Source organism: Chelonia mydas, chromosome 4, assembly GCF_015237465.2.
Source record: "Chelonia mydas isolate rCheMyd1 chromosome 4, rCheMyd1.pri.v2, whole genome shotgun sequence".
Taxonomy (NCBI): Eukaryota; Metazoa; Chordata; order Testudines; family Cheloniidae; genus Chelonia; species Chelonia mydas.
Window position 1 is genome coordinate 97,229,242 of NC_057852.1, and position 209,877 is coordinate 97,439,118.

Genomic DNA, 209,877 nt, shown 5'->3' on the forward strand with positions numbered 1-209,877 from the left:
TTTGCACCTCAGAGGTGGCAACCCAAACTTAAATAGTAATTCACATTTTTAAAATGCTGTACAAATATTCAACCAAGCATTAGCAGGGAGATGAACGACATTAGTGTTATCTGTATTTTTGCAGCGCCCTGAGTTACACTCACAATTAGGGCCCTGTTGTGTTGGGCTCAATGAAGACAGTCCTTTATAGGGTATGTGTACAGTATAATTAAGGCTGTGAGTCTGTCATGGAAGTCTCGGAAGTCACAGATTCTGTGACTTTTCGGGACCTCTGTGACTTCTGCAGCATCTGGCCTGCGGGCTGCCTGAGCAGTTCGGTCAGCCCCCGGGCCAGCCACACCAGCTGCTGCAGGGGCAGTCTTGGGTCACTGCACCCCCCACCCCCAGCAGCAGCAGGAGTTTGAGTGTGAGAGGGGGATCAGGGCTGAGGCAGGGGGTTGGGGAGCGGGAGGAGGTGAAGGCTTCGAGCAGCGCTTACCTCAGGGGAGGGGGCTCCCTGGAAGTGGCCAGCAAGTCCAGCTCCACACACTGCCTCTGCCCAGAGGCGCTGCCCCCGCAGCTTCCATTGGCCGCAGTTCCTGGCCAATGGGAGCCCTGGAGCAAGCACTCAGGGCAGGGACAGCACACAGGGACAGGAGTCCCCCTGGCCATGCCTCCACCTCAGGGCCGCAGGGATATGCCAGCTGCTTCTGGGAGCTGCGCGGAGCTGGGTATGGAGCCTGCCAGCCCCTCCAGCCCATCCCTCTCCCCGCCCCCTAGCACCAGAGGGGGTTGTACGCCACTGCCAACCTCCCGTGCACTCACAGTGCCCTGGGCTGCCCCATGCCCCAGAGCACCAAGTTTTAGTAAGGGGTATGTAGAACAAGTCATGGACAGGTCACAGGCCATGAATTTTTGTGTACTGCCCGTGACTAGTCCATGACTTTTACTAAAAGTACCCATGACTATAATTGGGAGGTGTGATTGCAGCAGATGTAGGCTTACCTAAGCTAGTTTGTTAAAAATTGCAGTGAAGCTGTGGCACCTGCCCAAGTACAAGCTCACCCAAAAGCCTGGGTACATACCAGACCCAATGCTGCCCTGACTTCACTGCTATTTTTAGTGAACTACCTCTATCAAAGCTAGCTTGGGTATGCCTACATGTGCTGCAGTAACAGCGCCTGATTGCAACATAGACATACCCACAGAGATTACACTAACTAAAGACAAGACACAAATGGTTGTAGCAAACAATTGGCGAGAAAAAAAGGATGAAGATAACAGTGAATGAACATGTAGTTCCATTTTTTAGCTGTGTAACAACTAGCAGGTTTCAAATAAAAAGATTTTTTTTAAATAAATACATTGGGCATATTTATTGATATCAATAGTTCCTAATAGCCAACTGCCTAGCCATTATCAGTTGGCAATAGAACGGACTTGAACAATACGGTGGCTCTGCAGATTAATTTGGGGAAGGCATTCAATGCACAAAGAGCAGCCCAGAAGTGTCTGTGAGAGAAGTAGACCCGAGTGTGAGATGGAGGCTGGGATCACTGGTAGATTGGAGGGGGAGAGGTGCAGTGCAGTGAGATAGTTAATTAGGAAAGGGATCAAATTATGAAGAGCCTGAAAGGCCCAACAAGGAGTTTGTAATTGATGCAGATGAGAAGGGGGAGGCAGTGGAAGGACTCAAAAAGGCGGGTGATCTTAGCAGCTGTGTTTTGAGTGGATCTGCAGGGAGCCAGATAGGGGGAGATTGCAGTTGTCATGAAGAGTAATAAGGGCCTGAAGGAGAGTTTTGGCTATGTGGACAAAAGAAAAGGCCAGATCTTGGAAATGTTATTGAGGTAGAAGTATCAAGTCTTAGGCCTGGTCTACATTAAATGACTAGGTTGACACATGGCAGGTTACATCAACCTAGCGGTGGATGTGTCTTCACTTAAATTTGGCTCCCTCTGATACAAATACCCTGCTATGCCAACTTAATAACACCACCCTCCCTGAGCAGTATAGAGTCAGGGTTGATGTAGTTAAGTCGACACAGTGATAGGGTAGATGCTCTGTTACTTACGTCAAATGTTACTGGCCTCCAGGAGCTGTCCCATAAGCTGTCCCACTGACTGCTCTGGTCACTGTTGTGAACTCCACTGTCAAGGGGTCAGGTAGACAGGAAGCCACCCTTCCCCTTTAAAGCCGTGCAAATTTTTGAAATTCTTTTTTCTGGTTGTTTGGCTTGATGAGAACACCTAGCAGTCTTCACTGTTGAGTGTAACTGCCCAGCTGACCATGCTAGCTACACGCTTCAGATGTGTTCCTGCCTGGAGTTCACAAAAGGTATTGGATCTCCTGAGCTTCTGGGGACAAGAGTCTGTGCAGGCACAGCTCTGATCCAGCCACAGAAACATGGACATCTATGAGCAGATTGCTCTGGGGTGCAGGAAAAGGGCTACAACAGGGACCAGCAGCAGTGCCATGTGAAAGCCAAGGTGCTGTGGCAGGCACACCAGAAGGCTAGAGAGACCAACAATTGATCCAGTGGAGAGCCACAGACCTACACAACTATAATAAAGCCAGTGAGCTATTCCCTCCTCATTATCCTGCCTCCCCCCTGAGGACCATGCTCACTATGGCTGGTGCTGTGACTGGCGCCATGCTCTATCAATCCCAAGCAGAAGTGAGAATGTAGTGCTTACAACTTTTGGGGAGCAAGGGGAATGTATTCAGTATCTTAAGTTTCAATTTCCATCATGAATACACTGACAATGGTACTTCTGTGTGTTGTAACAGCAGCTGGTGCCAGTGTGGCCTTTAGGGTCTCCCCCTCTACATCCACAGAATGCCTGAGCCAAATAAGGAGGAGAAACAAGATGACTCGGGATGACATTTCCATGAGATCGTGCAAGCCAGTGCTGAATCAGAGAATAAGACCAAGGTCTGGAAGATCACCCTTGCAGACGACATGGAGAGGATAGAGTGGAGAGGAGAAAGGAAAAAGAGAGGAACATGCAGCAAGGGATACCTGAGCTTCTCAGACAGCAAATTGAGATGCTAGAGACTCTGGTAGACCCACAGGTTCAACAATCCCATGCTCGCCTCCTTCTGCAGCCCATAGAGAACTCGTTGGCCAAACCGGACAGTCTCTACGCAAAAGAATAAATGGACATGAATCTGACATCAGGAATCATAACATTCAAAAACCAGTAGGAGAACACTTCAACCTCTCTGGCCACTCAGTAAAAGATTTAAGGGTGGCAATTTTGCAACAGAAAAGCTTCAAAAACAGACTGCAGCAAGAAACTGCTGAGCTTGAATTAATATGCAAACTAGATACCATTAACTTAGAATCATAGAATCATAGAATATCAGGGTTGGAAGGGATCTCAGGAGGTCATCTAGTCCAACCCCCTGCTCAAAGCAGGACCAATCCCCAGTTAAATCATCCCAGCCAGGGCTTTGTCAAGCCTGACCTTAAAAACTTCTAAGGAAGGAGATTCTACCACCTCCCTAGGTAACGAATTTCAGTGTTTCACCACCCTCCTAGTGAAAAAGTTTTTCCTAATATCCAACCTAAACCTCCCCCACTGCAACTTGAGACCATTACTCCTTGTCCTGTCCTCTTCTACCACTGAGAACAGTCTAGAACCATCCTCTCTGGAACCACCTCTCAGGTAGTTGAAAGCAGCTATCAAATCCCCCCTCATTCTTCTCTTCTGCAGACTAAACAATCCCAGTTCCCTCAGCCTCTCCTCATAAGTCATGTGTTCCAGACCCCTAATCATTTTTGTTGCCCTTCGCTGGACTCTCTCCAATTTATCCACCTCCTTCTTGTAGTGTGGGGCCCAAAACTGGACACAGTACTCCAGATGAGGCCTCACCAGTGTCGAATAGAGGGGAACGATCACGTCCCTCGATCTGCTTGCTATGCCCCTACTTATACATCCCAAAATGCCATTGGCCTTCTTGGCAACAAGGGCACACTGCTGACTCATATCCAGCTTCTCGTCCACTGTAACCCCTAGGTCCTTTTCCGCAGAACTGCTGCCTAGCCATTCGGTCCCTAGTCTGTAGCTGTGCATTGGGTTCTTCCGTCCTAAGTGCAGGACCCTGCACTTATCCTTATTGAACCTCATCAGATTTCTTTTGGCCCAATCCTCCAATTTGTCTAGGTCCCTCTGTATCCTATCCCTACCCTCCAGCGTATCTACCACTCCTCCCAGTTTAGTATCATCCGCAAATTTGCTGAGAGTGCAATCCACACCATCCTCCAGATCATTTATGAAGATATTGAACAAAACCGGCCCCAGGACCAACCCCTGGGGCACTCCACTTGACACCGGCTGCCAACTAGACATGGAGCCATTGATCACTACCCGTTGAGCCCGACAATCTAGCCAACTTTCTACCCACCTTATAGTGCATTCATCCAGCCCATACTTCTTTAACTTGCTGACAAGAATACTGTGGGAGACGGTGTCAAAAGCTTTGCTAAAGTCAAGAAACAATACATCCACTGCTTTCCCTTCATCCACAGAACCAGTAATCTCATCATAGAAGGCGATTAGATTAGTCAGGCATGACCTACCCTTGGTGAATCCATGCTGACTGTTCCTGATCACTTTCCTCTCATGTAAGTGCTTCAGGATTGATTCCTTGAGGACCTGCTCCATGATTTTTCCGGGGACTGAGGTGAGGCTGACTGGCCTGTAGTTCCCAGGATCCTCCTTCTTCCCTTTTTTAAAGATTGGCACTACATTAGCCTTTTTCCAGTCATCTGGGACTTCCCCTGTTCACCACGAGTTTTCAAAGATAATGGCCAATGGCTCTGCAATCACATCCGCCAATTCCTTTAGCACTCTCGGATGCAACTCATCCGGCTCCATGGACTTGTGCACGTCCAGCTTTTCTAAATAGTCCCTAACCACCTCTTTCTCCACAGAGGGCTGGCTATCTACTCCCCATGTTGTGATGCCCAGCGCAGCAGTCTGGGAGCTGTCCTTGTTAGTGAAGACAGAGGCAAAAAAAAGCATTGGTTTTGAATAGGGACTGGGAGTGGCTGGGTCATTACACATATTGAATCTATTTCCTTAAGTTAAGTATCCTCACACCTTCTTGTCAACTGTCTAAATGGGCCATCTTGATTATCACTACAAAAGTTTTTTTCTCCTGCTGATAATAGCTCATCTTAACTAATTAGCCTCTCACAGTTTGTATGGTAACTTCCAACTTATCTGTATGTATATACCCATATATATTACTATATGTTCCATTCTATGCATCTGTTGAAGTGGGCTGTAGCCCACGAAAGCTTATGCTCTAATAAATTTGTTAGTCTCTAAGGTGCCACAAGTATTCCTGTTCTTTTTGTAGATCCAGGAATGTGGCCTTGTGCATCCAAAAGTTCTGCAGCCATTGCTCGTCATCCCAAACCTGCATGACAATGTGATCCCACCAGTCAGTGCTTGTTTCTTGGGACCAGAATCGGCATTCTAGCATCTCACGCTGTTCCATGAATTCCAACAACCTTGAATTGTTTCTTTCTATGTCCCACAGCAATCTTGCCTCCAATGAATCGTCATGTTCCCCACAGCTCTTCTTGCGACTCTGCAGATACTGCTCCCTGTGCTTGCAGCAGTCACGACAGTAGTGCAAGCTCCATGCTTCTGTCAGAGATGGCAGATAGGGAGGAGGGACCCGTGGGTTTGTGTGGATTTTGAAAAGAAATCACAAAATATTATCGGGTGCAGATTAAATTATGGGACGGAGAACACTGCATTATGGGAAATTGACCACGTGCTCCCAGTTACCCCTGCGCAACTTGTTTTGGCCCCAAAAGGCACTACAAAAACTTCCCAAAACACCCTGTGCTGGGTGGTGGTGAGTTGCACAGTGGAATATCTTCCCACGATGCACTGCGCTGTGTATGCGCATTGCTGACACAAGGAGCAAAGTGTGCACATGCAACATAATAACTGTGGTAGTTGTATGCTGATGTAACTTAGCTTGGCATAATTTTATAATATAGACATGGCCTCAGAAATACCCAGACAATGATTCTCACAGCCCACAGAGAATTTCCTAGCAAACTGTGGCCACTCAACCATCTATGTGCTTCCTTATCAGCTCAGCTGCCTGTGCTAAGGAGATAAAACTGGCCCTGGGCTCCACTCCTCCCTGCTTCCCATTAGAAGGTGAGCATCTGGATTTGGGATCAAGATGGATTTTACCCCACTTCCTCCTTCCACTTTGAGCAGCTCTTCAAATAAGCTATCTTCCCCCGCTTTTGAGACATTGGTTCCTTCTGCATATATATTCAACCCTATCTCTATACACTTCCTTTTAATATCCTCTGCGGGAGAGAACTGGAGGGAGGTGGTTTACCATGGCCTTCTTTTCTTTTTTCCAACTGAAGAGAAATGAGGAAATCTTAGACTGATTCTTCTTCTTCTGTTGTGAAAGGGAAAAGCAGGAAGGGGCCCACTGTCCCAAACAATGTGGCAATATCTCCCATCCCAATCAGTGTTCATGCTGTGTGCTTCATACAATTAAGCAAAAGGGGTGGTCGCACCCAGCCTAATTTCTCCTTCACTTTTCTTTAAAGAGGAGAGCAAGAGGTAGCCTTTTACAGATTCTCCCTGCACTGAAGCAGAAAGTCAGGATATAATCTTCCTTCTATCATGGCAAGAAAGAGCAAGAGAAAGTGTCCTTCACCTCCTCCCAACCCCACCCCCATTCAGGACCAGCTGTTGTTTCCCTCTGCTGGTAGGACTGACTTTTTTGCACGAGATCTCTGAGGCTCATTGTTATATTTAATGTGAATAAAGACCAGGCAAGTAGGAAAAAAAACAAAAAACTTGAGTTTTTAAAAAGATATACTACTTATAAGTAAAAAGAAAAGGAGTACTTGTGGCACCTTAGAGACTAACCAATTTATTTGAGCATAAGCTTTTGTGAGCTACAGCTCACTTCATTGATGCATCCGATGAAGTGAGCTGTAGCTCACGAAAGCTTATGCTCAAATAAATTGCTTAGTCTCTAAGGTGCCACAAGTACTCCTTTTCTTTTTGCGAATACAGACTAACACGGCTGTTACTCTGAAACCTGTACTTATAAGTAGGTTTAAAAAAAACGACTAGAGAAGATTACTCACAGTCACATTGTGTATAACTTGTGAGTATCACAGTCTCTCTGTGCCTGCTATTGGAGAGCAGAGCAACTGAGAGGTAAATAATATGTGCATCCTTAACAGGGACGCTTATGTGCCACCAAAATACAAATAATAATATTACAATTTCTGAAAATGCTCTTAAAACAGAGACAGAATCCTGAACTAGTATGGATTGATTTAAGCAATGCTAATTTGCCTATCACTTTGGTATTTGAGCACATATATATTTTATTTATCTGCTATGTAATATACAAATGAACCATTTCTAATATTTGCACACATTCAATCCACAGGACATGTTGGCAGGGTTCAGTGATGCAATCTCTGTCATGACTCACTAAGAAAACAGAAGAAAATCTTCACCCCATGAGACCTTAACGCCCAAAAATATGGAGAGGAAAAGCTGATCAGAACTCCATATACACGTGGTGCCAAGTGATAGGAGACAGTTCCTTATAAATACATAAAAACTTCCTTATTTTTTCAATTTTGAGCAAGTAGGAAAAAGACAACCTCTTCTCTCAAAGGGTGTGATGTTGGTGTTATGTTAATAATACATATGGAAAAATAGGTCATCTAAATTCCAGTTTAGTGACTGCATCTTTACTTTTCAAGGTTGCAAAAAAAAAAAAAAAAAGGAAGTGAAATAAGGTTTTAAGCATGCTTGAGTCTGATATATTGCCTACTGCCTTTATTAAACTCAAGTGCTAATGTGATGTTGCTGCTGGCACTTTATGCCTGAAACTAAGAGGTTCTTTGCCAGTTGTACATGTTAAACAGTATTCGACACCATGAAAATGCAAGACTAATTTGGTGCTGGCAGCCTGCCGTCTACAACAGTTCACACTTTAAATAGGAGGGATATTGGCATCTTGATAGTTGAAAAAACCTCCATATGTTTTTTTAAAATTAGCTCAGGCCTTATTTTCTGAGTGTTGGTAAGGCTGTTTCTTAACCTCAATAAAGTAATCATCTTGTATGCATTATAAATGTTTTTCTCATTCTTTTGTCTCTGCTTTTGTCTACAGCTGGTCTGTGTTTAGCTGGAGTCTCCTGAACATATAGGATGTAATCTGTACCGGTTGTCCAAGTGTTTATTTTTCTGGTGTGCAGCAGATACCATATAGAAAATTCAAAACAGAATCTGTTCCTTAATCTAGTCTTTTCAAACTAAAAAAGCTAAAAAATTGTTGCTCCCCTTTAGCTTTTATTATAATTATATTAAAGTATTAGTACCATGAAAGTTGAGCCATAAAGTCATTAATGTACAAAATACCACTCTTTCACTATGTTATATTTTAGTATTGCCATATGCATGGCCCTCTATGGGAGCTCACAGAAATGTGTGACTTCTACTATGTGAAAAATGGCCTCTTGAAGCTCTAGAATTAAAACAGAATAGATTTTTTTATTTGCAAGAATAACTTGAACCATATTCTAGGCCTGCAACTTAGATAAAATGGTGTGGTAATAAGACAGACAAAGCCTAACCTAGGTGTCATTTTTTAAAAGATCTTTATTTTTATTCACAATGACATATTAAATATAGAATGATTAACTAGATTAAATAAACATCTGTGTGGTGGGATGAGAGTCCCCACACTAGCCCTGGAAGAGGAGAATTGGGCCAGGTGGGCCTACTCAGATAATTAAGGTGCAACAAGGGAAGCGTTTGGCTGGAGGCAGCTAATTAGAGACAGGTTCACCTCTGCAGGAAAAGGTAGACCTATAAAGCCAGTCAGCTGCCCACAGACTGGGTGGTAGTCAGTTGCTAGGAAAAGAGAGAGATGTTTGTGGGTTGCTGGGAAAGACTACAGGAAGGTGGATTCTTGGCGCTGGTACACCCAACGAGAGAAGGGGAACCAGGGAGTAGGCAGCAGTCCAGGGAAGGAGCAGAGAGAGAGTGTGCCAAGAACTGCTGAACTGAGGGTCCCTGGACTGGAACCTGGAATAGAGGTTAGACCTACATTTCCCCCTACCAGCTACTGAGGGAGTGGCCCCTGGGCAGCAAATGGGAAGCTACCTATGACTGTTGATGAATTGTACCCCAGAAGGGGGAATGCTAAGTGACCTACCTGAATAGCTAAGTCACAAAGGAGATGCTGAGGGTCCTGGAGCAAGAATAGAGCTGCAGACCAGAGGGAGAGACTGAGTAATGGCATGCAAACCATGCATGGATGTGTTGACCCTGAGAACTAATTCCCAGAGTCCTTAGGAGGAGGCACTAGACTAGCAGTAAGTGAATATGGGCAGCTGGTCACCCTCAGGGAAGGGGACTGTGAAAGAGTACATAAGGTAGTCACCTCTGATATAAGGGGCATGAAGATGAAGCTGTCTGCAGTACAGGCTTTTGTGGCTGAGAAAAGTTATCCCCTACCAGGATGGATATCACTCCCACAGAGCAGAACAGGGGTGGGCCCATATCACATGAGGACGGCTGAAAACTAGTTAAGACTGGGGGAAACCTTGGTATACCTCCAGGACTATCTGATGATGGCTGGTCAACAGGAGCACTTGTGTAGGATCATACAGGCAGGAAGTGGGAGAAGTCATAAGGGCCAGGAATGGGCAAGGTGCTCTGGGACTTAGAGGCCAGAGGCCCAACCCCAAAGGTGCTGTGGGAGCAGGAGGCACTTGAAGAGGGAGTCCTCCTAGAGGGAAGGAAAGAGCCTTACCAGGAGGCAAGCATGGAGATAAGAGCCCAGAGAATCCCACACAATAAGCAATTGGGTCAGAGGAGGACCTGCTTTTGGTGTGGGGAAGAGGGTTATATAAACAGGCATTGCCCCCACAGGGGAAAAAAGTGAGTCAGGAAAAGGGTAAGGGACCAAAGCATGAGGGAAAAGGAGAATCAGAAGCCTGTAAGGAGCCCATAAGAATGGTGGAGAAGCCTAAGAGGCAGATAAAGAAATGTGAGGTGAAACTGGGGGGAAGGAGGAGAAAGTCCTTGAATTAATTACTTTCCTCCCTGAGGGGTCTAACAGTGAGATGAACCACAAAACAATAGTGACTCAGATGCTGGGTGTCAAGGTGCTGGAGGTCTTGGTGGAGATGGTCCAACAGCTGAGAGAGAAGCTCTTTACTTCAGAGCAGGTCTTGCAGGAGGCTGCACAGGACCTGGCATTCCAGTGGGAGGAACTTGAAGTGCTATGGAGGAATGGGACAGACTGCAGCTTGTGGTCAGGGACCTGAAACAAGAAAGGGATTACCTGAGAGCCCAGATGTGGGGTTGGTGATTTAGAGTAGGCAAATATCTGCCCATTCCTGGGTTGCAGTCTTGAGGGGGAGGGTATATGATTGGGTGAGATCCCCCACTAGACCTGGAAGAGCAGAATTGGGCCAGGTGGGCCCAATCAGCTAATTAGGTTGCAAACAGGAGAACTTTTGGGTGGAGGCAGCTAATTAGAGAAGCTCATTGGTGCAGGAACAGGTGGGGCCTATAAAGCCAGCTTCCTGGCTTCACACTGGGGCTGTGGGGAAGGGCTGCAGGAAGGCAGGCAGCAGTCTCTCCCTGAGAAGAGGGATGAGGATTCTTGGCACTAGTACACCCAGAGAGAGAAGGGGATCAGAGTGGTAGGCTGCAATCCAAGGAAGGAGCAGTGAGGATCACCTAAACTGCTGAGCTGAGGGTCCCTGGAGAAAAGGGCAGGCCTGGGTTCCCTTACCAGCTACCAAGCGGGTGGTGTAGACGTGAGGCAGTGAATGGGAAGACTGCCTAGGACTGCTGATAGACTGTACCCTGGAAGGGGAATGCTGAGTAACCTAGCTGGAGGGATGAGTCATGAAGGAGATGCTGTGGGTCCTGGAGTGAGGAGAGCTGCAGACCAGAAGGGGCATTGGAGTGATAGTATACACATTGCGGCAGGGGCATTTGCCTCCAGTGCTAATCCCCAGAGTGACCAGGAGGAGGTGCCAACCCAGTGGTGAGTGGTCCACCCCTTGACAATTTGTGAAATGGGTGTCTTAAAATATTAAGAATACCAACATTGCCCAGACAGCTGGTCACAGGCCAAATTTATGACCTGAATGATAATGAATCTAAAGCAAATTACCTTTCCAGAGACACAAGGTAGAATCTTCAAAGCCTCTTGAAAGATCTCACTTCAGTTCATTGGTGTGGACGGTCTTAAAAGTATGCTGAAATGGTCAATCCTAAACAAGACTGAAAAGAGCCCCCTCATGCAGTCCCCATCACACTTTAAATACAGCTCTTGCACAAGACTGACCGCAATCTTTTTTGATACAGTCTTGGTTTATACTGTAATCCTGGCACTTCTTATGGATCCTTTCATTCTGCTGCCAACTTTAGACTTCATTTACTGTGGGGGTGAGGAATCTGTTGGCTTGATCCAGTTTTTAAAATTGGGTTTACTGTAGTATTGGTTTAAGATGTTTTGCTTGGCTGGTTTGGATCCCTTTATCTCTAGTTCATATGCCTTTTGCCAGAGTCTTCTAGTTTACAGTTCCTCAGAAAAATAATTCTCCTCCCTACACTTGAATTGTGTTCCTGAAGCATAGATCCACTTCTCATTTAAAGAGCCAGAATCCTAATATAAATAAATATCTGCAGAAAAAGTTGCATAGGGCTGTTTTATCTTCTCTGTGATATTGTCTTTTCCAGACTTAAGTCAATGCATGGTGCTTTTTAATATTTTCTCCATAAGCCTTATACCTCAAAAATCTGCTGCAGACTCACATTTGGCTTCCATACTTGCATAGTATTGATCACATTTCTTATCTGTGTCTAGGCTTGCCAGGAACGACCCCCAACCCCCACCCCAACTGTCTCAGCCATTGACAGCAATATAATAATGCTCTTAGTGGTTCTTGGATGCTGAGCTGGTTTCATCCTGTGTAATTTCTTTTTTACACCTATACTGACATAGCATATTATCTTGTTGACTGAGTTCTGCTGCAGCATTGAAGTGGGAGGAAGCATTGTTTAATGGTGAAAGTGGAAAACTGACAACTTCCATTGACTTCAATAGGATCAGGACTTCTGAGTTGTATTGCTGGCACTGTGACTGACCCACAGGCAAGTTACTTAACACATCTATGCCCTAGCTTGCTCATCTGTAAAATATCTACCTTGCAGTGTGGTTTAATAGAGGATCTAAAAATATTTCCAAAAAAATAAAGTAAATGCAAAAGTGTTAAACTGGGTGACACCTTGTTATGGGGTGAATTAAAACCTTACTGAGATTGTCACTCTTCAATTAACTGTAAGCATAAGCCTCCACCTAAGACAAAAGGTGTATATGAACCTGCCCAGGAGTTTTTGCTAAGTATTGGTGGGTTTTTTTTGGGGGGGGGGGGGAAGGTTTTGGGGTCAGTGGTGCTGGCTGAAAAGTGTTCTTGGTGCTATGAGGAAAATAAGTGGTTTCCTATTTGATTCCTTCTGCATTCAGAGACCTAGCACTTTGTACATTCTTTGCAAGTTAGCAAAATACCTGATTACTACTCTCAATTTCTACTCCCAAATTGACCATCCCCAGGTACTCAAACTTTGGCTAGCTGCTCAGGTGAAAAAGCAGCAAATATACATTTGGAATTCTGGTTCTTAGGTAGAGACATTCCAGGTGTGATATTCATGAATTTCTGTTTTTTTCCAAAAGAAGTAGAGTTTTTTTGCAGGAGGAGAAAGATAATGTTATATGCCAGAAGAAGGCTCCATTGCCACAATTTCCTTTTTCTGAATTTAAAGTAATTGGCAATTTAGACTTGGTGGGTTGTTTTTTGGTTTTGTTGGTTTTTTTTTGGTGACAAATCTGATTCAAGTATTCCATGCACTCTGCTATGTGGATTCTGGTAATCTGATGTCACATTTCATGGATGCCAACAAAATAACAAAACATAGCTTTAGGATGAATTCATCTTGACCTGTTGAAGTGAAAGAATCAGGAGGGGATAAAAGCAGCAAATCCAATTTAATGTTTCTCCCTTGCACATGAGAAACAGTTTACGCACATTGGCTGATTTTTTTCATTGTATCTGTCATGATTTTATGTGGTGGACACCACTATCTTTGTAATAAAAATCAGCTGCTTTAAGACTGTCCAAATATTAATATTAGGAGGCAAATTGATTTAAGACAGCATATTTGTATTGTGGCAATTTGTATCAGTACAATAATTAGAAGCATCTTAGGATTTGGAACCAATGATAGTTTCTCCTCTGTCATTTCCATAACTCATACCACCTGAAAATGCTTTATAAATGGATATACAATATCTGAAGTGATCACTTCACATATCATTCCACTGTGGCTACCTTTGAAATTAAATGCAGCAGCTGTTTAACAGCATTCAACAATACCACACAATAGTTGAATTAAAAGTATAATATCAAATTGAAATTGTAGGGGGAATGTAGGTAAGCATAATGAAATTATCCAAGCTGGAATTTACTCCTATTCTTGCAAAAAGTTCCATCTAATGACCACAGAAGAACTTAGTTTTATGCCTTATCTGAAAGAGTACCTATGCAACAACAAGAACAGGAGTACTTGTGGCACCTTAGAGACTAACAAACTTATTAGACCATAAGCTATACTTACCTACATGCCTCCAGCTTCCATCCAGGAAACACCACACAATCCATTGTCTACAGCCAAGCTCTAAGCTGCAACTGCATTTGCTCCAATCCCTGAGACAGAGACAAACATCTACAAGATCTCTATCAAGCATTCTTAAAACTACAATACTTGCCTGCTGAAGTGAAAAAACAGATTGACAGAGCCAGAAGTCACCTACTACGGGACAGGCCCAACAAAGAAAATAACAGGACGCCACTAGCTGTCACCTTCAGCCCCCAACTAAAACCTCTCCAGCGCATCATCAAAGATTTACAACCTATCCTGAAAAATGATCCCTCACTCTCGCAGATCTTGGGAGACAGACCAGTCCTCGCTTACAGACAGCCCCACAACCTGAAGCAAATACTCACCAGCCACCACACAACAAAAACACTAACCCAGGAACCTATCCTTGCAACAAAGCCCAATGCCAACTCTGTCCCCATATTTATTCAAGTGACACCATCATATGACCTAATCACATTAGCCTTGCCTTCAGGGGCTCGTTCACCTGCACATCTACCAATGTGATATGCCATCATGTGCCAGCAATGCCCCTCTGCCATGTACATTGGCCAGACCAGACAATCTCTACACAAAAGAATAAATGGACACATCTGACATCAGTTTTTGAATGTTATGATTCCTGGTAGGAGAACACTTCAACCTCTCTGGCCACTCAGTAAAGATTTAAGGGTGGCAATTTTGCAACAGAAAAGCTTCAAAAACAGACTCCAACAAGAGACTGCTGAGCTTGAATTAATATGCAAATTAGATACCATTAACTTGGGTTTGAATAGGGACTGGGAATGGCTGGGTCATTACACATATTGAATCTATTTCCTTAAGTTAAGTATCCTCACACCTTCTTGTCAACTGTCTAAATGGGCCATCTTGATTATCACTAAAGCTTTTTTTTTTCTCCTGCTAATAGCTCATCTTAATTAGCCTCTTACAGTTTGTATGGTAACTTCCAACTTGTGTGTGTATGTTCCATTCTATGCATCTGATGAAGTGGGCTGTAGCCCACAAAAGCTTATGCTCTAATAAATTTGTTAGTCTCTAAGGTGCCACAAGTACTCAGGTTTCAGAGTAGCAGCCGTGTTAGTCTGTATCCGCAAAAACAGATCGAACAACAGTGTGACTAGCACCATGCTGTGGCTTTGGTTAACTGCTCACTCAAAAGTAACATGGAGTGAATCCCTGTCTTGAGCACTTGTCTTCACTAAGGAAAAGTTTGTTTTTTTGTTTTTAACCACCTGTTAGCTAATACATGGGGAAAATCCTAGCTGTTGTTTTCCCATATGCTGAACCCTGTGCTTCCCTTTAATCTTTACATGTGTTAGCAGGTCCTGGTAAAGTACAAACTTGTCTATGCTACAATTTTTATCGTGTTTTAGTAACACCGTTAGCCAACAGATTGCATGGCGGGGGGAAGAAACTCTATCCTAGTGTGGAATGCACCCTTTATGGGCAAAAAAGGGGTGCTTTTCAATCCTGTCAACTCAGTATGTTAGCTTAACATAACTGAAAAGCCTCACTGAGAGGCAGGATAAAACAAATGAAGCTATGTTAGCTGCCAGTGTTGTAGCAGTGGTTCTCAGCCAGGGGTATGTACCCCTGGCTGTATGCAGAGGTCTTCCAGGGGGTACATCAACTCATCTAGATACTTGTCTAGCTTTACAACAGGCCACACAAAAAGCACTAGTGAAGTCAGTGCAAACTAAAATGTCATACAGACAGACTTGTTTATATTGCTCTACGCTATACACTGACATGTAAGTACAATATTTATATTCAAATTGATTTACTGTATAATATGGTAATGAGAAAGTTAAGCAATTTTTCAGTAAGTGTCACTTTTTTATATTTGTCTGATTTTTGTAAGCATAGTTTTTAACTGAGATGAAACTAGGGCTGCCAACTTTCTAATGGCACAAAACCGAACGCCTGCCCCTTCTCCAAGGTCCCACTTGCTTCATTTTCCCCCCTCCCTCTTCCACATTCACTGGGCTGGGGCAGGTGGGTGGAGCGTGGGAGGGGGGGTGAGGACTCTGGCTGGGGATGCAGGCTCTGGGATGGGGCTAGGGTGGGATGAGGAGTTTGGGGTGTAGGAGGGGGCTCAGGGCTGGGGCAGGGTGTGGGGGGCAGGGGGAGAGTGCAGGCTCTGGGATGGAGTTTGGGTGTGGGAGGGGACTCTGGGTTGGGGTGCAGGATCCAGGTGGTGGTTACCACAGCTCCCAGGAAGTGGCCACCAGGTCCCTGCAGCCCCAAGGTACATGGGTCACCAGGGAGGCACTGCCTCCTGCCCTCGCACCTATAGGTGCCACCCCCACAGCTCCCATTGGCCAGGAACTGCCTGCCTTAGCCCCATTGCACCGCTGACCGTGAGCTGCACAAGATAAGTACCTCCCAGCTGGAGCCCACACCCTTTCCTGCACCCCAACCCTCTGCTCCAGGCTCAGCCTGGAGCCCTCTTCCACACTTTGAATCCCTCAACCCCACCCCCCAGCCTGCATTTTAACCAGGCATTTCAAGCATAATGTAATTTGATCAAACATGATTCAAAAAGACCTTTTGCTCATGAGGATCTACCCTATTGGCTTGTCTACACTAGAGCTTTTTACCTCAAATCAATTATTTGCAATTAACATGAGGCTGTTACTTTGTTAATTGGTTACCTATTTAGTGTGGACATACCAATTTGAGATAATCTTATTCTCTTCAGCAGCAATGTGTTCTGTGCACCTCTTGTATCCATGTATCAATTGGGTCAGGCCTAGCTTAGTTTGCAAGATTTTATGGGATCACATCCCAATGGCTGAAGGCTTAAAAATGCAACTAAGAACTGACAAATCAGAGCTATGTTTGCATCCTGGTTAGTGTGAATTCTCAACCACCAAATATCTATTCTGTATTCAAGTACATGAAAAGCACTCTAGAAAGTGGTTACGTAAAGCAAGGCTCATTGTATTTTCTAAACATTAGAGAAACATTCCAACTGATTATAAAATGCATCCATTAGGAAGTGTTAGCATCTAAAAATACTAATATTCATGTATGCATTAGTATTTACTAACTACACTCAAGCAGTTCCCATTTTAGGAACTAATGTTTAAGGTTGTAGCAGAAACTCAGGCAGTTGGGGAATGAGGAATAATAAATCAGACACAAATAACTTTAGGGATAATGCTGTTTTCCTTATTCTAAAGTGTTTTTTCTACATCTGATTTGATGTCACAAACATAAGCTTAATTTATTTAAATGAGGAACTGCCTATATGTGTAATGTGGCTGCTGATGAGTGGAGAACTGGGCCTCCCTTTACTCCCCTGTAAAGTTAAACCTCTTTTAAACGACAGGTTTTCCTTTTGGTCTTTATCCCCCCACATAACATCTAGCGTTGCCAGGCATCCGGCTTTTGACCAGAACACCCAGTTGAGAAGGGACCCTGGCGGCTCTGGTCGGCCTTTAAAAGTTGGTGGCACAGCAGGGCTAAAACAGGCTCCCTGCCTGTCCTGATTCCGTGCAGCTCCCAGAAGTGACCAGGGCCCCGTGGCTCCTAGGCAGGGGTAAAAGTAAGTCTAGGGACTTACTAGTACAGGGCTGGGCTGGGGGAGGTCAGAGCCAGCTCCAGCCCACCCTGTATCAGCAAGTGCCTCCTTCTCCCTCCCTGGGGTAACAGTGGCAGGCAGGGCCTCTGGCAGCGGTTTAAAGGGCCCTGGGCGGTAGCGGCAGCTGGAGCCCTGGGCCCTTTAAATCATCCCTGGAGCCCCACCACCACTTCCCTGGGCCCTTTAAATTGTCCCCGGAGCCCTGGGAAAGCAGCGGCAGGGCTCCAGGGATGATTTAAAGGGCCCAGGGCTCAACCGCCACTGCCACCCCAGCCCCACCACCATTACCCCAGGGCTCCAGCACCAGGGCTATGGCAGCAATTTAAAGGGCTGGGGGCTCCAGCTAGTGCTGGGAGCCGCAGGCCCTTTAAATTGTGCCTGGGGAAGCCGATCCACCCCAGTATGGTGCACCGGCTCTTGCTGGAGACTTTTTGGAGACTATATTTTGGAGACTTTACTTTTGTCATGGCAATGTGTATTTCGTCTCTTTCCCCCACCCTCTCTGTGACTTCCCCTTATCTGAGTGTGACTAGCAACTGCCAAAAACAGTGTGGCAGGGAGGATTACCTGGGTCCTCCCAGTCAACTTCACTCTGCCCATTCTGCCACTTGGTGCTATAGATAAAGCAGAGCATTAGTTCTACAAAGAGGTCTTTTGCTGGCCAACCTGATAGGGTTATTATGACTTGTTCACCCCTGCTGACATCTCACTAGGGTCAGGCCTATGCTGCTACTACTACTTACATTAGTGTAACTTCTGTTGCTTAGGGGGGTGGCTTATTCACACCCCTGAACAATGTAAGTTATGCCAGAGTAAGTGCCAGTGTTCTTCTCCTGCTGACATAGTGGAGGTGAGTTTATTATGCTCACTAGAGAGCTCTCTCCTGTTGGCATAGAGCACCTTCACCAGATGCACTACAGTGGTGCAGCTGTGCCAATGTAGTGCTTCTAGTGTAGGCTAGCCCTGGGACTATTTATCTCTGAATTACTCTTGTGCATGCTTACTAAAAAAAAGATCCAAGAGTGATACTTCAGGCTTGTCTGCACTACAGTTTTGTCAAGTCAGGTTTCATCAACAAAACAGTGGAGGTGTACACACACACATGCTCCTTCTGCCAACAAAATAAAACCACCTCTGAGAGGCGTAGAGCTTTCCGCAACAAAAATTGGTGTAGTGTCTGGTACTTGGTTTTGTTGCTGTAAATGGCACTCAGGAGGTGTCTCACAATACCCATTCTGACTCTCTGGTCAGCAGTTTAAACTCTGCTACCCTACAGCCTGGTAGACAGGCATCTGCCCCTCCCGCTTTAAAGGAATTTTTGAAATTCCACTTCCTGTTTGCTCTGTGTGGCTCCCTCACATCATATCTCCCAGCTGATCATTGCAGCTCCATGCAGCAAATGCTCTTCCGCTTGGATCAAACTGGAGTTGTTGGATCTGCTGGGTCTGTGGGGAGATAAGGCTACGTGATTCCAGCTCCGCTCCAGCCATAGGAACTTCGTACCTAAGGTCAGATTTCTTGCAGCATCTTGGAGAAGGACCACAAATGGGACTTGTATCAGTGCTGTGCAAAGATAAAGGAGACGAGGCAGGCATGCCAGAACACAAGGGAGGGAAACCATCACTCTGTTGCTGTGCTGAGGACCTGTCGCTGCTACAAGGAGCTGGATGCCATCCTCTGCAGTGACCCCACCTCCTCTGCCGAGAGAGAGCAACCAGCAGACTCAACCCCAAGGATAAAGTGGTGGATGAGAAAGGTGAGTTGGAGGATGAGGTGGGACAGGCAACAGGGTCATCCTGTAGCATGGCAAGCCAAGACATCTTAACCCAGCTAGGTTCAAACCAGTCCCAACACCCTGGCTCTGCTGCGCATGATGCAGGAAAGGGCAGCTCTGGTAAGTGCTCATTTTGATTTGGTACAGCTTGGTTACATGAGATAGAGCTGTCCTTTGTTTCATAATATGCTAAAAGTGGGTTAAGGGACAGAAATGTACAAGACTAGCAGTGTTTGCATCTGCTTCCCATTCCCCTGTGCAGCTATGCAGTTGGGTGGAACAGTGTTAATTGACACCAAGATTTCATGGGAATCTTCCAGAGAGATCTCTAGGAAACTTTCCTGGAGGTACTCTCCAATTCTCTGCCGAAGGTTCCTTGGCAGAGCTGCTTTGTTTCTTTCCCCACTGTAGGAAACTTTGTTGTGCCAAAGTGGCACACAGGCAAGAAGCATAGGGACCCAGTCTGAAGCTGCACACATGCAGAAGATAAACCCTTGCATCCTTATTTACCCTCAGAAGTGACATCAGCTCCAATGACCCCTCCCCCACCCCCACCCCCAGCCACCTGTAGAAAATGATGGCAGAATTTACAATAGTGTCCCTAGTTGCTTGCAGTGATCCCCCTTTTAAAAACAAACACACACACACACACACTCTCAGATCTTTTGCCCCATCGTGAACCTTCCCCACTGCCCCTCCAGGCCAAACTCACCATGGTTTAGGATGCTTGCCAAGGGAGACTGAGAAAGAGGTGTCCAGGGTCAAAATTGGGATATGCATACATCTATCACCCCACCACAGTTAGCGAATCCCATTGCTGCAAAGCCATCCACTACTTCACACACACTTTCCAGAGTCATAGTCCTTCTTAGCAGGATGTGACTAATAGCCCTGCACACTTGCATGAACACAACCCCCTCAATGGACTTCCCGACTCAAACTGGCTCACAACTGAGTGGTAGTAGTCTGGAGTTGCCAGCTTCCACACAACAATCACCACACACTTCTCCACTGAGAGGGGAGTGTTCATTTTGGTGTTCTTGTGCCGCAGGGCAGGGCAAGCTCCACATACGTTTCTAGGAAGGTGGCTTTGGGCATCCAAAAGTTCTGTAGCCACTGCTCATCATCCCATACCTGCATAACAAGCACTGAGTGGTCAGATTGCACTATTTCCCAAGCTCAGTAGCAATGATTCACCATGTACTGCTGCTCCATGAATGCCAAAAGTAATCATGAAATTATTTCTTTCCATGGCACACAGCAGGGCAGGTGCCACAGATTCCTGTTGGCATTGCAGCTCATTAAATTCTACATGATCAGTGTTCCTAATGCTTAACCAAAGACTGGTGAGCAAAGCTCTTCATAGGAAAGAAAAACCTGCTCGGAGATTAAGAACCCCCAGTCCTCCAATGCATATGCTTAACTTTACTCACACAGATAATCTCATTGAACTGAATGGAATTAGTGTAGTGGTTAAAATAAAACTTGTGTAATGTTTACAGGATTGGAGTCTAAAGCACTTCTACTTTTGTTTAAAATTGTGAGATTGATTTTCCTTTAAAAAGCATTTTTAAAGTGTAGTGTAAGCTATTCTAATATCTAACAAAAGAATCACTGAATGTAAACAGTCATATATAATTAAAGGAAATTACTTACAAAAAATAGGATCCTTCAAAGCTATTCAATGAAAGCGGAATGTAGATCAGACTGGACTTCAGTTACACCATGGGTCTGGCTTCACTGACCCAGAAACTGCAGCATCCATTTGACTGAGAAACCAGACATGTTCTAAGTTAATGTGCTATTTCTTTATTTTTAATTGGTTAATATTATATGCTACACCAACCAAAACATGCTAAAAACTAGGGCTATCAAGCAATTAAATTGTGATTAATCACACAAATTGTGTGATTTGTGCTATTAATAGAATACCATTTAAATATTTTTGGATGTTTTGTACATTTTCAAATATATTGATCTCAATTACAACAGGGAATAAGAAGTGTACAATGCTCACTTTATTTTTGATTACAAATATATTTGCATTGTAAAACACAAAAGGAATAGCATTTTTCAATTCACCTAATACAAGTACTGTAATGCAAGCTCTTTATCATGAAAGTTGAACTTACAAATGTAGAATTATGCATTCAAAAATAAATTTAAAACTTTAAAGCCTAAAAGTCCACTCAGTCCTACTTCAGCCAATCGCTCAAAAATAAGTTTGGTTACAATTTGTAGGAGATAATGCTACCTGCTTCTTGTCTACAATATCACCTGAAAGTGAGAACAGGCATTCACATGGCATTGTTATAGCTGGCATTGCAAATATTTGTGCCAGATGTGCTAAAGATTCATATGTCCCTTCATGCTTCAACCACCAATCCAGAGGACATGCATCTGTGCTGATGACAGAGTCTTCTCAATAATGATCCAAAGCAGAGTGGACCAACGCATGTTCATTTTCATTATCTGAGTCAGATGCCACCAGCAGATGGTTGGTTTCCTTTTTTGGTGGTTCGGGTTCTGTAGTTTCCACAACTGAGTGTTGCTCTTTAAAGACTTCTGAAAGCATGCTCCACACCTCGTCCCACTCAGATTTTGGATGGCACTTCAGATTCTTAAACCTTGGGTTGAGTGCTGTAGCTATTTTTAGAAATCTCACATTGGTACTTTCCTTGTATTTTGTCAAATCTGACATGTTCTTAAAACAAATGTGCTGGGTCATCATCAGAGACTGCCATAACATGAAATATATGGCAGAATGCAGGTAAAACAGAACAGGAGACATACAATTCTCCCCTAAGGAGTTCAGTCACAAATTTAATTAAAGCATTTTTTAACGAGCATCGTTAGCATAGAAGCATGCTCTATGGAATGGTGGCCAAAGCATGAAGGGGCATACGCTAAACATTTGTATCTGGCACATAAATACCTTGCAATGCCGGCTACAAAAGTGCCATGCAAATGCCTGGTCTGACTTTCAACTTTCAGGTGACGTAAATAAGAAGCAGTCAGCAATCTCTCCCATAACTGTAAACAAATGTGTTTTGTCTTAGCAATTGGTTGAACAAGAAGTAGAACTTAGTGGCCTCTAAAGATTTATGTGTTTTTGAGTGCAGTTATGTAGCAAAAAACTACTTTTGTAAGTTACACTGTCACGATAAAGAGATTGCACTACAGTACTTGAATGAGGTAAATTGAAAAACTATTTCTTTATCATTAGTACAGTGCAAATATTTGTAATAAAAAAATTGAGCACTGTACACTTTATATTCTGTTGCAATAGAAATCAATATATTTGAAAAATATAGAAAAACATCCAAAAATATTTAAATTTCAATTGGTATTCTATTAACTGTGATTGAAATTTTTTGAGTTAATTGCATGTTAACTGATTAATTGACAGTCCTACTAAAAATATAACTTTCCCTAACATCTTAAAGTCCCTAATTTCTCCTCTTCTTCCCCCCCCCCCCCGCCCCCTTTCTCTAGACATGCAAGGGTGAGATACCTCACACTGAAATAAATGCGGGTTGGATGAGGCCCTCGGGGGAAAGAGTTGTAGCCTGGGACCCTGATTCAGATCTCATGCAGGTTTTACACTGCTGTATCTCTATGGATGTCAATGGAGTTACTCCTGGTTTACGTTAGAGTAAAAGACCTTGGGTCACTGACTTCTACGTCCTGCTCTACATTCTCATCATTTTAGCAAATAGTATGCACAAGAGCATACAAATGAAGCCCATGGGGGAAGAAAGGCAAAGAGAAGAGCAGACACACAAAGACAGAGAAGAAGTTGAGACAAAGGTGGATGGAAAAGGAAGAGAAACAAAGGGCAGAAATAGCAGTGGTCCTAAAGGGAAGCATGTTTTCTCCACTAATTGATGCTAAATGAATCAATATTAAAGTTTTTATTTACTACAGAAAGGCCATATTATACCCTTGATCTTGGTACAAACCTCCAATTGAAAACCATGTGAATTCCTGTGGATGGAGCATGTAGTCCTGAATTTATAACCCAGCTCACATTCCATAATTAAAAATGGAGTCCAGCCATCTCCACCAAATGAGTAACACCCTAATCTAGGTACTTATTATATGGCACAAAATCAGTATTGTGTCCAAGGCCTGAATCCACAAACAGACTTAGGGTGTTGCAACATCTAACTCTCTAAGTGCTTTGAAAATCACTGGAATCCACAAAGCTTGGGTTAGGTGCTAGGCTCCCTATACATGGGGAGAGAGGTGGCTTAGGATGGGATCCATGAAAGCCAGGACCCTAGGCAGGGAACTGCCTGGGTTAGCCAATGGGAGAAGGCGTCAAGAGGGTTGTGTCCTCTGTGCCTAACTCTGTGAGAGGGGCAGGCCTTAAGTCCATACTGCAGGGAGGTGCCTATCTCTGCTTGGGATCCACATCTGGGAATTCTTCTCCTGGAGTTAGGTGCATAAGCCATTCTTGCAGGAAATGCTGGAAGAGGTGGAGGTACCACTACCTCCCTTAACTTTTAGCCAGAGGTCAGAGTACTCTCAGGATGTGGGAGACATGACTTCAATTCCCACTTTCTGTCTGATAAGGGGAGGGAAGAATTTGCACAGTAGTCTTCTATCCGGAGAGTCCCCTAAGTACTGGGTTATGAGATTCTGATGTGATTTCTATCTCTCCTGTTGAAGCTGTTCCACTTTGGATAATTAGTCATTGGTAGGGTTACCATATGTGCATATTTTCCCAGACATGTCCAGCTTTTTGGTTCTTAAATCGCTGTCCAGGAAGAATTTTTAAATAAGAGGTCCAGGATTTTTGCCATTATTATTTTTTCCCAAAGAAGAGTTGCACATTCGAGAAAGAAAGTGAATGCTGATCACTCGAGAGAGTGCCTGCTTTTCCCCCCCTAGCTCACAGCGCTTGCACCGCGAAACGGTTGTTTCACATGGCTAGGAGGGAGGCAGGAGGAGGGGCAATGCGGCATGCTCAGGGGAGGAGGCGGGGCTGGGATTTGGCAAAGGGGTCCAATGGGTCAGGGAGGGAGGAGAGTTGGGGCAGGGATTTTAGGGAGGGGGTTGGAATGGGGTCAGGGAAGGGGTGGAGTTGGGGGGGGGGGGGATGTGAGCAAATATCCCCCGACCTGTGGAGTGTCCTCTTTTTGAACATTCAAGAAAAAAAAAATATGGTAACCTTAGTCATTGGAGCAGGGGGATTGGACCTGGGGTCTCCTTCCTCCCAGGTGAATGTTCTAACCAGAAGTCTCTAAAGATATTCACTCTTTCTGATCCAATAACTATTTAAGTATTCATACAAAGTGGAACTTCAGCTGAAGAGATTGAGACCCCCACCGCACAGTATTCTAAATCTCAGTGGTTAGGGTGCTCTCCTGAGAAGCAGACTCCTGTTCAAACCCTGCCTCATCAGATTGTGTCTTGGATCTGGGCCCAAAAACTTGGCTTCATTCTGCCTTCCATGCCTATAACAATCCCTTAATTAATGTTCATCACCGTGACTCTCTCCTCTTTCCAATTCCAATTTAAAACCAACTCATTCCAGAAATCCATCCTTCTGTAATGTATTTCCCACACCAATAATATCTCCTTTCTCCCCTTTACCTGCACTGTTGACTCTTATCTTTGTTTATGCTCTCTGGACATGATCCACTGAAGAGAAAATGGGAGTTGAGGCCTCACAGAAGGTGCTCAGCATCTTGAAGGATCAGACCCTAAGTTTATAAAATCTTAGGAGGGAATTTGTCTCACTCTGTTTTGTAAAGGGCCAAGTACTCTTACAAACTACATTTAATTAAAAAAAGGAATAAAACTAAAACAAAATCCTGAGATATTTCAGCAAAACTTTTATGGACTTTAATGGGAGTTTCTGTAAGTAAAGACTTGATAAAATCTGAGTAAAGATCTCTGGATTTGGCCTAACAGTAAGGGAGAGGAATCCATTAAAAGCTGAGAAGTAATATGAACCTCACTGCTGCTGTAAAAGAAGCCATGTCTAAGTCAGATTCCACTTATGCTGAAATTATAAGGGTGGCGGTCAAATAGGCTAAAACAACAAACCAGACACCAGTGGCTGCAATTAAACTTTCCAACAGGGTCCTGGACTTCTCACATCCAGAGGCACCACAAATCAGTCATCTGAAGACTTTGTGTTTTCACATTTTGAAAATTCCATGTGTATATTCCTCCAAGTTAATGGTAAGTTAAGTTGTCATTCATGTACCTAAATGTATTTTTCAGCTATTTTAATTTTATGTATCAGAAAACAGGTTTTTAAATTAAAAAATTAGAAGTTTCTTTGTTTTGTCTCTAAATTGGATGGCAGACATACTGGTGTGCAGCTTATACTCTGATGTTTGTTAGCATCTCCTTTAACTGAATCTGATATCAGAACCTCAATCACTCTGTTCTAGCCCTGTCAGAATTTTAGATAATGCAGAAGTATGCCCCATGCTCTCGTTTTGAGGAGAGGTCGAAGATTGTTCAACTGTCCTGTGGTTAAAGAATTTGAACCTCCCACTGTCCTAGGAACTTGAATGAGCACATTTTTTCTGGGATTTATTAAAAATAACCACTATCAGACAGTATGCAGGATAGTCCACTTTCTACTTATCTTTTTCTGTACTAGATCTGGGACCTTCAGTGTTCCACTCAGAACTTGAAAGCCTGAGAATAAATCTCTCTCTCTCTCTCTCTCTCTCTCTCTCTCTCTCTCCAAATATTACTCCTTATCTGATGATTCTTGGGTTACAAATTGCTTGCTCTCATTTCACTCCGCATCTAAAGCCTACTGTAGGATTTGGGGGGCCTTTACATTAAGGTCAAGGGTGCCCAACCTGAGGGCTGGACTATTTGTCAAAGCTAAACCAAACTTTGATAAAATGAAGCAGAGAGTAGTTGGCTGTTTTTCCTTCATACAGATATGCAACCTTTTATTGTATATTTTAGCTTCAGAGACTACATATGTACCAGCATGCAATGCTCCATCTTGTTCTTCAGCAGAAGAGAAGGGCAGCTAGCTTGTATTAATGCCTTTTGTTCACTCTTAATTTAGACAAAACCAAGCTCTAGGAACTCTGGCCTAACTTTTGACCCTTCTCACTATCTCATGTGATCTGTCAAATCAATGTTTCTTGGTAAAGATGGGTCAGTTACTGTGGAAAAACTTATAACCACAGGCACCTGTGACTTCTTGCTTGCCTGCCATGTTGGCTCTGAAGGGATTAAACTAGAACTAGAGGCTTAGCAAAGGAATATCTTAATCACATAACTTTACTCTCAAACACCTGAGTTACAGATCTTTGAAAACAAGTCTTAGGTTGTCCCCTAGTCTGATCTCACTGCTTTTTCCAATTCAGAAATTTGTCAGCAGTTCAGATTAGACAGAGTGTTTCCTGATAGCCCTTCTTACATGGGGTGAGGGTTGTGCCCCTTTAATCGCTGCCTGCGCAGAGCAGCCTGTTCTTAAGTAGACCTCTCTTTCTTTGCCATGTACTCCATAGAGAATCTCCAGCCCCACCCCATATGTAGGACACTGAATAAAAAAAGTCCTTTATTCCATAGGGATTGCAGGGTTGCCTGCTTCTTAGCGATAGGCCTTCAACAAAATGTCAAGAACCTTTGCCTGGAAGGACAGCAGTCTGAGAACTGGGATAGTTTAGACATGTTCAGTACACAGTACAAAATGGAATTCATAATTTGACAAAGACATATCCTATTCTGTCACAGACCTAACCAACTGTGTTCAATTTCTAGGAAACAATAGATGAAAGACTATTAAACAGCTATGATTTTTGCATGTAAGGGCTGTCCTGAGCTCATTCACAAGCTCTCATTCTCTCTGTATATTCAAGATCCTCCTGAAGCCCTTCATTTGTGGTGTTAGCTGAGAAACTTGCTAGCTGACAATATCATGTTTGACAAATAACTTGGCTACGCCATGTATTTTATTTTATACATGTGTAGCTGTTGCTCCCCTTTTCCTATCCAATCTCTGTTACTTCCCTTGTCTATCCTTAGCTTGGAAGTTACTTGGACAGGGTTCTGGCTTCTTCTCTGATTAGAAAGCAATGGGTGCCACTGGAAATAAATAAAACATGGGAAAAATCATTGCACTGATCAGAACTTAACAGTAGCAAGAAAAGTTAAAGTCAAAAGCAAACATGAATGTTCAAAAGCTAGTTGAGACCAGAAGGAAAATGTAGCTCAGCAAAATTAACTGGAGTGCACTTCTTTTTGGGGCAGCTTGCAAGGAGAACAGGACAAACTGGGCCACGCAAAGGGTTAACACACCAGGGAAGTTGCTAACCGGAGCAGGGGCTAGAATCTTGGGAACGAGAGAGCTGGAATAGCGGGAAGCCGCTAGGCCCACTCCAGGAAGCCAGGCAGCACCTGCGCACGGACGAAGCTGGCAGTGAATGGCTCAGCCCAGCCTCGCGGCTCAGAGCAGAGCTAGAAGGCAAAGGGATTTTCCTGATTCGCGCGGAGAGGGCGCTCCGCTTCAGCAGGATTCCCCCGGGTTTCCTCTTCTGTTCCCAGCTCGCCCTGCTGACCCGCCGCGCGGTTACCCCATAAGCCTCGGGGGCACCTCCGGCCCGCTGGAGCCGGCAATGCCCGAGCAAGGGGTTCCCTCCCGCCCGCCTGTCACACTCGCCTAAGAACAGCCCAGCCAGCGGGCGCGGAGGAGACACGGGCAGGACCCTCGCCACACCCGGTGTGTGCCCTCGTCCCGGGGCTCGAGGGGAAGGAGGGCTGGTGCCTGTGGCCCTGACACCCCGACGGTGCTCAAGCTGCTATGCAGGGGACACGGCGGTGAGCAGCCCCTGGCTACCCCCTCACCCGGCGGGATAGGCCAGCCCCTGCCGCCAGCCGGCTCGGGACCACTGCTGGTTTTGGCGCCAAGCGGGAGGCGGCGCTGCTGCGGCCGTGCCCGGTACTGCCTGCCCCGCCGCCGCCGCCGCCCTGCCGAGCTGGGCACAAGGCGCGAGGGAGACGAGCCGGGGCGCGGGCTCTACTGCCAGGCTGGGGCGGGGGGATCCTGGCTGGGCGGCGCTGCTGGGCCAGGCCCCGGGGGGCGGGGGAGAAGAGTAGCGCGAAGCCTCCTCCTGGGCTGTTCTTCCCCGGCCGGACGGAGAGCGGCACTGTGTCCCCGCGGCGCGGCGCACGCTCCGCCTGAGCCGCCCCCTTTCACCCCCGCTCCTGCCGCCGCCGAGCAACCTCCTCCCCCCACCTCTCCCCGGGCAGGAGCCGCCGCCGCACCGCGAAGCAAGGAGGCAGCGGGAGCAGCTAGGGCGCCAGCCGGCCGGCGGTGGTGGAGCAGCAGCAGCACCCACCCGGCACGGAGGCTACTCAATGCTGCACCTTCCGGAGCTGCATGAGGTAAAGGCGGCTCCGGGTCCCGCTTCCCTCCTCCCAGCCCCGCGGTAGCACTGGGGGAGGGGGGCTCTTTGTAGGCTTCGCAGAGCTAGTTGGGTGAGGGGCTCCGGGGCAGGGAGGGGGCGCTGGGGCTGAGGACACCTGAAGTTGAAGGAACAAATGTAAAGTGGAGAGTGGCCTGGTCCCCTCCCGGGGGGGCTGCCCCCCTTTCCGGGGGGAGGTAGGGGCCAGGTGTGGGGCTCAGCACTTAGCTGCGCGGGGCTGGCTGGCCGGCAGCGGGGTTTTGTTTGGGATCCCAGCCACCTCCTTCCTTTCCCCCCCTCCTCCTGTTGGTCTCTTTGCCTCCTGATAGTTTTGAGGCCTAACTGCTTAGGCCTCGTCTCCCAGCTCTGGGGCTTCTTTGGCGGTCCTAGAGATCCGCTGGGGCCAGGATTTGGCCCACCCCGACCCCCCTTGGGCTATAATGGACTTTAAACTTGGGGCATCCTTTGATCTGGGTTAAAATTTCATTGTAAAATATGAGGCTGCAAACTAATAATGTTGGGCTGGAGAAGCCCCGCACTGAAAGGAGGCGCTGGAAGAGGCTGGAAAGGCAGGAGTTTGGGGGGGAGAGGTGGCTTTGTGAGGGGCGTCAGTGAAGCCCTCCCCGAGGGCTGGGGCTGCAGGATTTTTGCCCTCCTGATATTTAGTGGGGCCTTCTGTGAATTGAGGTTTAGAAATGGAAAAAGAGGGCTGAAAGTCGTCTCTGTTCCGCTGAACTTTTGTTTTCTGACCGATAGAGGCCGGTAGAGGACTGTGGAGAAGGAAAGTTTATAACCAGTGGCACCAGGATGGACTTTCCTGCTACCCAACCAAAACCTCCTGCCGATGGCAAGATCATCTACTATCCTCCCGGAGTAAAGGAGATCACAGACAAAATTACTAACGATGAGGTGGTCAAACGGTTGAAGGTAAGTGTCTCTTCTCCTCACCTATCAGCATTTGCCCCTTTAAGCACTACCCAAACTAAACAAACATTTTCATCTCTGCCTTGGGAGTTCCAGAGTTTTTTGATGTAGTTGAGATGCATACCACTTACTTCCAGATCTTCCTGGCAAAATTTGTATTATTTCTTTTTCAAAGGTCTGTGATTTACTTTTGTCAGTTTGGTACTATATTGCCATGTCTGCTTTTATATATTCACCTAAAGTGGTGAGGGGTTGAATCATCGGTGTCCTAATTTGTGTGTTTTGTAAACTAATATTTTAATTTGGCATGAAATAAATTAAACTACCCACAAGGGGTCAGAAGTGGAATTGTAAATATTAATTACAGGAAGCTAAAATTGTTTTTAAGTATGACGATTATTGAGAGTTCCAGGGGTTTGAAAGGTTTCAGAGTAGCAGCTGTGTTAGTCTGTGTTCGCAAAAAGAAAAGGAGTACTTGTGGCACCTTAGAGACTAACATTTATTTGAGCATAAGCTTTCGTGAGCTACATCTCACTTCATCAGATGCATTCAGTGGAAAAAAAGGGGTTTGAAAGATGTCATAGTCCAAGCATAGCATGGTGGGAGTTGATTATATTACACACAAGTAATTGTAGTTTAGAAAGCTGGCTATTATTGATTATAAAGTTACTTGTCATTAATTTATAGCACATGATACAAACATAGAAGCTGCATTTCTAGAGTTTCACAACTAGACTTATTCTTCTTTGTGCACCGACTGCTACTAAATTATATAAAGATTATAACATTTTGTGTTTGGACTATTCAGGGCTTGTCTACGCTTGAGGGTTAATTCAGATTAAGGTAGCATGTGGATTTAGAGTGAAATAGCTGTTCTGGAATAATTTCATGTGTAGATAAGCCCATAGTGTAAATAAAGTCACACAGTTGTTAAACTTTCATAAGTAAGAGGGATTGTCACAAGTATTTTTCTCTCCTTTTTTGGTTTGTTTTTGTTTTGTGGACTCTGACGTTTACAGAAGGCTTTAAATCAATTTTTTTCCAATGCGGAACATACAAATTTGCCTTGTTAACTTTCGTGCCATGGCATATTATTTTTAAATATATGCTGAAAATAGAGGATAAAGTCAGGTATTGATTAAATATCAGGGTCACTCAATTGATAGTATTGTAGTCTTTGGGCCAGAAAATTGAAGATTCAAGTCTTAAACCAGGATTTGGGTCTATGCTCAGAATGGTATACTATGTAGTACTAGGAGGTTTCTGGCTGTCTAATCTGATTATGTGGCTCCCATCACTGTGGTAGCTGGGTGTCTCACAAGTATTGAAAAATAGAACTAACAAATTATTCTTTAATCCTGTAAAAGAAGTAACTTGATTAGTTTTATAGTTGATGTGAAAAAATGTTCCTGTGTATTTAAAAAATGTATTTAAGAAATAAGTTTTGCATTTAATTCTGGAAGTGGCAAGGCCTGTGATTATCTCTTGCATAAGTGAGTTCCGTAGTGTAGTTCCATCTCATGTGAAAGCTCTATATCTTGCACTCATGAACCTTACCAAAAGTTAACTTTTTTCGTTGTTCCAGTGGAACATAATTATAGGGGTCATGATTGTAGAGGAAATGTCTATGGACTGGCTCTGGTTAACTATCTCCAAAGGGCTTTGAATGTTAGGACAGAGATCTTGAACTGGAGTCTATAGAGAATGGAAAACTAGTGTAGTGTGTGGAGAACATGGGTAAAGTGTTCATAGGTAAAGTGCCATTTCTAGATAATTGTAATATCAAGTCTGGAAGTCATGAATGTATAGAACACTGTGGCCAAGTCTATGTCTGATATGACATAATTATCTGGCCATGGATGAAAGAGGGTGTCTTTCTCCCCCGTCTCCCCTTCTCTGTAAGAAAGCATGCTCTTTTAAAAACAAACTAACTTTTAAAAACTCCATTAGAAACAAGTTTTTTTGTAGGTTTTGAAAAAGAAACCTTTACAATTGAGGCATAAATTAACCTGACAGTATACCATGAAGCTGAAGTTTCTGTCAGTCTCTGGTGGCTGCCTGTGTGTAAACTAAAGATGCCATGGCTCTCTTTGGAAAAATTAGAATATGACTTTGTGTTTTGGCCATCTTTAGGCCTGTCCACACAGTTTTTGATTCTCTACCCGGTGAAAGGCATGGTCAGCTTAACTGGTTACAAATCCATAATTTGATTTGTGTCTGCACAGCTTTCTGCCATCAAAATTGTATTTTGTCATCCAGACCTAGTACTTGTAATAATGTGTGTGTGTTTATTATTGCAGCTTGGGGCATTCTGGGAACCTGTCCCATTGTGCGTCATTAGCAGCAATCTGAGTAAGGATTTTTTTTTTTTTTAAGTTTTCTTCCCCCACTCCCTCTTTCTGCCTATGCTTATGGGTGGTGAATGAGGCTGATCTGCTGCTTACAGTGTTCAGAATCTGGACAATGTTGTGAGCACTATATCCCGCGAAAAAGAAAGTGATGAGAATTCTAAAATGGCTTGCATCTTCTGGATGATGAAGCGAGGAAGGCCCTCACGGGTAGCATAGACATATGGAATAGAATCAGGCTCTTAATGGATTTAATTGACTTCAATGTGTATTGGAGTAGACCCATAAATTGGTACCCTTGTGACATGGATAAAGTTCATTTTGGATGTCTTAACTTCATGGTTATTGGAGAACTAGTTTTAATTACTAGTGCCATGGTTGGAGATGTGTCCATACTGCAGAACTGTGTGCCTAATTGGTTAAACTAAACAGTGTGCCACACTAGATAGCTAGCAGGTGGTGGACAGTTAAGATTCATATGTTAACCATGTACTGTGTGGATGCAAACTGTTTTAAACCAGATATGCCTCTAACTGGTTAAAGACACTAAAAAATTGCCATATGATTGCCATCTTCAGCTCTAAGAACAGGTTCCAAAGTTAAGTGAATTATCCCAAATAAAAATGTCAGTTTACCTACACTGTCATTACACGATCAGTATTTAATTCTTTACTTTATAAAGTGCTTTGGGATAACTTAAGCATGGAAGTTGTTTTATAAATTCACATTTGGCTCTGTTGTAGATTAACTTATTAAAATAGCTTTTTAAATTGTCCATAGTTAAATAAGAACATAAGAATGGTCATACTGGGTCAGACCAGTGGTCCGTCTAGTCAAGCATCCTGTCTTTTGGCAGGTTTCAGAGTAACAGCCGTGTTAGTCTGTATTCGTAAAAAGAAAAGGAGTACTTGTGGCACCTTAGAGACTAACCAGTTTATTTGAGCATGAGCTTTCGTGAGCTACAGCTCACTTCATCGGATGCATAGCATATCGTGGAAACTGCAGAAGACTTCTTCTGGTCTTCTGCAGTTTCCACGATATGCTATGCATCCGATGAAGTGAGTTGTAGCTCACGAAAGCTCATGCTCAAATAAACTGGTTAGTCTCTAAGGTGCCACAAGTATGTCTTTTGGCAGTGGTCAGTGCCAGATTGTTCAGAGGGAATGAATAGAACAGTGCAATTATCAAGTGATCCCCTGCTGTCCAGTCCCAGCTTCTCACAGGCAGCGGTTTAAGGACACCTGGAGCATAGGGTTGCATCCCTGACTATCTTGGCTGATAGCCATTGATGGATTGTCCTTCATGAATTTATCTAATTTTTTGAGCCCAGTTATAGTTTTGGCTTTCACAACATCCCCTGGTAATAAATTCACAGGTTGACTGGGCGTTGTAGGAAGAAGCACTTACGTGTGCTTGTTTTAAACCTGCTGCCTGTTAATTTCATTGGGTGAACCCTGGTTCTTGTGTTATGTGAAGGGGTATATAACACTTCCTTATTCACTTTCTCCATACCATTCATGATTATAGCCCTCTATCATATCTCTCCTTAGTCTTCATTTTTCTAAATTGAACAGTCCCAGTCTTTTTAATCTCTTCTAACATGGAAGCTGCTGCATATCCCTAGTAATTTTTGTTGCCTGTCTCTGTTCCTTTTCCAATTCTAATGCATCTGTTTTGGGATGGGGTGATGAGAACTGCATGCAGTATTCAAGGTGTGGGCATACCATGGATTTATATAGTAGCATTATGATATTTACTGTTTTATCATCTATCCCTTTTTAATGGTACCTAACATTCTTGGCTCTTTTGATTGCTGTTTCTTATTGAGCAGACGTGTTCAGGGAAGTATTCACTATGGCCCCAAGATTTTTCTTGAGTGGTAACAGCTAATTTAGGTCCCATCATTTTGTACTTTTAGATTTAGGATTATTTTTTCCAGTATGCATTACTTTGCACTTATCTGCCATTTTGTTGTCTAGTCATTCCGTTTTGTGAAATTCCTTTGTAACTCCTCGCAGTCAGCTTTGGACTTAACTATATTAAGCGATTTTGTATCATCTGCAAACTTTTCCACCTCCCTGTTCACCCCCTTTTCCAGATAATTTATGAATTTGTTGAACAGCACCTGTCCCAGTAAAGTAGGGTGACCAGATAGCAAGTGTGAAAAATCGGGACCTGGGGTAGGGGAAAATAGGTGCCTATATAAGAAAAAGCCCCAACTATTGGGACTGTCCCTATAAAATCAGGCCATCTGGTTACCCTATAGTAAAGATCCCTGGGGGACACAACTATTTATCTCTCTCCATTTATTCCTACATTTTGTTTCCTATCTTTTAACCAGTTATGAGAAGACCTTCCCTCTTATGACTGCTTACTTTGCTTAAGGGCCTTTGGTGTCGGATTTTGTCAAAGGCTGTCTGAAAGTCCAAGTATGTTAGGTCAGCTTGTTCGTTTTTTTGTTGGTACCCTTAAAGAATGCTGAGGCATGATTTCCTTTTATAAAAGCCGTGTTGACTCTTCCCCAACATATCATGTTCATCTACGTGTCTGATAATTCTGTTCTGTTCTATCATTTCAAACAGTTTGCCTGGTGCTAAAGTTAGGCTTAACAGGGTGTAATTGCCAGGATCATCTCTGGAGCTTTTTCAAAAAGTTGGCATCACATCGGTTATCTGCCAGTCATCTGATACAGAGGCTGATTTAAGCAATAAGTTACATACCAGAGTTGGTGGTTCTATAATTTCATATTTGAGTTCCTTCAGAACTTTTGGGTGCTTTATTACTGCTTAATTTATCACTTTTGTTCCAAAACCTTCTCTATTGATACCTCAATCTGGAACAGTTTTTCAGATTTGTCACATAAAAAGAATGGCTAAGGTGTGGGGATCTCTCTCATGTCCTTTGCAGTGAAGACTGGTGCAAAAAATTCATTTAGCTTCTATGGAACAACCTTGTCTTCCTTGAGTGCTCCTTTAGCACCGTGATCGTCCAGTGGCATCCCACTGATTGTTCATCAGGCTTTCTGCTTCTGTTTTGCTTAAAAAAAATTCTTTGCTGTTAGTTTGTGTGTCTTTTGCTTGTTGCTCTTCAAATTCTTTTTGGCTGCCTAATTATGCTTTTATACTCAACTTGCCAGAGTTTATGCATGTTTTTATTGTCCTTGGTAGGATTTGACTTCCAGTTTTTAAAGGATGCCTCTTTGCCTCTAACCACCTCTTTTACTTGGCTGTTTAGCCATAGTGGCATTTTTTTTGGTCTTCTTCCTCTTTGTTTTTTATTTTGGGTATACATTTAGTTGGAGTCTATATTATGATTTTAAATAGTTTCCATGCAGCTTGCAGGCATTTCACCTTTGTAACTGTTCCTTTTAATTTCTTTTTAACGAGCTTCCTCATTTTTTGTAGTTCCCCTTTTTGAAGTTAAGTGCTATTATGGTATTTTCCCCCCTACAAGGTTGTTAAATGTAATTATGTTATGGTCGCTGTTACCAAGCAGTTCAGCTGTATTACTTCTTGGACCAGATCTGTGCTCCACTTAGGACTAATATTGCTAAATGTCTTTTCAAAGTCCATACTTGGTTATTCTTGGCAATGTAAACAAAAATCTCTGATATAACTTCATCAGTCACATGGAAAAACTTTAATATAGTTACATATAAATTGATGTAATTACCATCAATATTATTCACTAGTAACTTAATGATAGACTTACTTAAAATGCCATTATTAAGTCACAATTATGACAAATGTTTACATAATGAGCAGTGCAAAACTATCAGAGGTTGTCATGCTGTATGCATCTTCTGTACCACTCCTTACCATTATCTACCTGTTGAATTTTTTTAGTAAAAAGAGAGCATGAAATGTGACCAGCTGAGACAGTTTTGCACCATTCACTATAAAGTTTGGGAAGTTTATGTTTGTGACAAGGCTGGGGGGGGAAGCACTTATAGCACTTTACAGTGTTTGTTTTTATATACAGTGATTAGTGTAAACAGCACTGTATATATAGTAGGTGAAATGTACCAATTGTCTAACAGGTCCATGTAACTGTGTGATAGAGATGAGATTAGAATTTTGAGGTTTTTTTCTCTCCCTTGTGATCAGTTAATTAGACATACTACTTTTCTTCACCTAAGGAGACAGGTGCTAGCAGAGTGTTTTACTGTGATGGTTCCTTGATTTTGGAACTCGCTCTCTTCTCCTTGCCTTCTCTAGGATCTGGCCCATTAGTACCTGGATTAGTTAGCATTTGCAGCATGTTTGGAAGTTACTTTTCTCCAGGAGTTTGGTTAGGGCATGGGCTGAGGGCTGGGGGAGTTTGGTTAGACTTTATTTATCCACATATTAGCTGATAGATATTTGTGTCAATGTAGGATGAGCAGTGTCTTTCCCCTTACCTGTTTGCCTGTCTTGTCTAGTTTTATATTATGAGCTCCCTGGAGCAGGGCCTTTGTTCCGTTTTCTCTGTTTGGAATCTGCTATTGGCAATAATTACTTTTAATAATAGAATATATTTTATATTATGTGTGTTAATTTATAGAATTGGTGCTTGGAGCAAAGGAAGAGGCTCTCTAAAGGTCTCCAAACATATGGAAGTAGTCATGTTGAGAGTACCTAAAGAATATGAATTGGTGTGTTATCTACGCAGAGAATCTGGTAACTGGCATTGGACATTAATGTGTTTGGAGATTTTTGTGTGTGTTTCCTTTTTGAGAAAAAAGCATCTGTGTTAAATACCTTCATTGATAATTGTAGCCAACTAGTACTTAATAATGCTGTTTTTCCAATAACATATCCGAAATTCCAGGTCTTATCAGTATTTTCATGACTTAGGGCCCCAATCCTGTAAACACTCACTTCTGTCCTTAACTTTATGCATATGAGTAGTCTTGTTGAGGTTGGTGGGATTACTCAGGTGTGTAAAAACCACATCGTTGCCACGCTCCAGGAGTTTGGGATGCCAGAGAACTTCCTTCATGTGATCCGAGAGGTGTACAAGGGATGCAACACCACCATTCGCTCGGTCGAAGGGGAGACCGCCGAGATCCCTATCCGGAGCGGAGTTAAGCAGGGCTGTCTCCTCAGCCCCATCATCTTTAACCTCGCCATGGAGCTGTTGCTGCAAGCGATCTCCAATGGCACAGATGGCTTCAACCTCCATGTGAAAGGGTGAACGTCCTGGCTTATGCGGACAACCTGGTCCTGACTGCAGACGACCCAGAGAGCCTCCAAGGTTTGCTAGATGCCACCAGTCGAGCTGCCGACTGGATGAGGCTCCACTTCAGTGCAAAGCAGTGTGCAACTCTCCACATCGATGGCAGCAAAAGGGACTCAGTGGAGAAGATGGGGTTCCGGATCCAGGGCGAGCCAGTCATCCCCCTGGCAGAGGGGCAGGCGTACCAACACCTCGGCATGCTGACGGGTTTCCGTGTTTGGGAGACACCTAAGGACACCATGCAGGAGATGTTGCAGGATGCCGCCAAGATTGACGCCTCTCTGCTAGCACCATGGCAGAAGATAAATGCCCTGAACGCCTTCCTGATCCCCCGCATCTCGTTCGTCCTAAGGGGATCCGCCGTGGCGAAGGTACCCCTCAACAAGGCAGACAAGATCATCTGGCAGCTGGTGAAGAAGTGGCTGTTCCTTCCCCAGAGAGCCAGCAACGAGCTGGTCTGCGGTGCCAATGTCCCCCGCATGGGCGACCTGTGTGACATCGCGGTGATCACCCACGCCTTCCGCCTGCTGACGTGTTCCGACGCCATGGTAAAGAACATCGCAGCAGACGCCCTCCATGACCTGACAAAGAAGCGAATCGGCAGAGCCTCCTCCAACCAAGACATCACCACCTTCCTGAGCGGTTCCCTGGATGGCGAATTCGGACAGGACGGGTGCGACATCGCTTCACTTTGGTCCCGCGCTCGCAATGCCACGCATCGCCTGGGGAAGCACATCGGCTGCCGCTGGGAGTGGCGCGAGGAACGCCAGGAGCTGGAAGTCCTGGTGCCACAGATCAGGTCCGACAACAACACCATCGTCATCCTGAGCACCAGGGGCATGCTGGAGAGGATCCTGAAGGCAGCCATCCACTCACTGTACATGGAAACCCTGAAGCGTAAACCGGACCAGGGTAAAGCCTTCGAACTGACCAGCAAGTGGGACGCCAGCAACCACTTCTTCGCCGGGGGCAGCTTGACCTGTTTCGCCAACTGGCGGTTCATCCACTGTGCCCGCCTCAACTGTGTCCCGCTCAACGGAGCCGTTCGCCACGGGAACCGAGACAAGCGTTGCAGGAAGTGCGGCTACTCCAACGAGACCCTGCCCCACATCCTGTGCAGCTGCAAGCCCCACTCCAGAGCCTGGCAGCTGCGTCACAATGCCATCCAGAACTGTCTGGTAAAAGCCATCGCACCGCGCCTGGGGGAGGTCGCTGTGAACTGCGCCATCCCCGGTACTGACAGCCAGTTGCAACCTGACGTGGTAGTCACCAACGAGGCCCAGAAAAAGATCATCCTCATCGACGTCATGGTCTCCTTTGAGAACAGGACCCCGGCCTTCTGTGAAGCCCGAGCTCGTAAGCTGGAAAAATACGCCCCCCCGGCCGACACCCTTAGAGTGAAGGGCTATAAGGCGCAGATGGATGCCCTGATCGTCGGAGCCCTGGGCGCCTGGGACCCCTGCAACGAGTGTGTGCTGCGGACCTGTGGGATCGGTTGATGCTATGCACAGCTCATGTGACGTCTCATGGTCTCGGACACCATCTGATGGTCCAGGGACATCTACATCGAACACATCACCGGCCGCTGACAGTATCAGGACATGTGACCCGGAACAGCATCGTGCATCAACTATGAGAAAGGGACCGAGACACTTTTTCGATTGGACCATATGAACTAGAACCATAAACTCACTGAACATTAAATCTCATCAAATGAGGGTAAATCCATCGTCATCATCATATCCATTCATTATACTCCACACCTGAACAAAGCCATTATATGAACAACATACCCTCATATCTCAATGTCTGTACTTTGACCTGTTAACCTTTTACCCCCAATCGGGGATATTGCAGATTATGTATTCCTTATGCCATCTGATTCGAAACCAAACGTTGCACCCCTTGATAATCTGTACCTTATTCCCTGATAACCAGAAACTTCTATGCTTAAACTCTGTACCATTTCTTTTATTTTAACATAATCTTAATAAAATTATTAAGCACATGCTTAAGTGTTTGCAGGATTTGAGGCTTACAGGAAAAGAGTAGCCTGGTTATTATAGAGATCCATAGATAATTATGCTAGCACTTCTGAAACTTCCGTTAATTGTACTTATAGTTGCAGTAAAGTTGCAGGGGCAAACTGAGTTTGCAAATGTTCTTGAGCTATTGTTGGGTACACAAGCCTAGGGCCAAATTCCTATTTTTTATTTTACTCGGTCTAATTCTTTCAGTTAGTTTTATGGTTGTAACAATCAACTTTCTCATTAACTATGACAGACCACTAGTCAGTGTATAAGAAATCATGGTCTGGCTTTCTTTTTATTGAAACAACAAGAGCAAAACAGAATGCTAGTGTGTTTGTTTTGCAAGCTCTCTGACTTTACTAATCCTAAAGCATTCACCTTATGTAGGCTTCCAACTAACCCAAATATTATTGGTCCATTAGAAAATAAAGGAATAAAGTACTTCATTTTTGGCCACGGTAATTTTCTTATTCTAAGTGCAGCAGTTACTAATGGCAAACGCACATCTCCAGCATTACTGTGATAGTTTCCTGGCAATAAGAGGGTAAGTTTATTAAAACAAGAGGGTCCCCAATGATCAAATGTGTGCATCAGCCCTGGTGTAGTTTGCCTAGTTTTATGGTCAGTCTAGTCAATAACCCCTTATAGTACTTTGCCTTAGGCATTATTTAATGGACACTATTCAAGGCCTACTCTGAATAAAGAATTATTAATTTTCTCATGGACTTTCCTATGGTGGTCCCCAGTATGGAATTGGAATGCTTCACAAACACACATGAATTAATCTTCATAACACCCCCCTTCTGAGGAGATGTACTGTCCCCGTTTTACAGATGGGGAACTGAAGCACGGAGAGATTAAGGTCAAAAGTGCTAATTAATTTTGGGTGCCCGATTTGAGATGCCTAGGACTTGTTTTTTTTGAAGTACTAAGCATTGTGTATATCACTTAATATGTTCAAAGTACAGCTCCCATTGACTTCAGTTACAGCTGTGAGTGCTCAGAACTCCTGAAATCAGTCCACAGGGTCTCAAGTTGGGCACCTAGAAAATAAGGAACACACAATTAATGATCATCTGTGAAAAGTTTTTAGTTTAAGTGACTTGACTAACATTACATAGGAATTGTGTCACAGGGATAGAATCTAGTTTTCCAGGGCAGCATTCAACTGCCTTAACCATGAGACCATTGTTTCTCTTCCTGCCTTATTCACTGCACACCTTCAAAGGGAGAGGAAAGATGGTCCAATGATTAGGTTGCTTGGGAAACCTGGGTTAAATTCTTAAAAACCTTCAGAGGAGCAGTGGGCACTTTTGAAGGTCCTCTGCTCAGTGTCCCCTTCTGACTTTTAATCTTTGACCTTCACTCCTATTCCTTTTTTCTCATTCGTTGTCCCAAGAAATCATTTGTGGCTTGGGCTTAGTGGTTCTTCCCCTTTGGTTGAATGGTATAGGGAAGGTAGATTGGAAACTTTGGTTGTCTGTCTCATAAGATAAGAACAAGGGGATATTCGATAAAATTAAAACTTGGGAAATTCAGAACTGATATTTTTTCATACAGTGTGTAATTAAACTGTGGAGCTTGCTGCCACAGGAAGTCATTAAGGCCAAGGTCTTAACAAGATTCTAAAAGGGACAGGACTTTTATATGGAATATCAATAGTTTTCATAATTATAACAAATTTTGTGGAAGGGATATTAAACCTTGTGCTTCAGGGCTTAAGCCAACCACCAAACTATTTGAGATCAGGATTAGAGCTAATGTGGTGTGCGTGTGCATCTAGGGGTGAAGATATCCCACATCTGCCTACTCCTGAGTTCTTGAACTTTCGTATGAATCATTTGGACTAGATGGACCTAGGGTATGGTCTAGAATTGCAGTTCTTATGTTCCTAATGCATTTGTTCCAAACTCGTACATAGGAAACCTTTATACTAGCACATAGCAGTTTGTATTTTTCTCTGTATAAGATTAAACATTTATTATTTTTTTGTATTGGGATAATGCCTAGAGCAGTGCTCTCCAACCTTTTTACTCCCAAGATCACTTTTTGAATCTAAGGGCAACCCAGGATCTACCCCACCCCTTCCCCAAAGCTCTACCCCCTCACACCATTTCCCCCCCCGCCCCCGTCGCTTGCTCTCCACCCACCCTCACTCACTTTCACCAGGGTAGGGTAGGGGTTTGGGAGGGGGTGTGGGTTCTGGGATGGGGTCGAGGGGTTCACAGTGTGGGAGGGGGCTCTGGGCTGAACCTAGGGCGGGGGATGAGGGTGCAAGCTTTAGGAGGGAGTTTGGGTGCAGGGTGGGGGCCTCCGGGCTGGGGTAGAGTGTTGGGGTGCAGGGTGGGGGCTCTGGGAGGGAGTTTGTGTGCAGGAGGGGGTACTGGGTGCTGGCTCCAGGAGGCAGTTGGGGTGCAGCGGGGGGGTTAGGGTCCGGGGGGAGATTTGGGGTGCTGGCTCCGGGAGGGAGCTCAGGGTTGGGGGTTGGGGTGCGGCCTCCTGCTGGGCAGTTACCTCCAGTGGCTCCTGAGTGACGGCAGGTGTAGCGAGGCTAAGGCAGGCTTCCTGCCTACTCTGGCCCCATGCTGCTCCTGGAAAGGGCCAAGGCACCCCTGTGGCCCCTGGGAGAGGGAGGCGGGCACGTGGCTTTGCGTGCTGCCCCTCTCGGCAAGCACCGCTCCCCTCAGCTTTCCCGACCAATGGGAGCTGCGGGGGTGGTGCTTGCAGAAAGGAGGAGCGGTGCTTGCAGGCAGGAGCAGGGCATGGAGGGAGACGCTTGTCTCCCCACCCCCCGGGGCCGCACTAGCCACTTCCGGGAGAAGTGTGGGGCCAAGGTAAGCAAGGAGTTTGTCTTAGCGGCAGCCACACTGCACCGCCGGAAATTGCAATTGACTGGGAGATCCTTTAGATAGACCAGTTGATCGTGATCGACTGGTTGGTGACCACTGGCCTACAGGCTTCAGCTGAGATCAGATCCACATTGTATAAAGGCTAAAAAACAATTCCCGCCCAGAAGAGTTTACAATCTAAAAAGACAAGACAGATGAATGGTGGGAGAAGAGAAGTGTGGCATTACGCCCTGTATTCTTCATAGTAATATTATTATGATATGAGTATGACATAATCATGATGTATTTTGTACAAGATAAGGCATGTGAGATATCATTGGAAAGGTTATGATTTACTGAATAGGGTTATCCTACTTGTATGCATATATAATTTTTGTATCTGAAGTTAGGAATATTATCTATGCATCTATTACAATTGTGTTTGCATTCCGTCTAGTGGGCATTCCCCACGTGTAATCAGTTTAGATGGCTAGCAGGGAAGGGCCATTGGGAAGAACAATAGGTCTTACAAGTTACTAATCTCCCACTGGGGAGTCTTCCTGGAAAGCTTTCCTGGGGACGTTGCAAACAGCCTCTGAGTCATGGCTGCAGTAGCCCTACAGCAGTGGTCCCAGAGGATCTCCCAGTTGATCGCAATCTCCGGTGGTGTAGCGGGGCTGCTGCTAAGGCAGGCTCCATGCCTGCCCCGGCCCCATGCCACTCCTGGAAGAAGCCAGCAGGGCCCTGGGGGTTGGGGAGCAGGGGTCTCCCGCTGTGAGCTCCTCCTTTCTGCAAGCACCGCCCCTGCAGCTCCCATTGGCCAGGAATGGGGAGCTGTGGCGGTGGTGCTTGCAGAGAGGGGAAGTGCACGGCACCACGTGCCCCCTGCCCCCCCCCCCTTCCCAGGGGCTGCAGGGGCTCGTTGGCCCCTTCCAGGAGCAGTGTGGGGCCAGGGTAGGCAGGGGGCATATCTTAGCGGCAGCCATGCTACGCTGCTGACCGGGAGCTGCCGGAGGTAAATGCTGCCCAGTGGGAGGCCGCACCCCAGCCCTGATCCCCCTCTCAGAGCTAGCATCCTGTACCCGGTCTTGCACCCCAACACTGCCCCAGCCCGGAGCCCCCTCCTGCAACCAAACTCCCTCCCAGAGCTTGCACCCCTCACCCCCTCCTGCACCCCTGCCCTGGGCTCAGCTTCCCACACTGCGAACCCCTCAGCCTGAGCCGCACCCCCTCCTGAACCCCAACCGCCTACCCCAGCCTGGTGAAAGTGAGAGAGGGTGGATGAGTGTGAGTGATGGAGGTGGGGGATGATTTGAGTGGGGCGGGGCCTCATGGTAGAGGCAGGGTAGATCTTGGGTTGCCCTTAAATTCAAAAGGTGATCTTGGGTGTGAAAAGATTGGAGACCACTACCCTGCAGGGACATGTGACCAAGTCTCCTGGTACTGGACTCCACGATAATACTAGTGGTTTTCCACTGATCGGGCATGGGAATCAAACTGGGAGACAAAGGATTCCTGCTATATGCAAAAACTTTTTAAGGCAGGGGAGTGACCTTATCATGGTTCGTTCTTCACTGACTCCCTGTCAAAGAGAGAAGACTGCTGGAAACACCTGAAAAACAAAAAGACTGATGTAGAGGAGAAGGGCTGAACCCAGGCTAGAGGGTTGTCTAGCCTGTGAAAGGAATATTTGGAGTTTTAAGCTGCAAGCATGTGCAGTTTGCTTTCAGAAATCTCTGCAATCTGCCTAAAACAACATTTAGGATGAGAGTTTGCTGTACATATCCCATTTCTTTAGTATATTAAGCTTAGATTGCATGGTTGTTTTATTTGCTAGGTAATCTGCTTTGATCTGTTTAGTATCCCTTATCACTTAAAATCTATTTTTTGTAGTAATAAACTTGTTTTTGTTTTTGTCTAAAACAGTGTGTGTGTCTGGAAATCGTAACTTGGGGCAGAAAGCTGTGTATATTCCTCTCCACATTGAGGGAGAGGGCGAATTTCATGAGCTTACGCTGCACAGTTCTCTGTGCAGCGCAAGACAATGTAATTTTGGGTTTACACTCCAGAGTGGGGTGTGCACTTGAGTAACTGGGCAGTTCCTTAGCTGAGCCTTCCCATGCAGAGCTGATCTCAGCATCTGTGTGTATTGCTGCAGCTGGGTTTGTGTTGGTAAAGTGCATTCTGAAGCCTGGGGAAGGGCTTGACAGGCTGCATAGCAGTACAGTTTAAAGGGAATCCAAGCTGGTGGGTCACGCGAGCTCAGTGGTACCCCAGTTCCAAATGGCACCCCAGGGTGGGGGGTGGGGGAGAACTCATCACAAGAGGTATTATCCCCATTTTACAAATGGAAAAGTGGGGCACAGAGAAGTTAAGGATCACACAGGAAATCTGTGGCAGAGCAGGTATTGAACCCAGATCTCTTGAGTCTTAGTAGCATGCCTTAATCACAGGACCAATCTCCTTCAAGTCTGGAAGACTTTATCCTGTCAGATTCAAAGTATTTTAAAATAAAAATTTGGGCCTAAGTCCATGATGTAAACACTTAATTCCAAGTGTTAGAACACATGGTGGATTAAAGATCTGGAAAACATAATATACTTAAAACTTCACATGTTCCAAGTGCTATATAAACATTAATCCTCAAAACAGTCCTGTGATATGCTGTGGTGGTGTAGCATATTGGTCCCAGGATATTAGAGAGAGAAGGTGGGTGAGGTAATATCTTTTACTGGGCCAATTTCTGTTGGTGAAAGAGACACTCTTTCGAGCTTACACAAAACTCTTCTTCAGGTCTGGAAAAAGTACTCGGAGTGTCATAGCTAAATACAAGTTGGAACAGATAGTTTAGCAAGTTCTATCTGGGTATTTGGCGGAAACTTTACAACCTTATCCTCCATGAACCTACCCTAGGGAATTTCTACATGTTTCCCAAGATACACAAATTAGGAAACCCAGACAGACCCATCATATTTGGCCATAGCACTCTTACTAAAGGAATTATTAGGGCTTATGGAAACTATCCTCAAATCACTTACCACGCAAAGGGCCAGCGTCCTCCGTGACACAACAGATTTCCTGCAGAAACTCCACAACATTAACAACCTCCCTCAGAACACCAGCTTGAATCATTCCATGTAGTTTTATCCCCATAATGCCATGTATGCTTCTCCTTTCACCAGAAAGCAAAATCTAGTTTTTAAATGAGCGGTAGGTACAAAATAGTTAACAGACCATTAGTTCACAATGTGTACTGAAGCCTTCTTGGTATTTAAAGAAATCAAACTTTGGTCCAGACTCTAAATTATGTAAACATTCTTAGTATCTGAAAGTCTTCCAGACTGTAACTATCTTAATTACCATTGTTACCTAAGAATTTAAAACACATGCTTATTGTTAGTGTCACTCAAAACAGTGTATGATTGTTGGCTCTGCAGCTGCAGTTAACTAATGAACACTATTCCTAAGGGTATGCTGATGTTAGTCATTGGCTGCTGCAAAGATGTCTAATGTTTATTTACTGCTGCAAAGATGTCTCATGTTTATTTACTGCTACAGGTAAACAAAAATAGTGTTGGTCCAAAATGTGTGGCTGTGTAGCCAAAAAGATTGAAAATTCTGTGTCCTTAAATGTGTCACTAAGTTTTAAATACATATTTTATTTGCGTGGGGCAGATGACATGAGTGTGCTTACCTAATACATTTCTTAGAACTGCAATGTTGGGCTGACTTTTGTGGCTATATTGCCAAATTTAAGTTACACCAATTAAAATTTAGCATGACATTTGTTATATTTGAAACAATCTTTGTCTTGATGGTCATTCGCTTGGGACCAACTGTCAGTTATATAGTGTTATGTCATATCACCTAACTTTAACTGTATTTTGTCTGCTTCTATGAATAATTTTCAGCCTGACCTTTTACTCAAACTGAGCAGCTGCTCAGTGTTGTCATGTACTACTTGTATGTCACGTATGTTGCAGGGCTGCTACTAGCAGGTCAGGCTTCTGTATTAGATATAGCCTGACTGCAGAGCTTACTTCTCAGAGATACACTCCAGATGTGTTCACTTTAAGATCCTTTAATGCTCTTCCAGGTATGGCAAAGGTTAGTTTAAATAAGGTATTTTACACACAGTGCCACTTAGTGGCTGAACAGTATAATACAGTTTAGCATTCCATTATATCTCCGCCCGTAAGTTGTACATTCCTACCATTTACAAAATATACACTATCACACTACCTTTGAAGTTCGGTTTAGACCCGTCTGTTAAGTGTGACTTGATCGTACTAGTTTTCTAACTACACAACCCAAACATGTAACAACTTGGTCATCTGGCTGTCCATTAGTTGCAATGAGTGGCTGTGGTCGGTTTAGAATCTGAGTCACCTTGTTCTGTACCCATCATCTCTAGAGTTTGCTTGGTTGATTGTTCTTTGTGGAAAAAACTGTAGATGTCAACGGTTTCTGTTAAACTCTCCCCTGTTGGTCTCAATCACACAGGATCTTGGTGCCAAATTCCTTTTCTTTACAACAACTGGAGGTATCCACAGTTTTTCTCCATCCAATTTGACACAAACACAATCACCACATTCTAGACCCAGCCGTTCTCTGAGTGATGTCTGTGGTAAAAGTATTCATAGGATCTTCTTGCCTTTTTATACGACTGGGCTACTCTCCATGTCTCAAAAGAAAAGGAGTACTTGTGGCACCTTAGAGACTAACCAGTTTATTTGAGTATAAGCTTTCGTGAGCTACAGCTCACTTCATCGGATATAATAAATAAATTGGTTAGTCTCTAAGGTGCCACAAGTACTCCTTTTCTTTTTGCGAATACAGACTAACACGGCTGTTACTCTGAAACCTCTCTTCATGTCTGGCCATTTTGGAAATAAATTCTTTTCCAGAGTTGGAACAGTAGTTCTGAGTTGTCCTCCCATTAGGAATTTGCTGGACTATATCCAGTAACTGCTGTTGATCCGTAACTCCGAAGAGCAGGGAATGGATGTTCATGCTGTAGGATTTTCTTGGCTGTCTGTACAGCTCTCTCAGCCTCTCCGTTCGCCTGTGGGATGCTACTGATATGATCAAAATCATATTTTGTTCGGAATGACTTAAATTCCGCTGCAGTGAATTGTGGTCCATCGTCCATGAGTAGTGGTTTGGAATACCAAAATTAGCAAAGATACACTTCTTCAGTTTCTTGATTGCAACATATTATATCTTTTGAGTACATTATTTCTGTATACCTGGAAAAATTAGTCCATTATGACCAGGTAATGATGTCCTCTGAATTCACATAAATTTGCAGCTAATCTCTTCCAAGGTCTATCTGGTAGGGAGGGTGTTGGTCTGTTAGTTTTGAAGTGTTCACATGTAGTACTTTTGTTTATGTCCATGCTGATGCTCAGCCACCATACTGACTGACAGTTCATGGCATTTAGTTAATTCTTGGTGTCCTTCGTGGATGAGGTTTAGGATTTCTCCTCTCATTTTGTTTGGAATTCTGAATGCAGTTGCCTTTTTAATCATGACTCCTTTTGACTTGCTTAATTTTCCACATACCACAAAGTAGTCTCTTGTTACTTCCTTATTGTCCTTTAGATACATTAGTGCCGGCTGGCCCAAGTAACTTAAAACTACTTGAAGTTGCGTGTCTGTCGAGGTTGCTTTTTGTAGCTGATGTAGTCTCTCTTCTGACACTAGTCTTGGGGGGAGGGATAGCTCAGTGATTTGAGCTTTGGCCTGCTAAACCCAGGGTTGTGAGTCCAATCCTTGAGGGGACCATTTGGGATCTGGGGCAAAAATTGGGGATTCGTCCTGCTTTGAGCAGGGGGTTGGACTAGATGACCTCCTGAGGTCCCTTCCAACCGTGGTATTCTATGATATGCCATTATGTCATCTTCGAGCTCACAGATAGTTGAGTGCTGGACTCTGTGACAGTGTCTGCTATGGCTAGATTTTTTTGAGGAACATATTTAGCAATCGGGTTAAATTGCATTAACCTTAGCAATAGACATTGGCATTCCAGCGGTGTCTGATCCAGGTTTTTTTTCCATTGATCAGGGTTACAAGAGGTTTTTGGTCTGCTATCAGTGTAACCAAATCCAATCCACACAGCTACCTTTAAAATTTCTCAAATGCCCATATGCTTGCCAGGTACTCCTTGCCAGTTGGTGCATATTTTCAGCTTCTGTGAGTGTGCGAAAGCAAAATGCAGCGGGCCTCTACTCAGCGCAGGGGTGGGCAAACTATGTCCTGGGGGCCATCTCTGGGCCATCGGACCTTTTAATCCGGCCCTTGAGCTCCCGCTGGGCAGTGGGGTCGGGGGCTTGCCCTGCTCTGCACTCCAGCCAGCGAGCAGGGTCCAGGGCTTTCTGCGCAGCTCCTGGAAGTAGAGGTATGTCCCTCCTCCAGTTCCTATGCCTAGGGGCAGCCAGGGCTAGGGGCTTCCGCACGCAGCCCCCACCCCAAGCACCGCCCCCCGCAACTCCCATTGGCCGAGAACCATGGCCAGTGGGAGCTGCGGAGGCAGTGCCTGCAGATGGGGCAGTGTGCAGAGCCGCCTGGCCGCACCTCTGTTGAAGAGCTTGATGGGGGGACGTGCCACTGCTTCCGATAAGTGCCACCTGGAGCCTGCACCCCTGAGTCCCCCACACGCCCCAGCCCTAGTCGTGATCCTCCCTCCAAACCCCTCGGTCGCAGCCTGGAGCACCCGCTTGCAACCCCGTCGGAGCCCTCAAACCCCGGCACCCAACCCACCGTCCCAGCCCTGATTCCCCTCCCACTCTCCAAACCCTTCAGTTCCAGCCTGGAGGACCCTCCTACACCCCAGAGCCCGCACCCCCAGCCGGACCTTCACCCTTCCCCTTGCACCCCAACCCCCTGCCCCAGTCCAGAGCCTCCTCCCACACCCTGAACTCCTCATTTCTGGCCCCACCCCCGAGCCCTCACTCTCTCCACACCCCAACCCCCAATTTCGTGATCATTCATGGCCCACCATACAATTTCTATACCCATATGTGGCCCTAAGGCCAAAAAGTTTGCTCACCCCTGACTCAGAGCCATGTTGTTGCAACAGTATACCATGTAGGCCATAGCTGCTTGTGTCCACACTGACCCTGAGGGTTTGTTCATACCAGAGTACTTGAGAACTAGAGCTGTTAGGATTTTTTTTACCTTTTGAAGGCAATTTCTTGATTTGATCCTATATACAAGATGTGCTGGATTTTAATAATTCATTCAGTGGTTTTGTCACTGTAGAGAGGCCATGTATGTATTGTCCAAGGTAGTTTACTATGACCAGTCCATATCTCTGTTCTGATACATTATCAGGTGAGGGGGGTCTGCTGCTGTCTGAACTTACAAGACGGCATGCAGACATGCTCTCAGCCCCCCAAAAACCCACTCTCTTTCCCCCAACATACACACAACACACTCCCTGTCATACTCCACCCCTCCCAGATTGAAAAGCACGTTGCAGCCACTTACATGCTGGGATAGCTGCCCATAATGCATCGCTCCCAGTGCTGCTGCAAGTGCCGTAGATGTGGCCACGCCAGTGCGCTTGAAGCTGTCAGTATGGACAGACTGCAGTGCTTTCCCTACTGCGCTCTACAAAGGCTGGTTTAACTCAAAGTGCTCTACATCTGCAAGTGTAGCCATACCCTAAGAAGTAATGGGATAGGAATCCTGCAAGGTATATGTATGCTGTATGGCTCAGCATTGTCTTAGTTATTTATACTGGATCTCCTTGCAGATGTCCAATATCACCAAATATTCCATCAAGTTCTTCCATCTTTCTCACTAGGCCTATCATGATTGCAGATAGAAGGTTGTTGGCCTGTGGTCCTTTGGTCACATACACTCTGAAATCCTAGCTTTTGTCTTTACAAGTTGTTTCTGTGATGAGCTGGCCCATGCAGTTCAGAATACCTTCAGGGGCTAGTCAGAGCTGTGTCAGGTGACCTTAGCTCTGGGAGGAGTTGATGGTGATTGTAAGTCACCTTCACCTTTTGAGATGACAGTGACATCCAGCTCCTGAGTCAATTTGAAAGTCAATAGTCTTCCATGAATATTCAGTTTCACACTCCAGACAGGTTTTTGTCATCACAAGTGGTAGATCCCAGAAACAATTGCCTTTGTCCTTAATATGAGTCAACTCACTGACTCTTTTGGTGCAGCAAACCACTGCAGAATGTCCATATTTTGTGCATGTACTGTGCCTCTGGCTGGATATTAGTCATCTCTTGGGATATTACTTTTTCCACATTTTGTGCATGTAGGTTGGAATTTGTCCCTCTTAGCCTCGGAGTTATCTCTCGTTGTCTCAGGGGTTTTAGGACTTTGACTTTTAGCACTCAAGTGTCTGTTTACAAATTCTAAGCTAGTTTCAGGCTTTTCAAGTTGCTCCAGACTTTTCTTCTGTTTGACTAGTTCAAACTGCTTTGTATATTTGTATAGCTCTGTCCAGGTTTAAGTCCAGCTTCAATTGTAGCTGCTGTTGAAAGATTTTTCTGTTAACCCAATCACCAGCCTGTCTCATACTTTTATGTTTGGCAGTTCCAAAATCATAGTTTTCAGCCGGTTCATGCAAAGCTTTTATAAAACATTTTCCCCTGGTTCTTGAATTCTCTGGTAAAAACATGCCCTTTCATAAACCACATTTCTCTGAGGTGTAAAGTATGTATCAAACGTAGCCAGAATCCTTTCATAGTCATTTGTGACTGTCTTCACTAAAGTCAAAGGATTTAAAGATATGCTCTGCCTGCTTCCCCATAGCATAAATTAAAGAAGATACCGGAATATCTCTGGTTTCCCGGTGGAGCTTTTTAGCAATTCAGAATCTTGTGAAATACTGGTTCTAGTCATCCATTGTAAAGGTTTGTCAAAACTGAAGTTTTGTGGGACATTGAGGAGTGACATGTTGATAATCCTATAACCTTTGTTGCTTTGTTCACATCTGACACCCTGTAATCTTGTACATAGTAAGATCCTTTAATATTCTGCCAGGTATGGCTAAGATTAATGTAAATAAGGCATTCTCACACAGCGCCATCTAGTGGCCGATCAGTATAATATAGTTTAGTGTTCTGTTACTAGGGCCCTACCAAATTCAGAGTCCATTTTGATCAATTTCACAGCCAGAGGGTTTTTAAATTGGTCAGTTTCACGTTTTCAGATGTTTACATCTGAAATTTCATGGTGGTGTAACTGTGAGGGTCCCAACCCAAAAGGTACCCGGATGTGGGTCTGATTTCCCCCCTCAGCCTCCCAGCAGCCCTGCAGGAGAAGAAGTAGTCCTGTACCTCCCCAGCCTGGCGGGGGTTTGCAGCTAGGAGCCCCCCTGCTGGGCCACTCCCAGCAGCAGAGGGAAATCAGACCCACTTTCACAAGCCTCCTCCTGCTGTAGGAACCTGTAGGGCTGCTGCCCAGCACTGGAGCTTCCTGCAGCAGGGAGAGGCACTGGGAGGTGGGTCTTATCTCCTGCCTCCCTCCTCCCCCCGAGAGCAGCCCTGCATGGGAAGGACAAGTCCTGTCCCTCCACAACCTGATGGGGAACATGCTTAATTGTCCACATACCCAGTAGCAAGGGGGAGATCAGATTTTATGGGGAAGGACTAACTTCATGGTGCGTGACGTGTTTTTCCCAGCCGTATCTATTACAGCTGATTTCAGCTACTTTAAGTGGAGTCTCCTATATTATATTGTGTTTGGGTTGTACTGTAGCATGTGGGGGCAAGATGTGTATGATGTCTGTCCCGTGGGACTCGTGTGTGTGTGCATATGGTTTTTTAAAATGTGACTCATGAAGTTGTTCAAGCAGGGGGAAGAGTTTGTAAATTCGTTTTCAATATGTATGAAGGTGTTCTGAAATAGTATTTGATACTTTCTTGTAAACCAATTAGTATAAATAATTTCAGCATCAGTTGATAGTCAAGAGGTTTGAAAAGAGAATGAAAATAGAGAGAAATATCTATGAGAATATTATAAACAAGGATTTGGATGAAAAATATTGAGGCTATTTTTTTTTTTAAAAAGCTGGCGATAGCACATGAAAAATGGCCACTCTTCCTTTTTTAGTTTGGGTTGGGTATTAGGACTTAATTGCAGTTGGCATTAATCAAATAAACCCTGTTCTTCTGAAAAGAATTTTTAAAACCTAGGTGGCTTAAATGTTTATATAGAAATGATATCTATTTAAACCTGCCAAACCAAAGAAAACCCCACAACAATATGATATTGGTTGGTTTACTAATTATTACACACAACATTATGTTAATAATTACAAGAACTACTTTAACGTCTCAATTTTAAAAATATTGTTGCTTTCTGTTCTAATTGAACTCTTAAGATTACTAAACTGAAAGATTAGAGAAAACATTGCATTTTTAAATTTTACTTTGTGTAACTATAAGGTAAACTTCCTGTTTAACTAAAAATCTCTTACAAGTAGTTAAAATGTCTCAAAACATGATTACTGAGCATTTCAGTTAAGTGTTTAATCTTTTCTTTGTTTCTGTTGCTCCCCAGAGTTATTGGTGGTTGTTTGTTTGTTTTTTTTGTACTAGGATTCAGGATCATGATGATACTGTTAACATTAGAGCAGATTTTATCTGTGGGGTAAAGTAAACTAAAGTTGTATTTCTGGGAGGCACTCAGCATTGTATAAAATTGGACTTGCCACTTGCTCATGTGGAGAGAGTATTCTGTCCAGAGCATGCTAGGATGGCTTGGTGAGTGCAGGAAGTGTACAGTTACATGGAGGTCACTCTCTGTTTGTACTTTCATTTGTTTGCAGATTACCTATCCAAAAATTACCTTGCAATGCTTGCTAATTTTGGATGTGATTCTGCAGCCTTTACTTGTGTTGAGTAGTACTCTGTCAACATGAGTGAGGGGTTGCAGACTAGGCTTTATGTTTGGGCTTTCTTCTGTTCCTTATATGAGTGGGAGGCTTTTGGGAAAATAGATTACTTAAAGAATGCTAATGAACTGATTTGAGTTTTCAAGTCTTAGTGTGTTAAATTTTTTTAACTGTTTGTTTGTTTATTTAGGAAGTATTAACAGGTTTCCAAATCCTTGCCATGTAAATATCAGGAACAAAAAATAATGATTACAACAGTGAGCTTTTACTTAAAGACATTATACAGGAATATCTTTATCAGAATTCTCTATTTAACATATAAGAATATGAGTATCATTACAACACCTATTATATGTCATTTCTAGAGATTTTATTAAATTGAGTGAAATCTCTGGTTACACATTTATCAGACCAGCTATATCTATCAGAAGTTAACATTTTTCCCTTATAGAAAAGGTTCTACCTCAACACCATGGGAAGGGATTCTGCTCTCCTTACTTGTTGATCCTGAAGAAGAATAGAGGGTGGAGGATGGAATTCTCAAAGCCATATTCAAATTATGGGAGTTCCTACCAAAGATCTATTTGCAGCAGCTCAGAATGCCAAGTGCCCACAGTATTGCTCCCTGACAGGATTGGGATACCACTCGCTAGGCTACGCTCTCCTCCTAAAATGGGAGGCACCACTGATGTATGCATTTCCCCCGACTCCACTCCTAAACCGAGTCATTCACAAGATCAGGCAGGACAAATCCAGGGTCATTCGCATTGCACCCACATGGCCCAGACAAACGTTGTTCCCATACCTGCGCCAGATGGCAGTGAAACTTCCTCAAACTCTTCCCTTAGTGCTTCACCTATCACAGAATGCGTGACACATTCGTCACCCCAACTTCGCAGTACTCCACCTCAAGGCCTGGTTAGTCCATGGCTGACGGGAGTCGAGAAGGACTGTTCTGAGGAAGTGAAAGATATACTACTGAACAGTCAGAGACTAAGCACAAGAAAAACACATATCCATAAGTGGAAACGATTCTGCAGTTGCTGCTAGGACAAACCGATCTTTCCACAGTCAGCCGAGAATCCTCGACTATATACTGGGGCTTAAAAAATTGGGACTATCCACAAGCTCCATCAGAGCTCTATCCAAGCTCCACACTTGGCTGCCATCACCTCCTTCCATGACAAGGTGGACCGAGTCACTATATTTGCCCACCTGACGATTAAACACTTCCTTAAAGGCATAAAAAACGCTTATCCCACACTAAGAAACCCTACACCCATGTGGGACCTCAGCTTTGTTCTGCGTGGTCTCGTGGGAAAATCGTTTGAACACTTTGCAACTGCCTCCTTGTTGCACTTATCAGTGAAGGTGGCTTTCCTCTTTGCCATCATGTCCGCAAGATGGGTGGGAGAATTAGGTTCCTTAATGGCACACCCACTTTATGCAATATTCTTTAAGGGTAAAGTAATCCTACAGCCGCACCCTAAGTTCATACCCAAGGTCGTCTCCTCTTTTCATTTAAATCAACACATTTACTTACCTGTATTTTTCCCCGAAATCACATGCTGACGGGAGGGAGGCCTCATTTCACATGCTAGACGTGTGCAGAGCATTAGCTTTCTGCATAGAAAGAACAAAAACATTCAGAAAATCACCTAGCCTGTTAGTTTCCATAACAGAATGTTTGAGGGGCCAAACCATCTCAAAACAGCGACTATCCAAATGGATATCTGGATGTATCCATTGTGCTACCAAAACAACAATCTGCAACCCTCACCAGGTGTTCTTGCACACACCACTAGAGTGTTAGCAACATCTGTGGCCTGTCACTGACATTTGCAAAGCAGCTTACCTGAGCATCAGCCCATACTTTCACTAAACACTATGCTTTAGAACAATAATCAGCAGCAGATGCTCAGTTTGGACTTGCATTGTTTTCCACCATCAATAGACCAACTCCAAAGCCCCTCCTCTCCAGTGAGGGGCACCGTTCAATAATCGCCTAAAGTGGAGCACCCACAGGGACACTCCTTGATGAAGAAGAAGAGAAGGTTACTCACCTTGTGTAGTAACTGATGGTTGTCCCTGTGGGTGCTTCACTACCCTCCCTCCTCCCCTCTACTTCGGAGTTTCACGCTGATTGTCTGAGGTAGAGGAGGAACTGGGGGATGGTTGGCTGCACACTGCTAAGTAACCGCTTGGAGTGGCGCGAGATGGCTTATGGCGCATGCGCGGCCTAGCCAGTCACTGATACCACAAATTTCCGATTACAAGCACAGGGTGCCAAGACACCTAAAGTGGTGCACCCACAGGGACAACCATCTCGAAAAAGCTCAGTTACTGCACAAGGTGAGTAACCTTCTCAGGAGTCTTGCATTTAGTTCCCTGCGGATTCATTTAGCAGCAATCTGCGCTTTCCATCCTCCAGTGGATAACCGTATGATCTTCATGTATCCTGTCACAACTAGGCTTTTGAAGGAGATTGTCAGATCCTTTCCAACAGTGGTGAAATTCACACCTCAATGGGAACTCAATTTTTGTTCTATCATCTCTCATTAAAACTGCCTTTGAGCTGCTGGCCACGTGCTCATGACCCATCTTTCCGTTAAAGTGGTCCTGTCTGATAGCTATAATGTCAGCCAGAAGAGGCAGTGAACTGGGAGTGCTTATTGTGGGCTCGCCATATGCAAACTTCTGTAAAGAAAAGGTCTTGCTGTGCCCCCCACCACCAGATTCAAATCCAAACTATTTTCTGAATTTTATGAGTATCAAGTAATCCGCTTACCTGTATTTTTTCCAAATTGTGTGCCTTGGAAGAAAAGACTGCATTCTCTGGACATCCAGAGGGCTTTGGCCTTTTATCTGCAATGAACAAAAGATGTTAGAAAGACACCTAAACTATTTGTTTCCATAGCAGAGCGCTCAAGAGGTCAACCTATATCGGGCCAGAGACTATCAAAATGGATCTGGGTTGTATTACCCTTTGTTACTAACTAGCTGGCATATTCTGTGCCCCCCCGGAAGGGATAAAGGCTCATTGCACCAGGGGACAAGCAACTTCAGCTGCATCTCGGAGACGTACCCATACTATTGATATGTAGGGTAGCTAATTGGAGCTCTTTGCATACGTTCATGAGACATTATGCTGTGGCACAGTTGTCAACTGCGGATACAGCTGTGGAGACAACAGTACTATAGTCAGCTATCTCTTCTGCATCCTTGCACCCATTTGTTTGACTACTGCTTGTTAATCTCCCACAGTGTGAGATACTCATGGGGATCATCACTTGAAGAAGAAATGGGCGTTACTTAACTGTAACTGGAGGTTCTTTTGAGATATGAGGTTCCTGTTTGTATTCCATTACCCACCATCTGTGCTCTCTGCTCTGGATTGGTTACATTGCAGTAAGAATGGGAAATGGGAGAGTTGCTGGCTGCACTATCCTTTGTGCCCTTGGTTGGGAGCACAAGGGGAGTTACCGTGCATAAGAGGGCCAACAGACACCACTTGCAAGAAATTCCTAACTCAGGCACATGGTGCGCATGCATATCCCATGTGGAATACAGATAGGGACCACACATCTCGAAGAACCTCCAGTTATAGGTAAGTGTGTCCATTTCCATTTGACTTAATATGTTTTATTCTTTGCATTGACAGCATACACACAGGCTGAATTTAAATGTCCAAAATATAGTAGCACTTTGACAATAGTTCACAAATTTGCCTTGCTACTGAAAGTTAATCAAATTCTGGTAATGGTTCTTGAGGAACTATTTAAATTGTTGCCAATAAATATACAAAGCAAAAATAAATTTTGATGAATAGAATTGTTATAAATTTGCCATTCATACTGTTTTGTGATCCGAAAGAGCCAATTCTAATATTAAGTCAGTTGCAAGGAAAATTTTTTTAAAAACACTTTGGAATCAGTTTAAATGAGACAGTTGAATAGAAGTTGTTCAACAGTCCGGCCCCTGCTTTGCCTGTCATACAGCACTGATGAATTTCAGGAAAGGATAAATGTATTATACCTGAAAAGCTGCAATAATTAGACAAAATGAAGTGAATTAGGAATGGACTTTCCTTACTCCTGATAGTTTAAAACAGAACTTAGGTGTTGCTGTTGTAGGAGGGTACCCTTTTCCCCTCAAAATATTTGGTTTGGAGAGGTCACATATTCCCTAGAACTCATTTTTGTTGTTTCTGGTGCAGTAATGCTCAAAGGACCCAATCTGAATTGTTACAAGAGGAATATATGCCCTCGTTTAAAAACTCTCTTTTTTTTTTTTTTAAATGTTTTTCAGTGTAGTAGCGTGCTTACAGTGTTGCTAAGAAAGACATCTGAAACATAAATTATGTAATGTGTTTTTAATAGTTGCCTGAATTATGTAACATAAATGAATTTGTTACATAGTTTCTGGAGTTATGAAAAACCTGTTTTTCTTGTAGTCAAGTTCACTTTACTTTATTCCAGTGGTTCTGAAATGCTTTGGTAAGATGATCCACCAACTGTATGTTTCCTGTGTTTTTTGCAACCCACCCAGGGTCTAGATTTGCACATGTGTGAGGGGAGGCAATAGGCCATCCTCCTCCTCCTTCTGCTCCTCACCTGGCCAAGGGGGCAGTGACCATCTGCAGCATCACCTTCCGCCAGTGGTGGTTCATGTATAGAGGACTTTGGTACTGCCCTACCAAAGTAGGTAGATGCACGCATTTTTACATATATATTTTTACTGACCTGTGGCTCACGTGTGGGCTGCACTGTCAGGGTCTCAGCGGAAGCGAAGCAATGGAGGTTTTTTGTGGGGTTTGGGGCACTGGATTCACCACCCAAACCACAGGCTGTGGTGACTGACTGTAGAACACTCTAAAGTGTTGCGCTCTAACTGTCTTATGTAGACCACGCTGGCAAACTAGGTACTTTTTAGTTGGCATCAGCAGAGTCTAAATGGAGCAGTTAGAGCATAGTACTTTAGAAAATTCTGTAACTTACACTCCTTCAGTAACCAGTGTAGGCCCAGGTAGGTCCAGGGCACTAAGAAAGTGTGGGGAGCTCAGGACCCCCCCTCCTTGGCCATAGTGAGAGGGGAGGAGTGTGCATACCCTGTTTTCTCCCTCCCACACACACACACTTGGGAGCTGGTGCCTTGTCCCCCACCCCATCAGTGCACATACTCCAAGTCGTGCCCCTCCCTTGGGCTGAGTGTTTTGCGCTGGGTATTTCATACCTACTGTCTGACAGCCGGCCCAATCTCAGGCGCTGTGGTGGCCCCTCCTTCCAGGTCCTGTTCTTACCCCCTCCCTCCTACTCCTGGCACATGTGCATGAGAGTGGAAACCTCGTCGAGTCCCACACTCACCTCTGAGAGATGGAGTGGGATGTAAATATACATCAGCCTTCCCCAGTGTTTCCACTGCTGGGTCACTAGTGTGCTCCCCTCCCACCCTGGTTCTGCTGCCTCTGGGAGGGGAGAGATCGTGGCCCCTCTGGTGGGAGGGAGGGGAGGAGAGGTCCCAGCATGTTCTTGCCCCTCCAGTGGAGAGCCCAGGACTGGGGGACCTTCAGCGGTGGGGTAGTACAGAGGGAACAGGGAAGTGCATGGGCTGAAACCGCAGAGCCTGGGATTTGAGAGGGAGATTGCCTTGCCCTCACCTGGCAGTGGTGGCACCTGTGTCTGCCACTCTGGGGGATATGACCTAGCGCACCTGGTCACATTGCCAGTCAGGCTTAGCCCCATCAACCAATAGGGGCGGGTTTGTAGGGGAGGTCCTGCAGGAATCTATTTTTGGCTTGGAGCTGTTCAACATTTTTCTCAATGGGGAAAAAATATAAAATAACTAATGGTAAAATGTGCAAAAAAATTAGTGGAGTAGTAAAATATACAGGTCAGTTCTACAGAGATATCTGAATCACTTGAATAATGTGTTTAAATACAGCCAAATGCAAGGTCATATATCTTGGAACAAAGAGAATGTAGTTCACATTTGCAGGATGGTGGACTGTATTTTGGAAAGTTGTGCCATTAAAAGGGACTTGGGAGTTATGGTGAATAAAAAACTGAACACAAGCTCCTAGTTAATCTGGTGGCTGAGAGCTACTTTGACCCTTGGCTGTATAAGCAGGGGAATGTTGAACAGAAGAAGATTGGTAGTGTCATAAGGCCTTGATGCCTGGAGCTCCATCCCCAGGGTTTTGAATGGAGGAAAGGCTTGTGGGAATTATACCTTTTGTGTGTGGTTGTTGAAATGTGCTTTTAAACCAACCATACCTGGAAAATGTGTAGTTCTAATAATCTCTGAATGCAAAGACTGTGTATACGGTACAAAGTCTATGTTGGCATAGCTATGCCAGCATAGGCCCCTAGTGTAGGTGCAGCCTGTGCAGACAGAGGTTTGTTGTTTTTTTTGCAGCTGTAGGAACACCATCTCCCAAATGACATTAGCTATGTTGACAGATGTACTCTTCCAGCAACATAGCTTCATCTACCATGGGATTTTTTCAGCATAGCCGTATTGGTCAGAGGTGTGATTATTTTTTTCACACTCCTGACTGACATGGCTATATTGATATTCATTCTAACCATAGACAAAGCCTCAACCTCTGCTACTGCTGTGCATGTTGTTACGAAAACATCACTATTTAGACAGCATTCACTGTTCCGCTAACAGGGAGTTGGAAGCTATCCAGAAGGAGAAGTTGAAAGAAACAGAAATTGGGAAGTACGGAAAACAAATGTTTGGGGGGAATGGTGCAATGGAAGAGAAAAGGATATCACTAACCAAGCTACTAGCTAAAAAAGTATCCTGAGTCAAACCCTGATGCATGCTCTGCTGCTCGATTCTGTTTTTGTTTGTTGTGGTGTGGTGTGGTAGTGTGTAGGTGCTGTGATTGGGGTCCCTTTAAGCTAAGCAGCTTACACATACATTACAAAACGATGGTTTCTGCCCCAAAGAGCTGAGAATCTAAGTATAATATAACAATTAATTGTCCTTTCTTCTTTGAAAGAGAATATAGGGGTAGAGAGACGAGTGTTCTCTGGCCAGACAAATTCAAATTAGTTATGTTTGTGTGCAAGTTAAAGTATAGGGGTCCTGCTGATGCTGGAAAAATAGTGAAGTAGAATGAATATTATACAACCCACAATGACATTTCCAATGGCTTAACTGGCAAGCAGCCATAAATTACTATTAACGGTAGTAGACATACAATATCCTGGGATCGATGTGGCTACAAAGATACTGCATATGTAAAAATATGGCAGTTGTCAAAAATAGTTTGATTTAAGTTGGAACACAGAATTGACTTGAGCATTTTTACTTTACGTACATTTTATGCATGATTTGGCTCTAGGAAGACTATTTTCCCTCCATTCCCAAATTTCTACAAAAGTTGGTTTAGGGAGTTGTTGTCTACAGGCCAAAAGATTAGAGCCTTGTGTCTTGGAACTTGGGGTGCATACTTCCTTGTTAATATCTGAGAACAGTTTAGAAGTTTGAGAGATGCAGCCTTTGATGTTCAGACAGACCTTTTCCTGTTTTCCAGTCCAAACCACTCTTGTGCTACATATGATCTAAACTAGAAACTAGTGCCTATGAATAGATTTATCCCTGTGCCTGCTCTCATTCCTGTTTTTTCCTCAGACAAACTAGGTGCATTTAGTTCTTTACCATTAACAAAGTCTTAGACTGAAGACTCACTAAGCCCTGGTCTACGCTGTGGGGGGTGTCGACCTAAGATACTCAACTTCAGCTACGTGAATAGCGTAGCCGAAGTTGCTTATCTTATGTCGACTTACCTGCCTGTGAGGACGGCAGCGAGTCAACCGCTACTGCTCCCCCGTGGACTCTGCTTCTGCCTCTCGCGAGCTGGAGTTCTGGTGTCGACGGGGAGCGCGGGTAGTGAAGACCTGCCCTAAGATACGCACTCACTCACACTCTCTCTCTCTCTCTCTCCATAATATTTCTAGATAATTACACATTCAGAAGAACTTTACTACCCCATAGATAAGCTTCATTGATAGCTTTTTCCAGCCATGAGCTGATAAAATTAATATACAAGAGGCAAGGTTCCTTTGTGTCATCTTAAAACCAATATTAGTAACACTTCATAGGGTTTGTAGTAGGGATAGAACAAATGAGTTTACTATAACATGTTATGTTGCTGTTCTGTAATTACTCTATGAAAAGGAAAAATTACTTCATGAATATTTTTTTAAATGAGAATATTGCGTATATAATATTTTGTATGGCCACATAAAAACCTGAGCATATGTAAAGTATATATTTTTAAGTGTCCCTGGATAATAAGAACAGGTAGCCATGGAAAATGTTCAAATGTATTTCATGTATGCTTTCCAGTGATGCCCTTACCCACCCAGAGGTCTCTTTTTATGATTATGTATTCAGATTTCATGAGCCGCTTCTGTAGAACTGAATTTTGTTTGTTCTTCCTTTAACAATGTGACCATATGTAAAATGTTAAGAAAATGGGGCTAGGTAGGGATGTTGTTCAGCAATCACTGAGTGAAGAAGTGTTGGTTATTTGATATGTAGAAAGTCTAGCTCTGAAATGCTTTCACTTGCTTTTATGTCTGGTTTTATTGGTCGATCTATGCTTTTTTTTTGGTGGTATTAGTTTCTGAGCAGCCTAAAATTCCCCCAAGAAAGTATGTTAGCTCCACTTAAAAAAAAATTTTTTTTTTAAAATTCAGAATAGGTTAAGTGAAACTAACAATACTTGAGGAATGGAGCAGAAGATTACTATGCAGGAACTAAAATTTACTAGACACTTACAAGCTAGAAGTAGATAGGAAGGGTGAGAAGACCATCTCTGAGGTCCAGGTGTGATGATTTGGTGAGAAACCAACCCAGTACCATCCCCAACTTCTGGGAAGGGGTACTGTGATTTCTCAGTTTCCTGTCCTGGGACCCTGTTCAGGGACTCCTTTACTATATCAGATTTGGGCTAGTAGATGTCCGGTAAGTTTGAATCTTCACACCACACCACACCAACTGTTGGAAGGGAAAGGTAGATTTGTGTCTTTCTCCCTTTCCCCTACAAACCACAAGGCTCTTTTGAGGAGGGAGTCAGAAGCAGTCTCCACTATTCTACCACTTTTCTAACCCTCCATTACCTGTTTTTGGTCATTCACGCTGATTAATTATTGAAATTCTTGCTGCTGCTCATAACTTTTGAAGGTTGCAATGAGATATCAACATAACTTTTGATAGTTTCACTGCCCACAGGATTCTGATTGGTAGCATCAAGAAAAAAACATGATCCTGATTTGACCACGAAGATTCATGGATTTCATCAAGCTCCAAAGCACATCACAAGCTGAGGAATTGAGGACCTGGTGAATCATCATCATTATGCTAGCCTTGATCCTTGACATGCTGGCCTCCAAGTGGCCCTTCCTCTCCATTACCCATGCAGATTGCCTGGTTTTCTGACACAAGTTTGCCCCCCACCCTTCATTTGGCACCTGGAGTGCTGATAGTAGGGGGGAAGAAGCTGAGACAGGATGAAATTTAACAAATTCTCCAAGTCTGTGCAGAGCATGTACTACAGGCCAAGAGAGCCTTCCTCTCAGCCTCCACTGAATCTGCTAAATCCTGGCACAAATTGCTATTCAGGGTGGGAAACCGCTTCCTCAATCCTGAGTGCTTACAGCCTGTATCAGAACAGAGTACCAAGTACTGCAGAGAACTATTATCCTACTTTGCTGAAAAGGTCACACACCACACATTTTGGGGGAAGGCTTTTCAAACAGCTTGGTTCTGCTTTGCCTGTACCCACCAACAACCTGCCTGCATTCCTGGTGTTTAGTTCAGTCACTAATTAAGAAGTTCTGGACAACCTAAGGGAGCCTTGACCCAATATCTGTGAATCCGATTCATGTCCTTCCTAGCTTGTGAAAGAGAGTCATGAGCAACTGGTGCCACTCATGACTGAAATATCCAACTGCTTCAGTGACCAACACTGAAGAAATCCGCCCTGGATACATTGGTTCTAACCAACTACCACCCAGTGTAAATCCTCCCATTCCTGAGAAATCTCCTAGAGAAGCTGGAGAAAGATGAACTTGAACTTGAAATTGGCCTAATTGAAATTAATATCCTAGACCTGGCACAATCTGGATTCAGGCCAGGACATGGAACAGAAGCCACTTTCGTGGCACTGATGGATGATCATCTGCTGTCAATGGATAACAGGCAGGCATCCATTCTCATCCTCCTGGGCACCTCTGTAGCATCCAACACTGTTACCATGAGATACTGTTGGCTCATCTGAGAGAAGGGGCAAGAATCCAGGGTAATGTGCTAACATGGTTTGAGCCCTTCCTGGAGGGATACAGCCAGTGAGTAGTGATGGAAAACCACATCTACTGCTGGATCTCCAACTTGTGCAGTCACACAAGGATCAGTTCTCACTCTAGTCCTATTTAAGATATTTGTGCAGATGCTAGGTAGAGTCTCCATTTTACAGATGGCTGTATCTAATGATACTGACCTCCTTTGTAAGGCACTTGGAGATGTACTGAGGAAAAGCACTGTATAAGAGCTCGATGATATTATGTGAACTGGTCAGACAGTGTGGATTCGAGTGACAACAATATGCAGATGACACACAGCTCTACCTATTCTTCACCATGTGTGACCATATCACTACCACCAAGATGGCCCAGTGGTTGGATGAGATCAGCTCATGGATGAAGAATAGCTGGTTAAAGCTTAACCCTGAACCCAAGCAAGAGAGAGGTTATGGTGGTGGGTAGAGGAAAGCGTTTTGAAGAATTTGCATTTGTGGAGCAGTGTCCTTTAGTTCAAGGCAAACAACCACAATTGGTTAGTTCAGTGAATAGTTTTAGGAGTGCTTTTGGATTCCTCACAGACACTAAACTTTTGCATAGCAGCATCTGCAAATAGTGCTTTCTTCTCTCTCTCTCTCTTTGGGTAGGAGACTCCTTCCCATCCTAGTGGATGATGACTTGGCCTCAGTTATTCACTCCTTCACCTCTTGCCTGGACAGCAGCAATGCAGTATACTTGAGCATGAAGCCATTACTGCTTAGGACACTCCAACTAGTACAGAACCTTGCAACGTGTCTCTGCAAACACCAGCTACTAGAGACATGTGAAACCTATCTTCTGTACTGGCTTCCTGTAGACTATTGAGTCAAATTCGTGGTCATAGTCCTTAGCTTCAAGGTACTGAATGGCGTGGGCCAGAATATCTAAAAGATTGCCTAAAGATCTGGGACAAGGACATGTCTACAATTCTGCTTCACTTGCATGATGGAACTTTCTACCATGAGGGTAAAGCTAGTCTGTGCAGGAGAGAGAACTGTCTTGGGACCAGTTTAAGACTGTACTCCCACAGAAACTAAAGGCCATCAGAAACCTTACTACCTTCCAAACCCAGTGCATGGCTCATTACTTTGACTTTGCCTTCTGTAACATAAATACATAACATGTATATATTAAAATCTGACCAAAATCATACACACTACTTTTCACACTTCTCTGCCTGGGGAAAGGATGTGAACAAACAGATGACTGTCATGACTCACAGGTCTCAAGCCTGGGAGCACCCATGCTTCAGCCCTCCATCTGGCAGCCTTCTCATGCTTGCTTACCTGGGACCCATGAAGAACAGCCACAGTTTGAGGCTCCACCCCTGCAGTCCTATTAGCAGAGTCCCAGGGCAGCTCATTGGCATGCTAGCCTTATTTAAGCCAGCAGCAGGAACAAGAAGCTGCCCGAAAAACTGGGCTTCACCCTGTTCTGGACCATGTGCTTCTTACTCCTGCTCCCCAGGCTTGATTTCATGGAATCCTGAGCCGGTATGATTTGTGGTTCTGACTTCCAGTTTGTCTCCTGACTCATACTTCTTGATATCTTGACCTGGCCTAACTCTGGCTTTTGACTCATGGTTCTGATCTCCAGTTTGTCTCCTGACTGACCTCCTAGTATCTTGACTTGGCTGACCTTGTGACCGCAGACTCTGGCTCTATTAGGTTTGGCCACCCACAACCTGGCTGTGACAGACAGATGTTAGTCACTTAATGGACTATTGGAAGGTGCTTAGATATTACAGTAATAAGCATGGTATAAGAACCTACATAGAATAGCAGTGAAATTCCAAAGAGTCTCCTTCTGCTGTAGCTTGACAAAGCTGTAACCGATGAACGGCAGTTAAGTTACTGGAGCTAGCTGTTTGGAAGCTCAGGATAGTACTGCATTGATTTACAGTTGGTTCACTGCTTGGAAGTAATGTTTGTAGCCATGAGAGCTAATAAACTTTTGAAAATGAAAGCTGGAATTCTGTGGAAATTGATTTAGGCCCCCATGCTTGCCAGTGAAAGATTAGGGTGGTTGCACAAATATATTTTCATGCCTGAGCTGTCCAATTAACTCTGCCTTTGTTATTCTTTACTTGATAGATATATAGATATACTCTTTTAAAACGTCTGTGGATCATTTTTTCATGGCCATCTTCTCATGGTTTCCCTGTCCTGTCTCTCTTTTCAATTCTCAGCCTTTTTCTTATTTGTTGTTTTTGTTCTTTCTTTATTTTAAATTGACTAGTCTGCACGTTGACTGCTGTTCTGAGATCAGTGCAGCTGAATAAATGCAGTCTCTTGAGCTTTGTTTCTCCTTTGATCAGATGCATCTGTTGAGGTCTTAGCATCGATCTGTAAGGCTCATATCTTCATCTTAATAGATTCTTGGATTTGTTGCATTGAAGAATGACATTCTTATAGCTGCAAATATTAAGTTTCTCATCATTTAATATAACATCAAATGGTATCATTCTTTTCTCTTTTCCAACATCTGAAAGATATTTTTTTATCCTTGTAAAACTCATATGCTGCACCTGTTTGAACTAAACTTTCCAATAAAATTCACTTTTGGGATTCAGTTTTCTATGCTTGATTTCAGGCTGAAAAGATGTCCTTTCAGGAAGTTTAAGAACAACTGACAATGGAGATTAGAGTGAAAACATCCGCTCAGTCTTAACTAGAGAATTCACCAAACACAAGTGGTTGTACATATCCTTGTTGTTATACAACATGGGTGTTTTCCACAGACTTATTTTTTCCTTTTCCAGCTACTGACCAGGTTCAGTTTTCTTTATTGGTTAGAGATCTGACAGGATCACTGTCCATGGTGGTATGACTGCAGGGAAATGATTCTTGGGACTTGTCTGCACGGTGCTTTGGTTTGCACCAGAAAGGTGTAAATTTTAGTCCACACTAGCATATTGTGAACTAACTGGCCTGTTTAGACCCTGCTGGTGTGCTCTAAAAGTTCTCTAGTGCACATTAATGTAGTCCTGTTTATTTTTTTCCCCCCTTAACCACTTACCCACTACCCCTCTTGGGCCACCCTCTTCCCCAAAATGGAGGCTGGGGTGAAGATTCTCTCTGGGAGCTGTTGTAAATAGAAGGGAGAGAGAAGCAACCTTTCCTTGAGCCTGTAGAGCTGAGTCTTGGTGACAGCACGGAGAGGCTGGAAAGTAGCCTTCCCCCTTAGCTGGATGTTGCAAGGCTCAGGGCAGCAATGATAAGGAAGAAGGGGAGAGGCTAGGAAGAAGCCCCCAAACTGAGTGGTTGTGTGGTGCTATTACCTGTAAAAATGGCACTGCTAAGGAGAGGAAAGGGGGATGGGGAAGAGACTCAGTAGTTTGTGCCCAGTCAGGCACAAGCACTCTCTCTGGCTGTATTCACTTGAGCTCCTGGCCCCTTTGAGCTGAAGCAGGTAGGCAGCTGTGGGTTTAAATGTGGGTTTAAATGTAAATCAGGTTTAAATGTCTTATCCTGTCCTTTAAGACTCTACATGTCTCATCCTCTGCCTGCTTACCCATCACAGCTTCTCAGGTAGTTTCTACCAGTCCCCCATATGTTCTGCTCATGACATCAGATGTGATGCTCGCTGTTGCGCTCTACTTCCCAAGTAGCCTCCATGCATGAAACATGCATTCGGAGCTTCTTCCTGAGTTCAGACCTCTTAATAGCCATTTCCATTGTGACATCCACAAGAAATGAGGCCAGCTAAGACATTTATTTACTTATGCTCTTTAAAAAAAAAAAAAAATCTTCTCGAGGATGCTATGAATACGATTTCAATGAGGAACAGCATAATTTACTGCTGGTAATTTTTGTTGTTCCCCCATTCTAATTATTACTGTATTACTGTCCACTTTATTCCTCATTGTTTGTTAGAAAATATATTGAAAACCTTTTGGCATATGGATATTTTACCTGTACTGTGAGGCTATTAGCACACTATTGGGCACTATAAAAATATATAATAATCACGTTTGAACTTCAAAGCAAGCTGTCCAATGCACTTAAAGGAAACAGGAAAATAAAAAGTAAGTGTAAATGGACTTTAGAAGAAACATAAGGCAAAATATTCACAGTTATGTAGTCCCAAAACAGAAGATCTGCTGAAATGTTGTCCAGTTCTTCTTGGACTGACAATTCCCACACTTAGTCTCATTCCAAAGTTGCTGAATTCTTGGAACACTTACAATGGTATGAAAACTAAAATTGAATGACTCAATTAAAAAAAAATTACAGGAGATAGGAAGGATAAGCAATTTGTAGTATAATGATGCCTAGTTAACTCTGTAATCCAATATGCTTGTTACATAGAGCACTTCTCAAATATAAAGCTGCCTATAGTGTTTTTAAACATATCAGACCATTCAAGCTCCCCTATGCTGTCTTTGTTTTTCATGAAGAAAATCCAACTGGTGTTGGCAGGTGCTTCAATGTTGTTCAGTAAATGTAATGTATATTTTTTATCCTAAATTAAATTTATCCTGCTTTATATAACCCCTTGTAGTAGAATAATATTTTATTCTGAAATGAGCATTCTAAGGTCTGTCTTTTTAAAATAAAAATGTGTTTCTTCTGCCTGAGAAATTCCACAAATCACTTACATTGGGTCTTTGACTTCTTTGCAACTTAGAGGGCAGTTTGGCTAATTTGAGTCCTAATTTTTTTGTATGGCCAGGCTTCTGTGATACCTACATTTCTGTGGAAACTCCCCTCTCTGTGTTGCTGAGGTACAGCAATAACTGTAATTCTCATGGAGCACCAGCTTGATTGGATAAGCAGAAGATGGGAAGCAGGCCTAGAGGGTTGAATAGGAAGCTCCTGCAAAGTCCAAATTAGCTGGAAGTACTATTATTTATTTTATTTTATTATTTATATTAACCAGATTTTTAATTTGGATGGAGACAAGAAATGTTTCTTAGCTCTGTTAGAGCAAGAATAATCCAGTGCGTCTGCCACTGTTATATGTAACCCTTTTATCCCTAGTGGAAGACAGTGCCACCGTGGAAGGAGACGGCCTACCAAAGGCTGTAGTCCTCAATGAAGAGAAATTACAAGGCTACTTTAGCAGTCTTCAGAACTTGAACAGTCTCCACATGTTTCACCTCTTTTAGCATAGGCAGATGGCTTGTCAGAATTCATTCTCTAAAGGTCAGGAAGTCATATGATTTGAGAACATCTTTAAGGAAACAGTTCCTCACAGCAATATTCATACCAGATGTGTCATATGGTACCCTTTGTTCCCCAGCAGAATCAATAGTTTGTGATGCAGTTTCTGGCAGCCTCCATCTAGTCAAGAGGCAAATGGTTCAAGGAACCAGCCGACAAAGAAGTTACAGAATTCTATGAAAATTCCAGGCAGATTCTGAAGTCCACAGAGTATAGAAGAATTCCCAGATAAAAACTTTGTTAAACTGTAATTAAGAATGAATACATGTGGGTAAAAACATTACACACATGGTGTAATTATCCCCAAAAATAAGCATTACAAACACAGAAAATTCACAGTTAAGGTTAAACTTAGAAGAAATCCAGACATGCTAAGATATGGAAATACATGCATGGTCTAGATAATACTTAATCCTGCCTTGAGTGCAGGGGACAGGACTAGGTGACCTCTCGAGGTCCCTTCCAGTTCTATGATTCTGTGATAGTTATAGCACCCGAACAAATGTAACTGTGCCCTGTAGTGACATCATGGGTGGGGGGGGGGAACACCTAAAAAGGTAATGTCTCTAAAAATCAGTTTCCTCTAATCTGGGACTAAAGCACTATTATACATTAACCATATTTGTATGGTTATTACACAATGTCTGCATTATTCAGTTGTTCAGATCTCACACGCACAAAAAGGTCCGACATAAGAAATTGTATTTCTTAAAGGGCTCTCCCATTTTCACTCCCAGTCCAGTTCAGCCCCCATCCAGATCTTATAATAGAATATCAGGGTTGGAAGGGACCTCAGGTGGTCATCTAGTCCAACACCCTACTCAAAGCAGGGCCAATCCCCAACTAAATCATCCCGGCTAGGGCTTTGTCAAGCCTGACCTTAAAAACCTCTAAGGAAGGAGATTCTACCACCTCCCTAGATAACCCATCCCAGTGCTTCCCCACCCTCAGAGTGAAAAAGTTTTTCCTAATATCCAACCTAAACCTCCTGCATTGCAACTTGAGACCATTACTCCTTGTTTTATGATCTGGTGCCACTGAGAACAGTCTAGATCCATCCTCTTTGGAACCCCCTTTCAGGTAGTTGAAAGCAGCTATTAAATTTCCCTTCATTCTTCTCTTCTGCAGACTAAATAATCCCAGTTCCCTCCGCCTTGCCTCATAAATCATGTGCTCCAGCCCCCTAATCATTTTTGTTGCCCTTTGCTGGACTCTTTCCAATTTTTTCCACATCCTTCTTCACCTGATATATCCCACTGGGCCTCCAGTTGCTGTCTGCCTACATTCTACTCCTCATTGATTCCAAGTCCCTATCTCCATCCTTGGTCACCTTGTCCAATATCAGTGGCTGGTCCCTCTTCCCCCACTTGCCCTGTTTCCTTGTCCCAATCTTTGTCTATACCAGGTGGTGTTACCAGCCTCCCCTATGATAAAGCAATCCCATAGCTACTCTTTGTCTTCAATCCTTTCCTTTCACCATATCTTTGGGTCTAGCAATTGCACAAAGAGCATTTATGAAAATGTTGGTTGCAGTTCTCAGAAACAGGGATTCATATTTATCCTTTTCTAGATGACCCCCTATTAAGATCATAGTCCTGGGACAGAGCTGTAGTGGACATCCAATAAGCAATCCAAATCATTACTTCTGGGGGAATTCTGCACCAAAACATTAAAAATTCTGTGCACAATATTTTAAAATTCTGCATTTTTTTGTTAAAATAGTGCAATATAATCTAGCTAGTTTCAATTATTTTGGTAATTTGTTTAATGGAGAATGGGAGTGGGGAGCACTTGAGGAAATCATCCAACCCCCTCTGTCTCATAGTAATGTAGCTAGTATTGACCCTTTACTTCTAATTATTAACAAATATATGCAGCCATAAGCTCAGTGTTACATCATAGGCCACCAAAGAGCAAGTGATGGCAGGGGACTCAAACTCACAGTTTATACTGGCTACTGACCATCTCCAAAAAGGTCAGTAGCAAACTGTTCATGGAGCACATTTTGCTAGGAATTTTTTTCAGTCTAAAAATTTAGACCCATTCTAATCACTACAGCACCATAAGCATTTATAAAGCCCTGCTGGCCTTTATAATAAGCCTCCTTTCCACCACTCTGGCAATGTAAGGATCCTTAAAATTTTACACCTATTTTATACTCCTGTGGGAATTCACTAAGAACAATGGGAACAATTCACTAAGGCAGGCTGCTACATTCTCCTCTGTCAGAGGGAAGAGAGCCTGCCCTACGCCTACCTCTTCAGAAATACCCCAAAGCCCTGCACCTCCATGTCGAGCATGCTGCAGTAGTGAACGAGAGGGACAGAATGTCTTTGTCTGTCTGTGTGTCTCTCTCTCTCTCTCTCTCTCCGTCTCACACACGACTACCCAGCTGCGCGCCCCCCACTCCTCCTCTCCCCTGACGGTGATTTACGCCTCTACTGGCCTCTCTCGGTGCCCAGACCAACCTATCTGCACTGCCAGGGAGTGCGCGCATGACTGCTCTTGCGGCTTCCCTGTCAGAAATCATTTTTCTGCAGGTAAGCAGAGAAATTGGGAACCATGAATTCTGCGCACACGCAGTGAAGCAGAATTCCCCCAGGAGTAAATCATGGGAAGCTAGATGATACCCTACATTGGATCATGCACCTAGAGTCTGAATAAATATTCAGAAATAATGTGGTCTTCCTCTTAATGGACAAAGAAAATGAAGGTCGCAGCTCAAGAGTTCATGAATTCCAGAAAACCTTTGGTTCAACTTTGAATGCCACTTCTGGGAATGCTGGTATTGTGTATAAAGGTATGTCTGCACTGCAGCTGTACCACTGTAGAGCAGAAGTATAGACACTTCCTACATTGATAGAAGGGGTTTTTCTGTCAATATAGCTAATGCATCTCTCTAAGAGGCAGTAGTTTGTCAACGGAAGAATTCTTCCATCAACCTAGCTGCATCTACACTAGGGATTAGGTCAATTTAACTACCTCACACAGTGCCTGAGTGGTGTAGCTACGGTTGATCTAATTTTTAAGTGTAGACCAGCTCTCACAATCTTTCCATGGGGCAGACTTCATATAGGAACTCTTCATTTTCCTCCTTATGTTACCATCACAAACACTATGCAGTGCAAATGTCAAGATTGAGGTAGCACAGGGGAAGCTATTTTTGCATTGTTTTGCTCTCCAGCCAGTTTATGCTGTGACAGGTTGGATCACAGAAACTCCCTTGGATCTGCCAACTGATTTGCTGAGACTACCCATGAGCCTGTTTCCCCGGGCAGCTTAGGACTTCAGTGCTTTGCCTGGTTTGAGCCAGACACGCTAGCCTGCTACAAACACAGACTCAGATCTGAACTACGTCCCACAAACTGCAGGCTTAACTGAAAATAGTTTAAGAAATGTTCCTGTCTCTAACACTCAGATGCCCAGCTCCCAATGGGGTCCAAATCCCAAATAAATCCGTTTTACCCTGTATAAAGCTTATACAGGATAAACTCATAAATTGTTTGCCGTCTGATAACACTGATAGAGAGATATGCACAGCTGTTTGTCCCCCCCCCCCCAAGTTATTAATACGTACTCTGGGTTAATTAATAAGTAAACAGTGATTTCATTAAAAAGAAAAGGAGGACTTGTGGCACCTTAGAGACTAACAAATTTACTTGAGCATAAGCTTTCGTGAGCTACAGCTCACTTCATCGGATGCATTCAGTGGAAAATACAGTGGAGAGATTTATATACACAGAGAACATGAAACCATGGGTGTTACCATACACACTGTAACGAGAATGATCAGGTAAGGTGAGCTATTACCAGCAGGAGAGCGGGGCATTACAGTGTGTATGGTAACACCCATTGTTTCATGTTCTCTGTGTGTGTAAATCTCCCCACTGTATTTTCCACTGAATGCATCCGATGAAGTGAGCTGTAGCTCACGAAAGCTTATGCTCAAATAATTTGTTAATCTCTAAGGTGCCACAAGTCCTCCTTTTCTTTTTGTGGATACAGACTAACACGGCTGCTACTCTGAAACCAGTGATTTCATTAAATACAAAAAGTAGGATTTAAGTGGTCCCAAGTAGTAACAGACAGAATAAAGTGAATTACCAAGTAAAATAAAATAAAACTCGCAAGTCTAAACCTAATACAGTAAGAAAGTGATTACAGATGAAATCTCACCCTCAGAGATGTTCCTGTAAGCTTCTTTTACAGACTAGGCTCCTTCTAGTCTGGGTCCAGCAAACACTGACACCCCCATGGTTACTGTTCTTTGTTCCAGTTTCTTTCAGGTAGCCTCTCCACCCCCAAAGGATATCTCTTGAGCCGGCTGAAGACAAAATGGAGGGGTCTCCCAGGGGTTTAAATAGACTTTCACTTGTGGGTGGACACCCCTCCCTCCCCCTGTGTAGAATCATAGAATATCAGGGTTGGAAGGGACCTCAGGAGGTCATCTAGTCCAACTCCCTGCTCAAAGCAGGACCAATCCCCAATTTTTGCCCCAATCCCTAAATGGTCCCCTCAAGGATTGAACTCACAACCCTGGGTTTAGCGGGCCAATGCTCAAACCAGCGACAAAATGGAGTTTTGGAGTCACATGGGCAAGTCACATGTCCATGCATGACTCAGAACTTGCAAGTAGCAGCCATTGTTCACATGCTACCTTGAACGTCCTCAGGTAGACTTCTTATGTGGATTGGAGTCTTCCAAGATCCATTGTCTGTTAAGTGTTTCTTGATTGAGCACTTAGTTTGCACATTCCTTTCTAAAGAAGCTGACCAAATGCCTTACTAAGGCTACTTAAAATCAAACAAGTACACAGCCAATATTCATAACTTCGAGTACAAAAATGACACATGCAGACAAATAGGATGAATATATTCAGTAGATCATAACCTTTACAGCAGGGGTTCTCAAACTAGGGGTCGGGACCCCTCAGGGGTCACGAGGTTATTATATGGGAGGGTCGCGAACCGTCAACCTCCATCCCAAATCCCGCTTTGCCTCCAGCATTTATAAAGGTGTTAAATATATGAAAAAGTGTTTTTAATTTATAAGGGGGCTCGCACGCAGAGGCTTGCTATGTGAAAGGGGTCACCAGTAAAAAAATTTGAGAGCCACTGCTTTACAAAGATATGTTACATGGCATATGTAGCATAAAACATATTCCAGTTATGTCATATATACATTCATAAGCATATTTCCATAAATAATTATGGGGTGCAATGTCACATATGCCTTCTGCCTCTGATTAACAAATTAGTTTGTCCCCTACGTGCAAACATTGAAATCTCATAGTAAAGGATATGTGAATACTGTTACCTGAAATTTTCTTTTTTCCATTAAGAACAGATAACTGCGCGCTCGCTCGCTCTCTCTCTCCCTCCCTCTCCATACTTCTATCCAACATATCTGTTGTTTCCTTCTCTACTTACCTAGGAGGGTCAGGAGATTTTTTTTTTTTTTTTTTTTACCCTCACCTCAAAGAGGTATCTGTTTGGCTTATTTTCCTCTCTAAGACATAGCAGCTTATCCAAGTGTGATGGTTCTTGCTCAGTTAAGCAGAAATTCCAGGAATGTTTCCTTTGCAGTAAAACAGAACCAGCAGAGCAAGATTAGTGCATTCCACCTGTCCTGCCCGGTAGCCAGAGATCTTCATGCCATTGGCTGAGCATGGAAGCCGCATAGGGAAGACTTTGTGACCAAAGTAAATTCTTCCCAGTGACTGGGGGCCTTGAAGACAGTATAAGCAGAATGGAAAAACCTTAAGGTCAATCTCAAAATATGGAGAGACACCTGTGTATTGCTATGTTTTTTCCCATATTAAAGTACTTGAATATAAGTTAATTCCACCTGTCTGTCACAGCACAGATAGTACTACAGGTTGAACCTCTCTAGTCCATTACTCTCTGGTCCAGCAACATCCGTAGTCCGGCATGATTTTATTTTGTTTTTTATGCCTTATCTACTTATTTCCTTGTACCAATACAGTAAAATTGTGTAATAACACTAACACTTTGTTATGAAGAGAACCAGTAAGCCTTGGCTAGGCAGCGTTGCAAGCGTTATTCAGTTTATTCACCTCAGCGAGGTAAAAATAAAGAGAGACCTGCTCGCTACAATATTGACCTTCTGTGGTTCACCAAATTCTCTGGTTCAGCACCGGTCAGGTCCTGAGGGGGCCAGACTAGAGAGGTTCAACCTGTACAATAAAAAGGGGACGGGGAGTGGACTAGAGTCGTCATAGAAATGTAGGGCAGGAAGGGAACACGAGATGTCATCAAGTCCAGACCCTTGCGCTGATGCAGACTCAAGTACATCTAGCCCATTCTTGACTAATGTTTGTCTATTCTGTTTTTTAAAACCTCCCGTGACAGGAATTCCACAATCTCCCTTGGAAGCCTATTCCAATATTTAAATATCCTTATCGTTAGACAGTTGTTTCCTAATAGCTAACCTAAATCTGACTTGTTGCAGATGAAGCCTATTAGTTCTTGTCCTACCTTCAGTGAACATGGAAGAATGATTGATCACTATCCTCTTTATAACTGCCCTTAACATATTTGAAGGCTGTTGTCAGCTGTCCCCCTCAGACTTCTTTCTTCAAGACTAAACATGCCCAGTTTTTTAAACCTTTCCTCAGGTCAGGTTTTCTAAACCTCTTACTGTTTTTGTTGCTCTCCTCTGGACTGTCTCCGATTTGTCCATATATGTCTTAAAGTGTGCTGGCCAGAATTGGGCGCAGTATTCCAGCTGAGGCCTCACCAGTGCCAAGTAGAGCAGGATAGTTACCTCCTGTGTCTGATATATAGCACTCCTATTAATACATTCCAGAATGATATTAGCCATTTTTGCACTTGCGTTACATTGTTGATTTCATATTCAATTTGTAGTCCATTAGAAATCCCAGATCCTTTTCAGCAGTACTACTACCTAGGCAGTTACTTCCCATTTTTTATTTGTCCATCTGATTTTTCGTTCCTAAGTGTAGTACTTCACATTTGTCTTTTATTGAATTTCATCCTGTTGAATTCAGATCAGTTCTCCAATTTGTCAAGGTCATTAAGAATTCAAATCCTGTCTTTCAAAGTGCTAGCAGTCTCTCCCACTTTGGTGTCATCCATATGTTTTATAAGCCTCCACTCCATTATCCAAATCATTATATATATCATTGAATATATTGAATAGCAGTTGATCCAGGACAGACTCCTGTGGGACCCCCACTAGATATGTCCTTCCAAATTAACAGCAGACTATTGATAACTGCTCTTTGAGTACAGTCAACCAGTTGTGTATTCCCCTACCTTATTGTAGTTTCAGATTCTAGACCACATTTCCCTGGTTGGCTTATGAGAATGTCATGTGGGAAGGTTTCAAAAGCCTTACTAAACTCAAGATATATTACATCTGTAGCTTCCCTCTATTCACTAGGCTGGTAGTCCCATCACAGAAGGAAATTAGGTTGGTTTGGCATGATTTGTTCTTGACAAATCTATGGTGGCTTTTACTTACAACACTAATATCCTCTAGGTGCTTACAAATTGATCACTTAATAATTTGTTCCAGTGTCTTTCCAGGTAATGAAGTTAAGCTGTCTAGCGTATAATTCCCCTGGTCCTCTTTGTTCCCCTTTAAAAGATGGGTATTATGCTTGCCCTTCTCCAGTTGTCTGAGACCTCATCCATCCTCCATGAGTTCTTGACGATGATTAACAGTTCCGTGATTGCTTCAGCTAGTTCCTTAAGTGTCCTATGGTGGATTTCATCAAGCTTTGCTGACTTTAATACTTCTAACCTATCTACATATTATTTAGCCTGTTCTTTCCCTATTATTTTGCATTCCTTCCCCTTTGTTAACATTAATGCTGCTGAGTATCTGGTCACCATTAACCTTTTTAGTGAAGACTGAATTAAAAGAGGTATTAAACACCTCAGCCTTCTTGATATCATCAGTTACCTCTCCTCCCCTGCTAAGAAGACAACTTACTCTTTCCTTCATCTTTCTCTCTTAATGCATTTAAAGGACCTCTTCTTATTGCCTTTTATGTCCCTTTCTAGGTGAACTCATTTTATGCTTTAACCTTTCTGATTTTGTTCCTACATTCTTGTGCTATTACTTTGAATTCATTCTTAGGGATTTGTTCATGTTTGCACTTTTTGTAGGATTCTTTTTTGTTTTTTTGGGGGGGTGGGGTGAGGGGAGGGGTGTCATAAAGAACTCCTGTTGGGGTTGTATTGGACTCTTACTATTTTTTCTATCTTTTCTTTATCTTGGGATAGTTTGCTGTTGTGCTTTTTATATTGTCTCTCTGAGAAACTGCCAGCTCTCCTGAACTCATTTATCCCTTAAATTTTCTTCCCATGGCATCTTACCTACCAGTTCTCTGAGTATGTTGCATTCTGTTTTTTTGAAGTCCATTGTCTTTATTCTGCTGCTTTCACTCCTTAGAATCATGAAATCTATCATTTCATGATCATTTTCAGCCAAATTGACTTCTGTCTTCAGATTCTCAACCAGTTCTACCCTATTAGTAAGAACTAAGTCTAAAATGGCTGGCCTCCTTTACTTCTCCAACTTCTGAAACAAGAAGTTGTCCCCAGAACATTCCAAGAATTAAGACATTTATGTTTTACCATATTACTTTTCTAACAGGTATCTGGGTAGTTAGTTTCCCTTTACTACCAGGTCTTTTTTGTTTTGGATATATCTATTATTTGTTCTAAAAATGCCTCATCCACGTCCTCCTCCTGATTTGGTGGTCTATATTAGACGCCTACAGTGACATTGTCCCTGTTTTTCTCCCCTTTTGTCTTCATCCAGAGACTTTCAACTGGTGTGTCTCTCATAGATACACAGATACTAAGGTCAGAAGGGACCATTATGATCATCTAGTCCGACCTCCTGCACAGCGCAGGCCACAGAATGTCACCCACCCACTCCTCAGAACAGATGTGTCTATATTCTTGATGTATAATTCAACACCTCTTCCCTTTTTCCCCTTCCGTTTCCTTCCTGAACAGTCTATACCCACGTATACCAGTCATGAGATTTATCCCACCAAGTCTCACTGATGTCAGTTAAGTCATCATTTAGCTTATGTATTAATATTCCAGTTCTTCCTATTTATATGCAAATGCAAGGAGTATGGGGAATATACATCTAAGATGTGGAGAACAGATGCATCCGATGAAGTGAGCTGTAGCTCACGAAAGCTTATGCTCAGATAAATTGGTTAGTCTCTAAGGTGCCACAAGTACTCCTTTTCTTTTTGAGATTCCCCAATGTTTTCTCTGTTAATGCTTCTATGACCCTATTGCAATTTTCCATTCCTCCTCCCTTCCCCAAACATTTAACCCTCTGTTAGGGTCACCTCCTTTTATACCTGTCTCTAGGCCTTTATTACCTGCTCCCTTTGAACCTAGTTTAAAGCCCTCCTCACTAGGTTGGCGAGTTGGTATCCAGAGATGCTCTTCCTCTTCTTAATGAGATGGATCCCTCCCCCCCATCTCTTTCTAGAATGCTCCTTTTGAGAACACCATGATCAAGGAACCCAAAGCCCTAATATTGTCATCAGTACTATGTAATATCTGACAACAGCCTGCAGTGAGTGACTAGATCTAAACTGAGCTGGTTGTAGGTATAAATCATTAAGTAGTGATGCTACTATTGCAGAGCAAGATTAAGATTTTCTTTAAAAGACTTTTAAATAAAATCCTTTGTTTTCATTAAGCACTTTTCTACATAAACTAAACGCTTTATTGCAAGATCTTTCTCAGTGTCTTTCTCCATACATTTGACATATGGGCCAGATTTTTTCAAAAGTATGTATATACATTTACTGTTAATACAGTTTTTCCTGTGGTTGCATGTACATAATGAGTATTTGCATACTCATGAATACCTGTGTGTCTAAACCTAAGCTAGACCCTGGCCCCTCCCCTGCTGTTCCCCCGTCCCCCGCAGCCTCAGTTCACTGCGCCACCGATGCAATGCTCTGGGCAACGGGGCTGTGAGCTCTTGCAGGGTAGCGCAGCTGCAGAGTCGTGGCCTGACCCGGTGCTCTGTGCTGCGCGGTGGTGTGGCTGGCTGCAGCCGGGCAGCACAGCTACCTGTCCTGGTGCTCCAGGCGGCACGGCTGTAGCGCCACCAGCCACCGGTGCTCCAGGCAGCGCGATAAGGGGGCAGGGAGCAGGGTGGGGTTGGATAGAGGGCAGGGGTGTTCGGGGTGGTGGTCAGGGGGTAGGGGGTGTGGACAGGGGTCAGGGTGGTCAGGGCGGGGAACAGGGGGGTTGAATGGGGACGGGGTCTTGGGTGGGCAGTCAGGAAGGGCGACGGCAGGCAGTCAAGGGCAGGAGTTACGGGGGCAGTCAGGGAGAAAGGGGGGCAGTCAGGAATGAGAGGGGTTGGATGGGGCAAGGGGTCCCGGGGGGGGGGAGGAGGATGGGGCAGGGGCGGTCAGGGGACAGGGAAAAGGGGGGTTGGATGGGGCAGGAGTCCCGGGGGGGGGGCATCAGGGGGCAAGAAGCAGGCGGGGCTGGCCCACGCCTGGCTGTTTGGGGAGGCACAGCCTCCCCTAACCGGCCCTCCATACAATTTCGGAAACCTGATGTGGCCCTCAGGCCAAAAGGTTTTCCCGTTCCGGTCTAAACCAAAGAAAACTACCATCTTTTAGGATGTTAATGGATGACTGAAATTCCTTAGTTTGACGGAAATATACTATATAAAATGTAAATTATTTCAACAATATATGGTTAAAACTAAGATTTTTGTCATAGATATTTTTAGTAAAAGTCACAGATGTGTCACAGGCAATAAAGAAAAATTCAGGGAAGCCCGTGACCTGTCCCTGACTTCTTTACTAAAACTATCCCAAAATGGGGAGCCCAACTGCGGGGGCCACTCTGAGCTCTGGGGACCCCCACAGCCTGTGGGGGCTGGGAGCTCCAGGGGCCCCGCTGCCCTTGGTGTCTCAGAGCTCCCAGGTCCCCCTTCGGCCGGGAGCTGCGGGTGAGGGGGTGCCCGCCAAGCTCCCAGCTGACAGGGCTGAATTCATGGAGGTCACTGTGGTGTTTAATATATTTGTTAATTATCTGGAAAGGATGGTGAATTTAGGCTGGCAGGAAAATGAGGGCACAACTGGGTGCTCCCATCGCAGAACTGGCTCTCATTGAATTCAAACTTAAATATAAATCTTGGTTCTGATAGTCATAGTCTTCAGTGGACTTGAGTCTAAAGCTCTAAAGCTACCTCACTCACCATGATCAAGACTGTCTGTCTGCAACTGCTGTGATTCTCAAGAAAGAAGAAACTTTCATTTGACAAGAGAGAGACTTGAGAGCAAGAGTCAGAATCTTCTCTGCAGCTGGCCCACTGATGCTGAACTCCATTCGACAAGAACTGATTATGACCTATGTACCTTTAAGCACAAATCCTGTTGCCTTCAGAACAAAATATAACCACCATCTATCTCTTTGGCAGAGTTTTCCTATTTTGATGATGATGACGATAAAATTCTCCTTCCTGTCCTCTAAAACAGAGCACTAATCAGATGTCGTATTTATACTGCCTGTTGCAGTAATAACTTTGGTGCTTGGACAGTACAGTAATACCTGCTTAGAAACAAAACAGACAGTGTTGGTTTTAAAGTATCACTTTGGGCTTTATGAAAAAAGCCATGGCATTATCAAACTCGTGTTTAATAGTGAAGGAGTTACGATCATACAAAACTTTTCCCTAGAATTTTAAACTCCTCATTACAGTACACTATCAATGTTCATTACATTAGTCAAAATAGAATAAAATCATACATACTGTCTGAAATTTTGGGGCTGAGTGTGTTTTCCCTGAAGTCTAGGATTTCTCCATGGTTGTGTTCATGACCTTCCTCTGCTGCAGTACCTGTGAATTGTTGTCATCTGGTATTGATTAGATTGGGCCCATCTGTGACTGCTGTTCCCACCAATACTAATTTATGCAAATGTATCAGTCCCTACTGTTGTGCTCCTCTCCCATTTTCTGCTTATCCACTTGCATCTTCTAATAATCCTAGATTGTGAGGTTTCTTGATAGTCTGTTTTACACATTTGTACAGTACATACCTAGCATGATGGCTCCAGAACCTTGGTATGAGATTCTGGTCACTACAACAAAGAAATAATAAAAACAGTAACTAAAGGTGTACTTTTATTCCAGAAATTGTAGTTTGTTTTTGTGTTTTCAGAAAACAGATCTATGTGGTACATTTAAAAAAAAAATTCTATGAAAGGTACACTTTTTAAAATATTCCATATCTTTAGATGGGAGGGATGCAGTTCTGTTTCAGAAATCACCTTTAAATTCAGTGACATTCAGAAAGTCTAGAATGTAATGTTTTTCAGTTTGATCACTGAGATTCTTGGTCAGATTCAAACTTGCGATTTAGATAAGTTTATAAGGTTTATAAAGTTTACTGACTTTGTAGCCCCTTAACTGTGACACTCATTCAAACGACTTGGCAATTCCTGTATTTTAACATGGGCCTCTGTCTAACATATTAAAAAAATTGTGACAGTGCTGGCCTTGTAGAGAAGGTGCATCAAAACTTTAGATGACAAATATTTCCTTCATTTTGTTTTAGGTTCTGATATGAGACAATTTGGGTCAAAGCATATGTTCATTAGTTTATCCTTCTAACCTGTTCTTACTTGAGAGTGTGCAGATCTACAATAGAAAAAATGGTCATTCTGCTGATTTTCTTATGAAAATCCAACCTGGAGATTAGTTATGTCCCTCTTCTTCCCCCCTCTCCCGCTTTTTGTGTAATAGTGAAATCTTTTTATCAATTCCATTTGACACGCTGTGTATGTGTGGTGTGTGAAGTTCTAATTGTGCATAATGTAATGATAGTATTAAGATTGTACATTCCATTTTCAGTTATTTCAGGTATGTCTGTAATTGCTTTTCTTTTAAAAAAGTTAAACATGAGCTTAAAACATCAAGAATTAACATCTCAAGAAAAGTCCTCATACATAATTCTTGAATCATTCATTCACTTGTATGCTGGTTCAACATAAGAAATAGTCATGTACTCTAATGTGTTTATCACAGCAAGGTTTCTAGATAAAGGAGAGATTCTCATTGGAGTAGGTCAATGCAAGTAAAACAATCAAAGATTTCAACTAAAAATATGCTTTTAATAAAGTGAAGCTAATAAAGCAGTGTAAATTACTAATGTTAAGACTTGTTTGGTTCTGATCTACTCAGCAGTTAAGTCTCCAAAGAAAAACTCTTTATGTAGATTAGACCAAAGGGAAAGTAGTATAGCCAATTAGATGGTATGGTCTGTAAGACGAATATTGTTGTTGAAAGCTCAAAGTAGATCAGTAATTCAGACAGGTGCTGTTTCCTCAGAGGGTTTACTATTATTATTTGTATTACAGTAGTGCCTAGGAGCCCTAGTCATGGACCAGGTATGCTAGGTATTGTACAAGCACAGAACAAAAACGCTCCTAGAACTTACAATCAATGATTATAGCTTTATTCTGCAATTTCTTGTTCAAACCTTTCTCTGTGTATTTAGGGGATAACACAGGTACCTTTTGAGTTTTCTCAGAACCAGAGAAAGTTATATTACCATGTCAGATCTCTGAGACTATAGCGCTCTCTGTCTTACAGTAGAAACAGGCACAAAAGTAGTCGTCTGCTTTGGTAGCTAACAGTATCAGAAAGGGAAGGCTACCTTTTGTTTTAACAACAAGGAAACTTCATGAGGGTAGGTTAGCTTCTTACCAGTTATTGCTTTTTGCACTTCAGAGGTGCTAATTGTCCCCTCATTTTTCATGTCAACTTCTGGCTAGTAGGCCTCTGGTAAGACAATGAATCCATTCCTAAAAAAAGATTTATCGTGGAGAATAGCTTGCATGTACCAGTTTTTAAAAAATCTCCCTATGCATTTGTGTTTTAGGTCAGCTCCTTTTGATGAGTGGGTGCTGTATCTGAGGTACCCCTGGAGTATCTGACCTCAAGTGTGCACCACTGATTGTACCCCAGCCCCTAACGAAGCATAGCAGATTGCTTGGAAAATTAAGTATGCATGTGGATTTTACAGCAGTTTGATTATTTAACAGAGAGCTCAATTTTATCTTAACAATGTTTTGGCAAAGATTACCTTATAATATTGCCTGCACTGGGTGGAAAAACTTCCAAAAGCAGCCCCTCAGCCCAAGCAGACTACAGGCTGAGGGTAATAATGTGAAATGACCCAAAGCCTGCACTTGAACTCACACCCAGCCCTGTATCAAAGGATGCATCAATGTAGGACTAGTCTTTGACCGTCTGGCACTACGAACATCAACATTATTTTGTTGTCCTGAGCCACCTAGGTGAGTGTGTGAGATAAGCTGTGCTCCTGCACAGCTGGTTCCCATAGTACAGTGAAGCAGTCTTGCAGTGCATGTGCAAATCCACTGTCTGTAATATGGATCCCAGGTTCAAGCTGGTTTGTAAAAATCCACCCTAGCTAACTTTTAAAAGCTTGCTTCCACGATGTGGAACTGGATGCTGGACACTAACTTAGATCAAATGCAATCTGATGATATCATTTTTGGGGGGAAGGGGTGTGACATAATTTGAGCCCCAGGTGTGCATAGAGAGGTTATAAAAACCAGAAAATGTTATTGACAGGTCTTTCTCTCCCTTGCTACGTCTCAGAAACCCCTTGAACAAATTATTCCAAATTTGCACCACTCAATATACCTCAGAGCCTAATAATGATCTGAATATGCATTTGGATGTTAGAGCTCTTAGAAATATCTGCTGTTGAACAGTAAGTTCATCTCAACTTTAGCTGCTACCCTATGGTAATAAAACTACTCTGAAATTTTTCTGCCTTTTTCATGATTTCAGGAACTGCATTATGCATCTGATTCTCTCATCATCCTTGGCAACTATTGCAAATTACTGATAAAATGGTAACTCTTTTTGAGAGAGATTGAGTCATCAGAACTTTGCAATAGTCAACAGTAGGTATCTGTCCAGTGTATCTGCTCACTGAATGCTTGTGTTGAATGTGCCAGAGAATCTAAGGCAGTCATAAATTCTTGGCTGTAAGAGACTATCATAGAGGCCCTCCATCACATAGCCAGATATATTCAGAGCATCTCAGTGGTTCCTAATTCATAAATATTTAAATAAAGTTTGCTAATATTTTCCTGTTACAACTGTGAGCAATTATTATTATTATGTAGGCTAAAATATATATACATCAGTTATGTTGGGACTTATAAGTATTTGTCAAAGTATGAGTGGGTCCCCTAGTATAGCAAGTAGAGGAAAGCAAAATAAATGTTGATGTTCGTAGTGTCAGAGGGTCAAAGACTAGTCCTACATTGATGCATCCTTTGATACAGGGCTGCCAACTGTCCCTTCTGTTCCCAAAGTATTCACCCTCGCAGCTGATATGTCAGGAATAGTTGGATCTCCCCACCTCTGGCTTGGCGTCAAGCCCCTTTATCGTGCCAAAGCATGACTGTGGTCCTTGCTGAGACCCCAGCAATAGATAAAAGTGTAGACATGACAGAAGGAAGTTCTGGCAGTGAATGAGCTGCTGAATGCAGAACCCTGAGAGAGAGAGAGAGAATTTCAACAGATAGGAGTTTGTTGTATCCTGTCAGTAGGGCCCTACCAAATTCATGTCTGTGAAAAACGTGTCATGGAATGTGAAATGTGATTTCCCCCCCACCTGTGAAATCTGGCTGTTGTAGGGGAGGGGCAGGATTGGGTGCTCTCCAGCCAGGGGCTCCTATCATGTGCTGGGCTCCAGCTGCTAGTCCTGGCCTGGGCTGGGGAGGGATGGGATTTCCTTTTCCCCTATGGGAGCTGCTCCCAGAGCTGGGTCAGACCCAGCTGCAGGAAGTTCTGCTCCGGCTGCTGGCTGGGGGCAGAGCTCTGAAGGGCAGCACAGAGGTGAGGGTGGCTGTCAGAGGTGGGAGACCAGGACATGTGGTAACCCACTCCCCATACCTTGCAATCCTCACTTCTGTGCTGCTGCTGACAGTGGCATTGGTTTTAGAACTGGGCACCCAGCCAGCAGTAACTGCTCTCTGGCTGTCCAGCTCTGAAGGCAGCACCGCTACCATCAGCAGCATAGAAATAAGGGTGGCAATCCTACAACCCCCTTATAATAGCTTTGCAACCCCTCTCCCCAATCCCCTTTTGGGTCAGGACCCCCACAGTTGCAACACAGTGAAATTTCAGATATAAACATCTGAAACCATGAAACTGATCGTTTTTTAAAATCCTCTGACCCTGAAATTGACCAAAATGGGCAATGAATTTGGTAGGGCCAATGGTCTACAGAAGACTTATCGGCGATCCCTCGATTCGAGGATGGTCTCTACCATGGATTTACATATGGGTCCAGAGATGACTCAGGAGTCCAATCCTGGAACCACAGATCTGCCCGCAGTAGGTACAGGCATTTCCTGGCGGGCCAGCTGCCTGCTGGGAGCTTTCTCTGTCTTCAGCATCAAGGGCAAGGCACTTCTCCTCGAAGCAGGCCCCTGGCTGATGGAGGGTGTGGCGCCATTGCGGTCGGTAGTTGCTTGCTCCTCTCAGCTTGTGATGTCCACATTAGTTTTCTTGAGATACACTCTGTGTGTCTGGTTATAGGTAGTGGGTTGGGAGAGTAGGATTCTGCAGCAGCTCTGTGCTCCAGGGTTATTTCTTCTACAAAAGCAAAAATACCTTTGATATAGTTTCTCTATAGCGGCTATCCCTTAGACTGTAAATTTTTGGGGATGGGGACTTTTAATACCTTGACATACTGGGAAAATTATACTGGGATTTACATTTATCACAGTGGTTCTCAACCTGTTTACTATTGTGGGCCACATCCAATACTATTTGTATGGCCCTGAGGATGTCACATAGGCTGCAGATGTGTGCTGATTGGGTTGCGGGTTGAGAACCTCTAGTCTAAACTATCCCTGCATTACCAAGGTCAAGCATAGATAATCAGAGCTTCTTTCCTAAAGGAACCTGTCCTAAGCAGTTACACCTGATTGGGATGCAGGCCTAAAGCAAAATGTTTTAAAAGTACATTTAATCCAGTGGTAATAAATAGAGCTCAGTGCGGATTAAAATTTTGTTATCCTCATCTGATCTGCAATTCCCAAACATGGTCTGCAGATATCTGCAGATTTGCAGGGCTTTAGTAATAAAGAGTCTCCTAATAAAGAAGACATCTTTGAGGAATTTTGTATATGGTATTAAAGTCAGAGGTCTAATTGCTATGAGGAGGATGCTTGGACTGCTCCTGGGGGAATTCTTCGCCACGGTGTGGGTGCAGAATTCATATCCCCAGCAGATTTCTTTACTTCCCTGCAGAAGAATGACTTCTGAAGGGGAAGCAAAGGGAAGCTGCCAGAGCGGTCATGCAGGCCTCCCCAGCAGCATGGGTGCATTGTTTTAGGTGCCCAGAGCAGCTGGTGAAGAGGTAAATCACTGCAGAGGAGTGGGGGAGGAGCTGGGGATGCCCCAGCTGGTGGTCGTGGCTGGGCTGGGGGCGGGGGATGATGGGACTTCCTTGTCCCCCGCTAGGAGGATCTGGGTCAGACCTGCCCCCAGAAACCTCTCTTCCCACCCCCGCACATACCCTTCCCCCCCCCCCCCCCCCCCGCTTCCTGTCCCCATTGCTCCTTAGACGCGGGAAGAGGGGTCACTGTACAGGGAGCTGCCTCCATTGGCCGCGCCCCCGTGAATCCAGACTCCCCCGCTGAGCCTCGCCCCTCCCCCCTGAATCTGGACCCACCTCTGCACCTGGACCACCCAGGCTTCCACCCCACTGAGCCCCAACTAGCTGCACCTGGAGCCCCCTACAGAGTCCCTTTCCCCCTGCGCCCGGAACCCCCCCAGTGATACCCTGTGCATCCAGATCCACCTCGCACCTGGACCCATACTTTCGTGACAGCACCCAGATTGGTGCACAGGGCTGGGCATGCATGTTAGACTTTCGCTCTTGCTTGCTATCTTGCAATGCCTGGTGCGGAAGGCAGGGCCCCAGGGTGTTTTTGGGGCAGGCTCAGCCCTTGGACTGTGTCAGGGTTTGGTGTAGCCTCACAGCCAAGTCTGTGTCTTGGAAGGGGATGGGGGGATTGCTAGGTGATCTCCCACCTCTGTGCAGCCAGTGGCCTGTGCTCCCCACTGCCATGCAGGAGCCTCCACATTTATTTATTGACAAATAAAATACGGGTTTTTACAGAATTTTTATTCTTCGAGTACTTGTTTATGTCCATTCCAATCAGGTGTGTGCGCGTGCACAGTAGCCGGAAGATTTTCCCATAGCAGAATCCGTCAGGACGGTCTGGGCATCCCCTGAAGTCACGCCTTTATGGCGGTCAATATAGAGCCCTGCCAACCCGCCGCCCTCTCAGTTCCTTCTTACAGCCAGTGAGGGTTAGCTGGAACTTCCCTGTGGTCTTGTCTCAGCAAGCACATTTAGCAGTCTATATACATAGTTTTCATTAGCTCTGTAGTGTTAATTAAATAGTTAGTAGTTTAAGTTTTCTGGGTGGGGGGGGCACGTGTGTTTTCCCTCCTACGCTCTCTCGATGCTGGGGTCTCTGGGCTTCGAAGCCTGTGGCAAGTGTATGCCTCGAAGCGATCCTCACACTTCATGTTGGAAGTGTTTGGGAGAGAGCCATCAGAAGGATCGTTGTGCCATCTGCAAGACCTTTTGGCCCAGGACATTAAAGGACAGAGATCAGTGCCTGAAGGTCCTGTTAATGGAGGCTGAACTCCACCCCCAGTCTGACCCTGGGTTGACAGACCCTGTGCCAGTGCAGAGCGCTCTGGCACCGTCAGCACAAGTTCTGGTGCTGAGTAATGACAAGGACTCACAGCACCGTCCTGGATCCACTCGTGACTCACATGCCACACGCAGTCACCATTCTCAATCGCCGGGTGCTGCAGAAGAAGAAGAGGCCGGAGAGGGGTCATTCTCCCCCTGCTAGGCCTAAGGAGCCAGCCATTGTAAGACCCGAGTTGAGTTACACTATTTCCATTTCACCACCGGTGACGGTCACTTCGACTCCTGCCCGCGAGGAAGGGCGGTTGAGTTCGGACCCTCCTTGTTCGCTGAGGCCAAGCCAGGAGCTGCACCTCCCTTAGACTCTGGAGGCATTCGAGGAAGCCCAAGAACTGCTCCACCTCATGGCACCATCCCCTCCTAGACAGGGCTGGTCACCCGCACCGGTCACTCCCCGTGCACCTTCAAGGGGAAAGCCCACCATGATGCCTCACTGATCTCCAGCCCTGGCTCGCCACTGGAACAGACCCAGCAACCATGCCTGTCCCGAAGCCCTCGGTGCGAACGGTTGGCGCCTAGAAATACCACTCCTCTGTGGTCCTCTTTTTCAGATACTTCAGAGTCAGAATCGGACTCCTATTGGTCCTGTAGGAGCAGATGGTTTGCGTCAACACGGGATTGGCACCCTTACCCGGCACCATGGCCCGCGCAGTGGCACCCCTTGGCACAATAGCCCTTTTGGACTCCCAGGGCTTTTCATCAAAGCCACGTTCGGAGCCAAGGGTCACATTCCAGGGCGACATCAGTGGCTTCAGCCACATTCATACCCCCTCCAACACCGTTGGCATTGGCAGGATTGGGGGTAGCCCCATTGCCACCCGGCACCTCCATCCCGACGCCTCCAGCACTGGCATAGCCTGCACTGGCCCCAGTTGTTTGGGCTCCGGCATCTCCAACACCGATGATGGCTCCGGCGTCAATGATGGCCTTTGCACCGATGACACTTGCGGCACTGGCGTCGGTGTATGCATTTCCAACACTGAGGGGTGCAACACCATCCACGTCAGCACCAGCCTAAGAAATCCAGGTGCTGGGGAACCCCTTAGTGCAGAAGGAAGGGAACAGTCACCCCTTATGGGAGTCTGTTCCTCATCCTGACTGGACGAGGCGCATGGAGAACAGCAGGGTGCTACAGCAATTGCTGCGACAGGTTGCCCAGGGCCTGGGCATTCAGGAGGAGGAGGTAGTGAAGGACGTAGATCAATGGTAGACATCCTTGCTCCCTCCGGACCTGCACATATTGCCCTGCCTCTTATAAAGACCATCTCTGACACCACAAAAACTTTGAGACAGACCCTAGCACAGTGGTTCTCAAAGCCGGTCCGCCGCTTGTTCAGGGAAAGCCCCTGGTGGGCCGGGCCGGTTTGTTTACCTGCCACGTCCGCAGATTCAGCCGATCGCAGCTCCCACTGGCTGCGGTTCGCCGCTCCAGGCCAATGGGGGCTTCAGAAAGCAGCACGGGCCAAGGGATGTGCTGGCCGTCCAATCAGTGGACGCCTCCGACCCCAACTCCTGAGCTTGGGCTTGTGAGTCACCTGATTGGAATGGACATGAACAAGCACTCAAAGAAGAAAAAACAGTTACTCACCTTCTAGTAACTGTTGTTCTTCGAGATGTGATTGTCCATTCCAGTACCCACCCTTCTACCCCTCTGTCAGAGTAGCCGGCAAGAAGGAACTAAGGGAGTGGCGGTTTGGCAGGGGTCTATATTGAGCGCCATAAAGGCGTGACTCTAGGGCCCAGACTGACCCGACGGATGCTGCTATGGGAAAATCTTCTGGCTACCGTGCATGTGCGTGTGCACACACCTGATTGGAATGGACAGGAACAACACATCTTGAAGAACAACAGTTATGAGAAGGTAAGTAATGGTGGGGTTTTTTTTTGTTTTTGGGTTTTTTGTTGTTGTTTGGGTGTGGGGGGAGGCAGGGGGAGTTGTATGCAGAATTTCCCCACGAGTATTGGACAGAGACAAATGGACACATTGTGAACTTCTCACGTCCAAGCTTGGCATTCCAACTATAGGTTTTCTCCTGCTTCTGAAGTTTAGAGGGCATCTTGATGGACTAAATTCCCTTTCCAACATTTCTGGGGTCTGACTCTTTCCCCATCTGTCTGAAGGTTTTATACTGCAAGTTATAACCATAGTATCTGAGCAACTTCCATGTAAAATCAGTAGCAAGAGTGAAGTCTCTAGTGGACTTCATGATGTGTTTGCCTTTTTAGGGTCAAAACATTGCATGGGGTAGATATTTTGTTGGGTGGGGGAGCTAGGAGGGGTTTGAGAATAAAAAAGGGTGTTTGTGTATCCCCTGCCTTCCTTGAAGAGGAGAATGCAGTTAAAGGTTAGAGAGAGGCAAAAGTTTGCTTCTCCACTCCTCCCAGTCCACCATGTACCTTCATCCGACAGCTGGAGGATCTGGTCTCTTAGGATTCTTTGCTACATTGCATTCATTTACTAAGAATGTTCAACCTGTTTTCTGTCTGTCTATCCAGGCACTGGACGATAGCTAATGTGACGCCAATTTTTTAAAAGGGCTACAGAGGTGATTCCGGCAATGACAGGCCGGTAAGCCTGACTTCAGTACTGGGCAAACTGGTTGAAACTATCGTAAAGAACAAATTTGTCAGAGACATAGATAAACATAATCTGTTGAGGGAAAAGTCAACATGTTTTTTGTAAAGGGAATCTACTAGAATTTTTTAAGGGGGTCAAGCATGTGGATATAGTGTATTTAGATTTTCAGAAAGCCTTTGACAAGGTCCCTCACCAAAGGCTCCTTAAGCAAAGTAAGTTGTCATGGGATAAAAAGGAAGGTCCTCTCATGGAGTGATAACTGGTTAAAAGATAGGAAACAAACAGTAGGAATAAATGGTCAGTTTTTAGAATGGAGAGAGGTAAATAGTGGTGTCCCCCAAGGGTCTGTACTGGGACCAGTCCTATTCAACATATTCATAAATGATCGGAAATACTGTCAGTATAGGACGTGAGGAGGGCTTTTTTGTTGGGAGTTTTGCTTGTCTTCTCAATGATGGTTCTGAAGGTAGTTACGGAGTATATTTATGGAAACAGGCAAAGAGACATAAGCTTTCATCAGCTGGAGGTGATGAATAGAATTTGGGCTCTCATGGAGGTCAACCATAAAGCTCTTTTTGACTAATTTTAGGTTCCCTTTTAGATCTGATAACTTGCAAAAGGCCCTCCAGTAGTGGGCTGGATGTTGGGGAAGTTAGCTGGTAGTTCTGTGAAGATTAGAGGAGGCTTAATCATTATAATACCGGGAGGTTTGGTAGCCAAACTGATTTTTTTTTTTTAATTTGTTTTATCTGCTATACTTAAAGCTGGGTTCCATAATTCCAGGAAAAAGAAACAGCAATATTTTCATATCACCTTTTTAAGCAATGGCACATTTAATAACTGAGGAGCCACTTTATTATCATTCAAAATGGCATAGTCGCAAAAGAATGATGTATAGTTAAATACAAAAATGTATTGCTAATTGTCAGCTCTGTAAACTCAGTCTGGGCTTTGAAAGTCAAGTGGGGTTCTTTCCTTCTTGTGCATTACTAGTAATAAAGTTCCTGTAGTCTAAATTAGATCCTCAGGATCTATGGTTCTGTCTTTATTTCTCTGTTATATTTATATGCCCTTTATTACCATGGTATCTGAGTGCTTCACACTCTAATATACTTATCCTCACAATACCACTGTGAAGTGGGGAAAAACTGTTATCCCCATTTTACAGATCGTGAATTAAGGCACAGAGTAACTGTAACTTGCCCACGGTCACACTGGACATCTGTGGCAGAGTGGCAATGAGTCCGTGTCTTAGACTAACGTCATAGCCACTGGATCATCCTTCCTCAAAGGTTACACCTTTTGCAACATCTTTGTCTCCAAACTGTGCCTTTATTTAAAATGTACAACCCAGTTGCATTCAGTAGGATTGCACAGGCATAATTAATTGGAATTTAGTAAACAATTTTCTTGACAATGCACAAGAGTGAATGGTGTCTAGCTCAGTTTCTGCTTGTTGTGCTAAAAGGAATAAAAAGCAATGCACATTTGTCACTTATGTAAACAGATACGAGTCTGAATACGCACTAGTTACTGATCTGTTGAGTAAGTAGTCTTGGATACAAAGCTGAGACCCTCACCCCCTCTCTGGCCCATTTACATTAAGTAAAAAGACCAGAGTGGCATAAAGGAACCCTAAAAGCGTTGTATCTGGCTGGGGAAGGATTCTGCTATGGGTGTTGCAGAAGTCAAACATAAGGTTGCCCTCTTGGGCCTTCTTTATTAACCCTTGCATAGGGGGTGGCGCAGAGGTGGAGCCACAGCACTTCAACCTATAGGGCAACCCCAGGCAACTGGCATGACTTAAAATAGTGCTGCCTAAATTACACTGGAGCAGGATTGGGAGAGTGAAAAAGTGGCTTAGAGCTACTATAGCCACGCCTCTCCTCTGCCTAGGCCACACATTTTTTGCTGAGCCTAAGGTTTATTCTGTGCTTTTGCCCATATTTGTGAGGACTTTTAATTTAAGAGTTGACTTAACAGTATCAAGTTCAACATACCTTTAAAAGTCATACGTCTATTCTGCAGCATGTGCTAACCAGGAAGTTATGTTAATGCTAATAATTAGGCAGTGAAATAACTGTGGATGGTGTTGCATCCTTTTAGAAAGCATTATTAAGTAATTATGAATGAAAGTAGAAAGTGGATTAAGTCTTTTTTTCCTTTTCTTTAATTCTTAGATGGTAGTAAAAACCTTCATGGACATGGACCAGGACTCAGAAGATGAGAAACAGCAGTATCTCCCTTTAGCCTTGCATCTTGCATCTGAATTCTTCCTCAGGAATCCCAACAAAGATGTGCGTCTCCTTGTAGCATGTTGCTTGGCTGATATATTCCGAATCTATGCTCCAGAAGCGCCATATACATCCCATGATAAACTTAAGGTAAAATATCCTTTTAAAAGAAGCCCTTTTCTCCATCTAATTCTCTTGCAGTTGAACATACAATCAAAGGATCCAACACACACTTTATTATATTATCAAGTTTTTGAATATACTGACATTTAGGTTTATTAAAGAGACATTAATTAAGTACATACAATGAAATTAATTTGAATGAACTCATAATAGCAATGTCAGAGATTTATTATGTAAGTTTTTATATTTTATTCTACCCTTTTTGTTTTACAGGACATATTCTTGTTTATTACAAGACAGTTAAAAGGCTTGGAGGACACTAAGAGCCCCCAATTTAACCGATACTTTTACTTATTAGAGGTAATATAATTATTGGAACTTTTAATAGACCATATCTTCCCCATAATCCTATGAAGTGTAATCAGACTTTCCCTGTATGTGACAGCCTGTTTGGGAATTCTTTGACATGCTGTAGAAATTATGATATCATGAATCAGGTAAAAGTTTGATTATTGCTTCTCTTATGTTATGGCTCAGTTTGACTTATTAACTATGTGCTGAGCACAGAGTTGCCCATAGTTTGAGGAACGGGATAATATTAATTTGTTTAAAATTTTGACTTCTAGTCATGATTTGCCATGTCCCTAGGATTTTATATAAAAAATTACCAAGAGTCTCATTCTTTCAGGTGTGGCATTTGCGAGGCTTCATTCGTACTACAGTTTTTCCCATGTTAGGAAATTTTTTCAAACACAGGTTGAACTGCAAATATGATTGTGCTGGTCATTGGGAAATGAATATAAATTTTGGCTAAGCTGATTTAAAAATCTATTTGCAAGACAAAAATGACTTTAAAATGGTTATGCCTTGTACATACCGTCAGGCCATGACTCTGTGTAGAAACCATCTTGTAAAGTTTAAATTAAAAATTGCTTCATACCATGAGAGAGAAGATAGCATAGATGGATAGCCTACAAGCATGGCTATACTAGCTGAATTTACAAGTTGTATCAATCTGCTTTTGCATATATGAAATCGGGTGAGTCCCTTAATTAGTTTTCATCGTGATTTGTTATTTTTATTTGTATTATAGGGTCCCATTGTGCTAGGCACTAATACAAACATAGAGACAGTCCCTGTCCCAAAGAGCTTGCAGTCTAAGTTGTATAGTGTGACTTTTCTTTTATATTTTAGCTAGCAAAATTTAGACTTATGTGACTTAGTTAAAGGTTGTAATTCTGTTATTGTGAGTGTTTTATTATTTTGTTTGTTTTTATAGAATTTAGCATGGGTTAAATCTTACAACATCTGCTTTGAGCTGGAAGATTGCAATGAAATTTTTATTCAGCTTTTTAGGACTCTCTTTTCAGTCATCAAGTAAGTTGAATTATTTTAATATATATTATCAAAATATCCTTTGTCTTTGAACCTTTGTCTGTGTAGACTGAGTTCTTCATTCAGTATGCAAAAACTCATAGACTATAATAGAACTAGTTTTCAAAAGGACATTTTGTGGACAGCAAATAGCAAAACAGTATCTATAATATTTCATTATACATGTGCTCTGTCTAAAAATTGCTTGGTGACACTAGAAATAATAATATCCTGCTCAGATTCAGATTATTTTTATTTTGTATGTGTCCCGAGATTTATATAACTGAGGCAGACCAATTGAAGTAATATATTCAGAGGTCATAAATGTGGAAAATATTGGTCAGTGAAAGGTGAACAATCTTTAAAATACTGCTAGGATGTGATTTTCGTGGCCACTTGAGTGTCTGGAAGTTTAATTTTAATCACCTTTTTTATCTTTTTAGCAATAGCCACAACCAGAAGGTACAAATGCACATGCTGGATTTGATGAGTTCTATCATCATGGAGGGTGATGGAGTAACTCAAGAGCTTCTGGACTCCATTCTCATTAACCTCATTCCTGCACACAAGGTCTGCAAAGTAAAATACAATGACAATATATAAAAATGAGTTTCAGCACAACCATGGTATTTGTTTTGTTTCCTTTGTCATGTTACATTTCCCTGTCTTTGGATATTCTGTACCATCCATCACAGCCGTCATTTTTCCAGCCTTGCAGCAATGGATTGAAACCTCCCTTTTGGGAACCCATTAATGTCATTCCTAAACTATATGTAAAGTTTTCACCACTGACTGACTTAGGGTATGTCTTCACTACCCACCGGATCGGTGGGCAGCGATCAATCCAGCGGGGGTCAACTTATCGCGTCTAGTCTAGACGTGATAAGTCAACCCTCGAGCGCTCTCCCATCGACTCCTGTACTCCAGCGCCACGAGAGGCGAAGTCGACAGGGAAGTGGCACCAGTCGACTCACCACGGTGAAGACACCACGGTAAGTCGATCTAAGGACGTCGACGTCAGCTACGTTATTCACATAGCTGAAGTTGCATAACTTAGATCGATTTTCCCCCCACCCACCCCAGTGTAGACCAGGGCTTAGTCTACATGCTACTCCAAGAGTTGCTCACTGGAAGAGCAAGACTAAGACAAGTCTCTTGCAGGCTAGTTTAGTACACTGCTGAACTATCATTTTAAAACTTACATTTTAATATTTTATTTTTTATTGAAAAGATGTGGCATATTTTGATTGTTATGCAAGTGAATGATGGTAGAAGGGCTTACCTTATTAGGCGTCAGGACCTGCTGTTTGCCCTAGTTTACATTGTCAGTCAAACTCTCCTCAGCGGATGATTTTCCATTAACTCTTCCCTTCTGGAGATTGGTTTATTAACAGAACATTTAACTCACAGCAGGACTTCCAACCTTCTTCCATGGGTTCAGTAGTTCTTCCCAGCCTGCTCTAGGCTCAGTAGTCTTTCAGTCCTTCAATGTCCATGTAGCCCTCCCTCTGATGCTTCAGAATCTTTTATATAAGCCCTTCCCGGCTGAGGGTTCTTCCCCTCTTAGCCTACTTTCCTACAGGTGTCTTAGATAAGGCTTTTTTAAGATTGGTAGTTTTTTGCTGCTGTTCTTCATAATTGCCTGTGTGTTCTTCAGCAACAAATTGAAGAAAAATTCTCTTCAAAGAAATCCAGAAAAAATTACCTTATTCTAAAATGGCTGCCATCTGTTGTTCTCAGTGGGACTGTGGCTCTAGAGTAAACTTACCAAAGATGGCCACTACCATTCATCTGTTCTTCACAGTGCTCCTTTACACCTCATGACTGCACAAGGGGCTACCATGTTCTGTGAGGGCAGTTTGGCTTCACTCCTGTGGGCATAATGAGAAGTGCCCATCATGTGGGCTTATCCTTGTGGAGAATGATGAGATGATGGCCTGTGGCCTCAGTCTTATTCAGAACAATAAGAGTTAGCCATTTTGAAAGTGGGCATGCTTTTATAAGTTTGTCTGAAGACTTTGTTTTCCATCCTCTCTTGACAGATTAACTTTCAGTTATGAAAAATAACAGCAAAAATGGCAATCCTAAATATATAACTTTAAAAACCACCTTGTACCAGATTGACTCATGAAGGAGAGCTGGGAGAAAGGTGCAGGGGGATGTGGGGAACAGGATATGGAAAGCAGGAGGTAGGGGGAAATTGGGGTGTACACTTTGCCTGATCACTGCTGGTTTGCATCAAGAGAGCAGTACAAAACCTTACTTGAGAGGCTAGTATGGTTGGAATGCTTGTGCAGAGTTGTATAATGTAGACAGAGTATACTGGTGAATCTGATCCTAAAAGATAAAATATTTTATTTCAATTTGATAATATATACCTTCAGATCATTAGTAGTAGTATATGATAGCAGTCTCATTGGGTTTCTTGTTTACTGTTCATGTATGAAATTACTGATTTTTAGAAAGCCAGGAAATTACCAGGTAAAAATTACATTAGTATGGAGTTAAAGCTAAGAGTAGTGTGAGTAATATAGGATAAAAATAATTACTGGAATGTTCTAATTATTCCCAAATTAAGCATTACAAATCCAGGAAACTTAGAATTAATTTTAAATTTTAAATTAAAATATGTTTAGACATAGAAATGTACAGTTAGGGCACCTAAACAACTATAACTCTGTCCTGTAGTGACATCAGATTCTTTTATTTTTCTCCCCCTAATGATTTTAAAAGTAATTTCAGTCTAATCTGGGACTACAAACATGGTTATGCATTAATCATAACTGCATGCTTATTGCATGTTGTCAAAAGAAATGGAACCTTAAGGCATTAAGACAAATTGGAAAATAGAATTGGGATCAATGCCACACATTAATATTCTGTAGAAGATATTTGAATGTTTTCTTTTTATTTATAAAATTGTCTATGGGCAATAGATCTACCTATTGAGCAATGCAAGGAAACCAACTTTATTTTTGTCCACGATTTATTCTGTGAAAAAAAATTCTACAATACTTTTAGCTTTTGATACTCCTGAGTCACATGGCAGCTTTTCCAAATCTTGTATAAATGTTGCTACAAGATACATTCTGTGTGTCAGAAAGCTGGCATATTTTAGGCAGTAGTGCAACTTTCCTCACAGGAAACATCATCAAAGGTCTTATGAAGGTGGGGGATGCTTATCCAGTAGTTTAAAAATATACTGCAAAATTCTTCTCTCTGATCTAGATCTTCACTGAAGTAATTATGTTCTGCCTTCAGAGAATTCCCTAATTCTGTGCATGATTATATTAATTGTCTGACCATAGGTATGTAAATTAGAGGCAAACTAGCACAAAAAGTGTAGTTTATTCTCTTGCACAGAACATTTTATAATACTTCAAAATATATGCAAAGCAATTGAACAATAATAATTCTGTTTCTGCAGAATAAGGGTACTGAATAGGGTCGTCTTATTATTATTTTAATGGAAGTTCTGCTCATGTGCGGAGAGCAGAAATTTTGTATTTCTTCGTGTTATGTCCCATTGTGGTATATGTTACAGGCTTGTTCACATGGTATAAGATTCTACTTGCAGATCAGTTCTTTGTTTCAAAACTTTAGTATTCACATACTTACAAAGCAAATAACTTAAATAGGACAGCACTGCAGGAAAATTGGGATAAAATATATTTATTTATACCTGAGCATGAAGTATAGTGTTATTCCTACATTGCGTCCAGCTTTATTCTTCCTTAATCTGTAAAGTAGGCTTAGTAAATATAAATGTTATAAATCATTTCAAGAGTGCAAAGTAGTTAATCTTTTTTTTTTTTATTGAGCTCTTATATCAAGCTGCTCGTTAATGGTGATTCACTAACTATCAAGGTGGTGTATGCCAGGCCCACATACATTCAGTTGCTCTGAAAATAGGAGAAAGCACACTATAGTTTTAACTGTATAATGTGTAGCAGATCAATATATTTTTAAGTTTAATGTAACAATATAGTAGAAATTTGGTTTTTGATAAAGTAAGATTTTTTGAGTAATAAATTTTATATTGCTTTTCCTCTCTCCAGTGTATAATCTCTAGGGATGCTAAGATTGTCACTAAACTATGAAATAATGAGACATTGCAAGGTTTGCATTGGAGTATGTCTCCTCCCCCCTTCTCTCCTCCCTCCCTCCCCCAGCCCCCCAGTTCTTAGAGTTGAAGGGATGCCCACATGGTAGCCACTTGTGCAGTCATGAGATGTAAAGGAGCACTGTGAAGAATAGATTTTACAGGTTGTTTCATCTCTCCTGTTAATTTTATAGGGTTTCTTGAGTTAGGGAGGGACTGACTTAATTGGGGAACAGTGAAACTGAATAGACACAAGTGCTGTCAAATGTTCAGTAAACAAATGTAAAAGAATAGGGTTAAAATAGAGTGTTTTGCTAAGTCTTTCAGTTACACGTGTTTTTTGTAACAGGTCACAATTTTCAGACTAATGATTTTCAAAGAGACAGTATCCCTTTAACGTCTAAGTTAACAAAACTCTTTGTATGGGGTCTAGGTGGGTTAAAAGCTTTTACTCACTTCTTAAAATTTTGCAAGGTAGTCTCCTTTGGGCCTGAACTTTTTCATGCCTAAACTCAGCTCAAAGGTGAACTTTGAAAATTCCAGCTTATCATGGAAACTGAGGGGTATAGTGCCTTTGCTAGGTTTGAAAATATTTTGAGTATAGAATTATAATAATTTGGAAAATGCCCCATAGAAAAATCCTTTCAGGTTTACAAGGTTGAAAATTATCCCTCTGTGGAAGACTTGCGCAAGGCTGATCCTCTTCACAAGGGTGAATTTTACCGCAAGTGTGCACTTGAAAATTAAGTGCTCAAAACACAGCCTTAAGATTTTATGCTAGAACAGTTTTCCACCATATGGCTAATTTGGTGTTTGTTAGTTACCAAAGTGGGAAGAACATGAAATGGAAAAAAAAGTTAATTCAATATTAAGCATGGCAACTACACTCATTTACAAGTATGTTGAGTTCTTAGTAGAGGAATGAGGAGTGTTTAGCTTCTGGTTAAGTTCTATTTTGAAGTGTCTTTGAAATGTTTTTAGCATATTCTAAATCTGGAGCTGTGTAATTAAATTAACATTATGGAGCTTTGGTAGTTTTGAGAATAAGTAGACTGGTTTTATAAGATCCCTTTCTAAAAACATGTTAGTTCATGGTTTTGTTTAAAAGAAAAAAAATTAAAAGATGCCTTTTAAAGTAAACTGTATCCCTTTTAAATTTGATTTTTCTCCTTTCTTTATTCCAGAACCTTAATAAACAAGCATTTGATCTTGCAAAAGTCTTGTTGAAAAGGACTGTCCAGACTATTGAACCATGTATCGCCAATGTATGTAACATTAATATGCATTAATATACTCTCTGTATAACTCCAGTTACCTACTAATTGTTTGTTTGAAGTAGTCAATACTATAATAGGTACATTTTGTAACACAATCACAAAATATTATTCTTATTTTCAAATTAAGGTAAATGTTTAAAAAAAAAAAATTGGTATCTATTAATTCCCATGTTAAAGAAATAGGTCAGGAGTTGGAAGCTTTTAGAGGCCTAATAAGTGAAGAAATCACTTAACTTTATCCAGGTAGGTCTAAAGTTAAGCATCTAACTCCACATTGTAAAAAATAAGTGGCCTGACTTTCAAATGTACCAAGCACCCAAGCTTCTGTTTAAATCAAGGGAGTTGTGAATGCTCCATACCTTTTGAAAATCTGAATTTTTTTTATTTATTGCCTAGTTTTAGGCTTAAATGTATAAAACTATGCGACTTCTTTACTTATTTTAATATGCTGTACATGTTTAAGATACTGATGCTTCAAAAAAGTCTGGGAAAAATGTAACACAGTTTAGGCAGTCTTTTTTTATTCTTAGTAGTAGTACTCTATTGGCACTTGCAGCATTTTCTCTAGGGTTGCTGACTTTCTGATTTGCAGAAAACTGAACACCCTTGCCCTGCCTCTTCCCCAATGCCCTTTCCCTGCTCCCTCTATTCCCCCCCTCCCTCTGTCACTCCCTCTCCCCCACCTTGGCTCACTTGCTCATTTTCACTGGGCTGGGACAGGGGGTTGGGGGTCAGGAGGAGGTGAGGGCTATAGCTGGGGGTGTGGGCTCTGGGGTGGGGCTGGGGATGAGGGGTTTGGGGATGGTAGGGGGCTCAGGGCTGGGGCATGGGATTGGAGTGGGGCGGGGGGGTGAGGGCTCCGGCTGGGGCTGCAGGCTCTGGGGTGGGGCTTAGGGGCTTAGGGTGCCAGAGGGGGCTCCAGGCTAGGGCTAAGGGGTTCAGAGTGCAGGATGGGGTGTGGGATACAGGCTCTGGGAGGGAGTTTGGGTACAGGAGGGGGCTCAGGGCTGGGGCATGGGGTTGGGGTGCAGGAGGGGGCTCAGGGCTGGGGCAGGTGGTTGGGGCATGGGCTCCGGGCAGCGTTTACCTCAGGCAGCTCCTGAAGCAGCCGGCATGTCCCTGTGATCCCTCGGTGCAGGGGCTGCCAGGGAGGCTCCGCATACTGCCCCTGCCCCGAGCGCTGGCTCTGCAGCTCCCACTGGCCAGGAATTGCGGAGTTGGTGCTCGGGGCGGAGGCAGCATGTGGAGCCTCTCTGGGCACCCTGTACCTAGGGACTCCAGGGAAGTGCCGGCTGCTTCCTGGAACCGTGTGGAACCAGGGCAGGCAGGGGAGCCTGCCTTAGCCTCGCTGCACCACTGACTGGACTTTTAACTGCCCGGTCAACAGTGCTGACTGGACTGCCAGAATCCCTTTTCGACTGGGCATTCTGGTCGAAAACCAGATGCCTGGCAACCCTAATTTTCCCCCTTCTGGGTGTTTTACAAATATTGACTAATCCTGTAGCAGCACTGTGAGGTATGTACTTATTAGCTCCATTTTACAGATGAACAGTAGAACCCATGGCAGAGAAATGAAATGATTTAGATCTATTTTTTTTCTGGTTAGTTATGGTTTAATCTAAAATAGTTAATTCTATTTAGTATGTATATCATAAGGTTATGTAATCAGTATTGCCAACCCCAAACATTTTGAAAAATATATTTTAAAAAAATAATAAAATTTGGGTTCTTTTTATTTTCCTCTCGGTTTTTGAGCACTTAGGGTTCAAGTTTCCTTCCCCTCCCCAAGCAATCATGAGGGCTGGAAATTTAAAAACAAAATTCTTATATAACCTGACTCCAGGAGATGGGGTTTAAGAAAAACACCAAATATCACAGGACCCATGATAAAATCATGAGTGTTGACAACACTATAACACCATGCAATTCTTTAAGAATGAGTAGAGGTTGATAAAGTCCTTTGGCTTGTTTCAGTACGTTAGAGTACTTTTGCATGCTTGGCAATGAAAATTAGGAAGAAAAAAAATTGACTACACCAGGTTTCCTTAACCTTTTTAAATGAAATTTTGATGGATGATCATGAATTTTAAGTTAACAATTATTTTGCTGCATATTGATTTTTAGTTTTATTAGGTTATGGAATGTTATGCTTGTTTTATCATAGGTATTTGCTTTTTAATGTACCAGATTCTCATGAATTAATTAATTAATTATGAAAGTCAGATAAATTGAATAATAATAAAAATACTGATTTTCAGACTTTCTGGGCCCAAAACCATACCACTGCAGGCAAACTCCTATTGATTTAATAATGGGTGTATTTTTGGTCCCATTTTGTTAGAATTAGTGTGTGTAGTACATGATCAGTAGAATACTTTTAAAAACCATAAAACTTCAATACTTGCATGAACAAGAAAAGTCTGCAAAGAATAACAGAATTTTTGTTTGTTTGTTTTGTGGTTGTATGTGTTTTAGTTTTTTAACCAGGTTCTGGTACTGGGAAAGTCTTCAGTAAGTGACTTGTCAGAACATGTGTTTGATCTGATACAAGAGCTTTTTGCCATAGATCCTCACTTATTGCTGTCCGTCATGCCACAGCTTGAGTTCAAACTGAAGGTAGGATACAGTGAAGTTCTTGAATTTAATACAAGTAAATGAGGAGTATGAAGTTGGGAGCCACAAACTTAAGAACTATTTCATTATTTCAGTTGATAACTTGAACACCAGCACTTTTACACTTTGTGTTATATGGCTGTTATTTTAATTTGATCAAATAGAGGGGATAGATAGAATTATGAACAGACTGGTTAAAATGGAAAACCTGAAGGTCTGTCTTAAACACCCCCCCCTCCAAAAAAAAAAACAACCCCACACATTATTTTCTTCTGTAATAACAATAATGATGAACTCACTTGGTATTGATGTGAATGTTATAAGTACTTGTGTTTGGGATTCTTTTTTTAAGTGTTGGTCCTATGTGTCTTTCACTGTGGATATGCATACGCTCATTGCACCTCAGACCAGAAGATTCTTGCTAATGGTGTCTGTTGGTCCACACCTGTGCTCTTGCTCTCCTCATGCTCTGATTAGAGAGTATAAGGGGTGGAACAGACCTTGAGGAAACTTCCTCCAGTTCTGAGGCTCCTGGGAGTTGGAGAGTCATGGATATAGAGGCTCATGGTGGGGAGGGGGCAGGCAGAAGACAGGCACTCCTGTGTCTAGGTGACTTCAAGGGGGCTATCTCTCCCTCAAGAAGGCCCCTGGGAGGAAGTGGGTGTAGGGGCTCATGGGTTGGGGGGCATGCAGTTGGTGGGTGGGAGGCTCCTGAGAAGGAAAGAGGATGGTCAGGTGGGGGTAGCAGGGCATGACCAGTGGCCAGTTTTTCTGTGCCTTGGAGGTGGCAACCCTATTTATAACTTTTAATATAAATTGAGGATCATGTTATTGTCTTGTGTGGAGTAGTGGGATGATCTAAAAATGGTTATTTGTGTTGTTGATTTTCAAATCTGCCACCTCTCAGAGCCTGGGTGGTTCCGTTAACAGAGGTGAGCCCAAAGGGGATTATGGCATGAAAAAGTTTGGGAACCACTGAGTTAGATTTTGGGCAGCCCTCTTCCCCACCTTGAGGGATCCCTCCCTTCCCAGTATGAGACTCCAGTTATGCCCGGGATTCTGGGCTTCAAGAATTGTGTCTTGCCCCCGGTTAGTGATGTCCACCAAAGGTGCCTCTAGTGCCTTGAAATAGCTCGTATGTCCTCTAAATGCAGTATCTGTTGCTCCTTCCTGCCCTGAACCTATCAAGCATGGGAGTTTATAGTTAGGAAACATCACCTGGAGCATGCAGACCCCTTAGACATAGTCTGCAGACCCCCTGGGGTTGGTGGACCCCTCCCAGTTGAAAACCACTGCCCTCCACCCTTGAGATCAGATGACTCTTAGCACCCAAGGCTGGGAAGCTTGAAAGCCCATTGAGGTCATGGTACCAACCCACAGGCTTCAAAGACTGAGATCATTTCCACTTCAGCACAATTGGCAGAAGCAGGCCCATTGGTAACGAGGAAAGAGAGGCATGAGCCTAGACCAATACGACCTCCCTTACTGGCAAAGGACGGATGACGGTCCCATATACCATCAGCATCGACGAGAGAGAGGGCTCCACATGGTACCACTGTGGAGGACATCACCATCCTGCCAGATCTGGAATCTCCCATCTTATCAGAACCAGCCTTTACAGGGGAAATCCAGACACTGTCAGTCCACAAAGGTTATGAAAGAAGCCGGTCTCCTACTCCCTCTATCAGTCTAGGTATTTCCTCATTGATGATTCCAACGGTACCGCCTTTGGAGATGGAGCCCACATTTTGTTCATCGGGCAATTCTGATATGAAAGGAGGACTGTCATCACCTTCTCCCACTGGAGGTTCATACGTTGGACTTCATCGTCTTCTTCGTCTTCTTCATTATTTATTATTATTTAATACAGGGTATCACCACAACATCAATTTAACCATAAATTCCTCTATTATATTCAAAGGCTGAATGGTATTTATACAGCTGCTCCAAACTTGCCTTAAATGCCTAAGCAATCATAAGTAGTATCAAACACTTACAACAGGACTAGACCTATGAGCTCAAATCCACGTTGGCTGGCTCCAGCTTGGATAAGCAGACACTAGCAGTGAACCATCTAAGAACTTGCTCTCTTATATCTTATCTATTGGACCCTACATGGCTATAGTCACTGCTTTGTGAATTCCTTTCTTTACTAAAACCATTTATAACCACCCATATAATTGGGGCCTCTTCCCAAAGATTTTTCTCCTATCTCATCAATTACCTTGCAGGTCCAGTTTTTCAATTAAGCCACATTCCAAATCCAGTGTTTTCAGTTTAGCGTGCCATATTTCAAGGCCTTTCAATCACTCCTAAACACATTTTACACAAACTGCAAAGCATATATTTTCTTTAGCCAGACTAATTTAACTCTTCGTATGATCCTACACCATGATAGGTGCAAACCTCTATCCGTACAAAGTGCTTCCCTTTGATCTGGCAGCAGCACCTAGAATGTTTACAAAAGTGCTTTCAGTAACGGCAGCACACTTCTGGGGTGACAGTTCTATTGTCTGTCCATACTTAGATTATTGACTTCGGATAGGAAAGTCTCATTGGGAGGTGCATGAACCTCATCTCTGATCAATCTTTGAACATCACTATGAATCTGCGTGAATGTAGAGAAGTCCATTTTAGCTCCAGTACAGACTATTAGACTTCATTAAAGATACTGTAGATGTGATCATGGGCAAAACTTACCTCCCCATGGATAGGTTTCAATCTGTGAACATTCTGATCAACTGGTTCAGAAAGAGCCCCCAAACAAGGGTTCGATCATGCCTTGTCCTCCAGGTCGCATAACTTCTTGCATCTATATGACACCATTGAGGAGGCTCTGACTTCACGGTCCACAAGAAAATGCTGTATGTGCCAAGCAGGCACAGTATGGACAAATTATTTATGCTTCCTCCCAGAGTATGAGACTGTCTAGCTTAGTGGCAGGACAGGGAACAGGTATGTGTAGTTCCTTTTGCTCCACCACCTCCTGAGAAGACGTGAATTATGGATATTTCCCTTGTAGGCTAGGGTGCTCATCTGGATGAACACACAGCTCAGGGAACATGCAAGTCCAGGATGCATAAATCTTCTGGAACTGAGAGCAGTCTGAAAGGCCTGCAAGCAATGCAGTATTATTCATTCATACCCACGTATTCAGGTGCTGTCAGACAATATGACAAATGTGTTTTATGTAAACAAGCAAGGGGGAGCAAGATCTACGCCCCTTGACATAGTGACCTGTGGAACTGGTGTGTTTGTCATCAGATTACGTTATTAGCAGTTCATCTTCTGGGAATACAGAATACCCTAGCGGACAGTCTCAACGGATAATTCTCAATGGAACATGAACAGGAGATCTACAACTCAGTAGTGAAAGACATATTCCTGCAATGGGGATATCTCCATCTTTGAATCTGCTTGCATTACAGAACAAGGAATGCACAATGTACTGCTCCAGGGGAGCACACAATCAGAACTCCAAGGGTGCCCAAGACCATTCTTGGTTCCCCCTCCTCCTCTGTCTTTCATCCTGTCCACCACTCTTTCTCAGACCACCTCACACAGGACAAGGGCAAGATCAGGCATCCAAATCTGAAGCTACTCACCTCATGGCTTAGTTGATGGGTGTCAAACTTAGAACAGAAATATCCAATAGCTGTTAAAGTCATCTTTAACAACAGCAGAAAGGAATCCACCAGAAGGTATTACTTAGCTGAGTGGTAAAGATTCTCTGTTTGGGCTCAGTGTCACCAAATAGCTTCAGAGGAGATGGACATTCCCACTATTTTAGACTGACCATTCACCTGGAAAACCTCTGTTTTTTCCCTTAGCTTCCTGAAAGGCTTGCTCAGAACCTTCCCTCCAATAACTAGACCTGCTCTGACATGGGATTTCAACTTGTTCCTTTCAGCTCTAGCTAAGCTACCATTTGAAGCATTAGCAACATGTTTACTTTCTCATTTATCTTCTTGATGGCCATCACTTCGGCTAGAAAGCTTGGTGAACCTGTGGCCCTTGTGGTCTATGCACTAAGTACCATTTTCCAAATGGATAATGTTTCATGGAGACTACACCTTAAGTTCATCACCAGTGTTATCTTGGACTTCTATATGAATCAGACTGTATGCTTGCTTGTGTTTTTTCCTGAGCTGCAGACCACCAATGAGAAGCAGATATTCCATTCCCTGGACATGCGTCAGGCGTTGGCTTTCTGTCTTCAGAGAACAAAACCCTTTTGGAGATCACCTAGGCTATTTGTGGTTCTGGCAGAATGTATGAAAGGACAAGAGGTATCCGAGTGGATTTTGGACTGCATCTTGCTCTGTTACCAGTTATTTGATACACTCTGTACAGTGGAGGAACAAGTCACTCCGCCAGAGCAAAAGCCACTTTGGTAGCTTTGCTTCAGGAGGTGCCTCTCCTTGACATATGTAAAGCAGCCATGCGGAGTTCTATTCAGACTTTCACGAGACAGTGCCCTGGTGCAAGACTCCTCAGTTGACGCATCCTTTGGGTCCTGCAGTCATCCATCCTCCATCTTGAGTATTGCTTGTCAATCACCGAGTGGAATACACATAGGGACCAGTACTAGAAGAAGAAAGAAAAGTTACTTACCTTGTAGTAACTGGAGTTGTTAGAGAGGCGTGTTTCCTATCTGTATTCCATTATCTGCTCTTCTTTCCCTCTGCTTCGGATCATAGACTTGATTCGCAGTACAGAAGGAACTGGAGAGGTGGTTGGTCCACACCACCCCTTCTGCCTTTGGATCGGAGCACGAGGAGAGGAAGAGCATGGGTGCAGACCAAAGGATACTGCTAGTAAGAATCTTCCTGCCTTAGGGACATAGAACGCATATGTACCCAGAGTGGAATACAGATAGGGACCGCACATCTTAAAACAACTCATTACTGTAAGGTAAGTAACCTTGCTTTTCAACTGTAATAGTCTAGCTAGTTAATACTAATTTATTTTTGTTTTATCTAACTGAGCATAAGATGACTTTTTCAAGAGCAGTATGCAAAATTTTCCGTGGAACTGGATAGGTAGAGAATTTGCTCTTTGTGAGCAAGGACTTTTCATTTAGCGTAGTCAGTAAGAGATTGCAATTTAACTTTACTATGTGGAGGAAAAGAGTGTGGAGAAAGTGGGCTGATAAGTAGACAAAGGGTAGGGAAAACTGATACAAAGTATATGGTATGTTAACAAAATTTTTGTAGCACGATAAGTATTTCTAAGTTATTTATCAGTCTTATAACCAGTTAGAAAGTTACCTGACTTATCATGAAAATACTGAGTATCAGCTGGGGAATAGCTTATTCATCCTATTTTTTTAATTGTTAACATAAAATCTGTGTGTGTTGAAATTGTGAGCACCTTAGGGCAGGTGGTGTGCCTTCTTTTATGTGTTTGGAAAGCACCTACCCCATTGTGGATACAACTGGAAATAAATATTAAATTGTGATTGTCAGAGAATAAGCACCGAGCTGCTAATGATTTTCAATAGGATTTTGGTACCTAACTTCCCTTTGAAAATTGCAGCCTAAATATCTCCTGCTTTGATAATAAACATCTGTTTCACGTCAACATTTAATTTAATAAATGTCTCAAACTTTTCCACACTATATTTGTTAAAGTACATTTTAAAATAAAAATAAACTACATCATTGACTATAAAAAGGACGTTTAAAATTACTGGAGTTATGTAGTACATAAACTACTGCATGTGTATTTTTCTTTCTAAATGAAAGATTACTTGTTTGGAAGTGGACAGCTATCCATCCAGTGACTTCTGTATGTTGGTTTAGTAGGTAACAATATGTTTGCTGTCATTTTTGTCTGATGGTCCTAATGTTATGTGACTAGAGTTAAAGAAAATCTGAGTATCATTATGGAACAATGATACAATCTTATTTTTTGCTTGAAAAACAAATTTCAATTTCATATAATTGAAAACCACCTTTCTTGCTTTATGGCTACCATCTGTATGGCTGAAGCTGACTGGATGAGACTCTCCAGAGTGTTCGTGGAGCTGTGTAATGTGTTAAATTTTGCTATTGAGCAATAGAGGTCTAAAAGTGCAGTTTTTAAAAAAAAAATCGCTTAAAAATGTAATATACTACTGTTAGAAAAAAATTACAGATTTGTTGAATTTTTTTTAATGTTCTCTATCAGTTAGTCTGTTTACCGTTTTTTTGTCCCTGATTCAGGAAGGTACTTAAGCACATACCTAATTTTATCCATGTAAGGCAGTCCATTTGAAGTAATTAGGACTACTCATTCTTAAAGTTAGGCATATGCTGAAGTACCTTATAGAAGTGTGATCCTTCTGCGTATATTATATACTTATATAAATAGTCATTGGTAGGACATATTCAGAGATGTCTAGATTCCGCTATATGATAAACCTATACCAGTAATTCATTACTATAATCTATATTATTAAAATCTTCATAAAGTACAAAATAACCAAGTTATATTAACAATGAAAAACAGATTAATGTCCAATTTTAACTGTCTTAAATGAAATTTAAAGAGTTGGAGGTTATCAGAAATTTTATTTAATTAAATTAAAATAAATATTTTAACATGATAACTCATTGTTGGGGGATGGAGGGGTGAGGGAGTAGAGAGGAATTCTGTATTGTAACCAGTACACGCATGAGAAGTCATAATTTCCTTTATAGCTGCATTTGGACAGTTAATGATTTAACGGTTTATTTCTTTTTGGTTTTAGAGTAATGATGGAGAAGAGCGTTTGGCTGTTGTTCGACTTCTAGCTAAACTATTTGGCTCTAAAGATTCTGATCTGGCAACACAAAATCGTCCTCTTTGGCAATGCTTTCTTGGACGGTGAGAAAACATACAGACCAACTTCAGAATTTTTATTTTTTACAATTGCTAAGTATTCCTAATAGTGCTGTTATTAAGAAACACTTTTTTCCAGCATTTCTCTATGTTTTCAAAAGCTATAGTTAATTTGTTTTTTATTTGGGCAGGAAGATTTGTTACGCATTGTATTTGAACTTTCAGAAAGCCTTTGACAAAGTACCTAACTAAAGGCTCTTAAGCATACCAAGCTGTCATGGGATAACAGGGAAGGTTGTCTCTTGGATCAGTAACTGGTTAAAAGACAGGTTTCAGAGTAACAGCCGTGTTAGTCTGTATTCGCAAAAAGAAAAGGAGTACTTGTGGCACCTTAGAGACTAACCAATTTATTTGAGCATGAGCTTTCGTGAGCTACAGCTCACGTCATCGGATGCATAAAGTGGAAAATACAGTGAGGAGATTTATATATACACAGACCATGCAAAAATGGATGTTTACCATACACATTGCAAGGAGAGCAACCAATTAAGATGAGCCACCACCAGCAGGAGAGTGGGGTGGGGGGAGAGAAAACCTTTTGAAGTGATAATCAAGGTGGGCCATTTCCAGCACATTTCCAGGAGTTAACAAGAACGTCTGATTTCAGAGTAACAGCCGTGTTAGTCTGTATTCTCAAAAAGAAAAGGAGTACTTGTGGCACCTTAGAGACTAACCAATTTATTTAGAGCATGCCATCCACAGCCTCAGAAACAACTCTGACATCATAATCAAAAAGGCTGACAAAGGAGGTGCTGTTGTCATCATGAATAGGTCAGAATATGAACAAGAGGCTGCTCGGCAGCTCTCCAACACCACTTTCTACAAGCCATTACCCTCTGATCCCACTGAGAGCTACCAAAAGAAACTACAGCATTTGCTCAAGAAACTCCCTGAAAAAGCACAAGATCAAATCCGCACAGACACACCCCTGGAACCCTGACCTGGGATATTCTGTCTACTACCCAAGATCCATAAACCTGGAAATCCTGGGCGCCCCATCATCTCAGGCATTGGCACCCTGACAGCAGGATTGTCTGGCTATGTAGACTCCCTCTTCAGGCCCTACGCTACCAGCACTCCTAGCTACTTCGAGACACCACTGACTTCCTGAGGAAACTACAATCCATCGGTGATCTTCCTGAAAACACCATCCTGGCCACTATGGATGTAGAAGCCATCTACACCAACATTCCACACAGAGATGGACTACAAGCCGTCAAGAACACTATCCCCGTTAATGTCACGGCTAACCTGGTGGCTGAACTTTGTGACTTTGTCCTTACCCATAACTATTTTACATTTGGGGACAATGTATACCTTCAGATCAGCAGCACCTTCAGATCGACCATCCCGATGAGTCGAAAGAATAGTAAATATGGCAGGCGACCAGCTTGGCTTAATGGTGAAATCCTAGCGGATCTTAAACATAAAAAAGAAGCTTACAAGAAGTGGAAGGTTGGACATATGACCAGGGAAGAGTATAAAAATATTGCTCGGGCATGTAGGAAAGATATCAGGAGGGCCAAATCGCACCTGGAGCTGCAGCTAGCAAGAGATGTCAAGAGTAACAAGAAGGGTTTCTTCAGGTATGTTGGCAACAAGAAGAAAGCCAAGGAAAGTGTGGGCCCCTTACTGAATGAGGGAGGCAACCTAGTGACAGAGGATGTGGGAAAAGCTAATGTGCTCAATGCTTTTTTTGCCTCTGTTTTCACTAACAAGGTCAGCTCCCAGACTGCTGCGCTGGGCATCACAGAATGGGGAAGAGATGGCCAGCCCTCTGTGGAGATAGAGGTGGTTAGGGACTATTTAGAAAAGCTGGACGTGCACAAGTCCATGGGGCCGGACGAGTTGCATCCGAGAGTGCTGAAGGAGTTGGCGGCTGTGATTGCAGAGCCCTTGGCCATTATCTTTGAAAACTCGTGGCGAACGGGGGAAGTCCCGGATGACTGGAAAAAGGCTAATGTAGTGCCAATCTTTAAAAAAGGGAAGAAGGAGGATCCTGGGAACTACAGGCCAGTCAGCCTCACCTCAGTCCCTGGAAAAATCATGGAGCAGGTCCTCAAAGAATCAATCCTGAAGCACTTACATGAGAGGAAAGTGATCAGGAACAGTCAGCATGGATTCACCAAGGGAAGGTCATGCCTGACTAATCTAATCGCCTTTTATGATGAGATTACTGGTTCTGTGGATGAAGGGAAAGCAGTGGATGTATTGTTTCTTGACTTTAGCAAAGCTTTTGACACGGTCTCCCACAGTATTCTTGTCAGCAAGTTAAGGAAGTATGGGCTGGATGAATGCACTATACGGTGGGTAGAAAGCTGGCTAGATTGTCGGGCTCAACGGGTAGTGATCAATGGCTCCATGTCTAGTTGGCAGCCGGTGTCAACTGGAGTGCCCCAGGGGTCGGTCCTGGGGCCGGTTTTGTTCAATATCTTTATAAATGATCTGGAGGATGGTGTGGATTGCACTCTCAGCAAATTTGCGGATGATACTAAACTGGGAGGAGTGGTAGATACGCTGGAGGGGAGGGATAGGATACAGAAGGACCTAGACAAATTGGAGGATTGGGCCAAAAGAAATCTGATGAGGTTTAATAAGGATAAGTGCAGGGTCCTGCACTTAGGATGGAAGAATCCAATGCACCGCTACAGACTAGGGACCGAATGGCTAGGCAGCAGTTCTGCGGAAAAGGACCTAGGGGTGACAGTGGACGAGAAGCTGGATATGAGTCAGCAGTGTGCCCTTGTTGCCAAGAAGGCCAATGGCATTTTGGGATGTATAAGTAGGGGCATTGCCAGCAGATCGAGGGACGTGATCGTTCCCCTCTATTCGACACTGGTGAGGCCTCATCTGGAGTACTGTGTCCAGTTTTGGGCCCCACACTACAAGAAGGATGTGGATAAATTGGAGAGAGTCCAGCGAAGGGCAACAAAAATGATTAGGGGTCTAGAGCACATGACTTATGAGGAGAGGCTGAGGGAGCTGGGATTGTTTAGTCTGCCGAAGAGAAGAATGAGGGGGGATTTGATAGCTGCTTTCAACTACCTGAAAGGGGGTTCCAAAGAGGATGGCTCTAGACTGTTCTCAATGGTAGCAGATGACAGAACGAGGAGTAATGGTCTCAAGTTGCAATGGGGGAGGTTTAGATTGGATATTAGGAAAAACTTTTTCACTAAGAGGGTGGTGAAACACTGGAATGTGTTACCTAGGGAGGTGGTAGAATCTCCTTCCTTAGAGGTTTTTAAGGTCAGGCTTGACACAGCCCTGGCTGGGATGATTTAACTGGGACTTGGTCCTGCTTCGAGCAGGGGGTTGGACTAGATGACCTTCTGGGGTCCCTTCCAACCCTGATATTCTATGATTCTATGATTCACTGCTATGGGTACCCGCATGGCCCCACAGTGTGCCAACATTTTTATGGCTGACTTAGAACAACGCTTCCTCAGCTCTCGTCCCCTAACGCCCCTACTCTACTTGCGCTATATTGATGACATCTTCATCATCTGGACCCATGGAAAAGAAGCCCTTGAGGAATTCCACCATGATTTCAACAATTTCCATCCCACCATCAACCTCAGCCTGGTCCAGTCCACACAAGAGATCCACTTCCTGGACACTTCAGTGCTAATAAACAATGGTCACATAAATACCACCCTATACCGGAAACCTACTGACTGCTATTCCTACCTACATGCCTCCAGCTTTCACCCTGACCACACCACACGATCCATCGTCTACAGCCAAGCTCTGCGATACAACCGCATTTGCTCCAACCCCTCAGACAGAGACAAACACCTACAAGATCTCTATCAAGCATTCTTACAACTACAGTACCCACCTGCGGAAGTGAAGAAACAGATTGATAGAGCCAGAAGAGTTGCCAGAAGTCACCTACTACAGGACAGGCCTAACAAAGAAAATAACAGAACGCCACTAGCCATCACCTTCAGCCCCTAACTAAAACCCCTCCAACACATTATTAAGGATCTACAACCTATCCTGAAGGATGACCCAACACTCTCACAAATCTTGGGAGACAGGCCAGTCCTTGCCTACAGACAGCCCCCCAGTCTGAAGCAAATACTCACCAGCAACCACATACCACACAACAGAACCACTAACCCAGGAACCTATCCTTGCAACAAAGCCCGTTGCCAACTGTGCCCACATATCTATTCAGGGGACACCATCACAGGGCCTAATAACATCAGCCACACTATCAGAGGCTCGTTCACCTGCACATCCACCAATGTGATATATGCCATCATGTGCCAGCAATGCCCCTCTGCCATGTACATTGGTCAAACTGGAAATTCTCTACGTAAAAGAATAAATGGACACAAATCAGATGTCAAGAATTATAACATTCATAAACCAGTCGGAGAACACTTCAATCTCTCTGGTCACACGATTACAGACATGAAAGTTGCTATATTACAAGAAAAAAACTTCAAAACCAGACTCCAGCGAGAAACTGTTGAATTGGAATTCATTTGCAAATTGGATACAATTAACTTAGGCTTGAATAGAGACTGGGAGTGGCTAAGTCATTATGCAAGGTAACCTATTTCCCCTTATTTTTTCCTACCCCCCGAGACGTTCTTGTTAAACCCTGGATTTGTGCTGGAAATGGCCCAACTTGATTATCATGCACATTGTGAGGAGAGTGATCACTTTGGATGGGCTATTGCCAGCAGGAGAGTGGGGTGGGAGGAGGTATTTTTTCATGCTTTGTGTGTATAAAAAGATCTTCTACACTTTCCACAGTATGCATCCGATGAAGTGAGCTGTAGCTCACGAAAGCTTATGCTCAAATAAATTGGTTAGTCTCTAAGGTGCCACAAGTACTCCTTTTCTTTTTGCGAATACAGACTAACACAGCTGTTACTCTGAAATCAGACGTTCTTGTTAACTCCTGGAAATGTGCTGGAAATGGCCCACCTTGATTATCACTTCAAAAGGTTTTCTCTCCCCCCACCCCACTCTCCTGCTGGTGGTGGCTTGTCTTAAGTGGTCGCTCTCCTTGCAATGTGTATGGTAAACATCCATTTTTGCATGGTCTGTGTGTATATAAATCTCCTCACTGTATTTTCCACTTTATGCATCCGATGACGTGAGCTGTAGCTCACGAAAGCTCATGCTCAAATAAATTGGTTAGTCTCTAAGGTGCCACAAGTACTCCTTTTCTTTTTTGGTTAAAAGACAGGAAACAAAGGATAGGAATAAATGGTCAGTTTTCAGAATGGAGAGAAGTAAATAGCCTTGTCCTCCAGGGAGCAGTACTGGGACCAGTGCTGTTCAACATATAGTCATAGATGATCTGGAAAGAGGGGTAAATAGTGAAGTGGCAAATTTTGCAGACATTACAAAATGACTTAAGATCGTTAAGTCCAAAGCAGACTGTGAAAAGGTACAAAGGGATTTCACAAAACTGGGTGACTGGATAACAAAATGGCAGATGAAATTCAGTGTTGATCAATGCAAAGTAATGCATATTGGAAAACATAATCCCAGCTATACCTACAAAATGATGGGGTCTAAATTAGCTGTTAACTCCAAGGTCTCTTTCTTGAGTGGTATTGTGGATAGTTCTCTGAAAACATCTGTTCTTCTTTGAGTGCTTGCTCATGTCGATTCCTTCTAGGTATGTGCGCACCCATGTGCACAGTTGTCGGAGACCTTTGCTGTTTGAAGAGCCTGGGAAAATCTGACATAAAAGAGAAGTGTTGCATCTGTAAGAACTTTCGTCCCAGGACACAGAAAGAACGCAAAACTCACTTGATGGCCCTCCTCATGGAGACCGCTCTATGTCTGGCCTCGGAGCCGTCCCAGCCAGATACAATGCCCAATACTTCAGCCTCGGTGTGCAGTGCACCCCTGGCACTGGGCTTGTCCCACCACTGGTTCCCTTTGCTGGTACCTAAGAAGAAGGCTAAGAAGAGGGACCCGACGCCGAGCAAGCCGGATCAAGGAGCGTTGGGCAAAGCACCCTGCTTGGGCTGCCCGCCCACACCAGAGCTGCAAGGGGGATCTGCCCCAGGGAGTACCACCCCCCCTCAAGGACCCGCCACCCACTGTGGGGAGTGGTAGGGGACCCAGGCTGATGGCACAGGTGACGCTTTCTCAACTCCCGGCGCCCGGAGAGCAGGAAGTGCTCCCGCCGCAACTGGTACTGCGTGCAGTGATGGACCTGCTAAGGCTCCCCGCGAGGGCAAGCCCACCATGAGGGTCTTGCACGAGACAAGCGAGCGCCATTGGTCTCCGGAACCAAAGCAGAGCCCTGTGTTGCCATGCCCTTGGTCTCCGCATCAGCCCAGGTCACCAGTTCGCCTTTACGGGTCGTAGACACTGTGCTCCTGGTCTCCACCCTTGCACCGGGACTCACCTAGAGAGAGACGCTGCTTGTCCCACAGTCAGCACCAGTTGTATTTGTGCCAATGGTCAATGTCACCAAGACCTCAGGGATGCTCCCCAGCTCAGCGTCGCTCTCCCTGCTCCTGGAACTGGTCGGACTGTTCCCAGCACGAGTCACCTGCCGCAACAGTTAGCCGCCAGATCCAGCTCTCGATGACCCCACACTGGTCATCAGAGGAGGAGGACTTCTCCAGCACAGAGAGGGAGTTTATCGCACCCCCCCGCCTAGGCAGCAGCATGACTGGGCTCCGGAAGGTACATTCGCTGTGGTGATGCCAACTTGGCAGCAGGGCCAGTGGCCGACACGATGGCCCTATTGGAGTGCCTGGAGCATGCCTGTCATGCTGTTGCCGCAATCCTGCCAGTCCTCGATCGCCACATTGGACAAAGCAAGGTTGGTATTGGTGGCACCAGGCTCGATGCAGGACGTGCTGGTGGACACAGTGGTGGAGGAACCAGTGCCCACCCTGAGACCTCCCTGCCCAGTGGGTGACGGTGCCCCAGGCCCTCCCCCGATGCCTCCAGTCATTCTCCTCCTCTCCGGACGAGGCAGTGGCGGGGCCCTCCAAGGCTAGTCCACTGGATGACTTCAAGGAGTATCATGCACTGCTCTGTCAGGTGGCCACTAACTTGGGGCTCAAAGCGGAGGAAATGGCGGAGCTGGTGAACACCTTGTTCAACCTGCTTTCCGTGTCCACCCCAGCATGGGTCGCACTCCCGGTGCACAAAGGGGTCCTGAATATTGCCCCGTCTCCATCCCGCCCACTTCCAAGAGGGCGGAAAAGAAGTATTTTGTCCTTGCTAAGAGATTTGAATACTTACACACCCACCTGCCCCCGTGGTCATCGATCATATCGGCAGCCATTTAAAAGGACCAACAGGGATCAGCCAGTTCCATCGCTAAGAATAAAGAGGCCAAGAGACTGGACCTGTTTGGATGCAAGATTTATTCCACGGCCAGTCTCCAGTTTCGGGTGGCGAACCATCAGGCCCTCTTGGGGCGTTATTATTGTAACTTGTGGGATTCTCTCCTTAAGGTTATGGACACTGTGTTCCAGGAGGCGGCCCAGGAATTTGGGGCTCTGGTGGAGGAAGGTACCGTGGTAGCTCGGTGCTCCCTCCAGATAGCCTGGGTAGCCAATTCAGCTACCCGAGTGGTCGCCTCAGCAGTGATCATGTGGCGCAGTTCGAGGCTCCAGACTGCTGGCCTGTCCCAGAAGATGCAGGCCTCCATTCAGGACCTCCCGTTGGACAGTTGGGCTGTTTTCCAACCAAATGGATGCAAGACTGCATGGCCTAAAGAACACCTGAGCAACACTCTGTTCATTGGAGATGCATACTCCTCGGCCTGCACGGCAGCTGTTCCGGCCTCCCCCGCCACCAAGGCACTGGCAGCCTCGGTAGGGGCCTGCGAGGAGAAGGGATGCAGGGTTTAACTGCCGACTCCCTTCATCCACCCACTCACTGGTGTAGTCTATCCCGGCAAAACACCCTGGGGACCAGAAGCGTTCATTTTGAGGGTGCGCTTGGGAATGATGCATCTGTCACCTCCCTGGATGTGTCCTGCTTTTTCCTGAACCACCTCCACCTCTTCCGTTAGGCCTGATCAAGGGTCACCTCGTACCATTGGGTGTTAGATGTAGTGTCATCAGGCTACATCCTCCACTTTACGTCCGCTCTTCCCTGTCCTCTTCGGGGACCATTCTCACGAGCAACTTCTCGTTCAGGAGGTGGACAACCTACCGCAGCTGTAAGTGGCTGAGGAAGGAAGGTTCCTCAGGAAATGAGGGGGAAAGGGGTCTACTCCCGCTATTTCCTAATCCAGAAGACGAAAGGGGGCCTACGTCTTATTCTGGACCTGCAATGACTCAACAAATACCTCAAGAAGTCAAAGTTTCTCAAGATATCCCTGGCCTCCATCATTCCCTCCCTAGATCCTGGCGACTGGTACGCCGAAAGATGCTTGTTTCCATACCTCTGTCTTCCGAGGACACAAGCGTTCCTGTGCTTCATGGTGGGCCAGCACCATTTCCAGTTTATGGCGCTCCCCTTTGGCCTATCCTCAGCTCCCAGGGTCTTTACAAAATGCATGGCCGCTATAGCCACTTACCTGAGATGCCCGGCGGTCCAGGTCTATCCTTATCTCGATGATTGGCTCATCAAGAGCAGATCGTGGGATCATGTGCAGAGCAGCCTCGATCTAAGCCTGTTAGTAAAGGAGAAGTCAACCCTTGTATTGATGCAAAGGATAGAATTCATCAGGGCAGTTCTCGACTCCATATGGGCAAGGGCGTTCTTCCCGGAGCCCCATTTCTGAGCCATGTCAGAAGTTATCTCCCGTGTGAGGGATCATCTGCTCACCACTGCCTGTATCTGCCTAAAGTTGTTAGGTCATGTGGAGGCCTGCACATATGTGGTCTGCCATGCCCAGCTTCACCTCCGCACGTTGCAGGGATGGTTGGCATTGGTCTGCATCCCCAACAGACACGACCTGGACCTGGTAGTCAAGGTGCCGGACTCTGTCCGAGTATCCCTGGCATGGTGGCTGGATCCTGCACCTATCCTTCAGGGAATTCCCTTCATGGCCCTGTCCCTGTCACTGACTCTGGTGTCTGATACCTCAGACCTTGGATGGGGAGCCCACCTGGGAGAGCTCGTAGTCAAGGCCGCTGGTCAGCGGTCGACTGCTCCCTCCATTTAATTGTCAAGGAGCTCAGGGTGATTTGCCAGGCCTGCCAGGCTTTTCGATCCCAGTTGCAGGGCAAGGTGGTTCATTTCCTGACAGACACCACCACTGCGATGTTTTATGTCAACAAGTAAGGCGGAGCCACATCCTCAGCCCTTTGCCAAGTAGCCCTCCAACTCTGGGACTTCTGTGTGCAACATGCCATTCATCTTGTGGCAGCGCACCTCCCTGGAGCCAGGAATGTTCTGGTGGATCACCTTAGCAGGACCTTCTCGTCTCACCACAAGTGGTCTCTCCACCCTGAGGTGGTCAACAAGATTCGAAAGTGGGGGTCTCCCCGGGTGGACTTGTTTGTGACTTGCCAGAACACAAAGTGCCACCAGTTCTGCTCATTCTGGGGGCATGACAGGTACTCCCGGCCTTTCTGCTTCCATAGTCGGGGGCTCTGATGTACGCTTTCCCACTGGTGCCGTTGCTCCACAGGGTCCTCATGAAAGTCAAGCAGGACAGGGCCAAGGTTGTACTCATCGCCCCAGCTTGGCCTCGCCAGCACTGGTTCAGTAGGCTTCTGGACGTGTCAGTGTCGGCCCTGATGCCACTGCTCCATTGGCCGGATCTCCTGTTGCAGAATCACAGCAGGCTCTTGCACCCAAACCTGGTGGTGCTGCACCTGACAGCTTGGTTGCTCCCTGGCTGAGTTCTGAGGAGCAGGAGTGCACGACCTGAGTCCAGCAGGTCCTTCTGGGAAGCAGAAAGCCCTCCACTAGGGCCACTTATATGGCCAAATGGAAACGTTTTATATGCTGGGCTTTGACCCGGGGGATTAGGCTTGCACAGGCCTCGCTGCAGCTGATCCTGTACTGCCTTGCGCATCTTAAATTTCAGGGTTGTCCCTTTCATCTGTTAAGGTCCACTTGGTTGCTGTAATGGCCTTTCAACCTCCATTCCAGGGAAGGTCGGTCTTCGTACATGGCATGACGGTCTGGTTCCTGAAGATTCTGGAGTGACAACCCTCGAGCCTGGGATCCTTTCCCTCTGTGGGACCTTAACCTGGTGGTCACGCAGCTCATGCAAGTCCCCTTCGAGCTCTTGGCGTCCTGTTCTCTTTTCCTACTATCCTGGAAGATGTTGTTCCTGGTGGCAATAACTTCTGCATGGAGGGTTTCCGAGATTAGGACGCTCACCTCAGAACCACTGTATACCATGTTCTTCAAGGACATGGTCCACCTGCGGCCACACCCGGCTTTCCTGCCCAAGGTGGTTTCACATGAGCCAGGACATATTCTTGCCAGTCTCCTGTCTAAAACCTTATAAGTCTGAGGAGGAGCATAGATTGCATTCCCTGGACATCAGGAGACTGCTGGCTTTCTACATCAAGAGGACCAGTCCATTTCGTAAATTGACTCAGTTGTTCGTCGCTCTGGCAGATAGGATAAAGGGTTGTCCGGTGTCTATCCAGAGAATTTAGTCTTGGATCACCTCCTGCATCCATTTCTGCTATGATTCCGCTGGCAATTGTCACTGTTCACTCAGCTAGAGTGCAAGCCTCTTTGTCGGCCTTCCTGGCCCAGGTGCCCTTTCAGGATATCTGCAAGGCCACTACCTGGCCGTCCATTCACACGTTCACTACCCCTTACCTAACAAGCTTGAGACGATGCTGGCTTCGGTAGAGCAGTGCTGCAAACTGCACAACCGTGAACTCTGAGCCCACCTGCAGGGATACTACTTGTTAGTCACCTAGAGTGGAATTGACGTGAAGAAGTGCTCGAAGAAGAAAAAACGGTTACCCACCTTTTCGTAAGTGTTGTTCTTTGAGATGTGTTGTTCATGTTCATTCCATTACCCGCCCTACTACCCCTCTGTCAGAGTTGCCAGCAAGAAGGAACTGAGAGGGCGTAGGGCTAGCGGCACCTGATATACCGCCGCATGAGCATGGCATTCTAGAAGGCGCCACAGCTGTCCCTACAGATACCGCTAAGGCAGAAGTCTCCGACTGTGCATGTGGGCACACGCACACCTAGAATAGAATGGACATAAGCAACATATCTTGAAGAATAACAGTTACAAAAAGGTGGGTAACCATTTTTTCAATGTGCAGCGGCAGACAAAAAAGCTAACAATATTAGAAACCATTAGGAAAGGGTTAGATAAGACAGTAAATATCATAATGACACTATGTAAATCCATCCACACCTTGAAAACACCATGCAGTTCTGGTTGCCCCATCTCAGAAAAGATATATTAGAACTGGAAAAGGTACAGTGAAGGGCAACAAAAATAATAAGGGGAATGAAACAGCTTCCATATGAGGAGAGATTAAAAAGACTGAGAAAAGAGATAACAAAAGGGGGTATGATAGAGGTCTATATAAAATCATGAATGGTGTGGAGAAAGTGACAACACAAGAAATGGGTCACCCAATGAAATTAATAGGCAGCAGTTTAAAACAAACAAAAGGAGGTACTTCTTCACACAACGCACACTAAACCTGTGGAACTCAGTGCCGGGGATGTTGTGAAGGTCAAAACTGTACCTCGATTTAAAAAAGAATTAGAAAAGTTCCTGGAGGATAAGTCCATCAATGACTGTTAGCCAAGATGGTCAGCCGCATGCTCTGAATGTCCCTAAGCCTCTGACTGCCAGATGCCAGGACTGGACAATGAGGATGAATCACCTATTCTGTTCATTCCCTTTGAAACATCTGGCATTGGATACTTTTAGAAGACAGGATATTGGGGTAGATGGACCATTGGTCTGACCCAGTATCGTCATTCTTATGTTTTTATGATTTCCATTAAATAGTTTTAAAATAGGGAATCTTTGATCCATGTCAAGTGTTTTAGAACAGAAATAATTGAAAGTTAAGTTGCAAAGAGATTACCTTAAGACCAGGAATTGGTCTTAGATCCAAAATATAAGAGCCTTGTTTATGATGGTGCATTAAGTTATATCTAAAAGCATCTTTTCAATGTATTTATTAAATACTTCCGATACAATACTTCACTCTCCCTAGACATTTGTATATGCTTTTGTTGGTGGGTTTTTTTTGTGTGTTCGCAAGTCCACATGCTTTTTTTTTTTTTTTTAAAGTAGCAATTTAAAATCATAGAATCATAGAATATCAGGGTTGGAAGAGCCCTCAGGAGGTCATCTAGTCCAATACCCTGCTCAAAGCAGGACCAATCCCCAACTAAATCATCCCAGCCAAGGCTTTGTCAAGCCGGGCCTTAAAAACCTCTAAGGATGGAGATTCTACCACTTCCCTAAGTAACCCATTCCAGTGCTTCACCACCCTCCTAGTGAAATAGTATTTCCTAATATCCAAATGCAACATTATATTAGAGGATTCTTATTTTCAACACTCCAAGGGTGTAATCTTGGCCCTATTTAAGTGTATTATTGCTATCCTGATACTTTTTGCCCCCTTTTTTTCCCACAAGAAGCATTTTGAGCTTTACATTTTTGAAAACCTAATGGAGATTAAGACAAATTCTATTTTATTTATTATTTTGTACTCTAAAATTATTTTTATGCAGTTGACGTAACAATAACACATTCTCAACATACTTATGTGACGATGTAAAGAGTAACGTTAATTTTTAAAGATAATCCAAAAATTAACATGCATTATTTTCCATTCTCTAGATTTAATGATATACATGTCCCTGTGAGATTAGAAAGTGTGAAATTTGCCAGTCATTGTTTAATGAACCATCCGGATTTAGCAAAAGACCTCACCGGTAAGATGCATAATTCAAAGTTTAAAATAATTTTTGTTTGAGGGAGGCAATTGTTTCAAGTACATAGCAATATGTTTCTGAAATATGTTAAGACCGGACTTGCCCGTGCTGGATGGGGAGTACTAAGGCATTCATTTAAGATAGATTTTCCTGTAGAAGGCAAGAGAGAGTTTTTTAAAAGTAGGCATTTTACATTGGGTATGTTTTGATGCCAGCCTTATAGAACAAAGGTGGTCCAATTGAAATTATCCTATGTAGAATTAGTTTTAACCTCATCATCTCAAATTTTGATGAAATCTTGGCCCTGACAGAGCAGGTTAACCATTGGTTTCAGAGTAGCAGCCGTGTTAGTCTGTATTCGCAAAAAGAAAAGGAGTACTTGTGGCACCTTAGAGACTAACCAATTTATTTGAGCATAAGCTTTCGTGAGCTACAGCTCATTTCATCAGATGAATCTCACAATGCTCACAAAAGCTTATGCTCAAATAAATTGGTTAGTCTCTAAGGTGCCACAAGTACTCCTTTTCTTTTTTCAGGTTAACCATTGAGCATGTGGCATGGGATTTTCAGAAGTACTCAGCATTTTCCTAACTCTGCTTCTGTTGATCCACAAAATCCCACCCATGATCTAAAGATTAAATTCCTCCTGCAGACCAGCATTATAGCCAGTTTTAAATTGTGAAAATTGGAAAGCAGGGATGGAAGAACATAACACAAAGACCAGTTACATCCTTTGGCATATTTTCATTTTTCAGTCCCCTTTGCCCCACACTCCTTTTTTTTTAATACCATAATCATATGGTATGTGCTCAGCATGCTTGGTCTCATTTTCAGTGGTGATGCGCACCAATAGATCCCACTGACTTCAGTAGGAACTGAATGCTCGGCACACTGAAAGTCAGGACACTTACCAGATTTTTTCCCCCTTAAACCAGATGTTTGAGTAATTGCTAAAGGTGAATGAGCAGATTTTTATAAAGTAGGCAAATAGGTCTGTATTTTCCTTTTTTTTAAATGGTTCACGTATTTTGGAAATGTGGAATAAGGCATTATTGCTAAGACTCAATTTGTGCCCACAGTATTGTGGAATCTCTGGAAAATATTAGTTTTGCTTGTCTTCACCTGCTAGTATTGATGCACCAGACTATGGGTTAGTCTACACTAATGCTGTAAATCGATCTGAGTAACACTAGTTCATTTATGCAAGTTACGTAACTGAAATCGACATAATTTAGGACGACTTCCAGTGGTGTCTACACCACGCTACATCAATGAGAGACGTTCTTCCATTGACATAGCTTCTACCAGTTGGAGAGGTGGAGTACAGATGTTGATGGGAGAGTGCTCGCCCTTTGACTTAGCATGTCTTCACCAGGCCCGCTAAATCAACTCTGCTGCTTCGATCACAGCAGTGCCGATTTAGCTGGTAGTGTAGACATGGCTTATGTTTTGCTGTTCAGACATCTGTATTCTTCGGCAGGTCTCTTCTTAGGCCATATCTGTGTTATGAGAACTATAGTAGCATAGCTACAGTGCCATAGCTGTACCACTGTAATCCTGTGGTGTAGACAAAGACTATAGCAGTGAAAGGGGTATTTTCATCATTGTAGGAACTCCACCTCCCTGAGCAATGGTAGCTAGGTTGGATGGAGGAATGTTTCTGTTGCTCTAGCTTCATTTACACCAGGGACTAGATTGGCATAACTGTGGTGCTTAGATGTGGATTTTCCATAGCCCTGAGCAATGTCAATCTAAGATTTAAATGTAGACCAGACCTCAGTAATATTCATTGGAAAGATACATTCTAAGTATTTTAGGTAAAGGAATATAAGTGGGGGTCTTAAGGTAAAATTGTTCAAGTTTATATGTGGTCTGATTAGAGAGATGTCGGTTGTAACTCCGCAGTTAAGTTTGCATTGTGATTTGCAGCTAAAGCAGGAAATAAATCCTTTAATTTCTATTCACTGTTTCTCTAGAATTTTATAAAAAAGGGATTAGTAGGTTGGCTAGTAGTTTAGAGAATACTAACTTTTCACCTTTGGAAACTCTCTGGTTCAGATATGGTTTAAGTTGTAACTGTAAATGAGTTTGATCTCATGAGGGTCTACTGGATATTGGCCAGATCCACGCATACTCTACGTAATTTGAGCTGTGTTGTGGCCTGTTGTGTCTATATTTGATGTACTCAAGTAGACCATAAATACTAGATGACACAATGGCCCTGTAACAATTTTCAAGTAATCATTACAGTGAAACAGCAAAAAAAATTCTTGTTGAAAGGTATCTAACTATAAAGTCATAAAATCAATATAGTCTGTTTAAATAGACCGTTTTAAAGATTCTGATATGTATTTTGAAGAACTGGTAACTCTCAGGGAGCTGTTGCAGAATGTTGTTGCAAATCCATTTTTTCCCCAAAAATATATACTGTAAAGGACTTTTCTACAAGATTTTTTTAAATTAATGCATTAAGGCAAAGATAGGATTTTGATGATAATTTCTATATTTAGATATTAATGATGCTATTTAAATTGACAGAAGATTGCACTATGACTAAAATAAAATCCTTAATTTAGTCTGTTGTGATGGATTATGCTTCTGTGAAATAATGCTCCCTCAAGGTATTATAGAACAGTGTGTTACAAACATCATAATCTAAAATATTGAGGAACAGTGAGCTGAGTTTCAGCCTTAACTCGGAATTTTGTCATTTTTGACTCAAACAAATCTTTAATGATTTACAACATTTTTAGTGTATTATTTATATTGTAAACACCTTGGGACTGAGAATTACTGTATACAATTTTATGTGCAGTAGTTGATATAGTTGTACATTTTGACTGAGGTTTGTGTAGTTGTTTTAATTTTCCTTATAAACTGTCATTTGGTGTACATCTGCAACAAAAGCACTTGAGTATACTTTTCATGGTAATTGATTTTATTTTATTTTTTTTAAATTGTAACAGAGTACTTGAAGGTTAGATCACATGACCCAGAAGAAGCGATTCGACATGATGTCATTGTTACAATTATAACTGCTGGGAAGAGAGACCTTTCTTTAGTCAATGACCAGCTACTTGGCTTTGTAAGGGAAAGAACACTAGATAAACGGGTAAGGTATAATATTTTATTTGCAGTAATTTCCACCTTTAAATCATAGAATCATAGAATATCAGGGTTGGAAGGGACGTCAGGAGGTCATCTAGTCCAACCCCCTGCTCAAAGCAGGACCAATCCCCAACTAAATCATCCCCGCCAGGGCTTTGTCAAGCCTGACCTTAAAAACCTCAAAGGAAGGAGATTCCACCACCTCCCTAGGTAACCTATCCCAGTGCTTCACCACCCTTCTAGTGAAAAAGTTTTTCCTAATATCCAACCTAAACCTCCCCCACTGCAACTTGAGACTATTAGTCCTTGTTCTGTCATCTGCTACCACTGAGAACAGTCTAGATCCATCCTCTTTGGAACCCCCTTTCAGGTAGTTGAAAGCAGCTATCAAATGCCCCCTCATTCTTCTCTTCTGCAGACGAAACAATCCCAGTTCCCTCAGCCTCTCCGCATAAGTCATGTGTTCCAGTCCCCTAATCATTTTTGTTGCCCTCCGCTGGATGTTTTCCAATTTTTCCACATCCTTCTTGTAGTGTGGGGCCCAAAACGGGACACAGTACTCCAGATGAGGCCTCACCAATGCCAAATAGAGGGAATGATCACATCCCTCGATCTGCTGGCAGTGCCCCTACTTATACAGCCCAAAATGCCGTTAGCCTTCTTGGCAACAAGGGCACACTGTTGGTTCCTGTCCAACCTGAATCTTCTATGCATTGAGGATATAGGTTACAGTTTTGCGCAGTTAATTAGAACAGTGGTTTCCAAACTTGTTTGATCGTGCACCCTTATCAGTAAAAATTTTTTGAGCACGCACCCCTAATATATGTATATTTATTTATGTATAAATTATATACATGTACTACTGTACTAATATATTGTGTAAATTATAAAACATACACAAAAAATAGAAATTAAAAAACGATGAGATAAAGATGAAATAAACCATTTTTAAAATGTTTTTTATTTATTAACAGTACGAAAAACCTTTTTGCTCTCGCTAAAAAAAATTATTAATAATTTTAGTGAGAGCAATGTGATTGAATATGCTTTATTATTTTTGAAAATCTTGGTTTAACACTTTGTGATATAGCAGGCGCTCAGGGTGGAGTGCAGGGTGTGGGAGGGAGTTAGGGTGCGGCGGGGTGCTCAGGGTGGGGGTGTGGGGTCTGGGAGGAAGTTAGAGTGTGGGAGGGCGCTCAGGGTTGGGGTGCAGGAGGAGGCTCAGGGCTGGGGCAGGCAGGAGGTACAGAGCACTTACCTGGGACAGCTCCTGTTTGGTGCAGGGTGTGTGGAGGTGGCTCTGCGCAGTACAGCATCACCCCCATGGCCATGATTCTGGGAGCCATGATTCTGGGAGCTGTCCCCCCTCCCCCCAGGGCAGGCAGGGCCACCTGGAACGCAGGTGCTAAGGGGTCCCCGGGGCCCTGGCCTGCAGCTCTAAAGCCCCTTTCAGAATGTGGCCCTGCGAGCTTGGGCTGGAGGACTCAAGAGGAGCAGGGGCAGCCATGTAGCCAGCGGCTGGAGAGAAGTGGCGCTGGAGGACTCAGGGCCGCGCCCCACCCCCACCTTTATTTCCCTCTCCAGCGTTGCTCCTCCTGCCGCACTGCCCTTTTGCTCCGGCGGCGCTCCTCGGGCTGCGCCCCGCAGTCGATCATCTTGCGCACCCCCTGGGGTGCACGTACCCCACTTCGGAGACCACTGAATTAGAATGCAGTGGCTACATTAATTCTCGCTAGAAGGCAGACTGTTGAAATGCAGGCAATGTGTCTGAGCAGGGGCTATATATCAGGGAAATGAGATCATTATTCTGCCAGGGATATTGTGAATTTCACCATCAGCTCCTCACTAGCCAGAGGTCTGACAGTGTGATTGGCCTAAAGGAATCAGGCACCCTCCCAGAAACTTGTCAGTGAAGACTAACTTCAGCTCTAGATGGGTTTTCTTTATGGGATTCATCTCTGAAAAGAGCTTAATGGACTTAAATTCTGGGAAAAATAAAAATTGACAGCTGACTGGAAATGGCTACAAAGCACACACAACTATTTGAGGTAAACAGTAGTATAACATGGTGTTTTTAAAAGGCTTTCACTCCTGTGTATTTCAGTTGTCTTTCAAAGTGAGTAGGGAGACTTATATAACTTTTGTGAGCTCTCAGCATTCATCAGTTTTTTTTTTTAAGCTTTTGCCTTATTCTTCTATATCTGCTTGTGACTACCTCCTCATAATGAATCTAGTAATCTTTTGAGTTCTGGACACAGGCTTTAAACCTCATTTAACTATTCTCCTGCATCAGTACCTGCTAGTTCTTGTGATGACAATACTTGCTTTCCACAGTTCATATTCCGCTTGGACAAGCCCTTGTTCTTGACACACGTCCATCCATTTGTTTCCATCTGATTCTTTTTGGGCTACTCTTTTTATTCAGCTATTCAAAGATTTTGTAGACTACTGACTTAGTTCTATTTATTGGTGTAAGTTGTCTTAGTGCTTCCAGGAGAGGAGAACTGAAAGCATCTGATCCATGAGAATCCTCCGTGAGAGCTCTTTTTCTAAAGACCCAGCCTGCTTGTAGAAAGGGCACTGCAGAAATGGTTCAAACACTTTCCTCTTCTGTTGAAACAGGTCATTTTGTCTTAGAGACTCCAAGTTGAATTGTGCCATCTCATCTCAATTCTCTAGGAAGACACTTATTGAAGGAAAGGTTTGGGACAGCCTTTGAAAGTTGGCTCAAGTTCCCATTTGCCCAAACATCCTAGACCAGCTAGGGACTTTTCCCTTCCTCAGGAAGAGACTCTTGTGTCAGTCTACTTTAGTGAGTAGCTTTGGGATGAGAAACCAAAGGAACAGACTCCAAGCTCCCTTCTCTCTTTAACCACTTCCCTGAGTACCTCCCGTTTTAACTTTTCCTTCACCACTGAAGGAGGATTCAAAAGCATTTTGGGAGCTGACAACCTTCCTGGCTCCTGTTTTAGAGACCCCTTGAATTGCGAAAAAGGGGGAAGCCAGTGATTTTTCTATCCTGGATTTAATAGAAAACTGAAGGGCCTTTCTGACAAATAAAGGGTTCTTTGGAACCTTATGAAACTGTTGTCTCACCCAGGTACAGAAGAGATTAATTGTACCAGGTATCCCAGGAGGGTTTCTCCAAGGTATTTAAATCTCTTTTGAGCTAAATCAAAAGAGCGCTTTTCTATCCTTATCCTTCTTTATCATTCTGCTGCCTTTGACGCTGATGATCTCGTTCTCCAACTTTTGTTTCTCTGACTGTGATCAGTACCCTACTGACTGATCTTTCAGTTTTTCATATAATAGCTTCTTATCTTCCCTTTTCGCTATAGATTCTTTTCCACACCCATCACTGTGAATTTCTCCTTCATCTGATCGCATTCTCTCAGGATTCTGCCCTCCCTTGTTCTCTCTGTTAATGTCCCACTCTGTTCCCTTGATTTCAACTACCAGCTTTGTGCCAGTGATTCACCAGCCTACCAATTTCACATTTCAAGCTGCTTCTGATATCTCCTTTTGATGGACGTTCTACTGCCATCTTAAGCATAACCTGTCCAAAGCTGAGTTTTTCCAAAACCTTTCCTCCTAATCCTTCTCCTTCATCTTCCTTCTTTCTTCCCGATGACAACTCAGTCTTTCCTGTCTCCTGTATGATATCTAATGAACACATAGCTCAAGATGGGAACATCGACATCTAAATGTGGAAAACAGTATTTTACTACTTTTTGAAAAATAAATATTTTTGTAATACTTTTTCTTCTTAGTTTGTTTTAGTTGATAGGTTAGTAGGCAAATACCCACAAAGATGTAAATATTTTATAACTTATATAATTGATTTTATGTGTACTTGAAAGTTTTCTGTTCTAAAATCTGCATGATATGTCATGCCACCTAGTGGAAAATTCATAGTGTCTTGCCTTTTACCTACATCCAGTGTTACTGATTGTGAATTGCTTTGTGATTTAAGAAATATATGGCAAAACATGGATCTGATTTTTCCCTCTTTATAGCCCCTGACTATTCAATTGATGGTGTATCAGCAGACTTCTCTGTTCATGTAGAGAGCCCCATTAACTTCAGTGGGGTTCTATGTGGATATAGCAAATTGTCCATGCACTGTCAATTTTAGAATGGGGGACTTTAGTTTGCAATGATTTGGCAAGATGAAAGTTCTCTCATCAACTCAACAAAGGTCCTTGGGATAAATAATGGATTAATTTTGGTTATCCTATCTGAGAAAGGAGTTGGTAGAAATAGAAAGTGGTTTGAGCAAAATAGGATTTGAGACACTTCCATACAACGATGGATTGAAATCAGAATTCATTTTTTACAAGAAAAGCCTCTTTGTAACCTCTTTGGGGTAGGATCACTAGCATAATTGGGGCCTTTGAGCATTGCCACTAATGAATAATACTGAGAGGGAGGCATAAGAGCTTTATAAAATGAGTGGACAGTATGGAGGCAAATAGTTTAGTAAAATTGGAATGAGATTAGACACGCTACATGAATGCAATTACACTAGATAGGATTAAAAAATTATGAGCACTGTCACAGTTCAGGGGAACTGCACCAATATTTCTCTTTGGCCATTGCCTTTCCTGCGTGAAGACCTCTGTGTCTCTCCCTTCTGACTGGGGTATTCCCAGACTGCACAGTACTCTGTATTTCCCAGCATAGATAGGTTGCCCGAAGGACACCTGCTTTCTTTCTCTCCAGAGAGTGATTATCAACAGTTATAACTACTGCACAGTTCTTTCTAAGCAGACCTACTTTATCCTTAAGGTAAAAAGTATTAAAGAAAAAACATTAAAAACAACAAAACAGTATAAATGTATGGTAATAGGCTTACTAGAATTAACCCCGGCCCTAACATGGATTCTGGAAAGATAAGTCCTTTAACCCCAACCCTGGGGAGTCCTTGGGGTTATCAGTTTATCACAGCTTGAGCTGAGACAATCATACTCAAAACCTGTTCAGTTTGCCTTTTCAGGGTCTTTGATCTGGAGTTTCCAGATGCAGGTAATTAGTACACAATGAGTCTCTCTCTCTCTCATAGGGCATATATTCAAAGGTTGCCTTCTGAGGGGAGAATTTGCATCCCTCTCAACCCAAGGTACTTACTAGAAAATCCTCATCACACCTATTTTTCCAAAAAGACCTTTGAACTTCATGATACCTTCCAGAGATTGCATTAATCTTTTCTTTCTGTTAAAGAATTTCTATACAATATCACAATAGTACATAAACATTTGCATTTCAAATATCATATACTACCAAAGTATGAACCTTAGTTCAGTAAGGTTTAATGTAATTCAATAAAATAAATTCAGGACATTGTCAGTCTGTCACAAGCACTATGAATTCTCATACTTCAGGACTAGCTGAGATGTGGAAGAAATTCTCTCCAAAAGTACACATATCACAATTGCAGCTTCATGAACTTCTTTGGGGTGGAGAGAGAGGAAAAGTTGGATCTTCTGAAGCTTCCAGTGTAGATCATTATGTAGGAGACAGTAATACCTAACTAAATGAATCATTGTTCTGTTCTGTTCTGGTTGCTTCCATGAATTAAAGTTAAGAGTGTTTACTGCATCTGTCTGTTAACTTTGTCTTTCTCACTTCATTGCATTTAGTATATATTGTGTGTGTTTGTGATAGATATTTAATAAACATATTTTTCTCTTAAGTGGCGAGTAAGAAAAGAAGCTATGATGGGACTTGCCCAGCTATACAAGAAGTATTGTCTTCATGCTGAGGCTGGCAAAGATGCTGCAGAGAAAGTGAGCTGGATAAAGGATAAACTTTTGCACATATATTATCAGAATAGCATTGATGACAAGTGAGTCAATTTAAGCCTTCATAAATTTAATTGTATAGCTATAAGAAATATTCTGAAGAACAAAAGTGTAGACTTATCCTGAGGAATTTGTTAGAAGATACTAATTATGTCCTCATGGCACATTTTAAACATTAGTGCTGCAAGTGTTTCATATAGATTCGGAATTAATTCAACACTCCCGCCCCACCCCCGATTAAAGGCATGGTGTTATTTGCACTAAGCTGTTTAGGATGTTCAGGTTTTTTTGTATCTAGCCCTAAACTGTAGACTTGGAGCTAGATCTGAGACAATGGCTAGCTTTTTCTTTCTTAAACTGACTGACTGCTGCTTAGAAAAAGACTACTTTTGCTTCTCCTGTACTCAGTTTTTGTTTATTGTGGAGGGTTTTTTTTTTGCTAAGGTTGCTAAGGCTGACTGCTAAAATCCATCATTCCCTGTGCAACCTTAATTCTGCTTTCATAGGTATGCATAATAATACAGTCTTTAATTACATGAGGTACTTTTTTTTTTTTTAATAGGACCCATGCCTCCTTCAGTGCACAAGATGGGTAGTGTGCAGGGAATAAATCAGTGTTAGCCTAGTGAATGAGGTGGTTGTCTGTAGAACCCTTGCCTCACTTGTTACAAAAATTAGAATTGTGGAATGAATGAGGCAGAGGACTGAAAGAAGAGAAAATATGTGTCATGTTATGGCAACTGCACCTGTATTTTCCTGTCAGTGATTCAGCAAGGGTACCCACTCTTGGCTTTCAGTTCCACAGCAGTTCCCTCTCTTGGGTGGAGAAATGCATCTCTCTGCCTATTGATCAGGGTATTCTCAGGTTGGACAGTGCCCGTGCCTTCACTTGTTGTTCCCAATGCAGACAGGTTGCCCAAAGATACCTTCTTGTCTTCTCTTCAGAGACAGATAACAGTGTAATTGCTACAGATATAAGTTACTATACAGTTCTTTCTAAGCAAGTCTACTTTATTCTTAAAGTAAAGAATAACAGAGAAAACATATTAAAAACCATAAAAGAACCTATGCTAATAAGCTTACCAGAGTTCATCCTAGGGGCTCTAGCAAGTGCAGTATTTTAATACCTCATCCTACGGATATCCTTGTGGCTTCATCTTAGAACAAGCACCCTCATAACATATTCAGTTCCCTTTTTATACAGCCCAGGGGGTTTTGAACTGGAGTTTCCAGAAGCAGGTAGGTAGTACACCCTGGGGAGAGAGACCCTTTGTATATCTTCAGAAGGTTGGCTTTGGAGGGAGAGAATTTGCATTCCCCTCACCTCATTGTGTTTCTGAAAGAAATCCACTTTATATGTATTGTTCCAAAAAGACCTTTGAACTTCCTAATTCTTTTCGCTGATTTCATTAATCTTGTTTTTCTGCTAAATTCCGTACACTCTCACAATAGTACATAAACATTTGCATTTGCAATACAATGAGCTCCAAAGGTGTTAACCCTAATTCAGTAAGATTAAACTTCATTCAGTAAAGTTTATCTTAATTCCATAAGGTTTATTCAGGATAATACAGGATATTATCAGTCTGTCACAGAATTTTGTCATAGTTAAGGCAGTTGAATGCCACTGAGGAGATTAGGTTTCTGTTCCTGCCATAGATTCCTTTTGTGATTCTGGGCAAATCATTTAGACCAGCATTTTCCCAGGTGCCCACTAGTTGTATGCTACTTATTTTCTGGGTGCCCAACTTGAAAAAAATTGGGGCTCGATTTGTAGAGGTGCTTGATGCTTACAACTGCAGCTGAAGTCAATGAGAGCTGGGAATGCTCATTCTCTCCAATAGTATGGCAGTGTGATTTGGTGGGATGAACCACTGTTGGGGCTCAAAAGCACTGAGTTCCAATCCTAGCTGACTTGCTCTGTGATATGGTAAATGATTTTGTCTGTCTTGTTTCAGTTTCCCCATCTGTAAATGAACGTAAGAATACTTACCCACAACCCTCAAATGTAGTGTTGCAGGGGTTAACTGAATGCGTGCACAGTGCTTTGAGCTTACAGAGTACTATTAAAATGCTATGTCCTCTGAAAATCAGGCCCTATGTGTCTCAGATTAGTGTAGTCTTTTGCAAATTGTGGTCATTTCCTCTGTGACTCTGTTCCTCTTCTGTGAAAACCCTCAGGGCCACACTGAATGATGGGGATAAAAAGAGTTATTGAACAGCCGTCTCAGTCCTTGAGCACTATCCATCCTGTGCACTGAATAAAACCGGAGAGGGGGCAGGGAAATAGTGTGTGATCATGTTTGTATCATCACACACACGCAGAATGAAGGTTACACAGCCTTAATTTTGTCACTGCCTAACATTATAGAGCTTGACTTTGCAACCCTAAAAATGTTCCTTTAATGTATTTTTTGGTATGCAATTATATCACTGTATGATTAAAGCTGATCTGTTATACAGTCTGTTTTTGTATTTTATTTACATATAATCATATAAACTACAACTACTTTATTGTGAAGTTCTTTAATCAAAGTTTCTATAAAAGAAGTTGAGAAATTTAACTTTGCCCACTTCGTTTTCGCTTCACTCTTTTTTTCTTAAGTATATCTTGATGTATGTTTACCTCCATCTTTTTCCATGTTGTTTGTCCTCAGTTTTTTGTATCATAAATATCAGCAGTTTTAAATACATTATGTTTCTGTTTCTCTAATACTATCCTTTCCTTTTGAGACATTTTGCTAATTCTACCTTTTCTTCAGCTTCTTATTGTATTCTACTTTTGTGTTTTTTACTCTATGGGTGTGCATACTCTTCCTGTTCCCCTTTAAATGAGAATAGCGACAAGGAGAGATCCTGAGACTAGTTATTCAAAGAATCTAGAGGGAGAGAGGAGAATATCATGGATGATTAAGGCCCATTTTTCTTGGCATCTGAAGGAATGGGGGAGAGTTCATCTGGGCATTTCTTTAACACCTTTCCAATAGCAGCAGGAAGGAAACCTGTGGAAAGCAGATAGTTATTACCTTCTTCTACCCATTAGGAGAAGGTTCCAGTGCCGGTATAGCATAAAATCATAGAAATGTAGGGCTACAAGGGACCTCAAGAGGTCAGGATCTCTGTTTTACAATTAATCTGACATTATGGATAACTTTGGAAATGTACGGTATTAAAAAGTTATTTAAACTTTTTCTCTTTTCTGCAGGTTACTGGTAGAGAAAATCTTTGCTCAGTATCTTGTCCCACACAATTTGGAAACAGAAGAGAGAATGAAATGCTTGTACTATTTATATGCTAGCTTGGATCCAAATGCTGTCAAGTGAGTAGAGGTAGAAAAGTAGGCTGCTTAGATGCTTTTAAAATAATCTTTCTTTTGAGTATTTTCCAGCACATGACTTTTGATAGAAAATGATCAGTCTTTTTTGCTGTCTCATAGTCAAAGTACTGGTAATGACAAGACTTGATGTTCTTGTTAGTCAAGTAATTTGAGAACTCTAACTCCTCTGGATTTAGACATTAATAGCTGGTGAAATGAACTAAACTGATTTTTATTTATGTAATTGTTTCTTTGATTGGAAACTTCTCTGTGCAGTATCACTTCTCTGTGCGGGTCCTCCATAGTGTTTGTACAGCATCTATCATCCAGATCCCCCACTGTGCTATCACAAGATGAACAAAACAATAATAAATAATGAATTCTCAATATTGTTTGCAATTATAGTTTCAAAGTATTTCAAGTACACATATTTTTAAATGCTGGTTCCAGATGGATAACTACAATAAAAACAGGATGCCTTGATGTTAGGGGGTATTTTGATCCAATTTTAATGTTTCCAATGATTTTTACATCAAGAATAACAAACCCTGACGTCAGTTATTTTGAATAAGATTGGTTACCTGGTTGCAAGATTGAAAGTAATGTGCAAGAAAGATATAGTTGAACAAAATTCAAAACGTCAATTTAGTAATAATTTTAGGGCTGCAATATGGCTTTTAAAAGAGTTATAAGGTTTTCGGTATTGGTGGTTAGTATTATGAGACTTCTGTCTGTTCAATGTGTAAATTGAACAGAATGCAAATAAATTTGTGGCCCGTGAGAATATTATTTCCATTTTTTGTGTGTGAGAGAATGGGGCATTCTGTAATATCTTGTCCATAGCAGGTTGGATATAGGTGGATGGACAGTAGGGAGATGGTGTTGTCTCTGGCTTGTATGTTGTAACTGATACAAAATGATATAATATTGGTATATTAGTATGAGGGTGGTATAGTGGAGGATTGAGTCTCATGTGAGTTTGTCTTTTGTAGACAAGTTTTGTAGTATAGAGTGACTGATTTGTCCTAGAAGGGAAGAATGTTTGGGAGGACATTGGTTAAAGGATTAATTCAGGTAGAGGGACAGAGCTAGGGTTGGGCTTAGGAACCTTAGCTTCAAATTTTCTATTTTAGAGATCTTAATATTTTTTAACTAAAATATTCTCTTTGTTTCTTATACGAGAAATTCTTTTCAATTTTCATTCTGTTTTAGTTTTTGAGGGGGGGGGTTATGTTTGTTTTTGGGGTTGGGAAGTTTCCTTGGTGTGTGGTGGGTTTTTTTTTTTTTTTAAGGCTTCATGGAAGTTGAAAGCTCTGACAAAGATAATGGACCAGGTTCTGGTTTCAATTTCACCAATATAAATCTTGAGCAGCTCCACTGAAATCAATGGAGATGTTCTGGATTACATTGTTATATATGAGACAAAATCTTGTCCACTATGCTTGAAACTTGTAACCCCCGTTAGTGTAACATTTGATAGAACACCTTTCTAGTGTCTTACAAATGTTGTACATGTGAAAAATATAAGCTCAGCTAATAATAATAGCATATGCTTTACTAGCTCCATAAAAATAGCACATTCTTACAGCATTTGAACGAATGTGATTGTCATTCTTTTTCCCTCCCCTTTACAGAGCACTGAATGAGATGTGGAAGTGCCAGAATATGCTTAGGAGTCATGTACGGGAATTACTGGACTTGCATAAGCAGCCCACTGTACGGTTTTTAAAAACGTATTGCTTTATCATTAGAGCTAATTTACATAGAGCTAATTTTTTTGCTTAATGTGATTATTTTGCTGTTTTGGTTTACATTCACAAAATGTTGATCTTTCATTAAGTAGAAATAAACAGATATTTTAAAAATCACTTTCTGTAGGTAATTGTTTCACAGTTACAGGATTTATCGTGAGTTTCTGTTTCCAACTAACAACTTCTAAAGGAGTCAAAAAGTCATATGTAACATTTTATTGTCCGTTTCTCACTTTCGGTTAATTCACTGTAGTGTTTTAAGATTCTTAAATGGAAAATGCTGTAACATCAAAATAATGATGATCATTTGTTCGTGTTAAAGCAGAGTTCAAATGATATTTTAGTAAGATAGGATGTTGCTTGAATTCTCCGTATAGGCTGTATCCTGAAACTGTAGATGAAAATTCATGTTTGGTTTATCATGTTTCAGTGGCTTGTTGCAGTTCTGTCTTATTACAAAAGGCAGAATGTATGCTACATATTAGTTTTGCAGGTTTTTTAGTGTAACACTTGTTATTAATACCATTGTACTTTCTTTTTTGTCTGTTGTTCCAAAAAATTAAAATGGAGAGGGCTGCAACAAAAGTAGTGACAGATCAAATGAAGTGTGTAATATAGCATATTAGGGAATATCACTGATCCTTTTTTTCCTCCCCCCCAGTCGGAAGCAAATAGTAGTGCCATGTTTGGAAAGCTGATGACCATAGCAAGTGAGTGTGTTAATTTGTTCTGTAAATAGTTATTACAGTGTATCTGAAGATTGCATGATTACAAATATTGAAATAGCTAAATTGTGCTGAGTTACAAGTTGTAGGTTTATCTTATGTTTCAATTTTATTAATATAGAAAACCTTCCAGATCCCGGAAAAGCACAAGATTTTGTGAAGAAATTCAATCAGGTTCTTGGGGATGATGAGAAACTTCGATCTCAGCTCGAGTTGTTAATCAGCCCTACATGTTCATGTAAACAGGCAGATGTCTGTGTGGTAAGGATATGGAACAAATGAACTTTATATGTAACATATTTGGGCTTAACTAGCCATTCAGAGGTGATGGCCTCTCAAAGTAACTTAATGTAGTTTTATGTGACCACTTTAATTTCATATTGCATAAAATGTCTTTTTAGCTAACCTGCATAGAGAGCTCTCAGATACAATTTAGAATTAACAACTCAGTTACTAAGAGTACATTTATTCACTTAATGTTGTTTCTTTTTTGGGTGATGGCAGTCAAAACATGATCTCTGTAATAGTCATTTTGTGAAATTCTTTCAAGTCTTATTGAATATAGAGCGCCTGTACTTTGTCTTCCAACTCTACTGAAGCGTTTTATGAATGACATAAAACATTACCTACCTTATAGATATTTTTTGCTTCCAAGAACATTCCTTTGAAGACTGTATGTGTATTCTTCAATTGTGTTTTTGTAAATGTGTCTACTCTTTGTCGTCATTTCATGTAAAATAATTGTCAGAGTATAAATTAGATGTCAGATGCTATTTCTTGGGTCTGCCGGTTTGGCCATTAGTTTTTACCACAGGCATTTGTAGTCAAGAACATGCGCCTGGACCTCTTGTGAGAGGTTTGCAGTGTTGGATTTGTCACTCAGCGGTCCTGATTTGTTCAGTAGAAAGACAGGTGATGCCCTGTATAAACAGTTTCTCTCAACTGTTATTTAAAAGGCAGGCCTTCTTTTCTTTTTTGCTGTCAGTGGCAGTACCAGCATTCACAGAAAAACTTTCAGTATGCACGTCAGTCCCAGCATACTCGCAGACAGTCTGAAGGCTTAGTCATTATAAAGGACGACAGAGTATCAAGAGAGGAAAGCTTCCTCAGTCCCTCTGGTTCCTTTGACATCTGCTCTGAAGCAGCAATTTTTTTTACACTTTTAGGAAGCTTGGATACCGTCCTTCTATAATTTTAAGGAGAGAGGTGCATAGGACCAAGAAGTAGATCAGGTGGAAGTTTTCCATATTTAAATTTTGACTCACCAAATTTTGTCCACCTGAGGGCCAAGTTGGCAACTTGTCTAGAGCCAGATGGCCGATGCTGATTTTTTTAAAAAAAATGCAGCAAACTGCAGCTGTGTATTTTCAATATAGAAATGCCGTTGCTCAGAACAGTCACGTGTTGAGACCTGTAGTATCTGTATGCCATACATATATATTAAAGATGGGGGAACTTTTAAACCACATTTTAAAACTGTAGACCACACTTTGGCCAATTCTGTTTCAAGTGTACATTTCATTTATTTTGATTTAAAGTATAAGATAATGCCTATATGCTCACAAGCTCTAGGCTCCCTGACAGTAATTAAACTTACAATCCTAACAGTAATTTAAATTTAGTCACAGAAATATCACCTAGCAGCCCCAAAAAGTTAATATACTGTCCAGTAGCACCATACCACTGCAGCAAAAAAAAAAAAAAAAAATCCTACTCAACCAAAAAAACAATTCCCACATAAAATCACCATTTCCACCCCACCCCACCCCCACCCCCCAATAAAGCGTCGGACTTTACAGTGAAATATGAAGATCAACAAATTCAGGCTATTTCAGACAAGGTGGGGATCAAGTTCCAAAGCGTAGGGCCCTCAAAAGAACATCCTATTCTCTGTCCCCTATCTCTTGTTGCAAGAAGGGAATCAAACTTAAGTGTCTCCACTGGACTCGGCTGTGGTAGTATTCCATCAGGAGAGTATATGTCTGTGTGGATCTCACTCCAGGTGCTCATTCAGCTTGTGTGCAAGATCAGACTCTTTGAATAGCATTGTTTGTTGGGCCTCCCATGCACCAGGCATGTCCTTGTGCCCTTCCCCTACCTGAGAGCATAAAAAGCAGAATGGCTACAACCAACCTTCAGTTCCTTCTTACAGCCATCAGTTAAATTTTTCTTTTTGCATTTTCCTCCTCTAATTAGGCAGTTAAGTTTAATTTCCTAACAAATTTCCCCTTTCCTTTAATTTTTTAATAACATTTTAAAAAAACTTAATTTCTTAAATTGTCTGTAGCATTCTGTGCCACTCTCTTAATCTAAAATGGTGTATTTGAAGCCCTTAGGCTTCAAACTCTGTCCATCATCTAACAAACTCATTCCTCTGACAGACTATCATAAAAGCTGCATAAAGGTGAGAGCCATGTGCTGGACTGCTGCTTGGTTTCCTGTACTTTTTCTACAAGAACAAGTAAATCCAGGGACCCTTAGCAGAAGTTTTACCTTCTTGAGCAATCAGTGAGAAGAACTTCAGACCCTAGGGAATGGGCATCAGTCTCCAAAATGGAGCTAGTCACTTCTAAGTGCCAATCAACCGGTGACCCTGTTAGCCAGCATGCAACACCTAAGGGCAGTACCAGCAAAGGAACTGTGGCACTGTTGGGCAAGGATTTGAGACCAGCAAAAAATATCTCGGTACTGGCTACAACGCCAGCACTGAAAACTGATGCTGCTCCTCACCAAGACAAGGGATATCAGAACACCAAGATAAACATTGTTCTTGATACTCATATCTCTTTCCGTAAAGAGAGGCTTAAACCTTCACTCTCATCCCAGGAACAGAGCACTGAGCCCACTCCTATGATGGGGCAAATGACACTGGCACAGCTTCCGGCTTGGTAACAAAGAGACTGAGTGCCTACATCTAACACTGTTAGCTACTGACAAGCACCAGGATTGGTGTTGGTACTAGCATTAGTTGCTATGTCTTTGGCACCAGTCTTGGCCCTGATGGCACTACATTGAGCACTGGTACACATCCCAGACCTCACATTACTTGTGCCACCTCAAAGATCCAGCATCACCATTGAAGGATTCTATTCATCTTTCCCCTCCTCGGGACACCCCTTCTCCCCTCCATTTACACAGATCAGGAGAGGGGTTTCTCTCTTCAAATCGGGAATATTCACTTCAGAACTTCGATCATCCCTTCTTGAAGCTCTTAACCCAGCTCTGCTCTTTTTCTGAACTCTCTCTCAACCTTGGGTTCTAAACTGTCCCTTGCCTTTGATCTGTCTTGCATTTATAACTCCCAGGGTTACACCAAATTCGTGACACCAAACTAGGGTGCACTTGGACTGGAACAGCAGAACTGGCTCCTGTTTCATCTAAGGGGCCATTACACACACAGTAAAAACTCGCTTCAGACTTCTAAGCCACTTATCGGTATGCACATACATGATACCACTTGCCAGGCTTCACCTATGTCCTTTACAAGGCTGGCTAAGGTTGATGTATCATCACAGGAGACATCAAATGAACATGCATATCGTGGTTCCAGCTCACATTCTGAGCTAGTGGTCAGATCCCAAGAATGTTCGTAAGCCCTTCTCTACATTTCTTCCTACAAAAGACACTAATCACAGATGCATCAGGAACAGGGCTTGGGGTGCACAACTAGACCATCTCCAGATACAAGGAATGTGGTCTCAAAAGGACATGACTCTACACATAAATGATCTAGAATTATGAGTGATCAGATTAGCTTGCATAACATTCCTTCCTGTTTTAAAGAATCCCATCATGCATATTCTCATGGATGACACATCTGCTGTGTACTATGTAAACAAGCCAGGAGATGCCTGCTCATTACACCTATGCCAGGAGGCAATCAAGTTATGGACAAGTTGACACCATGAGATAACCCCAACAGCTCACCCAGGAGCCATCAGCAATTGAGCAGACTTCCAAGGCTTCAACTTCCAGCCACTGGATCTTGTTATACCTTTATCTGCCAGAATAAAGAGGAGACCTTTATTATAAAATTTCTGTTATCCGTTTAGGTACTTCTCTTTGATAAGCTAAATAGAGTGAGCTCCTTGAATGTCTCATTATAAGGCATGTTGTCTAATCCTTTAATCATTCTCACAGCTGTTCTCTGAACCCTCTACAATTTATCAACTTCCTTCTTGAATTGTAGACACCAGAACTGGATGCTGTATTACAGTAGTGGTTGTACCAGTGCCAAATACAGAGGTAATGTAACCTCTCCATTCCTACTAGATATTTCCCTTTTTATACATCCAAAGATCAGAGTAGCCCTTCTGACCACAAATGTCGCATGGGGAGCACATGTTCAGCTGACTACCCACCATGATGCTCAAGCCTTTTTCAGATTCACTGCTTTCCAGGATGGAGCAACTCCCCTCCCCGCATCCTGTAAGCATGGCCTGTATCCTCCTCCTTGGCTGTATGCATATACATTTAGCCATATTAAAATGGATATTGTTTGCTTGCACCAAGCTTACCAAGCGATCCAGATCACTCTGTATCAGTGACCTCTCATCCTCATTATTTACCACTCTTCCAATCTTTGTGCCATCTTCAAAATTTATCAGTATTTTATGTTTTCTTCCAAGTCATTGATTAAAATGTTGACTAGCATAGATAGGGCCAAGAACCAATCCCTGTGGGACCCCACTGAAGTTTATCCGCTTGATGATGATGATGTCCTGTTTAGTTACATTTTGAGCCCTATAATTTAGCTACATCATTTTTTAATAAGTCATTTAATGTTTGTCATGTTGATTTTTGTATAGTTCTGGTTTCTAATCAAAATATCATGCAGTCAAATGCCATACAGAAGTCTAAGTAATTAGTACTGTTACATTTGTCCACCAAATTTTAATCATGTCATAAAAAAATAAAATTAATTTGACTAAACTCATTTTGATTGGCATGAATTATATTACTCACCTGTAATTCTTCATTAATAGAGTTCTATAACATATGTTCTGTTTATTTTGCCTGGGATCAAAGTTAGGCTGACAGGCCTGTAATCACCCCGGTCATCCTATTTGCCCTTTTAAAATTTGTTTGCAGTGTTGCTATAGCCATGTTGGTCCCAGGATATTAGAGAGACAAGGTGGGTGTAGCAGTATCTTTCATTGGACAGTGTTCTGTTGGTGTTGGAGACAAAGCTGTTGAGCAACACAGAGCTCTTCTTCAGGTCTGGGAAAAGTACACAGAGCATCATAGCTAAATACAAGGTGAAACGGATGTTCAGCATAAGTAGTTTATACATATTCCAAGAATTCATTCAAGGTAATGTGGCCCTTTAGAATCTCTGCAGCCACAGGACAAAATAGGCCGGGTTTTAGTGGGTTACTGATTGGTCTTTATTAAGACCATGATTTTTAGTGCCTATTATAGTTCTCAATTTAAGCTCCCAGGCTTGTCTTTTGAAGGTGTTGTGCAGATTATCTTGGAGGAGGAGGACTGAGGTCAGATATGGAGTGATTGTTTTGTGAAAAGTATTAGCCCACAGATGATAATATGCTTTTGTCTTGTATTGTTTTTCTGTATGAGTTCATTTGAAAGCGTATGGAGTGTTGTTTTACCTATGTAGTTGTTATTGGGGTATTTAGTGCACTGAATAAGGGAAATCACATTGTGATAGGAAAGACCCTTGGATCTTAAAGGGGGTGTTGTGTGGGGTGTTGATCATCATAGCAATGGAGATATGTCTACAGGTTTTACATCTGTTGTTCTGGCAGGGTCTGGTGCCACTTCGAGTTGGTGTATCCTGCTGTGGGGAGGTTGCTTTTGATGATGAGCTTGGCAAGTCTGGGGGGTTGTTTGAAGGCCAGAAGTGGGGGTTTGGGAAAGATTTCTTTCAGGACGTGGTCCCCATTGAGTATGGGTTGTAATTGTTTAACTATACCCCATCTGGGTTCCAGAGAAGGGTGCTAGGTGACAACTAGGCAGTGTCATCAGATGTTTGGCTGCGTGTGTGTTTTCCCTGTGTGCTGTCCCAGCTCTGCGCAGATAGCTGGCACAGTAGATCTCAAGTGAACTGCCCAATGACCACAAAATCTCTTAAGGTGCGAAGGCACTTGGTCAGGTTTATTGTCAGCAAAGCACAGTCCCAGCTCCCCAGATCCATGTCTACAGTTACACTAGCCATGTATGCCCGTGACAATGGACGCGGCTCAGTCAGTGGCGGGACTTTCCACTGCCCCCTCGGCTGGACAAAGACTCTCCCTCTGAGAGACATCTTTATACACCAATACAAACAAGTTACGTATCACCCGTGACGTATCAGGGTGCCACCCTCTGATGTATTATGGTGCCACCCATTGGTTTGTACCTGTAGTTTCGATCAAAACATCTCTCTTCATCATGTTGTCACCCTGACCTTATCCTTAAGAGCGTCAGCATGTTCCTGTTATCTTTGGGGAACGTGCTGCTATCGAGGTGCTATGGTACCACCCTTCTGGAATGTGGTTGTGTCATAAATGTAAAGGGAAGGGTAAACACCTTTAAATCTCTCCTGGCCAGAGGAAAAACCCTTTCACCTGTAAAGGGTTAAGAAGCTAGGATAACCTCGCTGGCACCTGACCAAAATGACCAATGAGGAGACAAGATACTTTCAAAGCTGGAGGGGGGGAAGAAACAAAGGTTCTCTCTGTGTGATGCTTTTGCCGGGAACAGAAAAGGAATGGAGTCTTAGAACTTAGTAAGTAATCTAGCTAGATATGCATTAGATTCTGTTTTGTTTAAATGGCTGATAAAATAAGCTGCGCTGAATGGAATGTATATTCCTGTTTTTGTGTCTTTTTGTAACTTAAGGTTTTGCCTAGAGGGATTCTCTATGTTTTGAATCTGATTACCCTGTAAGGTATTTACCATCCTGATTTTACAGAGGTGATTCTTTTACTCTTTTTCTTCAATTAAAATTCTTCTTTTAAGAACCTGATTGCTTTTTCATTGTTCTTAAGATCCAAGGGTTTGGGTCTGTGTTCACCTGTATCAATTGTTGAGGATTATTATCAAGCCTTCCCCAGGAAAGGGGGTGTAGGGCTTGGGAGGATTTTGGGGGGAAAGACGTTTCCAAGCGGGCTCTTTCCCTGTTATATATTTGTAAGATGCTTGGTGGTGGCAGCAATAAAGTCCAAGGTCAAAAGGTAAAATAGTTTGTACCTTGGGGAAGTTTTAACCTAAGCTGGTAAAAATAAGCTTAGGGGTTTTCATGCAGGTCCCCACATCTGTACCCTAGAGTTCAGAGTGGGGAAGGAACCTTGAAAGCTTGCATGAATGCTTTGTGCCTCATATCTCTTAGGAATATGTGTTTTTGTATTATCAGCCCTATGCTTGCCAAATTCGGTGAGCAGGGCCTGCCTCTTGCTCACGACATGACTGTGCTTTTATATCAGCAAAGTTTTGATCACTTTCCTTCAAGCCTCAGGCCTCATACCAAGCCTCTGATACAAGGGCTTTTGACTTAAGCTCTCTTCTTACTACAGGGATATGTGGCCAGAGAGTTCATTTTTTCTCTATTGAAGCAAGTTGTCTCGGGGTATTCGTGTGGCTCATTTCATGATGCCATTTATTTCTCTGATGGAGTGTCATTGTTTGGAGAAGGCAGTTTTGAGTGTGCTAAGATCTGTATCCCAGACTTTCTCCTAAGAGCATATTATGTGGTATATGAGTGTGTGGTTGTAGATAAGATTTCTTGCTGTATTTGGGGTGGTTACTGGATCTGCCAAGGAAAGTGTGGTGATCCATGGGCTTCTTGTGTATAGTGGTCTGTAAGGTTCCATTGTTAAAGCTGATTATGATGAGCAGGAAGTTGATGCTGGTGCAAGAGTGTTGGAGAGAGAGTTTGATAGAATTCTTAAATTCACAGTCTTGACCCATTGGAGGCCCCTATGCCTAAAATCCTTGATTATATTTTGTTCAGTTCCATTGAAATCCACCTCACATCAATTTCAACATGCCACTCTTCTCCCCCCATGCAATCCTGTTAAGTTTTCTCTGACCCCACTATATCCAGATTTTTAAAGAGATTACTCAGTACTTACCCCACCAGTTAAAGAACCCCCTCCAAAGTGGGATCCTTGTGTCCCTCTACTGGCTCCTCATCTCTATCACATCAAATGTAAGCTGTTAGTCTTCACTTTTAGTGCCTTTCATGGCCTGTGCTCACCCTATCTATCTTCTCATTCGCTGTCAAGATGTCAACTTCCTCTTCCAGTTGGCCCAAGATGCCAGCCTACATGTCCCACTAATTAAATGTTCAAACAAGCACATTTGTTTTTTCTCCCATGCTGCCCCTTACACTTTACAGGAATTCTCCATCAGCATCTGCAAAACTAACTCATTATCTTCCTTCAAATTCCTCCTTAAAATTCTTCTTTGCTGTGATGCTTACAAAAAAGTTTACAGCAGTTAGGCTACGGGTGTGCTGAGACCACTGCTTGTCATACTGAGCAATACTGTCTCATCGGGTATGTCTACACTGCAATTAAACAGCTGCAGCTGGCCTAGGTCAGCTTGTATGGGTTCTTGGGGTTCTAAAATTTTGAAGCCTGAGCTCTGGGACACAATGATGGAGGAGGGTCCCTGAGTCCAAACATCTATACTACAATTTTACAGCCATGCAGCCTGAGCTCCATGAGCCCAAGTCAGCTAATATGGGACAGCTTCTGGTGTTAAATTGCCATGTGGATATATGCACTGTTTTCTTGTACTTCCATCTGTCTGTGCTCCCTTAACTCTCCAGCCTGGGCTGTCTCTCACAATGCTTTGCTTGTGACAAGCAGGAAACCCCTCCAGGCACTGTTATCACTTAGCACAACAGCATGTGGAGCCCCACACCCAGCTAACTTACGTGAATGCTCCCGGAGCCACTCATGAATCTCACAGAGAAAGGCACCAGTGAATCTCCCAAGCTCCCAGCTTTGCACCTCCGGAATATACCATCTTGCCCTGGACAGAAGCCTGACCAGTGTAAGTTTATTGCCCAGTCTGCCCTTCCCTCAATGTGGAGACAATGCACACTAGCCTTTGTAAACTGAGCTGAGATTTCCGAAGCACTTCAAGCAAAACACACTGTTTTCGGTAAACTATAAAACAGAGTTATTAACTACAGAAAGATAGATTTTAAGTGATTATAAGTGGTAGGCACAAAAGGTCAGAGATAGTTACCAAGGACAATAAAAGGTAAGCACACTCTCTAAATCTTAAACCTTATTAGATTAGGCAGTATTTGGATCAAGCAGTTTTCCTCATCCCACTGGATATTGCAGGTAGGTTACAGTTCTCAGTACACAGGCTTCCCCTTTGAGCTTGGGACCAGTCTTCTCAGTCCAAGTCTTTGTCTTCCCAGCGTCCCATCTTATGTAGGGGAGGAGAAGGGCAAAAGCGTGATGCCACTGTCCCCTATTTTATATCCTCAGTTCATGTGCCTGGAAACATAAGCCCCAACATGTCCTGGTGGGCTTTAGGGAATTAGGGTGTCCAGATAGCAAGTGTGAAAAATCGGGATGGGGGTGGGAGGTAATAGGCACCTTTATAATAAAAAGCCCTGAATTTTGGACTGCCCCAATAAAATCCATACATCTGGTCACCCTACACGGAGCTGAGCAATCTCCCATTGTGTAAGGCTTATGAAGCTCTCTTACAGCATTGTAAATCTCTTGCTTACAACTCCCCCTGCTGATTCAGGGTTGTTTAATGCCCTCCTGGGAATGTATCACCTCCTTTGTTGTCGCTGGAAAACTAGCACTGGAAAACTCTCAAACTTACAATATATTTCAGTAGCAATCATAAAACATAATCTCCTAATTTCATATACACAAAGGATATACATATTTTGACACAACGATGGGTTTCAGAAGATTGTGACTTTTTGTATGATATCTTATCTGGCAGACTTTGCATGAAATATATCATAATTATATGACGGGGTGAATATGGGGTTCCAGGGTGTTTCTTTGAGGTACAGAATGCCACAGTAAGTAACTGTTTTTTCTTAAGTAGTTGGATGAAGTGCTTTAAGCCATTGGTTATTTGCATAAAAGATACTGGGTCAGATTTATAAAGGTATTTAGACACCTATGGGTGCAGATAGGAATCTACGTGGCGTTACGAAAGTGCATAGATGCCTAACTCACATCACTCCCATTAAAAGTCCATGGTAGCCACAGCCCATCCTTTTCAGTGATTATATGGACTGTGAAGCTAGTTTGTGAAGAATTGACTTTTGTTCAGCATTATTTCTGCAAATGCAAAATGTATAACACTTAAGAAATAATTAAAATTAGTGTAATGATTTTTGCTTGTAATATAACACTTTTTTTCTTTTTGTAGCGGGAGATAGCCCGGAAGCTTGCAAATCCAAAGCAGCCAACAAATCCTTTCCTGGAGATGGTCAAATTTCTTTTGGAAAGAATTGCCCCAGTGCACATTGACTCAGAAGCCATTAGGTAGGCTGGGAGATCATATTGACCCATTACTGACTTTAAAGTGGATGTTAATACCAGGATTATCTTTCATATTAATTTACATCTGGTACAGAAGTATCTATCTGCATTTTTAAAATATTGTTTATATAGTTGTCTTCATTTCCATCAGTCTAGAAAACTTGACTTAATTTCTGCTATTTTTTTCAAGGCTTAGTGGTGCAAATTGTAGAAACATGAATATAAAAGATGGTATTGGTAACTTGACTATTTGGAGGTCTTATTTGAGGATAACAGGCATAACACTGGACACAGAATGCTATCTAATTATTGAATCAACTACTTTATCTTTGTGGGTTTGAGGAGGAGAATTTTGGGGTTCCTTTTGTGACTTACCTTATACTGCCAGCTCAGTTTGTCACCAAAATAAAGGCTTTGGGGAAAAGGTGTGTTGAGGGGAGGTGGGCTCATTTACCAAACTACTATATATGTGTTCTAATATTACTTTGATTTAACTGAAATGGCTTTTAAATTAAATATTCCCCAGCAATGTCAGGAATCTATAAGCATAACATGTTTTTACTAGTCCATGAGAACCAGAAAGTGAAAGTATTTTAAAACTGACCAATGTAGTTCATTGCCAAAACTAAATGAAGCTAATGTGAAAATTCTTTGTTATAATAATCTATGGTGTCACTGTTAATGCAGATAATCAAGTTTAATAATATATCTTTATTTTACATTTCTTATTTTAGCGCACTAGTAAAGCTGATGAATAAATCAATAGAGGGGACAGCTGATGATGAAGAGGAGGGTGTAAGTCCTGATACTGCTATTCGTGCAGGACTTGAACTTCTCAAGGTATTCTACAGCAATGTAGATTAGTTTTCTTTCACTGTATGGTAATGGAGTCCCCAAAGAGCTTCAACAAGTTACCCACTTCTTGTAAACTGTCAAAAAGTCACCACATCCTGGAATTTGGTTTTATTAAGAAAAAGAGTAATACAAAAACACCATTACATAATCTCTTTTCTAGATGTGGCCTGTCTGTTTCAGATCTTAGCTTCCTCACCACCGAGGGAAGCTCACATTTACTTCATATTTAGAGCAGAATCTAATAAGCTACATCTGGTATGTTAGCAACTGGCAACAGCCTGCAGAGATCCAACGCGTGCAAGAAAATCCTGCCCCTCTGTTACATACTTTTCCCCTTCCACACCTTTCTCCCCAAAAGCTGTTTTCAGTCTTCATAATGCAAATGCTAAATATTGCAGCAAAATTTTTTTAATATCAAGATTATATGTGATTGCTCTCTGAATTTTCCCGTGTCAGTAAAAAGAGTTGCATCCTTCAGTGACTTCTAGAGATGCTAAAGGAATTAGTCACTGTGTTGTCATCAGCACTTTCTAGTCTAATCCATGAGACCATCCCCTAATGTCTACGAGACACTGAACAGTCTTCCAATTGCACCCCACATTAAGGTAGTAAATAGTGTACCAGTCACTTGTAGTGGGGCCTCAGATTTTCCACCTGCAGAGGAACTGCAGCTGATGGCTGTGACCAGGAACCCCTACGGATCGAGTTGATGCAAACAGACTCTATATCTACAGTAGCTCAAGTCAGACAAGTCTTTCTGCATCCTTCCTGGTTACCATTCCTCTTGTTACCTACACGGGCCCAGTACATCCCCTTGACCCTGTGTAAGACCTGACTTCCCCCAGGATCTCAGGTGTCATAGTTCCATATAGAAGCTTAGGCAGGAGGGGCTGCTGGAACTAGTGGTGGCATACCTATACAATGGTGATGAACAGGATACCAGTGCCTAAATAGAACGATGGAAAATCCTGCTGGAGGAGACAATCTTGGGACCAGCAGCTGGGCCCTTCTGGAGCCTCTTGCTGGAACTACAGTTTCCTTGATCTCTTCTGGAGCCCTTGTGCTGCTGGGACTGCTTGCCAGATGGAAGATCTCACTGGGAAGAAATTATCCAGAGAGCAGAAAAAGCAAAATTTCCCCTCTAAGCATGGCCAAAGGGGAGGAAAGCAGAAGAGAGGAACTGAGTAGAGGAGGCACATTCTGGTTTCCCCTTTGCATTAGGGAGCCAAGCACCCCAAAAGATCTTAAACCTAAAAAAAAAAAATGCCTTTAAAGGGGGGAGGGAAAGGCTTAAGAAAAAGGAATTTTGAATATCAATACTACTTTATAAGCACAAAGCTAATTCTACACTCAAAAGGTTGCTGCTGAATTTTCTTGGATGGTGTGTTAGAAGATCTGTAAGTTATACAAATTGGCTCTATATTTAGCATTTATGAGTTATGATGTTGTAATGTAGAATTTTGTTCCTCATTAAACTCATACATTTCATTTTTGAAGGAGCCTTTTGAATTTCAGAGGTTTAGACCTGAAAAGTGATTTTGAGAGGAAGGATTTTGCATTGCGTTTAGTAAGATAGCAATATTTACCAACGTTTTCCAACTTCAGCTATTATAAAACATTATGGCGTACAATATTTTGTAATAATACATTAGTTATTTATATAGCACTAACAGAGTTGTAGGCACTTTGTAAGGCAGGTAAGAACCTGTCTCATACCCTTCACTGAAAAGTTTACTGTATTCATCTGGTTTGGGGGCAGGGGAACAAATATTTTATTTATTCATATTTTGGGTCATTTACAATAAGACTTTACAATTACATTGTCTTTACATATGTAGGTACATTTCTTAATACAGAATTAACAATATTAACCAACATGCTGTATATTGACCATATATTGTTATATAATTAACTACTATTTAGATTGTACAATGTCTGTTAACATTATCTAACACAAGATGGGGAATGGTAGGTGACAATAGCACTGTGACTGAACAGAGAATTTTAGCATGCACCTGTACAGTTATGTTTTTGGTTTATTTCTTAATAACATAAAGGTTTTTAGTTGTCGGGTGTTAACATTCCTCTGAGAAGGGGACTAAGGAGGGAAAGGTCTTTCGGAAGAAAAAAGTGTTGAGGAAGGACTTGAAGAAGAGTGTGGTAGCATGGCAGACAAACACATATGGGAGCCATCTGGAAGGAATCCCAGGGAGATAGACACTAATGGGGAAATTAGTCATGCAGCTTAAGTGGAATGAGGGGTACATGGTGTATAGCTGAAGTAAGACTAGAGAAATAAGCTGGTGCCAAGGTGTGTAAGGCAAGAACAGAAAGTTTCTTTTCGAGTCGTATTCCTTTGGCTGCTCCACCTCAGGACAAGAAGCAATGGGCTTATATTGCAGCCAGGGAGGTTTAGGTTGGACATCAGGAAAAACTTCCTAACTCTCAGGGTAGTTAAGCACTGGAACATATTGCCATGTGAGGTTGTGGCATCTGAGGTTGTGGAATCTCTGTCGTTGGAGGTATTTAAGAACAGGTCAGACAAGCACGTGTCAGGAATGGTCTAGTTATTACTTAGTCCTGCCTTCAGGGCAGAGGACTGGACTAGATGACTATTGAAGTTCCTTCCAATTCTACACTTCTCTGTTTCTATATACGTGAACCCATGTACTCTTGATCAGAGATTTTTGTCTCCCGTGTCCACAGATCTGTGCTTGTGCCCTGGATATTCCTGTGCTCTGGTATGAGGGGGGTGGGGAAAGAGGGTGGCAGACTCACTGCCACTCCACTTCCTTCTCAGTCAACTGTGGCTTAAGATGGTGCATCACATTATCTGTTAGCTAGCTATCTGTCTTGCTCAATATTTTTTTATTCCTTTGCAGTGGATATCTGAATTCCCTCTTCTTTATTCCCTTCTTCCATTTGGGTGATTTGGGCCTTTGATTTTTCTCTGGGCTCGAGTTATGGGTTACATCCAAGACCCCAAGCTTCCTATCCCCTCCAAATGTAAGATCCAAATGTTTAAACAGGGTTTAAAAGTAGATCTAAAAATGTGAGGGAGGACAGGCTAAAACTCCTGTTGATGTGGAGCATTCTCTGAGATCTCTGGGGTCTGAGTCACTCCCTCCTCCCCCGCCCCGCATCAGATTTGGTTACTCATAGAACCCTTGGGGACTGTCACTGCTGCTGACCCCTTAGAACTTCCCAGACCATCAATAAAGAAGAGATCCTATTCCCTGGAACAGGATAAGAGAAGGGGAAAGTCACCCTTTTGGTCTGGATCTCAGGAGACATCACATCCCTACACAGGTTATTGCTAAGGTCCCCATCTCTTTCAGTACAGAGACCCTGGTACCGGCTAGGGAAACTACACCCCGTATCAAGAAGCTGACTGTTAACCTATGGAGGCACCAAAGCCGGCACCAGACCCAGTGCCTCCGAAGCACAAGGACTTTAAGGTTAAACTGAAATAGTCATCAGTACCACCTTCCTCTGCCAGCGGAGATGGGCACATATATCGCACTTCCAGTACTGTCTCCAGTACCACTCAACATACTAACTCCTGAGGGTCAGTGTTCGGAATCCCTGGTACCATCTAGTCATCCTTGCTATAAGGATCTTCAGATTCTTGAAAAACCTGAGTCACCATTTCTCCGGGTTACTGAGAGATACTCCCCACCAGTACAGACTTACCTTCCAGAACTGATATACTGTCTGGTACCAACACTGTCACTGGTTCCTCACAAATCCATTGAGGGTACCAAGAGGAACTTCCAACATATCCTCTGATACCATCTAATCAAGACTTGACCTCCGGTATCCACTCAACCACTGGGACTGCGCTGCTTGCCCCTTGGATGGATGTGGGAGTGACACCTCATCTGATTGAGATGTCCATACAAGGCTCCCTTACTTTACTATTCCAGCCTCCTTCCCTTGCAGTGCACCCTGAGGAAGCCCCTGCAGGACACACACCCAGCAAGTCTGGTAAGGACAACCCTGTGGTACTGCCCCCTTCCTCTTTCCATCTCAGCGGGTTTATTGGAGCCCATGGCCCCTTGTGGCAACGTGCTATACAGGATTCCATCTCTTAAGATGATGTGTCAAAAGCAATAGCCACAATCGACCCAGCTTCACAGGGGTAACTTGCAGAGGAACAAGAGGAAGCAGAGGAAGAAGAAACACCACCTTACCGCAAATCCTCCTCCTTGCCAGATGCAGGTGTTATGCTTCCTCCACCATCGTACACTGACAATTTCAAGACCTTACAAAACAGATAGCAGAGACCTTGCAAATTCTGTTAGAGTTGATACAGGAACCCCAACATGCCTTGTTGGACATCCTCCGTATATCACCTCAGGGCAAAATTGCCTTGCCTGTCAATGATGCACTACTGGCCCCAGCCTGTATGGTATCAGCCTGTATCAGTCCTCAACCACTATACTACCTATGTGTAAACGGACTGACGAAAAAAATATTTTATTCTGCTTGGAGTATTTTTTCTGCTACCCAACACCTAAATCCCAGTGGTTAAAGCTGTCAATGAGCAAAACAGACAACATTGGTCCCATTCAGTGCCATCAGACATGGAGCTGAAATAGCTAGACCACCTGAGATGCAAGAGGTGCTACTCGGCATCCTTGTAATTTATAGTAACCAATTGCCGTGATGGCAAAATATTATTTTACAAACAATTTGAAGTTCTCATTTTTTTCTCATCTGCTACAGGACCGGAGGGAACAGTTTCAAGCTCTCATAACAGACGGCCGGACAATTGCCAAAGCATCTCTCCAGGCCTCACTTGATGCAGCCTGTACAGCTGCATGTTTCATGGCTGTTGCAGTGGTAATGTGCCAAGCTTTTTGGCTGCAGTCTTCTGGCCTCCAGGGGGAGGCATAAAACTGTTTGGGACCTCCCTTTTGGGGGACCCAAATTGTTCAGTGTTGCTACAGACTGATACCTTCATTCACTTTAGGACTCCTGGGCGACACTACACTCTTTGCATCTATGCACCTACATCAAAGAGAAAATACAGTAGATCACGGTCAGTGCAGTGGTCTCACCCAGTCCTCTACCAGCCCACCTGATTGGCTGAACTTCCCCAAAAGAAGCTCAAGTATGCTAAGAAAGGGCCATACTCTACAGTGACTTCCAAGTCACCAACAGTTCAAGGCAAATGGACCCCTCAGGAGGTGATCCTCCACATCAACATACTAGAGCTGAGAGTGGTTCTTTCTGCTTGTAGAAGGGTTCGGCCAGAGCTCGTCCCTCTCCGGGGTGGCAGGGAACCACACCGCCTCGCCTACGTCCTTCTGGTTCTGTTGGGGAACTAATCTGGCCGCTGGGTCTCACACCATGGCAGTGGTAGAAGCAAAACAAGGGCTATGCACACCCGGTTTGCAGGCAGTAGCGAGCTCCACGCTCCGGTCCTTGGCCTGGGACGGAGCAAACCATTAAGCAATAAGCCGAGGCCCTGGGCTAGGGTGGGTGGCAAAGAGTCCATGGCTCATGCCTTCCGGCAGGGGCCGAACAAGCAAGCAAGTTCGGAAGGCCCAGGCCCTGGGTCAGCGTGGGCTGTACAAAGTCTGTGGCTCAGGCCCTTAGGCAGGAGCTGAGCAAACAAATGAGTTCAGGAGGCCCTGGGTCAGGGCGGGGCCATACAGAGCAATGGCTCAGGCCCTCGGACAGGGGCTGAGCAAACAGTTAAGTTCAATAAGCCCTAGTCCTGGCTCCAGAGGGCCATGCTGGGTGGCAGTGGGGACTCAGGCCCACCCACTCCACTGCGTCCCAGCCCGGGGCCCTAGCAGCAGCAGAAGGCCGGCTGCTGTGTCAGTGGGGATCCTGGCCGCAACACACTGACATGGGCTCTGGGTGTGCTGCAGCTAGACTAGGGTCGGCTGCCCCTGGGCTACTTCCTACCTCCCCCTCTAGAGGTACCTGCGGCAGGACGGTGTCCTCCAAGGAATCAAGCACCATGGGCTCCTCAGGGTACCCGGCGAGCGGTAGGCTTGGCAGCTCCTCTGGGTAACTTGCCACGGGCAGGTTTAACAGCTTCTCCAGGGTCTGGTCGGCATCAGGCCTCGGCTGGTCTGCCCAGTCCTCGGGTCGGTCGCTAGTTGCAGGAGTCTCCCAACTGGGAGCTAGGCCACAGGCATCTGGCTTCTCCGGAGGCTGGGGCTCTAGTGAGCTCTGGGGTGGGGCTTTTGTACTTCCTATCCTGCACCTTGACCTTGGGGGGCAGGCGCAGGCTCCACTGGCTCGGCCCACTTTGGCGTCCAGAGGGGCTCATCCCTCTCCGGGGCGGCAGGGAACCACACCGCCTCACTACACTGCTTATCAGCACTTTCTACCCCACATCAGAGGCCACCCAATCAGAATAATGCCAGACAGCAGAGCAGCAATATATTATATCAATCAACAAGGAGGAGCAAAATCCTAGTCCTTATCTTCAACACTGTAGAACTGGTACATATCACGCCGCATACAGGTCTCGGCGGTTTATTTCAAGGACTTTGGAACACAATGGCAGACTCGCTCAGCAGACATTTCCACCTACAGGAGCTGAACAATGAGGAATTCTGAAGGATATGTCTGTCTTTGGGTAATCTGGAGATAGATTTCGTTGCAACACCATACAATACAAAGTGCAAACAATTCTTTTCAAGGGGAAGAGTACGGCTGCAACTCAACTGGTAAGGCCCTAGTCTTCCCTTGGTCTCATGTATTGCTACATGCTGATCCCTGGATGTCTTCACTGCCTAAAGTCCTAAACAAATTGAAGCGAGAGATATAGGTAGCCATCCTCATAACACTGTAGTGGCTGAAATAGGCGTTGTTCCCAGAGCTGGTGCCCATGTCTTGATAACCTCCTTTCTGCCTTGCCCTGACAGTGGATATCCTTACTCAGGAGTTGGAATCCATCACCCACCCTAACTTCTGGGGACTTCACCTCAAGGCCTAGCTACTAGTTGGCTCTCTGGTGTAGAACAAGATTGCTCCACACAGGCACAAACAGGACAGCTTAATAGTAGGAAATCCTTGACAAGCAAATCTTATGTACAGAGATGGAAACACTTCCAGGCTTGGCACAGCCATTGATCTATGCCTCCTCTCAAGTCCTGCCTGTCGCACACATTCTCAATTACTACATTTAAAAACTGCAGGATTATCAATGAGCTCAATCAAGGTTCAACTAGCTGCCCTAACAGCCATTCATCCCTCCATCAAGGGGTTTTCAGACTTGACTCACTCGACCACTGCAAGGTTTATTAAAGGTCTATTCAACCTTTTTCCTCCTGTCAAGGAACCTACTCCACCATGAGATCTCAACTTAGTGCTTAGTGCTCTGAGGAAACCTCTGTTTGAACCTATGGTAAACTTCCCGCCTTCATTTGTGCCTTTGAGGAATTGAAACTAGACAGTGGAGGCTGTGTCCGCTCAGAGCATAAACAGACTGTAGCCACACTTGCAGGTATCTGAGGTGGAGCCTTGTAAATGGGGTCCCATGATTACTTGGGAGCATATGACCCAATAGGGCCAGGCAAGGCCACATGGACATCCTGGGGCTGCTGTATAAGCCTGTTGATGGCTAAGAAACCGTTGTCTGGTAGGTACACCCTTGGTGACACCACATCCAGCCTTTCTCCAATAAATTCTATAGTGTGTGTAAATACCAGGGTGGACTGGTCCTGTTTCACTCTGAGCCATTGTCTCCTGTTTCAACAGTCTCTCATACAGGTCCAGAAGTTTTAGTTAGGAAGTGAGGGTGTGTCTTCTCATGACAGAACACTGTGTAAAGTAGGTCAACCATCAGGGCACCATAAGTCTTTTAGTTGTACATTTTATTTTTATATACGTATATCTCAAACCTGGTCATTCTTTTTCTACCCAATTATCTAAGATTCTGGAGAAATTAAGCTTTTGAGATTTCTCAGAATGAGGGAAAGTGTTGTTTACATAGGTTGAGCTATAAAACAAGTTCTGAATATGATGATAATATCTTGAATAAATATGTTCAAATATTTAAAAATCCAATTTTTTAGAAAAAGTAATGGATAGGGAGCCCTGAAAAACAAAATGTTAGTGAATGTATTTTAAGATGTGTTACAAGAAGCACCTTATATGAAATGGCATAAACATGCTACTGTTATTTCTCATAAAGAAACATAAGTGGAAATCATTTTGTTTGTTGGTAATCCATTATGCATGTGCAAAAAACATTTTTTGGTTTTGCTATGTATCTACAGGTTTTGTCTTTCACACATCCTACCTCGTTCCACTCTGCAGAGACATATGAGTCTCTCCTGCAGTGCCTCAGGATGGAAGATGATAAGGTAGCTGAGGCAGCTATTCAGATTTTCAGAAACACAGGCCACAAAATAGAAACAGACCTGCCGCAGATAAGATCGTGAGTGTATTTCTTCACATACTGGTAGTGCCTTTAACACTTAAAAGTCTGTCCCCTCCTTTAACCTATTCACCATGTTGCTACTAAAATAATCTTCCTTTCCTGTTGCTGTGAACGTGTATGCCTTTTACCCCACCACCTTGATCCCTTCACTGGTTCCCTGTCTCTTTTCACATTTAAACTCCTTGTTCTCACTTTATTTTTATGTATTTGTTGTAGGTTTAGTATAAATACATTATTAAAAAATCTCCTTAAAATATACACTTAAAAAGCAGGATCTAGTCTACCTCCTATTTTAAAATACCAACAATAACAAAGATATCATAAAGATTTAATTTAATCCCTCAACATTATTTCTACCCAATGCTTTCCTTCATGCAGCCGCTCCCATTTTTTTGAGAAATGGAGAAAAGATAACCCCCGAAGGTTAAAAACTGGCTATTATGGACCAAGTTGGAAACCACTTCCAAAGATATGGGGCTCTAACAAAAACAATGAGGAGGCCGGTGGCACCTTAAAGACTAACAAATTTATTTGAGCATAAGCGTTCGTGGGTAAAAAAACCCATTTCTTCAACAAAGAACTCCTGCTATCTGTCAGTCGTGGGTTCCGTCTCAGGTGCTTCTGCCAACTATAACTGCCTCGAGACATGAAGGGAAAGAGAGGCAATTTCTTCTGCAGTTTTCAAGCTGTTTAGGGCTCTGTAAGTCAAAACCAACACCTTAAATCAATCTGGAAATCGGTAGGCAGCCAGTGCAGATCATAATGCACAGGTTTCATGTGCTTGTGGAAGGAAACACAGTCTCACAATCTAGCCACCAAATTCTGCAGTGGAGAGAGCGGGGCGGGGCTGAAATAGGGTATGCCAGCAGTTTTGCCAGTGTAAGCTGCATCCACGCTAGGAGTGTTTTGCCAGTAAATTATACCAGTATAGCTATACTGACAAAGTGCTCTTAGTATAGACCTGGCCTTAGGGTTTGACACTTCCAGAACATGCTGTGCTCCCATTGAGGCAGATAGCTATGACTTGAATTTGAGGAATTTTATCAGAAATGAAGAAATTCCCTCAATTGGAGATACTTGATTCATGAACTGAGCAAAAATTTCCTCAGATTAACCAAGCAAACTAAACAAGATTTTGCAGATATGATGGTAGAAGCAAAGAACCATTTCTTTGCGTCTCTCGCAGTCACGAGATAGGAGTTGCAGTTTGTCAGATTTGAGTCTAGATGTGCACCACCGACATTGTGGCCATCTTCTCTTTTGCTTCGGTTGTTGCAGGCCCTCTATAACTAAAGGTGACCTGGGAGGCAGAAACTGTGGAAAAGAGTCCCAGAGGGCACTTCATTGATGATTGAGGAACAGAGTATTACAATAGTTCACCAGTCCATCAGTAGTAGTCTGTCTGAGGAAAGGAGTTCTCCCTCAGACCCTTTTGGAACTCCTCAGGTCCCTCTAGTTTCTGAGAGAAGACTGTCAAAACAGCTCCCTAGCCCAGACAAGGGAGGTGAGCCCCAACTCGAAATCAAATGAGCCAATGGTCAGTCTGTGACATGGGGATAACGTCAAGAATCTCCACCTCCACTGGAATCCCAAACACCAAACTAAGTTATGTGCCTAACTACGATTTGTGCCCATAACCATCTGGGATAGCTCCTTGGTGACCATGAAATCCTGGGTTTTTCAGATGACTCATTGTCTATGTGGATGTTAAAGTTACGAAGCACTATTGGCCTTGACCACTCCAGTGCCACCATAGTGAGGAACCTCAGCAGATCCCAAAAGGACTTCATTGTACAGTGGAGTGATTGATACGCAAGGGTCAGTTCCAACTTAACTGTATCTCTGACTCACATATAAGGTGGAGCTAATTTACCCCCTGCCAAGTCCATCACTCTCATCAGAGAGGGTAGAATCCTATTTCTCATGTGGCTACAGAAAAAGGCAAAGGACTCTTTACTCTCCTCCACAGCACTGTCACCCTTGCCACATACCAGACACACACTATACGCACACATTTTCAATTCACCTCATCAGCAAATAGCATGCGCCCTGACCCCAGAGTCTCTTCTGAGCTGGGCGGGGTCCCTAGGGTTTCTCCTAGAGCTCCTGCTTGTGAAGATTGGGTTGGGGCCACAATGGCAAGTCATTTTCAAGGCACTGCATGACCCTTTTCTGGATTCAGCCTTACTTCTTGTATTGTGCTTTATGCCCTGCCCACTCTTCCCACCTTGATGTTCTCTTTGTTTCCTTCTCCCACTCATTTTTGTGCCCTGTTTCATGCTGCTCTTTATGTGGAATGACCTCCCTTTTACAGCGCATGTTGTCCTCAGTCTCAGCCTTAAAATCTTTACTCAGAGGCCACTACTTTTATATAGCTGTACACAATCACCCTCTAATCAACATGTATTTCAAAACTCCATTTGTTGCAATACTAGTCTGTCCCTTTTTCCATCTATTCACTGTTGTTTCCAAAGGTTATATGATTTCTATTGTAATTTTTTTGTGGCAGAGATAGGGTCTCTATTTTCTGTAAAGCACAATACAAAGTTATGACAATATATCAATATTTAAATAACATGATTTTTCTAAGACCTCTGATAATTTCAGTAGCATCACAAGAGAGTGCAGCCATTTGATACATCCTTCTTGGAAATCTGGTGTAATCCCCATTTATATTGGCGAGCTCACAATTATTTTGAATCCCGCACTATCTTGTTTCCTTATTCACTTAATTAAACCTACCATGGAAGACTTAGCTAGTTAAGAGGGAGTCATTCAGACAGACATCTGTAAATCACCAGCTTGGAATACTCTGCTCACATTGTTAACATACTTTAGCATTTTTCCAGTTTTCCTACTTTAAGGAAAAAAACAAATCTGAGACTTCATTGTTCCAACTTTGTGAACACTGCTTCAATCTGTTCTTGCTACCTCTGCTTCTGTAAACGTGAATGGCAAATAATCTATTTACTGGTGAAGTATATTGTGCTTTACAATAGGCTTTCTTTTCTTAACATACAATTCAATTTCTTGATGAGGGTCAGTTGCTTACTTGCATTTGTCTCATTATTATCCTTCCTGAACAGCTTTCAAAGACAGCTTGAAGCTGAAGATTTTCATTCTGTGATCAGGGACCTGCATTGGTGAAGAGTTCAACCAGCAGATATTACTGGAATTAATTTTTTGTTCATTATAAATATTTTATTTTGAAATATTATGTTTAATTTTTGCAGGACATTAATTCCTATTTTGCATCAGAAAGCAAAGAGAGGTACTCCTCACCAAGCAAAACAGGCTGTCCACTGTATACATGCCATATTCTCAAATAAAGAAGTGCAACTTGCACAGATCTTTGAGGTATGTTTGCCAAATTTGGTATAATGTGTTTATTGAATTTTGTTCAAATAATTTGGATCTCTTTCACTTTTAAAGTTGCAATTAAGAAAACTAATTTCATCTTGATTACTGTAGAATCCATGCATAATTCAGGAGCTGGGAGACTGAATTGAACCCTTAGTGCCTGGACTCTGTGCTTAAGCTATGTTTCCAGTAAAACTTAGGAAAGAGTGCAAATACATGCTCTTCCCATACCCCCAGTGACACTGTCTGGACACTGATTAACACTTCTAGCATACACAGAGAAAATATCCCTTCTCAGTGTTCTGGCAACTATTATGATGAAAGGGAAATACACATCACTTATGCTTTGATAGAAGGCTCTGTTCACAGTTGTTTTCTAGCTTTGCCTTTTAGTGCTCTCCACCTAATTGTGGTTAGGCTAGTTATTTCTGTTCACAGTGTAACTGGGTTCATTTTAAAATATTAAATTTCCATGTAGCTGTGTTATCTGATTTTTTGGTCTTTAGCCACTGCACAAGGCCACCCATCCTAAAAATAGCTAATATGTTCAATGTCTGAGAAATTCTTCTCCTGAATAGGTTAGAATAGAATGGAACCATTTTAGGTCTTCTGTAGTCCAGCATGCTAACAAGGTGTATTCTATATGAACTTTAACACCTAAACAAGTGGACTAATTTACAGAAGTGCTGAGCTCCTATTTATTACTTTGAAATCTTAGCTCCTCTAGAAAATGAAGCTACTTAATTAGACACACAACTTCTGGTACCAATATTTGAAAATTTGGGCCTAAAAGAATGATACTGAGACATTTCACTTGGGATGCTATGAAAAATTCTGTGGCTGATCTGATATTCCTAGTAATGCACAAAACTTCCGTCGGGTTGCAAGAAATGCAGAATCAGGTCAGGTCTATACAGGGACACTCAGCAAAGTTAACCTGAATTAGCTAATGGCTATTTAAGCTGCGTTAAACCCATGTGGACACTCTCATTCAGAATTGAAATGTGTTTAATTTGGTTTAACTTAACTCACCAAAGATAAATTGAAATAAGGACATTTTAATTCTGAATGAGAGTGTCCACATGGATTTACAGTGGTTTAACTACTGCACATTCAGTTCACATCTAGAGTTAATTCAGATTAATTTTCCTGAGTGCCCCTGTGTATACAAGCCCTCAGGTCCCTAGTTAGTAAAAAAATAAAAAATAAAAAGGTTAATCTTTTATCACTGGTATAATTTCACACACTATAATTCTGTAATTAATATAGCTATTTTCACCAATCTGTAAATACAGCGTGAAATGTTTCATAGACAAAAGGTTTTCATGGTTTCATGAAATGATGTTATTTGGGAGGCAAGTGCAGTTAATCAGCAGTCCAATAATGAAATAAGTTAGTTCATTAGGCTGTTCAGGCATGCACACTCAACAATTTATATAATTTATTTTAAATGGAAATTTTTCTTCCCCCAGCCTCTTAGTAGAAGTTTGAATGCTGATGTTCCAGAGCAACTTATAACTCCATTAGTCTCTTTGGGCCATATTTCTATGTTAGCTCCAGACCAGTTTGCTTCTCCAATGAAATCTGTGGTTGCAAATTTCATCGTGAAAGATCTCCTCATGAATGATAGGGTAAGATTTAAGTCCTTCCTTTTCTTTGTTTATGATTGAATCTCTGTAAGCTATACAGCTGTTAAGTTTGTGTGATTAGGCCAGTGAACCCTTAGTGTTCACTAAGAATGTCTACACTGCAAAAAAAAAAAAAAAAAAAAATAGATAACCTGCCACACCAAGTCTCGGAGTCATGGGGTCCAGGCTGTGGTCTAAAAATAGTAATGTAGACATTTCCACTCAGGCTGGAGCCTGGACTCTGAAACCCAGCAAGGGAGGAGGATCTTGGAGCCTGGGCTCCAGCCTGGGCAGGAACGTCCACACTGCTTTTTTTAGCCCTGCAGTTCAAGCCCCATGACCCCAGTGGACTTGGGCTCTTTCACTTGGTGCTCTGAGTTTTTCTTTGCAGTATAGTCATACCTTAAATGTTTAATATGTTGATCTCATATGTAAAAGATTATACATATGGGAGTTAATCTAATCTTTAAAATCTGTGTTTTAATTTTTTACATGTTTTTGTTTGTGAATCCATCTTTAAACTTGTATAAATATCTGTAGTCAACAGGAGAGAAAAATGGGAAATTGTGGTCCCCAGATGAAGAGGTTTCCCCAGAAGTTCTAGCAAAGGTGAATTTTTTTTTGTATTAAGATGTGCACAATATTTGAAATAAGAGTTTAGTTACTTGATAGCATATCACTGACATCTCTAAACACTACCAATAGAGAATATTAAAAGAAATATTAGCAATTAATTTTGGTTACATTTGTTTTTTAGAATAACCTAAAAACTTATTAAATAGCTTAATTTCTGCTAAACTAACATTTGAGAGAGACAAGGTGGGGGAGGTCATATCTTTTATTGGACCAACTTTTGTTGGTCAGAGAGAGACAAGCTTTCAAGCTCCACAGAGCTCTTCTTCAGGTTTGGGAAAGGTACCATGATTGACACAGCTAAATACAAGGTCAAACAGATAATTTAGCATAAGTAGTTAGTACATATTCTAAGGCAGGGATAGTCAATAGATAGACCGTGGTCCAAATCCGGACTGCCAGACTTTTTTCATTGGACCTGGGGGGCAGAGGCAGTGCGTGGTCACTTCCCCTCACCCCCATTTCTCCAGATGCCTCTGGAGGGTATGCCCAGAAGCGAGGAGGCAGCACCTGCTCCTGGCAGCAGTGCTCTCCAGCAGCAGGGAAGGCGAAACAGCCTCATGTTGGGAGGAGGAGGAAGAGCTTAGACAGGCCTGCTGCTTCTTCCCTCCCTGCGCTGCAGGGACACATGGAGAGTGCTACTGCCAGGGGGAATGCTGCTTCGTCACAGTCCCTGGAGCCTCCCACCCAGGCCTAGTGGTCCTCGGAGCCTTCTCCAGCCCCTCAATCCACCCACTTCCCCGCTCTAACCGGCCTCTTTCCCTACCCAGTCCACCTCCAGTCACCCATTGCTGCCACATCCCGGCTTCACCCCATCTCCCCAGGGCTGTTATTTGGAGTCTCCTTGGTCCCTCCTGCTACCTGGAGCCTCCTTCCTGCCACACTGCTATCCCAGCCCCCAAAGGGGTATCGCACCACTAGCTGGATCATAGTCCAAGAGCTTCACCTCCTGGCACTCAGCTCAAAAGTACTTACACACACCCTGCTTTGCTGCCCAGATCCCATTCCTCTTCCCCCTGTCCCATCTCTGCTAGTTGGCTCAAATGGGGACAAAGAGAAACGTTTGGAGGGGGCAAATAGCAACGCCAAGTGGCTCCGGCCAGCCCCGTGCATCCCAGTTTCAGCTTAAGGAAATAAGGTCACCTAACTCTCAGCACAGGGTGGGCGGGAGCTTGGGGAGACAACTGAGGGGTTAGGGGAGGGAAGCTGGGGATGGTGAGCTCTGGCCTTGATTATACGTTGACCAAGAAATTTGGACCTTGACAAAAAATAATTTACTACCCCTGTTCTAAGGGACCATTCAAAGTGAAGTGGCCCATTAACACCTCTGTAGTCATAAGGCATAAAGGGGGGTTAGTGGGTTATAGGTTGTTGTAATAAGCCATAAATCCAGTGTCTTTATTAAGACCATGATTTTTAATATCTAGCAAAGTTATGAATGTAAGCTCATTTAAGATTCATGACTTTGCTAGACACTAAAAATCATGATCTTAAGTGTCTTTATTATTACAAGAATCTGTAACTCACTAACCCCCGTTTTTGTCCTGTGACTGCAGGGGTGTTAATGGGCCACTTCACCTTGAATAGTCCCTTAAAACAGGAGTTTTCAACCTTTTTCTTTGAGCCCTCCCAACATGGTATAAAAACTCCAGGCCCCAGGGTGTGGGGAAGAGATGCTCTGGGCTCCTGGCTTCAGTCACCAGGTGCAGGGGCCTCAAGACTTTAGCCCTATGGGGTGCAGGTCTTCAGCAATGGGCGGGGGGCGGCTTGGGGCTCTGAACTTTAGCCATCAGGTGGGGCTTGGGGCTTCAGCTGCTGGGTCGTGAGGGGGGTGCTTGGTGATCCAGCTTCAGCTGGGGGGGGGGGGCCTTGGTGCTCCAGGCTTCAGCCCTTCAGGGTGCACCAGGGCTCAAAGCTTTAGCCCTGGGGGTAGTGCTGGGGCTTGGGGTTCACCGTGACTCTACTCCTGGTTTCAACCCCTCAGGGAGCGCCATGGCTCGGGGCTCCAGGCTTTAGCTCCGCAGGGAGCACCGGTGCTCTGGGCTTCAGCCCCACTGCTCTGGGCTTCAGCCCCACTGCTCTGGTTTCAGCCTCGCAGGGGATGCCAGGACTCAGGGCATTAGCCCTGGGGGGAGCACTGGGGTTCTGGGCTCTCTACGGCTCTGCTCTGAGGGGGCGCCAGTGCTTGGGGTGCTGGCTTCAGCTCCACAGGGAGCACTGGGACTTGGGGCTCTGGACTTCAACCTTGCAGAGAGCGCTGGGGCTTGTGGCTCCAGGTTTCAGCCCCTCAGGATGAGCGGGGGCTTGGTTGTCTGGGCTTCAACAAGCAGGGAGCACTGAGGCTCTGGCTTCAGCTCCGCAGGGGGTGCTGGGACTCAGGGCTTTAGCTCTGTGGGGAACGCTGGGGATTGGGGTCCCCACGGCTCCACTCCCAGTTTAAGCCCCGTGGGGGCACCGGGGCTCAGGGCACCAAGCTTCAGCTGTGGGGCCCTGTGGCCCCCTGAAACTGGCTCATGGACCCCTGGTTAAGAACTGCTGCCTTGGAATATGTGGTAGCTACTTCGGCTAAACTATCTGTTTTATCTTGTATTTAACTATGACACTCTGAGTACTGTTCTCAGTGCAGAAGAAGAGCTTTGTGTAGCTGGAAGCTTGTCTCTCTCACCAACAGAAGTTGGTCCGATAAAAAGAGATTTCCTCACCCACCTTGTCACTCTAATATCCTGGGACCGACATGGCTAGAAAAATTTTGTAACTGCTTATAGTATTGTAGTTTATGTGGCCACACAAATACACACTGTTGCAAAGTCAATGGAAATTGTGCAGTTAGGTGTCCTGTCCTATCTTCTTGGGTATTCAGTATTCTGAATGTTAAGCTTTACTTTGTTTAATGCAGAGATTCAAATTATTCTGGTTATAAAGGTATCCTGTAAACTATAGACAGACCAAGCTGAAATAACAACAGAGAATGATGAACTCCTTTCACCCATCTTTACAGGATATTTAGTGTGAACCCTAATTATGACTAAGGTTAAGATTCTGTCAAGGGTATTTTTGTGGGTAATAAAAAATGCAAGGAAGCCCACGACCAGTCCCTGACTTTTACTAAAAATACCCAGGAGGGAGGAGAGAGACTAACAGTCGGAGTGCTGCCAGGAGCTGACCTCTGGCAGCTGCTCCTGTGGCAGGGGCTGACTGCTGCTGCTCCAAGCCAGGCCGCTGTTTCAACCCTGGGATTGACCACTGCTCCGGTGGCCCTGGGCCTGACAGCTGCTCCAGCCCTGCCATTGTGGAAGAAGTCCCAGAAGGTCATATAATCTGTGACCTCCGTGACAGAATCGTAGTTTTAATTATGACCATTTCAGAGGTGAATGTCTGGTTAATGGATAGCAATTTTTTTTATTGGTAGACTTTTTTATGAGGTATAGGAAGTCCCCTACATCTAACCCCACCTCTGTGTCTATGATATTTTCCGTTTTCATGCAGTAAAATATAATCTATATTCCTCTGATTTCTTCTACTCTTTGATAGGATTGTCTTCTTTTTGCTGTTATTATCAAATGTTCAGTAGAATCATCCAGAAACCATTTTGCACCTCTTCATTTGTTTCCACTCAATTTCTGTATCAAGTTCAACCTTTTAATCTTCACCTCCAAGGCTCTGGATATTTCTCCCAATGTCTACAGAACATCTCTCCTTTCTTACTATTCCACTTCAAAGTCTCTTTGCTTTATCCCAATCCCCTGTCTACTCCCTCTGTATCCTTCTCTCAGCTCATTTTTTCTTTCATGCTGCTTCCCCATCCCAATATGCCATGCATTTATCCATTCTTTGCTTAAATACCTGCTTCTAAAACCCTTTTTCAAGTAAGGAACCACATCCTCTTTTCCAGATGAATAAAAAGTTTGCTACTTAATTCTTTGCCATTTTAAAGTCTGCATTTTATTGAGCAGTAGCCTACACAGATTATATTGATTACAGTAGATTTTGGTGTTTTACTTACCTTAGTTGCTATTAAAATGATCTGTTTGTTTTTATGTGTTCATCTTTAATAGGTGCAAGCAATTAAACTTTTGGTACGCTGGCTCTTGGGTATGAAAAACAACCAGTCTAAATCTGCAAATTCAACACTCCGGTTATTATCAGCTATGTTGGTCAGTGAAGGAGACTTAACAGAACAGAAGAGAATCAGGTCAAATTACGTTCTTTTCTTTTTCAGACTCTTCCATCTGTTTTGTTGTAGAATTTCAGTGAATATTATGAATTTAGGGTTTTTTCAATAGCCGAGGAAGGATTTTTTGCAGGATTTTACAACGTGTGCAGAGAACAGGATAATGAGGCAATGTAAAACAGCTGGTCAGGGAGTATAATTATAGTTGCTGAATGGCATATATATAAAAAGTATGTGTGTTGCTACCCCCAATCTAAATTTAATAGCAATCTAATCCAAACCCTGTAGACATCTTGATGCTTATTAGAAAAAAGAGTAAAAGACCTCTGGGAACATCTTTCCATTATTAGGATAGATTGATCAGATTTAATATGTTTAAGATCCTGGCAGCTTCTATTGAAGCTCCCAAGGATGGGATCACTTCATACCTCCAAACAAATAGACCATAAATGGGGAAACGGAGGAAAGGGAAGGAAATTACTGGAACAAAAATATTACAGATTCCACTCTTCCAGAATATTTTTTTAATTTTGTTTTTTTGTAATAACTAAGCTCTCATTTTGTTTTTTAAAAAATTAGCCCTTTTGATGGTGAAGAAACACTGATTGAAGAATACTGTGCACTTCTATAAAGCCTTTCTTCCAAAGATCTCAAAGACCTTTGCAAATATTAATTAATCCTGACAACATCCTTGTGAGATAGGATTCCCGTTTTATAGATGTGTTGTCTGGTGCCTTGTTTACTCAGCTAGTCATTAGCAGAGATAGGAAATGGTGTTGGTGCATGGGTTCTATCTTAATTATGATGCATTACTTCTCCATTAAGCCAGCCTTGCAGAAATATATATTCAGACAGACAACAACAACAAAATGCTAGTTCCACTCCCTCAGTTAACTTCAAAGCCTAAATATACATGGTAATTCTGAGGGGCTCTCTGATACCATGATTATTGGCCCTATATAAAAATCTAGATGGTATAAAACCATTTAAATTCATAAATTTGGAAATCTAAGTAACAAACTACAAATGTGGTACCTTTCCTCCAGCCTTGAGGATAGCCATATGTGTACTTTTTACTGTTGCTAGAGGTTTCTGTTACAGAAGGTCCCATCTTGCCAGGAGATCCACATTAACAGATCCCCATTGACTTCAGTAGATTGGAATCCACCTTCATGATTTTTTTTTTTTTTTTTTTGGCAAGATCAGGACCTAAGTCATTGTCAGGAGCTTGTAAAGTCATAGGTTTGCCATGGATCATTGCAGTCCCCAGTCTTTTACAGAACTGAAGTGGAAACCAAAGACTTACAATTTGAGCATTTGGAATACTATATGCTTAGACATTTATAACTTTTTAATGTAGAATTTAATGTTAGATGAGAAAAAGTTGTATGTTATAGAAAACCTTTATCTGATCATTTGGTTCTGGGATTCTGAGCCACCAGTCCAGACTAACCTCTTTGTTTTTTTACTGAGCCCATCAATCAGTCTGCCACTGACCAGATAATTTTGTTGGGAACTCTTTCCCTTTTATGGTAGTACAAGTCTCCACTTTCTGTTGAGAGCTTCCTCCTCTTATTCAAGGGAAGAAAAAAATAGAAGTGAAAGTTGCCAGCAGGTGTGAGCAAGAACTGTTAAACTTTATAATCGACTAATATTGTTCTAGGATGAAAAGAGGAATATTTTACTTACGAGTATATAATCTTCTGGCAAGTTACAGAAACAAGTAACTAAAAAAATAAACCCTGGAAAATATCAACAATAAACTTGAAATACTAGATATTACATGGTGGAAAAAATAATTTAAAAATGAAACCTGTAGTGTCAGCCTTTTGGAGTCAGTATAGAAGATGATGCCATGAAAACCAAAGAAACTTAAACTAATTGATTCTTTGAACTTCTTATCAAGTTGAAATAATATTTTAAGGAGAAAAGAGTCATCTTCATATGATTTCTTCCGAGCAAGGTTAGTTTAGATTCAGAGCCTAAAACCATGTTGCTGACAGCTGGTTTACAAAGGTTCTTATTCACAATTTTTAATTGAGTGGTCTTGTAAAAGAAGGAAAAAATTATACACAAAAAATTTTGAGTACAATGATTTTTCTTTTATGTTTTTATAGTAAATCAGATATGTCTCGTCTCCGACTGGCTGCTGGTAGTGCCATAATGAAGCTTGCACAGGAACCTTGTTACCATGAAATAATTACCCCAGAGCAGTTCCAGCTCTGTGCACTTGTCATTAATGTAAGTAACTGCTCTTCAATTATGAAGTGACTGTTAACAAGACTATATTGCAGTCCTCACCACAGAGCTCTTGTTGATGCTACCCTTTCTGTAGTGCAGCTTTAAAAAAAAAAAAGGTTCTGAACACTTCAAATATCACATTATGTCTATTCATCTTTTTAAAGTATGTCCCCTTACTACCCAGTTTGAGAGTTTTCTGTTATGTTTAAGGGACTAAGATTTTTATAGTGGCACTGTTTTGTGGTTTTGCTACTACAGGATGAGTGTTATCAAGTGAGGCAGATATTTGCTCAGAAGCTGCACAAGGCACTTGTGAAGTTACTGCTCCCGTTGGAATACATGGCAATCTTTGCCTTGTGTGCCAAAGACCCTGTGAAAGAGAGAAGAGCACATGCCAGACAGTGTTTGCTCAAAAATATCAGTATACGAAGAGAGTATATTAAGCAGAACCCTATGGCTAATGGTGAGTACTGTTGTAAAATGTATTCAAAGTATAAACTTTGAAGACTAAACTTAATGAGAAGCTTTTAAAGAATTAAGTAAATGATCTTGTCTAGCATTTTTCACAGAAGTATGTTTTCATAGTGATTTTTTTTCTGGTTCTTACGGAGCTAGTGCAACAAATGTAATTAACTTATTTTACCTAGCAGTTCCCTTTTCCTCTTTATAAAATATTTTTCTGTACTCTACCAATAATTATATTTTAGAATACAAGTTGTTACCTTTTTAGTTATTAAGCTATCTTTTCATATCAGTTTTTTTTCCTACAAAAATAAAACCTTCAAGTTCTGACTTGTTTGGGTTTTCTTTTTGTAATAAGATGAAACAGCTTTACAGTATTCTTGATGCATTAAAACATGCAAGCTAATATGTGGATGTATCAAAACTTAGCACTGCATATTCGTATAAAAATAAATTGACTGGTATTCTGGGGTTCTTATTCTTTCTGCATGTATATTTAAATTGCTTATGTGTTTGTTTTATTGTTACAGAAAAGCTGTTATCTCTGCTGCCTGAATATGTGGTACCATATATGATTCATTTACTGGCACACGATCCAGATTTCACAAAACCTCAGGATGTTGATCAACTTCGTGATATCAAAGAGTAAGTATCAAGTCAGTCCAGAATAGTTGAGACTAGAATAATTTTTCTCTGTTTGAAAATTTGAAGATGAAGCTGTCACTCTTATTATGAAGAACTATCATTAAAGGCATTCTATAGATCCGTTTTCTTAGAAGTGAATAAAGGATCTTGGAATGAAAGCAACAGCTATCTGTTCTGCACTGTGTTCTGAAAACTGAAATGGCAAAAAACGTTTCTTCACAAGTATAATAATTTAATAAATGTTTTGGATTTTTTAAATTAAATTGATCATTTTAGATCCACTCACTCAGGCACATCTAATCCCTGGAAAATGATACAAGGACAACCGTCTTAAGTGCACAGTGTTACAAACCATAGATAACTTTTTATGCTGCTTGAAGAACTCTGCTTTGTAGAAACTGAATGTTTTGTAATAGGACATTGTTTGTTCTGATTCTCAGTTCAATTTTTGTTCTGTTTCCCTGAAGTATTTGTAGTATTCCCCCAAAAGTTGACATCATTAGAGTTACTATGTAATGTGCATGAAAACATTTATAATTTTTGAAATACCAATTTTTTAAATTATACATACAAAATTATTATTAATTTTACTAAGTGTCTGACACTTAAATTGAGAAAAATAATGATACTGGAATCATGATGCTGCTTCATCCTTAACTTACACAGTTGTGTGTGTCTATGTGTAACTTACTAGCAAGTTATGGTAAGATCACCCATTGCCCTGAGATTCCTGCTGTACTTAAGTAAGGCAGGCTGACTGCATCTTAGTATTGTTAGCATCATTTGTCATACATCATTACCCCATTTATCATCTTCACTGGTTCCTACTCTGTACCTTCTGCATCATCCCATATATCTGAAATAGCCTTTCTATTTCTTTTGAAATATATCCTGTATCTTTGAAAAACACCATGCTTCCTCTGTCTCTCTTCAAGGAACTTTTCAAAACACACGCATTCCATTTAGCATTCCAGCTCTAATGGCTGCTCCCTCCACCCCCACACTCCTGTGGGTGTGTGTTGCTTTTCCCTTGTGTTTTCATTTAAGCCTTGAGACTTTAAGACCTTTAGGACAAAGATCTGTTATCTTTTTGGCACTGAGCTTCTACTGTAAAGCATGGTATAACTATGTGGTGCTATAGAAATAATAAAAAGCAATAAATGACTGGTATAAATAGCCCAATCCACCCATTTCCTCTTCAGTCTTTTTTGCATCTTTCACCTAGACATGTGTAAGGTTCCTCAGTCTAATCCTGACTTCTGAGTTGCCTGACTCCCTTCTGTGCAGAAAACGGAGGCAGATGAAGATTCTTTGTCCTACCATGAGCTCTGCTTTTTACCCAAGACTCGCCTGTCTCCGGCAGCATCTGAAAGCACTCCCACTTTCTGGAATGTACTTTCTCACCACAGATCCTGAATAATAGTGAAGGTTTTAATTATTGGCTGTTAAATTAATACTCCCTTGGAGGAGTACTTTTAGTGCACAAAGCTTTTGTAGGACTCCTTCTTGGAGCACTTTTATGTGAATTCTCTTCCCACACAGAGTGGCTGAACAAAAAAGTGACCACTCCAGAAAAAGAAAAACTCCGTTCTTCTTTGAGTACCTATGGGTACTCCACTTAAGGTGGGAATGTGCCCCACCTGCCTTTGATTGGACACTTTTGGTACCAGTGCCCATTCAGTTTGCACATGCGTCCTAGCTATATACCTGTACGGAGGGTATATAGGACTGTGACAGACAAATCACCCTCAGTTCCTTCTCAACCACTTCAGCCTGAAATAGAGTGTCTAGCATTGCCTGGTTCTTCAGCTAGCTTACTCTTTCTTAGTTTTAGTTAATTAATTAGGTTAGCAAACTAGGTTTTGTTTTATTTTTTTAGTTGTCTTGTTTTTCCCCTCAGAAACTCCTAATCTCTTCTTTTCTCCTCCTCATCACCACCCAGGCTGTCTCCTTCCCTCTCAAGGTACATTTTCTTCCTTGGGACCTGCTTAAATCCTGAGGGTGTAAACGTTGCCTCACTTGATTGGAGTCTTTCCCAGTTAGTGACAGCCACTCTCACTGTATTGCTGCTTAGAGAATACTCACATTCCACCTATATGCAAGATCTGCTCAATGTTCAAGAGTAGGTCTAGGAAGACTAGGGAGATGAAGTTTCATCTCTTCATGATGGAGCTCTCCCTTTGACCTGCGTCAGATCTAGGCCTCGATGACCTCCCTGTACATCAGTCTCCAGTGACCACAGTGCCCTGTCAACCTCTGCAGCTCAGTTACCCACCAGACCTACATGAAGGAGACCTGGGGAGAGAATGCCAAATCTTCTACTTAGAGGAGCTCCAAATCACCTCAAAAAGATAACCCGTAAAGATCTCCCACAGAGACCTCCCATCCCAAGAAGGGTACTGCTGAGGTTTCATGTGTTCTCAGTATTGAGGGTCTCCCCACATCCAAATCCTTGAGTACTTCTTAGTTTTACGGTACCTATCGGTTGGTACCAAAGCCTGCCTCAGTATCCCCTAAGCATGATCAAAGGGCTAGGGCATTGGTTTTTAACCTATGGCCCGTGGGCCACTTGTGACTCAATCAGCACAGAGCTGTGGCCCATGTGATATCCTCAAGCCCATACAGGTAGTATATATATTGTGTGGATGTGGCCCACATAACACATAGAGAGCTGCATATATGGCTCACAATGGTAAATAGGCTGAGAACGACTGTGCTAGGGACTCTGCAGCAAGGAAGACACTACCAACTACAGCCTCTACTTCCTCCTCACTGTATATGGTACCAGAATTGACCAGTTGGCTAGTACTGACGCACCCTATACCATCCTCAATACTGCAGGGATTCAGATGCTCCAGGGACTTGTTCCTCTCCAATTAACCCAAGTCTTCCTTGTTGAGTGTGGGAAGACTTGTGGTACTGCTGTTTTATGTATCCCTGGTACTACACCACTCATTGGTACCTACTGGCTTCCTGGTAATTATTGGAATAGACAGATAACCTGTTTCCTCTCCACCATTGTTTGCACACACACACACACACACACACACACACACACACCACCATTGTTTGCACACACACACACACACACACACACACACACACACCACCATTGTTTGCACACACACACACACACACACACACACACACACGACCATGAAGATGATAGCTCCTCTGACTATGAAAATTTGGTCCAAGGTTCATTTCATTATTAACCCAGACCTGACTCCTCTGGAGGCTTTTCTTCAAGGGATACCCCAATGCACAGACAGCTTCAAGTCACTCCACATCCATCCTGGTATGACTGAGCTTTGATACTTTCCCCCTTCCCTTATGGCCCCCTCAGTGGCCATATTGGGATCCTTGGGCTGCTTATCATCATCAGTTTTCCAGGGCACCTAGCTCGTGGATTGAATGGCCAGAGACAGCACTTTGTTCCCTTACATCCCTCCACATCAGTCCACAGCACAGGAGGAATCATTTGAAGAACAAAAGAAAAGAGCTGATGAGGCTCTCTCAAATATATTTTCATCCTCCACGATGAGGCATTCATGCCCCTGCACACCCTATCACGTGTGGATGATTTCAAACAGTTTCAGGACTTGACAAAGAGAGTCTGCTGGGATCCCTTTCACACACACCCCTACCTGCCCCCCCCATCATCACTATAGTTCTGGCTGTAGCTGACTTTCAAGAGCATACCATTCAGCATAGATGGGGTTCCCAGGAATCTATACTCCGTGTCAACTTCCTGGAGCTCAGAGCAATCAGATATGCCTGCCAATACTTCTTGTGATTAACGGGGGACAATCCTTCAGGATAATGACAGAAACAGGGCTAGTATGTACAACATAAATTGATGGGGGGAGCAACATCCCCTTCCCTTTGTGCAGGAGCAATGAAGCTATGGCACTGGTGTGTAGTCTACTGCATCCTCATCGCTGCTGTATACCTGCCCAGCCTCCAGACCACCACAGCACCTGATCTGAGCAGACACTTCTGTCGGGATCATGAGAGGGAACTCAACAACTATACTCAAACAGATATTTCACACCTGGAGCTTACCAGAAGTAAATCATCTTGCCACCACCACCACCAGGAAGCATAAAAGTTGTTTGAGAGGTTATCTAGGTTGTCACTTCCTGTTGTATACCTATCCTCCGACACATCTCATCCACAGAGTCTTAAACAATATCAAGCAGGACAAAGCCAAAGTCATTTTATTTACACCAACTTGGCCAAGACAGGTATGATTCCCAAATCTAATTTGTCTCTCATCTCACCCTACCATCACTCTTCCATTAACACCTGACCTTCTCACTCAAGACTCTGGAAACATTCTTCACTCTAGTCTCAGCATTCTGTGACTCAAGGCTTTGTTCCTGTTTGGCTCTCAAGGTACAGCATCTGTTGCTGTAGAGAGATTCAGAAGGTACTGTTGAATAGCACAAAAGAATCAAGTAGGAAGACTTACCTACAAAAATGGAAGAGATTCTACCACTAGGGTACCCAGCAACACCTGTTTCTTGTCGACTCTCCCCTCTTTGAGATTCTAGAGTATCTTTTCAGTTTGAAGATCACAGGTCTCTCTGAACTCTATTAAAGTTCACCTGACAGCTGTCATGGTGTTCCATTCCCCCTGTTGAAGGGTTCTTGGGCTTAGCTTATCCTACAACTTCTAGGTTCATCAAAGGATTATCTAACCTTTTTCTGCCTATCAGGGAACCCACCCCAGCATGGGATTTGAACTTGGCCTCAACTCTCTGAGGACACCTCCCTTTGAGCTGTTGGTCAGGCGCACGGTTTTACAATTATGCCTGACAGTTGCTCTCACCTCCACTTATAGAATCTTTGAGGTAGGGGCTTTGAAGGCTGATCCTTCTCAGTTTTTTAAAGATAAAGGCATCTCTCTGACCACACCCCCAATTTTTACCAAAGTTGACCTCAGATTTTCCTATCAATTAGATACTTCATCTGCCAGTCCTACATCCTAAACCATCTGTCTAGGTAGGAAGCTGCTCTTCATATCTTGGATGTTAGGAGATTGTTAGGAGACCTTTGAGTTGGTCAGAATTTTAGGGCCTCTCCCAGATTCTGTTTCTTTCGCAGACAGAGATAAAGGGGTTCTGGTGTCCACCCAAAGACTCTCCAAATGGATTTCAGGTTGTATTCTCTCCTGCTACAAAGCTGCTGATGGTCAGCATTGTCTTAGAGGTATATCCTGTTCCACCAGATCTGTCTACCTCTGTGGCCCTACTGAAAGATGTACCTGATGCAGAAATCTGCAAAGCTGCCACATGTGCTTCCATCCATACTTACTCAAAGCACTGTGCCTTAGTGCAGGCATCTCAGGCAGATCCTGCCTTTGGGACTGCTGTCCTGCTGATGGTCTTAGACCAGGGGTAGTAATTATTTTTTGTCAAGGTATAATCAAGGTCCAGACCCACACCCAGCTGTCCTTCCCTAACCCCTCGATTGTCCCCCAAGCTCCCCAATTGCCTGCCAGTTCCCTACCTGGAGAGTAGAGTGAACTTATTTCCCTAAATTGAAAACAGGCCATACAGAGCTGGCCTGAGACACCTGGTGTTACCACTCTCTCTCCACTCCCAAACATTTCTCTGTGCCCCTAATTGAGCCAGGTAGCAGAGATGGGGTGGGGGGGAAGAGGAGTGGGTATGGGCTGGGATCTGGGCACCAAAGCACAGTGTGAGTGTGTGTGAGTACTTTAGAGCTCGGAGCCTGGAGGTGAAGCTATTGAATTATGATCCAGCTAGCGGTGCAATGCCCCTTTGGGGGCTGGGAAAGCAGAGTGGCAGGAAGGAGGCTCCAGGTAGGGGGAGGGGCCAAGGATACTCTAGTTAGCAGCCCTGGGGAGATGGGAGAAGGCCGTGCTTGGGCAGCTGGGCAGGAGAGATTTAAGTGCCCATGAGCATAGCGGGCAGCATGTGGTCAGGTGCCCCTCCCCCCATGTTGCTCCTTCTTATAGCTGCTCCCAGGACCCTCCTTCTGGCTGTGCAGAGCAGGGGGGTAGTGGGCGCTGGCGGGGGAGGGAGGAGATGTCAGGATGTCCCCCTGCCCCCATACCTGATCTCCGCAGGGCAGAGGGGACAGCCTGGCTCAGGAGGACTTGGAGCTTCTGAATGGTGAGTGTCTGTGTGCCTTTCTTAAAGAGACAGTGCACTGTTTATGAGATTTCCCCAGCAGCTAGCTCACACAGTCAGTCTCTCTCTCTCTCTCTCTCTCTCTCTCTCTCTCTACCTGCCCATGTACCCTGTCTCCACAGAACAGGGGAGGGGAGACAACGGGGCTCAGGACAGAGCAGGAGAGCTTTTAGTGAATGTCTTAAAGAGACAGCGCACAGCTTTCCCCAGCAGCCAGCACTCTGTCACACATACTCTGTGTCACACACACACACAGAGTCTGAGTGTCTCTCTCACTCACACACACACTCTGTCTCTTTCCCACTCACCTCCCAACACATACTTGTATTGTTGTTGTTGGTACTTCCTGGTACTTCCTGCAATGCACATATATTCTCTATAATTTTATTCTTTCAAAGTGTTATTTTACTGTTTTGACTGGTCTGTGCATTTCATAATGTTTATTTCTCTTACACTTACATTTAATTCTTTGAGTAGTGAGTTCTAAAATACCAAACCTGTCCTGGCTGGAGTAATTATTCCTATGGTAACTTTTAAAAAATATATATTATATCTAAGCTTTTTGTTTCTATTGGTGGTGCACATAGGTACATACCTTGGTGCACATAACAAAATTTATTCCACACATGGATGGAAAAATTAGAGGGAATATTAGCCGGGATGTGTTAGAAGTCACTAGGAGGGTGGTGAAGCACTGGAATGCGTTACCTAGGGAGGTAGTGGAATCTCCTTCCTGTGAAGTTTTTAAGTTCAGGCTTGACAAAGCCCTGGCTGGGATGATTTAGTTGGGGATTGGTCCTGCTTTGAGCAGGGGGTTGGACTAGATGACCTCCTGAGGTCCCTTCCAACCCTGATATTCTATGAAGTAGGTGGCTGGAGGCAGAGTGGGGAGGGAGAAATAGGCTGGTTTGGGGGGCAGCTGGAAAGGGCTCTGGGGTTTGGCCCCAAAGGACATGGGGTGGGGAGGACACAAGGCCAGGGGAGAGGCTCCAGGGACCGCTTGGGTGGGGGGCACAAGGCCAGGGGAGGGGGCAGGGCATGCTGTGCTTGGTGCCCTGGCACAAGCAGATTCTGCAGAACCTCGTCAGGCTCTTACCAGCCGGGTTCCCCAGTAGGGCCCGGGGCCCACAAGTTGCAGCTCCATGACCCAGCCAGCCCCTCTGTCTCCAGGGAAGGCACAGAAGAATTTGAATTAGGGCCCAGACAGCACTGCCCTCTGATTGGGCTGCAGCATGAGCACGTGACACCTCATTGCTGCCTGCGGGGGGGGGGGGAGAGATCCCCCCCCCCGACATCGCTGCTTGCCCCCTCTCCATCCCTGCACTGATCCCAATGCGGCTGCAACTGCATGAGCAACCACCTGGGGACACGACTGCACCTCGCAGCCCAGCCCACTGCTGGGGGGGGGGCCCTGTGCTGTGGAACAGGCACAACTCCAGCCCCAACTTAGCTTCAGCCCATGCGGTCCACTGAAAAGCGTCTGATGGTCTGGATTTGGCCTGCAGTCCGCCTGTTGACTACCACTGGTCTTAGACCATGCTCCAAAGCATCCATTTCCTTTTAAAAGAACTGCTGAGGACTCACCTGAAGTGGAGCATTCATAAGGACATTACTTAAAGGAGGAGCAGAGGTTACTCATCTTGTACAGTAATTGGAGTTCTTCAGTATGTTTGTCCCTATGGGTGCATCGCTACATGCTCTGCTTTCCTACTTCTTGTTTGTGGTAGGGAAGGAAGTGAGGGCAATTCGCTTGTCACAGCCCTATATGCCCTTGGGTGCATATATAAACCGAACAGAGACTTCTATCAAAAGTCTCCAATCAAAGGCCCCTGGGACACTCACTCACCTGAAGTGGAGCACCCATAGGGACAAACATGTTTAAGAACTCCAGTTACTTTACATAGTAAGTAACCTCTCCTTGTATGGAGCAAGGAATATTCCATTCAGGCATCTGATAGGAATATATTGCTGAAAAGTCTCCTGAGATAAATCCAAAAACCCTTTTCTCTAAAAATAAAAATCAACAATACTCCTAGGAAACTCTGCTTAGAGTCCATCCTAAGGTATTCTCATAGATTTCTGCTAACTTACAGAAGCAGGCTGGCATTCTTTTCAAATTGATTGATTCCAACCTGGTTGCAAGTGCCCTAAATACAACAGTGTAAAGAAAATCTGTGATTAGCTAGATATTCAACTATATTGAGTTGACATACATTCTGATAGATAGACTCTAGGATGCTCCTCAGAGATATGCAGTGATGGTGTAGCCATGTTGGTCGCAGGATATTAGAGACACAAGATGGGTGAGGTAATATGGTACTCTGACATCTGAGACAGTTGTCTTTTCCCTTTGAGCACATATTTTCCAAGGAATCTAAAGGCATTAAGGTAGGACAGGGATAAACCACATTCATTCCACTCTGACCCACATATCCATAATTTGCAGACCTGAGATCCTGCTAAAAATCTGTTGTTTTTTTTTCAAGGAAGAGCACATTTTGTTTTTATATATTTGACTTAGTTTGAAGTTTGACTATTTGTGCATGATCACCTATTTACGAAGTTGTAGACAAGGGCCTGCATACACCATAAGTTGATGATAGAGGAAGCAATCAAAATCAAATGTGTTCTTAATAGCTGTGCACTCTTTTGAGAATCTTTAACTGACAATACTGTGTTTCAGAGGTACTTGATAAGAGCAGTTTAAGGATCCAGCCTTCATCCATTTTAGTCTTTGTGAATAATGGAAGGATGTGTGATAGGCTAGCATGTCTATTTAATTGAATCTGCCAAACATAACAGATATTTTATCTCAATTGAGTGGCAGTTTATTATTTAAATGTTCTTATGGGATACTCACCTTCTCTTCCTTTGAACTTCTGAAGGAAGCATTCTTCACGTTCGGCACTTTGCAGTTTTCAATATTTATATCTTCAACCAGGAAGATTAGGGTTCCTAAGAATTTGGAAATCCGACATTCAGGCAGACTGTCTAGTCGCAGTGTTAGTTTTTCTACAAGAGTAATCCTCCTTTCCCAGTTTTATGGGATTAAAGCAGCAGCTAGCAAATGTTGCCCTTCTTGGTCTCCCTCATATTTCTTTCCCAGAGAAGTAATATTGAGCCTTATTACAACTGCATCCAGTTTTCTTGGTCAGATCTCTCAACTTTCAGAGCTGCCAGTGTGTGACAAATGACAGCATCGAGCTCCTATGTTTTGTTGCCCTTTGTGCCATAATTGACAAATTATGTGTGTTAACTATAAAACCTGGTTTTAAGGATGTTTTCTCACTGTGTGAATTAAATAAACCAGTTTTTAAAAAAGAAAACAGAAAAAATAAATTCCATCATGTGCAACCATAAAATAGAGCCCTGCACAGGACTATTTTTTTAATCCTGCTCCTGTCCTGCCCTGCAATACCCACTTCCACTGCCACCTGCTCCTGCATTGTTTCTTGCATTTTTATGCCGCTCCCACCTGCAAAAACCTTAGAACCCGCAAGAGAGACACATTCTCCCGTGCTACAAAAAAATTGTTGATTAATTTATTATAAATGGAATTCAGACAAAATGTTTACCACTGAAAGAATAAAACAAATCTTGCTTAAACCATGTAAAAAATACTTTAATTCCTGTTATAATAGACATCAAATCTCTTTATATCCCTCACTTAAATTTAAATATTAAAACCTTTAAAGATTTAAATAATTTTAAGACCTTTAAATATTAAAACCTTTAAAGATTATGTTTTCCTGCAGATTATTGCAGTCTGGTTTTTTAGCCCACCAAACTCTCCTGCAACAAAGTACATTTGATCCGCTCCCGCTGTTGTGTCAGCGGGTGCTGTGGGACCCATGGGATCCCAGTGCCGCTGCATGGCACTCTCTCCCCTCCTGTCTGAGTCATGACCAAGATTTGAACCATGGACCTTCAGACTTCTACTACTTGAGCTACAGAAGTAATCCTGATATTTTCTGTGGACGAAGTGCTAAAGGGGGATGCCCCACACATTTATTCAGTGATTACACAACTATTTGGTAGACAGCAACAGAATGCTGGGATCAGGAATTCTGGTTTCTAGTCATGGCTGTGGGAGAGGAGTGTTGGATAGTGGCTAATGCAGAGGTTACCAGCTAGATAGGCAAACACTCTAATTTGGGTTGTTTATTCTGAAAGGCAAAGTGGCTGAGACTTGGGTCTACCATATTATAAACCTAGGTTCTATTTTCATCCTTTCCGGATATTACCTTGTGCAGCCCCTCAGTTAACTTGTTTTTAAATTGCTGAGAGAGGCATTGATACTCGCCTGCCTTCTAGTGTAGGAGTAAGAAGCATTGTTCAATAATAAGGCTTGTGAAAGGCTTCTTGGCTATCAGATCAGTGCACTTTGCCCTAGGGTACTTTGTGGGGGAGTGTCTCTCTCACACATTTGTGGAATATTGCCTATGTTTGTGGTACAATGGAACAGGCAGCTGGATTCAACCAAAATGTGAGACATCTGTCTTGGTATCTGTCTCCATTATGGGAAGCTTCTTCAGGAGTGGTGGAACAATTTTTAGAGTCAGAGTGCTGAAAAACATTGACTGAATGCATCCGATGAAGTGAGCTGTAGTTCACGAAAGCTTATGCTCAAATAAATTGGTTAGTCTCTAAGGTGCCACAAGTACTCCTTTTCTCTTTGCGAATACAGACTAACACGGCTGCTACTCTGAAACCACTGAATAGAACTGTAAACCCTGAATATGATGGAAACCATATATTTGATTGCTATTACTACTTCAAGCCAAGTTGCTGCCAGACCTTCAGCACCGCTAGTTCCAGTGCCCTGGTTTGCTTGTTACGTCACCTCTCTATTAAATATCCTTTCTTTTGCCTGATACTGATAAAAGGATATATACAACAAGGAGAAATTGTCAGTGTTCCATCTTCTTTCTTCCCTTCATTTCCTCTGATATTTTTTTATTTTGTGAGATTAGCTCATGGAAGTGAACTAAGAGAGGAGAAAGTGAATGAGTTGGACTTTTTATACAGACCTTGATTGAGTCTTTTCCACCCAAACAATTACCATAAAATTAAATTTTCGTTCTTGTTTAATATAGAGTTCACTCAGGGCTTGATCCTAAGCCCATTAAAATCAATCCAGAATAGTTAGTTAATTGTGTGGCACAGGTATTTCAGTGTAGTTTCAGGTTAACTTGACATATTAAGACCTGTAAATTGCATGCATATATATATATATATATATGTTCTAAACTGGGTTGGTGGTGTTAAAAGACCTGTAAATTCAAGCATGAACCACACAGAGAATTTAAAACATATATGCAATTTACAGATTTTAAAATGTCAAGTTTACTTGAAACTATACTGAAATACCCCTGTGCTACACACACACATAAGATTTGACTTATATATACGATTTGACCACAGTCTCTTAAGACTGCTGTTATAGCTGATAGAGCTAATAGAATAACGTTTTTAAAGATGTTGCTATTCTTGCTCCACACATGGAGATCACAATATCAAACATGATATTTAGTTACTTGTGTTTCATTAGGTGTCTGTGGTTCATGCTTGAAGTTTTAATGACAAAGAATGAGAACAACAGCCATGCCTTCATGAAAAAGATGGCAGAAAGCATCAAGCTTACCCGGGATGCTCAGTCTCCTGATGAGCCTAAGGCCAATGAAGTAAGAAATATGATTCACTTGAGGAATGGTGGTTGAGAGCAGAAGGGTTTTGCAATCAGATGTACAACAAGATACATAAGATGTTAGAAAGCACAAAACCAGAAATGTTTACTGTCCTCTAGAGAGAACATTAGTTGTAAACAATGTACACATTACTTATCTCCAGCTTTAAAAAAAAAAAAACTGTTGCTTTTAGCAGCTAAGTTGAATAAATTGCATTTGTTAAATATTGTCTGCTATTTAGTGTTAATTTTCACTGCAGCCCTGAACTTTTAGTTGCATGTAGATGTTAGACAGTTTCTTCTCTTTGGGAAAATAATGTAATATGTATAACTACTATGATGTCTACTGTTGGAGTAAGAAACTGGTTGGTGTGTTCGAGTGAGCAACAGCCATCAGATGTGCATTTACACATCTAAGGTATTTTTCATTATTCATTCAGGAGTATTGTATAGAAAATAAACTGAGAACTACAGAGAGGGGCAAGGTGTGATGAGGAGCGAAGTATGCTGTTAATTCTTTAAGTGTAAAATATGTTCTTAATAGTTGATACAGAATTATTTTTGCTCATTGATTATACATTTTAAGAGTACATTCTTGCTACTCTTATGAAAATTATAAATAATATCTAAAGCACTGTTTCCCTTTTTTTCCCTCAGAAACTCTATACAGTATGTGATGTAGCACTGTGTGTAATCAACAGCAAGAGTGCTTTATGTAATGCAGATTCACCAAAGGACCCTGTATTGCCCACCAAATTTTTTACGCAACCTGAAAAGGTAATTTTGTTAATTCATTTTCTGGGAGGAGTAATACAAATACTTTGTGACTTAACTTTCAAGGCTATATCATAATTTAAAATACGGAGTTGGGAGAAAACTTGTATTTATTATAAGAAGTATCCAGTTATATAGCACAAATTGTATGCTAAGCCATCTGTTCATCTTGAGCAGATGCAGCTAAAGTTGTTTGTTAGCAGGTGATAGCTATTTAAAATACTGATGCTTTAACTGACATTGACAGGACATTGCATTAAGGAGTTGTGCACCTGCTGGGAGGGAGAAATGAAAAAGCCAAAACACAAAGAGAAAGAAATGGAATGCAAAGCTGGCAGAAAAGTATAGAGAGGAAACAGATAGATTGGTGATTAAATTTTAAAACATCTTACATATATTTAATTCTGATAACTGTTTGGCGTAGTGCATTTACTTTTTTTAAAAAAAAAAGTCCTTTTAATATAATCTTTAGCCTCTTGGGATTTAAGATTTCCTTGGGCAACCTCATTGTCACCAGTAGAACCCTGTATCACACTACCATAATCAGGACATAAATTGCTAAAGTAGAGCCAAATGAATCCTACAGGATAGATTTTAATTTCTGGTTGTGCAAGAGAATACATCTCAAAATTTTCCAGTATCATAAACAGAGAACCCTTCCAGAGGCTGATATTTCAAAGGTTAAATGATGTAACTTGGTAGTTTACTTGCATCATTATGCAGTATCAAATACTATAGTGATGCAGGCCAAGTAAGCATGTAGACAGATTGATTTGCATTATGATTGACTAGGTTGATAGCTATATATTAAAAATCAAAATGAAATAAGATTACAACTTTCAGTTTATAAAAACCACTTCTCTTTGGTCTTCCAAAACAAATAATACAGCTAGACACAACAAATACAACAGGGAAATCACTTTTGCTTACCTTCAAGTTAATAGAAAAAATTGGAAATCTGGAATTGAAGTGCGTGACTGCTGAATACAAACTGTGCAGTTCTGAATAAAATTATGTTGTGCTTTATTAGATTAAATTTGTCACTAGGAAGCTATATAAACTCTTAAGTGTAGTTTCTGAAAATTGGAAAGGCCTCAAGACGGTTTGATGATAACAGCTTACGTGACAAAATAAATCTTTCACACTGACATAAAAATAAAACATTAAAATAGAGAAGACAAATGCAGATCTAATTACTTTCCTTTTTTCACGCAGGACTTCTGTAATGACAGGAATTATATTACAGAAGAGACAAGGGTTCTTCTTTTAACAGGAAAGGTACTGTATGTTAATTAATTGTAATGACTTTGCGCATGATATATAGCGATTAATAGGAATTCTAGTTTTTCATTTTCAGAGAAATCACTATAAGACTCAGTACTGCAGTTCAAAAAGTGTATTACCAAGTTTGTTTGCTACTTTAATTATTAATAGTTATACATACGTGCGAGAATTGTAAATTGCTTTTACTAGAAGGCTCAACAAATGCCTTTAATTTGACACTATTTTCAGAGGGGAGCAGGGGACAGTGCTTACTGTCCTTGCATTGTCCATCCTGTGCACTGACAAAAATCTGTGAAGGGAAAAATAGTAATTTATCATATAATTACAGGATGCCTCATAATTTGTACGTACAAAGGTGCAGAAGCAAGGTTGAAAATGCTTAATTCTGGCATTTACTAGTTTTGGAGGCCTTGATTTTGTCACCTTGTAAAATGTAAAGATCTTAAGAACAGCATAGTTCACACATTTCTCATTTATGCTTCATTTGCATTTGCTCCTTTACATACTCTCTTCCATGTAACTATATAGTACTACATAATTTACTGTAAATTTTGCTTAGAGTCAGAAGCAATAGTTTTATAGTATTTGTGTACATGATGGAGTTATGAAATACTGCTTACATTTATAGCTTAAATAGTTTTCAGATTTGATTAGTGAAATGTTGTTAATATTTGAAACACATTTTCACTGGTTGTTTAAACTGAGCCCTTCGATTCTTTGATAGTAGTCATTCATCTAATTGAATCTTCTGGAAACATTATTGTAGCTAGCAACTCTTGCTAAATACGGGACATATTTTTCTCACTAATGCAGCTCTAAACACAATAGCAGGCCTGGTTTATTTTCTGTTGCTTAAGTTATTTAACTATTACTATTGTACCAAACATCTGAAAAAATTAACATTTATTCAGTGCCCTAACATTTTAATGTTTAAGTAAACATTTATTTCACTTTCTCTCAGTTCAAATTTCAGACAGTACATAAGTGGTATATTGTTTTTATGATAAAACACATAACTAACTTTCAGGTAAACTTAGTGCACTACTTGTTCCAGGGCAGTGTAACTACCGGTCCATGTGCAGGCTATTTTTATGCAGGACATTAGCATGTTATCATGCCATTATACCAGAGGTTGGCAAACTACGGCCCGCGGGCCACGTTCGGCCCGCGGGACCGTCCTGCCCGGCCCCTGAGCTCCTGGCCTGGGAGGCTAGCCCCTCCCCTGCTATTCCCCCTCCTCCACCTGCTGGGCGGCGGGGCTGTGCACTCATGCAGCGCAGCAGCGTGTCTGGCTCCAGGCAGCGCAGCTCCCAGACATGCTGCTCTGAGCGGCATGTTAAGGGGGCCAGGGCCGGGGGGTTGGATAAGGAGTAGGGAGTCCCGGGGGGCTGTCAGGGGACAGGGGGAGGTTGGATGGGGTAGAGGTTCTGGGGGGGGCAGTCAGGGGGTGGGGAGGAAGGTGGGGTTAGATAGGGGGTGGAGTCTTGGGGGGTGGATAGGGATGGGGGTACCGGGAGGGGGTGGCCGGCGACAAGGAGCGGGGGGGGGGGTTGGGTGGGGGGAAGATTTGGAGGGGGTTGGTCAGGGGGTGGGAAGTGGGGGGGGGGCGGGGGCCAGGCTGTTTGGGGAGGCACAGGCTTCCCTACCCGGCCCTCCGTACAGTTTCACACCCCGATGTGGCCCTCTGGCCAAAAAGTTTGCCCACCCCTGCATTATACCCTATCTCCTGGTCTCAGCCACCGGCCATGTATGCACGCAGTATAAAAATAAACATCCTGTCTTTTGGCTTTGCCCTGGTTGCCTCCTAATAGTTTAGTTGCCTCCCTGCCACAAGAGGCTACAGTTCTGCTGGCCAGATGGCTGCTCAGCATCTGTGACATGGTTTTCCTGCTTGGCTTCCTGTTAAATGAACCTCCAGCTCCACAGCAGTATGGAGAGAATATTTTTATTTAACGTGGTCTAGAAGGAAACCTGAAAACCCACTGGAGAAGCAGCTTTGTGCCAACCATGCTATAAAGAAAATGCCCTAGCTTCCCACAGAGTGTATAGTGCAGAGAAAAGTACCACCTCCTTTTCCTGTCTAGGCACCCCGAACAAATAGATTACCATCCGGTCCATCGAAACCAAAAATACCAGCCATGCACCCAGAAGTCCCTAAAAGACGTGATGTACAGCAACTGGCATTTTACATTAGCTTTCCTTATGCTGAATTAAGAGTGTTCAGATTTCACATTTTCTTGGACAGCGAACCTAATCCTACCCTTCTGTTGGGAAAGTTTGTATTTATTTGCCCACAACTTGTCTTCTACAGATTGCAAGTTTCTTCTGCTTTATTTGGATAGTTGTTGCAGAATGCTGCCACCTTCATAAGGTTTTTTGGGGCCCCCCAGTATGATATTAGCAGTCATTGGCCATTTGCATGCCTGATATGCAAAGTACCCTGAATAATAATTTTTTTATAAAATCAAGCAGAATGGTCCATAGCAATTGACAGCAGCCATTGTGTTAGGAAAGACCTCCCACAAATGCCTTTTATCGCATGTTGCTAGTTAAGATGGGAATTATTGCTGCGAGTGGAAGAGGTTATTTAGTATAATAGTTGTGCAGTTAATCCTCACTGTACCATAGACAATATTTTTAAAAAATTTTAGTGTTTTTTTAAAATTCCTGTTTGTATACCTTTAATAAAAGCTTGAATAAATCTTTCTGCATTTTAGCCAAAACCAACTGGTGTATTAGGTGCAGTAAACAAACCATTATCTGCAACTGGAAGGAGACCTTATATTAGAAGCACAGGATCAGAGACTGGAAGCAATATTAGTGTAAACTCGGAGTTGAGCTCTCCTGCAGGAAACAGATCAAGGTACATGGTGTTTATTTGTTTGCAGCTATTTACTTCATTTAACACTATACACTCCTGTGTTTTGGAAATAAGTGTTTTGTTTGTATGCCATTGTACTTTGCTGAATTTGAACAATCAGGAAATGATACTTTGCATTTTTTTATTCCTGTAGCCTAGGGTTCTTTATAGGCACCTTTGTGATCCTTTTTTTTAAAATAGCCAGGATAATTGACACATTTATAGGTTGTGAACTGTGCAGTATCATGCAGCAAGTCAGTGGCATAGACAGGAATAGAATCTAACTCTCCTAACTCCCTGCCCTGTTTTCAATCAACTAAACCATAGGTGCATCTCTATATAATTGATCTAGTTACAGTGTACATCACCATGGAATCTGAGCACCTCGAGACAACACTTATCAAGCTCACTAAATTAAGAGAATTTTCTTTCTTGTGTACACTGTGTGCATTAGCTATAATAAAGACAATTCAGATCCAGATAGATTGCAAATGTATTCTGATGCCATGTGATTGAACACTCTAGCTACTTGTTTTTAATATTTTTCCATCTGAAAATATATTAATAAACCACTAACAAGAATATTGTTGTGTAATTAGATTCTACAACCCACATGTTTCTAATATGAAAGAATTAAGATTAATCATGTTGCTTAATAAACAATCATTATAATTTCTCTTCACTTTTTAATGACTGTAGTGTCCCAGTTAAAACAAAGAGTTTTGCTGATTAAGTACATTTAAGTTGATATGTAGTTTAATAGAAGGCTAAAATGAAAAGGTAGGAATAAATGTTGCTTATAATATGTGACAGGAAAATGCTTTATTTTCTAAAGTACATAGGGACAAATTTTGAAAGGTATTGAAGTGCCTAACTCCCATTGATTTTTTAAAAATCTACTGCAGAGAGAGAGCGAGCTTGCACTTTGAAATTTTAAGGCTGAGTTTAGCTTGTTTCATAGTTGATGAACTTGATAGGCTAAATGGTTAAAGAAAGAAAGTTGAGTACAACTAAAGGTTCAGTTGTTTCATAAAATTGAAGGGTAGTACCACTTCTATATCCGTTTGGAATATGTCCCTCAACTGGGGCAAAGCTTGGATGGTCCTGGGGTACACACAGTAATGGCTCTGAATAGTCTTAATATGGTATGTTTTGTGAAAAATCTCCCCTCCTGGAACAGCTGTGTGCAAGTTCCTTGTCCTGATTAATAGATTTGTTCTTATCCTGCAAACTGGTGATATCACAGTTGAATGAAAGTTAATACTTGCCTGTATGGGAAACATTCTGATAAGGGGAATATAAAAGTGAAGGCAGGTGATTTTTTTTCTACTTTAGTCTGCTCTCCTGTCTGTCTGCGTTGTTTAAGAAGAAAAAAATAGTTGCATACATGATTGTTTTTAATTCCTCTAACAGGGAACAGAGTTCAGATATATCAGAAACTGGGGTCAGCGAAAATGATGAAAATCCAGTGAGGATTATTTCAGTCACACCAGCAAAGACAGAACCTGTGAAAAACAAGGTAGATTTCATATTTTTAAAAGTGAACACTATTTTTATAGCTAATCTGGCATAGAAATTCATTTAGTACATACCAACATTTCCTAGATGGTCTCTGAAAGAATTGATGCCTCATCTCATTCAATGTAATTATCTCATTTCTTTTGTCAGCCCATAAAAAGACAGCTCATTTTCAGAACAACTAACGATTTTTTCAGACAAATGGATAGATGGCATGTATTGTCAAACAGTATGGACTAGTTAAGAGAGTTCATCCTATATTATGAAATACCAAAGGGAGTACAATGGAACCTTCACGTTTCCCATCTTTTTTTCAGTTTGTTCACAGTTTTAATGTTGTTTTAAGTTAAGGTTATATCCAGTTTGTTTGACTATTTACATTTGATAGACCTGCCTGGTCTGTTCAGTATGTGGTCAGAGATTGCACTCAGTTTAATAAAATCACTAGAAATGATGTGTCATGGGTGTTCAAAAGATGCTTAATCTATAACACCCAATTAGCGATTGTTGAGGGGAGAGAGGAATATGCACAACAGCACAAGAGTTAAGTAAAGAGTATTCCTCCCAGCATTACATTTCTTTGTATCTACTAGATTGTGCCACAACCAAAATAGTATTTAAACTTTGATTTTTTTAATATTTTATTTCCTTGAGCTTTTTTAAAGAAGAAAAAACCTCTCTCATAGAACACAATTTAAAAAAAAAAATCTAAGTTCAGTACTACATTTTTGTAATTATGGAGAAGGGAATGGATAGTGCTAATTTTATGATTTAATACATATATTCATCCAGTCTCTTAAGTAAATATTTAGGTAAAGATGTAAGCAGGCATTTCAAGTGCAGATTGTGGAAAGAGGCTAATTGTTATGTAGACAAGGTTGAAGATGCTATCATGTAAGATCATTTATGACAGGGGTGGCCAGCCTGAGCCCGAGAAGGAGTCAGAATTTACCGATGTAAAGAGCCACAATAATACGTCAGCAGCCCCTCATTAGCTCCCCGCCTCCCGCCCACCGGCAGCCCCGCCGATCAGCGCCTCCCCCTCCCTTCCCACACCTCCCAATCAGCTGTTTCATGGCATGCAGGAGGCTTTGGGGGGAGGGGGAGGAGCGAGGACATGGCAGGCTCAGGGGCGTGGGCAGGGCCTGTAGCAGAGCCAGGGGTTGAGCAGTGAACACCCCCCGGCACACTAGAAAGTTGGCGCCTGTAGCTCCAACCGCGGAGTCGGTGCCTATACAAGGAGCCACATATTAACTTCTGAAGAGCCGCATGTCGCTCCAGAGCCACAGGTTGGCCACCCCTGATTTATTACATCCTACCCGCACCTTCTCCAAAACTGAAACAATCTTTCTGAAATTTCACAATCATGAGTTTTTGCCAGGGTGGAATTTTTCTGTAAAACTTGAGACAAATTGGACAAGGCATATGGGAGATATGACAGTTCAAAAAAGTAAATGTTCCCACTTTTTGAGATTTTGGTTGAGATTTTCCGAGCTATAGGGTATTTAGGTACACTGCTCCCATTGATATCACAGGGTGTTGTGTAGCTAAATTACCTACCTGGATTTGGAAATCTCAACCCTTATTCATTTGCTTCATAGTGATTCCAAGATATCTTGTTCAAGGGAACAGCAAATTTATTCTAAGCTGTTGGCCCTGGTGAGAACTTGTTTCTTCAAGATAATTTAGTTATTAAAGGTTTCAGAGTAGCAGCCGTGTTAGTCTGTATTCGCAAAAAGGAAAGGAGTACTTGTGGCACGAAAGCTTATACTCAAATAAATTTGTTAGTCTCTAAGGTGCCACAAGGACTCCTTTTCTTTTTAGTTATTAAAGACACTTGTGATCCTGTGTCCACATGTCTATTTTTTTAATTGAGGTGATCTACGCCAATTGAAAGCTTCCTAACCTGTAAGAAATGTATTTTACAGAAACACATACTAGGAAGCCTGTATCCACACACAAGTGTGAGGAGGGAAGAGTAGGTTTATAGCCAAGAGTACCTGAATTCCATTCCCAGCGCTCCCATTGCTTGACCTTAAAATGTTCGTTAAGTTGCTCTTGACTGCTAAGGAAAAATAACTAGGATTACACAAAATTATACAAATAGTGACTAGCTCGACGGTCACTATGAATAAAATATTGCCTAAGGGGAAAAATAGCTCCCGAGATGTATATGTTTTTTCCATGCATGTATTTTATAGAATCTGTTTAATCTCTACCCTTTCTTTCTGATACTACATTTTGAATCATTTGTAATCATGCTGAATTATTTCCCTATATGATATAAATTGTATATAATTATTGTTACTTAGAAATTTTTAGGGAGCTTTCAAGAACAACTTGTGTATAACCATTATGACCAAAATGTAGAAAATTAAAATTCTTCCCAGACACTACCAAAATGCCTCATATGAGACTATTTAAAAAAAAAAAAACAGGAAAAAATAGAAAAAAACTCTTATCATGAAGTTTGTTTAGCCATTTTTAAAATAACAATGGAACTTCTAATGAGAGAAATCCTAGTTTCAGACACCACATCTAATTTATGGTGAATGGTTTTAATGGATGTGTTTTAAATTACATGAGATGATCAGGTGCCACATTAACAAATTTATATATGGCATTTATCAAATAGCTAAACAAAAACCTTTAAATTTTTCACTCTTTAAAAAAAGGGGGCAGGGGAATTAGCACTGTTTTCATGTGTCTGAAAAACCCTTGGAAATATTTGGGTTTATGAGTTTTATTACTCTATAGCAATGGTTTTCAACCTGGGGTCCGCAGACTAAGATTTGCAAAGGGATCCGCACCTCCGTTCAAAATTTTTTAGGGCATCTGCAAATGAAAAAAGGTCAAAAACCACTGCTCTATAGCAAAGTGAAGACTAACAGATATTTCATGATGCCAAATGAATATCAAATGGAAGCAATGTCAGCCGGCTGGTTGGTCTGATTTAAAAATAATTAAATGGCTGATTTCTGATGGGCTGAACCATAGACCAAGTCTGTTTCCTAAGACCGCAATAGTTCAGTCTTTTAATAATGGTCATTTCACAGGCACCTAAGGTACATTCCTGATGAGCAACCTTTTTTTTTTAACCAATGGCACGTTTACCGCTTTTGTAGATTAAATAATGTATACAACCCTTGGCAAACTCAAAATGCTATATTAATATGTGACAGGTTCACAAAAACATTATATAATGTTCTGTATTACTTAGTGGAAAGTAAAGAGACGGTGGCAGAATTATGAACTTGGCGATGAAGTTCTTTTATGTTATAGGTGCCATTTTAAGTTCTGGTGGCATCAGAGTAATTTTTCTTTTTGTCTCTGGTATTGAGTAATGAATTGCACTGTAATTGTACTTGTACTGCATAAATAAGGAGATGCAAAACCATCACAATATTTTTGCTAATCTGAAGTTCAGACTTGTGTGTTCTATTCATAAGCTGTCTGATAAAAATGGCCTCAGCTACCGGGACCATTCAGCTCTACTTGTATTTTTACCCATATGAATAATTACAGGTTTTCAAGGTACACAGGAAATAATGTAAATAATTTCACTGGGTCTGTTGCCATGGTAGAGCCATGATGTTAACAGTCATCATATTAGGTATGCTCCTTGAATACCCCTCTCTCCTCCTCCATGTGAGATGTGCTGGCAACTGTTCCAGGGGCCACTGATTAGATGGCCACTTACCACCTCTCCCCTTTGCCCATGGGTCCATTGCGCATCCCTGCCCTATGTAAGAGGAAAAAAAACCCCTATCCCCACATACACACACTCATTGCTCCCTGTACCTAGTGAATGTGGCAAAACACGTGTGGATGGGAGATTCCCCCCATACCCCAATTTCCATCTTCCTCACTTCCCCAAAACCTTTTTTTTTTGTCATGGAGTGTGTTCTGGAAGGGGTTTTATTTATTTTATTTTATTACTACTACTACCACAGCTTTACTGGAGGTTGGTCTCAGAAATCCATCTACTAAAGTAAACCCCCTTTTTGCTGCACTAAAGTCTTGTTTCACCAGAGACATTGCTTACTGCCCCTCTAGTAGATCTCCCAGTGATGGGCAAAGAGACTGTGAAGGAGCATGCCTCGTAGGACCATGGTGGGAAGTGAGAGTTTTATAGTCCTACCATAATCTTAGTTACTTTCAAAATACAAATAAATTACTTTGAGACTGAAAGAAAGTGCACTGTATCATACATTATAGGTTTCATATATTAAATTTATTGCAAGCAAACGATGCCAAAAAGTTCCATTTTGGTATGTTTTTTCACTAGAACCAAGCCTTACATGTTGGGTGGGTGTTTGTACGATTTGTTGCATATTTGCTTCAGAAATTCATGCTTTTGTCTGATAACAGTTACAACTTGGCCTTTGAGGATCTTGTTTTTGCTAAATAGGAATTTTTCTTTTCTTTTCTTTTCTAGGAGATTCATTCTGATCAGGCTACACAAGGAAACATTAGCACTGAACGTGGAAAAAAAAGAACGGCAGCAGCAGCTGGATCAGAAAACATTCATCAAAAAACAGAAGAAAAAAAAGCAGATGAATCAGGACCACCAGCCCCTCCCAAACCTAGGAGAGGGCGTCCACCAAAGTCTGAATCTCAGGGCACCACAGTAAAAAATGATGAAACAAATAAACCATCTGGCAGGGGAAGGAAAAGGGCAGCAGTCAGTCAAGAGAGTTCAGGGGGTTTAGAGGCAGGTAATGCCAAAGCACCAAAACAGCAAGACATAGCAAAAAAAGCAGCACCAGCACAGAGACAAATTGATCTACAAAGGTAAAAATAGCATCTTTCCTACCTCCAAGATATATCCTGAGCTTTAGAAGTAATGTATTCAACAAATGGTTAAACACTCTAACCAAAACATTTACTAATAACCAGCATCATGGCTCAGCGCATTGCATTGTGAAATATATTTTTTCTTGGGGTATCTCAAGATTAAACCTATGTATATGCTATGAGAACAAGGTTCAGAGCACTGAATATAGTATATGAGACCAGAAACCATATCCTCTTTTTGTACAATATTATTTCTTGAATGTGGTGCTTCCATTGGCATCATCTGCATCACTATGTCAAAGAGCTAAGAGTGTTGGAGTTGGGATTTTTCACTCCATTTACTAATGCAAATATACATGTGCTCTAACTCAGGACCCTGGTCTGGTCAATCAACTAACAAAGTTAAAAGCACTATATCTTTGATGAATGAAATAATTTTTTTAAAAACATTTGGGTTTTGCTGCTTGTTTAATCCATGTCCTTTCTTGAAACAATCACTTGTCTAAAATATAAAAAAGCAAATGGATAACAGAAATTGAAACTGTGCGTTCACCAAGCAGCTATTTGACTTTGGTACAGCCCTTTTTCATTCTCTGTACACATGCTTTGATTTATGCATTCACTGAGTGGTCTTTACATTTGAAACACAACTTCATACACCAGAACTAAAAATTCAAAAAATTTGAAGAATTGGCTTAGCACAACCTTGGATGCCTATGTTTTCCAAACATGTTTTAAATGTAAGAACCTTTAAAATGCAAAAACCTGCTAAGTAAGTTATGTGCTCAAAAAACCCTCAACTTAACCTGAAATAAGTATTTGAGTAGGTCTGTTAGTAATTTACACAGCAAGCTCTTTTTAAAGAGCTTGCAGAGATCATAGATTAAAAATAATTTAAAAGTGAAAAAATACAGCAAGAAATTAATTTTTAATAAGGAAGAGGCTGCATCTTGAAAGCAGTCCAAAAATCACATGGGCATGATTGTAATCATTATTGATATGAGATGTCACATCACAATAGAGAAAATCCTGTCTCTGACAGCATCAACCTAGGAAGTGAGGGGATTGCCCACAGAGACTGTGGTTTCTAGTTTTCAACTAAATTCAGTCTGTATGGGACAGAATGAGATGTTCCCCAGCCTTCCCATCTCACATCAAGACTGAGGGTATGTCTACACTACGAAATTAGGTCGAATTTATAGAAGTTGATTTTTTTAGGAAGCGCTTTTATACAGTCGATTGTGTGTGTCCCCACTAAGCGCAATAAGTCGGCAGAGTGAGTCCACAGTACTGTGGCTAGCATCAACTTTTGGAGCGTTGCACTGTGGGTAGCTTTTCTGCAGTCTCTGCCGCCCATTGGAATTCTGGGTTAAGTTCCCAATGCCTGATGGGGCAAAAACATTGTGGCGGGGGGTTTTGGGCACATGTCATCAGTCGCCCCTCCCTCCATGAAAGCAACGGCAGACAATCGTTTTGCGCCTTTTTTCTGTGTGGACACCATACTGCTTTCAGCAGATGGTGCAGTAGGACTGCTAACCTTCGTCATCAAACCACCGCTTCCGCTGCAACTCTGCTCTCCTGCTCTTGTCTCGATAGCGAATTTCTCCATGTTGGCTGTCGTGGGCTCCCACTTCCGCTGCAACTCTGCTCTCATGAATCCACCTCGCAGGTCCTCTCATCGTTCTCTATAAATATCTACTCTCCTGGCATCCATCATCAGCGACTGCTTCCGCTGCAACTCTGCTCTCCTGTAGACGCCATACCACGGCAAGCATGGAGCCCGCTCAGATCACCGCAGCAATTATGAGCGTTGTAAACACCTCACGCTTTATCCTGCAGTATGTTCAGAACCAGAACCTGCAAAAGCAGGCGAGGAGGCGACGGCAGCGCAGTGACGAGAGTGATGAGGACATGGACACAGACTTCTCTCAAAGTACAGGCCCTGGCAATTTGGACATCCTGGTGGCAATGGGGCTGGCTCGTGCCGTGGAATGCCAATTCTGGGCCCAGGAAACAAGCACAGAATGGTGGGACCGCATAGTGTTGCAGGTCTGGGATGATTCCCTTGGCTGCAAAACTTTTGCATGCATAAGGGCACTTTCATGGAACTTTGTGACTTGCTTTCCCCTGCCCTGAAGCGCAGAAATACCAAGATGAGAGCAGCCCTCACAGTTCACAAGCAAGTGGCGTTAGCCCTCTGGAAGCTTGCAACTCCAGACAGCTACCGGTCAGTCGGGAATCAATTTGGAGTGGGCAAATCTACCTTGGACAGTAGTCAGGAGCTGTTCAACTATAGGCTGAGCAAGTGCAGAATGGTGGTAGAATGTGCATTTGGATGTTTAAAAGCACGCTGGCGCAGTTTACTGACTCAGTTAGACCTCAGTGAAACCAATATTCCCATTGTTATTACTGCTTGCTGTGTGCTCCACAATATCTGTGAGAGTAAGGGGGAGACGTTTATGGCGGGGTGGGAGGTTGAGGCAAATCGTCTGGCCGCTGATTATGCGCAGCCAGAGACCAGGGCGGTTAGAAGAGCACAGCAGGGCGCGCTGCGCATCAGAGAAGCTTTGAAAACCAGTTTCATGACTGGCCAGGCTATGGTGTGGCAGTTCTGTTTGTTTCTCCTTGGTTCACTCTACTTCCCTGTAAGCCAACCGACCTCTCCCCTTCAGTCACCGCTTGCAGAGGCAATAAAGTTGTTGTTTCAAATTCATGCATTCTTTATTAATTTGTCACACAAATAGGGGAATAACTGCCAGGGGAGGAGGGAAAGACAAGGCCACACTGCACTTCAAAACTTATTGAATGCCAGCCTTCTGTTGCTTGGGCAGTCCTCTGGGGTGGAGGGGTTGGGGGCCCGGAGGGCCGCGCCACCCCCCCCCCCCCCCCCCGCCCGCGTTCTTGGGTGTCTGGGTGAGGAGGCTATGGAACTTGCGGAGGAGGGTGGTTGGTTACACAGGGGCTGCAGCGGCAGTCTGTGCTCCTGCTGCCTTTCCTGCAGCTCAACCATATGCCGGAGCATATTAGTTTGATCCTCCAGTAGCCTCAGCATTGCATCCTGCCACCACCTCATCACGCTGCCACCACCTCTGCAATTGATTCTGCCACCTTTCCTCTTGCGTGTCCCTCCTGTCCTCACGTTCATTTTGTGCTTTCCTGGACTCTGACATTGCTTGCCTCAACACATTCTGCTGAGCTCTTTCAGTGTGGGAGGAGTGCATGAGCTCAGAGAACATTTCATCGCTAGTGCATGTTTTTTTCGCCTTCTGATCAACGCTAGCCTCTGGGACGGAGATGAGGGGGGAGCGTTGAAACATTTGCAGCTGTGGGAGGAAAAAAAGGGAGAGTAGTATTTAAAAAGACACATTTTAGAGAACAATGGGTAGACTCTTTCGTGGTGAACCAAGCTGTTAACATTACATAGCACATGTGCTTTCGGTACAAGGTCGCCCCCCCTCCCTCCCCAATTCTCTGGGATGATCATTTCACCCCTTCCCCCACCGTGTGGTTAACAGCGGGGATGATTTCCACAGGCAAACAGCCCAGTAGGAACAGCCACCTCTGAATGTCCCCTTAATAAAATTCCCCTGTTTCAACCAGGTGACCATGAATGATATCACTCTCCTGAGGATAACACAGAGAGATAAAGAACGGATGTTGCTTGAATGCCAGCAAGCATGGACCATACACTGTCATGCTTTGTTATGCAGTGATTCCAGACTACGTGCTACTGGCCTGGCGTGGTAAAATGTCCTACCATGGAGGACAGAATAAGTCTGCCCTCCCCAGAAACCTTTTGCAAAGGCTTTGGGAGTACCTCCAGGAGAGCTTAATTGAGATGTCCCCGGAAGATTTCTGCTCCATCCCCAGACACGTTAACAGACTTTTCCAGTAGCTGTACTGGCTGCGAATGCATCTCACGTCTTCAGGGCAAATTAATCATTAAATATGCTTGCTTTTAAACCGTGTATTATATTTACAAAGGTACACTCACCAGAGGTGCCTTCTCTGCCTTCAAGGTCCGGGAGCCTGCGTTGGGAGGGTATTGGCTCCAGGGTGATAAACAGTTCCTGACTGTCGGGGAGAATGGTTTCATCCTCATCCTCATCTTCCTCGTCCACAAAATCCTCATCCCTGTTGCGTGAGACTCCCCCCTTGCAGGAGTCCACGTACAGGGGTGGGGTAGTGGTAGGGGCACCACATAGAATTGCATGCAGCTCATCATAGAAGCGGGTTGTCTGGGGGTCTGACCCAGAGCGGCTGTTTGCCTCTGTTTTTTTTGGTAGGCTTGCCTGAGCTCCTTAAGTTTCACTTGGCACTGCTGCAGGTCTCTGTTATAGCCTCTGTCCTTCATGCCCTTGGAGATTTTTTCAAATATTTTGGCATTTCATCTTTTGGAACCGAGTTCTGATAGCACGGATTCCTCTCCCCACACAGCGATCAGATCCAGTACCTCCCGTTAGGTCCATGCTGGAGTTCTTTTGCGATTCTGGGACTTCATGGTCACCTGTGCTGATGAGCTCGGCACGCTGGCCAAACAGGAAATGAAATTCAAAAGTTCCCAGTGCTTTTCCTCTGTACCTGGCTAGTGCATCTGAGTTGAAAGTGCTGTCCAGAGTGGTCACAATGGATAGCTCTCGGAGGCCAGTATTGTCGAATTGCATCCACACTACCCCAAATTCAACCCAGCGATGTCGATTTCAGCACTAATCCCCTCGTCGGGTAGGAGTACAGAAATCAATTTTAAGAGCCCTTTAAGTCGACAAAAATGGCTTTGTCATGTGAACGGGTGCAGGGTTAAATCGATCTAACACTGCTAAATTCGACCTAAACTCGTAGTATAGACCAGGGCTGAGACACCTGCTTGAAGTGACAGATAATAGCCCCAAAACCACAAAGGGTCATATTAGCATACAGTCAAAAAGAATCTGTATTTTACACTTTTCCTTGAAATTCTGTGGTATTTAATTTTTTACATACTTAAACAAGCCATGCAGTATGTATTAATTCAATGATTCCTAAAGGAATGTCAAAACAGTGTTAACATTTTTCAGAAGCCAGGTGCTCGGAAGTGATGGAGATTCACTGTTGGAGATAGACTCAAGTCCAGGATATTCATCAAATGATACGGATCATTTTAAAGCCTGTGAGAGCAGCCAGGAAGACAATGAGGATACAGAGCTAGCAGAGGGAGGCTTCCTAAAGGTGCAGGAGGGACATACAGGGCTATTTTATAATTTTATTGTAGTTTGTGCAGTAGGGAAGCAAGGAATCCCATTTTCCTTCTATAAAAATCACCTTTGAGTGTGAGACATATCACAAAATCTTAGCTTTTTAGACTATTATTTGTGGATATCAGAAAAAGTATTTGCTGGGTTACTTGCTTTTAGATAAGAGTTCAGTGATAGTCTTTTGTAGGCTTGAATTCTTAAGGCAGTTGTTTTAAGTTACTCTCCCCATTCTACTGCATTAATTCAGTCTGATTCAACAAGAGAAAATGCTAGTCGGTTATGGAAATTAAAGCATATATCTATCTTCATTCAGGTTTCTGTATCACCACTTTTGGTTAAAACATGAAAATACACAGTAGGGAAATGTGGACTTATTGAACCAGTGCTGAGCTAGTCCAGAAGAAAATACAATATAACGCTGGAAAATTAAAAGCACAAATGAAGAGTCAAGCGTATTGTAGGAACTTAAATGTACACATTGGTGAGGGTGGCTTTAATGGTTCAGAAGTAACTGAATTTTCTTTACCCAAATATTTAACTCTTATTTTCTTTTCTCCCCTATAAGGTAAAAAGAAAGCTTACACGAAAAGGGAGGAAATGAAGGCCAAATAAAGGCAAGCTCCAAGCTTCTGCAAAAACTAAGATTCTGAAATTTCCTATACAGGAACTGAAATTACTTCAAAACACACAGCTTTCAGCTCTGAAAACAGAAGGAAAACTATGCTTCCCTTTTACATGAAATTAATCCTTCTCAATGGAAATGTAAAGCAGAAACTCTTGAGAAAGAGGCTAAAAGCATCTGTACTTATTTCCCCAGAGACTTTTTTTTATGAAAAGTCAATAATTAAGCAAATTGCTTAACACTTGGTTCCAGTTTCTGCATATCTGGAGTTTAAAAGTATTTTACTCCATTAATTTTCATGCTGCATTTTTTTTTTTTAAAAGAAAGTCAAAGGAGAGGTTCTTTTACTGACACTGAAAATTTGTGATCCGAGAGCCAGGTTATTCCCATGTTTCACAAGAAAAAGTAGATGTCTACTGAATGGAAACAAGTAGAGGAAAATCACAAGAAATATTTCTTTGCTTTACTTTTGGAGACTGTTTTATGTATAATTCTTTCCGCCTGCCTACTTTTCTGCAAAAATAAGATGTACAGATTTCAGTTCCCTGCTATGAAAAGTCATGTGGTGGCAATTTTATAAATGTTGCTTTCTGATTTTTATCAGAGTGGGAAAATAATCACTTAAAATTATTATTGATTTGCAAGTAGACATTTCATTTTTTAATTTTTCCTCCATTTTAGTTTAATATAATTTGCAATAAATGTACATATTGATGTTTGTTTTATAAAAACATATATCACTTTTAAGTGTTTTTACTCCAGCAGTTCTGTTGGAATATTCAAAATTTTAAAGGAGTAAAGACAGTCCAGCATTTGATTTTATAATGTTTGTCACCAGATTTTTATTATTGATGTAAAAAAGTCAATTTTTAAAAATAGTTGGACTTCGGCAGCTTTGTAAGGAAAGTTGGAAATGGTTAGGGTTGCTCTCAATTTTGAGCATTGTGCTGATTGGAAGTAAGGTCTGTTTTGCATTTTGTCTTCCTGTCCAGGCTCATTTTTAATGTTTGTTTTAGAAGACTGTTGCATCAATATTATGTTTCCTGGCATCGTTCAGCATAGATACAGTGTACACTTTTATGTACACATGATCATATTTAAGTTTGTTGCATAAAATAAACGCTTCTAGGTGTCATATGGTGGTCCTTTTTTCATTCCCCCTAAATCTAATTATTTTGTATCTGTACGCAGGAACATTGCAGTTGAGTAAATAGGCTTTGTGCTGGCAAGTATGTAGTCAAAGGGGAAAATTTGCATCTGAAAAGACTGATCTGTTTTTTGTAAATTCATTTTTCCTGCCTAGAGGATAAGCAGTGGACTGCAACTCAGGAGAACTGGGCTCTGTTCCTCGTTCTGCCATTGGCCTGCTGGGTGACCTCAAGCAAGTCGCCTCACACCTCTGTGCCTCGGTTTCCCCATTTGTAAAATGAGGATAGTGTTACTTCTTTTGTAAAGTGTTTTGAGATTGATGAAAAAACACTGTATAAGAGCTAGGTATACAATATATTCTTTGCTATTGATGCGGTGGTTGAGGAATGGTTTCTGTCCTAAATTGGTAAAGTGTTGCTGTATGTTGTTAAACTATTATCTTTTTCTAGTCCCAGAGTGGCCGTGCTTCACTGATGGATAAAATTTTGTGTTTGTGTTCACACAGAGCAATAGCTACATCTTAGGGTTTCTAGAGCAATATGAGAACCTCTGGCATTAAAGGATTTTTATAAACATATTATATTAAAGGGACATTGTCAAGTTAAAAGTCATATAATAGTTAAACATTTATTTATCCTGTATCAACAGACTTTAGATTTCTAAAACTGAAAGAATTTTAGAAATCTGTTCTACTCTTCAGCATATATACTGTTTACTTTTGACACATTAGTCAGTTTTACCCTGGTTCTCATTCTAAAGTTCAAATAAATAAATAAAACATTTCTACAACTAGTAGGTTTTGGACACTTTTTTTTTAAATTACAAAACCTATATTTTGGTTATAAACTACAGTCTCGGCTAGTGTCCCTTTTACAGTTATTTGTAATCAGAACTTTATGTACTTTTACAAATGTGTAATTCAAAAGGATTAGTCTGAAAAGTTTAGAAAATGGATAAGTATTCTTTTTGCTCAGTGTAAATGTATACAGCCACTCGCAAACACAGTGTGCTGGAATAATACGTCAAAGGTTTACAAAAACATTTTGTAAATTAACTTTGAGTTTACTGTTGTACACAGTAAGCTAAAAGAACAGGAGTACTTGTGGCACCTTAGAGACTAACAAATTTATTAGAGCATAAGCTTTCATGTGCTACAGCCTACTTCATCGGATGCATAGAATGGGACATATAGTAAGAAGATATATATATATATATATATATATATATATATATGTATATATATACACACATACAGAGAAGATGGAAGTTTCCATACAAACTGTAAGAGGCTAATTAGTTAAGATGAGCTATTATCAGCAGGAGAAAAAAACTTTGGTAGTGATAATCAAGATGGCTAATAGATTGATCTATTTCCCTAAGTTAAGTATCCTCCCACCTTCTTGTCAACTGTCTAAATGGGCCATCTTGATTATCACTACAAAAGTTTTTTTCTCCTGCTGATAATAGCTTATCTTAATTACTTAGCCTCTTACAGTTTATATGGAAACTTCCATCTTCTCTGTATGTGTATATATATCTTCTTACTATATGTCCCATTCTATGCATCCGATGAAGTAGGCTGTAGCCCACGAAAGCTTATGCTCTAATAAATTTGTTAGTCTCTAAGGTGCCACAAGTACTCCTGTTCTTTTTGTGGATACAGACTAACACAACTGCTACTCTGAAACCTGACAGTAAGCTAAATTTTACTTGATTGTTGATCTAGCAGTTGCAGTTTTGTTCCTGATTTTCTCTAATCTTGAACTTTTGTCAAGTATTTATTGAAGATAACTTAACTGTTATAGCCTAGGATTTATTGAGTGTAGCCTCATTGTTATGTGTGTTTTCCTTGGGATACATCAGCAATTTTTTTTTTTTCCTGAAAAGCCTTTAGAAATTTATTTTAAAACGTAAAAAATCCCATGTTATATTCTCTGGGACCAAATGTGACTGGACTTGGTCTTCCACTTCTTTGCTGCAGCCAGGAATACTTTCATAGCAGAATCATTGAAGCTCCAACATCTTCCTCTTTCAAACCTAGTATTGTCCCCCACGCTGGTGAAGGATGATTGTCTTCTACACAAAGTGAGCCACAAAAACAATTTATTTTCTATTTGGGCTCCGACCACTGGTACTGACAGAGAGACAGCTAGAAACAGAGGGCAGCTCTTTATTTCAGAGTACAACGATGACATGAAAGCATAATTGGGGGAGTTTTGACTTACCCCTATATCTCTAAAGAATAAAAAGCTTACTTTCTCTTCTGTGTTCAAATGGTTCATGACTGCCTTACAGGAGAAAGCTGGAATCCTGTCTTTTTCTTTCCAGTCTCCCTGGCCAACAGTAGGTCATACCTCAGCTCCAGTTCAAGAAGCGCACTTGTCAGCCTCCCTCCCCATCCAGTATGGATGATGCAAACCTGGACAACAGGAGGCTAATCTTGGAAAATTGGGAGTAGATATCCAAGTCAAAAGTTTCAAAGATAGAGGACGAAGGGACCTCTCCCTCCCACAAAAGGAAATTCAGATATCTTTGAAAAGCTTAAGTACAAAAGGAAAACTACTTCTCATTCCTTCACACTCACCTTTTTTAGGAGAAGGGGCGGGTGGGAGGGAGTGGTAGTTCACCAGTGTGTATATATATCACATTTTCTAGGGGACTGGAAAATTCCTGTGTCCGACTTCCCACCCAGCAGACTCAATGTTTTTTCCCACGAACGCATGTAGAATCATAGTTCTTTAGAATTCCTATGGGAAGTGAGGAGGTCAAACTCTGTAAGTGGTATTGACCACAACTTCCACCAAGGAATTGAAGGGTACACCCTTTTGTGGGATTTGTCCTCTTCTTTCATACAGCAACTTGAAAGGCAGTATTAAAGGTTGATGTCCACTCTGTGGCTTCCAGTGACATAAAATGAATCAAGGCTCTCCTTCTGGAGAAGGATCTTAGAGGGCAGCAGTTCTCTAGGTGTTCCATGGTTTCGATGTCTTCTCCACATTCGCATATCTAGCTGTCCTTCATTTTCCTTTTATGCAGTAATTGCAACACCTGTGAAGTTCTAATGCAGTTCGTTGTGATCCGTAGCTTACATGGCATGGTAAATCCAGGTGATTGGCCTGTAGCATCCGTAATCAGGTCTTGACTCTTGACCCTGTTGTTTTCCTCTGCCATATGTCTTTGGGTGACAGTCCTGAGGTTTTAAGTGCTTTGTAAAGCAGTCACCTCAGCAGGCGATATGTTAAGTTTTATACCTTTCAAAGGAACAAAGCTGTCTGTCTTGGTGTTGAAGGAGGATGCTAACACAGCAACCTGTATTAAAGACACTTCCATAGCTGAGGAGAGGAAATTTTCTCCTAAAGATATGGCCAATAAAGGTCCAAAGCATTTTTATGGCAGAAATGAGAGGTATCCCTCCTGGTCTCACCTGCTTCTCAAGCACAACCATCACAAGAATCCACCCAAGATACTGATGGCATGCCACGAGACAAGGTAGACTTGGCTGTTTCTAATACCAAATGACATCCTGAGAAGGCAAGTTCAATGAGGAACTAGCCTGCACACTATCAAATCACAGCTTCATAGTAAGTCACAAAACAAGCAGCTTCATACCTGTTTAGTCCCCATAACACCTGGGAGCAGTAAAAATAATCTACAAAGGCAGGCTTCCTCTCCCAAGAGAGTTCACCAGAGTCAGGACTTGATGGTTTATTCATTATTATATGGGTGCCCCTCAGGATGTGATTGCTGTGCAAATACCCCCTGCAAGCCTATACAAAAATTCCTGATCTCTTAATGGGAACTGCCACAGAGGAATCTAGAGACATTACTGCTCTCTAACAAGAAAAGTTCGGAAAAAATCTGGCATGGTGGAACTGGAAGTCATCCCTGATAAGCTCCTTTTTGTAACATCATCATGAAGAGATTTTAGTACATCTTTACGGGGCCCGTGGTCATCACAAAAATTCCCCTACAGCAGCAACAGATTGGAGGTCAGGGCAGTTGTTCTAGCAATGCTACATTTAATCCACTGTTCAGAGGTAAAATATGTTAATGTTGAATTGTCACATCAGAATTACGTGAACAAGCCAGGAGGATCTAGGAGTAAATACCTCCTGAATGAGAGGGGAAGGAGAAGGCCCCAATGTAACCTGTTCCCTATACCACGTATCAATGAAGACTGCCTTTGTAGTAACTGTTACATCAGTCCCTCATGGCAGGTTCCCCTTAAACAGTGTTTCATAAGGACACTTATGCACAAGTCTTATCCCAATACCCAGAATTGTTTCAGAGTTCCATATGAACCAATTCATTCAACTACCATTTTTTTCCCAAGCCTCACTGACCCCAGAGGGAAGCTAAATTTTAAACACACTCAGTGCAGTCAGAGCATTATTAAATTACCTTAACAGTACAAAAATGGAGGAACGCACCTATACTGTTTGTGGCCTTTGCTGAAAGGGTTAAAGGTCAGTCAATGTCCTCACAGAGATTGACAGCTGTGTAAGGAGGAGTTTGCCAGGTTAGTTCTGTGTAGTCACATTAGAGTTCATTCCACTAGAGCTCAAGCAGCCTCTGCTGCCTGTTTGAAGAATGTCCCTATTCCTGAAATACAGCTGTCCTGCAATCATTGTTTAAGTAGGACTCCTAGTACCCACTTCCAAGCAGACAGACAACTGCTTGTTAGTCACAAAGAGCAGAATCCATGTGGACAATTACTCACAGAAGAAAGAATGGTTACCTTACAATAACTGGTTCTTCAAGATGTATTGTCCACATGGGTTCCGTGACCTAGCCTTCTTTCCTGCTACAAGTCCTACTCCAATGGGACTCTGTATTGCGAAGGAACTGAGGGACAGTTGGGCCTGTTCCACATTTATGACCTCAGATGGAAGTTTGGGGAGACATCTAGGATGCAGGTATTGCCCCAGCAGACACTGCTGGCCATGCACACCTGGATTGGAATTCATGTAGACAACAAATATTTAAGAATCACAGTTACTCTTGGGTAAGTAATCATTCTTTACCCTGCTGCTGTCCTGTGGATAAACAGAGGGCTTCATTCATTGCAGCTCTCAGGCCAACACCTTTCAACACCATTAATCCACACAATTTTTAAAAAGATAGTTTATTGGTATTTGGCAATATGGAAAATATGCAAACTAGCTCATTTAAATAACTTGCATAAGGTGTCACATGGAGCTTCATGAAACTTGGTTGCTATGCAAAACCTTCACTCCTTTCCAAGTTGTAGTCTTTCCTCTGCCAACTGTCCAAATAGAAGAACAAGGTCACTCACATTCTCTGTTGATATCATAAATGATGTTTTAAACTGCAGATGACAGACAAAAAGCAAAAAATAATGCTGTTACCCAATCAGGAATCAAGACCTTACGGAATGCAGAAGAAAAAACGGCCAGTCACCTCCCTTCCAAAGAAGCAGAATTGCTCCCATTTTGACCTTTTTGTTGGCTACGTACTGATTGAAAATCTCTGAAACCAAGACAGGGTCTTAAATCTCCTTCTTTCTTTGGTGTCAGAAATACATGGAATAAAATCCCTTCCTACTCTTTCACTGGTGGAATGGACTCAGTGGGGTTGGTTTTTTTTCCAGTGTGGAATGGATATTCAGCACAAGTTCCTCCTGATACTACTGAACATGTCTATGCTTTAGAAGGGGCAATTTGATAGGCATACCTGATAATAGATTTTGTAACTTTTGTACAAAGCTATAGCTCTTTCCATCTGAGGGGACAGTTGAGACCATGGGGTATAGAAGGCTTTTTAATGTCATTCCACTGCTTCCCTCAAGATCTTCTGCAATTAAAACTGACCTTTCAAAAGCCTTGCCGGTGGGGAGTGAGGGACTTTAGGGCTCTAATTCTGTGGGGATTCAGAGGCCTTAGTCTGTATATACCTGTAGACTTAACTCTTGCCTATGAAAGATCTATTTGATTATCTTATTCTTGGTCAATAAAACCTCTAATATTTCCCAGATTAGATTCCCAAATGTATGCTGCATCTTCTAAACAAGTGATCCTCAGATTGAGGCTTGAGAGTCAAAAGTGGCTCTTTAATGTGTCTCCTGTGGCTCTTTGCAGCACATGGTACTAAAACACTGTGTGATTTAATTAACTAGTCTAAGTTATTAACCAATAAGATGCGTTTATTATATTATTAACCAATTGTAGTTGATAAAATAATATTTGGTCAGTCATTTTGCTGTGAGAATAATGTGTGTGTGAATGAAACAATGAATTCACAGTACCATGGCTCTTTAGGGTAATGTTGATTGCTAATTTGGCTCCTGAACCACTGAGGTCTGAGTGTCGCTGTCCCAAAGGAAACCATGTAATGTATCTATGCGCACACTTCCATCTTACACCTTTTGCCACAGGCATCAAAAACCACTTTCACTTTATGCCAGATTGTTGCTAATTCACCTCATTAGTAATGTTAATACTTCATTAGATGACTGGACAGTGTTGATGTGCACTAAGTGATGTTTGAAATGTTTTGTGTATCTTGAGTTGGATAAAAACCACTGTAGTGACACCTGAGTTACGATTGAAAGTCAAAGCCCATCATAAACCCTATTTTATTCCCCCCCCCCGCACACACGTAATCTTTTTGAAAGTAAATTTTCCTCTTTCTTGACCAAAGGCTAAAGCAGATGTTACAATGCAAAGCTGATTTGGGGTTTATTTGGGTTTTTTTGTCTTGTTTGTACATGTGCAGATTCCTGAACGTTTGAAAGGTCTTATTTCTTTTGGCAGTGTCAGTACGGATTTTAGCCCTTTATAGATTTATGTTTTGTTTTTCTAAACGTTGAATTTGTCATGTGCATGTTCCCCTCTATGCCCTCTACTGAATGTTTGAACAGACTAACTTAAGAATGCAAAAATTGTTAAGTTGTTTTGAGCCAGTGTCTGTGGTTAAAGTCACAAGTAGTAATTTCCCTTCATACGGTAGTGTTGCTTTAGATTTCAGTGGTGGTTTTCAGGAATCCTAAGGTAAGGCAACTAAGTGTTTACATTTGACTAATGTATTGAGTCTTAGGAAACTGGCTAAACCCCAAATGTGTGATATCTGCTAATGGGCTGATTCTTTAGGGTTTGTGGGTGGCTAGGAAACATTCCCTCGTTTGTTCCTTTCAATCATCTGGAGCCTTAAAAGTTATCCTTAGTCATGCAGCACAAACAGATCAATTTAAATTTTCATCTGGCAACACTAACTCATTTGAAAATGTGGTGGTCTAGGAGCTTTTTTACCTGGTGGGAAGACTTTATAGTCAGCTACTGGGCTGATCAAGTTAGTCTAATAATACAGGAGGTTGTTCCCAAATTATCTTTTTTCTCTGAAGATCATGCCGCCATGTCCAATTTGTCTTTGGTTTGCAGTAGGTCAAAAGCATATTCAGTTCATAGCAACATCATGCAGCACCAGAAGGAGTGTGCTAAGGGAGTGGGAGAGAGGTAGGGCAGCAGCCTTCATGATGGTGAGAAATACACACCCCCTTGCAAGGCAGGGACATGTCTCTCATTCTGCTCAGTTTACAGAAACCCACGCTGGGGAAGCATGGCGCTTCCAAAAACAAAAGATGGGAAGTACGTAGAGCAGGGCTTGGTTTTCTTTTGTGGTTGTGTAGGCTGGTACTGTGTCACTCAAATCAGATTCCAGAAGGATCTATTAAGGTGAGGGGCTCTCAGACAGGCTATGCAGGGAGCTACACCACCGTCCCTCTGGTTCTAGAACAATTCCTCTCTCCACCTCCTCTCGCACTCTGTCTGACCTAATTCTGCAGGTGCACATTATCTCTGGTGCTGCTGTGCCATGACTCTAATTGCAAGGATTCTATCTGGGGAATGGAGTCGCTATCCTCAAAACAATGAACCAGAAATTTGATTTGCATAAGGAAACCAGTATTATCCCTGAAGGTACTCTGTCTCTTTGCTTCACTGCACAGCTTCTGACTACTGTCTTCCGCAGCTTCTCCTGCCTAGTTTCCTGCTATACATTTAGAAGAACAGTGTGTGTGTCTTTCTGGCTCTTCTGCAAGTTTTTAACTATTTTAACTATTCTAACTTGCATTTTATGTCTTTGTGTCTCCCATGTTTCCTTTCCACTTGTTACCAAAGTGCTTAATAAAACAAAACACTTTACTCCCTGCCACAAACAGTTACACACACCTGTCCGATGAGCAGTGCTCAGTCTCTTGGTCATGGGGAGTTAAGTTCTTGGGGATAACTGCTTTCTCCTTTGTCTTTTTCCTCAGCTTTAGTTTGGCCTCTTGAGTAAGATGGAGGAAGGGGAGGATTCCAACCTTCGGCCTCATTTTACCCCCTCCCTTCTGCTTGAGGAGGGAGTCTGCCCTTTGCTGTAGCTGGACCCTGCATTTCTAACGGATTTCAATTTTGGACTTCTCACCAGGGCACTTCAGGGTGAGACATCTTATTCTCGTTTCTATTTCTGCCTCCTCATTCAAGTCAGTCTGGACTTTGTAGCTTCTGGAACCTATTCCCTACTTCAAGTCTTCCATGGAAAGGGAGTCCTCCATCTCAGTTACAGGGCCCAACAGTGTAGATTTGGATTTTGCCCATCCATGCATTATGTCAGAGTTGTCTAGTCTATTGGTTAGGATTACAGTCCTACAGCGTATAGCCTGGTTGAAGACTGCCTAAGAACTTTATTCTATACAAGCATGAACAGCAGAGTTTTTAAGTACTTCAGGGAAACTGGTAATTTGTAAGATGACCCAATGGCAAGCCAGTTTGCAAGGCCAAAGACACTCTTCTAAAATTTGCTACAGTCTTACAAATTATTTTATCATTTCAGTGAATTAGCTTTGCCTTAAGATGAAGATGGTAGCCTGCTGTATCCCCAAAGGAAGGCCAAAGTCTGCAATAATTTCTTTCCGCCTCTCAGAGGAACCTGAGCATTGTAATGGCAAGTACATAATCAAAGTGTTCTCCAAGATGATTGCTGGCTGTTACAGCAGGATGCAGCCAGGGTTTTTTTTGCTATTCCCATACCTGAGATACTTTTTCCATTGCCATTCCAAAGAGGGCCCATGTGCATTCTTGCTTCTTCAGGCTTGTTCTTACCTTTCTTGAATCAGACAAGAAGAAAAATATCTCAGTCAATCATCGCCAAGTCTGTGTTTCAGCTCTGCTATTTCTCAAGGAGACAAAGGCACAACTGCAAACAAGCCCAGTGAGAAGGAAATCCAGGAAGAAAAATAAGACGCTGATATGTCTCCATCAGGAGCTCTTTAATAACCTGAAAATCAAAAAAGAATCCTACAAAAAGTGGAAACTTGGATGCATTGCTAAAGAGGAGTACAAAAGATTAGCCCAGCATATAGGGACAAAGTCAGAAAGGCTAAGGCACAAAATGAGTTACAGCTATCAAGGGCCATAAAAGGCAATAACAAGAGGTCCTTTAAATACATTGGAGCAAGAGAAAGATAAAGGAAAGTACAGGTCCACTACTTAACGGGGAAGAGAGCTAATAAATGGATGACATCAAGAAGGCTGAGGTATTCAATGCCTATTTTGCTTCAGCCATCACTAAAAAGGTTAATGGTGACCAGATAGTCAACACAATTAATGTTAACTAGGGCGGTCAAGTGATTAAAAATTAATTGTGATTAATCACGCTGTTAAATAATAGAATACCATTTATTTAAATTTTTGGATGTTTTCTACATTTTCAAATATATTGATTTCAATTACAACACAGAATATGAATATTTATGTGCCAGATGCGCTAAAGATTCATATGTCTCTTCATGTTTCAGTCTTCATTCCAGAGGACATGTATCCATGCTGATGATGCTCGTTAAAAAAATAATGCATTAATTAAATTTGTGACTGAACTCCTTGGGAGAGAATTGTATGTCTCCTGCTTGGTTTTAGCCGCATTCTGCTATATATTTCATGTTACAGCAGTCTCAGATGATGACCCCGCACACTTTCATTTTAAGAACACTTTCACTGCAATTTTTGACAAAATACAAAGAAGATACCAATGTGAAATGTCTAAAGATGGCTACAGCACTCGCCCTAAGATTTAAGAATCTGAAGTGCCTTCCAAAATCTGAGAGGGACGAGGTGTGGAGCATGCTTTCAGAACTCTTAAAGAGCACACTCTGGTGCAGAAACTACAGAATCCAACCCACCAAAAAAGAAAATCAATCTTCTGCTGGTGGCATCTGACTCAGATGATGAAAATGAACATGAGTTGGTCCACACTGCTTTGGATAGTTATTGAGCAGAACCAGTCATCAGCATGAACGCATGTCCTCTGGAATGGTGGTTGAACCATCAAGGGGCATCTGAATCCTTAGCACATCTGGCATGTAAATATCTTGCGATGCCGGCTACAACAGTGCCATGTGAATGCCTGTTCTCACTTTCAGGTGACATTGTAAACAAGAAGTAGGCAGTATTATCTTCTGCAAATGTAAACCAACTTGTTTGTCTGAGCGACTGGCTGAACAAGAAATAAGACTGATTGGACTTGTAGGCTCAAAAATTTTACATTGTTTCACTTTTGAATGTAGGGGTTTTTTTGTACATAATTCTACATTTGTAAGTTGCACTTTTATGATAAAGAGATTGTACTACAGTACTTGTATGAGGTGAATTGAAAAACACTATTATCATTTTTACAGTGCAAATATTTCTAATAAAATAATGTAAAGTGAGCACGGTACACTTTGTATTCTGTGTTGTAATTGAAATCGATATATTTGTAGAAAAACATCCAAAAATTTTTCATAAATTTCAATTGGTATTCTATTGTTTAACAGTGCAATTAATCATGATTAATTTTTTTGAGTTAATCACATGATTTAACTGCGATTTATTGACAGCCCTAATGTTAACAACAAGGGGGAAGGAATGCAAGACAAAATAGGGAAAGAGGACGTTAAAAGTATTCAGATAAACTGGTTTTATCAAGTTGGCAGGGCCTGATGAAATTTATTTTAGGATACTTACGGGACTAGCTGAAGCAGTCTTGGAACTGATAGTTACCTTCAGGAACTCATGGAGGACTGGAAATGGGCAAACATAGTATCTATCTTTTAAAAGCGGACGGGGAGGGGGAGGGAAAGAGGACTGGGGAATTATAG

The 209,877-nt window shown here is 42.6% G+C and overlaps 1 protein-coding gene across 4 annotated transcripts; it reads left to right on the plus strand.

The window, feature by feature from the left end:
- The first annotated feature begins 27,595 nt into the window (after window positions 1–27,595).
- Window positions 27,596–198,729, plus strand: PDS5A (PDS5 cohesin associated factor A). 4 transcript variants are annotated; one of them, XM_037897910.2, is made up of 34 exons: window positions 28,355–28,483; window positions 29,260–29,430; window positions 91,834–92,037; window positions 92,284–92,370; window positions 93,290–93,387; window positions 93,828–93,954; window positions 98,671–98,751; window positions 101,239–101,379; window positions 108,110–108,225; window positions 120,986–121,080; window positions 124,047–124,192; window positions 129,882–130,033; window positions 133,195–133,308; window positions 134,940–135,021; window positions 135,718–135,766; window positions 135,903–136,042; window positions 146,144–146,259; window positions 146,991–147,096; window positions 155,358–155,518; window positions 158,755–158,878; window positions 160,354–160,512; window positions 161,050–161,118; window positions 165,198–165,334; window positions 167,431–167,554; window positions 167,813–168,017; window positions 168,547–168,661; window positions 180,374–180,506; window positions 181,166–181,285; window positions 182,498–182,560; window positions 185,284–185,429; window positions 186,840–186,945; window positions 191,383–191,738; window positions 196,796–196,946; window positions 197,538–198,729. In XM_037897910.2, the coding sequence occupies exons 1-34, from the start codon at window positions 28,457–28,459 to the stop codon at window positions 197,571–197,573; spliced, it is 4,257 nt and encodes a 1,418-aa protein (XP_037753838.1). In that variant the 5' UTR covers window positions 28,355–28,456; the 3' UTR covers window positions 197,574–198,729. The 4 variants fall into 4 exon arrangements, with proteins under 4 accessions (XP_037753840.1, XP_037753838.1, XP_037753839.1 ...); XM_037897911.1 differs by lacking the exon at window positions 28,355–28,483 and adding an exon at window positions 28,489–28,576; XM_037897912.2 differs by lacking the exon at window positions 196,796–196,946 and having other exon boundaries at window positions 27,596–28,483.
- Window positions 198,730–209,877: the final 11,148 nt, after the last annotated feature.

Coding starts and splice junctions, on each gene's coding strand:
- PDS5A (XM_037897910.2), top strand. CDS start 28,457: ATGCTGCACCTTCCGGAGCTGCATGAG. Junction 92,371..93,289: donor GATACTTTTACTTATTAGAG/GTAATATAATTA, acceptor TTGTTTTTATAG/AATTTAGCATGGGTTAAATC. Junction 130,034..133,194: donor CAGAATAGCATTGATGACAA/GTGAGTCAATTT, acceptor TCTTTTCTGCAG/GTTACTGGTAGAGAAAATCT.